This window comes from Symphodus melops (assembly GCF_947650265.1).
Source record: "Symphodus melops genome assembly, chromosome: 11".
Classification (NCBI taxonomy): Eukaryota; Metazoa; Chordata; class Actinopteri; order Labriformes; family Labridae; genus Symphodus; species Symphodus melops.
Genome location: NC_136701.1, coordinates 14,384,014 through 14,672,371, shown reverse-complemented (window position 1 = coordinate 14,672,371; position 288,358 = coordinate 14,384,014). Strand labels below are relative to the sequence as shown.

Here is a 288,358-nt window from a genome sequence, read left to right as displayed (position 1 = left end):
TGGCTGTCAGCTTCGCTGCAACACTTCTCTCCTGGTCTGAGAATTTTTCTCTTTGCACGACTTCAGATACAACCAAATAGCTGCTATTTTCAGTTATACAACACTAACATAATAGACTGTCTATAGAAATGGACTGGTCTCCGGTCTGAAAAGGGACGCAATGCAGAAGTGCCTCAAACATTTTTGTAATGGCAAGAAGGAAGACAATTCCACTGGTTGCACAGTTGCAAAAGTTCTGAAGTCTGTAAGAAAACTACTCAACTCTTCGCTTGATTATGCTGTAAACATATTGTGTGTGAGACTTTAAGAGACCGAATGTGTCACAGTATAATCAAACCAAAGAGTATTGAACATAACGTTTAATTTATAGAGTATGTCAAAGTCTTATCTCAATCAAGCGAAATTTACCTGGAAAGAGTTATTACAATACTCAGGACCCTACTCTGCAATTAAAGGATGTATTAGAGGTCATACATATTAGAGGATGTATGACAAAAAATCACATTGTCTGCACCTGAGGTTTTATACTGATACAAACTCAACACGCCCAGGTTTAATTATGGAGACAGAAATGGGTAAAAGTAGTTGTTGGAAAGTAACCTGTCAAAGTGCACTGTCAAAGTGTACTGTCAAACTGAACCCCTAATAACTTTGATCAGATCTCTGTGACCAATATTATCCCCCATATGTTTCTAAGTTAGACATCCCCCCCCCCCCCCCCCCCCCTCCCGACACACTCACTCTGAACTCAGATGTGTCATTGTCTCTGCTCCAGAGCCTCCTACAATGAGCTGAATTTAAAACTCATTCTCCACACACCATTATACCTACAGCAGCTCTGGCCTAATCTTTAAACCACAGCTCAGGGAGGGGGACGCTGTGTCAGCAGCCACTGTCATGTACCCAACACATCCAGTTCTGGGGCTGTGTGTGTGTGTTTGGGGGGAAAGGTAGAGCGAGAGTGAGGAAAGAGAGAAGGTAGCCTGTGTTCAAGTGTGATTGTATAAATGCAAATGTAGGAAATATTAGCATCTTGTTAATACCTTATGATATTCATGAGTGAGATTATTTTGCTCTTTACTGGACTGGTTTTGTAATCTGTGTGTGCATGTTTGGTTGTTTGTGTTTGTTTATTCATAAACAAGTTGAGTGGCATAAAGCTTCCTTCTCCCAATATCCCCAATTTGCATTGACATTTACAACTGAATAATTACACGGGTTAGAAATAGCCATTATGCTCATAATTAGAATTTAAATGCAGTCAATGACAACATATTGTGCAGGAGGATGCTCATAGTTTTTTTTTAAAAAAGAGAGAGAGAGAAAAAAAAAGAAGAGGTTCTGTTGAATCTGCAGTGGCCTCAAATTTCAGGAACTTTATAACGAGTTTCGGCTCATTGGTTAAGAAGTTTTGTTTTTTTTAAACAATATTTTTTAATTTATGAGAAAGATTTAGGGTGCAGTCACCCTTTATGGCTGTATCTGACTAAAATGACTCAAAATAAGTCGCTATCCTCCCTTTTTACATTTTATTCTCGAGTCCATCTGTTTCTAAATTGAGCATGCTTCATAATAACAATGCAATGACAGCAATGATAAGTATCAATGACAAGCTTGACACTGATTAAGTCAGAATAGCATAAATGGAGGAGTAGGGGAGGAACTGTGCTTGCAAATGCGGCATGCAGAGGGAGCAGAGAAGCATGGGCAGGCGAGAGCAGTTTAAATAAGGCGGCATAACAACTATTTGGCCAGTAGGACGCTTTCAGCAGATCAGCTGGTTATCAGCTGATGAGGCTTGGGTGTGATTAGCTGAACTCTGGCGCCATAGTCGAGCGTGACTCGCTGGTCTGTCTGAACTAGCGCAGGGCTCCATTTGAGTACTTCAGATTGTGCTTTTTAAGTACAAAAAGGATGTCAAGAAAATCAAGAGACACACAAATTCAAACTATGGCACAGACACGCCAATATCTGCTTCGTGATTCACACCTTTCATAGTCCTCCATTGGTCTCTGTTTTCTATTTACCTCATAAACCTGAGATGTGTTCCCTTCAACCCCTCTTCCTTTCACACCTCATGTCTCGCCACTTTCTATTAGCATTCACTAGTCTGGGGGCCGTATGAAAGTGAGGCACACACTTGCCGCTGTCGCCTTGCAGCAGCTCAGTTCAGCTGGGCCCCCGCAGGTTGGATAGATGTTTACAAGGCGAGCACTCATTTTTGGATTTATCGGTTATGGACTGGCCAGCTAAATTGTCTATCTTGGTGATGTGCATTCATTGCTTGACTATTAAAATCTCTTCAGTATTAAATCCCTCAGCCTCTCCTTCTTTCACTCTTTCTACTCTCTCTCTCTCCTTTACTCTCTCCTGCCCTCCTCGGCCACAACTTAACAGCAGCAGGAGTGTCAGAAAGTGCCACAACTGTGTTCCTCTCTGTTTTTAGGCGAGTTCCTAGAATAGAACAGCATCAACAACATGTAGAGTGGAAGCTAGACCCCAGAGGCTGGTTCACTGACATCCTCTCTTCATGAGCAGTAGTGCTTAAGCCAGCTACCACACACAGACAGACACAAATGCAAACACACACAAACAACCACACACACACACACACACACACACACACACACACACACACACACACACACAAGCCAGCTGGTGAACAAAACAAAAAGAAATGGTGCATGCTCACATCCAACACATAGATGCATCTATAAAGCCATCATTTTCAGTCGAACATTGTACGGATAGAGCTAGAGATCCTGTCAGATATAATTTCACTCTATGAAATGTAACTATGACTACTTTAGATTTTTTTATATTGATATATCGATATTGGAAAACTTGAAGTGACCATGGTTTTTTAATCAGTCCAGCATGTGGTGTAATTTGTATATGGTGTAATTTGCCTCATATCAACATTGACCATCCATCCATAATGCTTACTCCTCTTTAGGACAGAGGTTTTACTAAGTATACACCATGTTCAGGACATCAGGATGTCTTTGTATATATAACAGTTCCATGAAAAACTCAGCCACAGCCTTCTTTATAAGTACAACGTTTGTAATGTTTTGAAACAAGTATTGTCTGGCATCACACCAATGCCCATTCTCCATCACTCCTGTTGGCCACCATCAAGTATTATTTTCCAGCTGCATCAAAATGTAAATATATCTGCTGTTTAGCTAAGATGCAGTGAAGCCGTTTGTATATTTATATGTATATATATATACACACACACATACATACATACACACATACATACATACATACATACATACATACATACATACATACATACATACATACATACATACATACATACATACATACATACATACATACATACATACATACATACATATACATATATGATGTACTGTATATTGTATGAATGTATATTTATGTGTTGGCTGTATGCAAGCAGAACCCTGCTGGCCCACTTGAATTTAATCTCATAAACGGCATAACAAAGAAAACATTGGGGAAATCACTTTTACAGATGACGAATAGATAAACTGTAAAACTGTGAGGGTAGCCTATATCTTCAGAAACCCCTTGGGTGCTCTTCAAATGTTAACAGCTCTTGTCATGTTACATTGCCTTTCCAAAGGTCACACACAGCAAATTGCCCTTGCAATGGTACGAAAATGGCCAAACAGGCTTTGCTAGACTGTCAAAGCAGGCAGCCACCACCCTCGGGTCATCTTGCTTTTTAATGTGACGCAGCAGTGTAGAGTTATGCTGACTCTTTGGGATGCACAATGTGTAGGATGCTGACTGACTGCCAGCCCCCTGATGCTGTATGTGCTGCTCATGTGGTAGGTCTTCCCTCCTTCCTCTGAGTCATACATCTACCCACGCAAGGGCATCTGACCCAATGATACGAAACGTGGCTAATGAAATCCCCCGGGTTATTGAACACACACACACACAATGTAAAACCGCACACATACTAAAAAGATTTTTTCTGTTTGTGCATCTCGCCTCTTCCTGCTTCTTGACTCGAGGAATGGTACACATTCTTAACAACCTTAGTTAAAGGTTCAGATGTTAATACTTTTTTCATATGAATGTAACTCACAATCTACTGTATAAGTGATTTTAAAAATAATCAGGGTATCAGCCAACTTCTCAGGCCGCCATAGCTCTAGCTAGCTTTTCCTCTGCATAACTCATAACTCATTAAAAAGAATTTACAGTTTTAGAAAATGCTCCATTTTTTTCACTTCAATCATCAATTCTTGAAATAATGTCATAATGAAAGACTCAAAGGGGGCAACGCGCTTATCATCTAATTCCTTTTTCATATTCAAATTCTTTATTTTTCCCAGAAGGGCAATTCAGTTTCACAGCCTCGCGAGCCATTGAAAGAAGCAAAACTGACATAAAGGAAACAAATACAGTCACTACAGCATGCAGTTACATTCACATGTCAGCGACAACAGTTCAACAAACGAACAGGTCGCCAAATGAGAAGCCAATGCTACAAATCTAGAATGTCATCATCCAATGACAGTAATGTATCTAGTAAATAGATACACAAAATGAATGGGCCTCGCAGGTGACCTCACTATACAGTAACAGTTCATACACTAAGTCAATTAAAATCATTCAGCATTCAACAGCCTGATAACTGAAGAGACAAACGAGTTAGAGTATCTGTTGGTTTTTGTAGTAGGATTGTTTAAAAAAAACAAAAAAAGAAACGTGGAATTTTAACATTTTCTTGATGAGCATCTTGAAGCTCAGATGTGATCAGAAGCCCGATAGAAACATTCATTTGGAAAATTCCCACTTTAACCTTAGACTGCACAATCTTAAAGAAAAGAAGCGGATGTCACAGATTGGATGTGTTGTCACGTGCCTGGCCTGAAAATAATCAACATGGGCAAGATTACATTGGTTAGAGGTTTTGAATGTCAGTTGCGGTTGATTCTCTATTCATTTCTAATGGTTACTCAGATAGTTGAATCCGTTTCCTTTCCATTACAATAAAGTGCTATGCTGGTCCTCTTTAACTCCATGTGCTCATCAATTCTACCTTCATACTGCATTAGTATCTTTTTACTTTCAGACACCCAGCCCCTAATTCACAGAGGCTGAAAAGACCCAGGGGCAGAAAAGGTTATCAGGAAAAGGTTACCATCATATGTCTTCTCTGGAGATAATAGAATATCCAGGAGAGACTGGAAGTGTGAATTTGTATGCTCATATCGAGATATATCATGAAGAAAATCAATTCATCAGCACCGATCTGCTTCAGCTATTTCTCGCCTTGGACATATGTTTCATATTCTATTCCCCAAACAGATTTGTACCCACGCTTGGTATGAGAATGAGTCAATCAATAGTTTGTACTTGTAGCAAGCTGTTGACAAAATGAGCAGTTAAAATGTTTTGTTCATATATGAGGGAGAGTTATTGACTTTTATGGTACATAAAGTCACTTCATTTCTGACTTGTTTTCTCTGCTAATATTATTTTGTGCTTGCCTGGTCTTCAGAACACATAACAGGGGCTAAATTGTGTCCCACAAGCAATTTACATTTCCTAAATCTGTCATTTTACATATTTACTCATAATTTTCACACTGCCAGGGTGGATGATGATAAAAGCCCCTATTGCATTGCAGGCTGGCACACGCATTCAAACAGAAATTGGCAGGCGGTAACATAGGGACACAGGCATGTGTGTGTCTGTCACACACACACACACACACACCTACACACACACACACACACACACACACACTCTTGAGGCTCCTTGTGATCATTTGGCACAAAAGGGGTATCCAGAACAGAAGGTCAGAATTCCCAGCTGCGGGTCTGTCTGACTTCTCATGACATGAAACAATAAAGAACTTTTTGATGCTGGACAAAGTGCTTATACCTACAACTCAAGCTGGAAAAGGAATGTTGAAATTTTATTTCAAACAATAAACCACTTACTTTCTTCTTGCATTGTCACATTCAGGGCACCATAGACTAAAAATAACAATTCTCAGGTTAAAGGATTTTTACATTGACTGTGAGTCTCTGTTCTCTATCTATCTATCTATCTATCTATCTATCTATCTATCTATCTATCTATCTATCTATCTATCTATCTATCTATCTATCTATCTATTATAAAAAAGTGAAGCCAAAATGACCTACAGTACGAGTGCTGATATGCAGAGGTTAAAACATTTAGAGCAGTTTTCTGCACAGGAGGAATTGGCTCATGGAGCTGATCTATTGAAATCCCATCCCATCCCTCCTGCTAACCAAAACTGAAGAATATAAGATCTCTCAAGTCGGTACAGACCAAAAAAAACGTTTCTTGCACACGTGCTGGAAGTCAGTCGTAGTTTTGGCTAGTTAGAATTCATTCCATTTGCTGTTGTTAATCTTTCTGCTTCGCAAATCATATTTTATAAACCAATTTTAGTTCAGGACTTTTATTACTTAGAGATCAGAAAACTTACTATTATTATATCAAAAGACAACGTTGTCGTTGCCAAAACTTTACATCAACGTTGCTGTGACCAGTTTATGGTTTTTAATTAGGATGCATTCTGTCTGCACAGGTGAAGTGCAGATCACTACTCATGTGCACAATGTTTGAGACCACATTCATCTGTTTACAGAGCCTGCAGTCTACAGTGTTGTTTGCAGTGATCAACAGGTGATCACAACACGTTCTGGTTTCTTTTCCCTCCATTTCTGTGCTTAAAGCAATAAAATGCAGGGCCAAAAGGTAGAAGAGCAGCTGCATACAAACAAATACAACAAATCTCACATAGCACTAGTATTTTTTTCCTCGCTAATTTTGACCAATGTTCAATCTGTTTACATGGAGAAGGCACACTTTATGCTCTACATTGAAGTCAGTTAGTAGGTGGAGCTACAAATGTCGATACCTTTTATACAGTTTGGTTTTGCATCTGCACACAGTATGAATCGCTGTTCAGTGTTATTGTTCCTACTTTGAAGCAATTGCTATTGTAATGTGAGACTGTAAGAAAAGGGAGACAAACATGTGGGCCGCTCTCTCTCCCTACATTAACTACCTATTTGCTATGCTTCAAATATGCAAATAGTTCATTTGTCCAGTAAGGAAGTTTTTTTTTTTATCAAAAGCATGAGGTGAGTTTGATCATCCTGACAGAAGTATTTCTCACCATTCAGCCTGAAAATGCACTCAAGGAGCTACTACAACCGTTTTAAGAGGTGGTGTTGGTGGAGGTAGATTTTGAGTGGAGAGAAATCAAATTCAAGGCAAGGCAAGTTTATTTATATAGCACTGTTCAGACACAAGGCAATTCACAGTGCTTTACAGACATAAAAACATAAAAACATTAAAACAGAGTTTAAGGAAAGAATGCAAAATACATCATTAAAAGATGGGGATGCAAATTCAGTGAATCTTAAAATCAAATAAAGGTCATGTCCACAGAGTTCAACAACAAATTACAATGACTTAATTTGAAGCGTCAAACAACTTGCACCAAGAAGCCGTATTGACTCCTTTTTGTCCATCACATTTTGCAGACATATTTGATGTCTTGCTTCCTCATGTCCCCAGCAGAACTACATGTATTAAGCACATCTTCAGGCCTACTAAAAGGTAAAATCTGCTCTCTACTCTCATCCACTTTAGCTGTTATGTTTCCATTGCACATACAAACACACAAGCACAGCTCTTTCCACTAATTCACACACCCTACTGACCTCTGATTAGACTTGAGTGCTTGATGCGTCCTAATGAGAAAGCGAAAAGGAGAAACTCAGGAAGCAATCACATGAAATCAACACATGTGAGTCTATAAATAGTGTTTAGCCCGGAAGATATGTTCTCACACACTTCTACAGCCAGTGAAAATACATGGCATTGAAACCTTTTATAAAACCAACCTTATTCAATGTAAGGGATAGAAAGGGGTTTACTATTGTTTTCAAGGAAAAGCAGAACATTCTCACTGAGGATCCCTTTAACCCACATACAAAACCTGAGCTAAACATCTCTAAGAGTCGAGGAAATGTAGGAAGAAATACGTGACACTACACCCCAGAGGCAAATTGTTGTCATCATTTATGTTTGGGCAGTAAAGCCAGAAAGCAAAAACTCCATATCAGGATTAAATTGATGAAATTTAGTACAGATACTGTGTCAGTTTGAGCGCTTGAGTGCTTCTTCTCTGTTTCTCTGCTCTGTTCTGTGCATTTGTGATATTACCTGAAAATAAATCAGACCCCTTCCCAGTTTTTGTCATTTTGCTATGGAAAATGTAAACACAGGCTCTTTTAACCACCTGCATATATTACTTAATCCGACACTTAATCCTGGTCGCAGCCCTGCTAAATATCTTGAATTTCCTTCGGGATCAATAAAGTATCTATCTATCTATCTATCTATCTATCTATCTATCTATCTATCTATCTATCTATCTATCTATCTATCTATCTATCTATCTATCTATCTATCTATCTATCTATTTATATATAAATATAGAAATAATTTGTCTTATCCATGGTTACCTTTGCTGAAAACAAAGTTAAAGAAAATAGGTTCCAGATATGAATAAACCCAAGAATCCCTGTTTCAGCCGTATTTGAACAAATAACCGGTTTCTGTCCTACTAAATTATAACTTGTCATGTGTGTTAATTTTTTTATTTTGCTCTTATAAAAGTGTCTGCCAAAAGCGAATCAGTTTGAATTAGTGCTTCGACTTTTAACAAGAGTGAAGCAGAGGAGGACAAGATGAGTTGGCAGCACAGTGACGACATTAGGGTGTGTGTGTGTGTGTGTGCGCGTGTGTCTATGTGTGTGGCTAGCTCATTCTTTGCACTGTTATGTCAGTATTCATCTTTTTGACATTAATTTGTGATGTGGAAAAGGTGCTACGCTGCTGCTGTTCAAAGTGTGTGTGTGTGTGTGTGTGTGAGTGGTGTAAAAATGTGGAAGCACACATGGCAAAGTGAATCTGCGACTACTCAACTCTTCTGTCTTCTCTGTTGAGGAGGTGAAGATTATTAAAAGGTTGCACGGTGTCAGAGTCACAAAGGTAGAAGTATTCAAACTCAGTAACTTTCGTCCTTCCTTTCTCACACACACACTCACACACACCTACACACACACTAAGATTTACCTCATGTTGCAAAAAGCATTCCTTCTTGTTCGTAGGCAGTCAGCTGTGTAAACAGGTGCCAGAACATCATGTGAGACTATAAATATGCTTTTGTGCTTAGTGCTTTATATGGAGTGTTATCTGCATGGGTAGTATTCTCAATTAACTCTCATGAAGCAAGGCCAAGTTTGTTTGTTTTAGTCCACTTACATGTGGAAACTTAATGTAGTGTCAGTCTGCTCTATTTTAAGAACAACTAACAAATTAAAACAGTGTGTTTTTGGATGGCCTCTGCACACTGAGACTGTTGCAGCTAAACTTTATTGCGTTAGTGACACCTACTGGACAAGAGAGGGTACTGCAGCCTCCCTGGTCGTGAGGTTCTCTCCGTGTTTGCCATTGCACTGTATACTTATCTCTTCATTTGGTGGTAACATACTTAACAGGTCTTTTCAGTCTAATTGTGTATTGTAGTGTTTTCTAAAACAGAGTGTCGGTGTTTTGTGTTCTCCTTTTTGTGTTTGTTTTACTTTGACTTTTGTATCTCTCCTGGCCCCGTTGTTAATGAGTTATCTCTAGGATTAAATTAAGATTTTAATTGAATAAATTGGATTGCATAGCTGCTTTGGTAAACAGCTGAATTGGTTCAGACATTTTAGTGACCTTGGCTCGGTCTCTGACACTGAAAGTAATTTGGACAAATTGAGTTAGTTAGTGGATTGATAAAATCTACATCTCAGACGTCCTTGAACTTTTCCAACTTCCTTCAGCACCCTTGCCGTTTAGCTGTTTGGTTTTTTTGGTGTTTTTTTTGCAAAAACTTAAGACTTCGATGGAGTAAGTATTGGTTAGAAATGTCGCTTTTGAGTCCAATCCCACTCGTTTTTATCTCTTAATGTATCTGCAGCCCTCCATTGCAAATGATTGCCATATAGTTTTACCACCTTCTGTTCATTTATGTTTCTTTCGATTGACTTCATTAATAAACCATTAGCTCACAATATTTCCTATTATGCCAGTGACTCACTTCAATACCTTAAGTTTGTCATGCGGAAAATCCACTAAAATTAATAAATGGAAAAAACAAACATTTTCAGTTATTCATGCCACTATGTAATTAATAGGGACTATCCCAACATATCTCAGACTGTGAACTTCTTTCTTTATGTAATTTATTAGTCGTGTACATTTCTCCCCACTATTACTTCGACCAACAGTTGAATTATGTATCCTTTAGATCTTATCGCTTCAATTCAAGTTTTATGGAAGGAGATGTCAAGAGTTAATCAAACCTAGAAATCCACATAAGTCTCTCAGCCTTGTAGTGCCAAGTGCATCAAAGATTATCTGAGTGGTCATCACATCTGCATGAACAGCTTGTTCATGATGTCAAGAAGTTACAGTATAAATGATATTTGTTCATATAACAGTGTTTTCTGAAGCTTCAGTGAGGTTTGATTTAACAATACAGCAGAGAGATGAAGCGTGACTGTGAATGCATCATGTTCAATACATGCAGTTGAAGTGTACGTTCTTCCTTTAGAAGCCTCATTAGAGTGCCGTCAGTGTTCTCTGCACAAACACTGTTTAACACACATTTGTTTTTTGTGTTGAGCTGTGTGCGCACTGATTCTCTTTTACACAACTGAAGCCCCTAATGGATAAATAAAGTTATTTGACTTGACTTCTTCACTTTGACTTGTGATACTAATTATCAAACCATGGTTTCACCTATAATTACACTTGAAATTAAGTGCCTTTTATTTATGTCTATCTCATTTAATGTGAAGTTGAATGCTAAGGAAGGTAAATGTCAGGATTTGGAGCTGTTATTTGGATGTACAGTTTGAATTAAACATGCAGTATATTTGTGAGTCTTGGTTCAGCAGCAGAGTAGGTTGTCCACTGATGAAAAGACAAGCAGTTTGATTCCTAGCTCGTCTAGTTCACATGTACAGTAAAATGAACCTAGAGTTGCTCCTAAAGGCATAACCATGGGTGGGAGTGTTAGCTAGGTATGCACAGCAACCTCTGCCCAAACTGTGACTGGGTGTGTAAAAGAGAGAATGTACATATGGTCTAAAGCTCTTGAAGAAGTAGAAAGACAATAAAGTTAATATGGAAATGCACTACTATTTAGCATTATGTAGACATCTGTCAAATTAAGCAGTTCACCCCCCCCCCCCCCCCCCCCCCCCACACACACACACACACACACACACACACACAAATACAAAGAACACACCCTAATATTTTGCAGCCTGTCCTCGTCTATGTTGAAACACACCAACACACCGTGGGGATCCTTCAGTCCCTGAGCAGTTCTGCCCCTGGCTTCATTAGCATCTGTAAACAAGTTTAAAGGAGAACAAATCAGCAGCAGAGAATGCTAATATTGATTCTACTGTGTGAAACACGGAAGAAAAATAACACCTGACTACTGAGAATACTGAATAATACACATTTGCATCTCTAAGGCATGCGATGCTCAGCCAACGATGAGCTGCTGGCTCAAATGTTTAGCTAATGCTGACAAAATCCATCAGCAGAATTGTGGCCAAGTATTTGACTTCTCCTTTATTTATTGACAGCAGTGAGCTGAACTAAGTGGTTTTGTTGCTGAAATGGCTCTATAGTAATCGTATGCATTTTTATAGAAAGAGAGCCAATTTGTGCTCCTAAAGAATGCCTTACTGAGACCTGATCCATCAGCAATTAATTTTTTGAGAAACATCTTTTTGATTTAGAGCCATCCCATCCATACTCTATTTTTTGTGTTTTACACAAAAGAACCTTATAAGAACCTGTTTCTGTATCTCTTCAATGCTAGTCTTCATCTGCAATATTGCTCAGTACTTGATTGCTGTATTGTACAGCCACATATTACTTATATTATTAAAAAAAATAATCAGACAGCAAAGTCCTGTCATGAGAAAGCACCTTGTAAGCCTTGATTTTAAAGGTGCTATATGAATGAAGTTACTATCAGTATGTCCTGTTATTTATGACTTGAAATGTACAGTATTTAGTTGTTTTAGCATGTTATTTTATAATGTTGTTTAGCTACTAACGCAAACTGTAGCCAGTGGTTAACTTTAGGTTTTACATTTGTGCAGCTTAAAAATAGAGAGACGATTGAGATAGTTTAAGGACATTTAAGTTTAAGTTGTTCTCATGACATTAATTCATTTCGACATGAGCAACCAAGCAACCAAAGACCAGATGTAATAAATAATGACTAAATAGGTTTACATTACATTACCTGGGATCAGAATCAGAATCGCCTTTATGTCTTTTATATCTCTTCTGCCTCTACAAGAAAAACAACTGAGCGTAAATGGAGGATGATAGAAACACTTTTTTGTCAAAAAGCGCTGAAGTTTAAAGAAGCATCTCATTGACTTATCTGCTGGTCTTGTATTCTCTAGAGTTTATTATCTCTGTAGTCTCTAAAAAAGTCAAACTAATTTTGCTGCTTCTCAGAACAACAAAACGATTATTGGAGATGGGGAAGATGATTCCTATGATGCGTTACTCTAAACAGCCACTAGAGGAGGTAGAAGACAAGCACATGACTAAGAAACAGACAGGCTCAGTCACATGTTTTCTTTAAATATCATACAAACCACAAACATCCCGAATTCCTGTCAGATGAACAGCAGCTAACAATGACAAAAACCGAGCTGTGGTGCGAGTGACAACCCTCAAAATTAAAGACAGAGAGTTATGAACCCTCCACCACTGAAATACAAACCCCCAGTAAGTAGCACAAACTCGATGTTTCACAAGTTACACAAAGCCACGACTGCCAATCTGCACTTCATTAGGCTGATTGCTTGTCTCTGTGAGCGACTTTCTTTGCCTGCCAGCTCTCCGGGCCTGTCCCCTCTTGTTCTGATTAAAGGGGAACCTCGTAAATAAGCTGCTGCCCACAAACCATTTCCTCATCACATCAAAGTCACACGGAAGTTGTAAGCTGGTTCCATAATTGCGACATAGCACAGACACCTCTTTAGTAACTCAACTCAGCTGCCAGTTCTGTTAAAAGTGGTGCTCAATTGGAGAAGGCCGATTCAAAGTTAATCAACAATGGGTAGGCAGGAAGACAGTGGAGTGGACTTGTCTTTTTTAAATATCTAAGCAAGTTAGTAGAAGGGAATAGTTTACTCCTAAATCAGTAGTAGGCCTTTATGTCGCTAATTGATTCTTATATACAAATTTGACAGGTAACACACAAGTTTCAGTTGTTTTATCTCTAACCACCGACCCACCCTACAGAGATAAAGGATGCTTTTGGTTCTCACACTACTGTAGTGAAACTTCAGTACTTCGGTAGTGGTCATAGATAAAAAGTAATGATTGACAAAATGGGAACACGCTGTATATCTGAGCAAACCAAACACTGTAAAAACGTGTTCCTGCTTTTAGAGAGAAAAAAAAAAGTTTGAGCTGTGTGGTATATGATGGCTGAGTTATACCGGGAACTATCTGTGAAGTTGGATAATTTATGGGTATCATTTATGGTTTGTCAAACATTGCCTTGAAGTGACCGCTGTCTAATGAGAAACACAGACATGGAATAGAACCACACAAACACACACATGCACGCACACAAAGGGGAAAAATGCCTCACAGCTGGTTCCATCAAAATAGTTCAAACCTGACTTTACAGAAGAGAGCGCAAGTCAACATGGCACGGCACGTTTGCATATTGCTACTTTTATTCCTGCAACATAAAAACAAAAGTCATTTATTCAAATCAAAACATTGACTCAGTGTAATGGTATAACGAGTGGAAAATATATATATGTAAACTGCATAGCACAGTGTCGGCCCTCTCAAAGGGACCGTCAGGTAGGAACAATATAAATACAATTTTGGTCAGAACTTTATGCAAGTACCAAATTCTTATAAATACACATTTGACATTCATACATTTCCAGCATAATTACAGTCCAGAGAAGAGAATAAATATGTGTTAATAAATGTGTGGTAAGGTGATAAAATGTTCTCTTATTGCTGTGAGAGATAGAGGATGCAGATCCTTATAAACGGTGTAGTTATAAAACCTCAGTCAGAGGTAACAAGACTGAAACTGAATCTAACAGGCACTTGTAAGATTTAAAGACGGCTACAGAGTTACGTTTTATTTGGCCTGAGTGTCTGAAACACTCATCATCCATACAATCAGTACAAACATACTTTGAGGCCTAACTTAAGGCACTGAGTGAAGAATTTAAAAAAGGCTTAAGTGAAAAGTTCTATCATTGTGTGCAGTGCAAGTCATCGCCTCCAGCTTAATTATTGCAGAAGTGGACAAGCTGGCTGGTGATATTTCTTCTCTTACAGACAAATCATGTAAACAAGTAGTCCAAGGGGCACGTTTTTTTTTTTATCCTCACTGATAGAAAAAATACATTTTAAATTTGACTTGTAGTACTTTATGACGATTCAAACACTCCTTGTGCAGTAGACAAATCGCGGACTTTTAGATTGTCATTCAGACACAGTCCTTGGTGTCCATTCTTTTTGGAATCATCTGAAACACTTTAAAAACACAGTCTGTGATATATCCATGTCTATGATAAGTGGTACATGCTGTAGCCCAGAGGAGCAGCGTACAGTCCCAGAGGTGAGAGAGGCAGTATGGGTCTGTGATGGTGGTGGTAAGCAGAATAAGACTGTCCGTAGAGTGTCATGGCCCCCAGTGACAGCGGTAACGTAAACCCAGGAGGTAAACCTCCAGCAGCAGCAGCCGCCACTGCTGCCGTCTTGGCGTCGGCGGCCATCTTAAGTTTCTCCAGCTCTGCCTCTTGCAGCCTTTTGGCTTTTGCTCGTCGGTTCTGGAACCAGATCTTGACCTGGGTCTCCGTCAGGGTCAGAGACGAAGAGAACTCAGCCCGCTCGGCGATGGACAGGTACTGCTTCTGCCTGAACTTTCTCTCCAGGGCCAGCAGCTGGGACGTGCTGAAGGGTGTGCGAGGCTTTCGGTTTGTCTTGTGTTTTCTCAGAGGACAGGCTGGACTTACATGACCTGAGAGGGAAAGTAATAAAGAGTTAAGAACTTGGATTAGATTTATTGAATGGATAAACTTTCTTAAATCCCTGAATAAAACTATTATTGGCCGTGACTTTTGGAGAATAGTTTATTGAAGACTGTCTTTATTTTAGGCCATGGACCGATTGGTTTACTTTAAGAACACAAACTGAATTTGTATGGCTTTAAGTTTTGAAACCCAAGACACACTTTTTTTCCTCAGACTCTATCTCGTAGATTTTATTGATTGTAGTAGAAGTACTTTTTCACACACTTATCCCCAAATATGCTATAATCTTGGCAGTAATGTGTCCACGTTGCACAGATCCTGGCTTTCACTTACTTCTATCTTTATTTTAATAGAGGAAATAGGCAAAGAGGAAATATGTTTGCAGCACAATTTATAGAGATTACATGAGCTAACAGTGAGGAGAAAGTCTCGATCAAATCAATGAAAACAGTTTTCAAATCTTCATGCAAACTACGAAAAGTTGGAGCCCATTGTTTAAGTAAATCACTCAAAAAAAAGTGGGAGTTCAAGTGCAGGCGTTAAAGTCCATCGACAGTCCGAAAGATCCTACATATCCCAGGATGCAAGATAAACTTACGAGGCTGTTGTGCAAACGCGCTGCTGGTGACCCAGGGCGCGCACTCCTCCGACTCTGATGCCTCGGATTTAACCGGGGATGAAGGTGTAGCATGGAAGCTTTTTCTACTCTCCCCTGGAAGACTACACTTCTCCCGGCACACATACATAGAGTTCAAACCCAGAGGAGACACCGATACCTCCGCTTTACACCAGGTAGACCCCCCGCCGCTCCCCTCCGTCTTCCTCCCGGACATGATCGCCTCCACGCTGAACGGATGATGCCGACGCACCACCGGAGATGTCGTTGTCTTTTCCTCCACAAAGTCCGTGCGATTACTGTCCTCCTCGGAAGAACTACAGCCTAAGTCGTTGGAAGTCTCCTGAGAAGTCATCTCTCCTCCTTGAAATGTTTGGACACGCGGAGCAGTCAGAGAGCAGCCAGGTGAGACCGGCTGCAGCGCGCGCGATGTTGTGGAGCTGTCAATTAGTAAGTGGGAGTAAGTACACGCAACACTAAAACGCGGCTCAACTTTGACCAATCACTGCCTACCAAAATGTTTGCGAGTGAAAACAAGCTGCATTCAAGGTCGGTCGTAAACGGGAACTACTTGAATTTTTATAAACGAGAGCGCTACAATCCACACAATTTAGAATACTACTTTTTACGTATTGTTTTATTAATTATTTTGTAAATATGATTGAACTTCAGAAGTCAATAACAGCCACATGTATATATATATATATATATATATATATATATATATATATATATATATATATATGTATTTGTTTGTTGTTTTGCAAATCAATTCATCAGGTAATTTGTTGTAGTTGTTTGTTGTGTTTTATTGTTTCCACTCAGCTTTGAGTTGTAGCCCGATGGTCTTCTTCAAATATTTGGACCTGATCTCAAGTCAGCAACAAGTTTATTTATCCCAAAGAAAATTCTTGTACCAGGTTGCCCCAACATTTCAGTGAGACACAAAAGAACATCAAAAATAAAATAATACAATAAACAAGCATATTTTAAGTAGGTAAAATAAAGGTTAGCTAGAATAACAATAGGCCTTGAAAAGGGTAAAAGAGGTACAATAAGTGACAGAGTAAGAGAAGAAGGTCAGTAATTACCTTATTGACAACATATTGAAATTTCCAACCCCAGTACTGTTTATGCAAGCTTCAGGTAGTGACCACTCTGTCATTACATAATATATATGATACGATATACGATAATACATAATTGACCGCTCAGAAAATGACTTTTCTTTCAGAAAATCTGTGAATTTCACTGAGAAGATGTAGTTCTTTAAGTCCTCTGCTCCATGTTCAAAGACACTTAAACTGTTTGACTACACCTTCATTCAAATCATTTCAAATTAGAGTAACTTGAAAGAAAATGTCTTAAATGGACTATTTCGACCAGGATTTTCATTTCACTAAAAAGCTGCCATTGAGTGACATAAACATTTCCAAAAGGGGTTTTTAAAGAAAATGAAGCATTTCAGAACTTCCTTTTGTCGGTGAAAATCAAGATTTCTTTGAGGCATGAGGACACTCCTTGTTGTCTTGCTGCCTCTTCCCTTTAATACGTGGATTAGAGGAAAAAGCTTCAAAAGACAATCGCTGTGCTGCAGCATTATCACATGTTAAGCTTCAGTAATGGATTAGCCCTAACCTCACGAGTCTGTGTGTGTAAACACGGGCTCCATGAGGGATAAAATAATGTTGATCATGTAATCCCTTTTTTCTTTTTTTTTTATCTCTCACTTTATACTGTTCTTTTTATCGGGACTTTCTGTCATAACTCACAATGCAGCTCTGTGCAGAGCAGCATTTTACGAAGGCCACAATACAGATAAATGTACTTCACGAAATTACAAGTTCAGTTCTTGAAACCCTCAGCTCGAAGTCTGGGGCACAAATGGACCCAAAGTACAGATGAGACATCTACATGTAGACTCATTCATCTTCCTGTCCTATGATTCAAGCTCATTCTCTGCACACATGAAGCTACTCATTGTGACTCTCGTGAAGCAGCTCTTTGTCAGTTTTCCCCGAACAATTTCATGTTATGTCAGATGAAAGTGCCTGACTCCTGATGATGATTTCACACTTGTTCCAGCAGCTTATCTGAAGAACTGATCCTTTGATGACAGTTGAAACATTTGGAGCTGAAAGGCTGTTTCACATATTTGAAGATTGTTTTTCCCATGGTTATGCTTGTTTAAAGAGCTTTCTTATCTGTCGCCTAATTTCTCATTTTTAACAGCCAGGACATTGTCAATGTTCTAAATGACAAGCAATTGCTCTTTTACTGTACAAGTCCAGAGCCAGAGAAATACGTGTGAGTGTGTGTGTGTGTGTGTGTGTGTGTGTGTGTGTGTGTGTGTGTGTGTGTGTGTGTGTGTGTGTGTGTGTGTGTGTGTGTGTGTGTGTGTGTGTGTGTGTGTGTGTGTGTGTGTGTGTGTGTGTGTGTGTGTGTGTGTGTGTGTGTGTGTGTGTATCCGTCATAAGCATCATACAGCGGTCGATCTATTAAAGCCTTACACTTTCAAAAAGATGAAGATCATTTGGGGATTACATCGTTTCAAACCCACAATGAAAATAGTTGAGAGAATTTATTTATTTTTTTGCCTGCCATTTAAGCCAACATTTATACAAAAAAGAAACAAATAAAAGACACACTGTACTCTTCAACCAACATCCCAGAGCTTGGATTTATATACAGTAAGTACATAGTCCATTTTATTCTGCATATAGCCAGCAGGCCTGCGGATCATGCCTATATGTGAGACTGCAGCAGTTCCCATGAGGCTGCTGCTGCTGCTGCTGCTGCCTTATTAAAGTGGGGTTATTTCACAGACAATCAGAGGTTTGTGAAGGCGCCAGTGAGCGGCCAGATGAAAGGAGCGACTCCTCAGGGGAGAAACTGTTGCCTTTTTTTTTTCTTTAGAGCTCTGTTCAGGATCCCCACCTCCATCCTCCTCCACACCCTCCACACCTCTCTCTCTCTCTCTCTCTCTCTCTCTCTCTCTCTCTCTCTCTGGCTGTGCCCGCATGCCCCGAAGGAAACCTGTCAGTCATTATTCTCAGAACCTTTTCTCGGCTGAATGTCAGTTGCATATTTCTTCTCTCCTGTCTTTATTTTCTACAGCCCTCATGCTTGTTCTGTTGAGTTTGTATCTTTATCTTTGACATCTTTATCTTTAATTTTCTTTAACTCTCCTTTTTGACTTCGTCGCTTCCCTATTTAAGTAATTATTCCTGTGTCCATCCACCTTTCCATTCATCCCTTTTTATCCTTCAGACTTTACTTTTTCTTTCAATCATGAGATTATTTTAAAATCCATCCACAGTTCCAACTTTCCAATGAGAAATCTCTTGAAAAGGGGACTTAATAGAGGCCCTGTGCTCAGAGTTAAGTCTAATAGCAACGACTTATTTTTGATTTGACTAATAATTCCCCTCTGTTGCAAAAGGAATCCGTCCAATGCTGGCGCTCATGTAATTGTCGAAGTTTGAAACAAATCCCATCTGGCATCAGCACGAGCATGTGATGACAAATCTAAAAACATTGTCAGTTCTGGGTTAGCTAATCCTGAGTTGTTGTTTTTTTTATCAAAGCGTACTCATGCAAACAAACTGACACTCATAATCCTGTCACATTCATGCCAATCTATAAACTGTGAATAAACTGTAAATTAGACTCAAACCATGAATCCAAACAGACTTGCAGGAGAAGAAGAAGGAGGAATAAAGGACAGAAGGCAGGAAGGAAGGAGGAGGGGTAGAAATGAGAGGGGCTGTTCTCCTGGGTGTAGCAAAATTACCCACACATCCCACTTCCTTTTTTCCATAATATCATTTAAGCCTGATAATAACGAAAGCAATTTGTCTGAGCATGTTTGTGCCTGTACTCTATGTGTGTGTGTGTGCGTGCGGGTTTGTGAGTGATAGGAGAAGCAGAAGCCTCATGGTTGTGTGTGTTGGGCACACCTCAGAGCATTGTAATTACAGCAGAAGCTTTGAAGTGGTGGAATGTTTGGTCGGGATAATCAGCAGGCTGTGCTGCACTCACTCTATTTACATTCCCATTAAAGCATTCATTCACACCATCAGAGCTGTAAATTCTACCATCTACTTTACTGGGTCCAAAGTTGAAGGAACATGCGAAAACATAAAATATGAAAGGACACATCAGTGACATTGGTGATTTTGCCTTTCAGTTATAGCAAGTAAATCTGTGTAATGTCATACAGTTATGACAGTACTCCTGATGTATGCAGCTTTTATGTTCTGTTTCAATTATGCACAACAACAATGTAGCAGTAAATTATGGGGCAAGAAGAAAGGACGTGAAACAGTTAACTTTGGTCACTGTTCTGAAAACTATGAAACTAAAATTGTTCTGTGTACATTGCACATTTCCCAAAGTCTTTCAGATAAATTTTAAGCGAAATGTACTTGACAAAGTTAGTAGCATACTCCTCTCTAGGCCAACCATTATTGGTCGGTCATGTATGCAAAGGAAATCACTTCATATGTCAATGCCTGCTGTACAGTACATTTGTTGTTCTGGCTCTTTTAAAATTTCATGTTGTAAACTTAACACAACTCCAGAGCCTTTTAGATGGTTGATTATTATTATGGTGTAAATAATAACATTTTGGCTAATGTCCATACAGTACATTCTGTATGCCACGTCAAAGGGTGACTTATTAAACATTAAACAATCCATTTAATATTCACTGCTCAGTGCATAGAATTTAGTATCTTCAAACATGTAATGTTTTACCTTTAAAACACAATTTAAAGTTTGTTTGAAAATGTAAGCATAGACATTAGAAAGATATTATGACCAACCAGACGCACACATCCATCTTCAAAAAATATAAAGTAAAGTAAATAAAGTTATGCAGCAGTACTGCTGAGGTCAATATATCTCTCACCCTCTTAAGTCTTTTAGTGCTACAGCTACATTCACTGAAGTCACATACTTTCAATGAGACAAGTGACTTGTCAAACCAGTGGGACATGTTGTAAATTACTAACTGACACATACACAGTCAATGTAATCGCACTGTTTTCACACAGATTAAAAAGATTGTATTGCTGTCACACACACACACACACACACACACACACACACACACACACCTCTCTCTCCCTTGACTTCAGCCTCCCAGGCCCTCGGAGTCTCCGCCTGTAATGCACCTAAATGACTACCTTGAATGCTACAATGGCGCCAGCGCCAATTAGCTGTTAACACTGGAGACAGATCCATTCAGAAGCCAGGCAATGAGGCCTCCTGTAATGTGAAAGATTGATGCCCACTTTGCTAATGACAAGAGAAGGAGTTGCTTGACTCAGCCCTGGGCTATGTTACAGGATAGTCAGCTGATTACTGTGAGGCTGTAGATGAGAAACGAGTGGGGATGGGGACTTTACTGAGCAAACTAAAGATGGAGTATAAGCCACTACAGGGGTTGAATGGACAACACAAACACACGTACAAATACACAAGATAAATGTGTACAATAAGTATTTGTAAGTAGGGCTTTGTGTTTGTTGAGAATGCCAGATGACAGATCTTTGACAAACGCCTTCTGTAAGTTAAGCTTTTCATAATATTAGATTGATCAAGAATTTCAGTGCATGCAATGCCAAAAAAAAACAATCATAATAAGTTAGGCCACTATTCTGGTTATACAACTTATTTCTGTCAATTCAGTTTTTTGTGGCTGCCAATGTTCAACAATGAGTCTGGTTCTTCTCAAGGTTTCTATCTGTAAAAAGGAATGCTTTTTGTTGCTGATGTTGCCACATACTTGCACTTTACTAGGTAAGTGTTGGGTGTCTTTAAAGCCCCGTTTCCACACAGGATTCCGGTTTGGATCAGTACCATTTGGTACGGTTTGGTTCGGTAAGGCCTGATCCTGTTTGCGTTTCCACAGCCAACTGCTGGATGCCGATAGCCGCATAAACTACGTAATAGCGTCACATGACAGCAGTTAATCGCTAACAGCTAACGCGCTAATAAATTCAACAAAGGAGAAAATGCGACACAAACAAAACCAACAATGGAAGGCATCATCTACTTTGCCATTGGCATGTGACTATTATAAAAGGCAATCAAGCTTTGTTTCAGAGAAGGCTGTGTGCCGCAAAGAGAAATACAGACAAAAACCAATCGACTGGTTATTTAAACATGGCAGGGTTGTGTTTACTGCTGTCACATGGGAAGTGACGATCTTTTGACCAATCAACTGCAGTATTTAGCTCTTTTTAGGGTCGAATCAATATTCTTTGCACCTCAAAAGAAGGGTCCCAAAAGGGAGGTTGGTACGGATCGGTTATTTGGGGATCTTTCCTGGCTTTAATCAATGGAAACGCCAAAAAATGCACGGAACGGGGCCTTAATGAAATAAAAAAGAAGAGACTAGACCTTTAACCATAAAGCGTCTCTTATTGGGACATGGGCCTATAAAGACGGACTGATTAGAACATGTTACATTCATTGTATTGCAGGCTTGGTGCCACTTCCTATTTTAGATGTCAAGCCCATTTTGACAAACTTTTTGTGTGATGAAGGTCTGGTACCGAAACATTGCCAATAAATGTTTTTTTGCAGGTTGGACAGTGTGCAGGAGTTTATCTTTAAGATTTTGATGGACACATTGCTCTCCTAAGCATGCAGTCTTGTGAATACATTCACTGTATTCAGATAGATAGATAGATAGATAGATAGATAGATAGATAGATAGATAGATAGATAGATAGAAATTCAAAGCAAACATTTCAACATTTTAATTCAAAGAAATGAAAGTAAAACCACAAAGCTAAGCCATTTGAGTTGTTTAGTTTATTGCACTAATATAATAATGAAGTTTGTTTGTAGGACTCAACAGTAACTCTGTATTGCAAAGTGTTTTCCAAAACATAAAAGCCAAACAATACAAATACCAGCAGTGTAAAATAACAATGAAAAATGAAAAACAAAAAATCACGTCCTCAAAGAAATTATATCAGGCAGTATAAAAAAAATTAGCATTACAATGACAAAATCGTATTACCACAAAGATTAATGACATGAGTGTCACATATACATGTAGTGAATCACCTGAGTAAAAAGATTAAACACAACACCGTGTCATAAATAAAGAACAGCGGGAACAAATTCTGTTAGGCAACATTCATGTGAGCCTGCCCTTCCTTCTGTTGAGCTCTGTTAAAGAGATTGAAACCCAACACACACACACACACAGTCACATATCAAGACATTCACTCAGTGCCTAAATGAATGCACCGGTACCTACCTCTGTATGATTATCAGAAACAAACTGTTCCTTTGATGGTGATAATTACTTGGGATATCGCCAGGAGCAATTATGTTTTAAAAACTGTTCTCTGCTCTTTGATGGATTTTTAAACACTACGTTGCCTCTGTACTTATCCACTAATACAGGTTCACCGCTTCACAGCCTCACCTCAGTATAACCCATAGTTATCAGCTCTTCTTTTTCATTTCACGACTCAAATATTACACCTTCAAGGCTTTTTGAATGTTGTGTTCATTCAAACTTGGTGACCTCTTCACCTTCCTGCACCTCATAAAGTAGTGCCAATAGGAGGGCCTTTTTCCCTGACACATTTTTACTGTTATAGCAACAGTGCTTCAAAGAGGAAAGAAGATATTAAAACCTGTTTAAGCAATATCGCACAAGAGGGCTGTGATTCAATTATAGGCACAGAGTCACATGCCAAGTGTTGACGATAGTCCCAGCCATGCTGCAACAACACAGCCTTAATTGATTGCTATTAAACAACAGATCAGAAGGCACTGCCTATGATGAAACAGTTGTAAGAAATAACTTGTTTTCTTGTTTTGGTTTTTTACAAGTTTCTTATAACTAGTTCTGTGTCTTTACGAGAAGAACACTTTTTACCTCACATCACATACGTAACTTCCTCTTGGTACTTTGTGTATGTCCAAACTAAAAACCACAACTTTGTATTCCATAATAGTGCTCATTTAATGACTCTTTTCCAATCAAAGTTCTTGCTTGAAAGTTCAGAAATAAATAAAACTGAACTTTGAGTATTCAGACAACTTGCTGTTGAATGTCAAACCAGTAAGTAAGTGAAACCCTGTTCTTAAGTATCCTAATTTTTCAGCTGAAATGACATTCGTGCCTTTGGAAATTAGCCATGGATCAGAGACTCGGAGCATCATCAGACTTGCATGAGTCAGATCGCCTCACAGGCCTTATGACTTCAGTTTCCGTGTCAAACTCCTAGTCTCCGGAAAGAGCGAGAGACACACTACCCAGGGGGCATTTTTTTTGTTCCTTCATAAATCTTGAGGAGTCCCTTCGACACACAATATCTCAATCGCTTCTGACAGGTAGAATTTATGACAAAAGCCATCGTGTAAATCAACAGCAGGCTTGTTATTATGAGGAGTCACTTAAATGGTATAATTGTTTTTAAGTGGCGCTAGAAGGGCAAGTGCGCACACATAAGTGTTGCATGTGATCGTGTGAACATGCACAGTATTCTGGGAAGTTTTCCAGAGATTGGGGGAATCCACCTTCCACACAACAAACAACTTTAACCACAGGAACAAATCTCCTTGAAAGAATTGTTTGTCTCATTACAGCAAATAACATTTCATGGTTGCTCAGCCACAAGTTTTTCAGTCATTATTGCTGTGTTACACGCATTCAGCGAGTTATATGACAGTGACATATGCTTAGAGCACTGAGAAAAATAAAGAGTTCTGACAAGAGAGTGTATGGCAACTGTAAATGGACTAAATTCCCAAAAGTACCACCAATTTTTGTCTTAGAATACATCCAATAGAACTTTTGGTAAGATGTACTGCTTTAAGAATAAAGTTTATTTTGGATTTCAGCCTTTAAATCTTAACATAGCTATAATTTACCATGTTCTGGGGCAGATGGAATCTCAATTCCTATTGGCCGCATGTTAAACCGTTCCATCCCCTATGTTGTCCATCCTTTCCTGATAATGTAGCTACTCCCTGTTTTGTACATTATCTTAAGTATATCTCCCTCATTATGACATTTTTTAACCTCACATCAGGGTAGTCATTTTTGTCCTTCATTCTCTTTCATAAAATAGGCATCAACATTTTAAAGTCAACTCATCTATACTGCAATTTAACCTCTAGGGTTTAACTACCAACTTCTTTATTGGAGTCATAAAGAACAAAGCACTTAACTGAATAAACAAATCAGTCACTGAGCCAAGACAAGGAAAAGGGAACATCAAAGCCTGCAGTCGTAATCATTTTAAAGGTCAGCAGTTAGGAAGGGACAGGCTGGTTTACCGACTGACTTATTTGTTGGTTAGCTGGCTGAACACGGCGTACAAGCTGAAAAAGAGGATTTAATACACAGTAGGGCAGAGAGACATGAAGTAAGGTGCAGAGGTGTGTATGACTTGACACCACGGTGGATGAAGTTTGTTTTCATTAATGCAGTCCTTGTCTTATTGTTTGTTTGTTGGTGTGTGTCGCTGTCTGTGTCTGTGCGTGTGTGTCTGTGCGTATGTGCGTGCGTGTGTGTGTGTGTGTGTGTTGCAGAAGACTCGAGCCTCAGACTCACTGCTGTTTAATGAGGGAAAGACGCCAGTCATAGTGAGACCCTGAAGGACAGCGCTTGGATATGATGGAGAGTCTAGAGAACGGAGAAACACATCCACTCTGATCTTTGCTCTGACCCTGCAGAGTGACAACAACCCTCTCTCCGCCTTTGGGTCAAAGGTTACAAACCTTGGCGTGCGCCCTTTGAAATAGAGCAACAGGGGCCTGTTGCTGAACTGATTGGCAGGATGTAAATGACTTCAATGATGAAGGTAGCTGTGGAGAGTGGGCATCCTACCCTTGCACCTTAAATCATAAAAAATGAATGGATATATTTGGGGATGCAACTAACCACAACTTATTTTCATTATTAACTATAGTCTTCAAAATGCAAAAAAGTAACAGCTTGTTTTGAAAGACCTCAGTGTAATTCAAAGCTACATCCTCAAAAGGCTTCTTTTGTTCAAGAAACATTTTGAAACTCAAATCGTCATGAAAACGAAGCTTGTCCGGACAAATGCTTACATTAATTACTTCTAATTTACTGCTCAAAATAAATCTTTTCTGCAGATTAAAAAGGCTGCATTACTCTCGTAATGACCTTACAACAATCATTTTATGAGAACGATAAACCATTTACCCTGTAGCTCTTTCTCATACTCTCTTCACCACTATCTCTGAATGATACAGCAGCCAGGAAATGCAGTGATCAAGTCCAGATGACAAGATAAGAGCGAGGACAGAGACGCACACTCACAAAGGGAAAGAGAGACGTGGGAGACTACATGGACTGTACCCTCAATGTGACAATCAGTCTATTTAAATCAGCTCCTCGACGTTCACCCACATTTGATTAGAGAAAGATGCTCAACATGTGTTGTTAATTGCACTTTATTACAAAGGTGTTTGTGTTGCACTTGAGTTTATTCCTTCTCTAATGGGACAATTACCCATGATTTAGTTGTATTTGAGTCGCACTTAAACCCTATTTGTTGTAGTTCCCCCTGAGGCTGTGTTCTAGTACCAGCACGGTTTGGTCGAGTGAGTGACATTGTTTGCCTTTAGAGTAATAGCTGTCATTATGGTGAATTACTACTTTGCCCCAAACATCCAAACATTCAGTAAAAAACCAGCCCACAGTGCTCTGTCTCTATCTGCCTCTCTGCTGCTGGTGCCTTGTTACAATCAATTAAGCTGATTACAAGCACTATCTCCACCACTTCAAAGGAGGCCCATTACAGCGGGTCAGACTAACTGTCTCTTCACTGTACTGCCCTGTTTTTGTCTGCAAGTAAAGGGCCTTATGTGTGCTTGAACATCTGAGGTGCTGATATCTGTCGATAAAGGGGGGAAAAGGGCCTATCTTTGTTTCAGAAACATTTCTTTTGAAAGGATGAATGAGGTGTAATGATTGGAAAATGCTGATGTCGTCTGTCCCCTTTCAAGGTAAAAGTTGACTCCCTGTCAGGTCAGACGACAGGTCAAATAATAAACAGGGGGGGACACACAGAGCGGGAGCCAGACACTAAGTCTAGACGGCATATTTAGGGACCCTCCCTGACTGCTTTGTTCTCCACCATGTCGACAGGTAATTACCCCGACAAACCACCGGGAGCCCTGTCAAATCTGAGGGAAGTGAGACGGGAAATAAAGTAGAAGATGCATGAAATATGCATAATGAGTTTCAGGGGTTTTAAGCGTATACGAGAGAAATGTGTTAGCATGGAATTGAAGGACTATTTTCTGACCAGAGAACATTTGTGAGCATGTTATGGTGGTTTAAAAATAAACACATCATGAACATAAATAGTCACTGTTGCCTTTTAAGCATGGGCAGCCAATGGAAAAGCTTTCTCTCTAAAATCAGTTAAAGATGTAAGAGTTTGGGATAAATGCGTACTAAGCCCCAGCACGCTCAGGACATGGATTCCAATTTTGGATTGGTCCAGGCATTTGTGGCTGGGCATGTTAAAATGTGTGCTGTTTCTTCAAATAGCTTTTAACAGATGTAAATCTCACATACTGACATGTCACATGGTCTATATTAAATGTGTGCAAATTGAAAATACGATATGCTAGTTTTACTTGGCTCGATATGCTGACCATGTACTGCTAACATAGGGATGTGCAGAGACATCATTATCCGCTTGTGTTCAATCAAATGATCCTTATCTGTATCTGTTTTGAGAGAAAACCGGAAGTGGGTGTTTTCTTTTAACACAAGTATGTTTTATTGCCTCCCTGCAACAATTATCAACAACAATTATAATGCAAGACGTAATCACATTACAAATAAACTTTAAATCAGGAAGTCCTCTTTTTTATGACAAAGCAGCAACAACTTCCTGCATTCCGAGCATTTTTATGCACCAATTTGTTTATTTTTTTATTTTTTTAAACCAACTGAAACAGCATGTATGACAGGACGAACAGCATTTGGAGTTTTGTTTATCAGGCGTTAAACGTGGACTGCCTCTTACTGTTTTCATTCAAATGACGACTGGAGCTTTAAAGACTCAGGCAGCTCATTGCTGCATCGATGAAGCCCATAAAATAAAATTGACGGATTATAACGAGCATATTCATATAAAAAAAACACCTGTCCATCTTATCTGTACTCTAATCACTCTAATAATAAGACTGTAAATAAAACAGCCACCCTAGTTATACTTGTAAGAATAACACATTTTCTATGTTGTATTTGGCAGATCACAATAGAAAGCTTGTTGTTTTAAAAATCTGTGACAGTGATGAGTGATGTATGAAATATTAGATCATTATTGAAATCCATGTATATGATTAAGCTTTGTCTGTGTGCATAATTCATTATTAGAAACAAGGGCTGTTTGTGTTTATATATTTGTTTTAACTCTTCACAACTTTTTTGTGATACGTTTATTGAAATACAAAATGAAATCTAACACAATGCCGATTCCAGGGCTGGTTCAGAGCCAGTGCCTAATCTTGTACCAGTTCTTTGTGGTTTGACAGGCAAAGCACTGGCTCTGGGCCAGAAAAAAACCTTTTTCCAGAGTAGCACCAACTCATTGCTTGCCAACATGGAAGAGCAGCTTACAGGGGCTGGGGCGGGGTTATAATGACCAAAATAGAAGCAAGCTAAACTTTTGTCACCACCTGACAGGTTCCCCTCAAGACGGTTGTTCAAAGTTATTACATTATGGAACATCTTACCAGTCTCAGTGAGGAAATGCTCCAGCTTTGCCCTCTTCAAGAGCCATCTGAAGCTTTGGTTCAGAAATAACCCCCAGATCTGTGACCATGTAATGCCACATATTTTTAAACATGCTTACATTCTTACGATTATGCTTCTAACCCCAGTGAAGAAGTATGTGCATACACATCTGTTCAGTTTCACTCTAATAAGGCTATGTACATTGCAATTTGCACTTTACATTGGTACCTCAGAATTACAGTTTATGTTCTTGTTTGGTTTGTTGTGTTGGTTTGTGTGTCATTTTGTATACATGTGTACCACCAACCTGCCAAAAGACTATATAGAAATTAGCTTATGGTTACAAATTATTATGCATATTTACACATTTATCTTCATTAATGTGCATTGATGTTGAGATAAAAACTCAACTTAAGTCAGTGATCAGAGTGCATCATGGAGGTTGGAGGGACAAGAAACAGGAAAGAAACTTTGGAACTAAAATCAAATATTAGATTAAATGAACATTCCAATATGACAAACTATGGTCGGTGACACCTGGAAGAAGCAGATTTGAGTTTTATTATTAAGGTCTAGGGCCTCACTGATTATATCCTGGCTGCATTTTTCACACCTGAGCTTGTGTGTTTGGTAAAGTAATAAGTGCTCTGGATGGCATGACAGGGAAAATATAAGTAGAGTCATTGGTTAAAGACAGTAATGCTTATCTATTATCAGTTTTTTGCTGTTCCGATTATAGAGGACTTGTAGCCAACCTTACATTTCTGCTGGAGGCTCCAAGGTCGTTTCTCAACCATTAAATGTATATTATTGGAGCAAACCAGTCCCTACACCTTCAAAAAAATGATAATAACCAGATAAGATTTTCTGTTTGATTTCAAAAGTTTAAAACCTCTGCTGAGATTATTGCCTTTTCAGTATCATAAAACCAGGGCATTAGTTCTAGGCGTTTGTGGAAGTAGGGAAAGTTTTGATGATGTAGGAAACAATCTGTTCTCAAAGGCTTGTTCCCTTCCAAATGCTTTTGATTTAAATGCTCACAGATACTTAGAGATAAATCTATTCTTTAAAAAAAAAAACCCTGATGAAAAGCAGATAACTTAGTGTGGAAGGCGCCAAATGTCTCGTTTGGGATCTCCATTGCTAAATTTGCTGACATTCTTTCAGTTGCCTGCAGTAAGAATTGATCACTGCTTATCGCTCAGCAGATATCAAGGCCAATAAATCAACGGAATTAATTATGGCGAGTGGTGTGACCATCACAGAGTGTTCCGATTGTAAATTTACCGGATCAGAGGATAAACGTGTTAGATTCTGTATCATGGCATGTATGAATGGTCAATTTGGATAAATGTAAATGCTCACTTTAGGAGAAGCTAACCATATAAGAAGCTGACCTTGCATTACTCGGCTTATACGTGATCTTTTAGCAAAAGGGAAATTAAAAGAACTTTTATTTCACCTACTTTAGTAGAATTAAAACTGTCTTTAAGAAGCGCATATTTTTTCTGTGTTTGTCTGAACTTCAGCCTGTAGCACTGTCTACAGATGTAAATATTTCCTGGATTCCATCAAAGACTGCTTGTTTTCACTGAAGAAAAAACAGCATTTTAAATCTTGGTCAAACTGTCTGATGTGACTCCCTCATTTTAAAGCTTCTCCCTCTGATTTTCCTCTGCCACCCTAAACCTCTCTCTCATAACTCTAGTTCCCACCCCTGCCCTTTTTAGTCACACACACACACACACACACACACACACACACACACACACACACACACACACACACACACACGGAAACGCACGCACACAGCAATATTGCTTTGTCAGCCAATGTTTAGAAGATTAACCTCGAACTTGCCAAAGGGCATCCATGCTCCCCCCCCCCTTCATCCTCAATGGCCTCCCCCGCTTCTCTCAGTGCTTCCCTCCCTGCAGCTTGCTCTCTGCGAAAGCCTTGCGCAACAAGTGGCGCCGCTGCAGAGCCCCCTGGGTATTAGAGGGTTGAGTGGCGTCCCAGAGAGCAGTAATTACACCAGCACTCAGGTGATTTAAAGGTCCGGGAACATGCTGACCCACGCACGGCACCATAAGTCCCACATTACGACAACATCTACCCACGCTCTGTTTCTCAGGAATCTGTTACAATTTTAAAAAGAAAACAGATTTTATTCTGTGGAATACGAACAAATTATTTCCAATGTTTTGACCAAAAAAAGTCAGTCACTGACTTGCATGCACTTTTTGGGCACTATCTTACAAGTTACGCATGCTAGCTACATTTAGAAAATCATTGACACTGGCCAGTTTGGCTTCAGAAACGCAGCTCTGTGATCTATTTTACAGCTTTATTTAATCACCTCTTCGGTGAAGTGGACATTATTAGAAATAGTAATCATGCATAAATGCTCATCACTTTGACGTGACAGGCTATCATTGAAGAGAAAGGCTTGAAAATTGGGATTGGTTGTCTCGCCACCCCCTGCAGACATTGTGGTGACAACAGGGAATGCTTCGCTTTTAACAAGGTCGGGGCTAATACTGGTTAATGGGAAGGGGATGTTCTTCTGCCCCCTCAGCTCTCACCTCACTCCACTTCTCTCTCTCATCTTCTCCCTTTTTTGGTTTAACAAGCTGCCGTGACCACGGGGTCATGATGATGTTTTAGAAATTCATTGGCTTGTGCCTGCACAGGACTGAAAATTTCCCCGTGTGGAATCGTTTAAGTTTGCTCCTGTGCAAGTTGCCTCGTTTTGAGCAGAATGCAAATACAGATTTGATGTATAGCTCTACACAAGTTGCTGCATCTTTGACAAAAAAATCCATTAAGTAAGCTTTCTGCTGTCTTCAATCGGTGTCACGGGAATACATGCATGTTGTTGAAAGTAATGAATCCATTCATCTGGGTTTAATTCTTTGCCTCAAATCTTCAAGGCTGTTTCAATTCCAGGGACCAATATAATTCAAAACAAATGTATGTGTTGTGTTTTTAGGACTGTTGAAGCATTTAGAAGGAGTATGGAATCGTGTAAGAGGGAAGGCGAGAGAAAACTCTTGAAAGACAAGCATCAAAACAAAGACAGATTATAAGTGGTTTCCTTTCACTCAGAATTTTCTCAGCATTAGCAAATGGGGTATTAAGGTTTCCTTTCTTCCTGTTGAGATTTTGTTCCTGACAGTAGTGGTTTAAAGAAATTGTGCCTTTTCAGGTGTAATCCCTGCAATTAAGGCTGTAGGTGCAGCTCCATTACCTCAGCAGGATTAGTAATGACCCAGGAGAGAATATAATTGCTTCTTAATTTGAAGTTGTGAAGTGCATGAAATACCTGAGGCTCAGCCTGCCGTCTCAGCAGCTGTTAGTTCAGGGATTATCTGCTTTTCTTCCTCCTCTCACTCTTTTGTTTTCCAACCAGGAACTTTCGAGTTGCAGGGTTTTATGAAGTTGTTAGCACTTGATAGTTGGTCTCTACCCTGTGGTCATTTTGACAAATGTGTTCCACTTTCTACTTTTACATGTAAGAAGAGATTGAATCATGGATAAAATCTTACATCACTTTATTTTATTCAGACCTAAAAATATAGTGCAGACAGCTTAGGCATCAATGGAGAGGCCTGATTGGAACCAATGATCTAATATTCAATTTAATTCAATTCAAAAAACGTTATTTGTTCCCGGGGGGCAATTCAAGGGAACACAGAGCAGCAAATGAACGACACTGCAACTATGCTAAAACATTTAACCAATCAACAAAGAACAAAGTGTCAAAGAATGTTCCTTGGTGTGGTTATAATTTGTGTCGACTTGACTCTTTATCATTAGGACCGCAGCATAAACAGATAATGTTTTAAATGATCAGCCATCCTGGAACACCCTCTGGATTATGGCCGTGATTCAGCCTCAACTGGTTAATCCTCAGATCCCTCCACCAACTCGTCCATAAACATCTCAAACCCCAAATTTATGATATTTTTCGCCTAAGATTAAGTTCATGAAAAATAGTGTAGTTTGAACCTCAAATGTTTCAAAACATGTGACAGACACAAGAGAGCAGGCACTCATTTGCGGCCCTCTGAAAACAGCTCTACGTCCACTCTTTGGTTCCGTCCCACCAGTTGAGAACCACTGGTTTAAGGGACTAATTGATTATTGATGACTTAGAAAGTCAATTAACGATTTATATGTGTTATCAGAAAAGTTTTAAACAGGGCCTTTCTTTTCTTTCCTCCATTTTGTTGAATGAATTGTCAAACATTAGGCAGGAGCCGCAAGCTGTGCGTCCTCTGTGGCATGGGCGCTCAGGCACGCCACTCGGGCCATTGTTGCACACCAGACAGCTGGCCAGCGCTGTATCTGATCAGATATAAATGCTCTGACAAGAAGTATCGAATAAGGGGGTACCAGCAGTGGTGAGGTCCCCCAATACAAGCGTCCTACTGCATAGCAGCAAGCTGCTTTAAAGGGAGGAGACGAGCACGATAGGGAGAAGAGCGTACGGGAGAGGACGAGCTGGGTTTGATCTGGAAAATTGTACCAGATTTTAAAAATCAAGGTGATATCATTGTTTGATTTCTTATGTGGAAACAATAAAGTGATAAGAATGGATGCCATTCAACAAGATAACACATCAGGACTGAGCTGCTATGATGAGCAGTAAGGGTGAGATTGATTTCATAACACTGGCTAGCAGTTGACTGTAACACCCTTCATTATTCAGGCCTGACATCTGTCCAAGCTGACTAACACCATATAATTACACAGCCTTTGACCACCTTTAATGCTCTTTTTACGTCCTGCCCTTTGTCCTCAGTGAGGTATTTTCAAAGTGTCAATTAGCGACAATACAACACTCACAACTGCCACCACGCTGCTCAGAACAGACAATTATTTTTCAACAGGAAGTTATTCTCACACTTTGCATTTAGCCAATGAAATAAAAGACAAGAGGGAAACAGAAAGAAAAGTAAGTAATAAAAGAATACATTTTAACACAGAGCCTGTTTTAGATAAACTTGTAGCTGTCACTGGGAATGTTGCTGTAACAGAGTTGTACTACGATGCTTCAAACAGCTCTCATCAGAGGCAATTGTTCGAGTAAAGTTGCACAATCAGTCGCAATTCTCTCGCTATCAAGATATGAGCATTCGCCATTAACATTTCGCAAAAGTCTTAATTGCAATAAATACAAAGAAATGATTTCATAATAAAAAGCAATGCGTTCTTACTCAACATGTTAACTCCTGTATAGAGATTTGAGTGCAATGAACCTTTTTTCCCACTTAGTAGAGACCTGAGTTGGAAACCGGAGTGTTGCAAGTTCAAGTGCATGTCTACTGTATTTCATCCTGTGTATGTAGCATGACTCAATAACAGAGTGTAAAATTGATATTCCCCTTGCAGGATTAAAGGATTAAAGTATATCTTCTATTTCTTTTTTTTTTTCTAGATGCTACAGTAGCTACCCTCAAATCAATGAGTGCAAATTTAGTAATGAATAAAATACTGTGTTTTATTAAGTGAATCTGGCTTCAGGAGAAACATGTTGCAAACTTGTGTAAAACATTAAAAACTGAAGAAGGGCTAAGTTAGTGTTAGTTATAGCTTATACAGTATGCACCTGTATACTGAAGAAAGTGATGACATTGCATATTTTCCCTCTGGCGCAGGTCGTAATCACAGTAGGTGTATTTGTCAAAGAGGTAATGACTGAACACTTTTGTCTATCTATCTATCTATCTATCTATCTATCTATCTATCTATCTATCTATCTATCTATCTATCTATCTATCTATCTATCTATCTATCTATCTATCTATCTATCTATCTATCTATCTATCTATCTATCTATCTATCTATCTATCTATCTATCTATCTATCTATCTATCTATCTATCTATCTATCTATCTATCTATCTCTAAAGTAAATGGGCAGTTTTCAGCCTTTTTCTACTCCAGAGGATCAGTTTTCAATGTTTCAGGAAACAATCTGTGAATTCTTGCTGAAGCATGCGTTCGTTTGGCTGCAGTGTAACCCACAGATGCCCTTCTGTTTGATCACTGACAGAACATTGTTTCCTGTTGTACACTCTGAGAAGTGGATCTACTTTACCATGTGCTTCACCATGTGACCTGTATTGTTAATGCGAGAATGAGGCAGCACACATTTAATTGTAGGAGCGGGACTAACAGCAAAACGAATGCAAAAAGGCTGAAAAGCTAAAGCATGTCAATTACACGGCAGAAGAAATCCACACTTCATGTCGGATTAAAGCTGTCAGCTGTCAATAGATGAGGAATGCCAGACAGTCGTACTGGAGTCTCTTTGTGTTTGGATGTATACACGGCAAGCAAGACTACACAGCTGTAATTGGAAACATTCATTCATCCGTACTACACTACCAAATGCTGACCTACACAGACAACTCCTTTGACAGCGAGTTAATAGAAAAATAAGCTGTATGTATGTTCAAATTGGCATCTTTCAGAAAACGATGTGACTATCACACAAGATATTTTCATCTCTGCAGTACTAAACCCTCAGAGTGAGGGGAACTCTGTGGACTACTGCTTTGAGGCCTTGAATTTTGTTGCAGCACCTATGTTTATGAGTAAAATAATAATTGGAGGCGGGGCCTTTGTGTACTCCTCTATCTGAGGTTTTGACACATGTTTCCACTGTCTGGACATTGGCGATCAAGCAGAGCAGCTTTATTGGTCTTTAAATGGAGAACATTAATTATTGATGGTGACCCTCTGATTGCCTGGTGCTCTAATTAAAGCACTTTGGTCAACTGAAGCTGTTTTTGAATGTGCTATTAAATAAACTTGACTTGACTTGACTTTGCCAATTAACTTTCCTCTGGCGGCTTTTAGTAAAACTTTGGCAAATCAAACCAAAACAAAAAAAAAGGTGGAGGATTATCAAACAATATGTCAATCAGTGACGGTGTGCTGAATACACTGCTGTGGTTCAGTCTTAGGCTCAAGGGTGCAGGCTGAGAGCCAAAAATAATCGAAGGATTCTTAGGTAACTGACTGAATTCAGTACACCTGAGGCAGAGGAATACTTTTAGTGAAAATAGATGTACTAAAAATAAGCACTGCTGTATGGCCTCTAGTCCAATAAGATTACTGGGTCAGAACTGATTGTATATTTTCCACCTCCTGTTGTCGTTATTAGTTTTAAGCTCCATATAATAAAAAGTTTCTTAATAAGTCAAAATTTAACTTTCTTCAATCAATTTGTTCAGATGAGAACTTGTTTATACCCATGTGTTTTAAGTTTAGTGAGCTTCACGAGACACAGAAACACACAAACGTACACGCACACACACGCACACACACACACACATAAACATCAACTTTTAGAGGGGAAATAACTCAAGCATGATGGGGAGCTGCTTTGACCCTGCGGGTGCGTGTATGTGCCTGCCCTTTTGTGTGTTTCCACTAAATTAAGAACTTATTAGGACTTAAATAGCCGATCCTATTTCACACAGGGAACCTCTTGGGGAAACGAGGATTACACTTCAAAGCCTGCGGTTTGGCTCTTTTTATGTTTTAGCACTTAATATTTTATGTCAATGTGATGGTTGTAGCATCCAGAGAGGTCATGTGTCAGAGAGAGGCGCAAACAATCCAAGCACTGGTCCTTACCAGGAGCTAATTATGTGTGTTATAGATTTCAGAGCACTGACAGAGAATAAATAAATCAGCCAAGCTGGAGAATATTTAGATGTCTTCATTTCACCCCAAAACAAATTTGGTATGGGCATGTAGAAACAGCATTTCAAATTCAAAGCAAACAAGTTGTTTGCTTTGAAATCAAGCCTTAATTTGCGTGACTTGACATACAACGAAGGAGAAGTAAACATCTTATCAACTTAATTAGAACTCAAGATTAAAAGTGTCAAGAATGTACACATATTATTAGGCCTGAAAGCAGCATTGGTGTGTCTGCATTTTTCAAAGTAACTTTATACTCTACTACTGTTAATATTATGATGTAAACACATTTAATCAAATCTGGCTTTTATATGATAAGTATAAAATCAGAGCATGTAACATACAGCACCTTGCTGAGTGAAGCCAACATTTGTCCTTTTATAATGTTTTGTTTGAAATTTGAAGCATGCTAATGGATGAGACCATTTCAAAACAGTAAACATCCTAAAAATGTTACAAGAACTCAATATTACTTGTTTTGTAATATTTGATTCAGTTAGTTAGTGTCTAGGGTGCGCAATGTTCAGAGGCCATGTAAAGATATCTTGGCAAAGAACTACACTTCCCACGATTTCTGATTAGTTGAGCTCATTGTTACCATGGCAATATTTCCTGCACCTTCGCACATTGCGAATTATATCGTTTTTTCTTAAAGTAACTTTTGCTGTTTTTAATAGTATGTATACTGTTAATGCAAGTGTTGTACTATCTTGTATTTTGTGTTGTGGAAAGTAGAAACTACATTCGCAGTAGTTATTAGTACGTTTTATGTTAGATAGCCAACTACCTAGCCTGCTAGCAAGAATTATCTGTTTGCATAAATATGGCGCAGAGGGGCGGTAAACATTGCCATGGTAACAGCAAGCTCAACCAATCAGAAACACTCTTTGATAGTGGGAAGCGTAGGTCTTTGCACCGATATTGTGAATAAATCTTCATATTGTGTGACGTCACTAGCAGGTACAGGCAGGACCCGGAGATGACCTGGAGTACATCTGGTACCTACACCAGCGCATCACAACATAGCGATTAATATGTTTATGAATGACTGTAATGTCAAAAACAACAACACAGCCCTCAGGAGCCCACAAGAAAGAAGAAGAGGAGGAAAATCTGGTAGGTAGGTAACAAATTGCATGGAACAATGATTTGTCTGTTGTAGTTAAGATAGCTTGTTCTGGATAATAACGTGGATAATAATAACGATAATAACGTTTGTGTTTCCTGATTCGTAATCAAGAGCTCAAGTTAACATCTGTTATTTCTAATGCTCTTTTAGAAGGTAAAGATTTTTCAGGTTAAGAAAACAAGTTAGAGAAATACATGTCTTCTTATGTTGTTTGGGACACAAAACCTGCTTATATATTTATAGACATCTTTCTGTTATCAGTTACCTTACCAATAGTTAATTTTATTTTCCACCTCCTGTTGTCATGATTAGTTTTAAGCTCTTGTCTTTAGAGTATTCAAGTCTAAGAACATGAATGCATTTTGTGCAAGAAGTCCTCGCTGATAGGTGCATGGCGTAGGTCTGGTTGTAAGGAAAGGGTTTACATGAAAAACTCTTCTGAGGTTTCTGTACTGATCTGAAGAGAAAATAATACTTTGTTCACACTATATTATCAAATGCCCGTTGTTTAACTAATGCTCATTTTCTCTCTCCAGATGAAATTTTAGAACATTTAAAACCAGCCCCTGCTGTCTTTGGGCCGTCTGTGAACGCTCCCTGCACCGGCTTGAGTTACTTGTATTTTTATTCATTTTATTTGATATTTATTTATAATAAATTTATTACATTTTATACATGTGTGTTTAGATGTATTTTTTTTATTTTAAAATAAATAAATTATTTTAAATATAACACCAGTTTTATTTCAGTGTGTGAATATTGTCTTTGGTGGTCAAACTGGCTGTAATATAAGGGGCGACCACTGAAATCTTGCCGATATTGAATTGGTGAGGGCCGACTCTGCAACAAGTGTGACGTCTTTCTTACTAAAGCCAACAAAAGTCCGCTGTTTAAGCTTGCGTGTAAACATGTTTAGTTCTGGATGCAACTAGAAGTACTAAATCTCTTTTTAATCATGACTGTGGTCTCTCTTGTACTAAAGATGAAGTCATGAGAGGCCTTTTTTAAATTGTGGCGAATCTGTGGCTTCACACCAGCGTGCTACATTTCCTCTCTATGGCTGTTCATGTGAAGATGTATTTACTATAGGGTTAATGGGGGATAGAGGGACGCCCCTAGCATATGCCACGGGACGTCCCTGATAAAGGCTGCAGTCAAAACAGATTTACGTCTCTGTAATTTTCGTTAAATGTCTTGAGAAATCAATTGAATGTTAAAGTCATGCATTTAAAGTTAAAATATAATGAAAGAAAAATAAATGAAGCCCATTTATGTAAGAACCGATTGGTAACAGGTAATCAAACAGAAACCAGTATGTTGTGTTTTCTGGTCTAGAGTTTATGTGATACCGATATGGGAGATGATAGTATAAATACAAATACAACAGTTATTGGCCTGAATACTGATTAACATTTTGTAAAGAAAGTCCTCCAGTATAGCAGTGCAGCTATTTGAAAATAAAACCAATCACACCAAATCATACAAAATGTAATTTCTTTGTGTGGCAGTAACACACAGTAAGAGTGTGGTTCCAGAGATTGCACATTAGTCAAAGTCAGCAAAATTCCATCAATAAGGGCTTATTAACCTTTATTATTCATACTGATTAACACACTGGTATCTGATGATTACTTCGAATCATACAATAATCTACGCAGGATATCTATGAGAGGAAGAACAGTTTGGAACATTTCCCCTCTTGTCATTATCATGTTTTATTCAATGGATTCTTTATGATAATCAAACCTGTGTTGAAATGCATCTTTGCCTATCCATCATCATATTGCACTATCTTTCTGAGCTAAATGCACTAAGTGGAGGGGATCAGATTTCTCCCCGCGATTACACAGAGATGGGGTTGTTGAATCAGAAAGACGAGGACAGTCCTCATGTTCCTCCTCTTCACAGCTGCTGCCAGCAGCAGGACAGTTTGGGCCCATTGTGTTATTTAGAGCCTCTGACACAACAAGGAAACTTTACCTGTCTCCATTATGATGGATTCACTCATAAATGTTGTGGCTCAGTTTCAAATGGGAGAACCTGTTTTGTCTTTTTTAACAAAGCCTGTCACTTAAACCTTCTCTCCGTCCCCATTAAAACTGTCTCGAGAGATGTATGCAGGGATGGGTTCATGTGTGTACAAGTGTGTGTTTCTGTGTGGCATGTGGTAAAGTTACAGGAATGGAAATTGACTGTTTTCCACATATTTCCAGTTGTTTGTTCCTGCTGTTTGTTCTCTTTTCAGATGCAAACAATTTAGTGTCTTACCTCAAATTGTTCAAAATGAACATTTTATTATTGTGGGTAGACATTTTGAAAGTTTTCTCATTTCTTGTTGTCTTTGGAGAAGAACAAAGTATTAAAATAAGAAAGTATTATTCACTACTGCAGAGCAGTGAAGGATGAACAGGCTTCTGTTACGGCAGGTTTGTGTTGCTGTTGAACATCAATTGATGTTTTCCAACAGACCAACATCCAACACCAGCCATTCCCCATGAAAGTCATTATTCATGAATTACGCCTTTATCATTAAGCTATCATCTTGTGGGAAATATTCCTCGTTAAATGATAAATCAGGATTTAAAAAATAAATAAATAAAAAAGTATAAACTTTGCAGATTTACCTCAAGCTATGTTTGACCATCTTTGAATCATATCTTTTTGTATTCTCTGTAACTGCAGGACAGAGTCCACGAAGAATTTCCCTTTGGGGACAATAAAGTATATCGTAATCGTAATCCTTCATTGGCTTTTAATAGGAATGTCAGCTGCATCTCGACATCCTGAATAGATGGAGTTAGCTAAGATGTCGGCACATGACCTATGAAACTTTAGTCGCATGATAAAAAGGTAGTAAAACCCAGGGTTGTAACAATGTTTGACTTGTCCTTCCCCAATGCTCTCTCACAGACAGCTGATGCACTGTGAGTTTGTTTAGGTTCTTGCCCATGCAGGGTCCGTGCTGTTTCACAGGAGAAGTACAAACTGTCTAAGGCTTAGATCACCTTGAGTTGGGGCTCTTATCACTATCATCATTGTCTGTTTTCCTATTGTTCACTCACACTGTGACACATTAGTCTTATCACTCATCCTTATCATATCAGTGCACAGAACAAGGGTGATGCATCTTTCGTCAACAATCAATGTTTTGCATCGTACTGTCGCTCAGATACGTTGTGTCGTATTATTAATAGTTGATTGTATTTAAAGCTTTTATTACAGTTTTTAGACAAAAGTAGCTCCTCTTACCTCTTTCCTGATCTTATCCTGTATGAATTGTTGGCAGTGCAAAATGTGTACACGGATTGTTTCTGCAGAGTGCTGTCAATCAAGTTGTCCAACACCTACTCTGCAGCAACAGTTTCAGACACTAAGAATAACTGTATAGAAATAGGCCGTCTGTATGCTCCTCTGTTGCTTTTGCAGCTTAAAAAGTGGCATTAGTATTCATTTCAGCTGATTCATTATTAGCTAGAAACTCCTCACAGGACCATAACAATATTTTGTTTCTGTCTTGTAGACTGCAGACTGCCAATAAAATGTAGACTGAGGAGTTATTGGCAATTTTATTTTAAATTGTAACGATGAATACAAATTTCAACCCAACTATTTGAAGTGCTAAATCCTAGTTACTCCTTCCTCAATCTCTCCATGTGCAGTCCAGTACACACAGCCCTGTTGAAGCAACACTTATTTGTTGAATCTGTTTCTTTATGTCACAAACTGTTTACGCAGGTATAGGACAGACAATTGTCTTGTGCCATAGCTCCCCCTTGTGACAAGATCAGATTTCCTCTCACCAACCCTCTGTTAACTCTGACAGGAGGTTCTGGTTTACAGTTTCTTACAGGAATACAAAAAGATGAGATCAAACTTTATTATTGCCCATTAGAATTACCAATAACATGAATGAAATGTAGGAAGAAAATTACAATAGAAATAAGATAATATTAAGAAGGGAAAAAAAATTCAAATGCCAGTAATGACAATTATAATCACACAAAGTCATTGTCAGTAATAATCTTGGCCTTGGACACAGATATAGATAAAGATAAATACATAAATCTAGATGAATGAAGAAGGGCACTTATTGTGCCTTTATTGTAGAGATAGGACAATGGAAAGGGTGGGACATCAGTGCGAGAGAGAGAGAGTGGAGAAGAACATGGTAATCAAGCAATAGGCGCCTCTGTACATGATGGTGCCCCTATGTGAAGGTACTTTGCAAAACTTCTAAATTATCTTATTAAAGGCAGGGTTGGTCATTTTCGACCACTAGCATGATTTTGAAAGTAGCATCCTCTCCGTTCTCCATATTCACCCACCCCTCCCCTCTGTGCTCCCTCAAAAGCCCCGCTCCTCACTTACATTCTGAGGGCTCATGCATGCATGGGGTAGAGAGGCTTAATTGGTTTATAAAACGCAGTCGAGTGCCGACACTGGTCAAAGTTTTTACGTGTTTAAAACTGCTATGGATGATAGACTTTTTCGTTTCTTTTTCAGAGCACATGAATTAATGACTATTGTCAGGACCTAAAGAGGATTTCAACCAAAATCTTAAAAAGTGAATCTGGAGAAAATTACCTACCCTGCCTTTAAGTAACATTCATAGATGTATAAATGTCATAATGTGCAGGGCAGGTAACTTCTAAATTGTATTTTCTACATTCAGATCAATTTCTTTGGGAAAAAAAAACTTTCTTCCTTACTTTTCCATATAATTCCCATCTCAACAGTCCTCTTTGGTAACAGTGGGTCAAGTAATTTAGTAATATCTGATCTAGTTAAATTGGACATAACCGTGTCTTATGAAAGCAATCCATTCCTTGTGGGGCAGACAAATAAACTGTGCCAAGAATCCTTTTTCAGTGTCTAAAGTTTTGTTTTAATCTTTGAACAATTGTGTTCTTGTTTTTCTTTCTCATAACATCTTTAACCATGACTGTTATAACTTTATCTTCCCAGGACAAAATTTACTACAACTGATTTCTGTGAAACACACACACAATATGTAATGCTTTAAAGGAATCCTCAGAGGCAAAACTGTGACATGTCGCCTCCTTTCCAGGAATTCAGTAAAAATCAAAAAGAGACTCCTTTGTCAAGATGTTCCCATTATTTTTGCTCCATTACACATTTTATTGTAACAAATGAAGTGCAGACAAGCATGCCATTATAACATCTGAAACTGTGAACAGTGGACGTTCTAATATAGTCAGGGTGGTGATGACGTGAAAGCACAAACAGGAGCTGCAGCGTTTTGTTCTCATGCATCTATAAAGCTGTTGTCTAATGTGTCTAATCCGTTTGGATGCATATTTGAATAAAAAGACCACAATAAAAATACAACTGTGCTGCAGATGATCATTTTAGACAATCATGGTAACAGGATTATCAACTGTGAGCTTCCTTCACACAAACTCTGATTTAGTGAGGGGAACATGACAAGGACAGAGATGTGAAGTTAACTACGGACATCCATGCACACACACAGTCAAACACATTTTGATTAAGGTTTGTGTTGAATATTGTAGAGAAATGTTTTCTATCAGCTGATGGATAATTTTCAGCTACACTCACTTAATGCACTTCAACATTACAGTCCTGCAAGGAATACAGGATTCATAAAGCCAGGTCATGACGTTTTTAATAATTTGACCACCTATTTCTGTCCTTGAGCTCAGGCCATAGCACAAAAACACTCTGTTTTCAGTTCAGTGACAGCAGAGTGCACAAGTTCCAAAAAGGCCATAACGTTTAAGACTGTATTCACTTTAGCTTGTGTTGATGGTGAGAAAAAAAAAAGAAGCTCAATCACACTTTCCTTTTCAGTCAACAATATAACAAATAAGGCCTTTAATGTAAATAACTTCATACAAAATATTACTATACAGCCAAATTCACTGCTTTATGGAGGTTTAGTTTGGCATAACTGAACTAATGCTAACTCTCCATTACATATATTGCTAAAATGCTAATGATAAGCAGGTATACCAAACATGCCAACTTTTGTTATTCAGCACATTAAGTTAGGCAGAGCACTGTCAAATCAATAATAACAGTTTAGAAAACATACAGACAAATAATGTCAAAGCAAGACTTTAAAAGGCAGACATATGTTTGTTTTTCAGCGGATAAGATAATAGCAGTGATCTCATAAACAAAACAAGTTGTTCTGTAACCTCAACGTATCCAAAATCCAGCTGAGTTCTGGCCTAAACTAAAATAAATATTAAAAAAATACTTTCGTTCTATTTCTACACTGGCTCCCTGTTAGTCCAAGAATTGAATTCAAAATGTATTTTGCTGTGCGTAAGGCAGTCTGTGGCTTAGCTTCCAATCCAACATCTCTGACATGCTCAAAGAACCCTCTGAACATTGGTGGCTTGCCAACGGTCGTCTCTAGAGTTCAACCAAAATACGATGAGGCAGCATCATAATGGAAAGAATTGAATAAATGTGATAAATATGAAACAAAGCAATTTTACAAATATTTGACTCCTTCATTCTTTGATTGTAATGTCTTTTTTGAAGCAAGGCTTCACCTTGCCTTTGTCTACAGTCCAATCAGGAGGAGGGGAAATGTGACTTAAAGATAAATTAAATTTAAAGGGAAGCTGGAGGAACACATCTTCCTGAGTATGATATATCCATCAGCCTTCCACAGATCCATAAAACAGAATCTGATTATAATCTGGTAGAAAGTGTCTTATCAGTGTTAAGAATGGCTCACTGTGATAGATCTCCTTATTACTCAAACAGCATCATGTCTTTGATTTTGTTTAAATGAAGTCCAACTAACCACCTAGATGTAAATAAATCTATTATACTATCAAACAAACAAACACGGTAAACAATCTCATGTTAGTGCAAACAGAGATATCTCTTGTATTAACCATGAACGTCCAGGAGATGTCACTGTGTTTCCTCTGAAAATAAAAAGTCAAACGAGCGCTCAGATGTATAAACAGGACCTTTAATTAGGAATGGATGCAACTTCTCAAGCAATCCTTTTTTAATAGTATTTTGTTTTCACTGTCTCCATGCTGAATTACATAAAGATACCCCAAACAAAGAGATCTCTTTTTATTAAAGGGAGCAGTGCAGTTACAGGAGAAACCTACTGTTATTTTTTTGTGTATGCGATCTAACTATTTTCTGAGATAGTAGAAGGTACAAAGAAAAGTTGTTTTTTTATTTATTTTTTTGACCCAGAAGTCTTTTGAGGTCTGTATTGATCAATAGTAATGGGTTATCTGCCATACTTCACACAGACCTGCACAGCTTTGAATATGAAATTTATATAAAGGCTTTGTGTCAATAGCACATTTCTGTCAAGCATGTATGACTATTGTCTGTTTTCCTTTGAAGTCTTTACCTTAATTGGGGGTTTGAAAAAAATGCTAGAAAGTCTTCTTCATTAACACGAGGAAAGAGGAAAATATGTGTTCATCAAAATTGGAAAACATCTTCTGTGGCTTTTATTTGAAGGGCCAAAAAAAATAATGTCTGAATAAATCTGTTACCCAACAGTAAGTGTGTGCGCTTCTGTTGCAGAAGTTGTCATCCATTGCTGTAGAGTGTGGGCCTGTACAGTCCAGAGTTATTTACACTCTGACCACGTACTCTAGAGTTAACTCCATCTCCTCTGGCTGTAGGTCTTGTGTGTGCGTGTTGACTGATAACCCCTGCAGATAAAGATCAGACACATACTCACACACAGACACGTGCCTAACTGGACATGTCAACTCAGTGTGACCTAACCAACCTATATGATTAATTACTGAGCACTCCTCACTCTCCCCGCTTGGATTCCCTAGAATAATATCTGTAGCACACGCACATGTGCGCACATATACATACACATCCACACACACACACACACCTTCCTTTCTTTAAAAAACCTTGTTGAGTAGAGCAAGGGAAAGAAAGAACACAAGCATGGAACAAAAAAAAATTAAGCAATAGTGGATTAAAGTGTTATTTCAGAGTGGACGTTTCAGAACAGAACAATTATTGATTTTCATTTTCTCTTTATTGCTGCGCTGATTGCCTCTTCTAGTATCAAGTGTAATCCAGAGGAGATATTGAACACATTATTGAGTGGATAGACCTTTGGTTAATAAATTCTTATGCCCAATTTAACACTGAGATTATTATCAGTCAACACTTCTATCATGATTGAATTGAGACCTAAAAGACAAAAAAGGTGGAGCTAATTTTCTTCATAGTCAACTGATTTTCATTCACAAAACATTTTCTGTTATTTAAGGCTTTATTGATCTCCTCTGCCTGCGTCATGACTTTGTCATCATATATATTTACGTATTAGCATTTAAATAGCGTCATTTTGCTCAGAATATAAACACAACTGCAGGGAAACAGTGCTACAGTAGGTTCTGTTTTATCATTAAAGTCCTTTCCTTTTTAATAGTACATTTCACTGCTTAAACTACAATGAAAACATAGATTGTCCTTGTTGTGCACATCTCTTACGTGCTGATTAGACCAACTCAGTCTGAAGGGAAATTGATACGTGTAATGAAGCGTGAGTGTCAAACACCACTTATTTTCAAGCCATAGCGTTGGGCCAAATTGCCTGAGCTTGTTTTTCACTACCAAATTTGAGATGCACATAAGTGTATGTCAAAACTGTCAACTGCTGTTTGGAGATGTGCCTTCATTACACTGCGGATGTTTCTCAGTTAATTTGATTATATCAACCTAATTGGGAGCTTGTTAAATGTCCAGAAGTCATGTGGTATATTTTTTAAAATGATTGTTTTCCCCCTTTAATACTCAAAGAAGCGTGATTGAATGTACTTTATATAGACAAATAAAGACATTAATATGCGACACAAACTTATGTACCCCTTTCAAACCATAGTATACACACAAGATCACAGCAAACAAACAAACTTTGACAGTCAGTGAGCAAGCGTACACAAAAAAAAGGTGAATCCTGAAACTGAAGGAGCAAAGCAAAACTAATCCAATTTAAAGGGGCTATATGTAACTTTCAAAAATGAACACTGCATGGTCGTCAGGCAAAAAAAAAGTTTTTGTTTTTTTTATCGCCCACTAATAAGCAAACGTTAATTGATGTGAAAAAGTACATGTTCCCTGTCAATCTTTGTTGCCTGCAGGCCTACACAATTTTGCCCGGGTCTGATTTTCTGTTAAAGCTCCAGGAAGTGTCATTTCATTTGCATTCTCTACATCCTTCTCACTCTGCTCCGCTTACAGAAATCAACAGTACAAACGACAACCTCACACACTCCCTGTCTTCACCTGCGCAGCCAGAGGCCGCCTTCCAGACACTTCTATCCGTCCTAGGAGCTCTGACAGGCGGACAAACTCATCACACACTCCTCCTCTCAGGCAGTGCCTGCCAAGACACTCATTTGTAGGATGGAGACTGAGACACAGGCTCTCATGTGTATGACCTCTTAACTCCTCTGGAAACATTATGCCAGTGTTTTAGAGGTGATAATAATGCCCGTTTGTGTACGTATACAAGCACGTATGACGATCCCGTAAGGGAGAGCAAGCAACAGTTTACTGGTGCAGTTGGCCTAACGGCCATGCTGTATCGCTACAAAAGCAGTATTTTTGAAAGTTACATATAGCACCTTCAAGTTTGTATTCATTTTTGTTTTCCATTTAGTTTGTTCTTGAATGATTTGCATGATTTATCCTCATCTGTCACATATTTGTAACCTATTTACGACAGAGTGGCTTCATAAAATATTCAACATTTTGAGCTTTTAACAGATTAAATTACTGCAATGAGGGGACAGCTGTCAGTGATAATGAGGATTACTATGTGTCTGTAATCCTTAATATTCTCTCACTGTTAAAGAACATATGGTCTTATTACAATGGAAGTATTTGAACGATTTTAATTGAAAGATGGAGATTTCTCACATTTTTTAAAAAGAGTTCTGTCAGGTCACCGTTTAAATGTTATCATTGAGGTCAGATTCAAGTTTGTGCTCAGCAGCTGAAAAGCAATTCATTCCACTTTATAAATTAGACAATGATGGCTCTTAATGATTTTTCATAGAACCAGTGAACAGCTCTGTGTGTTCCCAGACAGTAATAGTCCTCCATTTATTTGTAGAGATTGCAGCACAGCAGGAGGCAGGCCTTAGCACAATATGAACACTACTCGATGTACAAATACATTGTGAAGTGCAGGTGAGCTCTCACTCCTGGACAACATGAAAACAACACAGACATGTATCAAACCTTTAGATATCACACTTAAGTCTTTGTCAGTGTTTTCAAATTAAATGGTTTTATCCATCGTGGTTGGTCGTGAGGATATCAGAATACCAAAAACTCCCTGCCTGTTTTATTTGCTATGATTTAAGAATCGCCTGGCAACACAAGCAAAGCAGCATCAGTAAAGATACTGATTAAAAAGAATCCCGCAAAGGTTCACCACGGCAACAGTGACAAGAACCATTGCAGTGAGATGTTTCACAGTAGTTATCTAATACAGATGCAGTTTGCAGGTAAAGAATCTTGATGTGATGCCTTCAAGTTGCTGTCATGCTGAGATGGATGAGGTTTCAGAGAATTTCCGACAACACTCTTCCTCGTTGAAATTATGAATTTCCACCTGTGTGCCCTTTCTTTCGTTTGATTTTTTTGTGCTCAGTTTTTGTCAATTTTAAAGATTAGACAAGTGTGGCAAGTGACACATTTGATTATGTGGAAATAAAAGTGGGCTTTATATAGTGTGGAGTTCATTTTGAAGTTCATCCCCAATGCAATAGCTACAGTGATGCTGTTTTAAGTGGGCATTAAAACTTATTTACATTTTTTAAATAAGGTAACAAGAAGGATGAAGGTTTTGACTTAACTAAACCAATTTGATCCATCATGTATAACTTACTTATACAATATGTGCAACAACCATTGTTGGAGTGCACTAGAACAATGCAGACAACCCTGAAAGCCTGAGCCTGTCTTTGAGATTATCACCTTATGAGAACTCTTCTCAGGACTGAATGGTTGTTCAGAGACTGGGCTTGATTGACAGCTCACTCCGTCTTCTCTTGGTTTTGAAACACCTAAAAGGTGAGACAGCTTCGATTATTTGTCGATTACCATCAAAGGGTTACAGCAGCTAATGGTGACATGAATCATTGCTTACTAAATCTGAGTTTGACTCTCTCTTAAATCCAACTCAATGTGCTCATCATTTTCAGTCTTCCCATATGGCTGAATGTTTTTGAATTAGAGTTTTTAACAATAAGGCCTGCAAACATGGACCTGCTTGGCTGCAGAGTTAGAGATATATTTCACTCTTTGCACTTTCTGTGAACATTTCCTGGATCCTATCTTTTTTTGTGCAGGATTAGCTCCTGAAAATTCCTTTTATAGTTTCACCTCACAGTATTTCAGTACCTTGATTTCCAGCATAGCTCCACCCAATTTTCACCTGATTGCGGGTGTGATTAATCAGAGGAATTGAAAACACTTTTATATTTATGTAGAGATATGGAAGGGAGAGTTCCTCTTTAAAAGAATGAAATGTTTTACAGACCCAGCATAAGGGGAACGAAAATGGAAGTCTTTTTAATGTCCCTGTCGCAGAGAGATTATCTTAGTTTAGCTTAATTACTCAAATGTCTATGGGATTAGAAGCCGCTCTGATCAAAGGAACTTCCCTTTCTTCCCCTCTGCTTAAATTTTAAGAGCTCTCTGAATCCATTAATCTGTACATCCCTTTCCGTTTCCAGCCTCCATTTGCAAACTCAATCCCTCCAGATTTACCGCCACGGATCCAAAGATGTTCTGCCCGACATCCTCAGCTTGCTGTCACGACTCGTCGTTTGAGTTGCTCTACCAGAAAGAACTAGAAAGCCGAATAGTATTAACTGAATCAACAGAATGAACTGGAACAAAATATGCTAATAATAAACCCAATATTGCCTACTTTAAAACATTATATCAGCCAATGGTAAAAATGTAAACATGCTTTAGTGTCTGACAATATAAATCTTTTTTTCTCACTGCTTCTAATTTGTATCCAAATTACAGTCATTCAAAGTATCTGGATTCACTGTCAACAAACACATTTAAAATTGTTCAAATGTGATTTAACTGTTTAACAGCAACAGATTTATTGGATTTAGATGATGGTTACTCAGCTACTTTCCAAAGGTTTTTTTTGCTGCACAAAAAAGTATGTAACCACTGTCAGTTAGAGCACTTTTATATTTTTTGTCTCATATTAATATGATTTCTCAGTTTTGAAACAGACCCGACAAAAACAATCTAAGGTTAACCAAAACAATACTACCAACGTTCAATACACCGTTAAAATAAAGCCAAAATGACCATTCACATGCAACTTATTGTCCATATTTTATTTCAACATAGTTTATTCAAAAGGTTCATTGAAAGAAGCTATTTGGGTTTTTAATGAATGGCCTTACCTGAATCAGGTGGTGTAGAAATCTGTTTGAACCGCACCAGTCAAATTTCAACTCAAAGGAAATCACCTGCAGTTACATTTACGCCTCAGTGGGTGTTTTTACTGTTAAATCCCCCTCCATATAAATCAGCTTTCTCAACAGCCAACTATTCACTTCCCTGGGAGTTTCTTCTCACAGTATCATTATCAAGTTGTCTTTGATTAGTTTGTGACTCATACTTGAGGCTTCGGCCATTTTCTTCCTCTTTGTAACCATGGTGATAACATGTGTTGGCTGTCTGTGATTTTGCGTCATGTGTTCTGTTTTTTTTTATTTTTTTTACCTCACGATTCCTTTCCCTCTCTCCTCCTTTCTTATCGGTTCCTCTCTCCGTCTATCTTTTTTGGGATTAAAAAGGCCATGTATCAGCCCCTCTCCTCTTTACCAAAGCCAGTCGTTTGCAGACCCAAGCAGTGAGAGGGATTATCCCTCTATTTCTATTAGTCACACATTCATAAGCCATGTATCACTCTGAAGCTTTGTGTCAGCAACTCCACACCCAGAGAGGACAGACTTCTCATTATTGGCGGATTGAGAGGTTTTAGCTTCTACAGGGAGTGCAATATTCTGAAAATCAAGTGTTTGAAGCAAGGCAAACGCATTTCACAGATTAACACATGGTGTAATATGACTTAGCTTTCATTGCTGCCTTGACCCCTTAATTGGTATATTAGTTAAACTTCCAAACGTATGGTTACATGTTTTATGTTGATACGCACATACCCCCCCCCCCACACACACACACACACACACAACTATGTGGCAGACAAAAACCCACTTCCCTCAGTCTCACAGTTTTGCGTATAAATAACACATCGTAATAATGCATACGCCAAATTGCAATTTTGCATGCATACGATACGCCAATCCCCAACGTTCGTCAGGAGGAGTCAAGGGGTTACCCATAGACAACGACTCTAACCTCTCCCAATCCCTTTTCCTGACCTTAACCAGTCGGTATGCGCTGCAAAGCGTATCATATGCACGTAAAATTGCAATTTGGTGTATGCATTGCACAACATTACAATGTTGTGTTATTTGTACACAAACTGTGCGACTGGGTAGCCCTCACTCACCATCCAACAAGATGCAACTTGTAACTTTATATGGATTTTTTATTTAGAATAAGCATTCTCAGTTGGATCCTCCAAATGGTGTTTTTCACTTTCTTTAAAGCTGATGAATTTTAAACTGGTTTTGGTGCACGGAGCCAAAAATGTTGCCAAATGTCTCAGTGAATTGACTGGACATGTGTTTTACTCCCAAAGGGAGAAAGGCTCCCATTTACAATTAGTTGCCAGCTGCAGTTTGCGCTTGGAAATCTGTTAAAGCATCATCCCATCCTGCCTCAATTATTTGTAAAAAAAATATAGAATAATAATAATAATTAAAAAACAGATTAATATTTTCATTTTAGGATACAGGAAACATAGTTTATATTCTGCTGTTCATGATAGGGCAGTGTGTTCACACAACAAACGTAAAAAAATACCTACTGTACCTTACTTAAGCAATGACACAGATGATCTCTTAATACTTTTGACAGATCAGTGTGTGTATGAGTATGAGTGAGCGTGTTCAGGAATATAACTTCTCAAGCCCCTTGTAAAAGCGGATGTGATCAAACTTTAATACACATTCATCTTCAGGCACAGGAAACTGTTGAGACTTTGTGCATTCAGGTTTTAACAATGCTCCAAAGGGTGATACAAATGATAGCTTGATATGATGTTGCATACAGAGGCCAATGTACCATGAAAAATCCTTTGAAAACTGCTGCAGGGAGGAATAAACATTTTATGGATCATTCTAAGGCTTATTCCAAAGGCTTATCAAACTAAGGTCAATCGTTGTCTGAGTATTTGAGTTGCTAGTTCATCTCTTTGAGTCTGTATGTGTCCCTTTCTCGTCTTCTTGAGCAAGTCATGGGTCCCGTTTCACACATCAGCTCTGTTACATGTGAGATAGTCTCTTAGTTACAGCTATTTAAAACTACTATATTTATATGTGAAGCCCACCTGACATGAAGAGATACAGAAGGACCCATTTAATCATACTCTGTGAACAAACATACTGTGAACTTCCCTCTCTTCAAAACACCATGACCCAGAATGCACAAAATCAGGACCGCCAGACTAAATAGAATACAGCTATCATGATGAGTAAAGTTCTTATAACCAAATTCAATGAATGAGTAAGACGTGCAAACTGCACTCATGGCATCTGTGAATAAAAGCGCTGGCTTCCTAGCCCCCTTTCAGTGAGTCAGGTAAAGGCGATGTCTGTGAGACACCAATATCTCAGCCCTTGAAAAGAGATGACGATGCACATGCCCTTATTTACGATTCTCGTCACATCTTTCTTTGATTAAGCAGATCAATATTTCCTGTGTTCCTGTGAGCGAACACACTGTTTTAATTTTAGGCTCTTCTACTTTCTGCCACCTGATGTCATTCCTTCCTCATTAATCAAAGTCTTAACAGTTCATTTCTATCAGTCATATATTATCAATCCATGTCCATCTCCATATCTTTACTTCTGTCTTTCTATCTTTGCCTATCTCTATTTTTTTATCCCTTTCTTTGTCTTTCAAGCTCTCTCTATATTTATGTTATATTATCTGTTAATCTATTTGTCTCTATTGCCTCAGTCGCTCTCTTTCTCTATTTGTCTATATCTCCACATTTCATATTCATCACGTCATATTATGTCTCTATCTATTCCTGTGTATCTCTTTCTTTCTCTTTAAATCTCTCTCTCTCTCTCTGTGTTTATCTCTGACCCCTCACTTCTCTCTCTCTATTTTCTATATCTCTGTCTCTATCACACTTGGCACAAATACTGGAGACTGGTAAAGGACAGAACCACAATAAACTGTCTGCTGTCACATTTACTGCATATTTGGACATTTCTGAGCTTCACGCTTGATTGCAGGCAATGTATTCAGGTCTATTTATTATCAATTACGCCGTTAGTTCACAGTTCTCATTACTGATGATTCACAGCTCGGTTAACTTGTGTTTTCTTATAATTGTGTAATGACTTGCAGCAATAGAAGTGTGTATGAGCACGCTGAATCAGAAAGATTCACTTTTTTGTGTGCATACACTGAAACATGTAGCTTTGAACACAGGTGACTTACTAACTAATCTCAAAGGAGAATAAAAGTAAATAAAATACTTAATAACGTCACCATAATTAACTAAATATGAACATTCTGAGTTTAGACATTGTGAGAGTCATCTCTGAACATTCAGGAAAATATTCTTCTTGAAATCTGTAATTCCAAGTACACTGTTAATCAATTAATTAGAGGAAATGCATCACAGATCAATATTATGCAAACATAGAAAATATACTTATGTTACTCTCATGATAACGTGCAATATGATTATACAGAATCTAAATGTGTGTTGAAAAGGGGTGGGAGGAAGATGTTTAAATCCAGAAACTAACTTTAAAACTATTCTTACATAACTTGAGTAATATGGATCGTATGAAAACAAATCATAACAAACTGTCCTTTTTAACCTCACAAACATAGATATGAAAACTAGAAAATAAATGGACATTAGTAGTACTAAAGTATTTTAGTTTGATAAGACTAAAAGTCCCTTGTCAGTTTTATGGCTTCTTGAAGATTTCCAGATCCTGGCATGAGGTTCTTTCCTGCAGAGACTTAACAATATTTGTCAGTTGTTTGATCAATTTTCAGATTGGGGGCCTGGTCCCTGACCTGGTCCCAGTCAGCTGATACGTTCATGTCAAAGGTTGTTCACGTCTGGCCACGTCTGTTTGTTGCTTATTTGGAGCAGAAGTTTCCAAGAACTCAATTCTAACTCTCTTTTTTTTCACAGGAGACGTCCACGGATTGGACGAGCCTCCCAACAGGACATTGTAAAACTTTTAGCTGTAATCAATCTGAAGGCATGGATCAGTGGATTACAGAGAGGGGTTTTGAGTCAGGTACCAAAATTACAAGAGGAGGATGTGAAGGGAAGGGGGGAGAAGGAGAAAGAAGAGAGAAGGAGGTGAAAGAGATGAAAGGAGAGGAGAGGAGGGGAGGTGGTGAAAGGATCCTGGATTGAAGTGGGGAGAGGGGTAATAACATCATCAAAGTCATCAGGTGGGCACTGTTCTTTAGACTCCCTCAAGGATCACGCCCAAATCTGTAAGCCCACTCATTCTTAATGCTGATGGAAGTCATAGTCAATACTATTTCAGTTTTTAAAAAAAGTCTAACTAAGTCAGTCAAACTTGAAGTTTTAACCCAAGAAGAATTAAAAAAAAAATAGCCACTAAATAAACAGTAGCAACAGAGTGTAACACTCGTTATTCAGTCATTTATGTGCACATTTGCACCTTCATAAGCACTTTTAAGTGAACATTTTAAAAAGGTTGAATTCACATGCCCAGTAGCTGGAAATTATTTGTCAAACTGAGGTGCATCCGTGGATGATATATCAGTTAGTAGCGTGTGTGTAAGGCAGCAGAATCAGCTGCTTCAAAATCTGACATTATGCCGCACACCTCAAAAAAATGCTTCACATTCCCCGCCGCCCCCACAGACAGTGCAGACCATGAAGAATTCTGACCACTGACCCTGTCCTCTTAAAGGCTGGCAGAGTCACAGCGCTGAGCGTCCACACCCTGGAGGCGTCAGCAGGGGGGCGGATGATTCATTTAACTTGGATGAAGCCTCCCACCCTGTGTTGTTGCAAAGCTGATGCAGCTATACATAAAAAGGAGTGTTTCAAGTGATCATTTGTACGAGCTGCCATCTGACAGTACAAAGCTTTCTACCACAGACAGTAGCTCTATTATCCCACATCTCTCAGTCCATGTACCTTTGTGTCTACTCTTCCTTTTATTCTTGCCAATGTATAAGCCTTTGACAAATTATTTAGATGTGAACCCCCTTAATGTGTTGAGTAAGTCAAAAAACAGGGCTGCATAGGGATAGAAGGGGTCTCCCCCCCTCTTGTAAAATTCTTCCATGTTTGTTTGTAGTTCTGCTGGCCATCCCTGCATGCTGGAGTTCAACATATAAGCCCTGCTGTTTAAAACATTTGGTTTCAGTAAAGTGGCAATTACTAAGTGAGGATAGACAGAGAAAGAGAGATACTTGTGAAGAGGGAAAGAAAAGCAGAGAGAAGAACAGGAAGGGAAGAAAGGAAAGTGGGCGCCCTGTAAGTTGTAACAGTAAGAAATAGCAGGAGTTTGACAGGCAATTCGAGGCTGTTGTCCGTGTTCAATAGCAGCCTTTGTTCCGCAGCTCTGATTATCACACCCACGCTTGTACAGAGAAAATAGCACCTATGGGTGTCTCTGAGGGGTCTCAAGCGAAACAGTGCATAAACATCTATTTGTTTTTATGAAAATACAAAAGTAGAAAAAAGTACTGAAATCCACTGCAATCATAATAGGATACTCATGCTGTAACTTGGAGGATAGTTATGCATTTAAAGTGTCATTTTTCAAAACTGAGTGTTTGAGCTTCACTGACAAACACACAAAAAACCAAAAACATTTTTACTTTTCACTTCAAAAACAATGTGGCATTCTTCTGATAGACTTAGTCTTTTGTCCCAATTTGTATTGTGAGAGAATGCACAAATACCTTTCATGAATAGATTTAACACATAATGTAAGTATCGTTCAGGTTAATTTTTCTGTCTCATTTCCCTGACAATATGGGATGACCTTAAACACAGACTTTAACAAATGTTCCTTTGGAAAATCATTGTTTATGGATTCCAGATATACTGTGTTTAGACATATCTGCTTTTGCATAATTCAAACTTCAAATCTCAGCCTGACACAGAGAGGTTGTATGTTTATTGGAGCATCAGTGGTGAAAAGGGAGAGGGGCAGAGTCAACACAGGAACTCATAAGAAAAGCCATTAAGATAATGCAATATTTAAAGTATTTCATAAAAATACTTAGTATACTTTGAGTGTACAATGTATACTCTGATGTCAGATTATTAGTTGAACCAACACTAATGCAGTATAACTGCACCATCATAAAGTAAAATGTTTTAAGTTTTTAAGACCTGCTTATGCATTAATGTTCATCAATTATTTGGTGTCTAGTTCTAGCTGTGCTATTGCTTAATTGTGTTGTTTTTCTTTTATTACAAGGTCAAACACAGTATGATGTTGAGTACTTGTAATTAAAACAAAGTTTTACAGACCTAATTTCAAAGTAAGGGAGTCTGAATTATAGACCATAATCTTCTTAATCATATATTAAAAAGCCTTTAAAAGAACCATTAAACACATTTTACTGCTGCAACATTTGATTTTTTTCCTCAGGGGATCAACAAAGGATGATCTTATCTTGTCTTAAGTCATAGTGTTTGCAGTTTTAACCCAAACTTAACTTTGAGATATTAGGAGTTTGTTTCCATATTATTGCAGACATGTTGCATCACATTTTATTGGTTTAAGCTAAGTGTATCATACACATCGATTGTACAGCATGCACTGCCTATGAAATTCATCGGCCGGCAGTATCACCATAAAGCTCTGACGCTCATAAAGAGAGAAAGTGCTTGTTCTGTAGCTCACAGCTACAGAGAAGACGCTGAATATTTTTGGGTGAGTTGCTGCTGAGTCAGGGGTACTGCATGGTTCAGAGATTATAATTGGCTTCAAATAGCCTTATGCACAAATTGCTCCTACAGTGGGCAGCCATGAAAAACACTCGCTAGACACACAAGCACAGAGTCACACACTCACAAGCAAAATGTGTATAAGCTGTTGACCTGTTGTAGCTGAGGAACAAAATCAAATAAGCAGAATATACATTCAAAATCGTGCCGCGCGCGCACACACCAAACTTTTCCCACAGCCAATGCGCCCTAATCACGCAATAAACCACACCATCCTCCTCCTTTCGTTTTCCGTTTCATAGCGCGACCAACGCTGCACACTTGAGAGCCCTATTTTGTTTTGCATACATTTACATTCATAATGCTCTTAACGTTTAATATGATCTCCACTGTGTCCCGTTTGTGTGCTAAACAGAGCGGCTCATTTCCGCAATGTAGTGGAGGACATGGTGTGCCATAGTGGTCACATGAATTAATTGATTACTGAAATGTTTGTTTTCAAATTATCTCCATAAATTTCTGTGGTAAGAATAAATTATTGATTTAAAAGGGTAAGTTAGTAATGAGTTAGTCACAAGGATGTAAACGGTTAAAAAAGCATTCATTCATGGAGGAAATGTATTTTGTTTAAAATGTTATGCAAATCATAACGCCTGGTGGGAGGGGCTTTTTGTTTAAAAAGAAGGCTGCTTGCAACCTTCAAGTCAGCCTACTCCTAGTTACAGAGCTGGTTTGAGATTTCTTTGTTGTAAATAATATTTTTCCTAATAGTTTTATAATAATAGTTTTTTTTGTTTGTTTGTTTTGTTTTCATTTTTGTAAATATTGTGCACTGCACTTTGGGAGGCCGGTCAAAAATAAATACACCAATCACAGTCTGTGACTACGCATGTGGTTTTACAAACTTGTTGGGTTTTTGAAAAGAGAACACCGTCACAATATGAAAATAAATGTGCCTGATCCTGTTGTCCATTCTTTTTTATTTGGCCTTTTAGTGGACAATTTATGAAAAGATGTGTGTCACAGAAAGGGTTTGCATTTATTAAGTTTGCTGGCTACTTTGGACAGGGGGCATTTCTTCAAAATATTGGCAAGTCTTTAACAGTTAAGGGTGCTTCCAGGACTGTAGAATAACTCGCACTGCAGGGATGAATCCAGAGAGCACACTCTGAAAAGTCAGTCTCATGTAATTAAGTATATGTGGACATTTCTTTCATCACAATCATGCTGAATGTTCGATCTTCCTCACAGCACTTTCTTCCCTTAGCTCTCTCCCTCTCTCTGAGATGCATTTAGACTGCCTTAATAACCATCTCATTTTTATTAGGAACAGAAAACAATAAAATCACAATAAAATGCTTAGAGGCTAATCATTCATTAAAGCTACTGTGAGAAACTTTCAGTTTGTGTTGATATCTGTGGTCAATGCAGGAGGTCTTTTAGTATAGTTTAATAATCATATCACTCATTGTGAATCCTGAAAATGCCAACATTCAATTTCTCACTTTGTGTGACATCAACCCAGCAGTAGTGAGAACAAGCATTGAACAAACTTTACAGAAATAGCACAGTTTGTCACTGATGGTAGTTTTTCATTTCATAGGTCACAAGAGGCTTCCATATTTATTTCAGTCAGTTTAACAATCAGCTGAAAACGCCTTACAGGAGTTTTAATAACGCCTAACTGTCACATGTTAAGCCTCCTTTGATTTCCGTAACCTCTGTTGGCTGCTGATGGGCTCTTGCTGCTTTGGACCTGCAATTAGTCTGTTAAACTTTAATGTCATATTGCCTTATCAAATGCAACGTCAAGGTTTCACAGAGAACAGAGACCTCAGATAAAAACTTAAATTCCAAAGAGCCGGAGATGGTATAATGGCTCAAACTAATAATTATGACTTCCTGTTATCAGCCTTTTCATTGCTCGTATTTGTATGTTTGTGTTAAAAAATAGATCTTATTATCAGACCCAGACTCGAGGCCAGAAGGTTTTCATCAGTTCACCCTAATTATGCAATTTACATCTGCAGCTTTAGATAATTATGCTGATTTCATCTAATGAAACAGACCTGCCCATTCCTTTCTTTAATAACCTTGGATGCCTTCACAAGATTAGTTACATGACTGAGTTGTTCAGCTAATCAGTTACAAGTCAGCAGTTATGTCACACGAAGAAATGGCATCAGATATAACATCAAAGATGAAGGAAAATGTTTTTATTTAGAAACATGCAGGCTATCCCTGAGCTATAAAAGTCTATAAAAAAAAAAATCCTGTTCTTCTGGTTCTTGCCGTGTCTTCCAAAATGCTAACAAAATACTAGCCTGCTAACAATGTGCTAGCTATCCAATCAAAGCTTTTTCGTTTTGTTCAGCTTTAAAGCACGTTTATTTTTGCAAATTAGCACCAAGCATTGAGAAAAGGAAGCTAGTTTAAACATTTGTAGTTTTAAGCGATCTTAAGAATCTACAGGACACATTAGTTAACTTCAGGGATGGTTTTAAAAAAGTTATCAGTTTCTCTGCCAACTGTTTTTCAGATTGTATCTATCCATTCAATAGCCAGATATTTTCCTCAAAACACCAATATGACCAACTGTGGCCAACAGAGTGCGGTGACAGCTTAACTGCCATCTGTCTCACATTCATGGGCAAGGCTTCAAAAGATACTGTGATCAATGCCTCACTGATGAAATGCTGTCAGATTCAGTTCTGTAAAGTTTTCTACGTGCCTGTAATACTCTAAACTGTACTACAGGCTTGAAGGTCTCTCTATAGACTCCACGTTTGTCAGAACAGTTTGGAAGGTTTTTGCTGACAGACTTTAGGACAGCAGGTCTTTTTGTAGTTCTTACTCATACGCATTTAAAGATGGTTCAGGTCAAACACATCAAATGCCTGTCAGCTTTCTTAGCAAACTACATTATTGGTACATACTCAGAGTTCATACTTTACGATGTGTTTGGTATAAATAAGGTTTGGCATATGGCTAAATTACTTCATTCTTATAATTTGTTCCACATGTCATTTCAACAAACGAGTTTTTAACATAAGATGTTGAATGAATAGTCAGAAAACTATAGTCTAAAGCATCAACATCTTTAGAAGTTAATACTCAGGCATACACACAAACAAAAACAATGAAATGAGAAAGAAAAATTAATCAATTAAAATAAAAGAAAACACTAAAGAGAAAACAAACATAACAATTAATTTACCTATTTTGACATAAGGGGTGGTCAGATAAAAAGAGAGAGAGGACAGGCCTAATTTTTGATGATTACGTTATATTTTTTCTTCAGTTACAGTCCATCTCTCTTAACAGGTCTTCCATGATTTCCTATTCTGTGAGTTCCTAATTCCATAACTTTCACGTCTTGAATCATAATTTAGTTTTTTTTCCCAGCCTTTTGTTATTTTCTTCAGTGCTGTAATTCTGAGTATTCTAATTAAGTTGTGTTCGTCTTTTCCAAGAACAAGAGGTTTTCCAGGTAAACAAAGAGGGGAGGTCCTATACTATGTAGTTTCAGGTAAATGTATTCCCTTTCACTTCATAAAATCAGAGTTTTTGAATGATCATTAATAATTCATTGGAGCTCTGAAGAAACTTGTGGTGCAAAAGAAGTGAACAAAAAGTGTATTCCAATATTTAATAACAGAAACACCTCCCTTTTGAAATCCTGTGAAAGTAATGCTCAGTTACATTTCAGCTGTAAGCAGTAAGTCACTGATGCTATACTGCAGCTTAAGCAGATAAACACTGTCTGATCTAGTCCTACTTTTTTGATGTTGCGTGTCGAGAAAGCAACTCCCAAGATGTTTCATTTCTGGTATTACTCTCACTTCCACATGCAGATACTCCAAAGCCTGTCAGGCTTGTTTCCCTAAGGTTTTTCAGCTAAGAGTAGATGAAAGGCTGTGTTAAAGTAAGATGCTAACCAAAACAAATGTGATGCACTAAACCAATGTATTTTACTTAGTCTGAGTTATGTGAAAATGCCCATTTCCAAACATTCTCTGAAACTCAATCAGTGATCGAGTGGCCTTTGAGAGCTTCAGTTGGTCCATTCCTGACATGTAGTCAATAATATTAGTTTAATTTGCTCTGAGAAGAACATATTTCTGTGCATATTTTTTTTCTCTCTCTCGCTCTCTCTCTCTCTCTCTCTCTCTCTCTCTCTCTCTCTCTCTCTCTCGCTCACACACACATATTTAACTGATCAACAAGTTCTATTTCTATTGGATTAACTTTTCATGTGTCTTCTTCTAGCCTGAGGGTTTACTCAGATGTTTTTACTAAAACAGCTTGAAGCAACATCTTCTGCTATGTCATGCCGCTCATATTTGATCACTGCAGAAACATAAGTCTCTCACATCTTCACACTAGACTCAGTCAATAAAAAAGTTTCTCTGCTCTATAGTTTTTAAAGATTTGAAATGTACAATACCCCAGTTTTTCTATGTTTTAGGCACATGTAAAAATACTCAAACAGATACTCATGAGAAGTGTGATACAGCTCTCTATGAAATGTTCGGCTGTATGAGGATTTCTACTGTGTTCATCAAAGTTCACAACACACAGTTTCTGTGCAGATGTGTAGGTCTTCCTATCACCTTCTGTTTTCCCAATGTGGAGTCAGCAAACCTGCTAGCAATTGGTACAGTAATTGAGCTCTCAGCTTACAATGATAGTTATGAAGTAGCACTAAGAGCCATGCTGCCCTCCTCTTCTGATCCCATCTTTTTAACAATTTTGATTTACTTCACAGTTTACCATTGGTATACAGGACAGAGCCTACTTTTAAGATTAAAAATAGGTACATAAAGTGTGTCGTATATGCACCTATACATCATGTAAGGTGTCTTGAAAGTTTTTCTTTTTGATGTGATTATTATTCATTGCAGTTGTTTGCAGCTTTTCCTGTTCAGCTCAGGCCGTCAAAGAAATCTCTAGCCGAGATCCTTCACAGATGAGTAACACATTTCTCAGCTGTGACTTTTCAGTGATAGAGTCTAGTTTTGATCTTGTCACACCCTGCCTTGATCTTGGCTCAGTCATGATCCTTACATGTTGGACTTGTCTTGGTCTTAGAGCACTCTGGTCTCTGGTATGTCTTTGCCTTGGTTAGTGTGGTCTTAACTAAAACACTTATAGTATGATAGTAGTGATCCCCAATATATCTTTTTTTTTTTTTTTGTCTTTGCTGGTAGTTAGTGATGCAGTGCAACGATCTATTCGCTCAGAGTCACAACTAAATGCTTCGGTATTGCTTATGGGCTACACCTCCCAGTGGTTTCTGACACTTCTGTACATGAGCCATGCACTTTTTAAACACAATAGGGAGGAGATGCTGCAGCATTGTGCTGCACTGTGCTATACGCGCATAAAGAGAATGAAAAAAAAAAAGTTTTTGAATTATCTTTTTTATAATATCACAAAGAGAGAGAGATGCTCCTTTACCTCACGGTGTACATTTGAATGAGTTAATGCTGTGGGCTGCTAATAAAATAAACAGCATGTTCAGTGTAGTTGTGAAAAAGATGTAATAAAAACTCCCTTCTCACTTTTTAAGGTCAAATAATTTAAAACAAAAGAGGAAATAAATATTCATGCTATCAGTTTATACATATTCCTTCCACTTGTGAAGTATTAATCATGCTGATATCCATATATCTTAAGAAGTAATAAAACATGATTGAGGATGTTGTTTGAAGATATTATCCACTTGAAAACAGGTGTGGCTATCCATGGAGGCATAATCAGAGGTACCACACATACTGTTAAATGTGTCTCATAGCCCAAATAACAAAGTGTTGTTGTTATTTGCTAACTGTGTACCACAATCCATAGCTCTAAGTCAAAGTCCTTTGATATTTCATCCTCACATTCGGTTCGGTTGTTCAAGGGAGATTAGGTTTATCAGCAGAGTAATTACCATTTCTAAAAAAAGAGCCTGTGGTCGCCTCCAAACATAAGGATGATGTGAGAGAGAATTCTTCCGATAACATATTTTCTTCCCTGAATTCGACTCCAACAGAGCGGTAAACAGATTAGGGGGATTTTTCAAAAAGCTCTCATTTGCTCTGCGGTGCACAGACTAACATGCTAATCATACTCTAATGTATTGTCTGGAAATGTGCCGAGAGTGTTAGTCATTTTCTTGGCGATTAACTGAGATTTCCTCAAAGTGCTGCAGCTCTAAAGTGCTGCATGGTATGCAACAGCTTAGATCAGTGAGTTTTGGTTTGAAGGCAGGTTGCAGGTTATGAAATAAAGGAAATCAGTTCTTCCAAAAAAGTATTCATTGTCAAAATTCTTCACATATAAAATCACAGAAATAGGGGCCTTCACTATCTTTTTGTTTTTGAAGCCACATTGGTTGAGAGGATACTGGGTGTAACAAGGATTGTTGTCACTCTGGTTTTTTCGCTAAACCAGAATCCTAATTACATTCTCCCCAATTTTGAATAGCTCAAAATGCGCCATAGACACTTTTTGTTTGGATGACCTGAACAAAGGCCACAAGCCAAACTGTGTCTCTTTATGCACCTTCTAAGTTGGTGAAGTTGTGCCAGAAACTCCCACTCTGCTTCCCCAAGTTTGAATCAAATTCTTCTCGTCACACACTTGGATGTGTTGACCACCATATACAGTCATCAATAGACACAATGCAGATGTCACAATAAGCAAGCGCTTAAAAGAACAAAACATCTGAAAACACCATTTCCAGTAAACGTACAAACCAGTTGAGCTCCAGAACTCTATACTCAGGATCAGAGTATCCCTAAAGGAAGAATCACTGACAGAAACTCTTGAATTAGACGTGGTATTGTGGTTAAACACAAAGAGAGGGAACAAGCTCTAAGCTATTGTACTCTTTCAGAACTTCTGATAACTGTTCATCATAAAAAAACACCAATACTTGTCACTTTGATGGGCACTGGTTCTGATGTAAGTGTATTTTGAACTGAGGCACAGTTTGTAAGCTCCACCGTGTTGAATGTGTTCAGTATTTCAGGGCAAATGTACCTTTCTATATCTAACTAAAATGATCATGCAACACAACATACGTTAAAGTAGATTCTCCACCTGTTCATCTCATAGAGCAAGGTCAAGAAGTCGGCGTGTGCAGCTGAAGGCTGATCTGAACTTGTACTGTAGATGCTTTCTTCTTGCCTCGTCAATGTATTCACTTCAACAGCACTTTGTTCTTCATCTGATTTGTATTCCTTCATCATTGCTACCTGTGGTTTAAAATTTAACATTTCAATGACCCCGTCTAGACTTTCTTCTGAGAATGCTCTTAGGGGAGGGTTAAAGTGTTGAAATAATTTCGATGTAAAAACCTTCTAAGAGTTTTGAAAAGAACTCAAACAGTGACAGCTGCAAAGACTGTTTTTACTGAAATGTTTTATCTTTCTTCAACTCAAGCTGACAGCCCTGGAGGAAGGTTATTTCCTTTATGTTTAAGCTGCTGAATAAGTTATTGTAAGCTCTTAAATGGAGTCTTGTACAGTATGAATAAGAAGAATATGATGTAGAAGAATTGCCTACCGTCAGGGATAGGTAATGAAGAGAACTGAACATTTCTAATAGAAAATGTAAATTATAATCGGTTATTAAAGGGGCTTTATGTAACTTTGTCACATAATTATATTGTGTTTTATCGCCAATTAGTGAGAGATGTTACGGGTAACAGATGTTAAAAATGAGACATTCACTGTCCATCTGTGTTGCCTGTATAATTATTATTTTGTATAAAATGTTATTTGTATTGTATTTTGAGAGTTTATGTTAGACTTATGGTTATTCTTTGCCAACACAAACAAATAGTACATGCCAGCACATAAACAAATTCCTTTTTTTAAAATTAGGATAATTTTGGCATTCACAAACATTACATGCTGTACCATATCATGTCACAGATAAACAAGTTGTAAGAGGGACTGGTGCAAAAAACAGCAGATAGATGAGTCATTTCATCCTTAGCCATAGTTGCCTTTGTGTATAGCAGATGGAAGCAATAACAAGGAGCATTGTTTTTTCAGGCTCATTTCCTGTTTCTAAGAAATAATTGCTGTTGTTTTCGTTTTTAACTGTTTCTCCAATTTACCGCTACATCCAGTGGGTTTAGCTTCATTTGTGTTATTAGGCTCATTTCTTGCTCACATTTCTTCTGGAAGGAGGATCTGCACTTAGGAGGACGAAGGCGCCCGAAGGCACCTGCAACGCTCCAGCTGCGGTAGAAGAGGAAAAAAGCAATGTGTTGAAAATGTGTGTAAAAAAAAAGGTATTGTGAGAAATTAATGTATGGGCTGGGACTCTGGTATCCCTCCCTTTGTGTTGGACATATCAGAGGATGACTGTTTGTTGAGCAGTTTCTCCTCTGATACACCCGTCCAGTTCAGAATCTGCCAACGATGTCAGCCTCAGGATGTCAGGCGGACACCAGAGTCCTTTGTGTGCGTGCATCTTTGAATGTGTTGCATCATGATATACACAGAAGACCAGAGATTTTAAAATGCATGTTAAGGACACAAGGAGAGAAATACAATATATATTTACATAAATAAGTGTGGAAATACTTTATACAGGCTTATGCCACCCTCGTTTAAAAGCTCTAGAAGTGTTAACCATTCAACCAAACACATGCATCATTGTTTGTGTGACTGAAGACCTCAGAGAGAGAAAGATTCTCCACTTTCTTGACATTTTCAAAGAAATGTAAGGAGATTTATTATTGTGTCAGTAGAAGCTGTATGAAGAATTAGCTTCCTCAAATGTCTTCTAAAATGTCATGACCTCTGTGAGATTTTGTGACATTTTAAGTAACAGGACTTGAGAAGTAGTTTATGTGATGAACAAAGTACAATCGGCATCCAATGTTTTAGCTGAGAAGGGCTTTCGACTAAAAGCACAGTGAGATGTATATACTGTACATGATTATGTTAATTGCTTTAATCAATACTGATGCCATTATGTGACTAAAGAAACCAAACAAAAGCATCAGATTAGATTTTTTTAATACTGCCATAGGGCCAGGGTCAGACAAGCATATTTACAGCACATGTACTCTGTGATTCCCCAAGGAAAATGTTCAGAGTGAGTGGTATATTTTCCCCTCTAAGTGAGATAATTACTTACTACACATGTAAAGATTGTTTATGTCTAAAGTGGGCGCCAAATCAACACAAAGTAAAAGCCCCTCAAGTAGCTGTAAGTGTTGCATGCGACAAGCTGGTCATGTCAGCCTAAGGGTCTGCGAGATCATGTGTGTGCGTGCGTGCGTGTGTGTTTAATAGGGGTAGACATGGAGGCAGGCAGACAGAGAGGTTCATGTTTTGTGTGTAAATCAGAACATGTCTGTATCCTCTGCATGTCTCTGAGGCTGTCAAAGTAAGAAGTTGATACGATGGAGCAAACCTGTCACAACGAGATGAAATCTAACGGATTGGCAAAAAAGAGAAAAATTGCAGAAATAGAGAAGCCCTTCTCTGGATGTCTGTAACTGGCTGATCCACAAGTCTTAAACATGTATAGAAACATACATAACGTAGATCTGTTTGATCACATATGGTTTATGATGCAACATCAGTTGCTATCACACATTCACAGCATGGAGTAAATCATTTCTTCTAAGGTCACCGTGTGACACACGACACACACTTTATTCAGACAATTTACACCGGTGAATCCCAGCTCTCTGTGCTGAGGTGACTCTTAATTGAGTGCGTTTTTCCACTCAGAAGATTACAAGTTCACAGATTAAGCAAATAGAGCAAAAAAAGTTCCTTAAGGCAGATGTGCTTAAATGCCACAAAATAGTTAATGTATTCAAGAGCAGTAGCACAAAGCAGTGCCAGCTCTGTGCAGAGTGTAATTTATCCAATGCTTTAATTACAGCTTTTATTCGAATACAGTGTATGTTTTTTAAACAGTGAACAAAAACCTGCTTGTTTTCCATGTGGTTTATAGTTTAGTAGTTTATCTTCTCTGCTTATAGGCCGAGAATGTGATATGTGTCATTAATTGTAAATACATTATGGTTGGCTAAATACAAATGTCTTTCTTTTATGTGTGAACAAACTGCATCAGAAATGTTCATTTTCTTTTTTTTGATTTGAGTCATGGTCAGTTCCTGTACACTTTAGTAAGTAGGTAATGTTTGATCATTTCTGCATCTATTTATGAAATCTATGTCTGATTTTGTAAGTGTGTGTCTGTGTGTGTGTGTGTTTTGCATATGGCTTCTCATCTGACGACCTGTCGGCTAATCTGTTGTTACTGGCATGTGAATTGTCTTGACTATCATGACAGTCATTGTTTCCTTCATAATTTCTTGATTTCTTTTAATTAGACTCAGTAGGCTGTGAAACTCAATCGCCCTTGTGGGATAAATAAAGTCGTCTGAATCTGATTCTGTATTTCATGGCATCAAAGCCTGCAGCGCTGTAATGAAGTACCTACATTCTCTGTCACCACAAGTCTTACCTTTATATTGATGGGATTGAATTAATCATCATTTTTCTAAAACTTTTTGCCAAGTTTCAATCACAGGAAACTCTTGTTTCTTTTCTACTGTGATGTTAGTTATGGAGACGACCAAAGAACATTTATTTTCATAAACTCTAGCCAAGAAAAATACATGTCCGAATTATTTACAGAAACCTGAAATCGTGTTCACGTTTAACACTGAATAGTACTTTCACACAAACAAAACAACAACATGAAGAAAGGAGAAACAAAAAAACAAAAGAATCCTAAACCATTAATAAGGAATTACAGGCAACATGTAAAAGGTGAGCAATAAACCAAATAATACAAATTGTACTTGTGATCAGAGTAGTTGCACTATATGATTAAATGTTGTCTCTCAGTTATTTCTTGTTTCCATCAATCTATGAATTTTCTTTCACTTTTCCAGTAACAGGTCAGAATAGTTCCAGAGTTAGAGCGATAGTCCAAAGATCAAACTCTCTTGCAGGAACATTTTCACCTCCTCCTGGGGAATCCTGAGGTGAGCACATGTCAGTCGAGATATGTAATCCCTCCCATGTGTTCAGGGTTGACCCCAGGGTCTCCTACAGGTTGGACATGAAATATTCCAGAAAAAAATATTTAAAGTGTTTAAACATGTAGGATTTAAACCTAGTCTTAAAGATGAAAAAATATTTATTAAAAAAAAAGAGATCAGTCTACCAAACCCCTTCAGGCTGCCATAAAGTACCTCACTTTTTCTGCTAAAGGCTACTATGGGGCAAGAGATAGCCAACAAGCATATCTCAACAGTCTGTGGGTAGAGGTGCATCATGGACAATGTATAGGGACCAGATTTTGACTGACAAGACGTAACCAAATGCCGATATAAACAGTAAGGATTGCCTAACACTGTGTTGCAAGATTTATATTCACACCTGCTGGTGTAGTCAAAGTTCCAAACACACATTGAAGTCAGAAAACAAACATCTAAACCAACAGCAAACCATTCCATATTTTTTGAGGAAAACTTTCTTTTATCGTGGAGACTGTGCATTGTTCATCATTTCCAGATTAAGAAAGTCCCAGTGTTATGAGAGTTATATCCAAAATTGATGGTTGAGTATTGTCTTGACAGTGTATTGAGTAAATTTGATCCGATACACTTCTCGTCATATTCATTTACATGACAGTTTCAGCAAATAAGGAAAAGGTAATGTTGGTGCACTGCGCTCTGTATCTGCCAGCTCCTCTTCCCCTTCCATGTTTTTTGCCATAGAAGGATGGTGGCTGCCTCAGCAGAGCAATTAATATTGCCATCAACATTTTATCCCTGATTCCAACAAAAGCAGTTCAGTTTGGTTCAGTACAGTTTGCTTCTGTTCGGTACGGTGAACCCTGAACTTAATTGGTTTCCAAAGCCAACCTAACCTTATTTGGTAAACGGAGCGTAAGCCAGATGGAGATAGCCAGCCAGATTTAATAGTGTGACAAAGTTGCAGCCCAACACAGTGGAGCCAGCTGTTAATTAAATTCAACTTTTAAGAAGAACAGGGCAAGTAAACACAGGATCCTTTTGGGTCGGTCTGATTGGTACCCTTGGCACTCCAACAGAAGGGTACCAAAAAAAAAAGATGGTACGGATCCCTTATTTTTGTACCATTCCCAGCTTTTGACAGTGCGAATGCCAATTTTGGGTAACAAACCGAACTACTTGGTGGAAACGGGGCTAAAAGGAACCACAGTCATCTCACTCCAGGTTTTGCTGCTTAAAGTTCAGTGCTAGAATCCTATTGAAGGTGCACTAGGGTAAAGGTTTATTTGTTTGGTTTTAGGGAGTCAAATTTCATCAATAATTTTATACCCCCACCCCAAAGCCTAAATGCAAATTCAATAAACTTATTTTTTATCATACACATATCGACACAACAAGGGATTCCATCCTCCATTGAGATAATTTTCCACTTCCACATCATTTCCTCTGCGGTGTTTGTTTTTGTCTCAGTTGGAATAAAAATACACTGAAGCTTTACATGCTGGAGGAAACTTTCTTCAACATTAAGAGTTCTTGCCCTCTCATTTGGTTGGCTTTAAGTGTTGCTTGTCCTCTCACTCTGTAATTTCCTTCCTTCCTTTGAGGTAACTCTTTTTTATTTCTGACTCACTCTCACTCCCCCTAATTCATTCTGGCATCTTCTCTCCACTGATGCCATCCTTGACGTTTCCTGCAACGTTAATAGAAATCTAAAGGTAGAAATCTTATTTTTCATTAAATGCATAATCTCCAGTCCCTGAAGAGAGGGTTTCTTTGACAACAGTATGTGTGAGGATATCATTGAAGGTGAGCTGCATGCAGATCAGTGTGTAAAAGGTACATTAATAAACTCTGCTTTTTAACCTTCAATTAGGTTTCAATGCTAGGTGATGATGATGAGATAGGTGTTCTTCTGAATGACAGAATAATCAGTGAGGGAAGTGAAGTGAAAAGAGGAGAGGACGGCAGATAGATAGATGAGGAAAGTTGTGAATATTAACTTAAAAATGAACAGGGCTCTATCTGACGTTTAAGGAGTCGTGATATAACTTAAGACTTGTCATTATTAATATCTCAAGAGAACTGTGATGTTGAGGCTATATGTCACACATGCCTCATCTGATCATGAATAAAAAGGATGGATGAGGATTTTTCATGACTGTTGAATGAACCAGTATATAATATTAATATGAGTTGAACCCAGCACACACTTTGGAATATATAATACAGTACATAAGTTATAGTTAATAGAGGCATCATTTCCTTTTAATGTGTCAATAAGTTACCAAGTCAATTAGCCAATTGAATGCAACTTGAACAGCTGTATTATTATGAAGACATTTATCAAGAAACATTGCATGTGTCATCCCATGTCAAGTATTTAACAATATTTAACACTATCCTCCTCAGTGTTGGCAGGCCAAGCCTCGTTGGAAGACACGAAACCCAAACAGTTAACACAATTGTGGCCAGCAAGTGCACATGGAATACATCCAAGCTGGTACGTACAACATCATCACATGCTAATCTGTGCTCTCACAGAACACAGTTTTGCTGTCTGCAGCATACAGTGTCTTGGCACCCGCTCCTAAATATGTCTGACATCTGACCAGGGATTATCCCATTGCCCCAGTTTCCCAGGGAGCGGTGATGTGCAGGGAGCACCGCATCACACATTAACGACACAGACGACACAAAGATGCGTGTGTGTTTGTGTGTCTTTTTTTATGTGGGATCATGCAAAAATGTTCACTCATATTCTCTATATGCATACAGTATGCTAATCTGCTTCCAAGCACACCACTGCTTTCAGTTATTGAGTGCATGTCTGTGTGCGTCTAGAGATTAAAGGTAGTTAGAATAACAAAGTAGGCATGACAAATTAATTGCGCACCCCTGACCTAATGAGTTTTCTTTCCTGAAATATAAATAACTACCCAGGGCAAACACACCGTTGAGAAATATTTCTGTCTTGTGAAATAAGAAATCCTGCAGAAAGGCATATTAATACGCTCTGCAGCCACTCCCAAAGAGGGAGACATGACTTACATCCCTTGACCCAGACAGTTTGTCTAAATAATTGAAGTGTGCTCACTATTTTGAATTTTAAATGCACCAAACTCAGCAGGAGTGCCCCAGCAGCAATAGAGGTCTGTGGTACAAACTGACATTGTCCTTAAAAGCATGAGCGGGAGAAACTAGGCCGGAAAACACACACACACACACACACACACACACACACACACACACACATCCTCACAGGGATACACACACTTTTATGCATTAACATTTCAACATTTTTATGCTGATTTTATTTTTTAACAAACTATGCTTTAGAAAAAAAAAAAACCTTCGCACAGCTACCTCACTAAACAGGTGCACAGGAGAACAAAGTGTCCATCAGAAACTATAAAAGATAAAGTCCTGCACACTGTCGAACTTGCAAAAAAAAAAAAAAAAAAAAATCTAATGGGCAACAAGGTTGTTGCCAGACAAAGAGTACCAAAAAGTTGCCAACAAACTACACTTGTGTTTTAGCAGAGCGCGTTGAAACACAGGTTACCATATATTCTGTAACCATCATTGGCTCACTGTTTAATCTTGTTTCTGTTGTTTTGACTCAAAATGTGAGAGAGTGAGGCCATTGGGAAATCTTATTGATCTTCTTGGTAGCAGTTTAAGACAAACACTAACATTAATCCAGTAGGCAGGCTATCAGAGAGTGCAATATGATGATGACTCTTTTCTTAATTCATTTCTTACTCAAGTGGTCTTGCTCTCTCATGGGGGCTGGATATATGCCGAATGTTTTTGAGTACAGTAAAGTTCTTACACCAGTATGTCACAGCAGAAGTGGTCAGTCAAAATAACTGACTGTTTAATAAGATAGATAACATGACAGCTTGCCAAAAGTGGGCTAAAACTCTTGCTCCCCCTATAGGATATCCCACAAGCTCCGCCTCCTCAATATTAACAGATGAGACATGGGTCAAACTATAAAATTGATACACATCAGAAACATTTTTCTGAATTGGTTGTAATTGGGGTTCCAAAATAGGATAAATACCATAATTGTTGACAAGTGAGGCTCTTGAAGAGCTGCTTGTACAGGATTATTATTATCGCAGAGAGAGAATTGCATAACAATGTTCACACATTTTAAGATAAGATTCATTAAAACTTTCTATAACAGAGAGTTTCTACAGCAAACTGTCTGACTGTCTGAGAATCTGATCTGCAGTGAGTGTACAGGCCTGAGGGACCTTTGCCGTGTTGGTCTGAGCTGCAGTCACCTTAAATTAAAGCCTTTGGATGTTTCTTCTATCTTAAACTTTTATGCTGCTGTCTTGGCCTGGACTCTCTTGAAAAACAGATCTTGGAGCTAAATAATTTCCAGCTAAATTACAGGTAAAATATATCAATACAACAATTCTCTAAATGAGTGTTTTAGTACCTAAATTGAGCAGGACGTCAAAACTGCAGCAACTCTTGTGTGCACAACTCTGGCAACCAATTACATTCAAAATCTGCATTTCGAAAAGACAAGACAATAGTGACAATACACCTGCCTTTGTGCACATCTGCCTCTCACTGTTTTTACCAAAACTCTCATCTCTGCCTCACAAACATTTACACAGTTTTCCTCCCCTTCGTGTAATTCCACTTTGCGTTTGTTTCTCTTCGACACCTCCGAGGGACGACTGCTGAGACGCAGCCTTTCTCTCACAGCATGAGGAATGGCTGAGGGTAGAGATGGATGTGAAGAGCACAAAATTACACAGATGGCCATGTGAATCCATGTTTGAGCGCATGTGAATCTCTCATATGTGTTTGTGTGTCTGCATGTGGGTGTAATAGAAAGACAGACTGAGAAACAGGGAGTACAGAGTAAAAACACAAGGCAACACTGTCCATTTGGCATTGGCAAATAAATGATTATGTTATCTCTTCACTTCAGTTTGAATATTGTTTCGTATATATTCCCGTAGCAAATTAAAATCTCAGATAATATGTATTTATGTTTCATCTATGTCTCCTAGAAGAGGCCCCAAAGCTGCTTCCCGATCGTTTAGAGGGAAATAGAGCTGCATGTCCTCTGCGCAGATATTTTGAGATCTGCCATATTTTAAACAAATCCACATTTTTCAAACATTCCTCTTGAGACAAACACCAATGACCTGTCTGCAACAATCAGCCCTCGCTCACGTCAGTATCTAATATCCTGCTCTGTCAGAAATTAAGCGTGAATTATAGAACTGGAAGCTATTTGCTGTCATAATTAGAGTGCCAGAGAGAGGATTAAGCCACAGTTCATCCCATATCTGATTGCCAATTGTCCCTCGGAAGTAATCAGGGCCATAAGGTCTTTTATAATGAATGGTGTAATAAGCTTGGTGAAGATTGTGTGCTTCTGCAGTGCAAAATGGATCTTAAATTAGGTTTGAAACAGCGAGCTGGAAAGCTCATACAACTGTCAGTCAGTGTTGAGGTGACACATCTGAGGTCGGGTTTTCTGTCACCTTTTATATCTTTAATTATTCATTAAACGTGTTTGCCTTTAGTTAAGTCTCAGCTCATTTAAAAGGCAAACGTTGTCTTTTTGCTGCTGACCTTTGTTGGTGTTTTGAGAGAATAGACAACTACTTACTTCTCTTGTCTGTGTGACGCCACCAGCTGCTTCTCTGAACCTAACCCCTCATTTCACAACATGTCAGCTCTGTGTTAGCAATGTGTAAGCACTGCATAAGCAACCATCTGTCCCATTCTGTTTATGAGTTCATTTTGTTTTATATTCATGTGGGATTAAATGAAACAGCAAACATCAGGAAAATGCCTTTTATGATCAGCTGTCAGCATTAAAGTATCCATCATAAGTGTTTACTGTTGATTTTCTGTAACAGCTCAACACTTCTGCGAGCCACACTGGAGGTTTGAATGTCTGAATAAAGCGGCTTCTGTCAATGACCATGACGAGATTTCATCTGAAAATAAGTGAGATCTAGAAAATATTTAATGTGACAACTTTATTACACTGGAAGTTGTGCTTAGGTCTCAACATTAAAACACATTAACATAGCCGTTTTCTCATATTCATTGTGACTAGTTGTAGCTGGCTACAACTCTCATTTTTCAAGCCACAAAGCTCTCCACTGGAACGCGTACACTCAGGTATCCATCATCTAAATCAGGAGCTGGACCTTTACATTCAAAGTCCTCTTTGAATGTAAAGGAATCATAAAGACTTTTCACTTCATGGTGACACTCAAAGTGTCTTATTTTTACGGCACTGACATCTTTGCGTTGACAGGATTTCACCAACCGCCTCCAAATGATTGGATCCAACTGTTGCAACAAGCATCTCTTCCTTCACCCTTTCGATTGATGAACATATTAATAACATGGAAAAAAAAAAACAAAGCTGTGTTTTGTGACACATTCATGTTGTAATGGTATTTTAGCCAGTCAAAAATGAAAGGTTGAGACCTTTAAATTGTATTTTTTGTGCCACTTTAATGTACTTAAAGAAAGATATAAAACCTAGATTTTTTTTGCATTACATTTGCTTGTATTTTCAGTGTACCACAAATGATAATTTTTCTCTTTCTCCTTGTTGTTTTCTACTGACTTTCTTTGTTCAATCTTATATTCAGCAGGTGTTTCTCAGCCTCAGTCCTGGAAACACGTGGAGAGCTGACAGATTCATTAAAATACAAGCCTCTAATTAGGAAAGCCTGCTATTCTTGTCACTCACTAAGTCACAGTGCTGCTCGTAAAACACAGAAGCCTTTTCTGTCAATCACAGCGGACTCAGCAGATAAATATTGTACCCAGTAGTCATTACAGAAACAGGTATTTTCTGCTGTCAATCACAGGTGCTCATCATTACAGCGGACAAATCTGCTCCCTGCAGCTCTGTAAAGTTCTGTACATTCACACAGGAATACATATCGAATGGAGTATGTTATTTGAGTACTGGGGAGCATTAACGCCTGAAAAATAGAACGTGCTGTATGAGAAGCCGTCACTATCGTTGGCTCAAAGACACGCAGCAGTAAGAACACAAGAAGACACACTCAGCACAGGTCACAGCTTGTTTTATTTTCGAATTCAAATCAAGAAAAGAGGAACAGGGATGCACAAGTTACATCAAGTATCGCTACATATCAACTAACAACATCACAATACCCCATAAAAGCGCTCTTGACAACAGATCAGACATTGCAAATTGAAAAATAACAGCGAAGGGAAATAAAGATTGGCTGCAGTTAAAGCCCATCGATAAACATATTAAAACACAGCTGAAAACAGACTGTTTGGCAAGACATGGTCGTATGCACTGGTATTAGCTTTGCCATCTGCAATGTTGTTTTTAATGGAGCAACAGGACTGGCAGCTGAAGCCGTAAGTAAGTAAACTGTTGGTTTTGTGAGAAAAAAAGCAAGAATAACCTTCTAAGAAAAGCTACTACAATGCAAAAACACAAAACTAGCTTGAACACACTATTGTCTGTACAGCTCAGTTCACTATGGGATTTAAAAATTTAGAGCACAGCACATGTCATTTCATGAGAGCTACCAAACAGCCATGATGGAAAAACTCATTCAATCACCTCCAGATAGGGACGTAAAAGGCATAAAAGCTTCCGTGGACAGTAAAGGTGAGATGCTGTGTTAAAAATGTGTTATCAGGTTTTTGTTTCATTTCCAGTAGGCTCTGTTTGTGTGTGGCGGAGGTGACTGAACTAAGCAGGGAAAGCAAAGGGGGGGCAGTCGATAAATATACAGTAACTACAGTATATGCACTTGAAAGACAGAGTGGATATTCCAGAGGTTCTCACAATGAAAATGCTTGAACTTCAGCACTAACTTGTGTCTTTTTACAGATGAGTCAGATTATCAAATAAAAATCATCAATACAATACAGTTAAAAAAAATATATAACATGACAGTCAATAAATAATAAACTAGAGGTGGGGGGATATGAATGGTGCTGAGAGAGCAAAATGTGTGTGTGTGTGTGTGTGTGTGTGTGTGTGTGTGTGTTTTGTGTATCAACAGACAATGATAATTACAAGAGAGCAAAGGTTCGATGGTTCCCCTTGATAATAGATTGAGCACAATAATGAGAAGTCGATCGAAGTCAATCGGACAATAACCTAACATGGTCTTTGTGTGGTTTTGTCTGCATGCATGTTTTCTCTCTATATCTGCATTATTTACTGGTTTTGTGTTCTCTTTTATCTATTTTTCAAAAATTACTACCTACGTGTGTGTGTGTGTGTGTGTGTGTGTGTGTTAGCATTGATCATTTCCTGTCTCTATGTTTTTTAAGTCTGCGTGTGTTCGTAATTGTGTACAACACCCTTTAACCGTTCAGCTGACTCAGTGACCGTCGCCATTCGGGGGTTTAGTGTCACGCTGCTGCCCACCTGCTCCTCCAGGCAGCCAGGGGGAGACAGAATGCGAGGTGGTCTGCTTGGCCATGCTGTAATGGCTGATCACTGTGTAGAAGCGGCCCCTGGAGTTGGCATCCTGGGCGGCGTAGTAGGCCTCAAGAGAGGCTGGGATACACCGTTTGTGCTGTGAGGAAGGAATGTAACGGAGGGGTTAGAAGTATTTTTCAGTTAGTTCACAGGTAATGGTGCTTCATGGAGCTGCAAAATCAGAAAGAAAAGAATCAAGTCCAATTATCCATTAAAATGAGGCTTGATGATTTAGAAAAAATGTCTTTATAAAAATTCTAACCCCAGCGTATTGGAATAGCTACTTTCCATAAATGCAATTTCAAACCTGTCGGTTCATGCCTTTCAACAAGATGTGTCTGTGCAAAACATAATCCCATATTTATCTTGTATAATAATACGGTTCTTGCTGTCAAGGTTCTCTAGGGATATGTACAGTACCAGTCAGCTGGATAAAAGTCAAAATGACAAAAAAATGCTAACTCTTCTCTTGGAAATAAACCACTTTAGCATGTTTAATATATAACAGCACGGCTACAGTATACATAAGCTAATTCAAGCTGTTTGAAGGACATCAAAAATGGGACACGAACTGGCACAATGTGGTGGCGGTATACTTCATAGTACCTTCAGATATTAACATTAATGATCTATGGATGCATGTGAGAGAGAGTGACTGTAAAACAATTTCTAGCTTTTAAAAATCTACGAAATAAACATGAAGAGGAACATTGTGGAAAAGCATTTCATCTTCAACTAAACGACAATAAATGTGTGATTTACAGTGAACTACCATGTTGCATTGTAGAGAGAATGGAGAGATCAAATATTATGCTAATAAAACAGATCTATGGAGAACATATAGAGCTGAACACATGCTGTTCTATATGTTCTACGTCGATGTGAAAGAGCTCTCAGCCCAGTTTCAATTTGTGTTTTATTAGAGTATGCTCGAGTGTGTACTTTAATGTGTGTGAGCCCTTATGTGTGACTGAGCACTCGCCAGCCTGTGCATATTTTTCAATTGACACTTTATACAGCAGGTGAACGTACATGTGACACTTCTAATAATACCCCTGCAGACTGCAGTCAGAGCCCCTGCAGAGGCTTTGAGCCTCAAAGTAGATTTATTCCACCTCAAAGACAAATTTGTCCTAAGACACAGACTTCCAAGGTGACCTCTCCAACTCCTGTGAAACTAAAAAAAGTGCAATGCAGTGGAAAACTACGAGTACCAGAGAGGAGAGGAGAGGCTGTCCCCATACACAAACTGCTAACCCTTACAACTCAGCTGATACTGTACCAGGACAGCACATTGTTGGATGAGGGTGGTTGAATGAGCCATTCAATTCTCAACCATATGGGTCAGAAATTACTGACCATAATTTGCAGTAATTATTGTAAAAATGGAAATGTGGGTAATTTTCATCTAATAGCAGGCATGGCTGATCACATAGTGAGCTGCCTCACTTGGATGTCTTTCTTTGGCTTTGTGTCAAGGAATAAAAGCATACAATTATACTAGATTAGTATGGCTGTCACAAATGAATGCTGTCATTGATTAATAATGCCCGCCTAACCAGTCTGTAATGTTCATCCCATGACATGAGCACACACATTAGTCCAAGTAGGGCAGAGTAATTCAAAGTGTTCTTGCAACTTCAGATATGTGGGACATAACTTATAGAGACAATGAAGGACAGGGAGGAAGATTCAGTGAAATGCATGTGAAAACTTGTGTAAGGAAAATATATTACATCAGAGGGAATGGTGGCGTTAGGTAATAGTCGAGGTTCCCAGTATCATATAATGGAAAAACATGGAAACAAGAAATGCAGCATGGAAGCACCTAAGCCCATGTAACATTTCACCGTGTTCTATGCCAAGAAGTCCCCAGCTAAGTGCAATGTGTGTGTGTTGGATATTTGTATTACTGTACTTGTGTAGGTTACATGTCTTTATTTATTAGTTCTTTATGAGTAGATGTGCTTGTACATATACAAACAGACTGTATTTATTTTATTTTATCTTGTTTTTATATATTTCAGGCATGGCACAGCAAATGTCATTGTAATGTTTTGCAGTTTCAATAGTCTATTCTATTCTATTCTGAAACCCCACAGCATATTCAATGGACAAAGGAGCTGCACTACCATACCCACTGCACATTCCGCTGTACTGTTCACTTCCTGACTTCTCCTAGGCTGAGGGGAGCTGTGTTGAAATTCTCTCCATGGACATGCAGGTCAGTCATAAGTCTTACCTTATAAATGAATCCATCTGGGCAGGCGTGGTCATAGGTGAAGGCTTTATAAACCACCAGGAACACAATGCAGGCGAGGAAGGCCAGGGCCAGGATGATCAGAATCGTCACCTGGAAGGAGAGTGAATAGGTCAGTGTGTGTGTGCCAGCGCTACAGAGGATGTGGTTTATATACAGCATAGAGACAAGGTTAGGGTAAGAAGGCTAGAGAGAGATTGAGGATGTGCACTTGTGTGTGTGTGTTTGTGTGAGTCCTGATAATAAATGGTGCAGTCAGATTCTGCATGCTCGGGTCAACAGCTCCCCAATGTGAGGTGTTCCTGTTCAGCTACAAGATAAATGACTCGGTTTGGGACACTTTGTACAGATAATTACGAGACATTTAGTCACAGGTAGGAAACAAACACTAATGAAAACATTTTAAGCACTGGCCTGGTTTCAGTTTTTTAACAGGAACAGTTTTGAAATTATTTGGACATGAGAAATTATAAACTGGGGCTCTATAAGGATTTAATCTTTTGGCCTCTAGTGGGCATTTGAAGAACTGCAGTTTTTGGAATTTCAGGAGCCATTGAATTGTTTTGCATCCAGATTGTGATTAGGGTTGCACAACTCATTGCAAATTCATTGTTAATGAAGTACAAAAATTCACAGCAAACATATAGAAGCAATCTGAATTCATCACCATAGTTAAGAAAATAAAAAGATGAGGAAAACTTAAGATCAAAACACCATTGGTATAAATGATCCAGGTCTGTTTTTCACACCCTGTAGAAGGCACAAGCCCCAATGTATTTTTAATGTTTCTAGCCCTATGAATAAAAGATATTTTCTATTTCTCGATCCTATGTCCTTTGTGAAGGTTTACAGCTGAGAAAAAAAATAATCTACAAAAAAAATTATATAGATGTATTGTTTGTTTGGTAGGTGTCTAAGTGGGCAAATCATATCTCTCGTTGGTGTTCTTAATAAATTTAGAATCAAACTGTTCTGATCAGTTTTCACAAGTGACTTTGTAAAGTGATCTGAAAACACTTTAACAAGTCTAAATTGCATCCGCGGTGAGATGAATGCTTGACAACAGTCCAAAGCCGAGCTAATCTAAAATGATGAAACTAACACATTTTTATGAACACTGGTGCGAGCAAGAATGCTCATGTGAAGTTTGAGGTGTGAAATATTCATATTCCTGACAGACATTGACAGTGTTATAGTAAAAGCAGATTAACATATAAAAGGATTTGCTTCCTCCTACCTTTTACTATTCAGACTGATCGTGCGCCTCTGAGTGAGTGTTTAATTGGAATTATGGAAATCAAGTGCAAAGGATAGTTGTGCTAAAAATGCTGTTGTCTGCCTATAGTCATAAATGCTGCAGTAAGAATATGTGCGTGCATGTCTGAGCATGGCCTGCTCAGCAGCTCATCTTGTTTCCAACCACGAATTCCCACGAAAAATAAAAAATGCCATCGAAGTCTGACTTTTTTTTTCTTTTATCTCCTCTACTTGTAGACCAGCTTGAAAGCTATTTCCAAGTCACTGCTCCCTGTTTGGTCTGCCACAGCAATTAGACATGGTTGTGATCATTTGTCTCCATCAGCTTTGCGGGAATGGACAGGGACACGCAAGCTAAGTGACTGTTTACTTGGTGTCAACTGAGGGACACGGCTCTCAACCTTGGTCACCATCGACACCCTTCGTAAATTACATTTCCCACATAACCCATGCGAACCATTGAATGGAGGCATTTAAAGTCAGAGCGACCCGCCTCTTGGAGCAGAAACAGACGCAGAATGACAGATTTCCTCCCTCGCTGATCCTTTTTTTGAATAGTGATGAACATGAAACAGCTTATTAAGAAGAGGGATTACTGTAAAGCTGCTCTCATATCAAGCAGAGAGCAAGGGCTGTTTAATACATGTGGACACCCAACTTTGCTGTGACACTATGAATCATGAAATGCAGAATAATTCGCTGTTGAATGAAGAAAATTGCTTCAACACATTTCAATATTTGTTCAGATGTTTACAGAATGTTGTGATATTCCTAATAACGATCACTGAAAACACTGCATGAGATAAACTGACCATAAATGAACTCAAGCTGTGGCGAGAGTTTAAAGAGAGCATGGTGATGGCATGAAAAATAACTATACAGTAATGCAAGATGATGCAAAGAACACATTTGGCACCAAAATGTGCCTTATGCAACAAGATGGGATAGGAAGCAACTATGCTACACTTAAATAAAAAACTTCAATCTGTCCGACCTGAAACTACTGGGTTATATTATCATCAGAGTTCTGATACCAATAATCCTTCTTAGTCTCTCGATTTGACTTGAATTTGATTTGTTAACCAGCAAATAATGTTTGAAAGTGGAAAACAGAACATGCAGCTAGGGAAATACAGTGAAACTTGTGAAAACTCAAAATGGAGAAGTTGCATTAGAATCCTGGGGTGTCTTCACCTCTCCAGTGGACGCAGGCCATAAGCGCAAGCCACAGGCTCAGCTAGCGCTAACATTAGCATAGCTTGTTACCAGGTGCAGGATTCCTTCAGAAGATTGGACTAGGCAAAAAAAATAAATAAATCAAACTAACCGCATCTATACAGGGTTAGTAGAAGTTAACTTCTTCTGAAATTATTTCTAATATGCAAAGTTATTAACACTATCATAAACGTGTTTTAGTCAATACTAAAGTTTAGGTATCAGAATCTCTACCAGGGGAAAAAAGCTTTACAGTAAGATATATAAAATGTATATAATATAGAAATGTATTTTCATTGTTATATTTATCGACATAAAATTTTTACATACAAAACATGACTGAGCTAATACATGTTAGTTTTATAAATATGTATTTGTAACTGTAATTCCAGTCAAAGAAGCCATGATGAGCTGTTTACTGAATCTAAAACAGTCCTTCCAAAGATGAGTTATTGATATCAGAAAGAGATTATATGACGGCTATTTAATGACGCTTAAAATGAGGCCATTGCACAGATGAGTGGTATTAACCCCAGCATGGAGTGTAAAGCTTATGTCAACATTCAATAACACTTTCATTGTAGTTACAACACAGCAAAGTCAGCCGAAGCATTAACATCACCCGCCCTTTGTAAAAGAAACAATCACTCCAAAATCCCTGCAGATGCAGGCGCGACCATGTGGTTTATAAAGCCATTAAAAACCTATCCTGACCTTTCTCCATTATTCATAATCTGGCTGATCTCTACCGTAAACCTAAGAAGGTTAGAACAAATTCCATAGCTTCATCTATGAAGTGGATGTGATGCATACTTACATCTAGCAATGCTAGCCAGATGCAATCTTTTTCAATGACAAGCTAATGCTCTTATACTCATGATGTCAGTTGAATTTGTGCCAAGGGTGCAAACAAGCATGCACAAATAAGGAGAATATAACTAAATACCATAGAATAACAAACATTTTGATGTCATTTAATACCACTCTCACCAGTATCATATTCATGTGTCTGACCTACTACAGACTAGATAGATAGATAGATAGATAGATAGATAGATAGATAGATAGATAGATAGATAGATAGATAGATAGATAGATAGATAGATAGATAGATAGATAGATAGATAGATAGATAGATAGATAGATAGATAGATAGATAGATAGATAGATACTTTATTGATCCCAAGGGAAATTCAAACTGGAGTCTTGGATGCAGACAGAAGCATTGCACATTCTCCATCAGTTAAGATTTTCTAAACTGTGAGGAATTGTATCTGGAACTGACAGAAAAGTCTTTTTTTTTTTTTTTTTTTCATATTATGAAACATTGTTTGCCTTTATGGAAGTAGACTTGATGGAAGCATCTATCCGTGCAGCATCGCTGTTTAAGGTACCAATGTACAGAAAGTTAGGGAGATAATATACAGTAAGCCTATATGTAATTTAAGTCAGGTCGAATGTAATTGATGAGACCTTGAAAAATGTACAAATACAAATATGAGTTTATATGGAATCTAAAAATCTTCAGCCTTTTGTCACTTGACACATGGATTTAAAAGGAATTAAGTTTTGAAATCTAACATTTTTTTTTTTTTTAAACAAAACAATACAATAGGAAAGCTCTATGGAAACGTATGGAAAACAGAAATGTATGGAAAATACTTTATATATATCTACTGAAATTCATTTTCAGTTTTTTTTTTTTTTCCCAGAGCGCTTTCAATGAAACAGCAGCTGTAGACAGTTGTTTATCATGGGGGCAGACAATCAAAGCAGATTATAAAAAAATCCAGTAGGATTGTTGTTGTTCTCTGTTCACCAGCTCTTCATCTCAGACTGCAGATAACGCACTGTGCATATCATTAGGATTTACCTCCATCTTTGATACCACAATTCAGCTGTTTGTACTGTGATGTGAAGCTCTGACCCTGTGCTTGTTAAACGATATTTGATTTCAACAACTACTATTTTCCACAGGATACACATGCCTTTAATTATTAATTGTTTTCCACTGCATCAAAGTTTAAAAGCTGCTTCTAGTGTGAATGTGCGTCTTCACAGCCTATTTCACCCGAATTTGACATTCAATTTCTCATCTTTCTTTTCCTCAACACTGCACCTTGTTAGGATACAACACATCACCCACGCTTTCACTGCTGGAGCTTGACAAGCCATACGGAGGAGCAGACACCCCCTCCCATTCACTCGAGGTAGAAGAGGAGAATATGTAAGTGTGTAGAAAGGGGACAAGGGTGCGTGTGTGTGTGTACAGTATATGACAGGAGGGGAGAAAAATAGCGTTGATAAAAACAGATAACTGCGAGTTATCGAGAGGGCAAGTGAAAAGACAATAAAGGCATAAAGAGAGTGAGCATTTGAAGTCACAGGGCAGATGGGGGATCATCTTCCTTCTCCTCGTGGTTCAGGCAGACAGATAGACTGAGAGGCATGCAAGCAGGCGGGCTGCAAACACAATGTGATATTGACTGTTGCATCAATCAATAAAACACTGAAGAAAGAAAAGAAAACAGCTATTTTCAGTCCTGTTACTATTAGCCCTCTGACACTTTCACAATAAAAGCACAAAGAAAGTTTGGTACCCAAGTGTTTCATTGATTATTTTCTAATCTGATATGTTCAGTAAAGCCTGCAACTACCATGTTGAACTGCATGTGTTAAAAAGAGCTATTAATATCACATGAGAAAAGGTCAAATACAACATACGCTTTATCTTAGCTGTAATAATCTCTTGTGCCTTTAGGGGGGTTTGTTGATTAATGAAATTCACAAACTTGGTGACAGGAGGAGCTAGTGCGGAGAGAAAGCATGCCCTGAAACAAACACATTTCAAAAAAGAAAACATTTGAAGGTCATTGGTTAGATTGCAGGGAAGGGCTAAAACATTACACGTCCACTACACTGACTGTTAGTGAAGGACAGGGCAAGTGAGGACGGCACACTAAAGGGATAATTCCTGTGTATATTCTTAATCTATATACTTTAAATCGTATGTATACTATTCATACTGAGCTGGTAACAGAACCAACATTAAGGTTTTTTTTGTAATCAAGTATTTAATGTAGTATTTATGTCTTCAAAATGTAATTGTTCTGCTTCCTTTTTGGGAATACACGTAAAGAAAATGGGATTTAAATTCAGGTTATATGTGACATGACATGTCATCCTTAAAAATGGTGCCAACCAATTATACTTCTGATCAGTAATGACATTTATAACAACAGGTTAGATGAGATTAAAAAAAACCAAAACCTAAAATTACAGGAAATACACAATTTCCTGTTCAGGAGGGTGCAACAAACAATCATGTATTATTTGTACGTGCAAATATCTAATTAGTCATATAAATTAAAAATCCACTTTTCAGTGTTTTTGAAAATATATATCGGGGTAACCTGAGTGTCTCTATAAACCCACAAAATGTGAAATAATTCCACCCAGTCCTTTGTTTGTCTAACAAGTGTCACAACGCAGAGAAAAATGCCCCGTTTCAAATTTTCTCTTTTCATGAAGTCACAGTGGGATTCTGTACAAAAAAAGAAGAAAAGTAAACCTCCCCTCCCTTTGTATCTCCACCCATCGACTCCATCCCAGAAAGTGAGACAGTGAGCCAGCATGCACAATAACAGCAGCGATAAATGACAGCAGCTGAAGATTAAGCTAAATTCCGCTTCTCCCTTGAATGAAATGTGTTCAGTGTATAAAATACATTTCAATAAAAAAAAAAAACAGCAAACAATCTTTGGTTCCCCTCTCACAGCTTCAAGTTTGCGGCAGGAAATTGTGTATTTGTAGGGTTCAGACTGTACAACAAAACAAGTAATTCATACAGATCATCATACCACTGGGGCCCTGATTGTAGTCATTATGTCCTATTTTCCTACAATTTAAAGAGTGAAAGGAGCAGATAATGAACATAAATGTTGAAGTGACACTCCTTACTGTGACGCAGGATGAAAAACCTGTATAATAAAAACACCTCCTCTTTTCTCTCTGCAGCAGCCTATTATTACTAATACCTTAAACCAAGCAATCTAGCCCGGAGTGGAGATGGAAATGAGTCATGTTCAGGTTTCTCATGGAGTTACCAGGCCCTCGCCTGTTCATCACATCTCAGGGATCAGCCTGCTACATAAAAATGTAAATGAAATCATCCCTTATCCTCTTAAGGCACTTTTGTAATGATGAAATTAATGAGGTGGGTGACACCAAACCTGTGAGGGTAACAATAAACGAAAACTGAAGGTCACAGGTTTGATCCTTGTGTGTCCTTAAGCCAGACACAGGCCTCACTTGATCAGTGTATTTCAGTCTCATACGTCCAGCCCAAATAAACACAACGTAAAAAACGCTCTCACCTCCCAACACCTTCAGACTCTCAGCATCGACAACAAGCACAAGCTAACTAGCTAGCTCAACCACAACTTATGTTCCCTGTTCAGGTATAATCCAAAGTTATTTCCTGCCAACCTTTCTGTTGTTCATATCTTTCGTGATCAGGCGCAAAGACAAATTAAACAGGTATGTCTGTCACTGTGCTTTTGGACGCTGTCTGACAGTTTGAGCAGGTGTTATAAGAAAAGAGAGCCCTGAGGTTGAGGATACAGCATGTGGATCTGCTCTTACTGTGTGAGTGTTTGCAGTTGTATGACGAAAATATCAAACATGAAATTGATCCAAACCTCCTGGGCCTGTTGTGATAGATTGTTCAAACTGACCTTTTCTTTGTAAACATTGTAATTATTTGAGACGAAAAAAGAGCCATCATGAAAAGCTTAGACAGTGAAGAAAATTGCCTGCAAATGACAGAGATCTTAAATGCATCCTTGGGCTTTTAGTGTAGTGGTGCACTGACTGTTTATAGCCAAAATGGTCAAGAACAACTTAACTGTTTGAATGTGTTGTACTTAATGAGATTGTTATATTGCCAAAGTAAAATAATTATAGTAAAGAACATTGTATAATATGTAACTACAAAATGCAAGAGTATGTTAACATTTTATGTTAATAACAATGACTTACATTGGAAAGATTATTCAGTAAAAAAAAAAATCTTTACTTCCCATAACTAGTTAAGGGTAAAGGGCACTAACGTGACGCAACAGATCACTTGATGGCCATATAAAAAAATGTGAATAACCATTTCTAACTTTTTCTACAGATTTTATTCATACTCAACCTTTCCCCCCCCCACCGATTATTGTTTATCCCGTGTAGCCTCCTTTATTTTTCACTCAATGCATCTCAGTGCAAAGCTCTCCTTTGTTTTCAGGGTAGCAAAGAGAAGTCTCAGAGCATTAGTCTGCAGGGAACACTACCTCTGAGCAGTGTTTCTCAGACAAGGCAGAGGGATGTCAAGGAGACTGCGCACTGGGATTTAAGCTCTCAGGTACTGGCTATCTGGTTCAGACAAGCACAGCTTCAGCAGTGGGTAAAGAAAATACAAACACGCTGCTGTCGAGAAGCCTCGCATCACAAAATGGAAACGCAAACTGTTAAAATGCCAACCTGACAAAACAAGAGATTTTCGTCTGATCTTAGGGGAGCTGAGAACCGCGGATCTGCCTGCAAGCTCTACAGGAGCCTTTGAAGGACCTACATTAGTCAGTATTTTCCAATGACTGTGACATATATGACCTTACTGAATACTTAAACATGCTGTTCTCCTTTGTATGTTATTTTGGAGGGTGTTTTTTTAAATAGAGCAATTGTTTCATGGAAAAGGTCACTTTGCTGCAGTGAAGAAAATATTTAAATCCAGTAATAAAAAAAACATGTATAAATAAGTGTATTTATAATTATATATCCGGAAATGTTTGTAATGACTAACTATTACTTTAACTTAAGACCCAAGAAACATTTGGGGGTGGGGGGGATGGTATGGTGCATTTAGAGGCTGGTTCAGTGGAATGGTGGAGGAGGGCAGAGAGGGAATGATACTATTGTAAGTCATCTTATATGCTTTAAAAATATATACAATTGTATGGTGGGGAAATTTGTCATTAAAGAACATTCAAAGTCTTTCTCTCTCATCCACACGGGCTCCACTATTTCAGTAGCGAATGAATCAGTGCATGTGCAGCGGAAGATAAATGCTAATTATGCTAATGTACCCCAATTAAGCAAGGTCTCTATGGTGACAAAACTTCAAAGCTTTTATTAGAGCACGCTGTCATAATGGTTAAGAGATGTTTCTAAGAGGAGAACATGCTCATGCAGAGACAATGAGCTCGGAGGATTTTAATGGAAGAAACGGGAAGGGTCATCAAATGCAAAATAATTAAACTCTGCAAACCCTCTTATTCAGGGAGATAATAAAGAAGAATTATATAAAATACAACACCTCTAAAACATGTGCTCGTGGGAAAAACACCAATGGATAAATGGTATTAAAATTGAAAACATCGTCAATAACGTCAACACCCGAGTACACACACAAACACACACTCATTATGAATCAGTAATTTGTCTCTGAGGAGAAACTAAACATCTGGTTTCGTTTGCTAATCAGCTCCTGCACTGTGAGATGGAGACATTGCTTGAGAGGAGATATAATTAATGATGGCCCACCCCAAACACACAATAACACACACATAAATACACGGGCAGAAAAATAAGCACATCTCTAAAGAGTTGTTTACACCACAAGACAAGGTTCATTACGCTAATGTTTCCAGTCTCCTGAGCACTTTTTATGTTCCTGCTCGTATAGTCAATATGCAGACAACTCGGTGTGTTAGAAGATTTTTTGTTTCTACTTTCTTGTTTCGCCAGAGCTACATTTAGTTTTATACTTCACTGAGATTGTTTCGCCTCATACTAAAAACAGCCTTTCTTCATCCAAATGTTGTTTGAATACAAAGCTAGTTTTAATTTAAGTAACTTCTTATTAACTTTCCCAATACAATATTTATATGTGCTTGGAATATTATAAATATATAAGAGAAAGATAAAAGGGAAAATAAAAAGGTTTTAGCTGAAAGAGAATCAAGTTTTGATAGTTATATTTCCTTGAGTGTTAAATTAGATGAGTCAGCTTCATTTGAACCCTTTACCCTCCTTGTAAAAAAATAGTTTGTATTTTACCTTTTACATAGGGAACAGAGGGGTGTACTACGACAGAGTTCAACATGTCTAAAAAGCCTTACATATTATTTATCACAAATTTGGTTATGAACTTTTTCTGTTAACTCAGGCTGTGGGCTTCAGCTTCTGAGTGTTGAGCGTATCATTTAACACTTTTTAAGCATAGAAATAAATAATTGCCAGCTTTCTGCTTCAGTTTAACTAATATAATAAGGAGTTATGTTTAATATTTAAGTAAAGGTAAATTATTTTGTTTAACTAAAATGAATATTGATGCTGTTTGACCTCTGCCCTGTGGGCCCACTGCAGGGACAGACGTGGGTTTGGTTCATTGTAGACCGTAGTTAGGCAAACGTAAGGGCTTTGGTGGGCTGATCCTCGGCAACGCAGACTGGCTTGGTACGTGGAACGGCTCCTCCCTGGTGGGGAAGGAGATGGCTGAGCAATGCAAATAGGCCTAATGGAATAAACTAATCTTTCCTATGAAAGTAACAAATGTGATTTTGGTTGGACGAGACGTCAATGACCAACTAATGAACCACCTGACTAAAGGGTGTCAGCCCTGTTAGAATCTGTTTAACTCAAACTGGCCTGAGGTTTTAAATCAACTTCATGCACATGTAATGCAGACAATATAAATCTCCTATAAGAGGAGTTGGTTTGAAAACTCTTCTGAATAAGCAAACACTGTTCTGGGATGAGAAAAGCTGAGGAGACAGACAGAATCTTTATTTTTCTTTTTTCTAGAGAGAGTTTAGGGGTAGATCTGGAGGGGGGATGATTAAGTGGGAAGACGGGTATAAGGATTTGTCTTGAAGAGAAGAGCTTTAGGTTTGAAATGGATTTTGTGGTAGATTCTGTCTGCTGCTTGAATCATTGTTGGGGGTCATCACTTTGTTTCAACAATTACACATGTTACAAATTAGAAGGGTCAAGTATTGAAATTAACCTTTAAAGTTCAGAAAATGTGGTTAGCCATAAATGTGGACAGAAATGAGTCCGAGTGAGAATGAACATGAAGGACCATTGTAATAGAACAATAAGACAACACATGATACTGTGATACTGATGATATCTGCTCTGAGCACAGCAGTAGTAGCTTCTATGGTGGTGGATAGGTGGATGGATGACAAGGACAGATGTGAAAGGCAGAGGAAACAGGGGAAAAAGGGAGGAAGGGAGGGTCAGACTAGCCATCCGCAGTCTGTCTGACTCTAATTGCTCCCCTGGCTCAGCGCGTCAGAACAACAGCAGCACAGTGAAGGACTCTGGCTGAGGACAGCGAGCAAAGTGACCACTCACTTCTGCTTTTCATTTGTTCTTTCTCAACTTGAAAACATCAAAGTCGGGATTTTTCTCAGGGTTATGTCTCCATTTGTGATGTGGCAGACGGAGCACATATTGAGTGGAGCATGCTCCGTTTGACAGTGAGAATTTGCTTTTTGGAGTCTGATATGGAGGCTTTATTCATGAAAACTTTCACCAAACCATCCATGTAAAGGACATCTTGTCCTTGTCCTTTCATTTCTTTAAAAAACGTTTAGAATTTTGTAAAATGGCGACAAATCCAGCAACAACATTGAATAGTTTTCAGACCTGACGAGGATCTGGTTCAGGTTTGGTTAACCTTAAACTGTAATACAGGAGAATCGGGTTTGCATATATATTACAGATGCTGACCTGATTAAGCAGATCACAAATCAGCCAAGAAAAGTTTCACAAAATCTCTTTATTATTAACATTTAAGAAGTTCATTGTGTTCTCAATGAAAAAACTATTTTAGGTTGCAATGGGCAGTCTGAATAAAGTCATTACAGACCATAAAGGAGTTTATGGTCTGTATTGACTTTCACACCAAAACAGAGACAAAAAGAAAGTGCTGTATTGGATAGTACTCAGACACCCTGCACTGAAAGGAAAATGTTGGATTGTAGTAATGTAGTGTAGTAATGTAGTGTGTCTAAGAGTACTTCTCGTTCTATTAAGAAAGGTATACCACACTACTTTGTTACTGGTTCTTACTGACAAGAGGGACTTTTTACTCGAATAGATGCACTTGTTGTTTAGTGGTACAAGTAGTCAAAGTTTTACTGATAACAGTCTCAAAGACAACAACAATACAATCGAACAAACAGACATTGAGTTAACTTTTGCATATTTTCATTGTTTCTGTGTAGCTCAACAACACGTTTATTCTCCCCAAAGACAACAAAAATGGAAAGCATTCAGGGAGCACACAACTTAGCAAAGCGACAGTCTTGCAATGTTGAGAAATCATATGAAATTGCTTTATCAGCACCAGACACTAATTAGTATTTCCTTGGGCAATGGCCTCATTTTCCTTAAAAATTCTGTTAAAATATGCTCTCAGATTTTAAAATAGCCCGCTGGCAGTAGAAATACAAGACTCGAGTGAGAGTTAGGTTCACAGACAGTTTCCAACCAACCAGCTTTGAGTGTGTGTGTGTGTGTGTGTGTGTGTGTGTGTGTGTGTGTGTGTGTGTGCGTGTGCGCACAACTTGACTAGAATTAACCCCAGCTATAACTAACTGGTAAAATGGATGGTGTTGTGACCTAAACAAAGCCAGATCTTTTGTCTTTCTTTCCCGATGATAAATGAACATTAAAGTCAGCCTGTATATGAACACATGTCCCAAGAGATTAAAAGCTGTCACACTGCATTGTTCAAGCTCAGAAATCCTTTTAGTGTTGAAAAGCCCTGACTGTTGAGTAATAAAGAGCAGCAATAGTGTTTTTGATACAGCTGTCTCTTCATGGCTGTATAAAAATGACAGAACAGTCGTTTTTTGGATTTGGATTTATTTATTTTTATTGAACCAAAATCAGGGCTTTTCTCTTCCGTCGAGACAAAAAAAGGACTTGCACTGAATCTTTGTTGTGTATCTCACATAATGTGTACATACATATATAAACAGAACATGCTGATATTCATATGCAGACAATGATTGAAGTGCGTTTGCTTTGAGTCGCGGCTTGATATAAGATCTGAAACAAGAAGTAGAGCAGAACGGAGCCATCTGTTCTTATAAATCTTCCCAAATATCAAATATCACTCACTCAGTGGCCATGTCTGTCGTTTTTGTTCTCTGTGTTTGTTCTCTTGGGAGTTGTCGTTGTTTCCCGCCTGTCATCGTGTGAGACTGTGTGTGTCCCAGCTGACACAGGAAGACCTCTGTGCAGAGACAAATGATTCAGACTCGAGTTGGCTTTGAGACTGACCTAACAGAGGCTGTGTTTAAGGTTCACTGGAAGGAAGGAAGTTTTGATTTGCAAAGTCTCACAGGCTGTTAGCAGCGTCCTCGTTGTCTGTTTTTGACGCTGTATCATCTTGTTAAAATATACTTTTTATAGGCCTTGTCTGAACACCACAGCCGGAACTGATTCATAATCTCACAGTAAAAGCAAAGTGTTTGCACTTCAAGTTTGCTGACTGCCGAGGCTTTACGATCTATTTAAACAGGAAAACCTTATTGAGATTAAAAATCTCATTTACAAGAGTGTCCTGGCCAAGACAATGGGTCACATCTGGCCCATTTATTTCATCAGAGGCCAAATGTGTACAAGAAATCTGGGAATATCTGCCAAAAGGAGCTGGCACACTTAAAGCAGGATCTGTTAATTGTTGTCTTAGAAGTGATGTAAAATTGTTCTCAGAACGGAGTTTGATATGTATGTGCCACCAATTCTTGGCTATGTTTGACACAATGTGTGTGTGTGTGTGTGTGTGTGTGTGTGTGTGTGTGTGTGTGTGTGTATGTGTGATGATGAAAATAGGCAAAAGTAGTAAATATTACGTAGAGCACAATGTCTGAACTGGCAAGATTATCTGACAATGAGAAGGTAAGGAAGGACTGATGTGATGAAGAAGTGGGTAGTCGATAAGGAGCCAGTAAAGGTGCCAGGTTGAATCCCTGAAAAGTTGAATAAAGTCTCACCTCTGCAACCAATTACTTTCAAGCTGCCTTTAGGCAAAACCACAACTGCTGAGGTACAGATAATGATACTGCAAGAAGATGATACATTTAATCAGCCCAGGACTTGTTTAAATCGAGTTCCACTGTTCAAATAAAAGAAAGTGAGAGGGTACCAGACAGCCCTCAGGCATGTATGCCTCAGGTCATGTAGAGTCACTTAATGCAGCTCCAACAGTGTGTCACTGCAGGATCTGCAAAAAGCATATACTGGTGTGCGTACTTGAGTTTCCTTCCTGGTTGACCTCATAGAGGAAGGCGACAATTTTATCTACTTTGTCTTTATTTTGACTCACCCTCAGGTATGTGTAGTTAACACATCTGTATTATGACTGTATGGATTTATGCAATTTAACGATTGTGGTGACACTCAACTAACTGACTGCACAAAGTGATTCGTTCTGTATATTTCTCGTTACACAATAACAGAATCATAACTTAAATGTCTGGGTATGAGAACTTTACTTTCAGTGGATATTTTTATCTGTCTCCTTGCAGCAGTACATTCACCGTGGTACAGTAAGTCTGTTAAAACCAATACCTTGCGACTAAAATAAAATTGTTTATAGAGATTCTTAACAAAAAGGCCAAAGCACGAGTTCATACAAAAACACACTTTGTTTTCATAACAGCTGCTGTTCTCCAAGTGCAGCAGTAGAGCACTTTAGTTGCTCCCACCTAAGTAAAAAAAAAAAAGCTTCCGCCCTCTCCCTGCCCTCCCTCAGATGTTCTACCGCCTTCAACAGCACCCAGAGTTAACAGTACAATACTAGTGGTGAAGGTAAATCAATTGTTCCCCCATTGCTCACTGGGATGCCTCTGTGTGTTCGTGTGTGATTTTGCATCTGTGTGGGTGTTTAACTGAGCCCAGACGACGGCTATGGACGCTCCCTACAATCAGCGTACTATTAGTCATCCGCACAAAGCAAGCAAAAACAATGCGTGAAAGAGGAGGCTGTGCACGGTTTCCTACCACAGCAGTAATTATCTCCAACCTGACAAACAGTGAAGGCCTTCTGTGGAGGCGGCAGATTGCAGCAGAGCTTTTATGTGAAGGCGAAGTGGAGGTAATAATGGTATAATTGTTGTGGACCACGGCAGCCTCTCCTGCAGCTACCTGCACAGGCCTTCTGACTTCGACTTGGCAGTCACGGTGCTGTCATGTGGTCACTGTCAGTCCTGTAGGAGTGTGTGTGTGTGTGTGAGTGCACAGGGGTTCGAAGCGTGTGCAGGCCGGGCGAGAGGAGGCCAAGTACCGTAAATTCCGTACTATTGAGCGCACCTGGATATAAGCCGTACCGGCTAAAAATAAGTAAATAAATGTATTTGTACATATATAAGCCGCACTTGATTATAAGCCGCAGGTGTCCACGCTATAACAAGAGCTATTTACACAGACGTAGGCTACCGGTAACATCCGCAAATACTGTAGCGTCCGTACGGACGTTAAAGGACGACGAGAGCGTTCAAATAATAACTTAATAACCCGATCACTGTCGGCCGTGACCACGCCGTTTACAGCAGAGAGCAACACATAACTTGCCGTAACAATCCAACTCTCTCCCCCAGCGTTCTCTCATACAGCCGCTCAACACCATAGACTGTAAAAATACGTTCTCGCTGGTGCATTCACTGACTCTCCACATAATCGGAATTATGAACACATTATCAACTACTGACTTTACAACATGAACCGTTACAATACGAAGCCTAGCCGACGGTGTCTGTAACACGGCTGATGAAAAAGATGACCGTAATATATTTCACAAGAAAAAGTCCATCCATTCACTGCCTCAGAATGACTTCATTACTCACTTCCTCAGTCTCTGTTGTCGCTGTCAGTGTCATCTTAACGTGCAGCAGCTCTGTTAGCTTCTTTGACAGCCAGGTCGATCGCCTTTAACTTGAAAGCTGCATCATATGTATTTCTCCGTGTGTTTTCCATCATGAGGGTGCGTGCATGAAGCGCAAAATGACTGATATTAAGATCCGACGTGACGAAGTCAAATGTTTTTGCGGCAGAAGCTCATTGTCCCCCATAAAAAATCCATGCATTAGCCGCACCGGAGTAGAAGCCGCAGTGCTCTAAGTGTGAGAAAAAAGTAGCGGCTTATAGTCCGGAATTTACGGTACTCCTTTTTCTGGATAGTGATCAAGCCAGAAACCCAGTAGGACATTACAAATGAATAGTCTCTTTCATCAACCTGTACAGCTGCAGCTTCGATCCCTGCCCTGAGGCCTCTGACCTATCACATCTTCCCTTCTTCAAGTTTTCATTTTTAGAGATGCTCTTCGTGGGTTTTCTTTCAGACTGTCTGCAGCTGAGCGTTGCAGCAAAATTTGAAGAGAAAAAAGGAGATCTTTTGCAGCAAAGGTTGTGAGCTGCATTTAAATCAGAAACACTGCAAATACCTCAATGCACCAGCTGTCCTCTTTCCATGAAGTAAATTCTGCATTTGTCTCTGATATTGAACTCATGACTCCTTTCATTTGAAAAATCGACCATTGCGATGATCTGAACTATTTATGTTTAGCATTTAACTTATTCTTCGTGAACTTGTATGTTGTTATATAATCTAGCATGAATTCACCAGCCCTAATGCAAACTGGAGAAGAAATTCATCCAAGATTATTTACGTCAACAGACTAAACTCCATCCGGGGATGTCTCCAGGTTCGGATTACACAACATGTTCAACTCAGGAGCTTTTAGTTAGTTAGTTAATGAGGGAGGGAAACATGTGCTCTGTTCTGTCATGGAACAAAAGAGCGTAGGGAAAACACTGGATGTCAGACCTGCTGGGAGTAATCAGAAAGATAGAGAATGCAAGCAAGCGAGAGAGGGAAGAAGGGAGGAGGGTAAAAGGCAGGCGCAGAGGGACAGAAGAAGAGGAGAAGTGAGTGGGGAGCAACTTTATTATCATGAATGAAAACTTACAAAATAAAACGTAAAAAGAACATTTTTATTAACTGAAAAAAATAAAATAAAATATGAATAAGGCGTCAAATAAAATTATAAACAAAAGGCCCTTGGTTTAATCGTTGACACCAGCATTGACTGACACATGGCCTAACCTGGCAATGTGTCTCAGGTACATCTGGTTCAATGTGTGCGGCTTTAATCAGTATTTTTAAATATCCTGTTTTCGTATTCTAATTTTAGAAACCAGAATAAGCCCTTATCCTTACTCTGAGAAACACAATGTTGCCACCTGGAGAACTCACAAAGTAGACAGGATGCTGTGGCATGTACAAACCATGTATGAGTGACGTATCAGCAATCAGAGCCTTTTCATTCTGGAGTGACACAGGAACTGACTTTTGTTTTACAGCGATGAACACATTACATATGTTCAGTGGAATAAGTTAGATGCTTGACCAAATAAGATGCAGTAATCAGAAAGTGGGATAGTGGTATTTATCATGTACACAGGGTTATGAACAACAACGTTTCTCTGTGTGCACGTGTGCCAAATCTCGAATGTGATCAAAACTGGGAAAAGGCAAATAACTGAGATTCTGAATTCAATGTAAACACACTCAAGGGAAGCAATGACACATGAACCTGCTCTAATTGGACGAATCTTGACAAGAGACGAACAGCCTTTTGTGTGTGATTCTTTTCTTTAGGGTTTTTTTTTCTTTTTGCCCTTTTGTGGTTTGTATGTCAGTGTGCTTTTCTTGCATACAAAATGTTCTCTGTCCTATTCACTACACGCATATCTTTAATAAAATAAGCTGTATTGCCTTTTAAAAAAAGAGTGTATATATATATATATATATAAACACACACATATATATATAAACACACACACACACACGTACATACATACAGTATATACATGCAGTATGTTAAAACATGCAAGGAAGGAAAAGGAGCATCGGAAGAGAAGGAAAGAATTTCGAGGGAAGCATGAAGCAGGAGCAAGGCGATGAGGGAGGGCAGATTAGAGAGCATTTTACACTGTGAGCTCTTCATCCATCAACACAATCTGCGAAGCTCAGTAGAGAAAAGAAATGTGCAAGCTTTCGTCCCAAAATGTTTGCACTGTACTGCACAGCACACTTGGTGTGTGAGTGTGTGGACATGCCTGTGCGCCTGCAGAATCAGCTCTGCCAGTCAAGCAAAGAAGCAAGCAGTTCAGTTGAGATCCAAAAACCAACCGACACTGCACAAAATCACACAGACTGAAACGCATTTCTGCCTAACAAAAGCTGACGCAATGTGCAAGCTTAAGATGACGGCAAAATCTACAGCAACATTTGTGATGGGTAAATATCTCCAACAAGTTCGTTTTGCACTGCTGAGTTTCAATATGTACATTCTGTCAATTTTCCCTGATATTTTTTTTCAGTAATACAAGTGACATACCCATAGAAATCACCTCACCTAAAGACTATAAAGTGTCCTCATAGAGAACTCTAATGATTTTGCTTGGAAAATTAAAATGCCGCTTGACAGCTGTATGTTCATTCACAAGAGTTTGTAAATTAGCACAGTCTAGCTAGCATTCACAAAGCAGTCTATTGAAAAAAGAAACATTATCTCTCAGGAATAAACACTTATCTCCTGTAAGTTTGGTTTCAAACACTGACTCAATGTATTGTTAGGTCATTCAAATTATTAGAGTAGTAAAATATAAAAACATTTGAAAGTTGAATGACATTTTGCAAACTTTACTGTCGCATCAGTTTTGCTTTCGCTAATTGCTAACTAGCATAACTAGCACTAAACATATTTTCTCAATTAAAATCACAAATGACAAACTCCAACAGCTATTATGATGTGGTTTTAAAGAAAGTAAATTACATACACTTTGGAGGAATTCTCTATGTGAATGTTATGTTTAACCCGTGTAATTTCAAATACATCACAGAAGGCTGGAGGCTTTTTGACTGAATTTTAAATCAATAAGAGACCGCAGGATTGTTAAATACATTCTCTTAATAAAGGTTTCATAACATGATTGTTCAAGAATGCTGCAATTTCCTCGACACCAAGCCCATTGCAATGCTTTTTAATGTTTTTCATTTAACCCTGGTTCTGACACTGCTCCAGTTATTATTGTTTGAATGTGTGTGTGAGTGGGTTTTTGCTTTTCAATATAATGTCTCATCCAGACAGATTTCAGAGCCTCTTCAGGGATCTTATTCTGCTCCTCCTCACTTTGGAGGACATTTCAGAGTAGTGTTACACATCTTATTTACGCTCACACCTCTGCTCTGCTACTTTCTCTCCTCTATCTCGCTCTTTTTCAGGGTTGACATGAGCGGTGGTTTTCTTTGCTGCCATGACAACACAAGCTCTCTTTGGTCGCCCATACTGACAGAAGAATTGGACAGACTGGGTGATGCTGATGTTTTTGAACAGGTAACTCAGTGATTCACACACACAGCTGACGTCACCTGTCTTTGTGTTTGACAGGGAAGAGCAATTCGGAAGAAAACACTCTCTTTACACAGCTCTTTACTTCAATTACATCACAAATACAATTCTGTTGAAATTATTAAAGTTCCTGTGAGACACTTTTGGGCTGTGTGGATTTCAAGGCCCTCTTCAAATAAAGCAGGACGATATTTACTCTTTGCTGAGCTTGTCCTCTAAATGTTGGGAGTGGTGTTTATTTTAAAGGTTGATGCATGTATTGATCTGGAGTACATCTGAAGCCATTTGCCGGTGTATGTTTAAGAAATGTGGAGATCAAAAGGCAGATCATGATGCTCCTGAATGCATCACATGATCATAAAAGGTTCTATTAGTTTCTCAGCAGCTCTGCTTACATGCATCTCTGCCTCCACAGCATATAGAGAAAACTGTTTGAGTTTATTCTTAACTAAAGAGGCAGTCTATGCTGGTCACACTGATATAATTTTGTTCAGCTAATGGCAAAATGTGATATGGATAAATATCCTGTTACTAATTAGAGTCATGATGACATACATCAGTTACAGTATGATTGATCCAACGTTGACTTTCCAAAATGAAATCCAGGAAATGAGCCAATAGCGACCAATCCAAAAACCCTGATTAATGTATTTAAATGATGAAAACAGGGCTTTCTATGGTGACGTTGACAAAGAAACTAGATTAACTTCAAATCTAATCCCCGTTCTCCTTAGAATCAGGTCCAGTCTGGATCCTAATTATCAGATCAGAAGGCCAATATGCCCTAGTTTCAATACAAGTTTTCCAATTCTTACCTTCAGTCTCTCAGACACACCGTCAGTGAAGCTGATGGTGAACTCCTCCACTTTAGGCACCTTCAGCCTCTTCTTCTCTGTCTGGTACTCCGTGCGAGTTTTCACCACCACCTGGGGAGGAGGCAAACAGGTTACAGTGAAGTCGTTCAATCCTTGAAAAAAATGTGTTATGAAATAAATTATAGAAAGGGTTGCTCCGATCAAAAGATGGACCCTCAGGGGTCTGGACACAGTTTACAATAACAAACAATGATGACAATGCAGAAAGTGAGATGCAGAATCATGTACATCATAAACAGCAGCAGTAGCTCAGTCCGTAGCGACTTCGGTTGGGAACCAGAATGTCGCTGGAACAAGTCCCAATGTGGACCAAAATATGAAAGTTGTTCTGGTAGCTGCAGAGGTGCCAAACCACTTCTTGAGCCGTACCGAGAAGCCCTTGAGCAAGGCCCCGAACCCCCACCAGCTCAGTGGGTGCTTCCAGTGGGGCCTGCTGCCGCACTCTAACATCTCTCCATTAATGCATGTCCACAGGTCCTGCTTGTGCATGTGTGTGATTCAGGCCTGTGTGTGTGAGAAACATGTGTCTAAAATAACCGAGTGCAAACCGAGTGCGGTGATTAATAAAGTATATAACATTAAAAAATAATTAACAATAACCACTGCAAGTGTAAAACAATTCCAAGGTGTGAAAAAATGGAATATGGAAACATAGAAACCTATTGATGTGTTTTTGTGTCCATAATTCAATATCTGCAAGGGGTCAGAGTGTTTACCGCCTCCCTTGTTGTATCAAAAAAGTACAAAGTCTTCAAAAGAACATGACGTCCAGTTCAATGCGTCATGCTCAGGTAAGCTCACAGGCCATAATCCAAACCACATACACTGATGTTTTCTTGTATCTCCGAGCCTGACAGGGACAAAAGAACAGACGCTGAAAACATCAGGAGGTCAGACATTTCTCCACAGAAAGGACTACGATAAAGCAGAGATGCCATGACAAAGAAGTTCTCAAAAGACACAAAGGTGTCAGTAAGGACAGAGAGATGGAAAGCATAGGTTTCAACTCAATCATTAAAGAATAAAGTGATAGCAGATATAATAGACCTACAAAAGAAAACACTGGTGCCACGCATATGTTAGAGCTTCACTGTTTGTTAGTGATGTCTAGCGCACAGAACCCTAGACCCCTAAATCTGAAGGGAAAACACTGTTCTTTGTGCCGGCAGCTACGTGTAAAAGAAGAGCAAGGGCAGTACAGCTCTGCCCCAGTACTGTCAGTCTAACACTCCTCAAGCTAACAGGTTTAGAGGGCTCAGAGGGACACAAGCGAGAGAGAGAGAGTGAGAGAGAGAGAGAGTGAAAGGGAGAGAGAGACTGAGTGAAACACCAAAACTCTGAAGGTTTATCTACTTTTCAACTTTTCTGTGTTATGAAGAAGCTGCCAGATTGGGAAAGTGGTTTGGGTGTTCTGTTCATTAAAAGACTCCAATTGAGGCTATCTTTTATACTATATACTTTTATACCAATATCAACAATAAAATAATTGGGTTTTTTTATATTCCAATCCTGTCTTAGTTCTTCTACACACCGTCAGTCAACAACTGAAAAAGATTTGTTTTCCGAACACGCCAAGCAGCCACTTGGATTTAATGAGGATGTTTTTCTCAATCAATCTTACCTAACTGGATTTTAACAATAAACAGTTCAGGTTCAAATTAAAATTGTGTTTCTTTCTCACCAGCTAACTTCATCAGGGAATGCACAATAACGTAGCTTGCAAAGATCCAATTGGCAAATATTAACCAACTCATTTTGGCACTATTGCCGATGATAGTATTATGTGTGAAAGTTTTCTCCCAAGCCAATTCAGAGACTTCTTTGAGAGGAGAAACATGATATCATTCTTTATTGTGATGGCCCACAGCCAGAAGCAGACATTATGATCCAAAGAAAACTCTTTTTCAACAGAATGTGCTGTGAATGGTGTTACAGTAGTAGATAGTCTATCATGTTTTTTTTTTTTTTGGACTACACACAAAGTGTATTCTTCTTGGCTTGCTAGATCATAAAACAATGTTCATTGGGGGCTGATGCCTAATAGTACTTTTTTTGTTTTATCATCCAAAGAAAAGTGTCAACCCAATGTGTCCTTGGGCAAGACACTTCACCCCAAGTTGCTCCCACTGCTTCATCAGCGGCGTGTGAGTGATGTGTATGAATGGATTAGTTAATAATGATGAACACTTTACACAGCAGCCATCAGTGTGTGAGTGGGTAAGTGGCACATTCGGTGTAAACGCACTCCTGTGAGTACACAGAAGACTGGAAAATGAAAATAAAGCTGAAGGTGTGTTCCTGCCAATGAAACAAAATCTGCTGGAATTCTGGTGCAATCGATTTGTTTCATTGAATGTGTATTACAACAAAACCACCTTTTCAATGTGCACTCTAGTGATTTCAGTAACAGAGTAAAACGCCTAAACTCAGCTGATTATTCTCCTTTTTTCGCATGTAATTAATCATGACTTTTGACATTATCTACCTACCTTGAGTTACTTATCTGGATGATCTTCCCAACCTTTACACAATCCGCATTTAAAAGTCCTAACTCTAAATCCTAAAAACCTGTATTACCTTGTCTCCCCAATTTAAGCATAATCTCTTCTTTCAGTGCAGACTTAACTGTACAAAAGAGCTGCTTTTACAGAGCTGCTTTCACCCTTATCGCTGCATGGAGTGAACAGAGAAAGAGTCCCTGCTGCTATGTGTGTTCTCTGTATATTAAATTTCTCCAGAGGACGGGGGCGGCTTCAGAGAGAGTCGTACAAATGGCGAGGCAGAGGAGAGGTGGAAGGAGAGAACGAGAACAATGTCTCTGTGTCCTTGTGGCTAATTGTGCAGCTTCTGAACGGCTCTTTGTCACTTTGAGACAAAGCCAGAAACTGCTGTGCACACAGAGCAGAACACTGAACTGCACCGGGCTCCACAGAGCTCCTATCTAACATTTTAAGGCGGCAGTAGGTGTTCTGACTACAGTGGATTTGATTAGACCCCTGAGGAGGATGAGAGCAACACCAGGCATGAGGCTTGTCATAGTCATAAATGTCTCAATTTTGCATCAACTCGCCCATTCTCATTTCACAATAAGAGCCTTTAGGTTTAAACATAGTGGCGTGTTATGCTGCTTCAATACTCTTTCCCTGCCTGTACTTTGCACTCCTTTATTTCATATTAATTCATAAAGTGGCCATCAATCAACATTGCCTCATTTACACAGACACCAAGCTGCAAGCAGCTCATATAAATCTATTCATTTAGATGAAACCATCTGATTGGACGGGACCAAATAGTCTCTCGGAAACCATTCATATATAATTTAATCCTGTTGAAAAAAAGGTGACCTTACCATAACTTATTCTACAAAGCGAGCCTTATAATGCCTTTTGTGAGTTCCCCCCATAAATCTATGTATAATCACATGAAACGTTTGTTTCTAGTCACACTTGCTGTGTCGCTTTACGAATTGGAATTACTGTGGGCCCACTTGACTACTTTGGTGCAGACTGATCAAACAAATGATGGAAATGAAGACCTTCATGATTCTCAGAGAAAGAGCCAGAAAATTGAACCATACCATATTGGCAATCCTCTGAATTTCCTCTTGCATCACCAGCAAGATAAGATTTTTTGTTTCAGAGTAACTCCTGGCAAACTTTGGACTAACTGCTTTGGGTGTTATGTATGAATTTAGATGATGCATCCCTTAGAGCAGCTTTTGTTGCATGTAATTATGAACAGTGCTAATAAACACAATTTTAATCCAATTTTACATTAGCTTCTTAATTTGTATTCACAAACAGTTGTTTCTCCATCTTAACGTGAAATCAAGGACTGGACCAAGTTGTGCTTTTATGTCAGTGTTAATGAAAATTGATCACAATATTCTGTGGAAGCAACCATTGACTCTATAGAGATCCTGACAAAGGCCTGGTGTTACATCCTGTAACCTCAACAGTGAGAAAGAGGCTAAGAACCTGTCGGGTTAAAAGCATGTGCCGATTCTTCAACACGTATACTTGGAAATGACTGTGTCTGTTGTGAGGAAAAATTAGGCAATAAGTTGCATTTTCATCGTCATCCCTATATGAGCATGAACGACAAACTCATTGTGTGAGAAATTTACCGCAATGTATAGGAAAAGTCATTATTCTGCAAAATGCGTTCTCTCTCAGCATGACTTGGCTTCACCTGTCGGATGGAGGTCTGGTTGTGACTGCGACGCTTTCACACCTTTTGATGCCAAGAAAAAACTTGAAATCAATAATACAGCTTTTATACTTCAATGGATGTGTTTCTGTTAAAGAGTAGAATAACAGCCTCACATCCCGGCTGTAGATTTAGTTTCATTTACACTCCTCCACTTACTGTGACCTTTGGATGCGACTCTGAGACTGACAGGGACTTGTACATCAGTGGGAGGTAAATTATTCTGGCACCCACAGAAGCACAGCCGCTGGTGCAATTTCCTGTGAGAATCTATTTACAGATATTCAATTAGACATATTTATTTGATGCAAACTTCTTGAGTCACTTTGACCTTTAAATACTTTCATGACTGTCAGAGAGTCCATTTTGGATGTGTCATAGAGCTGCACAGTTTATTTCTGTGTGGAGAGATGACTGCAGCGTGCCACACAACATGACACCGCAGCTTTTTGAAAATTAAGCTTAGACTTGGTATTCCCTGTGGAAATACTGTCCAAACCGTTCTTTTCTCTCTGCTATCAGAGTGATTGTCGTTTCATACTTCACCCTATGACTGAGCTGCAGTAGGTGAGTCCATTTTATGTGCAAGTCTCAGTGTGGAAGGCAGACGCCGACAGATTTTACGCGTGTGATTCCACAGTCGAATAAGGTCGCTTTCACATATAAAGTTTGGTGGACTCGGTTCGATTCATTTTTTTTCCGATTTTTCATTTGGTTTGGTTTGCGTTCAGACTGCACTTTGTCAAGCGCACTGAAGCCTGTCGAATGGTGTGCGCCATAGACGCGAGTCGCTCGTTGGGCTGTATCTGCATTCAGGCGGTGTCGGACATATCCAAAAAAACGAGTTTCCAAATAGTAAAATGTACTGAAATGTCAACTCAGAACACTGAGCTAAAGTGTTTAAAGGAACAGTAGAGCTACAGAGGAGCTGGACATATTTCAAATATCCCATGACCCATTGATTTGACTCATTCTTTAGCATGGATATTGACTATAGAGGTTTAATAAAGAGAAGGGTTTTACCATTAACTAAACATCACTCCCACTGTTCTGTACTGGGAACGAAATCTGGGTCTGTTTGGACAAACACTGCTGCTTCTGTCTTGATTCAGGTAAGTACAGATCTGGTATTAACATTCCTTCCACATCAGAGGTGTAAATCAATATCTTTCTACACAGACAGAATATAAACCAGCTGGATTTTAAAGTCCTGAGGAGCAGGACTGAAACACGGTCCAACCAACAGGCAGAAAAAAAACAGAAAAAAAAAAACAGAACAGAAACAATGTTTTTATAATCAGTTAGTTTTGGGCCAATATTCAATGATACATGCCAATAATGTTCTGTCTCTTCGAGATAGCTGACTGAAATATTCGGAGTTTTGGAGCTCTGGTTCTATCAAAGACAGAAAATGGAAGTGTCCCCTTTACACTGACAGCGTTCTAACAAAATGATTATTCATCACAACTTTATGACCATTTATTTAACGGACCAATCAACTGACAGCCTGATGATTATCCTTGTATTTATTTATCATTTTATATCGATAGATGCTCTGACTCTTAAACAAGTATGAATTAGAGCCACGAGGATTTGTTGATTAATCCATTAGTGTGTGATGGCTGATTCACTATCTCACTCTTCTAAAATCGGTCTGTTCCAGCTTTTCACTGTGAAGATGTGTCGCGTTTCTTTGTCAGTTCTAAAAGTGTGAGAAGGATCTTCAGGTTTTGTTGAATCGGACATATTCAGCACGATCGGGCTCCGTCAACGAGCGAGCTTTCCTTTTCCTTCAGCAACAGCAAACGATACATGACGACAGTCCGCGTTGTTGACTTCGGGGTGTCACAGCTACTCTTTAAAACCTGCATGCACGTCGGGTGTAATCGATGATCGCTTGTCAAATCAAACATGGTGATGATGTTTGATCTTGTACCGAGGCCTCACATTGTCGCAACACACACACACACACAATGTTTCCTCATCCTTCTCAAAGGGAGGCCTTTTCTAATTCATGAGGATAAGAACACCACCGCAGTTATTAAGATTAGATGAGATTTAAAAGCTGCTCCAAAGGAAACACTTTGAGAGAAATAAGAAAAAGAGAGGCGTGTTTCAGGAGACGTGTCAAACGGGGGGGAATGTCACAGTCTTTAAAAGCGGCTCTTTGATGTCAGAGAGATGACAAACTGAAAGAAATTATGTCTCAATCTAAAAATCTTTATGTTTCTCCACTCGCCTCGGCTTCTTGTTTTTTTTGTTGTTGTTTTTTTTTTTTTTTTTTTCAAACTAGCAGCAATCCAATCAAGATATTGTTGACCTGGTGGAGGCTGTGACTTGTCGCTGGCCAGATGGAATCAAATCTAATACTCTCTCTAATGCCTCAGCAGCCCACTGCAGCATTATTATGTGAGTGTGTGTGTGTGTGTGTGTGTGTGTGTGGCTCTATGTGTGTGAACTTTATCCCGCCCCTGCAGTTATTCCTTGGTAACCCTGTAGTCGGCGAGGTCACTCAGTCATTGAGTGGGATCAGGGAAAAACAGCCAGGGTTGTGTGTCGGTAAAAGCTGCTGATCTGGGGTACACGTCATGTCACGTCAAACCAACAAACCTCACTTCAGCTTTAAAAGGACAGAAATGTTCTCAGATCGGATTCTCAAAGCCAGTTAAAAGCTGATGATCAATGGACTACTTCTGGAGCTGGTGGCAAAAAAAAAAAAAAAAAAGAGAAAAGAAAAGAAACGTATGTTTAGAGAGATTGTAAGACTGAAAATATGGTGATGTCGAAGCATCGAAGCAGATGTGGCGGAGCTGATCTGGTCGACAGCAACTCGAGCACAACGCCATTTAGAAACCTGTTTAGAGCTGCTTAATGTTCACGCATGTTAATGGTTTGTAAATAAAACGACTATCTGACGATATTCTTATTCTACAATATTTAAGCCACTCAATGACGGTTGTGGTTTTGGAAGTCCTGTTTCGTCGAAACAGGAAACTGTTGTGTGAACAAGCTGGCCACAGAAACATGAAGCTCGAAGGGAGGAAGCTACAGTTTATGTTGATTCGCTTCCCCCTGTGGACAAAGCAGTGGCCTCTCCCTTTTTTGCTGATCTCGTCGCGTACAGGTGTAAATGAGTGTTTCTGCTGCACTCACTGAATGTTTTTTCTGTGGATACTGTCGACAAAGATCATTTCTGTATAGCGTGGTGAAGCTCACTTTATTTAACGCCTGCCTGGAAGCTGCGGTTAAATGACTTCCACACAATCTTATCTTAATCCAACCTGTTTGCTTTTGTAGCTCAGAAAGAGGCATCCGTCTTCTTTTTAGTCAGTCTAAACAGCGATTACACGTACGCATTTGTTGTTCGGTTTCACAACCTGCTTCCAACTAGCCAATAAAATGAGCTTTCTCAGGCATGCGTAAGAACTGCAAAGCAACAGTCAAACTAAAAAGGGAATCAAAAACACATCTTTGTGGGATATCAACGAGTGTGATCATATAGCTGAAGTCTCTCAAATTTCCATAAAATCAACTGAAGTGTGATAGCGTTCATTAACACCTCCCTGACTCTGACTTCTAATTACAGATTTCATTCTTGTGTCACTTTCCAGAGAAACAAATCCTCACACTCACAGCAGGAGACATGTTTCAAGATTTGGCAGTAAATTGACCTTTACAACCCCCCCACTCTGTCCTATGTAAAAAAAACAACAACAAATGGATCCATCTGCATGTGCATAATGATTTCTAAAAGAGACATTTCCCCCCCTAATGCCTTTAAGAATGGACATCTTAAACCGGATTATGCACAGGCGGAACTGACAAATTTGTCAGTCCTGGGAGAAAGCAAGCATGCATACAAATACCGCATTGGCTGTCAGAGTGTGATTCCGAAAAGCAACAAGAAACAGCAATCTTTGTGCCTGCGTCTCCTGAGGCGTGTAAAAATTCACTGATAGTCAACAAAACAGCCTGCTGAGATGACTGACCTCTTTTTCTTCAAATGTCACCGACGAGAAAAAAAAAAAAAAAAATCCAAGTGTATCGCAGGAAATCACACGTCACCCAGGTTCTTCTCCGTCTCGATACCTAGTTAGCCAATCAAGCTGTAGCACCATTGGGCAGCAATCACACAGTACACTGCCATGGTGACGTGTGTGTGTGTGTGTGTGTGTGTGTGTGTGTGTGTGGAAATCTTGACACAGTGACAGCTTTGAGCACAGTAAATGTAGACATGTTGTCCAGTCTAGAGGGAGTGATTTAATCAGTGTAAAATAACTGACAGCTCTATAAAAGTCGTGCTATGACCTGATGGCTGCTGACAGAGCTGACTCGTCAATCAAACACACTACAGGCCTTCTTGTGTGTGTGTGTGTGTGTGTGTGTGTGTGTTTAAAGTGAATGACACCTGTTAACAGGTATTTGAAATGAAAAGAGATTGTGCCTTCATCTGCAGAATACATAGTGAGGGTAATGCTGAGCTGTTTGGTGTGTGTTGTGTGTGTGTGTGTGTGTGTGTGTGTGTGTGAAGGTGCATGTTTGTTTGTTCGTGTGTTATCTGGTCTCCAGAATCTGCACACATACATAGACCCCTTTTCTTTACAGTGTGCGCAACATGTAACAACATCAATACTTTTGCTTAATTTATGAACATATGTGTGATATGAGGCTCAACCAACCATCATCTTCACATTATTCACGCGTGACTTTAACGTTTATCATTCCACGATTTTTTTTTATAGGAGGGAAAAGGCTGCTTTGTTTGGTGTTTTTGAAAAGGATTCCAGTTTTATTTAAAACATTTGCTTATTTTCAAAAATACATTTTTTTTGGTGCCAGCAGCTGTCTAAAACCTAACTATGACTTGTCTTCCTAACCACTGCTACCACTTGTGTGACCACTACTACTACTGCCACTTGTGATTTTTATGTAAAAGAAAATTCTGCTTGAGCCAGAGGGAAAACACTTAAAGTAACACGAAGACCAAAAATTGGAGCTTATACACACGTATTGAAGACAATGATATCTATGCTTCAGCACGTTTAAAGCTAATTCAATGTTTAATCTAAAATAAACCAAAATCTCAAAGTGATTAGTTTTAGTTTTATTCATGTGTAATTGCTGGGCCGGTTTTTGGCTGAAGCCAGTGACTTCCAGATGTCCCTCTAAAAACACATTCTGTTAGATAGTGAGCTGTAAAGACATTTGTAGGTGGATTTTGTTACTGATAGAGAAAATCTCACTGATTCATTCTTTGCTCTAAGTTACCCATGCAGCTTGCTGTAACCGTCAATTACTGAACAGACAACAGAGCAGTGTCTGCCTTCTCCTTTGTTTCTGAAGAAGACGTTGAATCAGCTTATTATCCAATATGACAAGCCCTACCTTTATGTTTACCCAACAGAGAAATCCAATGATATTGGACGTTCATTCTTGAAAAATGTCATTAATTGCTCATTGAGTGTCAGACTCTTGTCAATTCAGTAACTGATTCGAAGATTAATTAAAACCATTGTTACATTGGCTTTGTTCATGAGGTCTGTCTGTTTTACGATTAAAGTCAAAATGTTCTCCTGACGGCCACATTTTTCAAATCTCCATTTCAACTTTATTCCATATTCTCGTCCCAAATTGTTCTGGCAGACATTTGCTCACCAATGTTTCTGGTTCTTCTCAAGGCCACCGCCACTGTTGCCAAGTGCTTGCTAATTGTTGATTAGCCCTGTTTCTCTGTAAAGAATGTAACACACAGTGCAATCTAGACCTGCTCTTGAAGTGGAGTTTCATTAAAGACATTTTGATGTGATTTGGTGCTTTTTATATAAAGATTTAAGGATTTGCCTTTTTTTTCCCCTGATACCTGAACCTGAAGAAGTTAAATAAACTCAATTTCTGCAGATAGAGTTACAGTATATGTAAGTGAGTGGGATTACCCAGAGGAAATCTGTCTCATATTTGTTTGTTTTTAAAAAAATACATAAATATGAAGTAGATATTAAACTGCGTTCCTATTTGAATCTGATTTCATTACCCAAATATACTCTAGTTTAAAGCTCTATATCTAACAGAGTGTACTGGTTTGAGTCATATGGTGCTATAATTTTTATGTTACCAAATACAATGCAAGCTAGCCCACTGATACAGTGATTTGATGATGAATTGAATCAATTCATCTTTAATAAGTAACTGCTGAGCAGCGATATGAAACATTATAAATCATTACACAGTACCCTTGAAATGAACAAAACACTGTCACATAATACATCCATATTAAGATGCTTTCAGAAGGAGCATCAATGATAATGCCATTGATTTTCATAATGTGCAATCAGTGCAGCTCTCAGTCCAAACCTACATGGAAACAGCAATGGATGCACTGCCGCCATGGTAACTGGATTAACAAGCTGTGGTGCAGTTACTCTGGGATGTCCAAATGATAAATGACAGTCTGTCTGGAACCAAATCTGTCTCCTAATCTCAGATGGAAAACAAAGACATGGCCGGGTGACAGCTGAGATGAATGAATTGTGAATGAATTAAAATGTGTGGGTGTGTTGGGCCGGGAAAGGGGGGGGGGGGCTGTTCAGCATAAGAGGGGTTTAGGGACGAGGTAGGTCAACAACTCGAGTAAATACAAACAGAAGGAGATTAAGAAAAACAGACAGATGCACAAACAAGCAGGAAAAAAAAAATCTCACACAAACACTCACACATTGCTGGGGCTGTGGGGGATGCTTACCTTTTCAGGTGCTTGGCCCTGCAGGCTGCCAACATCCAGAGGAGTGATGAGGGGCACATTCTGAAAACCGTCCTCCACGCTCACAGGTTTGGCCCCTTTGTCCTGAAGATTACTCCCCAGTTTCACCATCTTTCACCGACCTTCAATATATTCCCTTATTTCCCTGAAGACTGCTTCTGAAAGGAGGAGGAGGTTTTGAGGGGGGGAAAAAGATGACTTTTACCTCACAGCCTTTCAGGTCAATGAAAACTGGCAGCAAATGGCTTTTTGATGGGGATGATTCTAAATGAAGTCGAAATGTAATATGAATGTTGATTTAACTTCAATGTAGCTTTAATAAAGTAGCCTATACGCCAAAAATAGCCTATGTATGAAACCTATAAGCAAATTACAGGGATTTTTTTTGGGAATCGTGATAATTAAATCGGGAGCATGCGATTGAAGAGAATCAAACATTCAAAAAGGCACATTTTCTTTGCAACATAAACGCATCTCTGACTGTATTTTCTGGAAACCACAGAGAAATTCTAAAATCCGCCAACAGCAAAACCTTTACCTCTTCCTCTGTGTCAAAAATGACTAACATATAACACATACAGCAGTAACTTACAGCCGGTCGTCCTTGTCCGTCCGTCTCCCTGTGTGCTGCAATGTTTGTGTGTGGACAGAGGCGGAGGAAAAGGCGCAGATGAGGAGCAGGTGAGGTTGGAGGCTGCGCTGCGGAGTCGATGCTGCTGAGGCTGCGGGAAAGCAACGCTGCACCGCCGGGGACAAACTGGATGTCTGGCGGCGGTTTCTTACCAGCAAGCAGCCCAACCCCCTAATCCACACACACAGAGCCTCTTCTTCTTGTTCTGCTGCTGGTGCTGCTGCTGCTTCAACCAGCCGCTGGAGCTGCCGCTAGGGGGTTATTTTTTTTTGGTGTGTTCCTTTTGGGAGTCTCGTTTGTTTTGTCTAAGTGGAAACCGAATTAATGATGCCTTTAAGGGCTTCACGTAAACTCTTGCAAGAAGGTTGGGTTGGACGTAGCCTGTATGTTGTTTGTTATGTTAAAATAGGCTACCCTACTGTTTGTTTGTTTGTGTGTTAATTTTTTACAGTAGAGGCTATTTGTAAAAGCCTTCTTTATTCCTGGTTTATCTCGACATATGACGGATAGCCCAGCCAAGGTTGTGAGCTTGAATATAAACAGAATATCTGTGTCCTTCCCCCAAAAAATAAAGTTAATGACACAAAATTACTTATCGTTTTTAAAATGCAAAAGGTGTGGTAATAAAACCCAACAAAAAAAGGAAAATTGAGACTTTTACAGCTGAAAAGAAATATAAACGAATGACTATGACGGGTTCTGCGATAACAGATTAGACAAACAATATTCCCGGCTGCATTGAAAGCAGCATGAAGCCAGGCAAATCAAAATCTGTTTTATCCTACATCGCCATCTGGTGGGTTGATGACTGACACACAGTCAGAGGTGAAAACAAAAACAAAAACAAAACAAAAAACAGCTGATATTTAAAGGGGTGTGCATGTCTGTGAAAAAAAACCAATGCCTTAATTCAAACCACAAGACAGATAGTTGAGATATGTGTATGTGTGGGGGTAACAGTTATGTTTATTTGGCATACGTTGTTTCTGAGAAGTTACAATTGCATCAAATTTGAGTGGTAGGCTACTTAAATATGTATGTATGTAAATAGCATCCATGACAGCAAATGTGTGTGGGTGCATTTACATGATCTGCTATTGTAGGAATTAAAAATCTTAAAGCTTAATTCTACAGGAAGGATCTTCATTCCACCAGTCAAGTGTCAGCAGAGGAGAAAAGTCATACAGATGTTAACAACTTCACATATTGTACTGTGGATCAGATGTAGACTTACTCTTCTTTCCTCCTTCAGTTGAGGTGTTTATTTATGAAGTGTTTTATATTTAGGCCTACAGGGACTGTTGCTAGAACTAAAGAATATTAAATCATGTTGCAGACAACTTCTCACTGTTCATATTTATTTCTTATTTCTCGACTTTTGATGTTTTTATAAAATAGGCTACAGCAAAAAATAAACTGCTCGCTGCACTGATGTCTGTGCATTCATTTAGTACAACCTTTTGTATGAAATTACATTAAGTTAACTGAACATTACATTATTAATTACAATAAAATACAAGTTTATGCATACAAAGAAAGCCGTTCCCGCAAGATGCCACTGAGAAACCATGGTAACACACAGTTTCTGTTTCAGCCTGAAAGAGTGAAGTTTTTCCCAAAGCCTGAAGCTGTATTTCTACCCGATACACCTGGAGGAAGGGGACTTCATTCAGCTGTGAGTGTAACTTCTAAAGGAGTGGAGGGAAGGTGTAGGGGTTGGTTTGAAAAAGGCCCACAGTGTGAGTGTGGGTTGGTCCAAGCTGGATATTGATCTGTGGTTGCATACAGGAGCTGGCTGGGATGACGAGGAGCTCAGGCTCAGATAGGTTGAGCTGAAGGTGGCGTTCTTGCATGTGCTGTAACTTGATCTATCTTGTGTTAATTTGTGTAAACAGCAGGCTTGTCAAAGTTTCTTTTATAAGTGTTGAGAGGTCAGTCTTTTGTTAGTCCAGCACTGATGTTCGTTTGTCCATGTGCTAAATGTGACGTATGACCTGAGCATATCTCAAGTGGGTAAGAACATACAGGAATGATAATCTCAGTTGATTAATACAGAATACTTCTTTACCAGCAAAATTTACTGATATTTTTAATGTGCAATGATTAGACTACAAAACTCTGGGTTGGTTAATAAAGTTGATAACTAGCTTGGTGTGACTGTTAAGTGAAGCCAGACGAGCGAAAGACACCCTGGGTAATGCAAGCCCGAGGCTGACAGAGTTGAATAACTTGTGTCACCATGATGGAAGCTTCACAGGTAAAATGAAATTAAGAAACTCTTCCGTTAGTAACCTATTAAACCTGTTAAAAAGCCACACATTGATGTTTAACCTGTTGACTTTGAGGGAAAACAACAACTCACACGTGCTGAGACTACAAGTCAGGCAGAAGTGACTGGTCTCTGTGATTTCAAGAGCTTTAACGATGTAACATAAACAACAGAGCACAAAAGTTCATCACAGTTAAGATTTATTTCATTCAACATTTCACATTACAAATATTTAAAAATTATGCATACTGTTATAAATAGTTGGCTGCAAACAATTAAATAACATTAGATTTTTCTTTTTCGTTCACTAGCACTTCTACAGACCAACTCCTAGAAATATGGACATATCCGTATTACATAACTTAATTAGAAAGGAAAATACAAAAATAGGAACTTATAAAGTGAAATGACAATAAAAATTAAGGTGATATCTTAAGTAAAAAATGCTATTAATAAATACAACAACCTTCCCATACACAGTTAAAAACTATTGAAATCTTGCCATTAAGTAACATCATTAACAGACAGATATTTAAATATTTATTTTCCTTCAGAAAATGTGAACCATATATTGTGGAGCACAATATAGCAATTAGTAAAAACTAGACACTTTAACATATTAAAAGCTTCACCTCAAAAATATAACAAAAATCTGATCAAAATTATAAAAATCAATTATACATTCCAATTAAAAATAGACCAATAAACAGCTAAATACATTGTTGACCTAATAATTACAATGCAATCAATCACAGTAGCTTAAAATAAACAAAATAAGCAAATGAGCACAAAACCTTTAATGTTTTAAAAATAACTTCAATTATTTATATTAGTACAAATAGTTTGATTTCTTTTCTTTTTTACAAACACCAGCATGAAAAGGATTACAATAACAGTAGAAAATGACTGTGAAAAACATATTAACATCTTCTTTAATTAAATGTCTGCAATTAAAAATGGCAATAAAGAATTACATTGCAAAGAGTCTTTATCTGGAAAAAGGTTCAAAAGAAGTATTGCACATAACAACTTGAAGTTAACTTGCAACATTTACCACATTCAAGTCTTTAAGCTCCCCTTCCTCCAGATAGGTCTATATAAGATCACCTTCGACAGACAGCGGGGATGAGTTCTCAAGTCTTTTTAAAAACAGTGTTTAGAAGGATGCTCAAAGTCCTGCACTGCCCAATCGATTTTAACTTACTTTCTGTCTTGTTTCTCGTCTTAGCTCTCTGTCATGTGCATCCTGCAGAGGTCTGCAAATGGGGAAGCGAGGACATCAACACGTGTGGGTGGGTGGGTCGGGTTAAAGTGAGTGGGTGGGGTGGGGTGGGGTTGGGGGGGTTGTCCTTAACAAGTTAATAGTTTAGAAACATTTGGTGCACACCACAACAATTAATTTTTAATAGCTAATTCATGTACTTCTCATGTTCTCTTTTTATGTCATGCATGCTAAGGATTACAATAGGTGCTAGTTGGCAAGTTCAAGAATATATATATACTTTTTTTTTTTCAAATATTAAAATATCTAAACACCAAACATCCATTCTTGTGATAAGAGATTCAGCGGTACGCGTGAACCAAATTTTTGCATTCTCCTTATAATAAGTTATACTCCATCTATGGAGAGGAAACCAAGACAGAAGTTACCATTTCCCAACTAGTATAGCCATGTTTAGAGACATTAACATCAATTTTAAATTACACCTTTTTTTTTTCTTTTATTATTCTCGCCATGCTGTTATTGACCAGATTTGACTGGAAACATCTAGTGTACGAGAAGCCAAGACCAAGAGAGCGATACACTTTGGCCTCTCCTCTGCAGATCTGAAGTCGCATCAACACAAGTGCACACTTAGTTGTAAAGTTTCCTCAGCACTGAAATGTATAAAAAGCATAATTGAAAATAATATATATTGAAATCACTCAACTTTTTTTTTTCTTAAAATGAACATTTCCATATATGCAGATCTCTCAGTAACAAAAGTACAAAAGCTACCTTTCACAATGTGAAAAATTGAGGTATTGCAAAAAGGAGTTTCCCCATTTGTGAAAAATGTGCCTAAAATGACTGTTGGAAAAAGAAAAAATATTTAGAAAAGTAGTGCATAATAAATGTTTATATGTGCATGACAAAATAATTTAGCTAGAAAACACTGTACCAAAAATCAGCAGGCCATGTATAAAATAATCTTTTTTTTTATCATCTCATTTAACAGCAAATTCTTCACAAAGTGTTTTAACTTCTAAAATGCTCACCCAAACGCACCCATAAAACTAATGACCAGGGTGCAAAAACTGGTGCGACGACACCCGCCGATATGAGGATACGTTTCTCACTAGTGTGTATTATCAAGTTTCTGTACTAACTCCCTGACATATTTAAATGCTCAGCTAGTAGATTACCACTGAGTGACTGAAAATGTCAAACAAATGTGAGGATTAGATTTAATTTTTGCTGTGAATGTGCACTTCATGTTTAATTCTTCCCAAACACGCAGACCTATCTGAGATAAACAGAACTCGTGGCTACCAGGGCGCTTGATTTTGGAGCTATGGAGAGTGTGAGGCCTTGTGTGTGTGTGTGTGTGTGTGTGTGTGTGTGTGTGTGTGTGTGTGTGTGTGTGTGTGTGTGTGTGTGTGTGTGTGTGTAGGTGTGTGTGTGTAGGTGTGTGTGTGTAGGTGTGTGTGTGTTTGCAGGATGTGATGTTCTTCCACTGGTTTTCTAAACGGATTTTGACTGCACTGTCAAATCTCTATATGTATATATAAATATAGTGTGTTCAAGGCCAATCTTTGGTTTGCTGGGCTTGACAGTTAAGCAAAACTGGGTAGAAGTGACAGATTTTAAAAAATATATATATAAAAAATGTAATTGAAGAAGTGAGAAAAGGAAAACAAGTAAGTAAAAACCAAAAAAAAGAAAAAAGAAAAAAAGAAATAAAAAAAGAAATGAGCTACAGTATGACCCACTACTGCACAGCCATCTTTGGTTCCCAAACACCACGGGGTACAACCGACTGCTATAAAGAGCAAACTGCATGTGGGTAACAAGTGCGTAGTAGTAGAGCACACTGCAGAGACTATCTTCATTTATGCTTCAAAAACACTGGATGCTGAGTTGGATAAGCTTGGCAGGAGAAAAAGATAGAAGGGGTTCGCCAAAAAGGGCAGATCCCTGCATGACTCAAACGTGTGCCGACAATTCGAAAAGCAGACAAACTGCTCCGTTCGTTAAATGTAGCTGACTCTCGGATGCGAAGTAGATTTTTTTTTTTTTTTTTTTTCCCATTCAAGACTTCTGGGAGAATTGCACAAATGCATTGGAAAAATAACACAAACAAACTATCAAAGACAGGTATCTCCTGTTTGGTGATATCTCCCGTTTAAAAAAAAAAAAAAAAAGGCGGCGTTGACCAGCCTTCTCTTGAGGAGTTAACCTTCACCTCCGTCCTGAAAGATCTGGATCCAAGAGCCCGCTGTGAGCAGGTTTTGATCCATGAATGAGGCCCTGCCCTCTGTTAGCTGCTAGCTTAGCATCAGAAGGTTGCAGGCAGACATTGGGGGGGGGGGTGGGGGGGATTTTATCTCTGTAGCAGTTAGCTTGTCTCTCTCTCATGTCGCCTCCCAAACGCCATACATTCCCCTTTACACTTCTCTCTGTCCCCCCGGAACAACCCTGGGTTTGACTACAAAAATAAGGAGGTGATGAAGCAAGTGAGTACAAAACTGTGCCAGTCACATCACACTCGGCTCGTTGCATCACTTCCCTTTGATTAGAGTTCTAAGGAAAGGAGAACACCAGCAGGTGACAATGTTTCTCTCTCTCTCTCTCTCTTTTTAAACTGTATTCGGCACATTAGCAGCTGAGTTTGAGGTATTAGTTTTTGCATGTCAAAATGGAGATCAAAAACCCAAATATGTGTTGCTAAAGGAATTTGTGGTGTTTTTTCTTTTCTTTCAAGTAATATCAAAACATTTGTATGATCAGGGAAATCATAAAGAGAGAAGTTCAAACATTTTGATCGGGGAGGGGAAAGGATTGGTTTCTCTCTGCAGCGGGCCCTCTCTGTTCCTCAGAGTAAATCGAGATTCAGCTTTGGTAAACTACTAAGGGTCTCGCACACTGGATCTGCACTCTTTCAACTGGAAATAAGTGCACTCTTCTTTAGCAACACCTTTTTTCAATTCACATTTGCTCTTGAGCCTCTTGTTACTAATATTAAAACTGTAATCACACCTTTTCAATACAATGAGACACTGTTTCAGCAGCATCGGCTCTGGAGACTCGATAGAAGTAAAAAAAAAAAAAAAAAATTTAAAAAAGCAATTGCTGTGCTACAAAAGAAGTCAATCAAATATCAAATGAAGTGTGTCTTCTGGGGCATCTTGTATCCAAATTAAAATTAAATACATACTTTAGAACATGCCAATTGAATAGCAGAGTACCACATCACACCTCAAACTTTCCTATATATGTATCTTTTGAGAACTAATAAAAATATTTCAAAAATCAAAAACACATTAAATTATGTTACACATCTTTTTTCCTTGCTGGACATATTTGGATATAATTCCAGTTTTCTTTTCTTTCTTCAAAATATAGATATATATTAACTTAAAAAAAAAAAAGAGAGAAAAAAAGGTTCAGTGAAATTAGAGCAAAAAGGAACCAGCAACAGAAAAGTGCAATTATTTGTACAATGATTTGCGACTCCTGCACTACCTGCCCCTCCTGCTCCCCTGTTGCCTCTCCACCTGCCCCCCCTTTTTTTCTAGTTCCAGCGGAAAGAGATGTGACGGGGTCTGTCGCCGCCCTCCTTCACCAGGGGTTTGTGGAACTCTCGTCCAGCGCGGGAGTGGATGGCAGCCCAGCAGTACTCGCAGTAGTACTGCAGACAGGTGACATTGGCGCAGAAGAACGGGGCAAACTTCCCCCCGCAGCGAGTTCCCTGGCACTCATCGCACAGCTGGTCATCCAGCACGTATGGCTTCACTTCCACCTGTAATCAGAGATGGGAATGATTTGAATCCAGAATACTTTATTACTTCTCATTCTGTTCACTGATGTCCCCTACTCGTTTTGAGTTTCTGCCGAGTATAATTCAGTCAAGTTGCAGGACTCCCATCATTATTTGATACAATCTGGTCTGCAGTTATTGAGCTGTACTTTCAGTTCATCTTGTTTTATGTTACTGTATTTTCTATCGAGGACATCAGCCTCTCTGTATTGGCTAAATCCGAGCCTTACTAAAAATTGCACTAACATTTCCTTTCTCTTCTGACTGCTCAGCATTGAGGTATTGTGCTATCAGCAAGTGAATGCCCACAAATCTGCACCCTAATGTTAAAAATGAAAAAGCAGCGTTCCATTAATAAAGCAATTTATAATATGATGCTTTCTCTTCACTTGATTGAGCTTTTCACTTATTTTTAATGTACAAATATGAATAAAGGCCACCGCTAGCCGCTGACAACAGTCAAAGGACAGCTTTAGCTCCAAAATGTAAACAGACAACAAAACTATACAGCGTCAGAGTGATTGTAGGAATATGAACATGGTAACAAGTGAGGGTTCAAGTCCATTCTGGACAACCAATGTGTAACATAAAACGAGAGGTGGATCCTATTACTGATGGGGGAAAAAAAAGATCTCTGTGACTTTAACCATGTTGTTCATAACTGACCCTGTCAGCTTTTATTGCTTTCATTGACTCTGCTCTGTAGTATTAAAGGTCAAATAAGAATTCAATAAACGAAAGATGACACATCTAAGTGCTTGTTGTTTTTTTTTAATTCATTTTTTTCATGTAAGTGTCACTGTCGGTTTGACACGAGTGTTTTTTTCTTAGTCAACATCGTGGTTGCATTAAATTTCAATAAGTGATATAAATTGTCTTCTTGAAGCTCGTCTCAGAACAAATGCTGTTATAATGACTGATATTCTATGTGGATGAACAATGAGTTGAATTGAGCTTCCCTCCCACACATCCTCTTACCAGTAAAAACAAACTATTTGAATACAGTGCTACATTTTGCACTCTTTAATTTAATCTAATGAGGCCTCCTTATTTCAGCACAACTCAGAAATGGGGAGGGGAGGGGGGTGAGGGGAAGTGAACAGGAAGTGAGGCAAGTGGAGACAAATGAAGAAAGAAGGGGACCCAGAGGGGAGGTCGGAGGGAAGAAAAAAAAAAAACACACTGTTCTCTTTCTCTCCCCCACTCACCCGTTTATCGATTTCTCCATGCTGCAGCTGTACAAAGCGAGCACTGATAGCAGCAATGTAGCTCTGCTGATTAGAGAAGGCGACCCGCCCCGCTCCCTTGGGGTACTTCAGCTCAGGGTCTGTGTCGATGCCAGCGTAGCAAACCCCACCGTACAAGCGGTCCATGATCATGGCCAGCTCCACTGCAAAGGGGGGAAAAAAATAAAACAAAGATGTTTTAAGAACCTGAACGGAGGGAGGGGGGGGAGCTTAAAACGTGAATTTGACACCAAGATGATCTGGGAGCTTAAAGTTGTAAACACTGATGAATTAAAGTTCAGAGTTTGATCAGGTCAGAGTCTATCAGCAGACGTAATCCCAATAATGTTATTTACACTATTTATAGTGGCTGTCCTAACAGGCATTAACAAAGATGTAAATAAAGGTGAGATAAGCCTGCACATTTACAACACAGCTTTGAAAAGCAAGACATAAATAAATATCAAAATAACATATATAAGTTCAAGAGCTGTTGTTTTACATCCAAATGTAGGGATACAAACTCAGCAAATGTAACACTGAGATCAAGATAAAAAGAAAAAAAAATTAATATGGATTAGCTATACTTTTAATATGCGAGACAACAAGACAAGAGGTCAAAACCAATTTCACCAGCACAGTGTAGCTTTTAGCTCGTCACGCTTTTGTCTAATGATGTCACTATAGTGTCAGATAGTGAAGAAATGAGACCTAAAAGATTTAATGTCTTTTGTTATTTACACTCCTGCCATATGTAAAAATAAATATGAATGAAAACATTTTAAGGCCTTGGTTGATTGACAGAAAATATGACGGGGCGGGATTATAATGTATACAGAGAATCGACCTATATGCACAGTATGTACTTCAAATGGTAGCGCCGTCGTTTAAAACACCCTGTTGTTAATTTTTCCACTTAACATTGAAGTCAGATATACCTGCGCGGAGAGGACGAGGGACTCCTCCCACAAAGATGGTTTTCCTCGGGTCCAGAGGCTGAGATCCGTCCATCACAAAATCGCTGTCGTTCAGGTTCCACGGGCGGATCTGAACCTGTCAGCCACACAAAAACAAACCGCTTTCAGAGATAAACAGCACCATGTACAATTTTAAAACAAAGCTTCTTGTGAGAGCTTGTTTGTGTGTGTGCATGTGTGTGTAGTGTTCCTGCTGACCGGCTTGTCTTTGATGGTGGGGCTGGACACGCAGAGGTACAGCTTGCCGTCCTCCTCGATACAGGCATCGATCAAAGCCTGCACTGAGCTCTCATCCTGGAACAGCAGGAAGGCGTAGCCTACAGAAAACACAAGGAGAGTTATTCACGCTGCTGGGGACACGTGCTATTGACAAAAAGAGTGGTGTTGAAATTCAGTTGCGATGATTACTGCGACTGTATGTTTGATCACCACATTCTGCATTTCACAGCAGGGGGGGGGGGGCGCATACGCTTCTCCAAATAGATGGAAAAAACACACAAACAGGCCAGGCAGGGTTTTTTAAAAATGCTTCACAAAATGCCTGTAAAGCAGACGGCACAGTCACTCATCAATGAATGGTACACTAATACAAGGCAGAACACACACAAAAAAAAACACACATCGGACATTTCTCTCAGAAAGACACAAGAGTGGAACGTTTCTTTTGATGTGAGAAAGTGGTTCAGGAATTGGTAAGAACAAAACATTTCAGCCTCCCATAACGGAGCAGAAATACAATTGTGAGAAAAGACGACACAGATTTAAGAAGGTGTGTGTTGATGAGTTGATATACCTTTGGGTGGAAAGTAGGACTTGCTCTCTGCTTTGTGAGGCCAGTCCACAAACAGGTGTCCAAACCTCCGGAAACTGGCCGTAATCTCGTCTGAAATCAAGCAGATCAGAACACAAGCTCAGCGGCGATTCCTCATTACGTCACCCCATCTTTCAAAAAGTCTCGATCGATTTAAAAGGCTGTTGAGCGATTTGGACGCGAGTGAACCCTTTTTACCTTCATCTATGTCCGGGGGCAGGCCTCCCACGAAGACCTTGCGTGAGTAGCGTTCGACACGCTCGCCGTTCTGGTGTGGGAAGCAGTGTGGAGAGCCCAGGCCTGCGAGACCCTGATCGCCACGCTCATCGTCAGGGAAACCGTCCTCCATGGGGAAGAGAGAGGAGTGACCTGTGACAAAGAGAAGAGGCAGAAAAAAAAAGGTTGATTTTCAAGAAGAGAACAAGCAGTGAAAGGTTGAGCTGGGGTCACCGTTGTCATGGTTACAGCAGCAGTGCAGTAAAAAAAAAAAAACTGTACATTAGCACTTTTCACAGCATTTAATTATTCACCTGATGTCAGACAGAAGGCAAAGCATTTCTTCATAGCGTTTTTTTTTTTTTTTCCCATCTAAAAACATTTCCACATCCCTCAGGTGAGCGAGTGTGATCTCATGCACATTACTTGGACCAAATTAAAAATGTCAGCGTATACAGCCATGTTAGTAGGTACCTTTTACTGTCTGTTTTCAATTAGATGAACAGATAACATAAAAAGCATAGACACCAAGTGGTTATGAGTTAGTTTCGTTGTGTAGCACAGAGACGGTGCAGGGTGACGGCAGACATCACAGCGATGTGTAAAAGATTTGGACAACACACAACAGACTCAACAATGTGTATGGAAGACTGAAGACGCATGCAGGTTCGGTAAAAATTAAACACAGTGGACTGTGCATCTTTGTGTAAGTGTGTTGTAGAGGTTAAGCCTTCCCAGGCCTATTCCTGCTCCCTTACAAACCTGCCCTGAGCTGCTTTATAAAGATTTATGCAAGGGAGTTAGCCTGAGCTTACAGCCTGTGTGTGTGTGTGTGTGTGTGTGTGTGTGTGTGTGTGTGTGTGTGTGTGTGTGTGTGTGTGTGTGTGTGTGTGTGTGTGTGTGTGTGTGTGTGTGTGTGTGTGTGTGTGTGTGTGTGTGTGTGTGTGTGTGTGTGTGTGTGTGTCTCATTCCGGCCATGTGCCTCGACATGTGTCCTCTCTTCTGTTGCAGTGAGAGTAACACACATTTTTTGCCTTTGTTAACTTTCAGCTAAAAGCAACACTAACAACTATTGTCTGACTTGACAATGTCACAATCTGTGTGTGAAAATGACAGAGAGAAAAAAAAACAACAGGCAAGGGTCAAGCAAAATAAGAAAATTATAAAAAAAAATTATTTAAAAAAAAAAAAGATACGTTGCGTCACTTTTAGCCAGGCTAAAAACGAGAGTAAGAAAGAAAAAGAAAAAAAGCTCATGCAGACAAATTTCACTGTACAGACTGAGGAGTCATTCAAAAACATGTGTGCATCCAATTGAACAACCAACACCTCAGAACTCCAAATCACAACAGCATGACTTATTAACACAACACATGAACAGCCCTACAGAGTTGACTTTATGCTGGCAAAGTGACATCATATAACCAGGATATTTTATTTCTTTTATTGTTTTTTTTACCTCGTCTCCTGCTATAATTCCTGGCTGCATGTGGAATAAGCACAAACCAAAGAAGAGGGTGATTATAAAAGAAGCAGAGTTCACTATCGTTGCCAGGTTGGTTTATGATGATCCATTTTGTTCTACCCAACCCATCCACCTTATCTGTACGCTGGGAATTATAAATCAGTGTGGCGAAGGGGTTATTTACTTTTATAGTGGTAGTCTAGATTTCAAAGCTCTGTGCAAAGGCTAAACGGTTGAGCACCTTCTCCACTAAATTTGCCTGATTATGGCCCAGATTCATATTAAAGCGTCCAAGGACTGAGCCTTGAGGCACACCATGGATAATCAGAGATTGTGATAAGATAATAAGATCAGTCAATTTAACCCTGAAATTTGCATCACAACAAACAAACTGGATTATATCATATTGGGGAGAAAAAAAATCAAAAGTCCCCGTAAATGTCCCTATCGTCGCAGCACTCCCTCGTGGCAGTGGTTGTGTTACATTAGTTGTTGAGGAGGCAACAGTGTGACAAGAAGGGGGGAAAAAAACCCTCCTTACATCATAAACCAAATGAAAGTGCCAGAAGCAATTACAGAGCAGCAAGTGTCTCTGGGAATAGCCAGCCATTTCACAACGTGCGTTTTTGCTATCCTCAGTCCTGCTTTAGACTTCAAAAACAAGTTCATGTCAGAGAGCTGGAAGCGTCGTGACCTCCTTTGTTTCCAGGGTAAACGCAGAATCCGTCCTGTGGACGACCAACGCGCTTTATTTTCTAACTTCATCTCGGTTTCTCGTGTCTTCTCTCACTGTGGCCATGGCAACCAGAGAAAGTTCATCCAGGGAACTAATGGAGGTAACGATTCACTTTAATAAAGCACTACGGAATGTTCTTAAAAAAAGACTAGCATAGAATTTAAGAGCACACGTGTCTCAATGCTGCTTAAAAAATTATTCTTCACATTTGAAATCATTCATTTTCTAAAAAGTTTGTCGTGAACAGATTGGCTAGTAGTAGGTTGGGAATGACTGGAATCTCATGTCTGCTTTAAGCTACGTCTATCTAACAGGTCCAACAACCCTCAAAGCACTTCACTGTCAGATGGGAACACAAGAAAAAAAAAAAGAAGAAGCTGTTTTCACTGATTTTGTTTCATGTGCTCTATGGGAAATAACGTTTCTTAGCTCAGAGCCGAGGTCATGTGAGAATGGCACATTGGAGAGACTGAAGCATCAACGCATCTACACATTGTATGAACACGGAGGGGGGGATGAAGAAGTGGCCAGAACACACAAGCAATAATCCTCAGCAGCTCCCTCAGTGGACTTTCCAACCCAGATGGACATTAACTCTGATGGGGGGGGGGGGGGGGGGGGGGGGTCAGAGAGACAGAAGAGAGAATGAAACAGAAAAGCAGATTGGAAGAGAGCAGGAGTGCTATAAAAAGATGTGTGTGTGTGTGTGTGTGTGTGTGTGTGTGTGTGTGTGTGTGTGTGTGTGTGTGTGTGTGAGAGAGAGAGAGAGAGAAAATAGATGGAAGATGGAGAAACAAGCTGATAAAAAGCTGTGTGGGGGTGAGAGAAAATGAGAGTGAGCGAAAGAGATCAGGAGAATGAGGAATGCAATCTGTGTACGCTTATGAGACAGAGTGAGCGAGAGAGAGAGAAAAAGAGAGAGAGAGAGAGAGAGGTGGTGTGCAACCTCTGAATCCTGCCTATCCGCTGGCACCATCTGTCTCAGGCCTTGATGACAGCTCCTGACCATGTGATCTAACCATGTGACCTAGAGATGAATAAACCGCTTCGCCTCTCCTGTTCTACATCCTGGTCCAAGACCACAACAAGAAGGAGAGTGTGTGAGGCCAAAGGAGAGGTCGAACATTAAACTGCTGCATGTGGAAGGGACGTGCCGGGTTCACTCATGCTTTGCAGTTTACACAGCAGTCGTCATATCTCTAATGTTATTATCCATACAGACAGTACTTCACTATTTATTCATGGTGTTTTTCACAAAAGGACGATTGAAGGAGGATATTTCAGGATACTTCTTTAAGGCATCAGCCTCAATGCCTGCATCAAAAAGTTTTCTATAAGGGTGTCATGGTCGTCTGTAAGGCTAACAGATTGTCCTAACGCGTGTCAGCGCTCATGTTTCTTATTGGAGTGTTCTAACCGCCGGCCGGCCTACGACGCAGCGCCTTCAATCATCCTCCCGTTTTCCTGGTGTCAAAAACCACCACATCCTCTCTATATCCCCTCACCCCCTGACCAGCCGTCTCCACATTCCTCTTTAGCTAAGGCGCTAAATCGACAGTCGTAAAATTCACGTCTTGTTGCCTGCAAACTGCACTCATTCGTTCACTTTTTTCCGTCGAAGTCGATGGTGCACGAGGATTTAACGTCCACAAGGATTTTTATCGGCTCGTCAAACACGGAGCCACACTCGATGTTTCACACAGCGGACCTCCACCTTGTTGGGAAAACTGACTCCCTGCAGTAAGCGTGTTTTTACTACAAATACAGAATGACCTTTTGGGTGCAGGTGGATGTAAATACAACATATGGTGTGAGCAGCTGAAGTTCAACCTCCATCTTCAAAACGGCACTTTTCAGACCGATTCAAAGAAATAGTCTGAAAAGATATCACATCTCTTTTCTTTTTTTTTTTTTTTTGATAACACTTTATCCGTTTATGAGAGACCCCAATTTGTAATGTTAGCGGGATCTTGATTAACCTGGGCAGGTTGCTATACGTACCATTGAGGGGCAGAGGGTTGTCACTACCTTGATGTGGGAACCCCAGGCGACCTGCGCAGGGACACACAGAACAGAAACCATGAATATTATCAATGCAATGAAAATGTCGCTCACATTAAAAGAAATCCATCAATTTGACATTTAGAGCAAGTAACGTCCATCTCCTTACAAATATAGTCATGATGACAAACATCATACACTTAAGATTATTTTTTCTAAATAAAATCCCAAGCTTTGGTAGGAATGGAATCACCCGTGGAAAAAAAAAAGAAGAAAAATCCCTCCCCCTTGGTGTTCCAGATGAACTTGCTGTTTAATCTTCATTTTGGCCCATTTTGAGACTTAACAGAAGATGTTCAGACATGCAGAGAAATGTACATTCAGATGTCGGGATAAATCCGCACTGCGAGGAAAGGTGCAAACACTGTCAGTCTGTAACGCAGTGGCCGTGATTTCCTTAATGATGACTTAACATGTAGAGATTTACTTTCCGTGTGCCACAATGCCGGACACATTCCAGGGTGTGTTTCAGAACCAATCCACTTTAACAGACATGAGCTGACTGAGTACTGCTGCCACATCAATCTAATTAGAGAGTACATCTGTGGGACTTCCACCATCTCTCCCCCTCTCATCGACCTCCATTTCCCTGTGTGCCTCCCTCTGTCTCTCTGAGCCTCATATCCTACATTTTACATTGAGCCGTTCGCCAAGCCCGCCTCGCTCGCTCGCTCGCTCGCTCGCACGCACGCACGACACACCCGCACCCAGACACAAATACATGTCGCGATGCCAAACAAGCTTCAAAGTTATGCAAGGCCGCTTGCTGCAGAAGGATAATGAGATGAAAGAGTTGAAATAGTGCAGCCATTGTTGTATGGGTAAGAACCGCCCTGTGATTGGTGCATGCCGATGCCTCGATCACATGGAATCGTGCTAGCCCCTCCCCAACACCTCGCCTATTGAGCCCAACAGTTCTAAGCAGAGGTGGTGCATGAAACAGAATTAGGACTCGGTGAACACAAAACTAGGAAGGACAGCTCCTGCGACACTATGCTGAAACGTATTATCATTTAGTTTCTGATACAGTCAAGAAATGCATAAAAAGCCCTCAATTTACAAACTCAAAATCAGACCTTCTAACTAAAACCAGGTCACTTAGACGAGCTTGATTCTCTTGGACTGCTCTGCAGAATTCAGCTTATCTCTCTCTGTGATTTGGCTCGGTCTCGTACAGTGTGCGCTCATAGGTGCACCACCCAAAATCAAAGTACATCCGAACACAACCCCATCACGTTGGGTTTTTTTAGTTTTTTTTTTTTTTTTTAAGTCTTTAAATGGCCTCTGTGGCGCAAGTGATCATGCACGTCAGCACGCCACATCCCTGTGTGTGTCTGCAGGCTTGTGCTTGTGTGTGTGTGTGTGTGTGTGTGTGTGTGTGTGTGCCCGCTCTGTGAACCTTATTTGCATGCTGCTGCTGCTGGCTGCCTGCATGCACAGCACACACAGTAATGGTGAAGGCACACGCTTGCATGAGGACACACACAAGGCGGTGGTGTGTGTGTGTGTGTGTGTGTGTGTGTGTGTGTGTGTGTGTGTGTGTGTGTGTGTGTGTGTGTGTGTGTGTGTGTGTGTGTGTGTTAGCTGAACAGAGAGATCCTTTCTGTCAGTCAGGACAATGCTGGAAGCGATTCAAAGCCACTTTCTACAGTAGACATTTTTGCCTCGCCTGTTCCCCGGCTTCGTCGCTCTCATTTCTGTGTCCGATATGTTTCGGCTGGAGTGGGAAATTCGCGCTCGTGCTGAAGTGCATCTAAACGCGCTTGTGTACGCGTTGCTTTTAGCGGTGGTCATATTTTTCTTGTGTACATGCATCAACATGTGTGACAGGGAGCAGGAGAGAGCACGAGAAGAGTTAGTAGTTGAAGAGAATGTGCGGTAATTATGTCTCTCTTTTTACTTTGCTTTAAGGAAGAAAGGAGACGAGTCACTGCTGCACTCGGCGCTACTCCGTACAAGCCTCGATTATTATTGTGACAACAAGGAATAAATGGAGTATTATTTCAAAGTAGGCCGAGAGCGATAGGTTAAAAAGGAAGGAGTTATGCGATAGGATATGATGTGATAGAGGGGAGTGAGTTCAATATGCTTTAGCATGTCGAATCACCTCCACATGTCTATCTCTCGTTGACAAAGATAACTGTGCTGTTACTGAAATGGGCCGAGCTTTTACATTATTTAGGAAGTTGGGGTTAACATCACTTCTGCTGAAAATATCGTGTCATTAAAAATTCAACAGCGTCATGGTTTGAATTGTAAGAAAGCCGGAGACTTTCAATTCACTAGAAGGCGTTCGTTCGCCCGGTGCACAGCTCTCGGATCCAGCAGTCACAGGAGTCTGTGCCAGCATGGCTGGAGCTAAGACACCAAAATGTGCTTAATGAGGTAACCTTGCAGTCCTCCTCTCTTATTACTGAGGGAAGATTTAGTAAAGCTTGACAGCAGAACATTAGATCACAGCTGGATGTGGCTGAGCCCAGTGGGTGTGAGGCTGAAATAAATACGAGGTGATAGCAGAGTGTCTGGAGCTCAGACTTTTCACCCTTCTTGTTATTCTAATACTCTGTGTGTGTGTGTGTGTGTGTGTGTGTGTGTGTGTGTGTGTGTGTGTGTGTGTGTGTGTGTGTGTGTGTGTGTGTGTGTGTGTGTGTGTGTGTGTGTGTGTGTGTGTGTGTGTGTGTGTGTGTGTGTAGGTGTAGGTGTGTGTCCACAGGGTTGTGTGTGTTCAACATGCTGCACCTAATTGAAATCCAAATGCATGTACTGTTTTGGGCCCACTAACATTTGGAAAGTACTTCTTTTTCACATGCAGAGCAGGAAAGCTTGATAAATCTTTTGTCGTAACGTACACTCGGTTCATCTAATTCTTGTACTGGGTCTACAGAGACAGGGTGCAATTAAGTCCCGCCCACACAGAAGGGTAAAACAATCCATGGCAAAGAGTTGACTTGGTACTGCATGAAGGTTTTGGTCTGCTGGGATGGTCAGACTAAGTGTAGAGGACGATCATATGGAAGGGTTGCTTCTGATACTTTGAAGATTATAGTGATTAATGTCAAACTATTTCATTTCTGTCAATTCAGTCAGATGTATTTGGAAGTAAGGTGCAAAATTAATCTCTTAAAAAATGAATACATAGTTAACAAGTTACATGCACGTTTGCAGATTATAGGCAGGTTTCTAAGTGTGTTCAGCTCTAGGAGACAATGATTTCGTCCTACTCAATACATCAGGCATTTAATCTAAGTGACTATATAGTCTACTCATTCAGCTGAGGATCAATAAGAACGACATTCACCTCAATGACCATTAATGTGACACTGAGTGCGTTTTCACAAAGCAATTAAAAAAAAAAATCTATAAAAAAAAAATTCTAAATACAGAATTTTTCATAAACAATTCAACCTATTTTAACAACAACAATCATATTTGTGCTTTCAGACTCTGCTTTTGATGTCTGTCGTCACCATGAGGAAAAAGTAACGTTACTCTAAATAAATCCTTCAGTCTGTATTAAACAGAGATCAGTAAAAATGTCCCAAACATAAAAAGAAGAGTGTTTCTGTTCCCTGTGTTCAGGCCGGTCGCTCATCTTGTCGCCGAGTGCGGTCAGACTCCAATTTCCACCCGCAGAAAGCTTTGAACCACAATGCATGATGGGACACTGCTTGGATGTTGACCATCGGTTAATACCATTACTTTTCACACAATGCATTGTGGGATACAGTAAATGCACTATACAGGGTGTGATAATGCTCAGGCAGAATTCAGACATCACGGCAAAATGGTGAATTCACTATACATTGAGCAGCCGAGGAGACACTGTGACCCACAGTTCTGACATTTTCCAACCAATCAGATGCATTTAATGAAAATGTGTGCAGTTTGGACCTCAGACCGTACGAAACATGTGAGGAACAAAACAAAGACACTCTTCATAGACGTAGATTTACAGCTCACTGAAAACAGCTCTGTGACCTTCTTTTGGTTCCCAACCCACCAGTTGAGAAACACTGGTCTAATTATACAATGGAGCTGGCGACTTCAACTAGACTGTAAACCAATCAAACGGCAACATTTTCTTTCAACGAAGATCATTAGAAGGGGTCCTTTCTACGGCAGCATATAATAGCCACAGACCTTTTGTTAGCTTAGCGCCCATGTCTGTAATCACACCTGTTTAACAATGCTGGATACCTGCTCAATTCAATTACCCATTTCTGACTAATCATCATCCAGCCAATAAGAGAGATTGGCTCGTCTCTATAAATAACAAGAATCAGTTAAAATCCAATTTCCGTTTGATGGCTCTTAAGTATCAGCTCCTACGATGTTAAGTTAAGATTCAGAATCTTTTTTAACTAAAACCCTTCACACAAACATATCGTTATCATTCAGCTCACTCTGTTTCAATCAGACACAGGAAGCTAGAAAATATCTTTCAACAGCAACTCAGTCAATATGCTCCAAAGTGGTTAAAAATTAAAGCTTCTCCAAAAAAGTTTGACAAAAAAAATAAAATAATGAACATTGAACTGTGTTGTCACTGTTTTTAGAGAACTGGTACTTATCTTTTAAAATGGGACACTGCAGCTGTAATCATTATAAACTAATGACCGCCATCAGTGGGAGTCCTTCCCTCACTCGCACAAATCTCTTCTTAAATACAAAGCCTAAGCTTCCATCAGCCCCATATTCTTCTCTCCGCATCTCTTGCTCAGAACGCCCGAGAAAAAGAGGTCAGACTCGCTTGCAGCAGACAACTCAGAAGTGAAGAGAAGGAAGAGGAAGAGGAACAGAGTTGGGAGCGCTGCCTGTGCCACGCTGGGTAACCTTCCTCAACATTTTAACGACTAAACAACTAAAGCAAATGTCTGGTTGTCTGACCCATGGCGGAAATGAAACTCTGCTTAAAAAACTCCGGCGTTTGATTGAGTAAGAGCGTGAGAGAAGTGATGCTACAGTATGACAACGTATCACTGACTTGTGTTTGTTGTTAATTCATGGAAACGTTCAATAACAGTTCATTTGTTGTTCAAACTGGATGCAATCACTACGAATGCTTCGGAAGTTTAGTAAAAGGAATGTCCAGCTGGTTTTAAGTTTGTCACGGTGTCGATGGACAGCTGGCGTTTTTTCACCTTTAAGGGTGTCCTGCTCGGCCCTCATGATGTCGATCAGGGAGCTCTCCAGCGTGTTCATGTTGAAGCTGTCGAATGATCTGGTGCGTTCCTACAGGGAGATGGGAGAAAAGACAAGAAGCAACATTTACTTTATTTTCTTTTTCGTCCAAAGTCCTGACAGTTGACCTGAGTGAAGGACCAAGGAGTCGGCTCGAGCAGATGGATTCTGAAAACATGAGCGAAAGCCATCTCCACCGTACTGCTGTGTGAATCATTTGAGTTCAGGAGGGTTAATCACACTTTGTCTTCTTGGTAACCACTGTTTGGCCCTTTTTTTTTAATCGTTTTAAATGTTGAAATTCTGAGTTGTGTGCCGGGTTTCTGGGCTCACCTAATAAACGATTATCTCCCTCAGTCGATGAGGCAGAGGGATTGAAGTCAACAATTAAATGAGCAGGAGAACCAAACAGAAAACTGAGCCAATTCTTAAGAGACAGCTTTGTCACCTACAAACAAGGGCATCCTTGGCATACCAACCATGCTGGAAATGTCTGTATGCACAAACACACACACACACACACCCATGTAGTGCACACAAAATATGTGCAGGCATCAAAACCATTTGCACATACACAAACATGCACGTATTCCAAGTGCCTTGCTGATAAGGCTTATACTGTGACTCCACCTCAGCCAATCCACATCTGACAACAACTTGGTCACAAACTGAAACACTCCTTCACCTTCAAAAAAAAAAAAAACAACCCAACAACCTTGAAGAGGATAAAAGCTGCTGAAATAAAACCAGATTATTAATAATATCAGTTGCTGATGAACGGTATGTGGTTAAAACCGTCTAATTTCTTCCTTGGGTTCCCCCTCCCCTCCCAACCTCTTCAGCTGCATGGCCTCCTTGAAAGCAAAAAAAAAAAAAAAAAGTTTGCTTTTCCTCTTTCATGTTTCAGAGATCTCCCAGCAGCACGGTGCCAATGACTCTGCACGAGATGACTAAAATGTTCAGGCACGACTTTTTTTTTTTTTTAAACTGTCTGGTCACGACTGAAATAAACTTTTCTTCCTTTCTGCATCACATCTTTGATGCCAACAGCTTGTTATTTTTTAAGTACAGCAGAGAGGGAAAAAAACAATGTAAGACTGAAGTATCGATGGTAGAAACTATAAATCAAAGTATCTGTTAAATGACACGAGCCCCCTCAACTACATGACAACTGGTGTGTACTTATTGCTTAAACTTATATCTACTAGTGTAGTGGACAAGGAATCATTAACACAGGAGACTGTAAAGAGGGAATGGTGGCCCTGATTGTTGCCTGCTTTAAAACAAAAAAACAAGTTTAGGTCTAAAAACAGATAAATTCATATGTGGAAGTCAGAGCATTCGGGAAGCTGTCGACGTACAATGAAAGAAAGAGAAATCGACAATCCTGCTTAAATAACAGTATTGAATGAATGAGCGGTTTCATGTCCAATTCAACTCTACTGAAAAGTTTTTCTGACTACACACACACAGCTCTGCCCTCCACATGACTGATAATGGAAAGGCCTTGCACAAGAAGAATTACCCAACATGACTGTCAACTTGGAAGCAAACGGTAGTCACTCTTTGTCTGTCAAACAAATGCAAATATGCCTAACCTCATTTATCCACAAACCTGCTTTACACCCTCACAGAAAATACTCATGGCCAATGAAGGGACGTCTGGAGGCAGATCCTCCTCGGGGAGAAGAAAAGCTAATTGTGTGCTATATCATACGATGAACTCCAAAAAGAGGTCAAACGCTCGAGGGTTCAGAAAAACATCCCTCGTCAGTGAACCAGAAGACCAAAGGTCGAGGAAGGCGGGCAACTCATGTTCCCGTCCGCAGTCTGGTGTCTACGGATGCTTCCAAAATTCAATACCTTCTTTTATTATCTGATCAGCCAAAGCAGCGTGGTTGGAAGTCTGCCACGCTGGCTGATGAAACAGCCAAACTTCCCAAGTTGTAGCCAACATTTTTGCCGACATTCTGGCTGGTTGGAGACTTCCCACACTGACTGAAGGACGGCGCATATAAACACCGTAGATTACATGGTAAGAAAGAACACACCCAGTGCACACGCTCGGCTTCAAAACAAACATCAACACGGGGATGTAGGCCAGACTATGTGGACTATTTTCTCATATCCGCCTCAGTATCTTCTGTGGACTTTGGCTTTAGCTTCAGGATGAACACACCAAACATTGGTAGACAGGTGAGCAAGTGTAAGACTGGTTACTGCAGAACATGAAAGTACCCAGAGTTAGATGAGACTATTATTCTGATATCTGATACATTTACTAACTTTAGAGTATATATATGTATAGTATAGATAGTATTTATTAAGTACACTATGATTCTTTCTCTCGTTGTGCTTTGAATTTAAACTTTCATCGGGTCTTCATTCTTTATCACACCATTTCCTTGCTACAATTATATTTTAGCCACATTAGCAGTGCTAACTTATCATATTTTTTTTCCTGGAGAATAGGGATTCATTTTGTGGCTGTGAACGAGTGTGTTATGGCGGACACGAGGAGTGGACAGGGCTCTGCTGTTGCTAAGCGTTAGCCTGGAGAGTTGCAGACGGTTATTAATCATCAGATTCGTGCTTCCTCCTCTCTCACTCTCTCTCTCTCTCTCTCTCACTCTCAACAACTGGCCAGCTGACCAGAGAAGTACTCATCCCTGACAGATTGCAGGACGTGTGCAGATAAACACACACAGAGTTATGGTCACTTGTCACCTACACGGACAGACACGCGCGCACAGAGATTTGCTGCAAGCGAGACACACTCAATTTACTGTGTGGTCCATGCCTGTGTATCTGTTAGCATGCCCACGCTTACCCAAGGCCATAGGTATAAACATAGCAGACGTGGTTTGACACAAGGTGACACGCAGCAGCCGAGCGCACCAGGATGAATAGCAAAAATTCGACGCCCATAAGTCTATGTGGTCAGAGCTAAAAGGTGAGACACTCCGCCTTTCACTGTGATCGTCGATAAACGAAGAAGGCCAGCATTATTGATTGATTTGCATGGGCTCTACCCGGCCTTGTTGCTACGTCTGAACAAGAGTCGACAGGTTTGTTTTTGTTTTGTTTTTCTTTTAACAGACTTCCGTGAACAAAGCCATTGCTAGAAATGAACTCATAAATAAACGTGGAAAAACTCAATCAATCATTTTGTATCTGTAAAGTACAAATTCCTAACTGTTCTCTCAACACAGAAAAAGCAGGTCAAAGACTTTACTCTTTGTTATGTTATCTACAAAGACCCAAAATTATCTTCCAGTCTTTTTTTTCTCTTTTTTTTTTTAATGTCCCTAGTACAATTTCACCAGCAGCCAATCAGAGCCCAGCAAACCCGCTGATGCTATTTTCTCCTGCTCACCTCCCTCGGCACACCGATGCCCATACAGCGTTGTCAACAGTGAAGGCTTTAGACTTATGAGCACGCCTGTTTTTCCACTGTCGCAGGTTGCTGATAATTACTTCAATAGCTGCACTGAGCCCACAAATCAAATATTAAACTGAGGCATCAATAAATGAGATCTGTGTTTTACGTGTTCCTCTGTATTCACATCATGACGATCAGCTGAGAGTCAAACAGAGACATGAAGGAACAGTAACTGCCTTACCTGTGGTCAGAATAAAGAAGATAGTATGTGGCGTGGGTGTTACTTCTTGTAACTTTTTTTTTTTTTTTTACAGTAAAGTCTGACATTGCCTGCACCCTAACCTGACATCACTTTCAATACCCAGCAGAACGTTCAGAGAAACTGGCTCGGTTTCAGAAGGTCTGACATCGGGGTGTTGTTGATGCAGTGGTTGGCGAGCGCTTCCCAAACATGGAGGCTTCAGTCCTCAATGGGGGGGCGGGCGCAGGTTCGAATCCAACCTGTGGCTCCTTTCCTGCTTGTCAATCCCCAGTCTCTCTGTCCTATCGCTCCAATAAAAGGCACAAAAACCCAAAAAATAAATCTAAAAAAAAAAAGAAAAAAAAAAACTACACTCAGCCAAAGCATGAGATTGATTATAGTGTTATTGGGTATTTAAATAACCTAAAAAAAATTGTTTTAAAAAATCACAAAATGTATCTGATGGTAGCTAAATTAAAAAATATATATATCTAAAATAGTAAAACTGTCAAATATTTCTTGCAAAATGCTCATTCAAAGCCTAAATAAGCTATAAGCATATGCACCACATAGCAGAGAGGGCAGCCTCCATCACATCCTGATGATGTGTGGTGAAGTAAAGCGTGATTAAATACAGCGTGCTGCGAGTGATTAATTCAAACATTAATCTTCCATGTCAACGGCCTGTTCATAAATTTTTTTTTTTTTTTTTTTAAATGGTTGTTGGGGAAGGCGATAGATTTGGGAATCCGACAAACGTAAGAAGCGTCGACATATGCAGGAGGAATATTCCGCTGTTTAAAGGCTTTTTCGGATCCGACTCGCTTTAAACGGTCGGGGGAAAAATGTGCAGTTTTATCGCCCCGTATTTGATTTGGGCTCCTAAATCACACGCTTGAGACAACAGGGAGAGAGAGGAAGCCCAACGCAGCAGAGAGGGGAAGAGGGAAAAGGCAGATGAAAGAAAAAGGGGGACGATGGAGAGAGGGGAGAGCGAGTAGCGAGGGAAGGCAGAGTCAAAAGGAGAAGAAAGGAGGGCAGGAAAGGGAAGCAGGTTGAGCTTTTGATGCCTGCGATTATGTTTCTTCCTGGTCAATGTATTTCAAAGGCTTGCTATGACATTAAATACCCCCAACTGTCAAAAACAACCTATTACCAAGAATTGGCTGAATGGTATGTGGTGTGTGTATTTGGGGTGTAACGGGACGGGCAGAGCTCGAGGGTTCCGGCAGTATTTGCCTTGCTTTGGGATTAGGCCTTTATGATAAGCAATGAGCTGGATTAAATACAATATGACACCTCGGCATAGACTCTGCTTTGTCTTCTTTCTTTGTTGAGACACATGTGCAGGAGACATAGGCCGGGGACTAATTAGGGCTCATGCACACATGGGTATGTGCACTCGCACACACATGCACACAAGTGCTCTTTCTTCCTGTTTCAGAGCTTTCTGTCAAGGGTGCGAGAAGGGCACAATGAGGCCGTATGAGCAGCAGAGTTATACGCTTGCCAGCACTGCTCAGTCCGCTCATTAGTCGCAAAAAACAATTCTCTCATTTAACACCAAAGTCACAAGGACCATGGGTAATTGCTGAAACTTCAGGCTTATTGGCCAGGAGCTCACTGACATGACAAAAGGCGCTCACAGCGTGCTTTTCTTCGACGTTTTCCAACTTACGGCTGAGCAGAGGCAGAAGACTAACTTTAATAACACGCCTTCATGTACCAGCACTTCAAAAGGCTGCAGTGTTTGTAAGCTACACAAACAGTGAGGGGTTAGTCGTAACCAACAGTTACCCAAGTAGCTTACTGAGACAATATCCTGTCCTGGCTCGCTCACCGTCAGGCCCTGCAGGCTGCTGGCCAAATTTACCAATCCCAATCAGCCCCAGTACACCTGACACAGCAGCAGGCGAGGAACGTCGGAATGAGGGAAGAAAGAAGAAAAAGAAAAAAAAAAAAAAGTGCAAGGGGAATTTATCAAGCTCCGCCCTGTTTCCTCTTCCAGTTTCCAAAGACATGGCGGTAACGTTGACGGGTAGATTCACACATTGCATTTAGGTGGAAACGAGAGCATGATTGGTTCTTTTTCCCAAGCTGGGATTGACTTGATTCTGCCAAAACTCCTCAGAGAAAAGCTGGTACGGCTCACAGATGGGTTGATGTGAAAAAAAAAAATGCAGCTTTCTGAATTTAGAAAGTACAGATTTGTGGTTTTAGGTTTGACTCTTAGTATTAGCAGCTATCAGCGGTCCTGCCATGGCGTGAGGCCCATCACAAATACTCAATATTTGTGATAGCCCTAGAATATTTGTAAATAGCTCAATGCAGAGGCAGAAACAGAATTGCAACATTGTACACCTCTATGCGTCATGGCGCTGTACAACACAGACATTAACACAGGAACTTGCTGTCAAATTGTATCTGTGATGAAAGTTACATCCTCAGGCAATCGCAATATATTATCACACTCCATCTACCTCGTGCAGACGTATCCTGGTTCTGGAAAGTAGCCGTTGCGTCTACCTGACCAGTGGCGTATCGTAATGCATGTCCCTACTGGGCACCGAAAATGTGCAGATGTTACAAAAGTGCTACTTTATGTGAGTTTATTCAATTCACATTCGTCACTGATCAAACCAGCTTGTGTGCGCCTTCAGGGCAAGCTCCACTTCTTGTACTTCCTTCGCTTTAAAAATCAGCTATAAATGTAAGGAATCCTGAAGGGGGTTTTTTGGCCATGACTCAGCATCTTTCGTAAACTGACGCGATCTGTATGGAGTCCAAATTTCTTTAATCCGTTGGGAGCAGGACTCCATGGTTCGGGACGCACGTGTTCCGCAGAAATGCTACTTTTCTTTTTTTTTAGTTTCATCTCACCGTGTCTGTGCCGTTAAGGTAGCAGCTCGTGGTCACAGGTAACTACAGTACTGTGTTCAGTTACTGGATGTAACTGGAGTTCTATGAGTATGTGTGTAGGTCTCTACCTGGCTTCACTCTTGATTTGGTAACAAACACTGTTATTGAAAAGATGTGGATTTTCAGTGTCCAGTCAGTTGTACTTATATTTTTAAAACACGTTCTCAATAGAAAATGAGTTCAGGTTGCTTGTAATATAAATAGTATTGCTTTTTATCCATTTCGTGCTGATGTTACTGGTGTAAATACAGTGGATTGTATGCTTAGTTTCTTTTTTAATATACTTTTTTTTTTTTTGTTTAATTTACCCTCCAGCCTCTCAATATGATGAAATGATCATTACCATTTATGGTATTTCGGGCTGGGACTTTAGGCGTCTCATGATTCGATTTGATTTCAATGCTCGGGGTCACCATTCAATTCAGAATTGATTTTCGATTCAAAGATGATCCATCCATTCAAAGCCTATTTAAGAACTCGTACATACAGTACTTCAGGATCTACTCCAATCATCTGTGAGACTGCCTGAATTTCTTATTGCTCGATTTGGCATTCTACTAAGTGAGTTAGCTTTAGCACTTAGCAGGGAGTGAATGATTTCATGTCACTGTTCAGCTCTTTTTTTTTGTTGGTGGTCATTAGCATCCATTGTTAACCTACAAATGAAAAAAATTCTTGTATTTAACGGTCTATTGTTACATTATCAGTCACACTCACATATGAACAAATATCACACCCAGACCAAGGCGCTTTCGGTACCAACCCTCCAGTTGCCTTTCCAGTATCAAGAGGGAAGCAGGACATTCAACCTCAGCTGATTCAACCACAAAGAAGACAAACATACGGCAGCTACATCAACGACATCTAAAGCTTCATTTTGAAGTCATTTAGTGTCGCTCAGGAAGTGATCCATTTTTACTAACGGAAAGTAAGCTACTTGGAAAAGTTGATTTTCCATGTTCCAATTCCACAATATAAAGGCTAAGGATTAGGCCAGAGTGATTTAGAACTGTCCTGATTTGAACCTGACCCCATGACCACAAACAATAATAATGTTGTTCGCCCATGTTACACAGCCATAAGCTTGCACTGCTTACACAGCAAAAAAAAATACCCAAAGACATGTCCAGGCTTGTCAGAACAACATACGGTTTGGCCTCTTTCACACTGTGAGTCAGTAATTACATGTGAAGATATAAAAAAAAAAAAAAAAAAAACCTCCAGTTATTTTAAGCATCAGCTTTTCAACTTAAATGTGATTGAATCTTGAATGAACTGAAGGACGTTAATACAGGAACAATGTCCCCACCCTCCCACATAACACAGACCAAGTCTGAGAGCATTACAGTAATGTGAAGGTTACATTTGTTTTCATAGGTTACATCAACACTCACTGGATTTTTAATACTGCACCTTGTACATTTTTTGTTTTTACATGTATTATACTTTATTATATAAATATTTGTTTTATTACTGGCTATTTTTGCTTCATTTCCATTGTTAACTGTTTTTGCACCAAGACAAATCCCTGTAAATTCCATTGGCAATAAAACCAATTCTGATGAGGACACAAAATATCTTCGGCTTGCCCCATGGATCTGCACGGTGGTCTCTAAGCCCAATTACTAATGCTGTTCACCTTCTGACAGAGAACTAAAACAACTAACAGAGCATTAAGATGATCTAAAATACTTCCCGTTCAAGATCATATCGTAGCTGGTGGCTACCAAGTACAGCATTTAGGATTGACCAAAAACCTTTGAGCCGTGTTTGAATTAAGAAGACAGAGGATATATGTAGAGTACAGGTTCGAAAGAAACCTTTCATCCGGTCATCTGGCCAAATTGGGCCAATAGCAACCGTTCTCTTTTGAACCCCCACCTCCTTGTAACGGTCGAAACGATCAATCATGACACAGATCAATGCAATGAATGCATCTCTGTGCTCCCTTTACCTTTATCAGTCAATCCTCTCAGCTCTTTTCTACATACAATTATTTGAGTTGTCTTTATTTTGAGTGGTCTTGACTATGAAAATGACACTTTGAATGGGCTGGCATTTTGAAAAACAGTTGCTAGGTTATGGCAGCCACGACCTGGGTGATTAATAAAGCAGTAATCCTAAAGAAATCATTAGGCATTAGACCTGGGCCATACATTCACTCGATTAACTCCATTTTTTACCTCTTTGCTTCTGGCCAGTATGAAAGCCTGTGACGACTCGCTTTCAATGGTGAATCTAGATTTTTATTCCCATCTTAGCCTCTATCAATCTGCATCCATCCCCACGGCCTTACTCATCGCACCCTCTCTCCTATTCATTCGTATCTAACCAGCCTCTCCCATTTTTCTCTCCATCCATGATGCCTTCCCCACTCCCCACTCCCCAACCCCCCACCACCACCACCACCACCACCACCACCACCACCCAGCCAGTGACAGAGCCACATTAGTCATCATGAGGGACACACAGCTGTGGAAGTACTGAGCCGGACTGACTTCGAAAGCTATCGTAGTAACAAATGCAACATGTAAAGCCGTGCCCTTCCCCCACTGCTAAAAATAGAAACAACACCACATACTGTAATAAAATTACCAGCTCATATAAATGACACCCTGATGTTCAATTACTCAGGCAGCAAGCGGGCCAATGCAGAACAATCTTTAAAAAGCAAGAATACACTCAGTGCACACAGAAAAAAAAACATAGTATTTTAGTTTATGTGAGGGATGGGGGAGCGAGAATGAATTGAAAATTGTACAATAAATTATTACAAAGACCTACCTGAAAGGGGAAGATGTTATCACTGCGGCCGACTCCATCATCCATCCAGGATTTGGGGTTAAAGCCTGCAGGACTATTTCGAGGGTACTTCTGGGATGCCACGTGGTTGTTGGGGAAGGTCTTCTTCAACGGAGAGATGGAGTTGATGGGGGTCATCCCACCGTTCAGCCCACGGCGATAATCTCTGCCCTGAGATCCTCCCCAGCCACCACCACCACTACCATAGCCTCCTCCGGGACTCCAGGAGGTGGAGGAGCCAGGGGAGGGAGAGGGGCTCTGATAGCTGGCTGGACCCCAGGGGGACGGGGGCTTGTTCAGGCTGTTGGACAAATGGGGCAACTGGCTGAAAGCAGGATTCCTGTGCGGGAAGGGCGGCGGAGGATGTGGGGAGGCAGGGGAACGCCGATGCTGCTGGTGTTGGTTGTGGGGGTGTTGGAAGTGGGGGTGTGGGGGCGGAGCCGGGTGGTGTTGAGACAACGCCGCTGCCGGTCCAATCTGGGGGGAGAAGTTCCCACCAAACCCTGGACTGACATGGTGCGAGAAGTTCTGGAACAGCAGGGGCCCATTGTTGGCAGAGGCAGGGTTGAAGAAGCTGACGTCCTCATTGATGATAGTTGACGGTGCCGGTGGGATGGCAGCTGACCAGTTGTTGAAGCCAGTAAGTGATGACGAGGTTGTACTGGACTGGACTTGACCAGATCCCCCAAGACCAGAGGTCTCCTGGTAATCAAAGCCTGTCAAGACAGGGGACTCAAGACGTAGCTGCTTCTCCTTTCCATTACTTCCTTCAGAAACACCACTGTCTGTCTTGACTTCCTCTGACCGGACTTTTTCCAGTTCTGAGATGATCCCACCACCGCTTCCACCCTCCTGATGACTCCCGGGGGACAACTGCTGCTTTTCTTGCGTTTCTTGCATTTCCTGTTGCTGTGCTTTAGGCTTCTCTGGGCCCCCCAGGATTTCGTCTTGCACGCTGTTGTGGGTGGCTGAGGCAGGGAAGAGCCAGGGAGAGCCTCCCGTCGTGCCATTCCCTGCGGCTGTGGTGCTGTTTATGAAAGCAGCAGGGCTCTGCGACACATTTTGGTGGTGGTGTGGGGGCTGCAGATGCGGGTGGATTCGGACCGGGAATGCAGACTTGTTGCCAGTGTTGTTTTGAACTAGGACTCCAAACCCGTAATCCCCCATTTGTTTTCTCCCCCCACACACAAATGCTATCCCGTGATCGTTTGGGGTCCTATTGAGAGAAGAGCACAGGATGGCATGCACTGAGTTAGCAGTAAGCCCTCTTTTTTAGACTGTAGATCAAAGGATTTAGAAACAACTAGGTGATGGGTATTGATTTTGCTTGTGACATAATGAGGTTTTCTCTATTAGCTCTTTCTTAACTGCCTCAGAGAATTCTTGGACATATGATTGTTATACAATATTGTCATGAATAAACTTATTCTTACACTTATCTATCCTCGTTACTCTGGGCAGTTAACGTTACATCTTTATCTAATTATAACCCCGTGACGTTGCCAGCTTGTAAAGCTCCAGCTGAGCTGCTGGCAGCCACAAATGTAGCTGCATATATATGTACTGCTGTATCGAGCCGACACATTATGCCTTTGGTGACGGTTTCCTCGAGCAAACCAGCTGACAGACAATTTAATACCAAGAGTAAAACCGTGAAGAAAACGTAGTCGCGTCAAACGTTGATGAATGTTTTAAAAATTAATGGTTAACCGACATAACGCTCAAAGGAAAACACCTCGACCTTGTTTGACAGCTGTCAGGAGTCAAATGAGAGTACAACCTTAAAAAAATCAACATGTAAAATATAACACTGGTTTATTAAAGTCTAAATACACCAAATGAATAATTTCACACACTATTGTTCGTGTTTCGTGTTTGTACAGTGAAGGACATAGTCGACAATATAGCGGTTTTAAATCAACTCGACGTGCTAGCTGACCGGCTAACATCTCCAAACCGTTGCTAACATTAGCTCGTGAGCTGCTAACAGTTAGCACAGATGCTAGCTAGCTGGACAAGGCTGAAAACCCGGCGAGTAAAAAAAATTCTGAATCACCTTCTGATCACCACCTTCGACCTCGGCGAAGTCTTTGACGAGATCCTTCCCTCGGGTTGAGAAAGGGGTAGTGTCTTTGAGAGAGTCAAGCAAAGCTTTTCAGAAGGCTGTTTGATAGCTGACTCGAACAGTGCAGTCGGTCAGCTCTCTTTTTTTTCTCTCTCTTCTCCTGACGTGTCCTGCCTGCTCAATGACACAGCTCTCTATCTGCTGCCTCTAATCTGGACTATATGATCAAAGAGCTTTGTTAACGTGGCAGTCTGCTAGATATATTCGGCCGCGGTTCTTTCCCAAACCCTATTCGATTGGTTTCATTGTTAGTTTGATTTCACTATATTTTCTTGCTAACTAGTTTTTTTCCCTACAGAGCCAGCCTAGTCCTGTATGTGCTTCTTGGCTGCCCCTCTCTCCTGGAACCGACCGTGGCCGAATGACAGCGAGAGATCAGCCGAGACACACTTCCGCTTTTAGCACCGCCCTCCTAACAGTGGCCACGCCTCTTCAGAGCCACACCTCGGTACACGATTGGCCGAGCGACCGGCAGCTTCTCCCCTTTTCTACAACATTTATCGTTCATGCACCAATAATAAAAACATGTCATCCTTGAGTACTGCCCACTGAGGTCAATAATGGAAAAAAAAAATCCTCCCAGCACGGTCCTGTCCTTTCACGAAGCAGCCGGTATCAGGTCGTGAGAAAACTGAAATAACCCCCCTCCCCCTTTGAAAGAATTACACTGCCTCAGAAATAAAAAGGGCATCCAAGGTTTAAACTACTGGATCGACTGCTTTTGTATTTTTGATATAGAAATGACCGAGAATTATATTGTATCATTTAAAATAATGTTTGTTCTTCTATATAATTGAACCACACATTTTTTGCCTATATGTTAATTTGTTCCTCCTTTGATGTGTGCTGCAAGAATTAGGCTGATATGCCATGTGACACTGGAACAATCACTTTAGTTTAATTACTATGTAACTATATAGTTTTAAAAGTAGATTCTATGTTGTGCTTTTCCAACAATCTGAACAACAAATCTTTTAGAGATTGATATCATGATTTGACTGGATTGAATAATGCACATTGGTAAATAGGTCCACAAAAATATGCATATACCGAATCGGGATACATTGTTGTGCAAAATATTATCGCTTTTGTATTTGTCACATAAATATTTAACATTCAAAAGATAAACATTTTATTATTCTAGCAAGGGAAACTGCAAGTCTGCGAGAAAAACAAGAATCATGCCTTTCCTTTAAATTTTAGTGCGATTTTTAAACATAATGAGTGGTTTTGTGTAGTGCCTCTGTGAAGACTTTTGGTTATTATTTAGTCGGCCCTTAACTGAATTGCTATTTTCATCCCCTGATCATTTGTGACGCTTATAGAGCCTTTCGTCTTTTTCTTTTTCATTTCTTTTTTTTTGTTTTGTTACATGAATATTGTTTTCCTTTCTTCTTCTAGGCTTCATTCTATGCTAACTGTCTGGTCTATAGCTTCATTTTTAAGTTCAATTGTCTTGTTTTTAGAAACAGAACTGCAACCCTTCCCTGCATGCACAGTATTAAACCCATATCGTTTTTTAATCTTAGTCACTTCCAGTTTCTGATTCATGTTATACTATTTTCTGCCCATCTACGACTATACCTCTCTCTACTCTGCCACAGGTTTGACCAGCAAGCCCTTGTTTCCTTCACTCGTCCACCCCATTCCCCATGTTGCTTTATCTGTGTCCTCCTCTTTGTCCTTCTCTCCTGTACGGTCATTATCACCTTGAGGTCATCAAACAGCTTTGACTCTGTCTCTCTAACCGACCCTGCACTGGCAGCATTACATGAAACCACAAATGGCTATCTAATAAATCTGTCACTTCAGCTCCAGCTGGGAGAGTGTGATAGATTAAGGAATACGTGGTGTTGTGCATTATTAAGAGTGTGCAGAAAGGATAAGCAAGCGATGTGAGGTGGATGGCAGGTATTGGCAAGGTTAGAAGGTGACCATCTTAAAATAATCAGATTTTTAAAATAGAGATTACAGATGTCTGATAGCAACACACTTGCAAATTGATGTGAGTTCTCCAAATACCCTCACAATATAATTTTGTAGAGAAATAGCCTGAAAAAGGAATTTCAGTCAGCTGTTTTCACCTTTTGATAATGTGATGTGAAAATGAATTACTAAAGTGCAATCTGTACAAAGCCCTCATGAGTGAAAATTTCGCTTTGCTTAACGTCTTGTCCTATGTTCCAAAAAGAAATACATTGTAACTTTTTAAGTTCTTCTATAGTCAAACTCAAACCTAAGTATATAAATTCTAAATAAAGGACAAGTTTAAAATGTAACCTCCTTATATACAATCTTATTTTACTTTGTAGCAGTGCTATGTTTTTTTGTTAATGGGTTAAACAATATGATGTAGCATTAGCAGTCCAACAAGGTATATACACTTATATTTGTATATTTTATTCGGCCCTTTGTGTAAATGGTCTTCATCATAGAGTTTTGCAGAATTTTGGGAGAAATTGGGTGCTGGTTTGGCTCAGTTGGAGAAGTCGGTGGTTGCAGGTTCCATTCTCATCATCCCGAACTCTTTCTTCCCCAAATGTCCTGTCTATCTTCAGCTGTCCTGTCCTTCCTAAAAAAAAGGTAAAAGCCCAAGAATAATTATTGAAAGGGTTATGAATGAAAATATATTATTTATATTTCTAATAATGATGATGTTATATTGAAGCGCCTGTCTTCTTTTTTCTGCATTGTTTCAGCTGATTCATTTACATTTTTTTATAGTAATTTCTGACCTCCGATTCCGCTCGACATTTTCTAACACCCTTATTGTTCCACAAATAAACATGCTCAAGTGTTATCTAAACCATACACAGCAGGGCAACAATCAGCAGAATGGCGAAGATGTATTTGATCATCCTAAACATGCTCCAGATTTACAGTATCTCTGAATATTTCTCTCACAGCTGGGTGGATGATCATTCGGCTGAGTGCTCCATAATCATAATGGATTTCTAGAACAGAATAACTGGTCTTACTGGCCTTAGTAGGCAACACCCTCTTTTTCGTCTTCTTCTTTCAGCCTGCCTCTTTATATTTCTTTTCACTTATACAGGGAGGGAAAATGACATGCTGTACTTCTTAAATTATGTATGGAATCTATATGTCCACAGTTCAGCCCAAATGTTCCCATATCACAAGCTACAGAAATATGTGAATTGGCTATGTGAAATAGCCAGTACTGTGTGTGCTCTGCCATTCCAAGACTTGATAGGTGCTATGAATAAAACATTGAATCCATTAAAAAATTAATCGCCTTTTTACCTTAGGCATAATTATGGTTGGATTCTTTCAAGAGCGCCTATATGTGCATTTATATCTGTGGATCGAGAGGCCTACTCGCACATACATACACACTAACTCCATATCTAAAGTGGTTTGCATTGTTAAAATATTTCTGAGCACTTCTGTTTTGCTCAATTGTTTGAACGCTTTAACAAAATAAAAGCATATTAATCCATCTAAAAACATGGCGGCTTTCCAAGTTGACATTTGGGGAGGACTAGGCTTTGACCTGAGGGTGAAAGTGTTTTTAAGAATTATATACTTTCCTTTATGTCCAGTCCATCAAAAACGATGGACAGTCCTGTTACAAAGCCTCATACTAAGCCTCTGTAACATTGTGTGTGAATTACAAAATATTAAGGGAGTGTACATGTTGCCCAGAGATGTTGTGACGTAATACGGACTTATGGGTACAAGGTGAGTAGGAGGCTTGCGGTGGTCTGATTTAAGGCATTCAAAATGCAAATATGAGAGAGGAGAATAAAGATCAGCATGCAAAAAACGATGAACATAAGCATGTGTTGGGGCTCCTAAAAGATCTCAATCAGTCGCAGCAGATGGCTCTCAATGAGTCGGGTTGTGGTGGGAGTTTCTGATTGTCAAAAAGGAAGATATCCTTTCCACTCTTTTAAAATGCTTGTCTGTGTTACATTAATGTTGGGTCTCTTCAAATAACATCAGAAAGCATTCAGTCTTTTCCCGCTCTATATGTAAAGTGTAATAAGATGACATCAGGTGCAATTTGGAGTTCAATAAATAGCATTTGACTGATTGAATGAATTGATCCATGAAACAGATAAAATTCAAATAAGGATCAGGGATGGATGCAAAACAAATAATTGCATTCAAGTAGAGAGAACAGCGACTCTCCTTTTTTTTCTGACAGACTGACTCATTTCACATCCTTCATCCTTCCAGTGTGTTTGGCTCTGTTGGACTCTCCCTGAAGACTCTATACTAATTAAGCTAAAGAGGTCTCTGCTGGTCAGTGGGCAGCAATGAGTGTTTGAAATAGACACATGGACTGAGCGTGTGTGTGTGTGCGCGTGTGTGTGTTTTGTGTGTGTAATTGTGTTTGTGTCACAAAGGCCAGGCTGACTCCATGACTCCACTGGGTACAGCAGGGATAATAAATTACAAAGGAGCAGCTGGGGGTCTGTGATGTGAGTGTCAATATGTTTGGTGGAGGAGTGTGAGGGGGTGGGGAATACAATAGATTGACCAAATATGTAGTTCAGAAAGATGACAATGAAAAAGAAAAATAGGATAGCTTACAAATAGGCAAAATGTCTCAATTCAATTTTAGAACCAACAAAATTTAGGTAAAAATAAGTAGAAGAATTATTATAATAATAGTTGTACTAATCAATGAATTAAAAGTGCATATTTACACCAGCAAGTGTCACACAGAACTATGTTAAGCTAGTTTGAACTTCTATGTAAACAGGGACTAAAAAACAGTTTCCTGATTTAGCCGAAATGTTTCTGAGCTCATCGTTATGGGGAAACTGGGTCACAGACGTACCCTAAAACTGTATTTTTCCATCTTTGTGTCTTTCACCAAACTCCTGTTTCTTGAGTGATTCTTGTACTATATATGGCAGTCTGCAAAGCGTGAAATTTGTTGTTGCCATGGCAATGTCATATTAGGACCACTCGTTCATTCATTCACTGTTGGTGGCATTAAAAAAGGGAATTCAGATTCTGCTCATTGTAACCTATTTACAAATGTATTCTTCTTATGAATCAACGTGAAGAAGATACTTACATACATGTATCGATTTATCGAAGGGTTGAGTGTTTGTGTGTGTGTTTTTCAGTGTTTAAAATCTATTTAAGGAACTATGACTCTAATGCAGGAGTGCTTTCATTTAAGTTGTGGGAGAAATCTCCGTGGCTGATAAATCTGGCCTGGTGACAAGCTGAAAGAAGCAAGGTCAAAAACAGCTGGATGTGACGACCAGCTTTACTGTTAGTGATGGGAAAAAACATTTTGATCAATTTTGGCTTTTTCATATCAAAGTAAAAAAAAAAACAGTTAGGTCTTAATTGTAGTTAATGTAAATTGAGTTTTTCACAATAGTGTGAGTGAGTGAGTGAATGGGATGGATGGCTGGCTAGATGGATAGATGGACTTTTCCCTGGTGCCCTTCCTCTTTTGTTAGAAGATTCCAGCCTTCAAGCTCCTTTGGCTTACATCGAAACCTGGTGTTTGCTCATACTAACATTTCATGTCCATTTAAGCCCCTGGAAATTGCCCCTGATGTTGAGTCTGTTTTCTGTTGACCTGCTGGTTGTAAACAGACTTTGACTGCAGTCTCTTGGACGGTTTGTCTGTAAGGGGGTCATTCTCTGTTTGTCTTACTCTAGTTTGCTCTACCCTGTGTGTCTGTACAGATACACACACACACAACACACAAACAGTGCTGACAGAAGCAAAAAAAAGAGCAATTGACAGAGGAATGCTGAGTCAAGCAGACCTGAGCGAACCCCAGCCTCAATAAGGTACAGAACATGTGGCCTCATCAATAATGGAAAAGTCCTCCTTAAAAGGCCCAAAGTCAACAATATTTGACTAGATTATGTGTGACAAAAGGAAATACATCTGTTTATTCAGACATAAGACTGAGTTTTCTGACTGTCTATTAGCATGTTTGTTCGTCTGCTTGCATAGTTCTAAGTGTGTAGACAGAGTTACAAAAAAATGTGTCACTCTGTCTACACACTCTTCTTTGAACACAGCTGCACTTTCAAGGATTCTGGGATGTACTTTGAATTATGTCAGGCCGCAGATGTAGCAACAGCTAAGATGTGCACTATCGTGCCAACACATTTTTTTTAAATCAAGTTGGACTTGTATAGTCTTGGCCACTTTTAAGTTAATTTTCCTTCATGAAGTTATTGAGACAGTTTGTGATATCTTTGCATATATCTAAGCATACAAATGATAGTTAGAAACTTTTGCGCTAAGTCAATATGTTCCCATTGCATCTTGAAGATCTGGAGGTTTTATTGTGATTAAAAAAATGTTCCGTTAAAAATATAACAACTTTAGGAAGTAGTGGGGGAAGAACATTTTCCAGTGTGTCAGAGCTGTGCCATTTTTTCCTTTTATATTTGGAAAAAATAATGGAATATTAACAAGAAGATGGGCCTGCTTCCCAGACATTCAATGAAAACAACATGAAGATACTTTGTTTGTTCCTATTTCATGTGAAGAAAGGAGACGTATCAGTATATTATTAGAAGATGATGGGTTCTATAAGGTTCATTTGGTACAGTCTTCTCTATTTGGAATCAGTTGGAGGCAAGAGCCTTGGAAAGAAATAAGTGATTCCTCTCTGTCAAAGATTTACAATCTGAGAGCCAGATTGTTCCCTCCTAATTAGCTCTGCAGATGTTTTTGTCCTCATCCCTTTAGACCTTACAGCTCTGCCAGCCAAAGGCAAACTGGGGTTAACATGGTTTGGAAAATCCGACGTTTTTAAGAACAATTCGAGCTGTACTTTAAAGTTTGTACAAGTTCGAGCCCCTCAGTACTCTGACCTAGTTTTAATTAGAGGAGAAGAACATCACAGATGTACTATTTTTTGCAAAAGCTTACATCAAAAGAGCACGACTTGCTCATCTTATGCTGGTTTCTGCATGAAAGGGACAAGTTACATAACATCATACACAACATGATTAATCCCAATCTAAATGCTGATCACACACAATATCTCAGGATTTCCAGGATTCCTTGATGAGGCACTGTAAAGGGTAGGTATAAGCAAGGGGGGATGGGGGGGTCATGTGACTTTAAAGGATTTTATTCATCTGATTCGATGTCTGTGATGATTGCAGTATGAGATGTGTTGGCATTATTATCACACTGAAAGACTTTGTGACCTTTCCAGTGACAGTGCGAAACAGAGGGTTTTAGTAAAGGGACACCCCCCCTAACTTTTTTTTTTTATCCCTGCACCAACCCCTCAAGGTCCACCAGAATCTGTTGTTCATTGACCCCCGTTTGCAAAGTTCAAAATCTGGCCCATTGGTAGTTAGAATCATTGATCTGGGTATAACATAGACGATCAATCTGTTAAAATCACACAGGATGGAAGCACAGCCAGTCATCAGCCTCTCGGGTCATGGGAGGAACTAACAGTGGGACGATGTGGAGGGCGTGCAGTCGTGCATGCAAAAAGAGGAGCATTTTTTTGTGCATTAATGCATATATCTGTCTGTTAGGTATTCATCTACTGTAGCACACAAACATGCATATGCATTGTGTAAAAATTAACACAGACATTAATCATGGGCGGGACATTAACACTCTCCACACAATTTTCCTGTCACCCCAAAATCAATACCTCACAAATCAATAAATAACCTATTTGCATTTCCTTTGATCATAAGTAAAACTGCACTTAGAGGAATGCTTTAAAGCTAATGGATGGGTAGATAGATATCCCAGCAATTGTTTTTTTTCTTTCACTAATTATTTTTAGCCACACAAGCAGCATGGCTCTACGGTTGGCCGTGTCAAATTGGGTTTTCCAAAACTTCTGTCTGGACAAAAATGTCTTCACAGTGACATGACGTCTTGCGATTTGGAACAAGCATGAAATCAGAATTTTCTGCATGAGGCAATTACCGGTATGTCTTGTTCTGTTCCATCATCTCTGCTAAACATTTGTCATTTCGGAAAAGCATAGTTAGTTAGTGTGTATGTGATTCGATTTTTTAGCATACTTAAGATAAAGCCTTAACACTGGTGAAAAAAAAAAGCTCCAACAAAAACTGCTGCAGAACCATTATCGTTGAGTATACTCATCAGTAAAGCACATCTGTCTATCTATTGATTGATCATGTGGATCAATGTGTTAAATATCATGACCAGCAGTTTCCTCTTAAAGAAGACAATGCAAAGTTTGATTTAATTACGTAAATCATATGCTAATGTTGATTATAACTCTTTCCATGAAACACTCAAACAAACGACAACAATCATTTGATACACAATGCCAGATAATATATTTGCCATATGGCCTTCTAAAATTCCATATAAATGCCTTCAACTTTGAATATTCATTCGATCACACATGCAAAGAAGGGGCTCTGAACACTAACGTGCCAATGTATCTTTTCTATCACTTTTTCCACGTCTCTGTTACTATCTTCCTCCAACCAGCAGTAGTGGACAGATGGTGGGATCAAACCCCATCAAACATTTACAACCTCACAGACACAGCCTCATCATGCTCACTCCCTGACATCAGAGAGGTCCACCCATATCACAACACACACACACACACACACACACACACACACACACACACACACACACACACACACACACCTGCCTCAGCAGCTTGCTCAGAATCTTTTCAAATTAAGAGTTTGATGGAGCTTTAATAGAAGCCTGAAGGCTACAGTAGCTCTTCATCTCCGGACTCATGAGCGCTGACTGTCTCAATTTTTAAAGGATAAAAATCCCAAGTGCTCAGCCACACTTAAGAGTAGCAGTGTGTTCAGTGTTATATTGATGACTGAAATTTGGTCAAGGACTTTCATCAGGTCATATTGAATCCATCAGACGTGTTTTATTGCAGCCTTCAGACCCCAAGGTCCTGTTTCTCAAACAAAAGGAGAAGGACGATGGAGAGGAGGGAGGAGGGAGGACAAGGATGATGAGTCAAGGGAGAGAGAGCAAAATAGAGTGAGAGGAGGAGGAGGATGGGAAGAGAAATACAGATGATCAACAGGCGGGGGAGGGATAGTCGGAGGAGGAGGAGAAGAGGTGGAGGAGGAGGAGGAGGAGGCATAGAAACTAAAATGGATAGCTGCATCGCTGTCATGCTACAATGTTCTTCAGGGTTTCACTGTAAGACAAGCACCCACTGACTGATGATACTCAGAAAACTTTTTGAATAGGCAATAGAAAATATCACAGTCTTCTAAACTATTAATGTGTGTGTTAAAGAAAGGAACTGACTAATCTAGCAAAAATACATTTTATCCACCATGACCTCCAAAAGATATGACCATAATCCTGGTAATGACACAAACATGCAAACACTTAAGATTTGGCTCTTTGGTTGCCAAGTAATAAAAAGCACTCAGGAGTCAGGTGTTCTTCACCTCTTTTCAGTGTTCAAATTCATTTTTCACTTCTTGGTTTACATGAGAGCTTCTAAACCAACTGGAGTTTTTACACAAGGTATGAAAAAGTTTCTATTGAACATTAGTGCTTCTATGAGCTGCAATAGGAAACAGAACATCAGCAAGAGAATTCACTATTCAATTCAATTCAGTTCAGTTTGTTTAGGAAGGGGACAGTGACAGTGACAGTGACAGGTCTGTAAATGTGTACATTTACTAATGACAATAAGAGTTGCATAGTCCACATAGGTGATGGTGAACCAAAAAGTAAAACAGCATATTCATCTAATCGAGGCATTACATTAGAAGTGCATGTAAATAGCTGCAGCTTCATCAACAAAATTATTATCACTGAGCAAACAAAACCTTGAGGTTAAATTGAGTCTATTATTGTACTACAACAAAGTTTACCATCTCCATATTAGACAAATTGATAACTTTATAATCAGTGTTGTTTAAAAGTCCACAATAACAAGTTATAAGCATGAGTCAGCCTTGCTGCCCACAGTAATTGTGGACAAAGTTTCTCAAGGTTATCTTTATCAAAAGTCTATTGGGTAAGCTGGCAGGTTCATTGTAAGAGACACATGCGTGCTCCATTCAGGCATGCGTAGGAATGAGGGCTGTGTTGTGTGTGTGTGTGTGTGTGTGTGTGTGTGTGCCCTCTTAAAGGTCCACATCAACACATTTTACGCCACATGCATGTGTATAATGTATATAATTCACAGCCAAGATAATCTGCTTTGGAACGTATTGTCTGAAAATGGGACACATATTGGCCTGGTTGGCAAAAGGATTGCATGTATTTGAGGCCTAGTAACCTTTACAAATGAGAGCTATTGACACTTTTTGATTCACAAAGGGTTAAACATACCCCCAACTGTGCTGCAGGGGAAACAACATATCTGTTGTCTGGTGTTGTTTGTGAGTATAAATGACAGTTTTGCAGTTATCTGGGGGAAAATTGCTCCCTTTAAATGCAAATGAGACTCTTTGCTAAAATGATCTAATTTAGAAATATTGGTGCTAAACTTCATGTGCAGTGTATTACTGTCCTGCGAGAGACGGGGTAACTATGTCACAGTTTTTGTAAGGGATGTCATGTTCAACCATTCATTACAGGGCTGTCAGTGGCCAAAGCTGGTACATAAATTCAGCTTCATCCACATGTGAGAACACACTCCAGAATCATAATGCAGGACAGAGAAGCAAGTGGGGCAAGACAATTAACCTCCAGTTTCTCCCACTACTCCATCTGCAATGTGTGAAGGTGTATCAATGGGATAAGTTAATACTGATGGACACTTTAAATAGCAGCCTCTGCAACCAGTGTGTGAATGTGGTGTGAAGTGTGACCTGTGGCATAAAAAGCACTTTAAGTAGTCAGAAGACTTGAAAAATTCAAAAAGTAAATTTACCATTTAATCTATGTGGGTTTGTTTATGTTGCCATTGTAGGCTCTATTCAAGGGAGAGTCTTTGTTTTCAGTAATCACATTCATAATACTTTGTTGTTCTGGCCTCACAAATGAATTGGGAAAGTGTTCCCTATTTGTTCACAGTGTTCTGCAGGGTGTTGCATCTCTGTGGTGGAGCTGGTATCTTATCTCCACATTAACTCAAAAAACAGCAAATTGCCCAGAGAATAACAACTTAATGGGCAAGTTTGCACAGTGTTGGTCATTTTCTCCAGGTACACTTCTTAAGATTTTGGTTGAAATTGTCTTAAGGTCCCAACAGATATCAATAATTCATGTGCTCCGAAAAAGTAACAGAGAAAATCTGTATTCTGTAGCGGTTGTAAGCATGTAAAAACTTTGTGTCTGCCAAGACATAGCAATTTGATGAACAAATAATGTAGTTCCGTTTCCCTGCTCATTTCCTACCCCTTGCACGATGCCACACTCAAAGCAAGAGCTGAGGTCCACTTCCGGAAAATGGCGCCTGTGCATGTACGTAAGTGAGGGCAGCGGGTTTTGAGTTAGCACAGAGGGGAGGGGGTGGGTGCAGACGGAGCACTGAGGAAATGCTACTTTGAAAATCATGCCAGTTTTTGGAAATGATCAACCCCGCCTTTAAATGTCATCAGCGCAATGTGATTTGCGAATCAGAACTTAGGAAGGCGCAGATGGCGGGGGCATGTGTAATGAGTAGTTTCGTTTGCTATTTGCCAACAAAATGCATTCTGTGTGAATTCCCCCCTATATGGGTATACCTATACTGTTTTACAATTTCTCTATACTCATTATGTCAATGCTTTTAACACTATTGATATTTGCTATACTTTGTACTTGGCCGTTTATACTGTCATGCGGAGCCATGGATGGATTTAACAACGATGTATCTATTGCAGCTGTGAGAGCTATGCACATCTCTGATTGCCAAGTTCATAAAAATATCAGAGCCTGAATGTCCTGAAAGTATACACAAAATGTCAACAGTTTATATGTGAAGAGGGCTATAGTCGAATGCCTACTTAAGCATTCAGATACCCAGAGCCATTGATGAGTCTGAATGCTTCTTCAGTGCTGACAGTGCTTGACTCTTTCTGCAGTGTTCATGCCATCATTGAGATGCATAGCAATGTCTTAACAGAGTTCTGCCAAGTTGTTGGCAGCCATTTAACTGCTACAAATACAAACACACACACACACGCACACACACACACACACACACACACACACACACACACACACACACACACACACACACACACCAAACACAGGCAAATGCAAAAAGACGTAGAGACCAGGATGATTCAAAATGGCAATTAACTAGAAGCTTCTGCAAAGACAATTCAGAAAATATAGTTGTAGTAAGTACACAGCGATGCAGATCTGGTTTTATTTGCTGTGGGAGCAGGAGTACTTTGAGCTCAGCGCTGTGGTTTGAATGTGAACAAACAGCAGGGACAAAGTTCACCATGTACAATGTTTCAATATTAGCATCTGTAAAAAGGCTTGGAACACAAAGTAAGCACCAAAATTGGTAGACTACATCTTCTGGTGTCCATGTATGTCTGATCAAAATCAGATTTTCATCTATCTTAACAGTTGATCAAAACCAATTGATTTTGTCATAACAATGAAAACTATAGAGAGACAAATAGTGCCAACCCTTATGTGCTGGCTTGTGTTTGTTTCTTCTGTCGCCTCTCGTCCACAGTCTGTAAATAAAAATACATATTTACTTCATAAAGCAAAACTGTATGAAACAGTTCTACCATACTGAAGATGAATGGCTTAGCTCCTGCAATAACAATTTCCCTCTACTTGCCTGCTGAGGATGATGAAACATTGCAGAAACAGCACAACAGGTTCTTGAAAAGTAAAGTTTTATAGAAGCAAAGTGGATAGAAGAGTTGTAAAGTTTTAGTAACATGAGCCTGTTATCCAGCACGATATTTTAAACAGCATTACCATTTGTTATTTGGAATGAGCATGATGTGATTTGTCAAGCTCTTTAGTTCCAAGTGTGTCATCACTAATCCCAAAAGGTCAAGCTTTTGGTGTAGCAAAAGGGATGGCAATGTCTGACAAATTACGCAGTTAGATTGCTGATTTGGTCCACACTAATATAACTCAACAACTCTTAGATAGATTTCCAAGAAATTCTAATATAAACAATTCTTCTGGTTCTTTGAGAATTGTTTTGGGATGCCAGCCTTTTCTTTAGCTAGCTATAGCATACAGCGTTAGCTCATAGGACAACTTCCAAGATAAATGCTAACTATGAAAGTAGGCTAAATGTATTTTTAGTTATTTACGTTTTTTACTCAATAGATAAATACTTGATTATGATCAAAAAATATCTTTGAATTTTTTTATTTACATATTATTCCCCCTTTTTACCTTTGCAAACATTCCCCTGTGCTCTAAATGAAACATTATTGAGGATTAAATTAAACTGTATTGAGGATTATCAACAGAAAATTAAACAGGAAACAGAGAAACACGAGGGTACAAATGAAACTATAATAAAAAACAACAAGAAATAAACACAAGAGTAAATCATAACAAGATTAATAATGTTGATTGCCCACACCATCCCAAAACATTTGGTACAAAACATTTATGAAAACCTTTTAAACTAAAATAATAACCGGCTGTGAGCAGACCTTTCGTTAGGATGAAAATATGTTTTTTTGTTCTACTCCAGAATTATACTTAACACTTTCCACTACAATATATTGCACCACAAATGTGATTTTTTTTTTTTTGGTTGCCACTGAAAAATCAGTTACGTCTATATATATATATATATATATATATATATATATATATATATATATATATATATATATATATATACTGGCTGTGTATAGTTTGAAATTGCCTCGCAGGCAAGTGTGAGAAAGAATTGGCCTTTATTTGCCTGCATCCATTAGGCCAGTAAATAGTCCTCAGTGCCTGCAACACTTTCCAGCAGAATAAATGTCCAACTTAGTTTTGTTTTTCCTATTGAAGAAAAATGATAATCGTCTGGTCCTGCTATTATAATTGGGGTCAAGGAGAACTCATTATTTATGAAGAAATATCCCCCTCTCCACCCTTCTTCTCTGACTCTCTCTCCATTTTATCATCTTCTGCTGAAAGTGTCGCGGCACCCAAAAACCTGTGACCTTGCTGTTCCACTCCAATTCATACCCATTTATGAGCGTGTGTGTCTGTGTGTTCTTGATGTGTGGGTGTGTGCATGAATATGTTGGTGTGTACATGTGGTTCGGTTTGTGTGTGTGTGTGTGTGTGTGTGTGTGTGTGTGTGTGTGTGTGTGTGTGTGTGTGTGTGTGTGTGTGTGTGTGTGTGTGTGTGTGTGTGTGTGTGTGTGTGTGTGTGGTCATCTCGAGCCACAGTGGAGGTTTTTGTCCCACATAGGCACCTGACAGAAATGTCTCAAAGGCCCTCTAACTAGACCACAGACTTAACACAAACAGACACACATGCACACACAAACACACACACACACACACACACACACACACACACACACACACACACACACACACACACACACACACATACACTCTTGAAGAGGACAGTACCAGAGAGACAACTGTTTACATTTTATCTTACATGAAAGCATTATTTCATCAGGGTTCTCTCAGTGATATCAGGGGTCTCTCTTACTTTGAGACCTGGTCCAAGACAAAATAAAAAAAAGAATATATAAACCATTTGAACAGAGAAACAGGGATCTGCAAATTTAATCGCAGCCAAAATTCATTTATAATAATTCTGTTTTGAAGATTAAGATCAGTTTGTAGATTTTACACAAAACAGAATAGTTAACCAGGGAAAGCACTGAAGCACTGCCAAAATGCATTTTTTAGTGGTTGTTTTATTTGAATAAAAAATAGTGAGAGGGATGAAAAGAATGAGGATTTGGCTATTTATTTTCAAACATGATATCTGTTTTTTCAGAATAAAAAATTAATTGGCGATGAAGCTAAGGTTGAACTAGGTCTGCTATTTGCTCAGAACATGTTAAACCACTGACTGTATACATTTGTGCTGCAGCCTCTGGGACGTTATTGATGAGTTTTTCCAATCACCTCTCAAAGACTTGAGTTAAGTCTTTTGTCCAGGGCTATATGTTGTTTATTAGGAACAGTTAATGGCTCTGGGCTAATTCATTCCCAAAAGTTTCACATTTCCCCCAAAAGTTATTGAAAACACTTTATTTCTGATGGTAGTTATAATTCTTCCAACTAAGGAATCTAAGAGAGCAGCTAAACTTGGCACACTTGACTCTTTCTTGCCAAAATCTGTGTTCAGAGGGCAACAAGTGACCAACACTGAACAGATAACTTAAAATAGCCATTACTATCATTACTGTGACGTGCCATCTTCTCAACAAGCTTCACCTTAATACAATGACTACCACATTTAAATGAATGTATGTTTAATATATATTCATTTTTAGCTCTAAATAGATCCCTGGATGTCAGAAAAACTGAATCCAGGGGCTTACCTGTCTTATGTGAGGGGTTGTAAAGTTTCTTATCCATATAATAACAAAGAGCATCCAACTATAGGTGTTCTCTAAGGACAATAGAAGATGTTCTTCCAAGTCTCAATTTAATAAAGTACAAATGAAAGAAACATGCTGGATTGAAACAGCAAATGCAACAAGGCGACTGTTGAAAAAGCATGAACAGCTGAGTTACAGTACCTAGACAGGCACAAGTTAGTCCATCGTCCATTACTCTCTTTTTCCTGATTCCACAGACACATTTGACACTTGAAGATACAATAATCCTGTGGTAAAGCACTTTACGTGACTGTGAATGCACACCCTTTACATCTCTTACTGAAACATGCATTTCTCTGCCACACCCCTCTTATCTGGCCCCCATTCGCTTTCTTTTTTTTTTTTCCGTTTTGAAATCGTGTTGCATCAGATTGCTATGTGTGGCAAAAAAGGCGATGAGATTACCATGACAACGTGAGGGAGTGACGTGGAGGTTATTTCTGAGGCCACATAGTCCGCAGAGACAAACTCCATGACACTGATGAGTCATCAAGAAAAAGACAGGACCAGTGTATGCATGTTCCCTCATTTCTTTCTTCTCTTCTTGTTTAACATGCTTATACAGTGAAGATGATGAAGACTTTTTAAAGCTGTGAAATACCTTTTTTTAACATAAATGTTTGGTTTGTGGAGAGGAGCATGTAGAGATGGACTTCTCTTTGTGTGAACCACATTCATGTTAGCTGACTCTGAATCACAACAAGAGGGGTAAAACGCTTTGCTCAAGGGCACTCAGGTCAGTAGTAATCAGATAATCTCGTTCATTTTCTACACAAAGCTTTTCAGTTGTGGAATAGACTGAATTAGCATTTCTTAGCTCACACCCTTGTTTCCACACAGATTCCCAATTTTTTGCACCTTTTTCTTTCAACCGTTTTTCCTCCTCCTGCTTTGTCCCTCACCACCTGCAGTCTCAGATTTGTCCCATTTTGCCTCAGTGGTCCTCCTTTCTCATCATCATCATCACCATCACCACCATCACCATTATCGTAGCCTTCTCCTGTCAATGGTCCTCCATTTTTCGCACCCACAGCCTTCGCCATAGCAACAGAAGTGACTGTGTGACAGCCTACATATCAAGGAAGGAAAAAAGAGAAACGGAGGAATACAGAGAGGAAAGAAAAGACACAAAAACAGGGGGATGAGAAAGCTTGAAGAAGAGCAGTCAGAGAGCTGGCAGATGAAGGGAGGGGTGGCAGAAACAGTCTGCTTCAGGGAAAGATAGTGAGAGGGAAACGCCAAGCTTTGGTATCCAAAAAGATAAGTAGGTCAGTACTAATCTGGGGTTGATTTTAGCATATAAATAAATAATGAAGTCAGCTTCACTGTAAAATCAGCATCTAGGTGAATAGCCGAGTAAATATGAAAGCCCACTGTACGCTACGTGTCCTCCTAAACAGACATGTAGTGAAAGAAGCAGACGCAGAGCATCACGGTAACAAACTCACAGCTCAAGAGTTAAGAAGCAGCAAATAGTCAGGAGGTAATCAGTTCAAATTGTTGTAACCATCAAGTGTGTGCAAAGTGTGTGTGTGTGTGTGTGTGTGTGTGTGTGTGTGTGTGTGTGTGTGTGTGTGTGTGTGTGTGTGTGAGAAGGAGTTTATAGACTTTGATGTGGGGATGGCCCTGTTAGAGACATGAGGTGCATCAGACTGATGGGGCATGTGATAGGTTACATCTGGTACTGAGAGGAGAAGATGAGGAAAAGGGGGTCTGATTTGTCTGTACTTTACAACAATAAAATCAAACAAAAATTAAACATGTGTTTATTTGTTGGCGGTCATGTTTAGCTTAGCTTAGCATTAAGAATGGTGGAACGGGGTAACATTTTGCAGGACCAATTCTCCAAAACTCCATCTAAAACAGCTATTTTTTTTATCTTATACTTCTAACAATACGCTTCCTTTGCAAACAAACTGTCATGTAAAGAGAATGGGGGCATTCGCCCTCATTCACTGCCCTTAAGCAGTCCATCGTTTATCTAACACAGTGCCAGTGATGCTTTGTGCGGCATCTTATGTGTCAGTTAATAATCAAAACATTATTCTTCTGGTTTCGACACCCCACACTCTCACAGATCAAAAGGACACACATTGCTTAGTAACCAGTGATTATAAAACAGGGACTCACGGTGGATTTCACACTCATGAACTTTCAAGATAATCATTTTTTCCAGCCTCTTGGCCTCACCCTGGTGTCAACACACAGCTTTCTTTAATAACCTGGTTCCCTAACACACATCTTGTTCTTACTTAACCTCGTGCTGATATGTAGGACACCACTGTTTCACCTGACACACTTCTTTGTCACCATCAGCCTTTACTGATTGGATCCATTTTCCTTTGCCCTAATAGGGTATCATAAAGAGACCTTTCTTGAAGAAGACAAACTGAACAAAGACTGTAGTGGATCCAGCCGACACCTTCCCCCCTGGCATTAGCCTCTAGTCTCCTAACCTCACCTTGCAGCAACTCAGTCATGTTGTTGACCCCATTCACACCAGCACTTAATTCTCAAGGGATATACACATCCCCATGTAGCCTATATGTAGGTAATGTAACTGAATACATGTTGTCTGAGGGAACAGAAAAGTGCCCATGCCTATTATAATGCTGTGCATCATAGAGCGTCATAATGTCAGGAAGTCATTGCTTTAAAATGCAGTTTGTCGAAGTTCAGTAACAAGTAAGTGCCTGTCTTTTTCATTTATGTCTACTCCTAATCAGAAATTTGCGATAAATTTTCATGTTTTACTCATTTGTTTATCATTTTGATAAGCAGGCAGAGCCCCTTCAATATTTAGAAAAATATTAAACCAAAGGTAGCAGTGAGCTGTTGAAATGCATTCAGCTATTTTTTGTTGAAGGGGTCTCTGACTTAGACCAACAACATAAGATGCTGTTTGCTGAAGTGGAGAATCATAGCTTTAGCAAATCTAACCTTTACATTTAAATAAATTGTGTAATTCTCTGGGTTTGGTTATCTTTAGACTCGGTCAGATAGCTTAAGAACTCAAGCAAGTAGTTTATAAAAGACAAATATCAAACTTGGCAACTCCAACAAGTCAACAGTTTTAAATGATAACAAAGAGGCTACAGCAAAGACTTTTGTTCTCTCCTTGAGCTTCAACGTTAACTTCAAGGCAAAAGAAGTGACAAGAGAAAATTCTTACTAACATTTTACCATGCTGATGTTTTGATGAATCCTTTTTCTTATTAATCCCATCCACATAATGGATTTATGACCACGTCCACATCAGAGATGGCACATGGAGTAAAGTTATGGCTGATGTAAAAGCGATTAGATGAAACATTTTCAGATCAATAATTTGGCTCAACCTAAATTCTCCACTTCACTGTGGGCTGGCTGCAATGGGTGATTTGATTCCCCAAGACAATGGGTGACCTCACTGTGTGATTGAACACCAACACTGGTATCTCTGGTTACCGTTGTCGTAGCAACGAATTCTAATGCTGCACATCCTGATCTGTGTTGATGATGACAGCCTGGTTTGGACAGTTAATCCCATCCTATCAGTAGAATCTCCCCCCCCCCCCCCCTTTGTATCTAACTCTCTAACCATGTTTGTATCTCTGTTTGAGAGAATAAAGACTACTCAGACATATTGTATTTGGGCTTATTAAAAATCTGCTTTACGCTATCAAATAGCTTAAAGACTAAAGAAAACAAATGCTGAACACATTTTGCTGTCTGTCCCAGTATTTCTTTTAATGCCAGTGCTTGTAGATGAAGCTACTCTTTCTCATCTCCTCTGATTCTTCCCTTGAGCTGTTTAAATAAACATGTGCCTGATTCAAAAGAAGATTAGGCGAACAATATATAAAGCAAACTTTTAAATTACACATGCCACTAAGAACATGCACCAGAAGAAGAAATCCCATCAAAGAGATAAACTTTAAACCAATCAATAGCTTAATCTTTATTTCTGAGATCTTTGTCGGGCTGGGGACACCTCCCAATGTCAACTAGAAAAGATTCAATAAGCTGCACCATCACACATTAACAGGAACATTGTATCTAATTTCAGCTCGTGCAAATAATCCACAACTTCAAATGTTCAAATGTTTAGGTTTGAGTTGGAAAAAACTAATTTATGAAAATAAATTGCACAGCACTGAGAACTGTCTGCAACTGAAATGACAAAACGCTGCATGAAACAACTTTATCATGTGAAAATATACAAATCTGTTGTGTAATAACAAAAAATTTCAAAAACATAAGTCTGTTTTAACACATGCAACTCCGTGTATGCAAAATCACCAAAGTTCCACCAAATGCTCTTCCAAATGCATCATTTTTTTTAAAGAGTTTATTTAAAGATGGGAAAGTGGTGAAGAAAGAATTAAGAGGCGATCTATCAATCCGCTGTCTGTCTATCCATATCCATTCAATGTTATAATTCATAGGGAAGTGGGAGCACCAGCTGTCAGAACAGGAAAGGTCCAGGGATTACAACAGATCGCCAGGTTTCATCGTCTTGAGACCATAATTTAATTATCTTAACCAAATTTCATAAAGAGCCACTAAATACTTGTATTGGTAACGCAGTCTTGATCGACCTGCTGAGAGAGATGTTGCCATTCGTGTGAAACTCTGCTGCTAGTGTGGCTAAAGGTTGAGGTTGAAACACCTGTAAAAAAAGACGTATAAAACACACTCGTAGCTTTCATCCTTTTTATGTGTTTCTGAGCTGCACTCTGTCACCTCAGAGTGGTGTTCATAAGATGAGCTCGCTGGTAGACTGCCCTGTGTGGTCTGACCGGGCACAGCTGCTGTTTATGATCTCCTGTTGTTATTCCTGCCCCATTAGGACAGCACAGAGCAGCTGAGGGAAACAAAAAAGACGAATACACAAGTTCAAATATGCACACACACATAGGTAGAGATTTGGTTCATTTCAAACCTCGCAACTACACAGCACCTGTTAAAAAATTGTCTTTAGGTGCAAAGTTTCAAGATGTCTTGAAAAAAAAAAGCACTGTAACTAGTTTGTTAGGTAAATAACTAAAACTAAGACTTTTGATATAAAGTATCTGTACACACTTAAATAATAACACTTTATGGCCCTCTTCTGTGTGAAGGTTGTTCAGACTGTCTTTAGGTTTTATAGTATGATGCTTATTTTCACTGAGACTTTGCACATGTAGTAATTGTTAGTAGATTTATTTTACACCACAATCATAGATTTTTCATCGATCGACATATGTGCATGCATTCCATAATCGGTCCATGTGATCATATATGGTCATATGATCGACCATGGGTCGGTCCATACGGATTATGGATCAACTGTAAGCAGTAAGCAACACCACGATGGATCTGTCATTCTTTCTTTTAGCAAATAAAGAATCTCCTCTTTCATTGAGCTAAAACATGTTTTCTGTCAGCTGCTTAACATACTAATATAGCTGCTATATAAATACTGCTATATAAATACTAATACTACTACTACTAATACTAACTTAGTTGAAGAATAAATATTCAAGTGAAACATTTTAAGTTACTTTGGGAGAAAAATGGGAGTATTTGACATTGCAGTGGTCTCATGATTATAAAAGCATACATTGGTATGTCCATGTGTCTGTCGGTTTAAATGGGATAATCATATTAATGCATATTATTGTTAATTTTGTTTCATCTGCTTAGATTTCCAACATGGCAACCATGAGACTCCAAAGCCCCCTGCAGTAACAGATGGCTGACGTCACTCGGGTCTCGTCCACAGTCTTTATGGCATTGAGTAAATGTTTAGGAATTAAAACTAGTAAAGGAACTACTATTTTATTTTTATTTAATGACAACAGAACAGATAGTTGCCATGTAAAAAGTGCATATACATTAAAAGTGCTTCTGTCCACCTTTTATAAGTGCAAGCCTTGTGTGTTATCCTATCGATCGACCTCTTTCTGTCCCCCTCTCTCTCAGCCTCAGAGATGTTTCACAGACGCATCCTTCCGCGACCTTCCCTTCTCTCCTTTCAAAGGCCTCTTCCTCTGGTTCTCCTCTTTACTTCTTGACCCTTTGACCCTGTGACATCCTGATAGCTCAGCAGTCATTTTACGCCTGTCCTTGATGGACATTGTAGATGAAGAAATAAAGATACAGATGGATATAGAATAAAGGGCTGAACTGACAATACATCAGATTGGAACATAGAGGTGTGAGGAGTTCAAGATATCCTTTTTGTTCAGAGAAAATCGATATCTGTAAGTGGTTCAAACTCCTTGAAACGTCATGTAGTGGTAAGCAGAAACATACTTACAAGTGAGAACAAAAGGGACATTGCAAACGCGTATCATATACTTTTGCACAAACTAAACGTTATATTCTCTTCTTTGCTACATGTTTATAGGCTGTCTTTGGGCTTTTTTACTCTTTACACCATCAGACCCAATATGTATGCAGTAGGAGATCATAGGGTCATGTCTAGACTGCATCCTTGGATTTTTAAAACTCTTACAAGAGCTGTGGACCTTTTCCTATATGTGTTACTGCAACATCACTCTGTTTTCATTCAGGATGTTTCTTTTGCTTGCTGTTAATTTTGTTTAAATCTCTGTATTGATCAGGAAGTTAATTGTAATCACTTTATTGATCCTCTATTGATCCTGAAATTATTAAATATACACAGACAGTTGTGAAAGAACCTATAGATGGGCATTAATGAAGAGACTGCTCCTTAATTTGGGAATTGCTGAAGTACTCATGAAGGAAAGTGGCACCTCTCCATTACTTAGTCCCAATCTCCATACTTTGTCTGAACTGGATCTTGAACATGGATCCCAACCCCAGACTGAGCTATTGGCCCAAATAGTTGATGGGTACCATGCTTTAAACAAGGTCAGGATCGGGAGTCAAACTTGCAATCAGTGCAATTACTTTGCTGTTTGTTGTCGTTAGAAACAATAAAATCATAGCTCTCGAAAAGGTTGAATTGTTGTGCCCAAACTTATTCAACCATATCTGGACTGGTATCTGTTCTGACCCTAGCATACAGCTTTAAATCGAGTCTGTGAGTTCTGTTTTTGTTTTTTAAATATTATTATTGAATGTATATTTTAAAGAGTGCATCAACAATTTCTTCATATGATATGCAATGTGAAGTTTAGTTTCAGACAAATTCCCCAAATAATAAGCCTTCTGCAGCCGGTTCTAAAAGACAGACAATCGGCAAAGAGCGCAATCACACAAACAACAGACAGTGAGGCCCACTTACAGTTCAGTCTTATCACACAAACACACACACACACACACACGCACACACACATACACCCCCCCCCCCCCCCCCCCCCCACACACACACACACACACACACACACACACACACACACACATACACACATACACAGTGAGAGGATTGTTTTGTGAAGCCAGTACAGCAGGCCTCAAGCAGAAGCACATGGTGAGCCCATGTGACCTCCTCCATGTGACCCTGTTTCTCTCGCTCTCTATCTCTCTGTCTGCCTCTCTTCCTCTGGGGCACATCTGCATAGAGTGTCTGGAGGAAACAGAACATCTGATACACACATATGACTGTGCTTTAAATGTAACCCATATACAGTTTTGAAGACAGATAGATGTGGGGCTCACCAACATAGAAAATCAAACATAAGGTAACTCAGGTTTAACTTCGACATGAGCTATACACACAAACATCTACTCTTCAGAAATTCGTGTGACACCGATCACATGACTCATTTTCACTACACTGGGAGGCTTTCAAGCTAAAGTCATCTTCATGCATAATAAACTCAGTTAACTCAGCAATGACGGCAGATAATTAATAAATAAGTGCAGCGTTGTCTTGGAAACAGGCCAAATGACCATCTGCAAGCTCTATAACAAGCTAATTGTTCTCTTAAACAAGCCACATTTTACAATAGTTTATCTTCTTTCTTTTAGGCAGGTGTAGGTAGGGATTTCACAGCCCTGTTAAAGAAACACGTGAGGACAGAAGCGCTGCAGCATATTTCTGAAATCATGAAAATTCAACCCAAACAAATTGCAAATCCTTTTGTTAGCATAGATACAGTAATCACTTACAGGTTGACGAAATAAAGTTCAACCACCTTTTGATATGCTAACTAATTTGTTAACCTATATTATAATATAATGTGAAAGGAAAACGGGAAGGTGTAATAGTTGGATTTTAAATGATTATTACAAATTAAGAGGGGAGTCCCTGCAGGACAAAAAGGAAAAAGGCAGGACATAAACTATTTGAGTTCATTTCAGACAGGCTTTGGTTGATGAGTAGCTGCTTTATTCTATTTTTTTCATCTGTTTTACTTGTTGTATGTTTTGCTTTGCTGTTTCTGTTCTTAACTGTTACTCCTTTAACCGTTAGTTCCTTTTCCTGTTACGCCTTTTATTGTTGTAAAGCACTTTGTGATCTTTATCTGTGAAAGGTGCTCTATAAATAATCGTTACTTACTTACTTAATTTGGACCAACAGTATGTTCTTTGTGGACACAGGAAGGAGAGGGTTGTTTTTTTTTACACAAATAGAGCCACAATTAACAAATCATAGTCACAATCTACCAGGGAAGAGATCAATCTTGTAAGATATAAATGGACATAAGTAGTTAATGGTTTTTTTCCATCATATTATTTTTGGCTTGAAATAAGGTCCAACAGGTTTTCCATTTATGATATTGCCAGTTGCTGACCTAAAAGTGTTTTTTTGTTGTTGTTTTTTTAAAAAGAAAAGCTAAAGACAATACACTACAACACAACTTGGAAAAACATTATTCTTTTTAACATATCATCCTGTAGTGAAAGCAACGCAAAATGGCCAAAATGTGAAATTTGTAAATTCTTCCCAATAATCACATTTGTTGATCAAATAAAAATAAACGGGTATTGTGATTGGAAAGTGAGCTATATGTGTTGTACCTCATATTCACACAGTATTGTGTGCTTGACAAGAAGACCTGTTTTTTCACTAATCAACAACCAAATCTCTGTAAATTCTACAAGTTATTTGTCCATTTTACAATGTAAAACATTGTATTTTCACCTTTAAGACAGACAACTGCAGAGTTAGTATAAAGGAGCTCACTGAACACATGAAAGGGTGTCGCTGCAGTATTTTGTGTGTGTGTGTGTGTGTGTGCGCTTGGTTGATAGTGTATATGACACTGCCCATGTGAGGATCCTTTGAGTGCTTATAGAGAGGATGTGCAGAATGAAAGAAAGGGATCACTGCTTATCTCGGGACCTCAGGGTCTCCTCGCCTCTCTCTCTACTCTTTCTCTCTCTCTGCTCCTTCCTTGTTCCACTCTCCTCCCATCATGTGGTATAGCTTGTTTGGTTGAGTAAAAGAACATTTATCCAGTGTTTGTCCTTACAGTGTGAGAGTTAAAAGAGAAGGCCTGTGTGTTGCTCTGTATGGTAGTTTACTGCATCTAGTGTGGATTAGCAGTTTACCAGAGGGTGAAAGGCTGTTTGATGTAGGAAGGCAGATGCAGTAGGAGGACGGAGAGAAGAAGAGACTTAATGAAGGATGACATCATGGCAGGATACTAGAGTAGATGTGAGGGGAACTGCAGCTCCCCAGCTCCAGCCATGTGTCCCGGCCTGCAAGACCTAATTGATTGAGACAGCTAACTTCCAGTAATTCAGCTGATGAAGCTTTTCACTCTCAGGACTGCTGGCTGGACACAAACAAACTCTCCATCATGGCGGCAGAGGAGCAGAGACGAAGATGGAAGAGCAGGGAGAAGGGGATGCAGTGTGTTTTGTTAGTACATTGAACCAGAATCCACCCCCCCTACACACACAGAGACACATAGCACCACAACGACAACTCAGTGGAGACAAAGTGCTGATAGTGCTGTTCCCATTTAGGGGTTGGTGAAGGCACATGCATGGGTGGCTGGAGCTGTGAAGATAATGTGGCATGCTAGGCAGTAGACAGCCCTACTGGTGCTGCAGAGGAATGTTGTCTGACCCTGTCTAGCCTACAATTTTAAGACTAGCTACAGCTTGAGCTCTTCAACCTGATTCAAATGATCTAATCCTATGTTTCCAGTAAAAATCCAACCTAACATGTCCAACCATCAACCCAAAGCAGCTCAGTCCAACACAACCTGACCAAATTCAATCGACAACAGCAGCGTCCAGGCCGATTATAACCAGTGCTTTGCATGCACTTCTCAACCCCCTCACCCCTCCTTCCCCTCAAGCCTCTCCCAATCCCCGCCTCGCTCGCAGCTATCCTGCTGCATGTGCATGTGTGCCATAAATAGCATCAGCGAGGCTGCAGTGGGAGATCTGCAGATGAGAGATGCATGACCCTAAGATTACTATAGCTGCTGCAGTTCCCCACGCTGCCACAATCTGTTCAAATGTTCTGGATTATGCCAAACAAGTGGAAGAAAATAAAAGGAAGGGCAAGAGAAGTAAAAGAGAGAGCAGAGGAAAACGAGGTTGAAGAAGCAGAGAGTATAGGAGAGGACAAAGTAAGATTAAAAATGCTCTATCCTATCTGAGATTGGCTTTCTATAGCGATTTCTCAAGCTTCTCAGTAGATATTACACTGATATTTCATCATGGCACTATAGCAGATTAGATTTCTGTCCTTAAATCTCTTTTCATACTTGAGCATGAAATGTCATTGGTGTTGGTGGAAAGCAATAATCTGGCTCAGTGTGAAAGCAGGAGCAGACACATTTTATGAAACATGTGAAACAAAGTGAGAGAGCGAGAGGAGAAAACAGGGGGTGTGATACAGAGATGGTTAGAGGAAGTTGTGCCATCTTAAGTCTTGTTTTTTCACTCCCTGATTGATTTCATAAGTGAGTGTTTTTGGTCAGTTCTATTTGAGTCGGAACATTGACTTAAATGCCTCGTGTTTAAAATAGTGCGACCAAGATCAGCATCTTCTACAATTCTTCAATTCTACAATTCATTTTGCAGACGCTTTTATCCAAAGTGATGCACATCAGGAAGTAAGTACAACACAAGTAAGGATGTAGATCATACTCCACTTGTCTAAATTCCAATATGGCTTACTCTAGATATGCTCTTATTCTGATTGCGGGTGTTTAAATGGCATTGACCAGTCCTTTAAACCATTCTTTTATTCAAGTTAATATTGGAGTACTGTTGTTCATGCAGACGGGACTATTGTGTGTTCAAATGTATATTGCACTCCAGGGTACAAAAATTACATTGCTGAAAAAAACTGTTGCTTTGGAGAGACCATGTTAGTGTTTGTGACACTTTGTCTGCTGTGCAGAGGATTGGTGATAAATTGCCAAAAAGGCATGCTGTCATATGTAACTGGATTTGGTTGAAAATCCTGGCACATCCCATTTATATGAACATATGGGTAAAGGATTACAGCCATAGATCTAAAATTCCCAGTCTATTCCATTGACTCTACAGCTGTGCTAGCTTTCAACTCGGTTTCATTGACTTTGGGTGAGTGAGGATCTGATCAGGCTCACAATGAATAAAGTGTAGTCAGTGCTTATCATCTTTATTTTCACCATTTTAACTTTGCAAACTAGTATTGCTGCAATCAAGCACCAAAATATAAAACAAACAAAGAATATCAGAAGATTCTTCATTTTGTGCTTTTTCAGTATTGGACAAAAAATATTTTGATTTGGTTTCAAAAGGCTAGCAGATCACTCAAGTTAAATTGATATTGCACTGATTGAACTTTTAAATCTAACAGTGAGCTTTGTACAGGCAGTAGAGGCAAAGCATTCAACAAACACTCCCTCCTTGCTAATTGAAAATAAGGTTTGGTGTGGCTCCAGCACGTATAATTGCTTTCATTTTAAGGTCTTTCCAAAGTCATGCATTGGTTATCAATACTTCTTATCTTGTTCACTGTCCCAGCTGCCGTTAGCTAAGAGGCGGGGTACATTCTGGACAGATCACTAATCAACCACAGAGCTAACATATAAAGATAAACAACCAGACAAGCATGTCTTTGGGCAATGGGAGGAAGCTTTAGTACCAGTAGAGAACCCATACATGTGAGAACATGCCAGACGACTGGCTCATTTAAACCAGGAACCTTCTTGCCCTAAGGTTGCCCTGCAACCTTTTTACGATTTTTCTTTTAACTGTAATGTTCACAGCTTCTGATGTATTGTTGCCTCTCAAATGATGCAACAATGAAAGAAAACTATGCAGTCTTAAAGATACTGTCCTAGTTTAACATGTATGTAAAATACATGAGTAATAATGTCAAGAAATAAACTATACTGTCCAAGCATAATACATAACCTGATGCAGTAAAAAATGTTAATACACATTATTTATATGTCCATATATCTGTATGAAGGAATCTTTGGGTTTTAAAATGTATAATCAATACATTCGGTTTACATACTGTATCTACTCACAATAATTTTGAATACTGTTCTTTTCTAACTGTATGTGCTCTGTGAGGTGTCCAGGACCCATTTTAAACGTTCACCAAAAGAATAAAGCTTCAATTGATTGTTTGTTTAAAGCTCAAACTCATCCAACTTGTCAAATTTTCTATGAAGAAAATATAAAAAAATGTTCTGGTGGGCTGTGGTCTTTCATAAATGTTATGTTATAAAAGAGGTCAATGGTAAATATTCACCTTATACTGGATGCAGATTATATTGCTTGTAATTGGGATATAGACACTGTTAACTCTTTTAAATAAATTGTTATGGCCGTATTGATGGAAATTCCTACAAAAAAGTGGGTCCACGAAAACTGCTAATCCAATCAGTAAGAAAAACATCACCACTCAAGGGTGAAAACTTGCTTGACTCATTGACTAGAGACATCTTTAATGGAGCGAAACAGTGTGACAGTCCAACAATAAAAGTACAGGATGCCTAATTAGTTGAAAGTCAAAGCATTTACAGAGCTGACACATTAAGAGGTTGGATTTAATACCAAAGACTTCATTCCAGATTAAAACATGTTATTAATTAATATAATAATTCAAAAGAACAGGCTAAGACGTGGTTGGGCCAAATGTGTCACTCAGGCTCCATGGATCTCAAGTAATGAAACACACTGAACAGGAACACCACAAGGCCATTGTGTCACAGTAATTACAATGAAAAATAGCTCAATTAAATGTTGGGTGAATGGGAGCAGTTTGGAAATGGAGTGAACAATAAAATTCCATCCAGGAGTGTTAGCTTTGTAATAATAATAAAAAAAAAGCTCAAAAGATGTACTGTAGATTTCAAACCTTCTATAATCTACTGAATCTTTTTTTTTTCAATCTCTAAAATAAATTAACAGATTATTTAATCATTGACAAAAAAAAATCAAAGGAATGTTTTTAAGCTTCTATTTCAGAGATAGTGCTTACTAAAGAAAAGGCAAATTCATTGAATATTATGGAGGTTGTTGGGTTACACTTTCAAAATAAGGAATCGCATGTTGGTCAAGGCAACAAAAAAAAAGAAAAGAAAATATGCCATCTAAAGTGCCTGGCAAATTAACTCAGCATTGACCATACAAATCCTTAGCATAATCACAACAAGAACATGATTTTTAACTCAACAAATCTCATTTATATTGGCAGCAGTAGCAACACTGGGGAACAGCTTATAACCGAGTATCTGAAGCCAAAGTGAACACACATACATAGAAAAAACACGCTTAGCCTTGGGCACAGAGCAAACAATCTGGTCCACTGAGCTTGGAAAATGGTGACATGGTCAGATGTGGTTATTTAACCTTTCCAATAGATTATTCACACTAGAAGACACCAAACATTGCCCTCAACAATATTCATTGCAACAATATGGTGGATCTATAACAGTATTGCAGCCATCTCATGAGAGAGCCATCAGCACAACTGATTGCTCTGCAGGGCTCTAGAAGAGTGAGCTCATATTACATGAGCAACTATTATGATGCAAATAGAGTATCCACAAAATATTTGCATATTCAATGTGTCCCAAGTGCATAACTTTGATGCAGACGCTGATCCAGATAACCTCAATTCTAGGATCAGGTTGATTTAAATATTGGAGCACTGACTGATAACCTCCAAATTTCTCCAAATTGTTTTGGAAATTTTCCCTTTAAAAGACGGAAGGTAAAATGACATTTACTTAGGTTTATGGCAATTTGGTGTTGTTCAAATGCTGCTGTCTGAAGGAAGGACAAATAGTAGGATTTGGGACTGTGCCACTTTCATAGATCTTTTGATGCCAATGTTGTTTGATTTATGTTAACAACTCCTGGATGATAAGACATGATTTGTAGATGTTCATAATTCCAAGAAAAAGCTTGCTTGTGCAATTTTTGAGTCTCTTAAAGCTACATCATCAGATAAAAAATCTATTTGGCCAATACTTTGGTTTCTAAAGAAAAACTGCAAAAACAAAAACATTCCAATTTGCTTTGGCTGTTTTTTGTATTAAGCACTTTGCAAGTTTGTTTTCAGCAGTCAATTTTGACAAAGGAGTTCCATTGTCAAAACTTTGACATGTTTCCATTGATAAACATGTTAGAAACACCAGCACTTTACTGAAATAGAAATCTTTTGAACATAAATTTTGAGGTTGAGTTTAATCATTGATAGCTCCAAAATGGCAAAATATATACAGCATTTTCACATTTCTAACAGCATTTCAAATTCTATCTCCATTGATTCATAACATGAACAGGCGGTGTCTGTTATGATTAGGTTCTGTGGTGCCCTTGCATTTGTGTGTGTTGTCTGTTCCCGCCTGTCTGTCATGATCCCCCTGTTTCTCACTCCCCTTCTTGTCATGTGTGTTAATCAGTGGGGGCGTGGCAGCCAACTGCAACTCATCTCCTCGTCAACTGCCAGTACTGTACCAGGATCCTGCGTTCACTTGTCGCCGGATTATTGTTTCTGCTGAGTATAGTAGCTCTCGAATCATTGGCTATCGTCTAGTGATAGTGTTTTGTTTTGAATCCTAGTTGTTAGCTTCCATGCTCATACTCTTGTGGTTTTTTTCTGTTAATCAAGGCCGTGGCCTGCACTACTACAATACCCACACACGTTTCACAAACTATTTCTGCACGGATCACTCACCATACTTGCTCACGGAGATCACAGACACAAACTCATGGATTTCCCAAAAGTCACTTCACCCCCTCATTGTTCATATTCTTTGTCATTAAAGAACCCTGTTAATTTTATTCCTGTCTCTGAGTCGTACATTTGCATCCGAACAATATACATCATGGTGTATCTTTCAGTGTCAGAAACATAGGACCCTGGTAACATGACCCTCCTCATATGAAATTAGGCTGTGTATTTGCAGTTACAGGATGTACATTTTTACAATAATGGAACTAGGTATTATCTTAAAAATTAAAGTACAGTAATTCATTTCACAAGTAGCAAATGAATGACTGAATAAAACACAACTAACACTGTATTACTCTCATTTAAATGAGAAGTCAAAAGACATCGATATTCATCATAGGCAGCACAGTAATTGACCCCAGAGGATAATTCTTCAAGCCAGATCATTATTCAAACTCTGTGCTGTTGCAAATACATGGCATGCCTAAAACTATTTTTCATATTGGTTTTGACATGCTGCGCTCAAGTTTTTGTTCGTGGGCTTCACAGACTAGCAACATATCAGACGGAAGCTCCATGACAGTAGCTGGAGACACATAAGTGGGCACAGTGGGAGTTTGTAAGATGCTCCAAGGCAGAGAGCGAAGGGAAAAAAGGATCCCAACACTCAAGGAGGCCGAAAGACAGGCAACATATTGGTTTGCACTCATTACATTGTCACCATGAGCGCCCAATCTGGCACTACTTGGCATAAACACAGCTTGATCCCACCCTAGTGTGTATGTGTTTGGTTTTATATGTAGGCTACTGTAAATGACTTTTTCCTAGTAAAACCAGGACATGGCATTTCCTTTGGGGAAAAAAAGGCAGAGCTTCATATTAAAGCAAGGATTACACTAATATAAAGCCACAGGATTAGATAGCAGAGTGCATGTTTGTGTCCATACAGAATTCCCATCTCTCTCTGTGTGTGGCCATGAATCTGCAATACATGCTCATGCATGATCGCTCATGTGAGCTTCTTTTCATGCTGGTACATATGTGAGGCATGCCGCATTCACAGTACTATATGTGCCTCTTTGCTTGTGGGTGGAGGGATCGAGCCACATCCAGCCATGCTTATGCATGCATGTGTGTGTCAGAGCGTCGTGCTGTTGCAGAGGGAGGCTGCCATTTGTTTGCCCTTGGCCCGCAGAGGACGATGTGCTGCCAAAGACCGGCTCAGTGGAGAGAGGGGGAAGAAGAACAGAGGAGTTGAGGAGGGGATCAAAACATGGATAATAGGAATAGGAGGACATGTCTTTTAGATGTAATGCAGTTAAAGGTTCAGTTCAACTGAAAAAAAAATATGGTCAAGGGTACAGTATCACTCAACACTGTGGTTTGGTTTTAGCAGAGGAAAAAGATGTGGGAAAGTGTATATTTCTCATTGTAGTTAGCGCCACAAGTAAAGTCATTATTTATATATAACTACATCTCAACAAATAGTTTTAAACGGGATTTCAATACTTAGATACAATACATCAAAACAATGCATTTGGTTAGCATCAGCGGTGAATGAAATACTTCATAAGTGAACAGAATGGGGGAAAATAAAAAAATTACTTATGATGTGGAAGAAAAAGAGGAAATGACAAAAATTAAGAATGAAGAGAAAAAGAAACCAACGGAAAAGTGAAGAAAAGTAAGAGCTGCAGGTATAACATAATTAAAGTTCCTGAAATCAAGAGGGGGAGGGAAAGAGGTTGGACAAAGGTAACCCAGCAGTATGCAAGTAAAAAACACAAAGACACATATACATAAAAACACAACCACATGAAGTAGAGACCTTGATAACTTATTTATTGAGGCCTGAGCAGAGAGCCGAAAAGATCAGGTTGCCCTCATCACACACACACACACACACACACACACACACACACACACACACACACACACACACACACACATACACACACACACACTCAACCAGAGACAGTTACAGTAGTCCCATAGGCAAGGGCTCGCCAGATAAATTGAATTACTGTTATCGTACACCCAGGACTCAGACTGGGACCGTGTCTGCCCACCAACCACACCCTCTCGTTTGCCCTGTACTGAAAGACCCCCCTCACAACCAAGCACACACTCTCATGTACTGACACTCAATCACTCAGACACACAGGACAGAATACCAGCATTATATCCCATCAACACACACTCGCACAGACTCCATCGACATCACTACTGCAACGCCACATTACAGTCATCATTTACAGGCGGTATTGATTACTCTCTAGCTGTGGTTCACTGTTCCAGGCAAACATACACACACAATTGAAGAAGTTCACGTCTGTATAGATATTGAAGTGTTTATATATACTTGCTTAAAAAAGACATAAACACACATGTAGATATAAACACACACACACACACACCCACAGAACACACACTCCCAAAATGTTAGAACTCAGTGTATTGATTTCTACTGGGAATGGAGATCACTCCTCTACATTATGCTCCCCTATCTCCCCTCTCCCTTCAGTTCTTTTTGCCTTCATTCTGACGTATGCTGTTTCATTGTCCAAAATAAATAGGGTATGGCAGATGAAAGGACAGGGAATAATTAAAAAAAATCACTGAGAATATCTGCAAAAACAAAGGTCCCACCACTATGGCAGAGCAAACCTCAAATTAATTGAAGGTCTGAACGTATAGCCAAGGATGCTACGAAAACTGTAGGAAGCTGGTGTGGCTTCAAATGACTTGATGTGAGGTGAGGAACCATATGATTATGAACTGAACAATCAACATGGGAAGATAAAAATTAAATGAAAAAAAAAAAAAAACAAGAACGTATTTAATAAGGGCCAGTGTTTAGTTCTGTCGTTTGTCACAAAGCAAAGCAAAGTGTAAGGAACAAAAGGTAAGCCAAAAATTAGGCCCATGAATTTACGAAGGATTTGTATGGTAGCATTGTAGAGAATGTAACATCTCCATAATTTCCATATACTGTATCTTCCTGCCAGAGATGAGAAGGCCTGGCCATAGCCCAACTGTGTCATGTAAATGAAGGCTGGTGGCCTGCTTACTATGTTCTGTGAGATAGAGGCACAAATGAGAACGAGAGAGAGAGAGAAAGAGAGAGAGAGAGAGAGAGAGAGAAGGTGGGGAGGAAGAAGGGTGAGAGATGGAAAAACGGGAGAAGAGGGAAACAGAGAGAAAGATTGGGGTTGAGAAAGGGAGAGTGAGACGGAGAGGGAAAGAGGAAGTGGGGGAGATTCAGAGAACTGATGCTGCTACCATGGTAACCAGCGTCACCTTGGTGAGGAACAGAACAGAACCGCTCTGGGGAAAGACCCACAAAACATGCACACACACACACACACACACACAGAAAACTCATCAAACAATCAAGTATCCATTGATGTTTAATCAATGTGGACCTATTTTTTTTCATTCTTAAGCCTTGGTTGAAATATTGCTGGTAGTACTCAGAGAGCAGGTCAAGTGCAGTGAATGCTGCCCCACTAGCCATTGATGTTTAATTGATATGTGTGAGCCAGGGCATTGCTTTATGGATGCTCCTCATTTCCACAGACCCTTTTAGCTCACCATTCACATTCAGAAAGCCCTATATACCCGCTTCTTTTTCACATGAATTATATGAAAATGCTCATGCAGATATCTTATAATCAGGTCATGTAGATTTAATAAATAACAAATATGCTATATAGATCTCAATGCAGTGACTGCCCTTGAAAAACCTCTATTTGCACACTGTATACAGTATGCTACACTGTACGCATTCCTAGCCATTTGAATATGCATAGTACATATCCACTGCTGTGGCTGAGAGGAGGAGTTCCCATCCCCCCACTTTTCAGTGTAATGTGAAACTGTACTGCATACACATTCTGTTATATTATCTTCTATTCCATTCATTTTACGGACATTTAATTAGATGTTCGATTAGCTGTGCCTTCCATTAACTAAGTCTCATATTTCTTTCTCTCCCTTCCTCTCTTTCTTTATGACTGCAACGTCTTTGTTTGAGTCACGATGAGTCTGAGTGATGTGAAAACCTCATATGTTAATTCAGAGAGCAGTTTTGTCCCACATGGTACTACTTACTGATAGGTTGTCATTTCCTTTTGAAACAAAATATCGTGAACATCTAAGTCAAATGATTATTTTGGAGTTTTTCAGTCATTTGTTACAGGGACATACTGTACATTTAGAGTTTCCAAAAGCCTATGCTTACAATCAAGATTTTTCATTTTGTCAAACCAATTGTCCAAACCTAATACTGTTACAGTCACAATTATACAAATGGAACAAAACAACTGTATATATAAAATATTCGAAGCTGGGCCAGTCACAATATCTTTTCTACCATTTAACAGCTTTTATCGTGGTACATAGGACCCTGGTAACATGACCACCCTGTTGCTGTGCGTCTTACTACTATGTAAGCTATGCTAACATATTAACTCATGAAAGCACTTCATCATATACCAGCTAAAGATTAGAACGTGAGCAATGTCATTGAGCATGTACTGCATACGCATTCTGTTATATTATCTTCTATTCCATGAATTTTACGGACATTTAATCAGATGTTAGATTAGCTGTGCCTTTCATTAACTATTGTGAACAGTTGTACCTCTAAGCCGTCAGTATGTTGTGTTGCAGTTGTTTCAAAGCAGCACAGCAGAGAAGCAAACTCATTGCACATGCCATTTTGCTATTTATAGCACAGCATGTGCCAGAGAAATGTGCCAACAGATGCAAGGGGTGTAACAAGGACATATAGCAAGTAGAGAAGGTGAAGACAGTGATGCCTCACGACAGGCCTTTTATATCCGGCTGCTCTATAGCTTTAAAGATGCAGATAAACAGAGTTTAGTGGGAAAATCACATATACAACAAGCTATATCTGCTCTATGAGGCCCAACAAAGGCAGCCATGCTTTTAGCTTAGCCTCTTAACATGCTCACAGTCAACATACAAACAGGGTTGACAAGCTTTACAGTCCCCTATTGTCTTACCAAATAAGGTACGTGTGTTAGCATGTTAAAAGTTATCAGTATGCTCTATATATAAAGCATAGGCATACATTTTTCTTCATGTGGTATCTTTAAATAGACTCGTGTTTACCATGTTTGTGAGAAGAGTCCATATTTTTACTTGTTTATTTTACAAGCTGTAACACATTTTTGATGTGTTTTGAATAATATTTAGGTTGAAAGATTATATATTTCAATTTTAGTCAAAGTTTATTTTGCTATTTGTATTTCTGTGTCTGTGTCCTTTTGTCAGTCATTGGTAATTGACTTTGTTAAAGTACAAATTTCCAAACCAGTTGCAGTTTCTTCGCTATTTTCTGATCTTTAATATGATACACTAAAGCCACAAACTATTTGATTTCATCTTGAGGGATTTCAATAAAAAATAATAATAATAATAATAAAAAAGCCTTGATAGGACACAAGGTCAAATCGAATATTACAAAAGAATTAACCAAATCATTCTCGAAGTTCCACTTTCTACACCAGCAGCTGTTATATTTCAGCTACAAAGATGCTAGCAAACCAACAGATGCACATTGCCTCTCTAGATCCATTATACAGCTAGCTTAGCAAGAAAAATTCAAATCTATATTTCACACAATAGATAGCCATTTCTTTTCAGGCCTGTCCGAATGCATCAAGCTACCTATCTACCTACTTATTTGTAGTGGAAGTTACATTTTTCCGGCATTATTGTTCAAGATGTGTTGCTTAAGGTGTCGGACTGCTTCTTTTTTTGGAGTCAGACCACCCCTGTGCTTCACCTGTATTAGGTTTATATGGAACCAAAGTAAGCTGGGGGTTTTTTTATTTTATTTTTTTATCTTAGACTACGGTTTAATAGAGTGGAGGTTACTTTACTTTGAAATAATCATTGTTGGATTCCTGGCAGAGCCCTTGGTCAGTAATGTGTTCGTCCTACCTACACAGATGCATCTATCATCTCATATGTGATAACACAAGGTCAGCATCTGTTGACCATATGCTTTAGATAAAGTGTTTTGATGCTGTGGAAGCTGTCTACCTACCTATGCTGTCATTTGTGCAGTGTTGATTCCATTCAGATATTAAAAAGCAGAGACAGAGTGTTAAACTGTCTGAGGCATCATCTTAGCCGTTTGTAGCCTCATAACTTTTTCATGTGGTTCATAATCAAAAAATAAGCCAATCTGTTCATTCAGAAACTAAGATTATAAATAAAATTATGCTCATTTGACTTGTTGGCAAATTACCAGCTAATATAGATCATATTATTACAGCACGGACCAAAGTACATTAATCCTATCTCTCGTGACTGTGTGAAGGTACACTCAGGAATGCATTCATCTGCTTTGGATTGCAACATGTTTGTCATGACCTTTTTAAATACGTCCACATTCTCAGCCTTTGTCTCATTCTTTGAGCCTCATGTTCGATCATAAATTCTTCATCAAATCTGTTATCGCACCGTCACCTTTTATTTCAGCTCACCCCTTTCAATTTTACACAGAATATGTTTGCAATTTGCAAAGATTGTGAAGTGGCTAATGAAGTGGAGATTTGCTCTTTTTAAAAAACAAAAAACAATGAGCTGAGAGAAGAGAGAATTAAAAAAAAAAAAAAAAACAGGAAGAAAATGACAACATTGGATTGGAAAAGAAGGCAAAGGTGTGTTTGAGAGGAGAAGAGAGCAGTATTGAATAGAAAGAATGAAAGGGAGGCAGGGGAGGTCAACAGAAGGAGAGGCAGATGCTAGTGCCTCAGATGCCTGTGTGCGAATAATTATCCTGATGAGATTCAGCAGAAGTGTCATGAAATGCATAGGAAGGGGAGGTTGGTTTTGGGAAATACCTCACGACACAGAAGGAAAGAAACACAAAAATGAATGCCTTTTTCGTCATGAACATATTGCAGCACAGTGTGTATGGCACGTGGGTTTGACATGGGTGGGTTTGGCGTTTGTACCTACTGCTTCTTCTGTCTAGTGTTTTCTCCCTCCTCGTCATACATGGCGTGAGAAAGTGGAGCCTCCCTCTCATCTTTTAAAGATGCATGAAGCTGCAGCTACAGAACTGCAGGGGAGACAGTATAGGAGATAAAGAAAGAAGAAACACTGAGCAGCATCATTTTTCCACTGAGTTAAAACACCATTTATAACCTCTAAATCTTCCTTTGTGCTGAGAAGGGGGAAAATAAGTAGAGGGTTGACAAAAATAAGTGCATAATCAATTTTCTTTCTCCATCCTCCTTGTTTAGATTTAGAGGCCAGCCTGCACTATCTGTCAGTGATCTCCTTCTGATTTTAGCTGATATAAGGACTTCAGTGTGTATCAGTGACCAACTCCTCTTTTAAGATTCTGTCCGGCACAGTCAGATGGCAGAACATCAAAAACAGAATCTAGTCTCTCTCTCTTTCTCTCTTTTTCCCTGTGTGCACTAGTGAAAGAGCTTGATGCGTTTCTCTCTGCAATCCATTGCTCTTCCAGAGATTAAAGGACAACACAGATGTTGTGTTGCATGTGCAAAGACCACCTGTCTGCTCCAACCTGTCACAAAGCACGGCCTTTTTGTAAATCACAAAAAAAAACGTAAGCTCTTTTATGTGTCAGACGTGTAATAAATGTTAGAGAAGGGACAGATCCCGTTTAATATCCGATATTGAAGTAATTCACAAATCAGATATTGGATCGACACTTCAGTTTAAGATAGTTAGTTTGAAAAACGTGTTGTTGTTTCCTGTTTTTATATGAAGCCAGCACAAAGTTCAAATGCATTTATTTGTAATCATTTTAATTTTTCTGCATTTTTTGTGATTTCTGCATTTTTCAGGATTCATGAATTGTCATCTACTTTAGATGTATTGTACAAAATTCATTTTAATTTGTTTCGTGGTACTTTGCCTTTCAAAATTGCCAATTGACTGTAGGCTTACATTGGCCATGCAGTAGCCTCAAACTGTCTGGAATCATTCTGATAGTATCATAAGATGAATTGGTGGATGGTGAGATATTTTTTATTTTTTTTGGTCGACAACGTTATGGCAAATCACAGCTGGATCCAAACTGCTGTGTTTCCTCTGTTCTGTCTGAGGCAGCTGATTTGTAGGTCATGTGTGAGCCTCAGAAATAAACTGAGGGGAGTGGGTGAGCAAAGGACTTTTACCCTCTAGTGGTCAGCCTGGGGATAGGCCTGTCAAATTTGTTAAAGAAAATAAATATAAATGCCAATTATCCCAGTTCAGTTGTGCATGGAGGCAGTGACCCAGTTGGAAATAATTTCCAGATTTCAGAATTTCATTCCTTATTCAGCAGCCACACTCTGATGCAGTTTGGTGTGAATGTAAGGCTTTAGCTGTACAAGTAGGTACAGCTTTTCCTTTCCTTTTTTTTTTTGAGCACACACTCAAACAGTCTGATGTCACTCCTCCACTCTGCAACTCACATCAGAGTAAAACCAGCGGACTGAATCAGATGCCGCCACTTATGCTGCCTCACTGAGATGTTAGTGGGCTAGAACTTTTAACTTCTTATGAAGACCAGTACATTTAAAATCCCCGAAAGGTTTATTTAGCATGCTTTTAAAAACGTTCACCATCCATTTAAGCTCCATTATCAGAAATTCCTGAGCTCTCTCCACAGTTTTGTGTGCCATAAATTATCAAACAAATGAAATTTAAATGTATCTTTAAAAAAAAGTCCTGCAAAGTGCCCCACTTTTCTCTGATATAATGACAGTTTTTAAGTTAAAGTATGAAGTCGCAGAAACTAAACACAACACATGACAAACAATAGTATCATGTGTGTGTTATACAAGTCCTTCAGAAAAAAACACTCAAGCAAAATTTAATCCACACAAAAAAACTAAACAATTCAAATAAGGGCAAAAAAATGTGTGTGTGTGTGTATATATATGCCTCATTGTATCTTTGTTTCTTTATCCTGAAGCACTATCATAATTGACTGTGATCAGTGGTAGCAAACGTCAAGTTAATAATGTGAATAATTTAGAGTTTCATCAGTATTTTGTCAGGTTAATAGAGTCTCATAGGTATAAAACATCTACACCTCCACACACACAAAATAATTAACACTGCAGTAGCTACACATGGGGGATATCAGTGGAAAAGTCATTGCTAAGCGCAGGCAGAAAATGTAGTTTGGTTGAATTTCAGGCTTTGATTTCTAGTGTTAATGAATATAAATGAAAAAATCACAGTTTCCGACAGCCAGGCATCAATAAACAGCCTTATAAACCATTCCTAGTGGTGTTTTTTTTTCACACTTGCAAGCACATGATTACAATCACACTCTCACACACATACAGTACAACATATGTTTCAAAAATTGTCAATGGGCTCAAGATTTCACAGTTTTCCTGTCTATATTCCAACACAAACCTGTGACAATGTATTTGAGGAACCATGTCCCTGAGTAGAAGAAAAAAAAGACACAATAGTGAATTGAGTTCCAAGTATGTTCTGTAGGCCACTCTGTTTCATTTTTTTTCCCCCATTAAAAAATAAACAGGGAAATCTCTTCTCTCATGAGGGAGTGTGTGGGTGTGAAAGCTAAATAAGAGGAGAGACGTAGACAGATAGGAAGGGGAATAGAAAGAGACAAAGAGAGAGGATTCATGAAGGGAATAGGTGGTATTTAAAATAAAGATGACACATGGGATAGTTTCCATTGCGCTTCAGAGGGCTCTCTAGAGATGGGGGTGACTTAACATTTCACAGTCCCATGTGAATCACAGACCCACTCAGACATATGCACACACAGGCTCGTAAGAAAGCCTCATTTGGCTCAGGAGAGACTGAAATGAAGGAGGAAATGAAAATACAGTTTACAGTGATCAGGGGAGCGTTTCAATTTTTTGTAAATAAAGCCACACACTTATGGGAGGATTAAAAATGTGTGTTTTTGTGTAGCAGTGTGTGAGAGATGTTTTTATTTATTTTTTAAACTGCAAATTAATTTATTGGTGAACGCTTTTCAGAATGCGCTTTCAGCGTTGTGTTTCTGTGTGTGTGTGTGTATGTGTGTGTGTGTGTGTGTGTGTGTGTGTCTGCAGTGCTACCGATTTAAAATTCATAGAAACCATCACACCATTCTGTACCTATTTGATTATTTGCTGCCAATACATAAAACATTACTGACCTGCTCTTTCCTTTCCTCCACTTTCCAGCATTCAATCTAAATTCCTGGTTCCGCAATATTGACATCCACACAGATATCACAATGTAAATACAGATACGGAAGTATGACATTTAGGCTACTCAAATGTTTTACAGACACAAGAGGGTATTTCCTTGGGTCTGTCTGATTTCAGAGTGTATTTTGGGTAAATGTCTCTGTTACTTTGGAATGTATATCCATTTTATAGGAACACCTGTTCAGCCTGTTGTATTATCATGTTTGTGCAGGGAGGCTACACCAGTATGCAACATAGTGCGCTGTGTTGGCAGCCAAGGAGAGTCAAATGTTTTATTTTGTTTTGATTTGTTCATTTATTCCGAACATGTAACATAAGGCAAAGGTAAACGTACATAATAATAATAATAATAATAATAATAATAATAATAATAATAATAATAATAACAACGGAACAAAAAAAGGAAAATAAATATTGATTACAAACAGTGGTAAGAATATAGTTATAAGTTACATGTCTGCAAAGAAGAAGAAGTAAAACTTATTGAATCGCATGATATTTATGTTTTCAATGTCAAGTTAAAAATAAATAAACATTTAACTGTTTAACTATCATGGGCGTCCAGGTTGGGTGTCCACAAACTCTTGAAATAAAATTGTTAAACGTTGGCTTTCTTATTATTTTCGTAATAATCATTCATCATTTTAAACTGACTTTTTTCATCACCTGATCTATCGAACTGAACCTTAACATTCAAGGTTGCCAGTTTCAAATCACTAATCCTCCTTTTCCGACTCTGGATGAGGCAGGTAAGTACGATCGCAGTTCGTCTTGTTCGGGTTTGTGGATGTACTTAAAAGTGCCGGTTCATTTATGGTAATATATTGAACGTATTAATTATGGTAATTGAAGGTTGAAACACTTTTAAACACCTCGTGAAACGTTTTAGGACGGAAACGCAGCTCGTGTCAGTCGAAAGTAAAACGTCAAAGCTAAGCTAATGTTAACAAAACAAGCCTTGTTAAGCAAACCTGACCTACAACAGATATCTCAGAGGTAAGAAAAATTTAATTTGTCACATGTCACTGTGTTAGCTTCTTCCGGTCACCTGGCTGCTGTTAGCAACGTTTAATGTTTGGGTTTAGCCTGAAAAGACCATAGACTGAACAGACTAATAAGACTTACACAGTCTATGTTTTTTACTCACACAGAACCTAATAAAGTGTAATTCACGAGTGATTAAATGGTAAATTGTCACTATTTTTCTAAAAAATTTAGTCTACAACGACTGTGAATTAAAAATGGCGACCATGATTTTTTAAGCTTTAAATGTCATCTTTTGTCCGAATTATAGTCTTGACCTCAAACTATTATGGTGGCATAACATGTTTGGTTTGTAAACAAATAGATTGTAAGAACTAATTCTAACTGATTCCAAAATATTTTTCCATTTATTTGTAATCAATTTATGATAATCCACAGAAGGACTGAGCTCTTCTCAAATGTTTGCTTCTGTACCAGCCAGTTTCAGAGGTTTAAAGACAGAAACACCAAATGAAAATTTATTAGGCCTACAGGTTATTAAAAACCAGGATGTAGTGCTTATGTCAATGATAGTTTCCTCTATGCAAACACATTTTCCTGTGAGGAAAAAAAACAGAAACATTTAGAATTAGAAAAAACTGGAGAGTTCCCAGTGTGGTGCAACTCTAAAATGAGGTAATTTATCATAGATGAGTACAGACTAGTACTACACATTTACACTGTTGTTGGCGCTGCAACCCGCATAAAAAAAAAGTCTTCTTTTTTTCATTTTCTTGTAGGTTGGTTGAAAGCATGGAGGACAGTGAAGCATTTAAATGCAGTCCAAGAAGACGTGCCGCTTATTTTCGGTCTCAGCCAGAACTTGATCGTCATCAGGATTACGTTAAAGATGAAGTACCCCTTCATTCCGGTGTTACTGGGCTGAGGTAACTACATAAGGGTGGAATTGTTGTATTACAGTAACACATACACAATGCAAGTTTTATTCTTTAAGTACACAACAATGAAAAATGTTAATTATGATAGTGAATGGTTTTATGAAAGATCCACTTGTTATTCATAATCATGCGCTGGACTGGACTCTACCAGTTCTATCTTTCACTTATTAGTTTCATTCCATAGTCTTTAGATTGTCTTATTTTCTTGAGATAAGATTGGTCAACAAAACTTGACTCTTAATTCAAGACCGAATATATCCCCCTGAAGTTTTTAGAAGATTTCAACATGGTACCTGAGATGTAACCAAACTGCCTCGTCTCATGTAATGAGTGTACAGGATGTCTTCACACTTTTGAACTGAGAAGAAAACTATTGAAATATTGCTCCAAATACGAGCATACATTTAACTGTCTAGCTACCGTTGTGTCATTTTGAGATACTGTAAGTAAATGTGATTTAACAGCTAAGACATTTAGCATCCGCTCATTTTAAGATTTTAAAACGTGGTCACTGTTTGTGTTCCTGTCCTAGAGAAAATCTGTCTGCTTCTGGAGACTTTCACCAAGCAGAGAGGGATTTATTATCTGAAGGAAGTGACAGAAACAGAATGGATAATGTCTCCATCCAACAACTCGAAGATAAACTTTGTACTGGTGACATCCTTTTGGGAGAGGAGGTAAATACATGGAAAGAGATAATGTCAGGGTTTCCTTCAACATATTCTAGGTGTTTCATAGCAGCGGGCAGATTTTAGATGTTAGATTTTCACCTTGTTATGAGATCCTAATAATTGTAACGCTATGTCAGCGTCACTGCAGCCTAAGGAGCCGCCTTAAAGCTAAACTTATGACAAATATTCTGCTTTTATATTTAATATTGTTTAAAGACAACATGAAACGATTGGAATCAATTAAAATATGTTTGTTTGTTTTTTTCTCAGGATGAAAACTCAGATGATGACAGTACCGTTCTCTCTCTCCCTGGTATGTCACCCCAAAGAAGTATACTCTCGGATGAAGAGCAGCTCCTGGATCAGATCAAGGATTTGAAGAATCCAGACCAGGGCACAAAGACTGAAGGTGCAATAGTAGTGACTGTACATACACTATACTAGTCTTAATATGCCCAACAAAGAAGACGTTGTCTTGTCCAGCTGCCTGTGTTGTGGATTACCTCTCCAAAGTTTCTCACACCACCTCACTTGTCTGTCACTACATCTGCTCCCTGACGCAGCTTGCATCCTCGCTCACTTTTCCTGTGATGCTCGAGCCTACGTCATTGAACAACAGCTCCCTCTTTCCAAAATCCCATCTTTGACTTGTTTCGTCCTCCTGTCTGTTGCTTTTCCTGTCACTGTGAGTCCTCATTCGTCACTTGCTTTTTTTTTTTTTGTCCTGGTCACACAGTCATGTGATGAACTCCAGACTGAAGTCAGGACATTTGACTCATCCTCCAACACAGGCTAAAAAAAACCATTTTATGTCCTTAACCAGCCCGCTAGCACTTGTTCCTTTTATTTCCTTTTAATATGAATAACTGAATACAGCATTTTATTATGACAGCCCCTTGCACATGACATTTTGGACTAAAGTGTGTTGAAGGCTGTACTGATGGAAGGTGTCAGACTCTAAACTCAAATAATAATAAACTGCCAGTAGACCAGACCTGATCAAATAAAAACCCTCAATAAACAAGATCAATTTCAGACATAAAATGTGATGGTTACGTGGAATCTGGTGATACGGACCTTACAGTAACAGATTCTTGAAATATATCTTACTTAACTGTGCTTCAATTATAAAGCTTAGAGGGCCTGAGGGACCATAAAGTTGAGGCAGAAGGTAAGGAAACAGATGGTGTGTGTTAATGTGGGAATATATGTTTTTTCTTCTTTTTTTTGTTTACGTGCATACTGCACACTACACATGTGAAGTCCATCCTGTGTTACAGTTTTTACAAACATTCTCGGCCTTTTTACAATGCGAACACAGGGTTCATTGTGAACTCTGTTTCTTGACAGGGTTCACATGGTGATGTTCAAATGATGTTCTCTGTCTGATTCTAAACTCAGGTGTTGTGTTTTCATCTTTCTCTCGTAGTTTGGCAAACAGACCGGCACAAGAATCACATGGGAGCGATCAGCAGCGAGACGTTTGACAGCCTCCTGAAGATGAGTCCTGACTTTCAGGGCTGCAAGAGCCACATGGCAGCATTTGTGATGATAAGAGGTAAACAATAAAGCAACGTTGAATCGGGATGTTCTCAGCCGACTTATTTCCAGTGGGTTGAAAGGAAATTGAAATTCAAGCAAAATGACTTTTAGTAATGTGAGATTAAAAACTGATCACAATGAACATTTTTTTTTTTAACGTTAAACCTCGTCAAATCAGTTTTTTTTTTAAAGTGTTGCTAACGTTATCAGAGCTAGCACTGCTAACCTCCGGTCCTCCTTACACTGAACTTGAATGCACTTGTGCTAAATGTGCTCACACATGGCTCCGCCTTGTACGCCAGTTTAATTTGACACAGTCTACATGAAACTCCACTTTCTTGATCAAAACACCACCGGATGTGCAGCTCCTATGGGATTCTATCCTCCATTCACTCTGAACGTTTACATCCAGGCAGTTGTAGACAGAGAAGGCCAATTAATTGTGAATACTGCCAGTGGATGGCTACAGCCCTGACTCGTGGTGGGTGTTTCTTATATAGGTGCTCAGTTAGAGAGCATGATAAAGCAGACACTTGAGTAAGAAAGATATCGTGGGCTGTTGTTTATACTTCAGCAGACTGCTGTCAAGGTTCTTTCTTGCTTTGTAACAATGCTAACATTGCAGCTTTATGAGAGACTTGCATGGTATATCACAGTACAGTGTCTATTTGTATTTTATCCACATTCATCATTAAATTCAGGATCATTAACAGTACCATAGATGACTAGAATACATCTCTTCTTTATTATGTTGCTTCTTGCTCAAAACCTTAGTTTTCCCTCCTTTTCAGTCTCGACAAACATCGAGACATTTAAATGCTAAAGAGTAGTTAAATCTTTTAGTTGTCCTATTGATGATAACCTGTGAGTGATTATGACCTTTGAGCTCTTTCAGTCAAAGGCAGTGGTTTGTATGGGGGCTGATGAATCACCTCGTTTTTCAATGACCTTCAGTTATTATTCTGGAAATGAGTCATCTCAGTGACTCATCCTGGCTGCTCCCATCCAAAGCTAAAAAGCTTACATTGAGTTGATAGAGAAATGGTTTGATTTCCTCCGTAGATGTGTTGGATGCAGCTCGTCGTCCTCGTGAGCAGTATAAGGTGGTGGCTCTGGGAGCTGGTCGTTCAAACTGCAGCAAGTGGCTTTGCTTTAACGGGACCATGGTGCACGACTGCCACGCCCTCATCCTCGCCAGACGAGCCCTTTTGAGGTACAAACTATTGTATATGACCTCTTATGCACATTTCACACAAATGTTTAGAATTACTCACTATGATCCCTAAATACTTGATTAGTGTCGAGCCTTCCTACAGGCATCAGAGCAAGCAGCTCGCTCACTGTCTCGTGCCACAGCGAGCTTCTTGTACTTTGCAACTTAAAGTGAGACTGCTTCTTCTTCTGGCTTGTGTTCAGGTTTGTGTACAAGCAGCTTCTGCTGTTCTACGATGCTGATCCCTTGGCCAAGGAGAACTGCATTTTCGAGACCAGTACAGACTGCCACCAACTTCAGCTCAAACCTGGGATCAGTCTGCATCTGTACACCAATCAATGTCCCGAAGGAGCGGCGAAGAACTTCTACTTCAAGTACAGCTTGCTTCCTTTTTTGGGTTCCGTGTGCTTCGTTTAAAGCAGTAATTTGCAGGTATTTTGTGTATGAAGGATTTACCTGGGCGCTGGAGTTCACCTGAGGGATCATCTGTTGTGATGACAGTCTCAAGTGAAACGTTTTAAAATGGGGTTTGTTGCCTCGCATGAAGCCTTATAAAATCCAACCCCCTTACAGATCTGTACTTTTGGTTTCCAAATCCGTCGTCAAGTTTCCACCAATTCGCATTGGGAATCCGTTCACACAGATTACATACCTTGCATTGACGTTGTTGTACCTCGTACTGAGGTTCTGATGTTGTCAATTTCCGTGCATCCCATTAGCACACTCTCGCTCTCTCTTGTCAGCGTCTATAAATATACCAGGTGTCATCTATGTGTGGGAAACACTGCATAGATCTTCATGATAATAGATGAGGGCAGGTGTTACCAAAAAAGAAAAAGAGCTCATCTTCCTCTAAGAACCAGGATAATAATTTAAATCAACTACAGTTACCGACTTTTTAGGAGTGATTGTCTTGATAATGCTGTAACTGGAAACTTCCCGAGCAGGTTACATTCCTTTTGTTTCAGATGCTTTTAAAAAAAATTCAACATTCAGAACAATTAATCGATGTAATCTTGCCCGTGTCAATGATTTTGATAATTTTCAGGTCAGAGTCACGAGACGACGTGTCCAATCCGCAACATGAAAGCAGCGTCCGTCGTTTTGTCACATTCTGTCTTTAGGGAAGACGACACCCGACAAAAAAAGAAGTCAAATGTAAACACTGTGGAAAAACTGTGTTAACTGTTAAGTTATTTGTTTTCTTCAGTTTTAAGTTAAGTTCATTTCTACTTTAAAACCACGAAATAGTTAATGAGATGTGCACTCTTTCATCAGAAACAATATCTCTGCTTTAATATAACTAAATGATTGATCATTTATCGTAATCGAGGTAAAATGTTCAATTAATCTGGATATTGATCTGAGGTCAAATCGACCTGCTGTAGAATAAACCATTTTTTCTCATCGCTGGTTTGTTGCATTAGACACTTTCTAACAGACATCCCAAACACAACATATAAAATGAATATGTATATATGATGTTGTCTCTGGTGGTGTCTGAATGAGCAGCACACGATGTCTGTCTTTTCTCAGGGATCCTGCAAACAGCACTTGGGCTGCTATGAAGCTGCAGTATCATGCTCAAGGTGCGCTGGTCCCTGTAGCCTACCTCGAACCGAGTGTGTGGGGTGCAAAGGTCTGCTGCATGTCCGGTAGTGACAAGTTGTGTCGTTGGACCGTCACTGGGATTCAGGGTGCATTACTGACCCACTTCATCCAGCCGCTCTACATCACCAGCATGGTGCTAGGTAAAGAGCCGCAAACGTGAACGGGCTTTATGCTAAGATAGACAGAAAGGGTTACACATCAGTTTCTTGTAGTATCTCCCAACAGGAGGCACACAAGTCAAACTGTGTCCTTAGGGTGGAGTGGAGTGTATCAAACACATTATTAACAGTAAATGTATGTGTTCTACATCCGAGTGATCTTGTTTGAAAAGTACGCTTGAGCTGATCTCCAAATGGTGAAAACTACCTGTGAAACGGAAAGTGTAACCTTTCTCAGTATCTGACAGAACTGTGACGGCATCATCAACAAACATTAAAGAGCAAATAAGGGCTCGTTCTGTTTATTTAGGGGGCCCGAGGTCCATCAATGAAGAAGTGTCTGACATCACCAACAAGCGTCTGGCCGACGACATGGAGGACTTTCTGCCGACCTCCTACAAAAAGCAAAACATCTTCTTTCTCTGTGGCGAATATGTGGGGCCGACTGCGACCTCCCCATGGCACGACGATCTCAGTATCAACTGGTGCCTCGGAGACGAGGATATCGAAGTAGTGGACAGCAGCAAGGGCTTCATCATTGATGGGTACGTTTGTTTTTTTGCATAACGTCTACGTAACACTAAAAACTTTGTCTCCTCTGAAATGCATTACAAATGTAGAGCCGTGACGTGTCTAAAGCTTACCTCATCATGCGCTCTCCTGAAGCCAGTTCAAGGACAGAAGGGGTTCTGTTGGGAGAGCTGACTGCTTGTTTGACAGGCTCAGCGAGGCCCGGGGCTCCTGCCATCTCCTGGCTTCAGAGCTGCCGACAACTACTGATGTCCAGCAGCTCGAGCGTGGTGCAGACGTGGCTCTCGTCGGAGGCTGAGTTGTCCTTGAGCAGAGATTACATCCAAAAATAGATTCCCTGCTTTGTGCTCGCAGCGTTGCTGTGTATTTCAGCTCTCGTCTTGCGGACTGAACAATTAGTTTTAGGCATCATGGTGTTTTGTCAGGATGAGTTCCAAGCAAAATGTTGTTCATACGCAAAGAAGTAATGGTCTTGAGAAATAGAGGGCGATCCATTTAAGGACAAGGGTACAGGATCTAATATGTGCAGAGGGAAGAAGATGAAGAATGAAATGGTTGTTCAGAACGTTCATGGGGGGAAAAAAAAAAAAAGGCTCATTTTACAGAAGGCCAGTTATCCCCTTTTTCACCAAGGTCCAGTTCAATATGTTTCTGTACACATTTATTGGCATTTCCACTTCCAAAAGTTTAAGCGTACCGAAATAACTGATCCATACCGTTCTACATTTTTGGTAGCTTTATGTTGGGGTGCCAGGTGCACCGTTCCGACACTAAAGGTTGGAGTAAGACACACTGCAGTCTTTTGATCGGTCGAAGGAATCTTCACTTCGCATTAACAGCAGTAATAAAGGACAAATCCATATCCTGAGGGTCATTACAAGGCTGTTTTTTTGGGGGGGGTTGTAACAAAAGTCAGCACATAGCACCCTTACATGGGACAACCATGGAGATGCAGACCTTCCTGGGAGTCACTGATCTTTGTCTACTGTGTCACGCGCTAATTCTTTGTCGAATTTCTTGGCGGTCTACGCCATGTGGTGCTGCTGTGATTTACTGATCTGTAAGGCTGGCTGTGGAAAAGCACGCAAAATAAGGCTTCACTGAACCAGACCTGACAGCTTGGTGGAAACAAGGTTTTAGTCTTTGCTTCCTGTTGTCACGTTTATCGTCCCTGAAGCAATCGGTTGTTTCATGAAAACCCTGGTTTCTCCCCAAATCTCATCACTACTGCACAGAAGATTTCAATATATGTGGAATGCATTTGTAATAAAGTCAAAGGATGTGTTTGGTGGCTTGAGGGACATCAGGAGCTGAAGACATTAAAGTAGTCTAGAAAGAGATCTTAAAAGGATCTAATAGCGCTCTTCTAATGCTCTCATGACTCCACCAAAACTTTATTGCCTACTCCCTTTATTGACAATGCTAAGCTTGCTTCCTGTGAGAAAGCCATGTCTTTGCTCACTCGGTCAAACATTAAAAGTCGAAGCTGAAGCAGTGCAGAATTGTCTTACCAAACACATTTTCTATGTTCAGCACAGCCGCCCCCTGAAGCTGAGAACGAATCCTCAAACAATAACCGTACAGAGCATTTATGGTGCACTACTTTATTATTTCCCAGCTCTCCATCAGTGAGCGGGCCTGGCTTCTCCAGCAGACTTTGCAAGAGAGCCCTGTACAGTTATTTCCTCCGAGTTGCGCAGCTAGCTGGCCATAGCTACCTGCTGGATTTCCCCACCTACCACAGTGTCAAGGTTTGTATCCGTTGAAACGATCAGATGCGGTTCATTTTATTGTGCAGTCCATTCTGAGACTGCTTCAATGAACTGTTGTTACTTAAAAGTTGTTTACGTTTTGTTCATAGGAGGAAGCTGTGGTCTACCAGACGGTCAAAGACCTGGTCAAGCAACAGTTTCTGAGCAACCATGCAGGTCCGTGGAACTCCAAAAAGTTGGTGGACTGCTTCAGCATTTGAACGAGCTCCAGGAAAGCGTCCACGTTGACGTTCATCCAAGTTCTTCACATTTCGTTCTTTGTTCAGAGCGTTCTTCAGTTCAATAACAGTACGTTGAGTTTGTTTTCGCATGTGTTCGTGTTTTCAGTTTGTGTAGGTGTCTGAGAAAAATAAAAAGCACCAGAGAAGTGGTTTGTTTAAATGTGCTGCAGGTGGAGAAACTATCAGTGACAGATGGAAGTCTTTTCTAACCTGAGCGGTAGAAGCGAGCAGAATGATGACCCTTTTGTTCTGCAACCAAAAGTTTGCAGTGGTTAAGAGCGAGAACATTTTTTGTTTATTACCAACCAAATGATTCAGTCGCGAGCATGGAGAGGCGGCCATGGGCAGGTCGTTACTGTGTTGTACTGAGAGGTGTCATTCACTGTCACACACTGTTCATCATTGTTCAATCTCACTCATATTTCTGTCTTGTGATGATAGTTACAGTATCTCTCAGTCCAGCAGGGTCGGAGAAGGGAGGTCAAATGGGAAACGAACAAAAACAAAACGACTTTTCAGTACAAAGATCAAAGTGTCAGTAACATCTTAATATCACCCGATCAGATTTGAGGGGTTGTAGTTTAACAACTTTAACACACCTTGATACAAGATGAGGACCCTTCACATGTTCATGTTAGATTAAAAATAGTGAACAGAAACATTAACTATTGTTATCGTCTCGAATGGCTCTAATTTTTGTTTCTGTTTCATATTACATCAGACAAAATTCTGAAATAAGGATTCATATATTTTATCCATTATAACTGATCCTGTACAATAAAACAAATCTGACAATTCACCCAACTAACTAAAAGAAGTTCTGCTAGTCTAAATTTAAAAATGAAAAAGAAATCGGAATTTCCAGGGTGATTGTTGATGTTACACTGTTTAGATGTGTCAGATAGACATTTGAAAAGCATTAATATATTATCAAGCACTATTTTTGAAGTGGTGAACTCAAAAGCCCATCACTCACACAGGTGTCTTATTTACTAGAACAACTTGGCAGGCTTGAAGATGGCGTGCCCATAATTCCACAGAGTGATGAAGCCTCGTAGAAGAAGAAAAAATCATTCCAAGCTTTAGTGACCCTTTTCTTCTCACAATCAACATGAACGAGCGGCAGAGGAAGACTTAAATTTAAAATTTTATTAGATTTTTTTTTTTTTTTTCATGCAAACTGTGCGGGACCATGGTTCATTGTCACCATGGCTCCACTCACCAGTTGCTTGGCAACCAACTCCTCCTTGGAATTGATGCAACTACTCATGTCTTTATAATTGCAGGCTCTTTTTCAATATTTAGCGAAAACAAAAAACAATAGAATTGTATGATAAAATAATCTAATAAAGCTGGCATACACGGTGAGTATATGCCCTACACTGTAATCATTACATAAGCCTGTGGCTTGTTAAAAAGTACAACATGTGCTGAAGCTTTAAAAGCCTTTCCTGACATTTTCGGTGATCTGTGTATGCAAATGAAGACTGCATGCGCTATGTGCTTCTTCTTTGTTCTTCGTCGAGGAGGTGATTTCTCCAGCCAGGTGTCAGGTTTGTCCCCCGCTGCTGAGGCAGAGCTCGTGTTCCTGAGGGGCTTATCTGCGCTCGAGGGAGAGCCAGGGAATTCACGAAAAGGCCTGCAAGATAATTTAACATCTGTGAACAGTTCAGAGGTGTGAAGAGCGCACACTTTCTCATACACATGCCTTGGAGATTTGGGTTGGACTTAAATTAAACTGTCAGAAGGTGAGAGAAACCTTTAAAGAAGTGTACCTTTTAGTTGTGTCTGTTTAATCCGGCTCAATTACAAAGGCTTTTATGTAATTATTTAATGTCAGAGCAGTCCTCGTAATGTATGCGGTGACCTATTCAGTGATGTGTGACTGCACCTGTGATCATCCCCATCTCATTTAAAGAAGCTGAACATCAAAATGACGAGTGATTTAATTGCAACCTTTAAGTTGTAACAAAACAGGAAGACTAAGGTATGAAGTCAAAAGTAGATGAAGAACTTTAATGTGTCATGTAACTTGTAATCTAACTGAAAACAAACCTTGACTTGAATGCCTCGTACATGTTTTTACACAACCCCTTTGATTTAATATTACATTCTTCTCATATGAAAGCTTTTAATTCCTCTTATATTTATTTCCATCTATGCGGCTCCCTGAAGGATAGCCGTTTTGAAAGAGTGTTAGATATGATGACGTGCATTCAGTAACAATTTAAGCAGCTACCGAGTGACTCTGCTTCACTTCCTTACCCAGGTTGGGTCTCTTGCTGGACATCTCTCTCTGGCTGGAGCTGGAGGAAGCTGACGTGCTGTCTGTGGAACTGGACTTGACTGAGTGCACCGACGGCACAGAGGCTCTTGGAGGATTTGATCTGGGTTTGGCCATGACTCCTAATGATGCTGAGTTGCTCCACTCTGGATGACAAAAGCAACACGGGTAATAAAAACAAACCCCTGTGTTGTTGATAATTTACCTTCCAGTTGAGCTTTTCTTTCTCTACGTTTCATAACTGAGCAACAACACACTGGTGTACAGACAAAAACTGCCCTGGAAGCAGCTGTTCATAAATGCTGACCTTGAGTCTATGCATTGAAAAAGCTGACAGGTTTTAAGATTTCCTTAGCTTCATTTTGGAAATGTATACTCAACTATTGTTTCTTTTATTTGCATTTGCAAAAGCTGAGAAAGGTACCTGTTATATAGTATTTATCTCATATCATCTTGACTGCGTAGCCGACACTAAACGTGCAGCTAAAACACTGCAGACGGCTGATATATCAGAGAAAAACATCACAAGTGTGACACGGGCTCCCTTCATAACCATGGACAACAGTTGGTAGTTTGTTTGCAACAGCAATAGCAACTTTACAAAGAATTAAAAAAAAATCAGAAACACGTTTCAAGTATGCATAATTAAAAACTTAAAAGACTGAAGGTTTGTTTTTAACTGGTCATGTATCACCTTCAAAAGCAAGATCAACATTGAGAAAATTGCCTGCTTCTATATTTTAACGTTTGATGCCTGTAACCGCTGCAACGTTTTACGTGTGGGTGTCGGTTAACACAATTTACAACACATTGAAGGTGGAGATTTTGCATTTAAAGTCAAGATCACCAAAGAGATGAGGTGCAACGCTTAACCTCCAGGGGGCGCCAAAATGTAACTGAGTGACTTCTAGTTTATGATTTTATGTAAAGGTCCGTCTTAGTTTGTGTAGGGACAAAAAAAAACAGGAGAACATTTCAAAAGAATTCCCTCCACCTGTGAATTATCCTGATTTACAGCGAAGAGGTGCTAACAGTGGACAAGAAGTGCTTAACGTACTCAGTCCCTGTTCAAAACCAGTAGAGCTTTCTGTGTATGTTGCGTCTGCAGGTTATAGACATGATTAGCACCCATCATACCTGAGTGCTCTTCAAGTCGGAAACGCCCAAAGCAGAGATGAATCCTCCACTGCCTCCTGACGTTTTCCTTCATCAGACAGTGGAAGAGGAAGACGAAGAGTCCTGAAAAGGAAACAAAAAGCTGAGATAAGGTCGTGAACTTTTTTTTCGGATATCCCATGTTTATTCTCAGCAGAACCATTTGCTTTTTAATGAACACTTGAGCAAGGCGTGCCTCTTCCAGTCACAGTCAGTTGAGGGGTTTTGTTGCATCACTTTCAGATTAAAAAAAAAAAAATCGAGCAATAGAACAAAGGCCAGCTGAGGTAAAGGCAGGTGTGAAATAGTTGCATCATTCCGGATTGTGGAGCGGGATGTTTGGGGAAACTGCATACAACGTTAACCGACATTGATTCACTCAATAAACGCACAGCAGCTCAATCAATGAGCCTCATGATAAGAAGAACAAGTCCGAGAAAGTTGCGTCAAGGATACAAAATCAGTAAGACCTGCTCGGGTTCAAATTCAGAGTCATGGCTCTTTGTGTTTGGATTTCTTTCGCGTTTTTCAATTTAATTTTATCATTTCAAACACGTTTTTTTTTTTTTTTTTTTTTTGACCTTGCATACGTATGGTGTCTTTATGAATAAACACTAACCTTGCAAGGAATTGAGGACAGAGAAAAGGTACAGCAGAACTATTCTGGCTGGTCCCCAGGTAAAGAAGCCGACTGTCCATGTAAGACCGAGTAACAAAGTGAGACTAGAAACTCCCTTCAGGTCATGCAGCAGTCCTCTGCGGGTCCCGGCCGGGCTGTTGGCTCGCATGCGGCGGATCTGCATCAGAACAACTACAAAAACCTAAATGGAGATTTAAAAGAAAGTTAAGAGTTTAGTAGCTGGAACAAAATCCTGAAATTCAACACAAGGAGACGCTGAGGGAGATTTCTACAGATTTATGCTATACAGAAAATCCTGGTCTGTTTTTTTGTCAGGCGATCAGATTTGACAAAGTACAATATTTAATGTACTTTTGAACGTTTTAATTTTTGTCTAAAACAACTGCTTGTAAGTTCTAATACAGCTGTAAATATTCAAAAGGTGTTCAGCAGAACAGAAAGATACTTTAACAAATAAAGTGTGGACAAAAGAAGGACAATATTTTACAGTTAAACTGTGAATGAAACGTTGAAAAAAATATTTACCGCAATATTGAAGAGAAAGATCAGCACAGCATATGCAATCACCGACACGTAGAACGTCACATCGTCCTGGAGCCAGCAGCTGAGTGAACAGGGATTGTACTGCATGTAGTTGTTAGATTCATGTAAACGAGTTCAGTTACCCAACAGGCATTAACTTGTCCTTAAACCTCGTTTTAAGTGCCCTTACAATTTGCAAAATAATTGGGTTCCTGCACTTCACCTCAACTGTATGTTTGATATTTGTCCATGATTGGCTGCTTTTTACTGTTGTATATGATTTAATTTGGCTGAAGCTCAGCACAGAGAAATGTTTCCACAGAGCAGTTTTAAGTGAGATCTTCTTCTAGTATCAAACTCTGAATACTGAACGTAAATGTGTGTAATATCACTGTGTGACATCAGCCAGTTTTCATAGAAGCAAGCTTACTTGTAAAATTCATCCAGCCTTATTTAATGATAGAAACCAGGGGCACAAAAAAAAAAAAAAAATCCAAAGCCCAAACTCACAAACTGTCAGAGTTGTCCAATGGCTGCAGGCTAGACTGAGCGTCAGTGTAGAGGTGACTGCTGTACGCTTCTCTGTTCACAACGAGCACCAGGACACAGATCGCCAGAGGAATCCCTGAAGCGACAGATTTTATACTTTCATAGCCTTGAAAGAATTGAATAAATGATAGGCCTCCCAAACAAAAAAAACGAGTTGTTTTCAAAGGCCTCATCTCGATTATTTCAGTAACAATGATGTGTTTGGATGTAAAAACAACTTAAGCGTCAGTCAGTGAGTCGAAAAAAGAGACTCACCCCATCCAAGAACGCAGAACTTGAGGATGTAAGACGGTACGTAGACGTTGAAGACTTTGACCAGAGCAAAGTACATGTTAACCGCTTCTAGTCCCATCCAGGTAAAAGACGCCAGCAGGAAGTAGTGCAGCATGGAAGCTGCAGCCACACAGAGGCCGTATAGACCCCAGGAGGAGAGCCAGGAGTTCACCAGAAACATCAGATTCAAACCCAGCAGTGCCAGAGAGAGGTTGATGAGGATCTGAGACGGGTAGTCTCGACGGAGCTTCCTGAGACAGACAATAAACACGAGGGAGAAAAGTGAAGGTAAGACAACACAGAGAGCGTACATAATTGTAAAGAAGAGAGTGAACACAAGATACTCAAAACTGGTTATAATACGTGGCGCAACACATTGCTCATCTCACAGTTTGGACTTTGCAGATTTTGTTACAGATTGGATCATTTGGGATCGGCCACACAAAACAATGACAACAAATATTTTTAGTTCTCTTTTCCACAACTAGCCAGGACTCATACTTTCAAAATGCAGCCCCATTAATCTTGTTGAGTGGATGCGTGAAAACGGTTTATAAATGTATTTAATACAATATATTTAATAGTTAATAGTTTAGGTCTTACTCAAAAGCTGTGTAGGTGAGAACGGTGATTCCCAAGAACAACGATGACACTCCACAACCAACGTAAGTGATAATGGTCAAGATCTGCTCATTAGCTGGGTCCAGCGGGATCCTGGAGGTGTCCTTAACACAACAATGAACAGTTATTAGCTGAGGCGAATCTTTGTCTATTCCCCAAAGTGCTACGAACGACTCTCACAGGCACCGTTTGCATGTTACAGTATGTAGAAGAATAGATATCCAGTAACTGCTAGTATCACTTGACCTATTCTCTGAAAGGTTGAACCGTTCTCTTCACCAATGTGTCCTCACACAAGCGTTAGATATAAACAGATGGTAAACGCCCTCACCCCAGTTTGGACACTCCAATAGTAAACAATAGAATGAAGCTGATGTTGCTGCTGATGCTTGCTCGTGGCGTGGTGTGCTTTTAAGTCAGGCTGTGGGACACGATGTCATGGTCTATGACTGTGGCGCCCGTCAAACTGCCAGAAAGACATGTCATAAAGCAGTACACATTTCCCTTTCAATGACGTTACCCTGTCAGCCCAAGTTATGGACTGAAAGAAGATGCGTTGGGTGAAGGAATACAGAAGCTGTTAAAATCTAGATAAAATATTCACAGGATATAAAACTGAAAGTCTTTCACAGCTGTAGTGACTTTAACATTCAAACGAACAGTCTGTGGTCAGCTGAAAGTTTCACACTCAAGGCTTTAGATGGTCAAACTTTGCGTGTTTATACATTGTACCTGTGTGCCCTCTTCTGGTGAAATATGAGTCAGTCATCTTCCCTTTGTCTGGAGCCTCTTGGTGTTCACTATTACCATCAACACTGCCACTACCACTTCCCTTCACATGACAAAAACCTTTTGAATGAGCTGCAGTCCCTCCGACACCAAACCACGTTCCCCAAGGGGAAGGAGAAAAAACGGAGATACACACCAGAAGGACCCCAAAGTGTGTGAGGTGATCACACAGGCACGTTGTGTAGTCTGAGCTGCTGTTGTTTTTCCTGCAGCCATAGTCATCCCAGCCTCCATGTCCATCTACAGATGACGACAAGGACGATCAGCATCACACAGTTTGTTCAGCTGTAATGAAAACTGGAAGAGTATTGATAATTGATAACTGCACCAACCGTTTTTATTGAAGTTCCAGTACACACACTGGAGGTGCCTGTGAAGCTTGATCACACATGGACAAGGATTTTGTTAACAACAGGTGGAACTTACTCATTCAATCCTTTTTAGTGTGTAAGCAGTCTGCACAGTGGGACATGTGTCTCTGTACTCTTGAAGGAGAGTGGCTCTTACTGTGTTGGGGATTAGATGTCGGAGTGTGACTGTCACATCTTCAGTTAAGTCTTTGATTGGAGAGCTGGCATTGGTCACACTGGCCGACACCACAAATGTGTTGAGGGTCGCACCCTTTTGGCCGGTCTGGAAATAATCAAAATACTCAAACATAAAACTGACATTTTAGAAATAATCAAACATTGTTCCTTTATTTTCATTTGGAAAATAAAAGTTACCTTGAAGAGCATTGGGATGCCAAAGAACTGAAACGTAACCCTCGGCGGGCTCTGGTTGAAGCTGTTCTGTGGGAAGCTGTGCTGAAGGACAGACGGCAGCGAGATAAAAGCCTGCGTGCCATTTAAAGGATACCTGTTGATGAAAATCTGCAACAAAGAGAGCAACAACATTGATCCTATGTTCAGATTTTTTTTTTTTTTTAAAGGAACACGGTCACTCTATGCAAAAAAAAGAACATGATTGCTTGACTTTTTATGTTTCTCACAGTTTAGGGGACATTTGTCAGATGTTTTTGTTACTTCACAAACCTCCGGCGTTGCGCCTGCGCGGTAAGATGACACCCCAAATGTCAAACTGCCAAACAGTCCGGGAACCACATCCACCACTGAGACCGCTATGGCTGGAGCAACCAGGGTGGAGGAGCCTTCGTAATCCACAATCCTGTCTCCTACTGCTTCTGTGATATTTAAAATACTAAGGAGAAAGCGTGAAGCAGAAGCTGGTAAACACAAGTCACACTGGGAAGTCACACTTTGAATCAGATTGACTTTCCAGTTTTCTTCCTCACGTGTTAGTAAAAGGCAACAGGTAGCTGTCCGACTCCAGGATGTCTGAGATGATGTTGATGAGAGCTTGACCCAGGTTTGGGGTAACCACGCTGAGGTTGACAATGTCCTCCAGCTTGTCTAGGACTGTGGCCAGCTCTTTGTAGCTGAGTGTGGAGTGGTTCTTTAGTAAGCTCACGATCATCTCAATGACATCCAGAGCGTTCTCTGTAGAGCAATCATACCACTTTAAAAACATGCTTCTGTTGTGACCTTTTCACTGGTTTGTGTTCGTGTGGATTCAAATTTGCAAAAGAGTAAATCGAGCAGGCAACATCATGAACGCATCTGAAGAGCAGCCGTCGTCAGAGAATTTAAAATTGTACGTAGGTTAATAATTCATCTTCATCATGAAATTAAAATTCACAATAAAAACATTGCAAAAGTCTAAATTTACCAAAACAAAGAGAGAGATTAGTTATGTTCAGGGATACAGCGATGATTTCTCATCTATCAGGTGTTCATTTAACCCATTAGATGGACGCCTGGGTAAAATTACTTTGCTTTATTGCACTCTGTCGTTATTCTAATATTGGAAAATGTTATCCCACATCACATATTTTTCTCATATTGTGCAGTCCTAATTATAACCCAACCTGAAAGCTTAAACCATCTTAGCTCATTTAAATCTTCCTCACATTAAAGACTTTATCTCTTGCCATCAACTCAATCATGAAAAACAGCTATCTTAAAAATCAGTTCAAGACCTTTTTAAATAATATATTATTTTAATATATAGCCATACAATTTAAACCATTCAGTTCAGATTGAATTATGTATTCATTTTGCAATTTAACAACTCCGACATAAGTCAGACAAAGGGGGTTCGAGTAACAGACCAGCAGTGACTTTGACATGGTCCAGGTCAGGGATGGTTTCCACCACTAAAGAACAATCTTCCAGGTTGGGGTCCATCCAATGTGTGCTGAGACCCAGTTTACTGGTGAGAGGGCAGAGAGAGAGAAACTTGCATTTGTTTTACAAGCCATGCATCTTTTATCAGTCATCAGGCTACTTCGAAATCCACTATCTGATTAATGATTTTATAACTCTGACTCCTACAGCTCATTGACAACCATCAATTCATTGTCACGCTGAGTCAACAACCAATGAAACAACACACTCCGTTATCTGTCAACACAAAACGATTTTCTTTGTGTCATATAAGCTGAAAAATCACAAGGCAGTGCCTCGATTTCATTAGGAAATCACATGGACTGCGAACAAAAAAAATAATGAATGCAACATCATCGTTTTTAAATGTAAAAAAAAAAAAAAAAGGTACCTGTAAATTATTTTACATTTTAACAGCACATTTGATTTTTTTTTTCTAGCACAGCTGACTGCTACGTTTGTATTTGAACGAAGGGTAAATAACATAAAGTGATGGCTGTAGTTAGCATTACACTACGATGTTCACCAGTGTCGTGAGGCGTAGTGTTGAGGGTTTTTCGGGCACGGCTGAGCTGCATCTTTGCCTCCTGAAGTGGCAGGCCATTGAAACAGGCCTTTCCTGGTCAGGTGGGATTGTGCATCACAGTTAAATACCACTAAAACAGAAAAAAGAGCAGATGAACCACTGTCTTAATGATCTGTTTTTCCAAGCATCCGTCTTTTCATACAGTTTGACATAAACCATAAAGTCAGATCATCTTCGTATTACAATGTTTTTGGGACCTTTAATTGAAGCAGACCCTTACTCACATATGCGTCTTATTTGTATGTCCTCGGTAGCTATGGAGATGGTTCCGTTGTAATAAGGCGCCAGCAGCCGGGATCTTATCAGCTCTTTCATTGCCTGCGTGTCTGACAGCGATGTCAATACTTGTACCTGGAAAACACAGCTCTCTCTGCAAACAATGACAGGAGTTAATTACAGCAGTAAACGTTTCCCTAAATCAATACATCTAAAGAATGAATTTAGAAGTTTGATTGGACCATAATGCTCTACTCAAATAAACATTTACTCAATGTGTCTGATAAGCAGCACACTATGTCGGCTCTGTTTGATTGTTTGGGTTTTTGTGTTTCTATTTCGTTAATTATGGATTAGTTTTTTCACAAACTAAATGATCCCTACCTTGACATTCTGTGTGCAAATACCTGGAAAAGAGTAAAAGATTAGATATAAGTTTAAAACTCAGTAAAAAGTGGATTAAATCAATCTCAGGTTTGGCATTTCTGATCAAATTAACGCCATCAAAATCTCAAACCTGTTTATCCAGTAGAATCCCAGTATTTTCACTGTGAAGTCTTTTTTTTTAATGCTGCTTATTTTGAGTGAGATTATATTTAACATTTTGATGTTCTATTGTACAACTGAACTCCTAAAAAACAATTATTTAATGTGAGTTTTCAAACTTTGGCCATAAAATAAAAGTTCTGATTCAAAAACAAACTGTATCTTGTAAAGTATAATGAAAATATTATCTAAAATGTTTTTTGCAGACAGTTGGATCGTCGATTGATATCTTGTATTTGTGTGTAAGTCATTGAGCTATAGGGGGACCTTAATTAGCATTAGCTTAGCATAAACTCTAGAGGCAGGATAAACAGCTTGCCTGCTCATTTTGAAGGTAAAAAATGGAAAATCAGTGAAACTCACATTTGGTCCCCTAAATCTGTTCTGGCTCATTACACAATAAATAAAATGCCTTCCCTTAATCTTTCACTTCTCCTATAAAGAGGTTGCATACCGCAGTCAGGCTGCAGAGCCAAAAGCCATCAATCATATCTAAGACGCTCATAAAAGTAAAAAGAAAAATGAATTTTCTGGGCGTGTTTGAGAAAAAAACTTACGCCATCAGAGTTGGAGATGTTTAAATCCCGTTTGAGACGATGTCTGGGAATTAGAGAGTTTCGTTAGGTAGTTTATGTTGAAGAAATTGTGTTTTATTTCCTGAAGACAGATGTTGAGCAGATGGTGTGGCAGAGCTCAATTCACTTTGTACCTGTGGTCTTTGGGGAGCATCTGAAGGCCAAGCACCATCATCGTGTCGTCAGGTAGACTGGTGTTGAGCTGTAGCGAGGTAGAGGTCAGGATTAAAACAGATGAAGCCCAACCTGTGCTTTGTTATTACGATTCAAAGAGCTTCTCATCAGACGTACCCACGTGGACAGAGCCTCTTCTGGATCTAAGTCTCCTGTTATGGAAACATTTATCCTCACCTCAAAGTACAGCTCTACACATCCAGAGAAGATAATTAAATAACTTTAACCAAAGCTTTTTTACGCTGATGATGACGTCAGGGTTAAGACTTCAAATGACCAGACTGACCTGAGACACTTGATGGGCCTGCTGTGAAGCCGCTGGTTGTGGCTGCACTGGTAATGGGACTTTTAGTGGAGCTTGTGGTGGTTTTGTGTACTGCTGGTGTGACTGTAGAGGGCGATGTCACAACACCAGGAGGACTGATAGTAGTGGCAGTTAAACTTTCTAGTATTGGAGAAAAAAATGCTCTTGAACCAGATTTTATTTTTTTTTATCTGACAAACACTTTTGAAGCTTTAGAAGTATTTCCTACCGACAGGTGTGGTGTGTATGCTGTCTGGATCAGCCTGCAGTTGTAGGGCAATACTGGCGTCGCTGTAAGGGATCCTCAGGTTTGCGTACATCTCACTTTGCACAGCTGCCACATCCAACGGAGGGATGACGTTTATATGAACCAGACAGTGGAACCTACAGAGGTAACAGAGCATGTTCACTGTGTCCTCTTACTGTGGTTTCAACGTACAATGTTTTTAACATACTGGAAAAGGACATGACTGATCAGCACCCAAACCTTAACCCTACTACCTTAACCCTAGCATCAACCAACCCCCCACCCCCCCATTATGTACTGTGATATTAAACATCAATCATTAAATGAGTCCTGAACCACAATACCTGTCAATAGGTGGAGCCCATCGCACCTGAAGAATAAAACACAGGTTTAAAAAAAGCTATGAACATTGAGAAAATATGAGCAAGTGTTACATCAATTAATTCAAACACTTTGTGATCAATCAAAAAATCAATACAAAATGCGGTTGATCCATTATGCTCACCTGGTCTTTACATGTCCTTTGAACACAGCTGTCTTCTGTACTGGATCTGCGTGAGACAGTACAGGGCTAAGAGCTCATGGTACCTCTCTGTGTTTTGAACTATAATACTATAGTTACTATACTATATTTTGAACTTTACAACTACGTTAAACTAATGTCACACAAAAAGACAGTCATTGGGGTTTTATTGTTGACGACTCAATCAGTCACTCATACCTGGTTACTTTAAATACGGACACTCTGGGTAAATAGATGCTGGTAGGGAGAACATTTCTGAGCTACAAGAAGACGAACAGCAGAGAGATTTACTGTTAGTGTGAAATATAACACGTCATCCTGATAGCTCTGAATTTGGCGCAGACATTTAATACATCAAATGATGTTCAAAAAGTTGGTTTAACAAAGTCCAAACTAATCTTTTGATATAAAAAACAACTTTGGATAGTTACCCATTTGTGTGCGATGTCTCTGGCTTCGTAGAGCTCCGTTTTGTTACCATCAGAGCGGATAATAGAAAACATCAGTCTGACTTTGTAAAAGGACCATTCTGCCCCAAGAGAAATTAAAACAGCATGAAGGTAATGTAAATCAAGTAAAACATTTGCCCATAAAATAATACATTCTTGCATGTTGTTTATTTATATTACAGTCAATCCTCAATGCTTTGTGATTTCATGTGAAGCAATCTTCAAAAACAAAGAAATGAGAGTGATGGCAAATCAAATATAAATGTTCCAAAAGTTAGTGTGAATAACAAAAACAGAGAAAGCAGAACTTGATGGCGCAATTAGGGCCAGGAGTGTCATGTTGATACTGAAACAACAACTTCTTCTTTCGACTTCAACTGCAGATGTTTCGATTTTACTGTCAAGGATATTTCATCATACTCCTGAAAAATAACAGAAATACACTACTCACAATAAGTTAGGGATATTGTTATTTACACGAGTGCTTTTCCCATTTGATCGGAATTCTAATAAAATAAGTGATAGTTCCCTTTGATATTATTAATATTAAATAGGAAGAAGCACCATTTTTACTAGTGCAATATTTATGACCCCAACAATTTAGACAATAGAGCAAAGATAGCCCCAAATACCCAAGTTGACGAAGTCAGTAGCGGAGGTTTCGGCCATTTGCCGCAATGACAGCTTGACAGCGACGTCTGATGCTAACTAGCCTCATCAGGTTGTTCTGAGGCAATGAGTTCCACTCCTCCACAAGTGCTAGTCCTGGTCCCAGACGTGCTCTATGGGGTTCAGGTCAGTGGACATTGCTGGACACACCATATGACGCCCTCAGACTTCCTGAAGTCGAGCTGTGACAATTCTGGCACGACGTGGTGGAGCATTATCATCCATGAACAGAAAGTTGGGGGTGTGCTAACAGAATAGGGGGATGATGATGGGTTCTATGAGGTCTCTGAGGTAAGAACGTACAGTGACCATCTACAACCACCGTGATGCCTGCCCAGACTGTTGCACCTCTTCCACCAAAGCGAACCCTTGGGACCATGTTGACCTCGGCAATCGCTCACCTTGCCTTCTCCAGCAACGCTGATGACCATCATTTCTGTGCAAGGCAAAGCGGTGAAGTTGGTTGTGAATGGTTTGTCTGGAAACCCTAAGTACCTCTCACTTCTCGTAAACAGGCCTGCAGCTGTGTGGCAGTAGCATAACGGTGTCTGAGTCCAAAGATCCTTAGGTACTGGTCATCATTGCGGTCCATCACTCGTGGGGATCACAAACACTGCCAGTAGTTCTGTGTCTTGCTGCGAGACACACCAAGTTCACGAGCAACATCTGACTGCCTGATAACGACCTGCAGGCACTCTATGGTCAGGTGACACTACTCGTCTGTTAAGTGACGTTGTGTGTTCATGGCTGCTTGAATGATGAACTGGGAAGGACTGACTGACAATTCCACCTTTTGATACCCCCAGAATGTTGAAATTGATCCCACATTGAAAAGGCTTTTCTTTTTGTATTTTTTGGGATTGGCCCCAATATGTAAGGCGCACTGTACACAGTGAGACCATTACGTGGAGATCACAAAATGAGATGTGTCTATCACCCTGATACAATTGCCTCTCTCATAAGCAAACACCTTATGTATGAAACTCACTGAGGACCTCACAATATCTCTAACTTATTGTGAGTAGTATATTCACAACGTTTTATTGAAATACTTCACGGTAAAATGTTCTGCCTTTTTTTCGATCAGTTGGATGTGGATATGGGTTAATGTGATGTTGTTTGAGAGATATGAATAGGTGAGAATCAAACATGAACATAAAGGTGTGTGTAACTCAGATCATTTGCTCTCACTCAGTAAAGAAGTTGGATTGAAAACTCTTTGGTCTATTTTAAAGTTTGACGGTTAATGTGAGTAGAGAAAGGACTGCAGGATCCTGTTTTATGGATTGTAAATAACCAGCTTTGACGACTGTGTGGTTAATGTATCTGACCTTGATGTTATTGATCTCAGAATGGCTCTTGTATTTACTTTACAGACAAAAAGACGGGGGTCAATATTTAATTTGAAGGCTGAGGACACAAAGTACACAGCAAACCGAGGCAGGACAAAAGCTGTAAAACGCTAGATGAAACTGACAGACCACGTTAAAGTGAATTACTGACTGCTGTTTGAGCGCTGTGGGTGGTAGAAAATATTTCTCTTGCAAAGCGTGTGGGTGCGTAGGTAGAGTAAATGTAGACTTTATCAAAATTGGAACATTTGTATTGTGACAAATCTCAGATGTAAGTCCAGTTAATGTCAGGGCTCACCACACTGCAGGCTGCCATCAAGGAGTGGAGCACAGACCTGGGTGTCCCAGTTGTCCTTTTCCCACTTCACAAAGTCCCCCTCTGTACACTTCAGTAATGTCACTTCCTGTTCTCGACCCCAAAGGCGAAACTGAGATAAGCTCCCCAGCAATCGAGTAAATGGAAGAATATTGATACTCCCATCTACAAGGTTGTGTGATGCACCCAAAGTAAGCGTTCCGTTGGGGGCCAGTTTTCTGCATGAGGCGTGAACAGAGGGAGCAGTGTCCAAACTGTGAGCTGTGGGGGAAAAAAAAGAAAAGAAAAGAGGGCAGCAGAACTCAACTGAGGGGGTCACAAAGTTTGGAATGAAGGTAAAACGGTCTTAGCTATGAAGTCTGCTAAACTGTAAATCTATTCTTAATTTTGTCCTCATGCAACATTAAATAAGAAAGACGTGAGACAACCAATTTACATGAAATACACACTTCTTTCATGTCATTATGAAAGTCTGTCACCATTTGTCGACCAGTAAGCTGACTGAGATTTCAAAGCAATGGTTACTCTTGGTCTCAGTTGACAGAAAAATAGTTGAAGACACAGAAAGAGATTCTGAATTTGGACACTTGTAACAATTCAAATTCAATTCAAAAAACTTTATTTGTCCCCGGGGGGGCAATTCAGGAAACGCTCAGAGGAACGCTCTGTAATGGAGGATGTTCTTAGTTGGGGTACAATTAATATTATCAGGAGAATTTCAGTGGTACTGATCAAACAAACCATGTGACCTACCTTCTGACATTTCTATTGGTTTCCCCTCGATGAACAGTGCAGGTCTGTCTTTAGTGTGTGCCCAGGTCAGACACAGCGAGTGCCACTGTGACACCTGAAGAGCTATCTCTGTTGTGATCCATTCGGCTCCACACAGCCAGACCATTAGCCTGCCCTGTTTACCCCCAAAGCCTAGCTCAGCGTACTGGTCCTCAGGGTGCCGGTACATGAAGGCCATCCATGTTGAGCTACTCATCGCCTGGACAAGAAATATTCATAATTACAAAAGAATTGAACGATTCAGTTCATATAAAGTAGCCTTCAGAAATGTGTTAACTTAAAGCTAATCTTTTTTGCAAGTACCTCCAACTTGAGGCTAAAGCAGACGGTGAACTCCTGCAGGGCCGGGATAGACACCTGAGAGTTTAAAGTCCAGTGGCTGCACCTAGAGGTGAAGTTAGCAACGCTCCCCCAGAGACTGAGCGAAGCTCCTGACAGCAGCAAAAAAAACAAAAAAACACAATACCCAACTTTATTCATGAGCACCTTGTTTTACAGTTAATCCTTATCATACAGCAAAAAGTGCAGTAAGAGCATTTTAAAAAACAATGAAGACTAGTTAATATATATTGTCATTATCCTGTATTTTCATAAAGAATTCACATTCAAACATCTTTCCTAAATTTAAATTAATAAAGGCACAGTCCAAAATTGAAGCCGAATTCCACCCATTGTTTTAAGATGTTGCTGAGAACTGTGTACGTCAAATATTTAGAAGAATTTGTGAATTTAAACATTGAATTGGTTCCTTTGTCTTGAAAGAGAAACCTGGTCCACAGAAATAGAAAATTCAAAGACAAATGGTTGCCATTTTAAGACTGAATATTTAAGTCCTCTCATAGTGGTTTAAATGCTTCAATCTTTTGTCTAAAACTCAGAGTTTGTATATGTACATGCGTAGCCGCATGGTGTTATTGTATCATTTCTGTTTGATTGAGCTCTTCATGACTTCTTTACAATCTGCTCAGTGTCCATCTCATATTCCTTATCTAAAAGATAACGCACTGTTTGTTGCAAGAAAAAAGCTTCCAGCTCTTAAAGTAAAGCTCAAGTATTTTCAATTTTCTTTAACAATTTTAAAACAACTCCAATTAACACAATGTAAGTCACTATACTATAAACAATCATACATATCCATTTTGAAAAGAACCCACCTTGCTCTGTAAGGGAGGCAGCATTGCACAGCAGAGACAGAGTGATGAAGACGTTCAGGGATTTCTGAAAAAACATCCTCACTGATCTGAGGAAAAAAGTGAGTTACAGTTTGACCCAGTCAGGTTAAGCCAAATCAAAACTTCTACAGTGTTTAATGTAAATAAAATCTGCAGTTATTTAAAAACATATTGCCATTCCATTCGGATGTGTTTTTAAAAAAAACTGCCGGTGTTTAAGTTTTATCACCTCGACAAATCCTGATTTGAAAGATAAACATTTTTTAAAACAAGGTTAAAGCCATTCAATAGCTGCAGTCTTACTTACCTTCATAGATATAACAAAGGAGAAGTCAGATGAAAATGTTCCAGAGACAGGATGACAGCGATGCAGAGAACTTCAAAGTGCCTCGAGTCTTTCTACCATCGAGCTCTGAGACAGATCATGAGATAAACCACTGAGCTGCCCCACAGACACGAGTCCAATGTTTTCACGCTGTGATTGGTCCTCTCGTGTTGTTATGTGTCTACACAGGTGAGACAGAGAGGGATGTCGAATATCACCTTACCAGTAAATCTATCACACGTTCATGAGTTATAGACAAAGTGACATCATCTTAAAGTTCATTTGATTTGACGAAGATTGACCACTTGAGCTCACTGACCTTTAACCCCTGCTTACCATATATAGGATTCTATGTAACAGATGAGTACCGGTAAGTTGCAAAATAGAACTTTTTTCATCTTAACAAGATTTATAGTGCGGCCATATTGTTTTCAATGTGATGAACTTCCTTTTTTTAAGGTAAATATATTGTTACCAGACTAGATTCATGTTTTCTCTTACTTGAAAGAATCACATAAAAAAACTGTACTTCTATAATTTCTCAAATATTTGTTCAAGTTATATGAAAATAAAAAGATGTTCACATCATCAAAGTACATAGAGTTCTGTTTTGTAGAAGGTTTTATTTTAAAAGACATCAGGCAGTGCAGTTTGAATACATTACCATTCAATACTGAAACTTCCTCAAATCTGTCGGATTGAAACGATTTAGAAAAGTGCTTTAAAGTCAGTTTATTCAAAATAACACACTAAAAAAAGATACAGCTAATGCTCCAAATGTGAAAAAGACATAGTTATATTTTGTTAGTAAATAGCAATTATAAACATAGTTTGAAATGTGATGATTTTAAAAAATTAACTTTTTGATCATAGGGAAACATCCATTTAAAAAAACATTAAAACCACATTAGAAAAAACAAATTAAAGAAAGAAAGAAAAGTACAATTAAAACAATCACATCTCATATTTTTTCAGATTGAATCATTTCTCTTGTATCAAATACTACTTTAATGCTTTCTACTTATTGTATTTGGATGTAGTGGATGTGTTCATTAATGCATGTACAGTATGAGCTGCGCTTTAGCAATTTAAAGTTGTTCCTTGTCATGTTAGCCATGGCAATCAGTCTGTATATTATACCGTTTGTACGCATGTAGCAGCAGCACATCAATAAATGGTCCCAACAGTTTAATCCTTCTGAGGATACTTTCACAAAAAAATCAACACATAAAAAAAAAAAATCTTGAAACGAAGACTCTTGATGTAGAAAAAAGAAAACAATGACCGAAGGCTCTTGGCCACTTTCTTGATGTCTACTTGTTTCCACAGTCGGAGCACAGGATGTCTCTTCCATTGGCGACAAAACGCTTGTTGGCCAGACTGAGGGAGCATCTCTTGCAATTGAAGCAGTATTCATGCCATGAGTTTCCCTCGTAGTTCACGACGTTCACTCCTTTACCAAAACCTGACAGGAGAAGAAAAGAAGGTGGGTTTGACTTTTTCTGTCTGCCCTTTTTTTATGCTTCAATTTGGCTTTTCATTATTATTAGAACATGTATTTATATTAAAATCTTTAAAATAGTTTCTCTGGCTCTGTATGTCCAGGTGTTTCTTCCCTTTTTCTGTACTGTACATTTCAATAATGGAATTATCATGTGACTATATCCTTTTAATCAGATTTCAGCTCTCAAGTGGTAACCAGCAAATATGTTTGTGTTGGCAGCAGTTTTCATCTTTGTCAGGCTCCAATATCCTGATTCTGTTTGTGTACCATTTAAAACAGTTTTGTTTTTTTTAGTGCTTCTGGTAATCTAATCTGAGGCGTCATGATCTGCAAGTACATAAAAAGTAAAACCAAAACAATCGTCGAAGCCTCAGGTCTGAATCAGATTTAGTTGCTGCATAGTATTCCGGGAAACTCTTATCATGTCCTAAACATGTGAAGTTCTCTGGATTCTTCCATTTGTCCAAAAAAATGTGACATTAAACTACATTGAGTCTCGGGGAGCCAGATTCAGAGGTTAAAGATGTGATTTATTTATTAGTCATACCATGTTCTTTTAAGATGATGATTCCTTTATCTATCCCTTGAATTTTTGTTCCTCTTTTTTTCATACCAGCAGTCTGCTATAAAGGCCAGACTGACCACCAAAGTCAATTCATTTGTAATTGTAATAATACCTGATTACAGATGTGCCAATTGAAAGACTGACCACATTAAACATAACTGAGGACTCCAGTCTAACACCAACATTTCAGCTGGCTGGCCTGCGTCGAACAAATTCCTTCACTCACAAACAATCTTTGGATACCGTGATTAAAAAAAAACCCAACTTGTGCTCTTATTTGTTTATCCACTGTTTGTGTAAGTTGTCTTGTATGGCATCACTGGCATTACTTTGATTTCATCTCTACCTGTGATGGGCTTTTGGCAGCCGCTGCATTTCTTAGCCACAGAGCTTTTGTAGCAGGCGACACAGAAGACCTGGTCCTGGTGGTTGGTGAAACTCGTCCCAGCGAGAGGCTTTGAGCAGGAGCTGCACACAAAACAGTGTCCGTGCCAAGGCTGGTCCTGATAATTCACCCCTCCAGAGATGATCGCCTGGAAACAGATGCAAGAGAGCTAAGTGTATGAACACAAGGGTTAACAGATTCTTTAGTTTTACTTCTAATTAAAGCTTTTACATTTGTTTCTGTAAGTTCTGTGGATCTTAAGAATTAGAGGATCACAGAGGACAAGTTGATCTGTTTCCATCCTCTTTCAGTTTTTAGTCTCTTATTAACCACAGTCATGTTTAATGCATGGGCTGTCTGCGTTGGGTCTCCTCAATGTTTCAAACGACAAACCAACCTTTTTGCAGCTGACGCAGTGTTTGGCAAACTTTTTGTCGTAGCAGGGGCTGCAGTAAGTGTCTGCTCCTTTAGAGAGGAAACTCTGCGATCCGATTGGTCGTTTACAGCTGCAACAGGTGAAACACTCGTCATGCCATGAGTTCCCTTTGTACTCCACGCTCTCTTTGCCTGCGGGAGAGCAACGATACGGGGTCATCGAGAAGAAACGGTAAATGTTTATGTTAACATCAGCACTCTGCTCAACTGAAGCGCTTTCTGAAGCCATTTTATCAAATGTCGGTGAGTGTATGTGTGTGTATATATATATGTATATGTATATGTGTGGTGAGGGGGCTTTGTGTAGTTTTACAGAATCAAAATGTAAGCAAAACAGCGAAGGAAGAACATTCAGGAGAACAGTAAATGTAATGCAGCGGTTTAATTCTGTCTCGTGAAGACAGTTTAAAGTCGAGCCCGAGAATAAACTCTACCAGCTCCTCCTCCTCGCTCGAGGTGAATTCTCCAGATCCTATCCCACTGCCCTCTCACTCCTCACACCCAGAAAACTTCAGAATTAACGATTGGTATTTGAATCCAGGTTTTTACAGTCTTGGCGGCATCATGATTAGCACATATTTCTCATGTCATTGTTAGGTGAACGATCATTGATGATGAATTGAACAAAATGCAATTGAATACACACAATATATAGTGAACACTGAATTCTTATGAAATGATTAGAACATTTAAAGGATTTCTTTCTATTTCACCAAAGTTACCTGCAAGTATGGGTTTGTAGCAGCCGTGGCAGCGAGGAGCATCCTCTCTGGAGCAGCACTTTCCACACATGATGCGGTCGTCCTTTGTGCTGAAGGGCTCCTTGGCCAGAGGCTTGTAACACTTGGTACAACGGAAGCACTCCTCGTGCCAGTATCGACCCTTATGGCTGAGCTCCTGAGGAAAGAACAGACCATGGATGTAAGAAAAACAAAGTTGCAACACTGTGCCCCTTATGATACTCCATCTAAAAGAACATACATACCTTTGACTCAACAGGTATTGGTCGATGGCACTGGGTGCAGGAGTTGGCGCAGAACTTAGTGTGGCAGCGGATGCATACTGGTCGGCCTTCATTGCGGATGAACCTCTTCCCCCCGAGGTCCTCCCGACAGTAGTAACAGTGTGAGCTGTCGGACATTGTAACTCCAGAGACTCAGAGGAACAACTAAGAAAGTAAAAGGGAAAATAACGGTTATTTTTAAAGTCAAGAGATTGATTGATTTTAAGCAGCTTATTTATTCAAACTTCACAAGTTCAATAAAAAGGAACGCGAGAGTGCCTCACATTTTCTGTGGAGGAAACAAATGAGGTTAAAACTGAATTATTGATTCATTTAGCATCCTTTTTTACAACATAGACGATGAATAGAGCGTGCTGTCATGTTTTCTGTATTAGCCTTTAACACGGAACACAAAGTTGTTTGATGTAAAAACACATATCCTGTGTTTTGATATCATTTTGATTGCTAATTAAAATCATTGAAAGTTTGTCGCTGGGAGCTTTAGTGGCTGCTGCAGAGAAAAACGATAAAGGGAAAAAACAGAAGTTGAACACAAGGTGGTGTTCGTTCAGTCTTTTAAAAGCTCTGAATATCACAACATCACTACTGAATCTGCTGCTCTCATTGTATTATATTTATAGTTTGCATGTGGAACTAAGTGTCCCACAATGACCTGAAACCACCACAGAGTGGCGCTGTTAAACACCTTACGACAAAGAAAGTGTTAGTCCTTAAGTGACATTTATGAGACCCTTTCCATTCATGCTCTGACACAAGAAATGTGCTTTTGAAATATTATAGATAGATAGATAGATAGATAGATAGATAGATAGATAGATAGATAGATAGATAGATAGATAGATAGATAGATAGATAGATAGATATGAATACAGCAGCAGAATCCAGGTGCAGATTCAAGTGTTTTTTGTGTTTACACAGAAGTGGGAGTACTAATGTCTCCTCGCTCATACTTTTATATGTGCCTGTTAAAGTCACCTGGAACAAGTTTTAACTAATAAATGTAAACTATAAAGTTTGAGAGCTGTAAGAGGAAGACAAATGACTAACAACATCAGCTTGATTGTTGTATTTCTTGTAAGAACGTCTGCCAATGCGAAGCTGACTTTGGCATTTGAAACCGATCAGTTTGTACAAATTCTTGTTTTTCAAGAAAAAAATGAAAACTAAAACACAAATTAACCTCATTTTGTTGTCTCGTACTTTTCCCCAGCTTTTGGCTCACATTCAAAAAATCCCTGAAAGACCTGCAGCAAATTGTGAAATATCACAAATCTGGAGAATGTAAAGTCCAGGTGTAGTGTAATGAACTTTTTTTTTCGATGAAACAATTTGGTGGTGACTGCAGGATTTGCTCACACCACGGCTGACCGTGACAGTTTACAAAGACCCTGTTACACTATAGTACAATATCCATCACTGCTTCTGTTTGTCGTTAAACTCAGGAGGTTAGTTATGTTACAGAAACAGGATCTATGCAAACATGCTGAACAGCAGGATATATGAAAACGCTTAAGTAAACTGAAACCTTCACTGTATGTTTATCACCTTTGTTTACATGTGGATTTTGCTCATATTTCACAGGTCTCACATTTGATTTTCCTGAAGTTTTCTGTGAAGAAAAACGAAGTTCGAAGTCCAACGTAAGCTTCTTTGGGTAACTCATTCCTCGCCTCTTATAATTACTCCCCCTAAAACACTACACATAAAGTTCCCAAACATAGAACCCAAATCACCACGTTGATCAACATAACTCACTCACACAGATGTGATTACAGGGTCGCGAAATGATACACAACATGATCACAGCGACACGAACACACAGAAATGTTGAGGAAAAGATTTTTTTTTTTTTTTAAATCTGTTAGCGCCGTTATTTCCCACATCAAGTTCACACTGGCTGAACGCGAGGAATTCACCTCAAGTGTGTGTGTGTGTGTGTGTGTGAGTGACTGCACAGTGAGGTGAACATATGAAGGAATGCCTGGTATGACTGATGTGGTTAGATCTGGAACCCTGACAACTTTTTGACAGAACCTACACAAACACACACACACACACACACTCTCTCCACCTCTTACATGGACCACTCCCCAGGATACCACCAAAACCACAAACTATAGTGCTGGTCTCCTGGCTGGAGCTGCACGCTGGCTGAAATTCATGAGGAAGTTCTGGCTTTGGCTCTGGACCAATGTTACCACAAGTTCAGGCTGCGTTCACCAACATTCAAATCATCCCTTTTTCTTGTGAATTGCTTTAAACTCCCAGAAAAACAAGATATACCAAAGGGGCTTTATAAAGGCTGAAAAAAGGTGGGTTTGTTTGTTAGCCATGCTAATAATTTTGCAAGGGAGACAAAAATCCCGATGATACGACATCTGAAACTTTCCGAGGCGAGCACAAACGGTGGAAACGGTGTCCGATCTTTTTGATGGAGAAAAAGTTGTAATACAAAGTTATGTATAATTCACATTTTATATTTATCTGCTGTTTTTCATGATTTACAAAACACCTGTGCTTTAAACGCTGAGATTCATTCACATCCAGTTCTAGTGAACTAAACTGACTTTGTTTTGATGCTTTGAGGATTGAACTGTCCACTCCAGGCTTTAGAGAGCATTACAGCGTCTTACAGCTCCCTTGACACAGGAATGTGTCTGGTGTTAAAAGTGCTACAGCTGACATGGTTGATTAAATAACTTCTTTTGTGTTCTTGTGTCCTTAGCAGACAAAGGGGGTACAAACTTCCACTGACGACATGTGAGGTGGGCATACATCTTCCTTTCAGTGAGCTGAGAATTCGTTACTTATCGCTGGAAAAACCAGCAGCTGGTTTGTTTGTTGACTGGGTGAGGGAGCCCAACCATCTTCACATGAAGACAGCAAGTCCAAGACAGCCAAAAGAGTAAGGTCTGATGTTTGCAAGTTATCTTTACTTTCTGCCTCTCCTCGTCTCCTTCTGCGCTCTCTGTCTCTTTTCTTTATGACTGGAAAACTACCTGAGAACATGGTGGGGGTCTGAGCCTGTTCGAGCAGATAATAAAAAAGGCTTGGCGACAAACATCGTGGAAATGTTATCTGATGGGAGGCAAACAATGGCTGACAGGAAGCCAGCTATTATCCACACAGGTTGCTGAAGAATAAATCACGTTACACTGACGTCACAGGGCTTTTTTTTTTTCTTGTTTTTACTTTGTTTTTCCGCAATAAATCTTCCTGCTGTCTAAAAGGTACGACAGCACCTATCTATCATTTTCTTGTAGCCAGGCTGCCAACGCAAAAATAATGTTTTATCACCATAGAAACCGTTGAAAAGGGGAAATTAAGCTTTGTCACACAAATGAGGTAATGAGTTAAATGAGGCAGAGTTTTAAGACGTTATAAAGCAGCCAGGGAAAACTCTGGTTGAGTGTGTGTGTGTGTGTGCGTGTGTGCGTGTGTGTGTACTCGTTTTAATGACATTGCGGGAACATAAATACAGAAATTGACATCAGTTGGACCGACGACTGGGTCGCAAAGGGTTTTATTTGTTGAATAAGTCTCAGTTTTTCAATTCGTTAAGAAGGGAGTATTAGGAAATATTAATTCTTAATTTGTTTATTTTCGCTACACAATACTTGAGCTTCACTGCTGGCTTCTTTTTCCATGCTTTTGTTGTTAGAAAACGTCTGGTTTAAAAACCACCGATGATTAGTCTAATTCCTCTGGTTCCCTTATTTCTTGTCTTTTTTTCTTTCTATGTAAATTCAGTCTCACTTAAAAGGTTCACCTGGCTGTAACAGTCAGAGCTCCCATCAGTGCAGCCTCCCATCCAAAACCCTGTGGCGCACAACCAAAACTCCAAGGTGACATCATGCAATATGGACGAGACGAAAGTCACGCACACGCCAAGAAAACACATGTGGGATAGAAAAAAGGATGAGGGTTGATGGGGGAAGCAGACCAAAAATAACTGAGAGAGAGAGAGAGAGAGAGCACAGGGCCATGACACACTTGATAGAAAAAAAAGTGTTTTTTTAAGTGTCTTCTTATACCCACCGTGTGTGTTTGAGTGTGTGTTGGCATGAGCTTATCGCCAAAGAATGTAGAGGGAAAACTGAGAAACAGGAAGTCTCCATCAGAAGCTGGCACAGTCCAGTCACACATACATGCCAACACACGTACACACACACACACACACACACACACACACACACACACAATCCTTTTATTCTCTAATCTTTCTTCGATAATTGACTTTATGTGGCAGTCAGAGGAAAATGTTACAAGACTTCTTGGTGTTCTTAAAAGGAGATTAGGTTTTAAATCATAAACTGTTTCAAACGTAGTCATAGTGACGTCACCTGTTGTTTTCGCGATGCGTTACAAAGTTAAATAACGGCCACCGTACTGTAAATGATTCACATTTCAAACTAACAAAGAGGTGGACTTAAGGCCATCTTAGTTGCCAAACCCCGTTTTCTATCAATAAAGAAATAATTATAGAGACTAAAACATTTCTAAACCATAAACATGTTTATTGTCAAAATTTCATTTTAATATGGGACCTGATGGGGATTCCTTTGTTTTGGAGCCAACATCATACACAAAAAAAACTGCAGTTGTTGCACACCTGCTGTGGATGCCTCTTGGTATAATCTGAACTCAGTGTTGAACTATGTGGAGCTAAAAAAAAATCATTTTCTTTTTTTATGATTCACAGCTGTGTTGGTGTAGAATGTCTCCCAAACTTGTGTGCTCCGGTTTAAAGGTCATATATTATGCCAAATAGACTTAACCTTGTTTTTTAAACACTATGATTATGGTTCTTTTCATTTCATTTTGAATTTGGTTTCTGCACTAAACATCAAGAAAGTTATAAACTAACTTGACAATAAAGCCTTTAACTTTTACTATGTCCATTGTTAATACTCACATGAATTCAAAGAGCATTCCTCGCCCTGATTCCTGTCACACTATCTCAAAATAAATATACATGGCCATCAGTACAGAAAACAGAGCAGAGAGTCAGGCTGTGTGAGCTCCACATCAGCCTTCAAAGAGATATAATTGTTTTATTTGGCTGAGCTGAGCCACATTCCTAAAGGTGGGATAAAGCAGACAGAGCAGATCTGAGTCGTGTAGAGTGAGGATGAAGAAACACAGATTATCCCGCTACAACAAGACTGACATGATGGTTTTAACAGAAGCCTGAACTTCTTCTACAACCTTTACATAACTTAGTCTGTTCAGTTTCTGCCTCCTGTTCTCCTTTTCCTCCCTCTGTCCTCAATTCAGAGACTGAGATGTCTTTCAGGACAGAGCAGCTGCAAAAACTGAAACCCATCAGCAGCAGCTTCATATGACCACTTTACATTTCCATGAATATCTGTGTGTGTGTGCGCGCGTGCTATACAGTTACATGCTCACTTGTGAAGCCAAGGCTGCTTCTGAAATCTGTTTCCAGTTAGGAAGTCTGCTTTTTCACTCTCTGATGGAACCACTGAGCTTAAAATGCATCACAGAAGAAAATTAAAATTCCTGTAGTGCCGTTTCATTGTCCTTTTTATAGCCTATGCATGTGTGTGTGTGTGTGTGTGTGTGTGTGTGTGTGTGTGTGTGGGTTCAAATGCATGTTATTCATGTACTGTTGCACTTGTGAAGTAAGATCTACAGTATGTGTATGATTGAGCTCTTTCTTGTTTTACACATGGATCAGATCACGTGGCAGATTGTGTGACTGAAACCAGAAATACAATGGATGAAGAGAAATTATTCAATTTACACGCAATCTTAATCTGAACAACTTTAGCTTATTCTTAGATATTTATCTAACTGCACAAACGGCTGCAAATGCACAGACACCCAGACAACTAAGGACCCATATGTGGGACTGACCGTGTGTAGTCAAACACACACCAGAGCACCATTGGGAGTTTCAGTGCGATGAGCTGCCTGCATGTTAAAGAAATTACCATGAGCTCATTGCCATAAAATACATCACAGGGTCGTAAAACTTTATGCATTTTGTCTGGCTTCATGTCATGGTAAGTCCCTGTTGTGTTTTGCCTGTTGTGTTATTACAGGATCGAATGTAAATGGGGTGCAGATGCTATGTTTCTTCTTTTCATTAATCCCTAATGGAAAGACCCATATTAATAGTGGAGATTTAAATGGGGATTTGAATGGGGTTCTGTGGATTAGTGCCCTGACTACATGAACATACATGCAACCAGGTTCAAGTGCTTAACCTGGCAGAGACTTTTCTTTGATCTACAGCAGAAAACAATTGCCATTGACACCTATGACTATGATATTACACACATACACACACACACACACTCACACACACACACACACACACACACACACTCACTCTCTCTCTCTACAGACAGAAACAGATAGACATAGCCAACGCCCAGACAACTTTAAGACCTGTTTCCTGTCCACTCATCAACAACGCCTACTGCTTTGCAAGTAAGGTGTCTGTGAAATCAGGTCTACTGTACAATGGCTCATGGGACACTCTGTAGATGTAAACATGCAATAGCTCACCTTTTTTTTTTTTTTTTTTAAATGAACAATTTCAAACATTAGGCTATACTTAAATTTGAATAGAAAAGGTCCAGATCAGAAGTCCAGAAAGAATTTAGTTTGAACAGTTTAATCAGACCTCAAATAACATGCAAAAGCAGAAACGCAAACTTTGAAAACAAACTTCGGTTTGGTCTTAAAACAAAAAGCAGAAGTAGGTTTGTTTCGATTTCAACAGTCCTGAAGGGCAGCTTTATCTTACCGGGGTAGTGTGATGACTCGGGGACGAGATGTGCCCCGTTAACAGCGGAGCTCCGCTTAAACGAGACCCTCACACGACGGAAGTGGGCCGCTGGCTTCCATCTGCGCTGCGTTCAGCCCATAGACTGGATTTATACAGACTTTGGTCAAGTTAGACACAAGGAGCAGGGCTCTGACCAGATATCACATATTTCACCTTCAAAATAAAGAAGGAAGTTTGAAGTTCGAAAACTGACTTAAACATAAAACGCTTTAAACGTCTGCAATTTTTAAAGCACAATATTCCAAAAGTTTTAAGAATAGCCTATGACAGCCTACAGGGCTACTATTTTACAACACTAACCCGACCAAGCAATTTGAATCAAAAGGTATCGATTAATAAAGGTAGCTATTAAAAAAAAAAAAAAAGTCGACTAACAACGTCACTGTCAGCCAGGAGTTCTTCAGCCTACATTACAGTGATGTCTTGAAAGATTAAAGCTGGTAGCTCTGAATCACACAACACGTAGGCTACACTGTTTTACTGGTTAAATGATTAAAACGTACAAACTAAGCAGTTAATGTAACCTTGGACACAATGAGTGCAGGATAATGCTTGGGTTGCTTGCCAACCGTCTAGTTTTAATTAAATCATGGAAATAACTTGGTTGTTGACAGTGGGGTACAGTGTGTATCCACCCTCTTTATTAGTCTGTAGCAGTGTAGCCTATAGGCATACCCTCTGATTCACACCGTGGATTGATGGACAGTAGCCCAGCGGCCATATACAGTAGTATAGTGCTGCAGTAGACTATTCTGTAACATGCTGAAAGGATGGTGTATGGATGATGCTACTCCGTCTCTGATTGGCTAATACACAAGCTAGACAAGTGTATTCTTACATGTCACTGTCTTCCATATCTGACGCCTCTTCATATGAAATGCCCCTTTTATAACAGTTAAATAATGTAAAATCAATCACACCTGCTGCAGGTCTTTCATCGACTGATACTTACTCTGACCTTTTTCCACAGCAGTTGGCCTGCAGCCACCGAATCACGTGCCCATATTCAGTATATAACTCCCTCATGTCATGCTGCATGTTTGAAAAAGCAAAACGATGTTATTAATTTCTTAAAGGTGCTAAGCATGGAAGCTGGCCCCATCACTTGACCTTTTTTGAAAAAAAAGAAAAAGACCAAAATCGGAAAGTAAAAAAAAAATCAGATGTATTAATGATTGAATATATGGAACATTAAGTAAAATAATGTCCCTTGGTTTTAAAAACTCATGTCAAAATAGTATAATAGCAAAAGGACAGCAAAGACATGTCATTGTCAGGAATTTGTTTTTATTTTCTTCAAGTACACTGCAAGAACTTTGAAAGAGGAGACAGCATTAATAACATTGTAACTTTACAAGGATAAATCTATTGAATCTGAGATACTTTCCTTCTCACATAAAAACCCCCACTAATATATCGACCCATAAACAGCTTCTCCAAACTTTAGAAACAAACATGTCCAACTCTGACTTGCTATTGTCGTTTCTTAAGGATTCTTATATAGACTGTTTTTTTATTGTTTAGGTTAATTCACACGATAAAAGAAATGCAACTTTATGAAAAAAAAATGAAAGCAGGTTTGTTTATGTCCATCCTTCACTTAGTACATCAAATCAAAATTACAATTTATGCAGTGCAGCATTATGAAAACAAACATTTTCTATGTTCAAATGTGATTGAAATTGAATTAATTTCTACCTCAGACAAACAAATTACATCTGCTTGGCAAAATAATTATAATAGACAGGAGAAAGAAGGCAAGGAAAGGAATCAGTCTATGTCAAAAAAAAAAAACAACAATCTCTCACTGAGGTGGTCTTGTTTGAACAAGAAGGAAAATAAGAGTCAATGTTGCATCAGTAAAAAGTGTCCTCATGTTGCAGTAACTTTCCCTTGTTCTCACTGACAAAGTCTTAAAGAAGGTAGCCATGTCTTGTTGAATCCACATTCAGCCCCTATGGTTTCCTTTTTTAAATACCACATGTACTTTTGATAAAATATACATTTTCCTAGTACAATGTTCACAGAGTGATTATATCTGACAAATAGAAGCAGTACTTTTTACTTCCTATAAATGAAAGTACAATGTTTTAATTTGCACTTTTTGGGGATTTTTAATAAACTAACCAAAAAGTATCGTGTCAGGCCAATGATATGGCCAATGACACTAAATTACAGTATATAACAGCAGTCAAAGGGTTAAGTGTCATATAAAAATTTAAGAGAGACCATCATACTGCACATTAGCAAATCAAAATATGTACAAATCTACACTTCATAATTCAACATCAGAATAGGCACTTTAATTACAACAGTTCAGCCAGCCCTCAGTCATCTTTGATGATGTAACATCACAAATACACGGCAGTCAGGTTTTTGATTTCATAAGAAGGATTAGACCAGAGGAGAAACCCAGAATTAAACCTTAGCCCTAATAACAATGTTGCATTCCAACATCAGACACATGCGCACATTTTAAAATATACACAGGGAAGCTCTGGTTTTAAAACACAAAATAAAGGGGTTGCTACAACATAGAAAGGGATTATTTAACATGCCCTTTGTTTTGAAAAAAAGACTTCAATATAACTGTACCGACCTCCGGACTTCCCCACCGTACCTTGTTGAGGGGGGACACACAAAGTTCAACATGAGCTGTTTAACACAGAGCGGTGGTGGTGGTGTCAAGGATTTCATTAATGCTATTCAACAAATAATAAATAAATAATAAATATAAATATACACAAAAAACCAAAACACAAATAAATCCTTTTTTTTTTTTTTCTTTTTTTTTACAAAAATAAAGTGAAAAGACTGATCAAGAACAAACGAGGCAATGTTTGGACAAAGTGAAGACGCTCCTGGATGCTGTTGTGGAAGCTTTCTTTTTTGTGTGTGTGTGTGTGTGTACTTTAAAGTATTGAGCTCTTTTTTTTCTTTTCTTTTTTTTTTTTTAAAGACGTCTTTCACAGCTGCCTTCACAATGTCAGTATTCATGTCTGAATGCTTTCGGCTTGGTCAGTTACAACAAACCCTCTCAGATAATGTGTGACTGAGTTTGATTAGTTCAGTATCTGTAGTGTAAAACGCTCCTGAACAACTATGAGTGATTTTAATAATATTACCAGAGCAAAGTGAACTTTGAACGTTAGTTACTGAAGACCATTGGAAGATGAATAATGGCCCTCACCTTAGGAGCTCCTTCACTACAGAGAGAAGAGTAAACTGCATATTAAGATAAGGGATCAACCCGACAGCCCTACACAGAGACTTACACTGAAGACTTAGACTGAAAGAGTATAGATAACAGCACTGGCATATTTCCACAGTAGTTCAAAGTTGTAAGCAAATAATACAACCACATTAGAGTTTGTGAAACCTTTAAAAAAAATGGAGTGATCAATTGAAAGTACCTAGTATTCATGAAGTGCATTCACATTCAACAAAAGTTAACCAACCAGATTATGGGTTTAATCAAGAGCGTCTTAAGCTCGGAGGTTGTCCCATCAACAAGGATGCGCTTAGGTTCTGGGACAGGTGCTTTTTTTTTCTCCTGACAATGCAAGCCTTCCTAGAGTCTGTGCCTGCGAGGGTCAGAGCGTGGTGGGGAAGGAGGCGGCGGCAGGGTGACGGTGGTCGGGGGCTCCACTGGATCATCCATAGGCAGGACGAGACGGGTTCCTCTTATCGCCACTTCGTTTTCCGCCTGAGAGAGCTCCTGATCCAGACCCTCGTCGAACGGGTTGCCCCCGGTGGTGCTGGTGGTGTAGGGGTGCTTGTGGTTAGTGGTGCGCGAACCTGAGGCGTCCGTGGTGACGGTGACGTCGGCGTACATGGAGCTCACGTTCGCATCGTTCAGGATGAAGTCAGAGTCGTCGTCGTAAAGCTGACCTTCGTTCTGGTGAGTTTAAAGGGGGAGAGGGATAACGATTAGACACAAAAAGAGAAGAGGCACGGTTAATTCTACTTCAAATAAATTCAAGTGGGAGGGATTTCCATCTCCTTAATTCAACACACAAATGTAGGATCTGATCAGACTCCCAATACTATAGATATACTGACACTAGAACAAAAACTTCCATTCTTATCCATCTTTGAAGTAGTTTAACAGTTTCACACGAGAAGGTAGGTTGGTTCTATCAATCCCAGTTAGGCTGCCAAAACAGCCAATGATATCTCAAATAATCCAACAGTACACACAGACATTCAAAACAATTGATAGAAATGACTGTACAAACGTATCAAACTAAAAAAAAAAAAATAATAATAATTAAAAAGTATAAAGACTGAGTCTTTAGGTGGTGCGATTCAAACTGTTGTGCAGTGTTCAAACCTCATAAGCCTGTGGGCTGGTGAGGCATCGGGCCAGCGGTCCACAACAAGCCGGTAGAGTGGCAGTGAGAGGGGGGCCACTGTGGGTCAGGAGAGGCTTTAGGTAGCTGGAGAACAAGCTTTGGTCAAAGACTTTTAACAGTTAGTGCAGTCGCATAGGTTTTTTTTTTTTTTTTTTTTAGTAAAGAACCAAATGCATTTATGCAGACTCTGATACAGCCAGATTTTAGACTAAAACAACCGTAACATCTTTAGAAAGGTGTCAATCTCTAGCACAGAAGCGTTCCTGCGGTATATTTCTTACAGTTTGGAAAGAGCACCCTCTAGTGTCAGACGCTGAATCCAGCAGCCACTCTTCCTCAGATCGTCTCAAAGTACTCGCTTAATCAAAGGATACTTGTGGTCAAAGTTGTACCAGATCCTGAACGGCCAAGCGCTCTCATGTTTAGTGTTCCTCCGCTGTGAGCCATCCAACACAGTGGAACTCTTTAGAGCACAACATTTTATTCATTAGTTTGTTTCATTTCACCCATATTCATAGAAGCCAAAGAAATGTCCCAAAACTAAAGATTTTCAACCTGTCCTTCAAAACTTACCGAGTTGTCTTGATCAGAGTCTACGCCCACCCTGAGAGAGATAAAGATAAAAAACAGTGAGTCCGACAGAAAAACATTTCACTGAGGATGAACAACTAATCCATTCAAACTGATGGCCCGCCTTACGGTATACTCATGAAGGACAGCATGGGCGTGGTGCCACCTCCGCAGATCCACACGGTGAAGAAGACAATCAGCAGGGTGGTGGAAAACATCATTTGGCGGGCATAAGTGGCCGTGTCCCGGATAGAAAGAGCAAAGGTCATGGCCCCACGTAGACCTAGAGGACACGGACAAGAGAAACAGGAGATGGAGATACTTTTTGCATTTGTTTAAACGTCCAGTACTCAAGGAAAAGTGGCTGATTATCAAAGTTACGTGGAACAACACTCATCGGTATTTCAACTTTGAATTGTGTAATTTAAGATTTGTTTTTAGGGAAAAGTTGAAATGTTCTGCACTAGGAGAGAAAATACCTGGAGTTTAAAAAAAAAATGTCTCTGATCGGAGAGAGGGAACAACTGGCTTTTTTTTTTTTTTATGTAACTCCTGGCTTTAGGAGCTCTGTTTCACTGATTCAGTTGGCTGAGATGAAGCCTGAAACCTTCTTTACTAAGCAAGGTCAGCTAACTCAGGACCATAGTTCATGTAAAAATGGGAAGCGTTTACAGCATATGAGAAAAAAAAAAAACAGGAAAAAGAATTGCCACACAGCTGCAGCTGCCATGAAGGCCAGCTTGCACAATATAACCGACTGTGTGTTCGTGTGTAAATCAAGACTTCACTTTTCCCAGCTCAGAAGTGCTTACAAAGTGCTGACAGCGCTGAGAGAGGCATCGTCGTCTCACCTGCAAACATCATGACGTGCTGAAATTTGGACCCAATCTTGTTCTTGCGACCCAAGTTGAGCAAAAAGGACAAAGGGTAGATGTTTGCCGCCCTGCCAATAAACACAGCCAACTACGCGACGCAGAAAGTTAAGGACACAACACAGGGAACAACGACGACGGCACAAACTGCTGTGGAATTATCCTCTAAAAATCAAGAAACATGTCATCATGTAAAGGCTTTATAAAAAGCGTTGGCAGCAGTACATAGTGCATCATCATGTATCAGAATTTCCCCATGGCGATTAATAAAGTATAAAAAATATATATAATATACAGTTTATCACATATAAAGATAAGTATATGCATGCAAAGGAACCAAATAAAGACAATATACATGTTCAGTAAGTCAGTTAAGTGAAGCACGTAGAAAGACTTTGACTTGTATGTGTGATGCATAAACACTGAGCAGAGGAAAGGATACAAAGGCTCCGATGATGAACAAAGGGTTAAAGACATGTGACTGAAAGGAGAAAAGAGTCAGACCCATGTAGGAGAAGATGAAGTTCTCTGCCAGGAAGTTCAGCAGCTCGAACAACTGTCAGAAAGAGAGAAACGATATCACTTCGATGAATGGAAAGAAGCGGCATCAAAAATGGACAAATCTTTTTTGGGGGGTTTTCTTTTTGACTTCTGAAAGGCTGGTTTTGTTTTTCTTTTTTCTTTTTTAACTTCACAATAATGTCTGTACACCAAAAAGTCTGAATCATGAGACCAAAACACTTCTGAGTGAAAACTGTGGTGAGATTATTACAACTCAAGGTGCTGCCTCAACAGTTAAGATGCAGTCACTTCGAACCTCTGTGCTTCTGTCCACTGTTGCTATAACAAAGAGTAACCAGACAACACAGATCCAGATGTGTGTTTATATCAACCTGCTGCAGCTGCCAGCTCTCCACTTCTGTGTAATGTTCGCACCGTTTCTGAACATCCTCTCTTCTGAGTATTTTTACTCAAGCCCTTTCCGCTGTGATCTCTAATCTCTTCGTTTGTGTTCCTCTTTGATTCATTAGAAGCAGTATTAGTCTTTGCACTATGGATACATTTCTAAAGAGCTTAATAGTTGACACCATACAGTAATAATTAAACAAAAGGATGGTTTATTAACAGAGTATGTGCTTGAATATCACCTGTTTGGTCCTGTCCTGAGAGTCAGGGGAGAGATTGTTGAATGTGTAGTGAGCCTGAGTGATCCCACAGAACAACACGGCCACCACGCCTAAATAAAAAAAGATACAACGTCAAAACACACTGATTGACATTTTACTGATGGGAGTCAAAGTTTTCACTATAAAAAAAACAGACAGACAGACAGGAACAAATCTTCTGATCTCACATGACAAGTTGAACAGTCTTTATTGTAAGCCAAATACTCTACACACTGTCCAGCCCAGTGCACCACTGATATCTCTAAACACAGCCATGTACGACCTTTGTCTGAGAGACGTCTGCTTAACTACACTGACCAGAAGGTTGTGGAACTATTTTTTTTTTTGGGGGGGGGGGAGATAAAAAATCAATTAAAAAAATCAATAGGTGAGAGATGGACTATCACAATGTTAGATTTGTTTATTTCAGTGGATGTTTTTTGAAACTGACACTCGATTCCACTGAAGTACAAAATGAACAACGTGGCATTTTTGGGACCTGATAACAACATCGATATTAGGGATTAAAAAGAAAATCTGAGCACGATAAATTGGCTGACATCGCTCTTGGTTGCATCTTCGATGAGTAGCACATATCTGTGATAAAGTTAGCCGATACTGATAGTCACTTGCTTTGCAAATATTGACCGATAATATCAGCTGGCTAATTAATATTCATGACAAACTATTAACAAGTGTAGCACCAGGAACTGTCTGAGGGTGTGTTTCTATTACCTAATGTGAATGAGTCGTCCATGTCTTAATACTATATCATCCCCCAAAGTAAGATTTAATGTTAATAGTCTAACAACAAAACTCTCTACAACACTGGATGAACTCTACTGACAACAGCAACAAAAAAAAGCATTCATCGCTAACTTTAAACATTATTTATTTTGTCATCAACGCCTTGGACTAACAAAAAAAAGTCAATTGCATGCATGAGTGCAGTGTGCAGGTGTACCTGTGAACCCGCATGCCTCAGCCAATAGAAAGGTGCTCCAGGACATGAGGAAAAAGAGAGCTGTCTCCAGCAAAGGGAAGTCCCTCAGCTTTGTAAACTTGGTCACGTGATGAAAACTGTAGTCAAGGAGAAAACAAGATCTGGCGCCTGTCCAGCTGCAGCCCTCATACATCACAACAGAAACCTATACATATTAAGACTCAGTAGAGCCACAGAAAAAATAAAATATACCGTCTACATATCAGGAACAATGGCTTTCAGCTTCTAAGTTATGTACAACTTAGAGCAGCAAACACAAAGTGTGATCAGCTGTAATAAGTCAAAAGGTAAAAGTGTAAACGTTATCGTTTTATTCTCTTCTTGTCGAAAGCATGCGAATAACAATGAAAGGATATAAGAGCGGTCATGACTCCAGTGGCTACTCCAAGAGCGAAGGATCCACTAAAGACACCCAGGAAGATGCCGAAGGATTTCAACAAGGCCATGGCCTCAAAACTGTGGCTGTTGTCTCCGGTGGGCTGGTAAGCCACAATGGAGCTGGATTACAGAACGAGAACACAAAGAAATGAAAACACTTACACAGAAAACGGAAACAAGCATTGACAAAATATCAGGAAAGGGGAAACTGGTCAAATATGATGCACATGCTACATAAAGACACAAAGAGAGCGACATTTAAGCAGAATCCAAATGCAGTTAATGTCAGAGATTTACTACCCTGGAGTTGGTCTGGTTGTGTGTAATTTAAAAGAATTAAAGAAGCTGCAAAGATGTCACCAACATGCAATGTTGTTGGGTTTTTTTTACCATCATAAAAAGGGAGGAAGCTAAGGTTTTGCATGTTTTGTTTTAATCAAACTTGGCTCTCTCAGCACTCTTTTAGGAGTGGCATGGGAGAACTAATCAGTCAAAAAGTGAACTGTCAGTTCAGGTGCTCCCTTTATGAGAGTAAGACCCAGATTACCAAACAACACCAGCAAAGCACAACACATAGATTAAGAACAAATCTGGTAAGGGTCGAATTTTCGGGCCATTCACAGGGTCGACAGAGGATAGGGAAAACTAAAATTAAAAAAAATAAAAAAATTAAGGAGTAGGGCCGAAATGTCTGCAGATGCAACAAGATGTAGGGTTAGGGCATCCTAACGGTGGAGGGTTACAGCTACAGAGAAGAAAAGGGTATGCTTCATATTGACTTCATATATCTAACTCTAGAACTCTACCAGCCAGCACATCCACGCAAGTCACCCACCAACCCACCCACCGGGGAGCAAATGTTTGGTTTTCTTCCAGCCATTCCTGCGCCACGTCAGGCCCGACTGGGCCATCGTGTCCTCGGGAGAGCACAGTTCGAGCTCCCCGACTACCCTCCTTCTCTAAGCGGAGGAGAACGCTACATGCGTACGTACGTACAGGTAGGCGATGAATGACACAGATGGGTGGAGGAAGGCAAGCAGTGAAATGACAGGGACTGATGTTAGTACGACAAGTGACAACACAGAGAGCTCACAGTTACACTCATTACATACAGCACCCGACTGACAGAGCTCAGGACCGGACGGTTGGTTTACATTATGAATACTAACATGACAATATGAGCATTTCAGGAGTCACTTTCATTGATAAATCGGATCTTTACTGATAATGAGAACATTCCTGTCTGAGTCAAATCCACCGTCTCCGCTTTTTTTAAGTTGAACTAAAGCTAGTATGAGACTCTTGCATCAGGACAGATACAAAACAAGCAAATGTCCTTTTCTCTTCCTGCACCATGTTTCTTCTCTCTGTTGCTTTACCTCGACAAAAAGTGAGTTCAGTAACAGGCTGAACTTTGCAAAAGTCCTTCCTTGGAATTTTGTCACATTTCTATTTTGTATCATTAAATGTCACTGACAGTATTGAATTGAACTATTCATTGAAATATTTGTGTCTGATCTGTGTATGTAAGCGTTATTTAGTTGGAATTCTGACTGAAGCAACAAATCCGATTTAGCTTGCTTGGGACGAGCCAATCACAGTGATTCTGTGGAAAATTCCAGCTTTCATGTGATTTGTGTCAGTGGCTCTCTCTCTCTCTCTCCTTGCCACAGTGGCGATAGGAATAGAACAGTTGCTACTTTTGTAACTTTATCAGGATGTATTATTATTGGCTTTCAGTGTTTTCTGTCCTATGAGCTCGATGTAACTGTCTGCACAGAACAAACACTCTGCAGTGACGTTTAGTGTGCATGTTCGCTGGCCGGAGTGGTTTAGCAGAGTGACATGAGGTAGAGGTGGAACGTATTTTTCCACACGTTTATGTCACTAACAGCAATTTTAACTTTGGAAACATTTTTGCACATTAGGGGGCTGTGGATTTTTGTTCCTACGAAGGATAGGAAAAGATCTAATCACGGCTCGTACGGACCGCACAAACGCAAATCCTAACTCTAGAAATGCACATAGTGTTGCTACAAGTGCTGTGTTTGACAGTCTCCACCGCTCAAGCTGTATACTTACGACGAGAGGACGATGGCCACGGCATCATTCAAGACACTCTCTCCAAAGAGTAAAGCATACAGGTCCACGTCTACTTTTAGCTCATTAAAGATAGCCAGCACTGTCACTGAAAGATAAAGGAAACAACCAAAACAATTAGAGCAGGACGGCTCCCTCAGACGGACAGAGTATCCGATAACGGGATATTTTGTTGCTTTATTAAGGAAAAGTATTTACACCCTGAATCTGAGGCAACATGCTTTTGGACACCACCAACCTGGGTCTGTTGCAGATACGATGGCCCCAAAGAAGAGGCAGTCAGTGAAGAAGAAATCTCCACCAAGCTGGCCAACAACTTTCATGAAGGATACGAAGCCGTACATGATCAGCCTGGAGGAATAAAGGAATGTGTACATGTCAAGAGAGACCCTGATATTATCAGTCCATTTAACCGGTAGGATGAGATTCAACTAAGTCTTGTGCTGATATATGCAGTGGTGTAGTGCAGAGTATACACAGGTAGACAGAGTATACCCACTCATTGTTTTGTCTCTATAGAGTATACCCACTTCTACATCCGCCCTCGGGTTAACGCCATTGATTTATTGACAATATTCAGCATGTTGTAATTTTTGTACCTCGAATGGTGAAGGGATGACCCTCCCCACTCTGTCTCCTGCATGTCACGGTTTACAACAGAGGCTGTTTTTTTTACAATACACAGTATACCCCCTTCTTTAGGCACCGCTGTGTATATGCACATCTTATGAGTAATATCAAAAACGACCTCATGACTTACCCAATAACAAAGCAGGATATAACCGTTCCCACAAATGCATAAGCCAGGATGGAGCCGATGTTCCTGAAGAAATGTCTCTGTGACAGACAAGGACGCAGATTGATGACATAATATATCAGACAAAACTAGCAGCATATACAAATAACTCTAAACATGTGCCAACCTATACATGTACGTAGCCTGCACAGGTACAATAACCTGCATAGTGTAGAGAAAAGCAATGCCTTCAAGAATTCATTATTCAAGATCTAATCTGTTAAACATGTTAATTATTTAGTGACATGATTAGTGCACTAATGTTCCTTTGGCCCTCTTACCCTCTTCAGACTGTACCCGGCGTGGAAGATGATAGGAGGAAGCAAAATGTTGAAAAACACTTCTGGGTCAAAGGTCACCTGCAGACAGTAGTTCATTTAGATAAAGAAGACAGTAGTTACTTATAAATGTTGTTAAACACTCGTTTAGCGCACTTTGACATTTTTCCTTCAGTTACTCATCAACCCCTCCGCACTCCTTTTTGAAGTACTGAGTTACCAATTTGTGTCAGTCTGTGTACATGAATAACATGATCGACATGCTTACTTTTTCATAGACAGGGGTTGTGTTTAAGTATTTGGCACAGCTTACTATAAGTAGTCAATTAGACAAAAAGTCAACTGCATTAAAAGACAGACTTGGACGGTGTTATTCCAAAACAGTTACTGGCAAACCTGTTATAATTTATACATGCAAGATCATTTTTGAGCAGTTTGGAGTTTGGTGAGGCCCCAAAAAAACAACAATTTGCACTCTCCATCTGCTCATCGTCTTGCCTTTCTCAACATCTCATCATCCTGGACTTGGTGACCTTTGCCCCGGCTGACTTCGCCCTTCAGAGTGTACTCGTAGAACCGCCCGCTGACGTTGACCAGCAGTGTAGCGGGACTGGCGTTGACGGCACAACTGAGGACCACGTCACTTGTGCTCTGAGGCACATGAACCCCAAAGCGCAGGATCACGCCCACCAACAGGCCTTTAGGGACAACGAGGAGGGGAGAGAGGGAAAGCAGTTAGATCCATAGTAACTAAAAATATGTACAAAAAGGCTGACGAATGTCAAACCTTTATATAGTGCTTTACAGGGATAAGAAAAAAACATCATCATGGTTTGTGTCGTTCTGCCGCAGCATTGGTTGAGGTGCTATTTAAGGCATCGTTTTTTTTCTCATTATCTGTGCCATATACCTGAATTAGCACATTAAACAAGCAGCTCCTCTCTGGATACTGAACATGGCTGGGGTTTGTTAAAGACCACGACACATATTTTTTCTTAAGCGACCTTTTATGCTACTGTTCATTTAAAAGCTGGCCAGCTCTTAAAATGAACACAGTATAAATAGGAATAGCTTGATCTGGTTTGACTATCGATTTGTCTACTTTTGATTTATTTTATTTAGATTGTAAATTGGATTTTATTGTCTCTGTTTTTATTTCATTTACTGGTTATTATTTGTCGTAATGTCTATTATCTTGTGTACTTTGTTTTATTCATTTTTCCTAAATGTGTACTTTTATAACTTTTCAGGGTAAGGGCAGTCTTGGGCTACCTGAGATGTCATTTTGGTTCATTTTCCTTCCAGTTTTAATATTTGTGAGTACAGAGAGCACATGTATGTTCATTATCATCTTTTATTTTGATAACAATCAATAAAATCTATTAAAAAATAATAATAAATGACAATGGTAATTAATGTAAACTATGCATAGCTTGCTTGGGGGAAAAAATCCTCAAAAGTACATGTAAGTTGGAAGAAAATGTCAAAGTGGCAGTTTGAGGAGTTTGACGAGCTAACGGCCTCACAGCCTGACAGCTAGCATTGACGGCTAAGTTGAGGTCGTTGGTCTTACCATAGATCATAGCAAGTCCGGTTTCGTGGAGGAACCTAAACCGCCGGTGTTTGAACAGCCATATAGTCAAAATAGTGAGAGTTAAGAGCATTATGAATATGAGCAGATTAGCACTGTCCTGTCGGTGGCTCTCCTCAGCCAGCCTCTCAGTCGCGACGTTGTCCATCGCATTGCTCTCTCCTCGGCTCTCGACGATCAACAATGTCAACAAAAAAGGCAAAAACTGCAGTGCTCTCGATGGTTTAACAGCGAGAAAGCGTCTTAGTGTGAATCCCATAATGGCTTTCTGTTAAACCGTCACATTTGTCGCTTGAACTTAGACGGGTTTTTTGATGGGAAACGAGAAATCAGCGAAGAGAGACCTATGCATTGACGGCTCCTTCCGAGGCACCTTACCAAAACAACGAGACATCCGGTTTCAGAATAAAAGTCTAAGCTAGTCCAATAGCTGCCCTTCAAAATCAGAATCAGAATTATTTTATTGTCGTTGTTCCCCTTTCAGAGCCCAACGAAATTAAAAATAACAGCTCTAGGAAGAAAAAAAAAGGAAAAGTAGTGCAAGACAGCATAGAGAGGTAGTCAAATAATGTGCAAATGGGTGTATGAGATAAAAATGCGTGCAAATAACATACATTTTTATGTGCACATAACAGCAGATCAGAAAAACAGTAAAAAATAAATAAATAAAATAAAAAAAGGCGTAAAAATCATTAAAAGAAAACTTTTTAAAAAACTGAAACATTATTTTTTAAAACTATACAGTCCCCAGAGGTAGGTGGATAATGTAAGCAGCAGATTCAAGGTATAATAATATGTTCCACTTGAGTGATGTTGTTTTTATACAATCAGATTAAATCAGGTTTAAAATAAATGCATGACATTCAAAAAGAATAGGAATTTGTCAAATACAAAATAATAAGTAAATAATAAGGAATTGCACATTGATGAAGATTTGTTTTACAAGCCTGTCAAGGGGAAATGTGTTTTGCAGCAGGATCAGACAAAATGACACAATATGTAAGGATTTCATCAACAGTAAAAACATACCTAGATAGAGCAGAATAAAAAATCAAAGATGAGACAAAATGAAACAATGTAAAAGTGCAGTTCATTAACTGTATGAATTGCCCTTGGGATATATATCTGAAATCTTGTGAGGCAAGGCAAGTTTATAAATATAGCACATTTTAACAACAAGGCAATTCAAAGAATTCAAGAAAGATGAAACAGAACATTAAAATAGAACATTTTAAAATCGCAGGAACAAAAGATATTCCAACTAAATCTGAAAATATGTTTCAATAAAATAAAAATCATTAATATTTATATATTAACATTTATTGAAATGAGGAAAAGACAAAAAAAATAGAACTAGAAAAAGAGTTATATCATAAGTGATATAGTCTTCCTCAAATGAGGGCTTGAGGGCAAAAGCTGAAACTGACTCTGCTGCTAATCTATGACTGCATAAGCCCTCCTAAGAGGCAGCCAGGAATCTAGCGTGACAACTCCTTAAGAATGAAGCCAAATTGACCAGACTCAGTACATTAAAAGCTTCCTCTGACAAGAAACCTACATAGGCGAAGCTGAATTTTTAAACAACACACACAGAAAGTGTCTAATAAATGTGTGCTTGGACAAATTGTAAATGTTCTCAAGATCAAGAATTTAATTTCATTGAGACAAATGAAGGTGAAACAACTTCACCTTAGTATTCAACTGTTTCTTTTTTTGTTTGTTGGAATTATGTGTTTATCTGTATAAACTAACAGCAGTGAGGTGACAAGGAGCTAAGAGGGAAATGAAAACATGACTCGTCAATGCTCAGCTATAAAAGCAAATGGCTCAGTCTGTTTCTGTAGAAAGTGCCACAATGTCAACTCAACTGCTTCTGCTTCTCTGTCTGACAGCACATGTATTTACCAAACAACTGCCCGGTAAGAATACAGCCTGACTATTCTTTAAATCTTATGGTACGAGTAGGTATATTTATATTTTAAGGGCTTTTCTAATTTTTGTACATCAAAGTCTGAATATTTTATCTAAATCTTTCCACGTTTGAGGGGATTTTACTGTAATCTTCACAACTCTCTTCTTCTTCTTCTATTTCCTGATTTTTATTCTGCGCTTTGCTGTTTTTATGGGGGAACAGACCGCTATCAGTACTGCCAGTTGTGAAGTTCAAATGTTCAATCCTCATGATTCTTGTTGTGTTTTACAAGCTCGGGACTCCACAGAGCAATTACACATTCTATGGCTGGTTCGTATTTGTGACAGCATGCCAAACTAAACCGAACCCCGTAGACCTTGTGCTAAATAAGCTTTAAGACATCAGAGATCTACTGGTCATAACAGAAGTGTTTGTTGTTCCTCAAGTTGAAATTAAAAGCATTACCTTTTGTGTCACCTTCAAACCTTGACCGAATCAGTGAAAGTTACACTTCTTTTAGAAGGAAATATGTGAATTTAATCTTGTCCTATGGTGTAGCATTTTTTTAACATTTCTAACTTATCCTGACCTCATGATGGAGTGATTCTCTATCAAATCTCACCATGTTATGTATGCATATTTCACTTTATGTTGATTTCTTTTGCAGGTTTCACAATGAGAAACAAGCTATTTGCACAAGTTATTTGTCAGAAGAAGGCATAAATATTGGATGCAATCTACCGCACACTAGCCTAATGACAAGCAGGTTCTTAACATTTCATACCAGACTCAAGGATGGCAACAACAGGCGCTCTCAGGAGCATGAGCTTCGAAATAAAGGTATGTCTTCTTTTACTCAAGTGCAACACAAAAATGTCAGACAATATTTACAAAACTAAAGCTGTGAAGGCATATATATTCAATGACTTTGAAAATGAAATTTGGATTTAAAACACACAATAGAAACACTACACAAGAAAATGTTATTACAGGTTTTATTTTTCATGAGAAATTGTGTTTCAGTGCCAAAAATGTTTTGAAAATCTTGAAAACTTTGATCTCTCTTTGAAATAAAAAAATTGAATTACATTTTGACATTGACACGTTGAAAATTAAAAACACATTGGCACCTTGTCATCATGGTCTGTCTCTAATAAAAGTCATCTGTCATCTGCAGTCATTTTATATCCGCCCACCAACCTGACTGTCCAAATTGAGTCAGATTTGAATCTGTGGCTCTACTGGAACCAGACAAAGACAGGCTGCATGGAAAGCGAAGTTCGCTATAGGATCAATAACAAGGAGTGGGATGTATGTACAACTGACTCTTCAATGAGTTCTCCTTCTTTTCATGACATGTTTGATTGTCCGTTGGCCTTTGCTGACCCTTCTCCTTCATAAACTCTTCATTATTGTCCACAGACAACTACAGTCAACATTGGGAAGCAGAATTACTGCATCAACTTGCCCTGCAATAATTGCCGGTATGAGGTGCAAGTCCGAAGCAGAATTGGAGACAGCTGTGCACAGTCTGAGTCCTGGAGTAACTGGAGTGAGCCTGTGGTCTGGGGGTTTAACAACAGCACAGGTAAACATGCAACACATATGCTGTAAAAAGGTTTTATAATGTATAATAACTTAAAGAAGCCTGAACTGACATAATGAAGCTGTCACCGAATTCTACAAGCAAACAACAACATCACTAAGTCTCAGGCAGAGAGCAAAGATGTTGACATGTTTTTGCTCAAATTAAATGTTTTGATAAACATTTGGTTTTGACAAAATACTCTTTTTTAATCCTTAAAACAAACCAAATAGATGAATGAGTTTGCAAGCTTGTTTGTAATTGTAATAAGATGGCCAGTAGGTCTACAGGTCATTATGAGTTAATTAGGTATGGTTTGTCATTTTCACAGGCTTAGTTTACAATTCAACATCAGTTATTAATAAGCACAAAACAAAGATAATGTCTGAACAATGTTTTTGAACTGTAAATGTAAACTGGACTTGATTTTGATGCTTAAAAGTGAAAAGTGTCAAGTTATTTAATGGAAAGATTTTAAACTTGAAAGGATTCAATGTGAGTACAAAGAGTCATGGTCATCAATTCAACAGCTGTTTAAATATTTCAGCATCTGATCGACCAACACAGACAATGATACCTTAACACTGTAGACTAAACACAAAGCTTGTGGATATGATGTATATTTTATTCTATTGTATGGCCCTGTTAGAATAATATCTTCACTTCTCAGTGTAGGGTTCGGGTCACATTTGGTGTATATAATAAGCTTCAAAGTTATGTCACTCTTTGACGGCATGCATTGAATCCTTATTTTCTTCTTCCGAAGGATTGGTTTGAGTACACCCTCGTCTCCCAATCTGACAGTGAGAGCTCTGTCAGCTCCACCTCCTCTGTCACCACCGACAAATACGACTGCTCAGTCCTCATCTCTGCAGATGAGCCTGATCCTGCTCCCCTTCCAGCTCCAGAGTTCTAGTCTCATCCAAGGAGGCTGAGCAGATCTCTGATAAGGGGGCATCTTAGAATTTATTAAACTTTACAATCAAGATGTAATTATTCTGACACATTTGCTTCATGACTGCAAAGATTTCAAAAGACCGTGAAGGGTTAGGGCCATGAGACATATTTCAATTCAAAAAACATTATTTGTCTCCAGGGGGCAATTCAAAAATAAATTTGAGGTTGCACATAAAATTTACGGAAGCCCCTCCCAGAATCCATGAGGAGAAACAAGATATCTGTTTTAAGGAATATAAATAATGGGTTTTTTTTTATTATCGCACACAATGAAACTTTCACTATTTTCAGGAAAAGTTCAACCTATAACTTGAAAATGGCTTGCTCCAGGCCCAATGTGAATATAAAATTGTGTTCATGGTCAAAATGTGATTAATAAAATGTCTGTATAATAAGCCAATCATCTCTTTTTCCAGTCAAACTAGCTGCTGTGTAAACCTCCTTCCTGTATTTTTCCTTATTCTTTTAGAGGCTCCATAAATATAGACTACATGTATTTGTGTATAAACATATCTTGTATTCACTTTTTAACTGCACTGCTTAACCCTTTAGATTTTAGGACAGTTTCTACTGACTTAAAGATTTCATTTTGAATTGTCTATAATTATTGATTATTATTAAACAGTTTTGACTTAACCTAGCCTGTATTTAGACAACCAATTCTGTATTTTATAAACGGATATTTATGTGTCAGGATACTGAAAATGATTGGCTAGAATCTAAATGATGAAACGTTCAGAAGATAAATAAGTGAGAATATAAAACGGACTCCTCTTCGTCAGACTCTTTTTAATCCCAGCTCATCACAGAGCGACTCTTTACAAACTCACTGATGTTCATCCTCTGTTTAAATGTCCGACGCTCCGTTTAGCGTCTTTTTAATGTCCGTCTTTTTTCCGGTATTAAACTCTGCTCATGTTGACAAGTTTCACTGAAGTCTGATCCGCTGCAGCGTCCAATCAGTGAGTGATATACGAGAAGGGGGCGTGTCTGTCAGTGAAAAGACTTCCGTGAAGTCAGCTCTCGTGTCTCCTCGGTCATCGCTCCTCGGATCAGCCTCCTCGCTCCTCGATCCTCTCTCCTCTCTCCTCCGTTCGCTATTAGAGCTTTGGGACGATCCTCAACATGGCGGCTTTGGAACTACTTCCGGTTCGGCCGAGGACCGAGGACCGAGAAGACTGCAAATAACGAAAGTGAGACGTACCCAATGACTGCATAAGCCCTCCTAAGAGGCAGCCAGGGTCTTGCCTGACAATTCCTTGAGAATAAAGCCATTTTGACCAGACTCCGAATTCTGTTCTTTTTGGCCAAGTATAGGTTCCCAAATTATACAATACTAAAGCTTATAAGAAGGACTCAAATAAAACTTATATAAAAGAGAATCCATGAGGAAAACAGAAACAAAGTAAACGAGGGATTGATTTTTAAATGGGATTTTTTCTGAAATAAATTACAATAGACTCAACCTACAATCACATTTGACTCACATGTTAACATCAGCCTACATGATAGTTGTGTCAACAGATCTGAGTGTACAGCAAAAACTTTCTTCTCATCTAAATTTATGTAATGTTACTTCCTGACAAAATATATTACCATGTTCATTTCAGCACATTTTGCACTACTTACCACACTCTGTTGTCTTATGTTGTTCTGTATTAGTCTTAGTTCATTTGTGTGTTGTTTCATTTTTAGTTGTGTGAGCATACGTGGCCAATAAGGCTGATTCTGATATATGGGGCATTTCAATCTGTATAATGAAGCTCTAGCACAAAGACAGTCAGGAAGAGTGAAGTGATTCACGATCAGGTCTTTCTCATTCCCCATTTCTTTTTTGCATGAGCACTCACTCACTGTCCTTCTCAAGCTGTCAATTTTAGACTGTGATTGGGTTATTAGCTGTCTGGTCAGCGGTACTCATCTTGCCAATGGCTCTGTGTTCTTCCCTTTTTTCAGCCTATCATTGATCTGTTCCCCTTTTAAATTTGATTCTTTCTCTGCCCTGTAGTTCCTTCATGCTTATATTTCATGCGCCCCTCCACCTCCCCATCACCGCCATCTTCATCAGCAGAATCATCATCCATCAATTCTTCATCCCACTCGGTCTCATCAAATCATCAGCTTCACCACCAGGGTCTGGACTTCATGGGTGGATTTATTCTAATGATGTTCAGAACTTCATTCTTCAACACATTAACCACCCAATGGAGTCCAAAGACTTTCTGTCAAGTCACATTTTCATATTATTCATTGTCAATATTTTTTTAAATATCACAGGACTCTCCTGATTGAAGTGTATTGTTTTTCGAACATATCAACATTTTTTTATTTTTTTTTTAAGTGGTTTAATTTATCATGCTATGGTTTGATATTGTTACCTTCATTTAACCAACAAAATAAAGTTTTCGGTATAAAATCTCTTTATTAATGGTGATTGTCAAATGTATGTGTAGGTGAAAGATTTAGAGGACTGTGACGCACAGAGAGTCAGTTAGCCAAACACACACACAAAAAAAAAAAACCCCGGGTAAGGTTAACTGGAAATAAGATGTGCTGATTGATAAAGTGTTCGAGGTAAAGCAAAAAGTTAAACTTTAATTTCTGACAGTTGTCAAAGGGTCATTGGATTTTTTTATGGTACCTGATGGAAAAACATTTCCAATACACTAAATTTAGTGAAGAAGGTTTTCCGGTACATGAAAATACAGGTAGTCAGTAAGTCTTAATTTAGACTTGTTTACAATTTTTTTGGTTTTGTACTAATGTATCGAGATGTAGATCCCCTCAGAAATAGTTTCCTCTGACAGGAAACCCACAAAGACAAGGCGGATTCTGTTAAACAGCACACACAGAACCTGTCTAACAAATCTCCTTTCACTTTTGTGCTCTGAAAAATTTTAAATATTTACAACACATTCTCAAGATCAATACTTTAATTTCACTTTATTTTTTTGTTGGTATTATGTGTTTATCTGTAAGCTATCCTGACATCATCGAAAATGCGGAGAAATGAAATAAAATGATTTTTGACGGTTAAATAAAGTTTTAATGAATGAGTGAAAAAATATCTGCTATATCATGAAAAGCCCACATTTTAGAGCTTTAGTTTCTTGTAACAATAGTGCCACAATGTTATGAAGACATTCCGATGTTTCTGATAGATGTTAAACTGTCTACGTTTGGTATTCCATTTTAGCCATTCAACATCATTTTTAATGATTGTGATCTTTATGTGGCCTCATATGTTGCTTCCTGACAGGAAACCAACAGCAGTGAGGTGACAAGCGGAAGTCAGCTATAGAAGTAGACATTGCGCATCCTGTTTCTTTAGAATGTTCCACGATGTCAATTCAACTGCTTCTGCTTCTCTGTCTGACAGAACATGTGTTTACCAAACAACTGCCCGGTAAGAATACAGCCTGACTATTCTTTAAATCTTTCTGATTATGGTAGGAGTAGGTATATATATTTTTAAGGGCTTTTATAATTTTTTACATCAAAGTCTGAATATTTTATCTAAATCTTTCCACGTTTGAGGGGATATTACTGTAATCTTCACAACTCTCCTAAACTCAAAATAACACAATTATTGAGGTGGAAACAGCCAAACTGTCTTCAAAAGAAAGTCTTATACTATCAATTATCACATGAGTTTTAACATTTGACGAAACTGTTTCTCGTAAAGACCATACTTTCGATCTGAATCCTCTTTCATCAACTTCTGTTTCCTGATTTTTATTCTGCGCTTTGCTGTTTTTATGGGGAAGCAGACTGCTATCAGTACTGCCAGTTGTGAAGTTCAATATAAATGTTCAATCCTCATGATTCTTGTTGTGTTTTCCTCTGTCTTTCTCCTCTCTCTGGTGTCTCTGACAGATGTGGACTGTGTGGTGATGCATCTCAAATATGTTCAGTGTTTCTGGAACAAGCTCGGGACTCCACAGAGCAATTACACATTCTATGGCTGGTTCGTATTTGTGACAGCATGCCAAACTAAACCTAGACAAAAAAATCAAACTGGGGGGGAAATTTTCAACTCTTGTTAAAGATAAAATTCCTGATAATTCACTTTTACAATTACTTAAAAATTACAAAAAATTAAAAATAATCAACGTAGGTAAATAGCACAGCATAGTTTGACCTACAGTGTGTTAAGGAACCTTGTACAACCTTGTACAAGCTTTAATCAACGTTAGTCCAGCGGTTATGAAGCGCCCCCCCATGTACAGGGGCTAGTCCTCGTCACAAGTGACCGTGGGTTTGAATTCCAATGTCATCGCTCAATCATTAATCATCCAATATGTAAATGTGGTGCTCCGTTATAATAACTAAACAAAAGAAGATTTTAATTTACTTGTATTAGATGGCTGTCAATGCTATTTAAAGAGTTTTGAGTTAGTTGTAAAAAGGACTGACATTTCTACTGATGCCTCTTGATAACTTACAAATTCAATAGAGGCCATCAGGAGAAGACTGATACGTTTTTAAGGCCTGGGAGGAAGGGTTGAACAACAGCCACATGCATTCATTTTAAAAAGAGAGATATGTTTGGTTGCCAACAGACGGCTGGATTAAATGGTTTGTTTTTAAAACAAGATACAACCCACATTTGTAGGGAACAAATTCAGTAAAGAAATCAGTCATCTTGCTTTTCTATAGGCGACAGCCGCCAGGATAAACACTAAAACTTAAAGATACTTACATAAGCTTTATTTTAATCAAATTTTTATCTTCTGGCATTGTGGCTCAAACTAAATCAACATTTTTAAAGTTTCTGTCTCAGGATTCTGATTTAAGACATCAGAGATCATAACAGAAGTGTTTGTTGTTCCTCAAGCTGAAATTAAAAGCATTACCTTTTGTGTCACCTTCAAACCTTGACCGAATCAGTGAAAGTTACACTTCTTATAGAAGGAAATATGTGAAATATGTATTTAATCTTGTCCTATGGTGTAGCATTTTATGTGAACTTTTTTTAACATTTCTAACTTATCCTGACCTCATGATGGAGTGATTCTCTATCAAATCTCACCATGTTATGTATGCATATTTCACTTTATGTTGATTTCTTTTGCAGGTTTCACAATGAGAAACAAGCTATTTGCACAAGTTATTTGTCAGAAGAAGGCATAAATATTGGATGCAATCTACCGCACACTAGCCTAATGACAAGCAGGTTCTTAACATTTCATACCAGACTCAAGGATGGCAACAACAGGCGCTCTCAGGAGCATGAGCTTCGAAACAAAGGTATGTCTTCTTTTACTCAAGTGCAACACAAAAATGTCAGACAATATTTACAAAACTAAAGCTATGAAGGCATATGTATTCAATGACTTTGAAAATGAAATTTGGATTTAAAACACACAATAGAAACACTACACAAGAAAATGTTATTACAGGTTTTATTTTTCATGAGAAATTGTGTTTCAGTGCCCAAAAAGTTTTGAAAATCTTGAAAACTTTGATCTCACTTTGAAATAAAAAAATTGAATTACATTTTGACATTGACACGTTGAAAATTAAAAACACATTGACACCTTGTCATCACGGTCTCTTTCTCTAATAAATGTCATCTGTCATCTGCAGTCATTGTATATCCACCCACCAACCTGACTGTCCAAATTGAGTCAGATTTGAATCTGTGGCTCTACTGGAACCAGACAAATACAGGTTGCATGGAAAGCGAAGTTCGCTATAGGATCAATAACAAGGAGTGGGATGTATGTACAACTGACTCTTCAATAAGTTCTCCTTCTTTTCATGACATGTTTGATTGTCCGTTGGCCTTTGCTGACCCTTCTCCTTCATAAACTCTTCATTATTGTCCACAGACAACTACAGTCAACATTGGGAAGCAGAATTACTGCATCAACTTGCCCTGCAATAATTGCCGGTATGAGGTGCAAGTCCGAAGCAGAATTGGAGACAACTGTGCACAGTCTGAGTCCTGGAGTAACTGGAGTGAGCCTGTGGTCTGGGGGTTTAACAACAGCACAGGTAAACATGCAACAGATATGCTGTAAAAAGGCTTTATAATGTATAATAACTTAAAGAAGATTGAACTGACATAATGAAGATGGGTTTTGACAAACATTTGACAAAATGCCCTTTTTTTAATCTTTAAAACAAACCAAATAGATGAATGAGTTTTCAAGCTTGATTGTAATTTAAGGGTCAATAGTTCTTACCCTCTAAAAAAATATTGAAGTTCCCTGAGGACTTTATGTTTGTTTGACAAAAGAAACCTTTATCTTTGAAACCGTTTGTTTTGACCTGTAGACCGACTGGCCATCTTATCTTACTTAAACTAAAACACAATGGATTTAACATAACATGTGAAAGCGCACAGACCTGCTCCTCTGCATGCACATATAGTAAAGGTGTAGATTTGACAAAATAATCATAACCCCCTCCCCCCCTCACAGACAAGGACCAGATCAATTCAGTGAAAGTGTGGACTCCAGTGCTTATTGTGGTGGGCTCCATCACCATCATCTTATTGGTCATGATGTTGCTGCATCATGAAAGGTGGGTTCACTAAGACGTAGGTCATGTGTATATGTGTAGATGGTGAAAGTTATGGCGTTATTGTTCTCTGACCTTCTCAGTTTTTCATGCATTCAGTTGGTATGGCCGTTAGTCCTTTCTATCTTATTAAATTAAAAGGATAAAACACAAAATGGAGAAAGATATGAAAATGACTCTATCCTCTTTCCAGGCTCAGAATCATCCTCATCCCCCTCGTTCCCAAGCCATCCCTGATTCCTCGCGACATTGAGGTTGGTGTTATCAAAAGCTTTGTGCAGTTCTTCCTGAGCTGATGTGTGATCAAACCTCATCTTAAAGAATTCAAAACGAAAGAGTAGATTACCTAGAAAGCACTATACACCGGTGCAGGCAGATACTATATTTGAGACTGTGCTTCAGTGTGCTAAATAATGACATTAGCATGTTAACAAGCTGAAAATATAAACACTTATATAAGAAGCTGATCAGGTATGTGGTTTGTCATTTCCACTGGCTTAGTTTACAATTCAACATCAGTTATTAATAAGCACAAAACATAACATAAAGATAACGTTTGAACAATGTTTTTGAACTGTAAATGTAAACTGGACTTGATTTTGATACTTAAAAGTGAAAAGTGTCAAGTTATTTTATGGAAAGGTTTTAAACTTGGAAGGATTCAATGTGAGTACAAAGAGTCATGGTCATCAATTCAACAGCTGTTTAAATATTTCAGCATCTGATCGACCAACACAGACAATGATACCTTAACACTGTAGACTAAACACAAAGCTTGTGAATATGATGTGTAACTTATTCTATTGTATGGCCCTGTTAGAATAATATCTTCACTTCTAAGACTTCTCAGAGTATGGGTCGGGTCACATTTGGTGTATATAATTAGCTTCAAAGTTTTGTCAAGATGTGACAGCATACATTGAATCCTTATTTTCTTTTTCAAGGATTGGTTTGAACACTCTAAAGGCCTGAAAGACAGTTTTAAGCCAAACTACAATGAGCGTGCCTGTACCGTCCGGGAGTACACCCACGTCTCCCAGTCTGACAGCGAGAGCTCTGTCAGCTCCACCTCCTCTGTCACCACCGACCAATACGACTGCTCAGTCCTCATCTCTGCAGATGAGCTTGATCCTGCTCCCCTTCCAGCTCCAGAGTTCTAGTCTCATCCAAGGAGGCTGAGCAGATCTCTGATGAAGAGGCATCAAAGCATTTACTTCAGGATTGAGTCTCAAACTTTACAATCCAGATATAATTATTCTGACACATCTGCTTTAGGACTGCAAATATTTCAAAAGACTTTTTGGTAGGGTTAGGGCCAAGAGACATATATTTTGGCTTGTACATAAACTTTCTCTAAGCCCCAACCAAAATCAGAATCCATGATTTAAGGAATATAAATAATGTTTTCAATCTGAAAATAAGCCGTATTTAGATTCCTGTATTTCAGGCCCATTTTTTAAAGATCATACAGAATGAGATCTTCACTAGTTTCTGGAAAATGTTTGACTTTTTTAAAAGTTACTTTCAACCTATAACTAGAAAGTTGCTAGCTCCAGACCCAAAGTGAATAAACAATTGTGTTTCAGGTCAAAATGTGGTTAATAAAATGTCAATGTAACCATTGCATGCACAATGATGTATTAGTGCCTGTGACAAGATATGAGGCAAATACACAGTCATTTTTGCACAGTAGGATGAAAAAATGTTTTATATTGTCAAAGATATACTTATTAAGTCAATATTAAGCAGATTACTTTAGTAAGAGTCTTTAAAAACTGTTCATAGTTTCTAATGAAGATTTAGATATAATTAAAGGTTATTCACATGCTGGTTAAAAATCACAATTTCAAATCAGGTGTCAATGGTATTTATGAACTTTGGGGTTGCAAATTCAGAAAATATAAGGCATAGAGTGTGAAAGGCCTCAATAGCTTATCATAATGTATTACCTTGTACTTCATGGCTTATAAGAAACCTATTAAATCTCAATAAATTATCATTACTGAAACATAACCGAACAAGAATAAATGCCTGCCAACGTCAATTTTTAAAGACCTGGCAACTATTATAAGGTTTTTAAGATCAAATGGTCATTTGTGAAAACCATCATGTAATAATAAGGAAATTTTCTATAATAAACCCCAAAAGTGTCCTTTTTAAAATGACACCAAAAAGTCACAACTCCAGATGAAATACTGATCCATTATCTACCAGTCCTCTTTTATAACATGTTTCATACCTTTGATGTTACCAAGCTTATACCTTACAAATATATGACAGGCCTCATTGTGTCTTTGTTATGTATATACAAAAATAGATGTAATAGCCAACATTTAATTGTGGCTTGGCTAGCCTTTATCGTCTGTATCGTATGTTTTGCCATTCGGCCTAGCTGTTGTGTAAACCTCATTCTTTCACTTTTCATATTTTTTATAGGCTCAATGACTATAGATTGTTTGTATTCACTTTTAAACTGCACAGCTTAACCCTCCTATTATTGTTGGGTTATTTTTTTTGCTTCAAATTTGATTACTTTTCCTAATTTAATGGGAACAACGAGGTAAACATAAAGTTATCATTATGATATGTTTTCAATGTCCTGTACACATATTGTATACATCAGTGTATTTGGGGTCCATTTGACCCCAGGCTGTTTTAGCCCCCTTATGTGGTGTTCAAATTGTCCCGTTTCATATTTACATAAAAGAAAAAGTGATACAAGAATAAATGCTTTCAACAACTTAAATTTTATGGCTTTAGCTTATTAAAATCCTTTTACATTTTTGAAATTGTGGTTTGTTTTTTTCTTGGGGTCACATTGACATCATCATACACGTGACTTTTCTTGATAATATAGTTTTTTTTTTATTCCAAATGTTATAGATAACAAAAAAAAAATGTAAGCCATGAAAATATTAAAAGATATGCTTTTCAATTTTACGTGGAACAGTGAGATTTGATCATGATCTGCATATTTCTCGTGTTCTGAATGTATAATGGTGGAGGGGGTTGTTTTATCTAAAAGGTTATTTATAAATAGGTAGTCAACAAACAACGAAAAAGTACCTGACATATAAATTTGGGTTACACTGTTTATTAGAATTAGAATCAGGTTTATTGGCCTGGTATGTTTAACACACAAGGAATCTAACTTCAGTAGACTGTGCTCTCTCTGTACAATGTAAACATTAAATAATATAAATATAAGTATAAAATATAAGTAATTAAAGACTATTATGTACAAGACCAAATAAGATAATATTGCAGCGGTGAATAGTGCAAAAGGATGATGAAGTAAACATAAGACCTTTTACAATATTTACACAATACAGTGTGTATAGATGATCATTTAAATTATATATTATGTTTATTCACAGTGACAGTTTAGTTCCAGGTTTATTTAATCGACAGGTCTGAAAACATCTGCAGGTTTAACTTGATGGGATCAAGTTGACCCCAAAGATAAACGATGTTGTTAAATGTGTAGATAATAACAGTGGCAATAAGTTGAATGTTGTGGTTGTCCATTAGAGGGAGTGCGGAGTGTCCCACACGGAACTGAGTCAACGCGTTCTTTAGATTCAGGAAAGATCGGGCGCAGGGCTGCTGGCCCCCGCAAGAGACAGAGATACAAGTCAGCTACTTCCCTAGCTGAACCGGATCAGTTGATGTCTTCAGATGAGATCTAAGACTAAACTGAGCATTAAGCTGCTTTAACGTTAATTCGCCGTTGCTCGTCCTTTAACAAAAACCCGACAAAATGTCAGAGCCGTCGGTGGCCGACACTCGCCGGTTGCTTTCCAAACCCCAGGACCTGAACGACGCGTACGGCCCCCCGAGCAATTTCCTGGAAATAGACGTTTATGACCCACAAATCGTTGGAGTTGGACGGAACCGGTACACAACTTACGAAGTTCGCATGCGGGTAGGTGTTGGCATCTCAAATAGCAAGAAAAAAACACTCGTTAAGCTAAGTGGTAATTATGATGTTGATGCTAGCAGTTAGCATGTTTAGCATCCGCCCGGAGTCGAACACAGAGACGGGGCTGTGACGTTGACGCGACCGGCCTGGAGTAGCTCAAGATGGCGCCGTAATAAAAATCAAGCACCGAGGATTTTCAGCGGCCTTGTTTTAGAGCTAACCTGGTCAAGGTTTGCGAACAACCAAAGAAAGTTTCGACGTCTTCCGGCCATGTCACTGGTGCAGAATAATCGTAGTGGTAGTTAAATACTCTTGAAGCTGCAGTGATGTAAAGTACTTGGAGTAAAAAATCCTGTAAAACAGGATTAAATATTGCGACAGAAATCATAAGGGAGTCCTAGCTGGCACCTTTAAGCTTACAGGCAGGACTGTAAACAAATTGAGCTACTTGAACATCATCTGTCTATTTAGAGGTGTAAGACCAAGTCAAATGTAAGACAAACAAACCTGAAACAGTTTAATCTGCGTTCACATTAAACTGCACATTAAGATAATGCTAGCGTGGCTAGCAGTGTATAGTCATTAGCATAGAGCATGAAGTTAATATTAGTCTAATTCAGTTACATGTGTTGTGATTTACAAAATATACATACACAGAAATAGCTTTGGAAATGTGAAGAGATTATAATTTATTCGTGTGGGTGAAAGTCAACATGGTGAGCCTGAGAAAGTACAAATCACTGTCATACTTATAATTTCAGGAAGTTCATGCTGTGTAATTGCCACCAAACTTACTAGGCTTGTCATGACACGGATCCTCCCTAATTCTGTGCTTCCTGCCGTTTCCTTGGAGAGTAAATATTTACTGTTTTCACTTGTTGAATAGTTTGTCATAGTCACAACCTTCAGAGATTCATGCAGGTGTATAACCCAGTTAGACAGAGATGGGATGAATGGATTTGAGGTAATTAAGACAATATCATACATCAATATATTCATATAGTAATCTCACACTTCGCTCATCTGTTTATATCTGCACCTTATTTTGTAAATACTACATTTCTTATGCAAATACTTGATGCTGCTTTTTGTCCTGCACTACAACGAGCCAATGCAACAATGTCGTTTTTATCTGCGCTGCAAAGTTCACATTTAAATGACAATAAAGAACGTCTAATTATTGCTAACCAGCGTGGTTCATCCTTAACATGCAGCTTCAACAGTTTATCGCACCATTCTTAAAGATTTCCACTGATTCTAGTTTAATCAATTATTCCTTGGCAGATAATGGATTGGAAACATTGTATCAGTAAGTTGATGGACAGGAAATGTCCCACAATAACTGTTATAACTGATGAGCATGTCTCACTTTGGGGTAAGAACAGATTGCGCTGCTTCTTTGAAACTCTGTAGATTGAAAACCACACTATCACCTCCAACATGCAGGCAAGCTTTATTATTTATTTTCTTAATAAAATTACTGTTTATGTTTTCTTCCACTCTGCGTAGACAAACCTTCCCATTTTCAAACTGAAGGATTCCTGTGTGAGAAGAAGATACAGTGACTTTGAGTGGTTAAAGAATGAGCTGGAAAGAGACAGTAAGGTAAGAAAAGAGACAGTGTAAGTGTAATTATCAATTACCCTCGGGATCTGTCTGTCTACTAAAAAAAAGTGTTTATAAAGTTCTCTAACATTCAGCTCAGCAAGTGTTGATTTTAGATTTCATCATTTGAATACTTTGTTTACCACTCACACTTAGATTGTAGTACCAACTCTACCGAGCAAAGCCCTGAAGAGACAGTTGCCCTTCCGTGGGGATTCGGGCCTTTTTGAGGAGGCTTTCATTGAGGAGCGACGATCGGGCCTGGAGCAGTTCATCAACAGGTCAGTCGCTTCAACAAACCCAAATGACAATTCATGCTTTGTGGTTTTAGAAGTGCATAAAGTATCATTTTATAAAGTATTCAAATGTACTCTAAGTTTGGAATTTGAAAGGCTTGCTGACAGATTAGCTGAAAACTACAAAAAGAAATTGTATGTGATGATTAAAACTTGTAAAGCTATGATTGTGTTTCCTGTAAGCTTTCTTTTATCCCTGCATAATGCAGTGTCTAAACAGAGGTGTGTGCAGTAAAGAAAGTCATTGTAGTAGATGTGTAGGATGATTCTGGTAGTCTTTACCTGTGTCCTGTTGAACATGTTGAACATTGAGGTCTTAATCACCTACAGGGACAAAATGTTTTGGAATAGCTCCCCTGAGCTCCCAGCTGTGAATGGATGGATGCCACAAAATATGTCCACTATAAATAACTTGTTTTTCACTTTTCAGTTTGTAAGGTATAGTCCTTTTTTTAAAGAGTGCGACGCCCATTTGCTTAAACCCAACATAAAATATTTACATTTATATTCTCTGAAATGTGGCAGCGAGAGATGACGTGCTGCAGGTAGAAGATTGTAGGAAGGAGAGCTATATTTGGAGAAAGAAGGTAGGAATCTTGTCCATGATGATGTTAGACACTTAAAATGAAAACAAGGTCCTGTGAGTTTCAAAACGTAGTACTTTGTAGTATATTGCGACATCTTGCGGCGATGTCGCAAGTAGTAGGAGAACCGCCGCTGATTCAGACAGGGACCAGACTCTGCTTTTAATTTTGTATTCTCGGGGTTACCGTAGAAAACATAGTGTTGTACGCAGATGATTTTGTGAGGTTTAAAATCAATTTCTCAGATTAAATCAGACCCACCAAACCTGGACTTACTTTGCAATCAAAAATCAAAGCCCGCTGACATCATTGTGCTGTTCCTGTGCCACTTTCAAAATCGTTTAGATACATTCAACAATTCAACATTCAATCTTACAATGAATAGTTTTGAACGCGACTACTAAAGGAAATCTACAGTGTTTATTTTAATAAAGAATAAATCAGACGGAAACCAGATGAGGGATTATATAATCTCATATTTGATCAATTAGTGTTAGTAAACAATATTCTATTTTAGTGCCAAGCACACTGTTCTGTATTATAAATAAATGTATTCATTCATAGTGATAACAGTACACACACGCCGACTTAATTAGAAAGGTAACTTGGTAACCCTGCGGCAGCTCTTATAATGTCGCTACAAACACAGGTAGAGATAAGAAAGGGTGACATTCATCACTGCAAGAACAGTCTGTAAAGGTTTTAGTTTAAATGAATCTTCAATTTATAAAAACATCAAATCACAAAAAAACATTTAAATAAAAAAAAAAAAAAAAGGGACAAATTCAGAAAACTACGATCAGTCGTGTTAGTTTACCAGACCAACGTGTAGGTCTTTACATCTAGACATTCGAGTGTGACAAGAAGGCCTGGTTTGAAGAAAAAGAAAAAAAACACTGTGACCACCGTTGGAACTGTGTCCATGCATGAACTCTATTTCCCATCTGTGTGTATGTTTCTGTAGAATTGCCGGTCACCCATTGGCCCAGAATGAGCGCTGTCTTCACATGTTCCTGCAAGAGGAAAGCATTGACCGTAACTACATTCCTGGAAAAGTACGACATTAGGGTTACTGAGGGGAGGGTGTTGGGATTAAACTCTGGGGTGTAGCTTGGACCCTCTCTTGCCTTTCCCTCTCCTCCCACGTCCTCTTCACCTCTATTCCTCTGCTTGACCTGCCTCTCTCTCTTTCTCTCACTCTCCCTCTTTGTAAACCATTGTTAAATCTTACTGTTTTTTTAAATCTTGGACTTAAAGTATGTTCTTCTGTTCCATTTGGACATGATGCTAATGTATCTCCTGTGCAGTTGTTTTATAACCATACCAAAGGAAAGCAGTCCTCAGTAGTTGTGGCTGTGTCGTGTAGAATCGACTCAATCTCAAATTTTCAGGAATGAAAATAATGTCAGACACATTCAGTCTTTCCCCGACGAGTGTCATATACATCGTGATTGTATTATAATGTGAATGAAGTAGAATAATGTGTCGGCACTAATGTTTACCTTAAGGATGCTTGCAGGCTGTAAATGAGATTTCTGATCTTGTTTTGTTCTCTTTGTTTTTGTTTGTTTTAGGTATGAATGAAGTAAGTTTTCATGCTTTATTACCGTGTATATCCCGACTCCAAGCGCTTTCTAGATGATGAAGGAGGTTGCATGGGCACTACAAGACCAAAGGCGATAGTTCACAGATACTTCAGCAAAACAATGCTCTTATCATGTTTATGTTACCACAGAGATCTGCCTGCAGTGTGTTAACGTGCCACATATAGTCCCTGGATGTCACACACAAAAAAAACAACCCACTTATTCACACACACACACACACACACACACACACACAGAAAAATGATTGGGTATTTATCGTGTTCTGCAAAGGGAGGAAAAGTCTGCAAGCCAGTTCAAGCCGGAACAAAAAGAAACGCAATCCCATTTGCAGTTTAAAGTTTTCACTCGGTCATAAGTCAATCAGCTGTTTCTCAGTAACTGGCTTGCAGAAGTTTCTTAAACCAGCCATATAACACACACCCTGCCCCCAATGGTGTTTTATGAGTTATGTGAACTATTGTTCCATGGGGAAAAAGTACTGTACACTACCAATGATGAGAGCACTCTGTTTTTTATCAACATGTCTATTCAGACTAATTCTGATACATGATCATTGTCGACTGCACTAATCATTGGCTGCATGGCAAGCTTTGCACGCTTTCTTTGCAACATGTGCATGTCAATCTCACTGACAACTTCTTTGAAACACTTTCACAATCACCACCATGTTGTTCCACCTGTCAGATCAGAGCTTTATTCCTTTATAGTCGGTCATTGTGTTTGTATTGTCAGCAAGTACATAATGCCATGTCCTACATTTTGATGTTTAATCATCTGTTCTCTTCTATGTCTATCATCAGTTTAGTTCAGTGGACACTTTGTTTATTGAACTAAAGCTGTTGAATTACATATCTTAGGATACTCAAACATCCTCCCTGCATTATGCTCATTGGTCAAGTCTGTTACTTCTAAGCTTGGCAAATGTCTGTTAAATTCTGACACCATGTCACTGAACTGCATGCAGTAGAGTGAAATGCATCATGTTGAGGTCATTATTAAAGCTTCGATCATTTTCTTTACCTGCCTGGCTAATGTGAACTTTAGTCACATTTAAGGCCAGAAACTGTTGTCCCTATGATTACACCACTTCAGTAGAGGTGGGGAGCTGAAGATTGATCTGGCTTGAACATGACCTGCACCTAAACGTTTGACTTTGAAAAAAAAAAAAAAAAAAGGAGAAAAAAAAGGAATTGACCCCTACACTCATCATGAGTCAGATTTTCCAGATTCTGACCCGACATTAATGACTGAGTTTACAGCGAAAGTCACCCTGCCCTGACTTGTTGTCCTTTTAAGAAAACCCAAGAGTAAGCTTAATTTAAGACGGCACGGAGTCAAACTCTGGTCATTGTCTCTAACTATTGAAACATTGAAAACACGAGCCCCCACGCACATGGAAAGTTTGCAATTATGTGTTAATTGACCATTCAAAAAATCATGTTCAAGCAGAGATGGAGGTGGGGTTGTTGTACACAGTCATTTCTTCATGTCGTGATTGTTTTTTAAAATGATGTTGTGATATGTGCCATTACAGTTAGTCAGCACACTCTGTTTTAAGAGACTCACATCAGTGACCAAATGCACTTACGTGTCATTTAATGTTTGTCTATTATTCCTAATGTTTACTGTCTCTTTCTCTCTCTTATCGCAAAGACAATACAGACTGCTGCACCTGCCCCTTGTACATTTATTTCTACTTCACGTCATTTAAAAAGCCAGTGGAAATGCCTGAACTGACGAGTTTCAACAGTGTAACACAAATATTGCTCCCAGGACAAAACTAAGACATCCAACCTATAAATAGTTTGATGTTGTGTCTTTATTCAGTCATTTCAAAAACTATATGTACATGCTTTTGATTTAATAATCAGTGACATGAAAAGAAAAACATTTTCAATATCGACTTTTTTCATTTTATTAAAGCTAGATTTTTTTTTTCTCTCCAATGATCCTGTTTTATGAATGTCTTCTGAATTGATTGAAGCTGAAAATGAGGGTACATTCCTGCTTTGATTGTTCATTTTCTTTCCTTGGCCGAGATGTTTCTTGATAATAACCTCCCAAAGTCGAGCAACATGTAGCACCATAATGAGTACAGTTACCTGTCATTCCACTAAGTTCATTCGACCCCGAGTTCGACAGTTTGTCCTGAGGAAAAAGCTCTCTATTGTTTGAACTCTGCTTAGTTGCATCATCGTCATGTCTTCACTTTGGCTGTGTAGTCAAATCAGCTATTGGGAATGTTAAGTTACATAACCATATCCAAGCACTGTGACAAGAGATTCATTATATGAACAAGATTCCATTGTTTATAGGCGTAATTAGCATCTGGTTAATTGATCTGAAATGAGGCTTATTCTGCGCTAACTTTCAGCTGTCGTCATTTTCTCTCAACATTTTTTGTGATGTGTATTATTACCCTATTGTTTAAGTTCCGTATTGGATGACGAGGAACTTCCTTGTTAAATCTGTCCCAACAATTAAAATTTCCTGCTGCCTGCTGTCTCGTGTGCTCGGGTCCTTTTTTTAAAATGAATGTTTCAAGGGGAGAAATCAAAGGAAACGAATCACAACACAGCATTCAGTTTGTGAAAAGGGGAAGCTGTTGGATTGGAGAGAGGCTCATGGTAGCTGGATGAATGACCAGCAGATTGACGGATAACCCGATTGAACAATGAAATAAAATAAAAATGGAATATGAAGGTGTCGAAAATAAAGAATGGAAATATTGACCATTTCTATAGTATTATTTTGAAGTTGCACATGGACTTTTTAGTGCTTGGAACTTGTCAACCATTGTCAATGTTATTTTTTCACAAGAGAACAGATTAGTAGGAGACAGATTTGTTATACAGAACATTTCCCTTCATGATAGTTTATTATTCCTGTAACCTTCTCCTTGCCTGAGAAAAAAACTCCTCTCCACAAAGCGTCACAGTAATATACAATTGTCAAATTGCAGCAGCGTTAACCCCGACTGAGCCCTTTAAGACATAACTGATGTACTAATGAATAAACCTTAAAACAATTATGAAACAAGTGTGGTAAAAAGTACTAGTATCTCAACTGAAGGTTGATGTGTTTATATTATTACTCATAAGACTAACAGTTTCTAAAAATAATTGCTATCTATAAGGAATAAAATAATTTAATTATTTTGGGGCCAATAAGCATGCCCCACTCCAAGCTTAAGATGTAAGGAATTGATGTGTTGCTGTGTTGTAGAGGTTATAATTCTGACTTCACCATCAATTGGCTGACTGCAGTGAGTCAGGCCGTGGGAAATATTGTGTACAATTTGACAAAACAAAAAAAAACTACATTGCAAAGGAAGGCTGAAAAGAAGTATGACTTCTTGGTTAGAAATACTAAGTACTGCTTTCAGCTTGTTTTGAACCCTTCTTCCCCCCCATTTGTTCAGTCCATAAAAATTAGAAACATATTAGCTCTTAAACAGCTTATTCTACCAGATAATTACAGTAAACATTCAAAACAAGCAGCAGCATGTCAAATATCGTAGGCAGTTTCAGTTTTTACAAGCGTAAACATCAATAAACCAGGATTATTATAACTATTACAACATTGAATTCAGGTCACAAATGTAACCTGAGCATGTTATCATGTGTGTTTAATAAAAAAAAAAAGTCAGCTTATCTGGAACAAAGTAAGCACCAATCATGGCACAATGGATTGATTTGTTTCAGAAAACATGAATCTTAAAAGTCCTGTAAATCTTTTCCCTGTTGTATTGGGCCTTCAGGAAATACAAGGATTAACTGAGGAATTCTGGCCACAGGTGGATTAAATTTGTCCCACAATAGTGATCTTGTGATGCAGACCATGACCTGCAAGTGATCCAAAGTAGACTCAACTTTAATTGGACACAGTTGTAGCTTCCGAATGTCTTTTTTTAATGACTTGTGAATGGTATATTAATACAGGTTGCATGTTACAACATGGTGTTTTTCTCTCACTCCATGCATTTTTTGAATAATGTGATCTACTTATTAGGAAAATAGAACAAGAGAAACATCCAGAAGAGCTTTTTAAACGACTACAACATCATTGAATGTGTGCTCAGATATTACTTTGTTATTTTTAAATGTGAAAAAACAAAAATGTGAAAGAACGCATTTTAACAATTCAAAGGTACACAGGGATTCTGGGATACATACCAACAGTGACCCTCTCCATCAGAGAGAACTGTGACCTACAAAACCAGTGAGCTTTGATGTGCTGGCCTAGTCCTGAGTAATGAAAGTGGACAGCCAGGATGGGCAGACTGGGCCAAATCAGAGATTAGGAAGTGTTGTGTTAGCCGTTCTAACACTGGAGCCCGGTTTGCAGCCAGGACACTTGTTGTGTTTGCAGAGACATACTTGGGTTTGCTTGATAAAGTGGAAGTAAATTAAAAGAGCAACCCAAAGCAGTTTGACTGGGCAGGGACAAAAGGTGAGACAGGTGGTTATAGTATCAGACAGAAAGCAAGGGAGAAAATGCAATTCAAAAATGAGCCTCAATTGTGATTATAGAGCAATGTAAATACCTACTTTCTATGGAAATCGCATTATTATTAGTAGATTGTTAGGTATATTTATGTGTCTATATGTTACATGTTTTCTTTTGTCACACTACTTGGGGCTGGGAGAACAGCATTTGGGGTTTTTTATGTATGCAGATACATCAGAAAATGACAAATAAGTGGAATCTTTATTTAGTTATATTTTACCAGCCCCACAAAATCACAAACACATTTAAAAGCAACACAACATGTGGAAATTCCAACAATACAAAAGCGTGATTAAAACTTTGATAGAATTTTTTTTTTAAAAAGATTTTTGTTGTTGTTGTCTCTTCTCAGCATAAAATCATTTAGATGAATACAGAATATTGTAACTATAACCAGCACTTTGAACAAATGGAGCTGCCAGCTCTTTTGTTGAAAAATGAAGCCGATGCAGAAGTGCAATAAACCTAAGTCATCCAGTGTCCGCTTGAGGCTGAATGTGAAAGCCCTGGAAGTCCCACACACGTCCATTCAAAAAGGTTTGTCTTTGCAAGACAAACGTTTACAAGACACATTTGTCATGGTTCAAAAAACAAAATTGGTTTACCTCTTTATCTGCAAACACTGTATGAGAGGGAATTTTGTATACCTTTTAATTTTATGACGGATAAGAGTCGATAAGGCTTGTGGCTGACATGTCTGAATGACAGGCGCGGTACTGCTGATTGTCAGAAGACGTAAGACTTGCCTAAGCTCTTTGTCTGTTGTTAAGTTGACCAAAAGAAGGTCGAGACAGCTTTTCCAGCATGGCTGCCACCATCAACAGGCCTCAAAAAGACCCCCTCAATAACTTCTGTGTGGTGTCCCTCCGGCTTCGTCCACGTTTCTTTACATTCTATGGAACAACTATGCTCATACAGTCTCCCCAAAAGCCCATTTCGTGACTTTCTTGCAGTTTTTTGTGATTTCATGCTTATGTTTTTAAGTATGTAAAACAACCCAATATCTTATTTGTAACCTTTAGAATTGTTGTGGGTTTTTTTTTATTTGTCTATCTGCATTGGGGCTGATCCGTGTCTAAACATGCGTGTATCTGCAGAAACCAAAGTGTTTACCCAAATCAAAATTCATGACCTTCAGCATTTCTATTTTTTATTACAAGACTCTTACAGTAAATTAAGGAAAAAGCACAGCGATTTCATAAATCCAAGATTATTTCAGTTTGAATCAAGTGACTCACTTCTTTATTCTCTTGCGTGTTGCAAGACAGTTCAAGAGAATAAAGAAGTGAGTCCAAGTCATTTGGATGAATGTTCTACTTAAAAATAACACATCTGCTGGTAGAGCATTGGATGATTCTGAGAAACCAAAATGTACGGTCGCACCCAGTTCAGCATCCATTTCAGACCACAACAAGGATGTTGGCAAATCAAAGTTTCCATCCGAGTCATTAAATGACCTTGGTTCATGATCCTGATCTCTGTGGTGTTTCAGATTTTTGATCCATAGTGCAGGTATATTTGAGGTAAGAATGAAAGTTCATTCTCAGACACTGAAATAGTAGTTGACGGAGAGCTCACCAATTTATCTTATTTCGTAAGTTCTTTAAAAACGTTCAGAGGTACCTTGATTGTTGTTGTACAGATGAAGACTTCTGTTGACAAAATATTTCAAAATAAAAAAAAATAATTAAATCTCAAACCAACATGTATAGTAAGCACACTTACAGATCAGAAAAAAGTCTCATACCATCAAATCTAGTGTCAATAAATGTTTTAGTCAAAAATGTTATACTAATAGTATACAAATTAATTTAATACTTTAAAAAAATGTGTGTTTTATGTAATTTATCATTTCTAATGTATGTAAAAATAATATTTAATTATTTATGTTTCAAACCAAAACGATAACTTTGACACTTTACAACAAACATACCACACTATGAAAATAGGAGCCTCCTCCATTTCAAGTAAATGTCATTCATTGAAAATATTAAGTAAAGCATGTTGAGAGCTTGCTCCTTCATGTAAAAATAGTACTTATTGCAAAACAATGGCCCCGTGACTAAATAATACTGTTGCTCATGCTTTAATATTAATATTAAAGCATGAGCAATAGCATTATTTAGTCACAGGGGCCATTGGCGAATTTTACAGTTGCAATTAAAATGAGAAGAATTATTGAGAGCCAACAGTATAGCCAGTGTTTCTTGCTTCAACCAAAGGTATACTAGATTTCAAAATGTTTTATATATTTTTCATAAAATTAAGGAAAACACAGTTATTTTTATTTGTAAACTTTGCTGAAATGTTTTTGATTTATTAAACTTTTAAGAAAACATTTTAAACACTTAGTTCTGTTTCCTTTTCTCTTAGTTTAGTTTAGTTAGTTGCCTTTATTGTCTCCCTTCGAAGAAATTTGCTTTGGACACAAGAGAAAGTCACAGAAGCACAACACAAAGAACACAGCACAACACAAACACTTGTACACATGCAACACAAATCCCCCAACAGCACAGAACACACACATTGCTCTACCCGCACCCCCTGCACACGCTCCTTCAATCACACACATAACCATATAACATCATTAATTGTATTGCACTGATTTGTATTGCATTCCTATTATTATATTGCACTTATTGTACTTCTAGCCTCTGCTCAAGCAGATATATTTATAAGCAAACAAAACACATTTCTTAACAGTTACGGCTTAAAAAATAGCCCTGCAAAGAAAAACTCAAATTTGTACTTTTTAACAAAATTACTGATGCCACGTGGACTCTGTGTTGCATTTGATCGCTCTGAATTGAGTTTCATTTTGATCCCCCCTATTTGAAATTTGTTCCAGGATTGCATCATACCCAGACCACATTTTGGTTGAGATTTTACATAATGAAACCTAAGTCAGTGATTGCCAGTGACAAAAAGGAATAAAATGCTGCAAATATTGTTGTTTAACACCACCAGTGAAGGTGCAAAAAAAAAAAAAAAAAAAAGACCTGGCAACACTAAAGCTCCCAAATATAAACATGTTCATTTTGCCAAAAGTGCATTACCAGGTGCACCACGTTTCGAGCTGTCCAGCAACACCACTACTGACTATAATAACCAGGTCACTGAGGGCCAATGCACCTACAAGAGGTGTTTTGCTTTGCTTTGGTATGGTTGGATTTTTGTTGGGTAAGTAGACAGTACAAAAAATCCTGCTCTAACAGATATCTGAGAAGCTGTTTACATTGCCCAACTTTGCCTATAAGGCAGATTTATTGGTCTGCACAACTTAACTGGCATAAATTGTGGTTGATTGATGGTGAATTCTGTTTTAATAACAAAGTAAAAGAAGTCTCTTTTAAGATATTACATAAAATATACCGTACCAAGAAAACACTTGAAAGATTTAAACTTGACATCCATTAAAAACAATGAGCCAAAACTAAACCAAACATTAAAAGTTTTAGAAAAAAAATACTCTGTAATGCTGCCACAACCAAATACATTAAAAATAACAAAGCTGCCAAAACATACACTATCTTGGAGACATTTTGTGGAAATGATCTGTTAAGTCTTTTTCTTTCTTTTGTTTCCTTGTTGTTTGCTGTACATTGTATCCCTTGAATGTCTGTGTATTGTTTTATTTTATTTTATTTTATATTGTTTTGTTCTATGTCTGTATGTAAGAATGTCTATATGTATGTTTTGTTTCTTGTCTGTATGTGAGTTCGCCCAATAATAAAAGAAACGTGCCTTGGTTTTCCCTCCTTTTCTTTCTTTATCTTTGAAACGTTTCAAAAATTGGCGAGCAATCAACCTGCAGGGGCCTATTATAGCTGTCAGGAGGAGGCGGACTCCATATCCTTATATGGTCATTCCTATTAAGGGAAAGTACTCCCTCACATTTTTTATGTTGTCTCTTCTTTTTACAGGTCTGTGTTTTCTCCGTGGTTCAACCCTTAAAATCTATCATAAATTATACAGATGTTTTGGGTTTGAGTTTATCATACATGTTAATCAGTTCTGTGAAAACACTATCAGAAAAAGTGAAGGGTAACTCTGCTCTCCATCCGCAACTGTTCGAGGTGGAGTTTCCGAATTTCGTCAGTCTCTTTAAGCCCCGCCCCCTCCAGCTGACGATAAACTAGCGTACTCAACAGAGCGGGATATTTCATCAGCGACCACAACTACTAACAACATCCTCAGTCCCTCCTGACATTGTGTCCTTCGACCCCCAGCAACGCCAACAGGCTGTATTAAAGGTAATGCCAATTATTTACGATTATTAAACAGAATTATTAATATAGATAATAATTTTAACTGTTTTCTCAGTGACAAAGTGGTGTTAAAATGGACTGATGCAATCCTTCCTCGTGCGGTATCAGTTTTATTGGCGTACGAGTGATTGGAAGTGATATAGCACACCCATAATTTTGACGTTTTATATTTATGTATTTATTACGCCTGTGTGTTGACATAGTACACGAGTATAGCCTCTGTTAATTAATGTGTTGTAACGTTATTTCTTATTTGAGCGGGGAATCAGCTCTCGTTAATACGGTAGTTAAATGCGTTTAATGAAAATCACAAAAAAAGAAAAGAAACGGGACATTACATGTAGGAAAGGTGAAAAAGTGTTTCAACGTGGTTTCCGTGTTTTCTGTCGGCGCTTCCATTCATTGTTTTGGCTCAGCTAGCACAACCTGCTAGTAGGGCGTGCTGCTTTGCCGCATTCACTGACCTCCGGATTTTTCAGAACCCGATTCACTGCTGTTAAAGAAAAAAAATACCGTCTTTTATTAAAATGCAGATTGAAGTCGTATGTATACACGTCACCAAGTCCGTCATTTATGGTCTTTGAAATGAGAATATCAGAACCACATGTGTATGTGTAAACTGATTAATAACGACGTTACCGTATTTTATGAAGGCAACATTGGCAGCATGCGAAAGCCCAAAGGAGCCACGTAGCTCACTGGTGATTCCGTCGGTCAGTGACAGATGGTCTTGATGGACAACTGAACAGCGCCTGGTTTGGTTGTCCCGAAACGTAAGTAGTGCTATTTTAAGGTGTACGTTATTGTACCCTTTATGGTAGTCTCTAAAATTCCGATCCAAGTCCTAGACCGCAAATGCCATGCAAATGTGTCATCCTTCCGGGTGATTATTCTCGAGCATGCGGCGAGCTTACAATGGGTGTTGCCATGCTCGTGTTGCATCAGCCGATTTTAAAGCCACGATCCACACACAAAAAATATATATAGTTCAATGATATGATGATGAGCACAGAAGAGTATAAAGACGCGGGATATGTTCAGTGTTTTAAAGGTGACATGCGGCGGTCAGGTGGATAAACGGAGAGTGGGAGTGAGCTAATTGGACTAACCAGATAGTAAAGCCGGAGTTACTGTAAACAGATCTTGGGTTTATCTTCAGCTGTAGTGATTTCTGCCCAAGACAGCAAAACCAAAGCCGTCCTACAGATCTATCTATCTATCTATCTATCTATCTATCTATCTATCTATCTATCTATCTATCTCAGTTGAGTGCTGTTAAACAGGTAGAAAGACCCTTTATTAGCAAAAAAAAATTACCCTTAAGGCGAGGGTAAACTGGGTTGTTTTTAATTTGGGTTACATATTTAATTGTCCATATTAGATGTTAAAAGTGTTTGCCACTGATGATAACCAAAGAGCTATATCATTTTCTTATCTTTTCTTTTTTTTTTCCCATGGCGACATGGAACAATTTCCTGTTAAAGAAGTGTATACACAATAGTCTCTGCTGGTGGGGTCTGTTACAGTAAGCTTACGCTGTTGAGCAATCCCGCTTCCTGAGATTACTGAATGGGAATGCTGACCCTCTTGGTGAGTCATTCTGTCTAGTGGGTTGTTTCCAGAGAAATTGTCCAAAGTTGATTTAGAAATGTGTAAGGTGGTGAAGGGTGTGGAACAAACACATTGGGGTCCGTGTCTATCCTGACTGTACCACATTATGAATCACAGGTTATGATTTTGGATAGACATAACAGCAGATTTGGGCATGTGCATGTCCGAGAAGCCAGGAAGTGTGGAAGCCTGGTTTCCGATTTGTCGTAACATAATCAGATATTCAGGAGGAAACGCAGAGTGCGATGATTGTGTTTTAACTACCGGTAACTGTTCTGTGATGGTCATATTATTTACTGGCACATTGTGACAGGTTGGGGTAAGATCACCAGCTCAAAGCTTACCCTTTTCTTCTGTAAATGTTAACGGGGTTGGTGTGAGATATGGGAAAGTGACCAGATGTTTTGATGGTCACATTTCATTTCACTGTAAGAACAGCTCTTGGCAGCATAGCTGGTTTTATGCCAGGTGACTAAAAAGGGTTGTTAGGTTCAGTCTCAGTGGTCGGTCTATACACACATGCTGCAAGAGAGGCATGGACATTAGTTGTTTTTTTTTTATGAAGCTACACCATACTACATACTGTATAAACGGGCACACTTGTATTCCCTTTTTTTAAATGACATTCTGTTAAAAAAAAACTTCACGTGTTTTGCGTGAAGGATGAAGAATGGTTCAAAGCCCTGCAGGGTGCTGCACAACTTGTTCCCTTAGTTTAGCTGTTGGAGGATCAGCATTGTTAAGTCTTAGATTGTGGAAAAAGACAATAGTGTGATTTATTGATTTATTTTTTTCTTAAATACATCTTAACCTTAACAACATGTACTCCTGTAAAGAAACGAGCAACAACTGTTTTGAGAAGTTTACATATAAAAAAAACATGTATTAATAAATACCCAATACAGTTTAATAATGTTGAACACGTTTTTTAATTTCATTAGTAAAAAAGACTTTTGTTTTTAGTTTAAAGCTCCCTTAAAGAAAAATATTGACAAATCTGAGTTGTATTTGTTTATTTATGTATTTGACATGGACGCACAGTAACATGCACAGCTCTTAGTGTGTCCTGCTTCTGCAGAACTCTGTCGGAAACGTTTATCAAATAAAAAAGAGATTTAATAACGCATCGGAGCGCCACATAACTAGTAACCGGCCTTGTTGTCGTTTGTAAATGCTGCCCGTCAAAACAAAGCCATGTGTTGTTTCCGTGAATGGAACCAGGAGCAGCGAAAAGGCATTAATGATGTTCGCAGGTTTGTTACCTCAACAGATAATCCTCTTAGTGTTGGTGGCACCAGGTTCTGCACTAAGTCAAGTTGCTAACAGGACTGTTATCCCTGAATCCTGCTTTAACCGGAGCTAGTGTTCATGTTGTTGGTCAAAGTCCCCCACAATAAACAACAACCTTTAGGTAAGCAGACTAAACTTAGGTCGGGTTATTTAAAAAGGAAAAACAGGGTCAATCTTTCTTCCTTTTTTTTTTATTCCTCTCTCTGAAACAGCCATGTGTATTCATTTACAGTAAGAGGAAAATGGCTGCACTCTTCATGCGGTATACACATGTTGAGCTTGCAGAGGGGCAGCTTCCTGTGCCACACCTCCGTGCAAACACTGGCACAAATCTGCCCCAGACGTGGGCACCCTCGTGAAAACCACAAGGTAAAGATTAGCAACCCGTCGAGATGACTGAGGCATCGAGTAGAGTAACCGTAATGAGGCTAACGTGAAATAAGGTCAGAGCTCGGCGTTTCTTTTGAACTCGCGCTGGGAACTGTGCCACAGCTCTCGTCCTTGGATGTGAGAGAGAGACTTACTTTGAAAGGTGAATCCACTGACACTCCCCTATAAATGGACACTGCTTGAATGTTTATCTTAGAACGTTCCTTTCCAGTTTGCATAGTTTGAGCTCTTTTGTCCTGCCCAGTGTAGGTATGTGTGTCTTGTTGGGCGTTACCTGCAGGACATCACACGCTGCTGGGCACATTATTAAAACAAATGTTTATTCACACAACATCTACACCCTCAGATCTCGCTTCCTGCTGTGCAAATGGAAAATGCTACCGCAGTGTCACACCAAGTGGGAAGTGGGGTCAAATCCAGCATGTCCCAGTTTCCCATGGGTCTTCACAGGGCTGATTGTTTATTATTGGATTGCTCTCTGTGTTGTTATTTCATTGTTTGACTGTGTTTTGGCTTCTTTTTTTCCCCCCCCCCCGTCACTTTAACTGTACGAGGCAGGATATTCTCCTTTTTTTAAAATTTGAAGCGCTTTCATATGCAGGCGACGTTGTTGTTTTAATTGTATTAATAGGACGCTGTCATTGTGCTGAACTATGAGGAGAGGTTTGTATCCTGTGTGCTGTGAAGCAAAAAGAGGCCAAAATTAGATTCTAACATAATATACAGCGGGTTTGTATACTGTGTGAGCGGAAACTTTGTGTGGAGTGAACCCGCGGACCTCGTGAGGCCGTGACGCGACTTCTGTTCTCGTTTGTCTCAAACTTCTCAAAAAAAAGTTCAACTGTGGAAGTTGTGTTTCTAATCATTCATTTCATTTCTTCTCGTCCAGTTTGGCTGTAGCATCCTGGTTTTCACCTTGTTTTACCTTTTATTATTATTATTTTATTTTTGTGCCTGAAAGTACCTAGAAGTCTTATTCCGGACTTCTCCTGTGCAGAGATGACATTTTCTGGAGTCAGAAGAAAGGCACAAAGTACGCAAAACAACCGATGGCAGCATCCTCGTGTTATTTTCGTGAGTGTTCATGAAATGAATTTAGACGCAGGACACGTGGGGCCGTGAGTTAATAGAAGAGTGTGTGAAGAGAAGTGTGTGTGTTTTTTTTGTTGTTTTTTTTTAGACTTGCTGGCTGCTGGTTTAGTGTTTCACCTCTTCTCTTCGGCCTGAGCGGTGAGGCTGACTGAGGGCTCTGAGACATTTGCCTGCCTTCTCAGCACTCGCTGCCAGCGATCAGGTTGTTGCATTAACGACTTTAGTCTGGCCGCACTTGGACACCGGAAATTCTCCACACTGATAAAAACCCAACAAATGTGAACCTGACGGCCTGCAGCAAAGGCGAGGGAGTTACTGTCTGGAGCTAACTAATGCAGGATCGGGACATTTGAGAACAACGTGCATTAAAAGTGAATGAGATGAGTAAGTCTGATGCAAGAAGTATTAAAAGCATAAAAGCAGTGTAGTATTGGCAGATAAGAGTTGTCCTTGGCTTTCGGAGCACGACTGCACCTGGGCTTGCACGTGATCGTGCATATTTGTCTGATGCAACAAAGAGTGAAGAAGAGGAGGAGGAGGACATTCTGATAACTTTTTAGTTCATGTTTCAGCTCAAGCTCTGACTGATCCGAGAAATGGTGAGGAAAAAGACTCTTTTTGTCAAAGCATGATGATAAAACAATTACAACCGTGTAGATAACCAACGGCACTGAGCCAACAGTTACCAACAGTCACACGTGTACACTCCTCATGCTCTTTTCTCAGCAGGCCCAGTATATTTCCTAATCATCTTTTCTTTTTCTTTTTTTTCTAAAGACGCCTGGTTAACCCACCGGCCTAACTTGTTCAGGCAGATTATCTCTCGCTCAGATGTATCTTTTGAGTAGTTTAAAAAGTTCATCTGACTCAACAAACCAGTTCCACACTTATTCTAAAAATCCAAAATTTGCATTTAGGTGATTTTTTTCGAAGGTCAAAAATCTCTTACTGCCCCATGGTTCACGGTCAACGTGTGTGTGTGTGTGTACGTGTGTTTGCTTTGTATGGGGTTTGTTTGTCACACACACACACACGCACAGCCACAGAATGTCACTGCCCCTCGATTTTCTTTGGTTACAGTCCGTCGGGATTTACGTCAAAAGTCACACACCGTGTGTGTCTGGGAAAGTGACCGCCCTCCGAAGTCGTGCGGGAAACGCACGGTGGCGTTGCCAAGTGTCCCAGGTCTGTTATGGGTTTTGCTTGTGAACACATTGCATAAGTGTTACAAAAAAGCGGTTTAAAGATTATTATTAACCACTCCTGAAATGGAACATAACCGGATAGTTTTTTTTCAAAATGTCATTCTGGGACAATCGTCACTACACCTGAAGTAATCTGATCATTACATGTGTGTTAATGGACTGAACACATGTTACAGACTATTTGTCAGAATATTCAAACATTTTGTCATAAAGGAGTTGAGGCACTACGTCGTATACGGGCCAAAGTTTAGTTTTCCTCGACGCTGATCCACCACCTGCTTGGTCTTATCCACCCGCCGGCTCACGCTATCCTCCTCTCCTTTTTGTTGATATTAGTTTGCCGAACCGGAGCGTATCGCTCCTCCGCAGCCTCCAGCTTTCCCAGGCTTCTCCCCGCTCGGCCTCTTTATCTGTTGTGAAAACACAAGTAGCAGAGTGGCCCTTCCTCGCGGTGAGGGAGCGCCGAGGGGATCAGGTCTTACTGCTTTCATACGCCAGGTTTATTTGTTAAGGTCAAAAGAAGACAAAATGTGAGCCTGGTAGGGGTTCTTCTTCTGACTTCACGAGGTCTCATGATGTTTTACTTTGTGGGGGGAAAAAAGGTGCGGGGATGAAATTCCTGGAAGTTGCTCAACTCATGTTATACATCCAGGTCTTTAATTCACTGTATGCATCTTCTCTTTAGACCTTCTGCAAACGATTTTTTTTTTATTCTGTGCTTGAACTAATTTCCCTTCAAATCAATCCAAACCTGACTGAGACTCTGTGTGTGATAGCGTAGCCTTAACCTCGGTGACATTTCATTGACTTGTATAACAAGAGCTGGTACGACTTGTGTTTCAGTGCAGTTTAAAGGCCATTCCTGGAAACGATTCAGTTTAAGAAAAGAAAAAAAAGAAAAAGCAGCATGCTGTAATCACACTGCCTGGTGCCAAACACAGCTGTGAAAAAAATAAGCTTTGGCTCTGACTGAATAGTTCCCTGTGTTTCAGTTTTTGTTTTTTTGTCTTTCGCAGGTTGTAACGACTGCCACCGCAGACCTGCAACTTCTTGTTCACCGGAGCTCAAGTGACTGTTGCATAAGTCGACACACCTACAGTGGAGCACCTATAATAAACAAGTTTAGCTCCCCTTTTTGTGAAGGTGCGTCTACACTCAGTGTTGTGTCAGTCACACACACGCACACACACACACGAGAAGAATTTAAAAGCAAAGCGCCACAGTCACAGCAAACATGGCCAGAATGATCTCCAACTTCGGCAAATCCCTGCTGCGTCGCCGGGCGTTGAACGACTCCGGCGAGGAGTCCCAGTTCGCCCGTTGTCTGTCCACACTCGACCTCATCGCCTTGGGGGTGGGCGCCACGCTCGGCGCCGGTGTCTACGTCCTCGCCGGCGAAGTCGCCCGGGAGAAGGCGGGCCCTGCCATTGTCCTCTGCTTCCTCATTGCCGCTCTGTCCTCCATGTTAGCCGGCCTGTGTTACGCGGAGTTTGGCGCCCGCGTCCCCAAAACGGGCTCCGCGTATCTGTACAGCTACGTGACCGTGGGAGAAATCTGGGCCTTCATCACAGGGTGGAACCTCATCCTCTCCTATGTGATAGGTGAGCTCCTTCAAGATCGTCTCAGATGTTTCTTTGACGTTTGTGTTTGCAGTAGCGTCAACACACCCATGTAAGAACACATTTACAGCTTTTAAATTTGTCCCCTCTTTCATCTTTTTTTTTCTTTTTTTTTTCTTGCGTTTTTAGGAACGGCCAGTGTGGCCCGGGCTTGGAGCTCGACTTTCGACAACCTGGTAGAGCAAAAGATCTCCGGCTTCTTTAAGGCCTTCATGACCATGAAGGTTCCAGGAGGCGTGCTGGCAGAGTACCCAGACCTGTTCGCCCTCATCCTCATCCTGCTGCTCACTGGTGAGTTAGTCGATTCCGCCGCTCTTCTCTGAGGGGGCGGGGCTTACGAGATATATATTTAAGAGATTGCAAGATGATGAATACAATATATTGATTTCAAAATATTTGAATACAAACGCTCACTTTAATTGGACATCACTGGTGCTTTAATAAATAGTTCAGCCTCTCTAGTCGGGAATCAAGCTTTTAAATGTGAATCATTGGAAACACTTTCAAAGTCACCTATCAAAACGTGCTTAATTTACAAACTCAACATGGTCTTTGCAAGCAATGTGATGACCAATTCACAGCTTGAACATTTGTCACACTAACATGGCATGCGAGAGAGTGTTAGAAAATGGAAAAAAGAACTGGCAGTTGTTGACTGACGGCATGTTGGAAGAAGTGAAATCCAAACAGATCCACCCCCCGCTGCAGGACGTGATGTCGTGACTGAGTTCCTTGTTACATCTCTCTCTCTGTTCCCCTCAGGACTTCTGGCCTTTGGCGTCAGCGAGTCGGCCCTGGTGAACAAGATCTTCACGGGCATCAACCTGGTGGTTCTGGGCTTCGTCATCATCTCCGGCTTCGTGAAGGGCGACACGACGAACTGGAACCTGACGGAGGAGAACTACGTCCACTTTATAAACGAGAGCAACGGCAGCAGGACTTTAAAGTCAGTATTTAACAGCAATTTAACTTCTAGTTTAAAAAAAAAAACAACAAAAAAACCCTGTTTGATTATTAAAAATCTGTCTCTTCTTCTGCCATGCAGGGTGCAGGAGGAATTTGGCGAGGGAGGTTTTGCTCCATTCGGCTTGAGTGGGATCTTGTCTGGTGCTGCGACCTGCTTCTACGCCTTTGTGGGCTTCGACTGCATCGCCACAACAAGTACGAGCTTTTACAAAAACATCTTCATGAATAGATTAGTCATTAGAATACACACACAGACACATCACTAAACAAGTCACACCAACAAATGTTATCAGCAGCTATAGATAGATAGATACTTTATTGATCCCGAGGGAAATCAAATTCCGTAGTTTACAGCCGCTTGTTAGAAGTTAATTCTTTTACTGTAGGTCACTTGGTGTCATGTTTGACAAGTGCTTCTGACTCAGTGTTTGTTGACTCGTTGACTCAGATCCCATGTGGTGACAGATGCAAATGTTGACAGCTTACACGTCTGAGACAAATGTCTGTACACTCCCCGTGTACAGACATTAGAAGATCATCCAGCTAATGGGAACCTTAACTCAACAAGTAAACTCTGTGACTCAATCCAAACAAACGGCTCCATCTGAAAACAAACAGACAGAAAGAGACTATAGCATGTTTTGTTTTATAAAACACAACTTCATCCTCCTCATTGAGTTTCCTTTTTCTTTTTTTTTTTGATGAAAGACGGTTGAAACATTTCGAAAGAGTTCAGAGTCCTTCATATTGCTCGGCCTTTGTAGCTTCTGTTTCCGCTATTGAAAGACGGTGTTGTGTAACTTTTGGCGAACTGTGAGGAACTTTAACACAACTATGTTGCCTCCTTTGTGCTGCCTCTTATCTTCTTGTTTGATTTTCCTCCGTTCTCAGGTGAAGAAGCGAAGAACCCAATGCGTTCCATACCCATCGGCATTGTGGCCTCCCTGCTCATTTGTTTCTTTGCCTACTTTGGTGTGTCGGCTGCTTTGACCCTGATGATGCCGTACTACCAGCTGGACACCCAGAGTCCCCTACCTGAGGCCTTCACCCATGTAGGCTGGGCTCCAGCCCGATACATTGTGGCGGTGGGCTCTCTCTGTGCTCTGTCCACCAGGTAAAGGCAGATATGTGTTTTTTTTCTTTGCCCATTGTGAAGCTTTAAACGCATCTTTTCTAACACTAAATCCCGTCGTTATCCCAGCCTCCTCGGCTCTATGTTCCCCATGCCCCGTGTCATCTACGCCATGGCCGAGGACGGGCTGCTGTTCCGTGTCCTCTCCAAGATCAACCAACGCACTAAGACTCCCCTCCTCGCTACCATTGCTTCTGGCATCGTCGCAGGTAAATTTTCCCTCTCTGTTTTCCCTTTCTTTTTTTTTTTCGTCCTCCTGTTTGTTTCTGTCTTATGTTTATTATTCGTACCTTCCCTGTCTTGTTTGTTCATTGCTTCAGACAGCTAGCTCTCTTTTTGCTCTCTCTATCTACAGTATACGTCTCCTATCTCAGCTTTATCTATTAGCCTGTCCTGACCTGCTGTCCATTCAGGATCAATAGCAATTTTCTCCTCAGAAAAGTCTGCTTAAAAAAAGCTGCTTGGCATAGTTGTTTTTTTTTCCTCCATGTCTATGCTGCGAGCAGTCTGAGTCTTAAAAACATCTAAATGTTCCCTTTTCTTTTTTTCTTTTTTTCTTTTGAGTTGCAGATGCATGCTACTGTGTAAATATTCTAACAAAACTCTCTTCTCCAGCTCTGATGGCCTTGCTCTTCGACTTGGCAGCTCTGGTTGACCTCATGTCTATCGGGACTCTGTTGGCGTACTCTTTAGTGGCCATATGTGTCCTTATCCTCAGGTAAGCAAGCACTTTGGACTCTCAGCTAGCACAGGCGTTTAATACCCGCTGCTGTGCGTATCTTCATTTCTAAACAGAAACAAATGCCCGGCTTTTATTTAAGAGCTGTGTCTTCCACTGATCCTAGTCATGCAATGCTGACGCATTCACATCCAAAACAGGCTCATATGTTTATTGCTGTTCAATGATGATTAAAGATAAATGTGAATAATTGGTATTTGTTTGTATCGACGGTGCTTAGAATCCGTTCATTGACTCTAAACTTCTGTCCCTCCGCAGGTACCAGCCCGGCACTCTGAATTCACCCAGCCAGACCGAGAAGCTGGTGGAGTTGGTGGAAGGGGAGAAAGTGCCGGTGAACGGCGTGGACAGCGGTGACGAGTATGATGACATGCCGCTCAAGGAGCCTTTCACCTTCAAGCTGCTCTTTTGTCCGAGCGGAAAGAACCCGACACAGACGTCTGGAACCATCGTCTACGCTACCACTGCTATCATCTGTAAGAAAATGACACTTGAAAGCAGATTTTATTTTTTATTTTTTTTTACTGAGAATATTAAAGGTCTAAGAACTATTTTAAGTAACAAGTATAAATTACTCTCTGTACCTCTCGTCTTCCTGCAGCTATTCTTATCACCGTACTCTGTGTAATCCTGGCCAACTGTCTGCCAGAGCTGATGGCCGGGCAGCCAGGTAGCCTGGTGCCCTGTGTCATCTTGACTCTGCTCTGTGCCGTCTGTGTCATCATCATCTGGAGGCAACCAGAGAGCAAAGAGGCCCTCACCTTCAAGGTGAGGCTCAAACCATCAGAACACACCCTTAGTTTGACTGAAAAGTGATGGTCTCTTTTTTTCCTCTGTCTTTAGCACATTGCTTTAGTTGAAGCAGAGAGGCTCAGCTTTGCTTTGGTTCACTGTTTCCTGATTACTCTTCATCTGAAAAAAATGCTGACTTTTTTTTTTTTCGTCCTCTCAAGGTCCCTCTGCTTCCCTGGTTGCCACTATTCAGTGTTTTTGTCAACATCTACCTCATGATGCAGCTCGACATTGGTACATGGGTGCGATTCACCGTCTGGATGTTAATCGGTAAAATTAAAGATTTTGATCAATTATCAAGTTTTGGGGTTTTTTTCTTGGTTTTTTTTCTTCTTCTTCTTTTGTAGCATCACACATTAATGTACCTTATTTGTAACTCCTCGTTTCCTCTCTCTTGTCCTCCAGGCTTCGCCATCTACTTCTTCTATGGTATTAGGAACAGCACTGAAGCTGCGAACAGGTCGTCCCCTCGCAAATATGAGCCTGCAGGGCTGACCAAGAGCCCGATTTACACTGGGGCTCCCGGTGACAGTGACGTGGAGGCAGGCAGCAGTCCCTGATAAAGACTCCCGTGGACTTTGGGAGTGTTGCAGAGCACTCTACACCCGCAGTGTGGTTGAACTTGAAGCCAAAAGCTGCTGTGTAGGCGGCCTGAAACACAGCCCTGGGTTTAAGAAAAGAAGAGGCAAGAAAATCCCCCCCACACACACACACACATCTTACCTCTGACTCTGAGGCTAATAACTTGAAGGCTGGACACTGTGACAGAGCCACTTTTTGGTCCATGTTTGTGTGGCTGTCAGTCTGTTCGTTCTTAGCCTTAACCCCCTGAAGATCTGCTAGTTACACACTTAACTAAAAGAGTACTGCTGTACTCCTGCTAATGATCTCCCACTGTTAGTCAGAGGCCATTCACTGGAAGAATGTTGCATGTTGAGCGTGAAGCCCCGGGAGCTGAAGAAGAACTACAATGTTAAACATCCCTAAAAAATAAAAAAAAGTCTTGAACCAGCGAGTTTACTATTGTTAGGGTACTTTGAATCAGTGAGCTAAACCTCAAACTGTATTAGAAAACATGAGTAGCTTTCAGTGGAGTTTGTGTTGGTTCTTGTTTGGGTGTAAACAGGGTTTAAACTGGTGTTTACAGCGTCAGTCAGGTTCAGTACACGCTTCATAGATTGGACGAGTTTATGACCCTTTGCCCGCTTGCTCCCAGAGAACAGATACATCGTAGGACATTTTTTTTCAATGTCTTTTTTTTGGTTTTGTTTTTGTAAATAGACACTGTGGGATAAAGTATTTGAAGGCTTTTGTGGCCTTAACCACTACAATTTGAAACAACAAAGGGCCATCAAGCCCGCAAATTAAAGCAAAACCAAACGGATAAGAAAGCAGTAGATTTAAAATCTGCTTTACTTCTCCTTGTTACTACACTGCATCATCAAAGACAAACACTTATTCTCCTTCTATGATTGGATCCAAGAGTTCTTTTCATCAACATGGAAAGATCTGTATGAATTGACTCGTTACGTACTTGCACAATTTGGCGCCGTGCTTTGCATGGCCGTATTCAGATCTATTTGCAGATCTGAGGAGGTTGACAGATTTGCACTTAGCTTGATGGGATCGACTTATTCTTTTCTGACAGGTCCAAAGAGTTTCCTTTCATCATTCTTCTTAGTGACATCTGTCCACCTCCATCAGATCCACTTTGGGTGTGTGGGAGCTAGAAATCTATTTCGAAACCAAGGCTTTTTTTTTTTTTTTTTTAATTCATTACCAAAATATCGTCTGTACTTTTTTTTTCACATTCTTGTGAAAATTCGTAAATATTTTTTTTTTTCGCAATTTGTTTCTTAGTTTCAATTGAAACATGTTCTTGGCAGCTTCGTCTGTTGAGCTCCTTTACTTGTATTTCGTTTGTTCTACTTTTCTTCACAATTTCTGCTAGAAATGTACATTTAATTGTCCATAGTGTTTGTTTGAGACACCTTTCTTTCTTAGGCCTTTTCATATCAATTGCAATCAATTAACATGCTTTTTTAGATGTATTTTAATCATTACATGTACAGTTTTTAGTGTGCCTATATTTCCTGCTTCTATGCCCCCCTTTTTTATATACTGTATGTCTTGTATCTGTTTTTATTGTATCACCAATGAGTTTAATGTGATATGTTTCGATCCCTCCTGACCAAATGAGCGTTTGTGGAAACTTGAGCTTTCCAACACAAAGAAGGACTACTGGAGTTGGTCTCTAAATTCAGTAATTTAAACGAGAAAGTTTTACCCCGACCCTTTGGGGTCATGTAACTTATTGTTAATAGAGTTTTTATTGTCCTACTAAAGTGCTTTACTGTAGACTGTACAGTACTTTTTGAAACTATCTTTATTTGTATAAAGCTGTAAATTATACAAATGTCTGATCTCCTAAAGTATGATTTGGTTAGTTTTGTAAAACACGCAAAAGCATTTCATTCATCGCTTGATGCTGCTGACCTTTAAACAACAAAACGTTGTCCTTTTTTTATGTGTAACAATGTAGAAGCACACATGCAGGTGCTTCAGAGATGGACCTAAAACGTCTCCACTGTTTGTAGAAAAAGCTCGTCAACATATCTCCTTCAGCATTTGTGACAATGTAAGGGGAACGTAAAGGTCGATGTAGACTCGGCAGATGTTTCTGGTTGATGTGAATCAATGACTCGGTGCCTACAGAAGCATCCTTTCACCTGACAGAGGGCACAGGGGCTGGAGGAGTCCAGCTATATATCATTTATCAGAACCTCAGGAGCTGTTATGTCTGTCGTGGATCAGATGTTATCTGAGGTTCAGGATGTGTCTCAATGTAACTCTTTTCAATCCCAGCCCTCGTGCCTTTCAATAATCATCTGCCCCTGTTAGTGCTGCTATTAACGGCCACTCTTCTTTTCTGTTTTATATACTGTACATAATGTGCTCCCGTGTAAATGAACTGTATTTTCAATGTTGTTTTTTAATAAAACTAATTCATGCTTATGGAAAGCCTATATCACTTTGTCATATTTTACTTTTTTAAAACAGAGACATTTTCTCAGTGTGAGCTCCAACCCAGAGGCTGTTTGAGCTTCCTTTGCCTGGTTTACTTTGGACAGCAGAGACTTATTTCACTAAGCTAACTCTCTTCTCTTAGTGAAAAACATGACTTTACCCTTTGGACATAAATCCTGCAGCCATCGTTAAGTTCTCACATGTAAATCAATAGTTACCCAACACTCTATAAATTAAAGGAGATGTTGTTTATAACCCCTAAAAAGGAAGTCAAGAAAATCTATTATACTGCTCGGAAACAGTCACTCATATAGCAACGAAGATTTGTTACTCTGCCAACAGCAATGGGTTTTATAAAACTGAAGAGTTGATTATGGGTAATCACATGGACTAGAATAAAACAATCAAAGAGAGAAGTTTTATAGTCAAACTACTTTGTTCCTTTAATCTGTATTTGTAGTAATCCATGTTAAAATCATAAATCTGTTATCTGTATACAATCTTTTCTCATGCCATGTTAATCTTAATAATTTGGTTTAAAGCTATAAAAAAACAAACACTCTGTGGTAAAGTTATGAAGGATAAGCTTGTTGTTAATGTAGTCCTTCATTCCTCCAAGGGGCTACAAACAGACTTTAGTTCACCTGGAGGGAGAGGAGATGTGTACACACAGTGGTGGGGATTTATGCAGTAAAGACACTATGACAAGTGTGTAGCCAGTACATGAAGCTATGATGGCAGGCCTGATCACTGTCCCTGCAGCCATCAGGAGTCAGTGATCTGTCTCGCCCAAAGGGACCCACTTGTTTACTGTTTTGTATGAGTCATAAGTCTGTGTGTTCTGTCTTGGTGTATTTTTAGTTTTTTAAATGTTTCTAAATTGACTTTTTAATGAGTGCTGTAAAGCACTTTGATTAAAAGCGCTATATACATAGATTCTTTTAACAAGAACAATTATTTAAACAATCTTCTTTCATTAAGGCTATATTCACAGGGCAGCACGATCATGTCCTCTCAGCCTTATGTCTCTTTGTGCCAGTTGTATTCATGCGCGTAACACACCAACCATCAAGCATAGGTGTCCTTTTGATGTGAATGTGCGGAGTCAGGACCTAACCCTAACCCTAATCCTAACCCTTTCTTAGTTTGGGGAATGTTTAAGAGCAGAGACTCTGACAGGTGCAGTCAGCTCAGCTTCAGCCCTTCTTTGGTTCACATGAACTGTATGATAAAGGATCTTTTTAATAAAGCCACAAAACCAACTCACTGGATTGGCGACTTTTATTGAATTTTACATCCATATCATCAAATTTGCAATATTTTACACCAGATGTAGAAAGATTATGTGCAGGGATTCGTATTTTTAATTTCACAGGTATTGGATGAGTACTCGGAATTAAAATGTCCGTATCAGGATGATAGGTATAAAGAAGACAAAATGTAGTTAGAACAACTGTGACATATCTTAGCTTTCAACAGCTGACAGCTGGTTTTCTGAATAATAGTTTCTTGTCATTATCATGCAACTTTTCTTATCCCTAGACAAATGAAGTAGGCAGTGCCCTGAACTACAGCCACTTGTTGCAATACATGGTTTGATCTATGGTGAACGTTTTCTTGGCTTTATTTTTTTATTTCCAAACTCTTTCTCAATTGCAAATAGACTCTCACAGTTCTCAAACCAAGCAGAGAAACCATCTCAATATTTCAGTTCACCTTTGCCCCAGAAAAAACAGATTGAGGTGTGCTCTTAATGCTCATTTTTCATTGACATATCCATACAATAACCAAAAATAAACTGTCCATCACAGCCAACTGAATAAACATGAGAAGCCATTTGCCCGACTCTCTGCTAGGCCTATACACACAAAAGCTCACTTCCAGCCTCTGCGGCGTGTTTACTTTCTATATGATTTATTTGAGATGACAAATTCATAATGTGTGATGGACAAGGTTACTCAATTTATATAACAACTAAACCTTAAGGTTGCCCAATCCAAAGCAAAACCTCATATTCTATGAGAACATGGTGTCTTTTGCTGTCCAATGAGACAGATCTGTAAACGGTTTTGTGCTCAAGAACTCTGCCCTGTTTTCTGTTTTATGAAGATGAATTATGCAGCACATCCATTTGTGTTTAATATGTTTGTGTGAGAGTGGCTGGGGTAAAGGGGGTTAAGCATAAGAAAAGAACATTTTTGAACCCATAAAAGTTTACTTTGACCTTCAGCTTTTGGGGGGGAAAAATTTCAAACAGTTGCATAGACACATCTTGGATATGTAAAGTGAAAAAAGGACCTCAGATAAGTCACTAATACGAAACTTACATACAAGTATTTTATCTCAACACTTCTAAAACACAAAACTGGATGATCCTTTTTTTTCTTTCTCCACACTAACGCTGCCATCTAGAGGTCACACTGAACATGACAGCCTCCTCTAGTTGAGGCCAATAGCTACTACTCGTTCCATCATGTCTGGTAAACTTTTATTGGGTATCCAGGCCTTTATTATTATGAATGACATTTGTGCTTTGCCCCAAGAAAGGACATGGAACAGACGTCTTTGTCAAAGATGGGCTTCAATAAACCATAAACATTTTGTGTGGAGGGATGCCCATGTTTTAACAGTTGAGACCTCACTATTCACAATATTAACCTGCAAGTTATCCCGAGACAGGAAGTTTAATTTGTGTGTTGTGGCTTTGGCTAAACAAAACAGACAAATCCACTAAACATTTGAAAACCATTCCTGTTTGTAGTGAGTTTAAATAATTTCTTGGACTGTTGTAATTATACTTAATTGATTACTTTCAGTGTGTTTCAGGACATTTTTGGGATAAAGTGCAAGAATATGTTTTCTCAATTTAGCTCTTTCTGGTGAGATTCAGAAAAGAGTATTTGACTTCTATTTAAAAATGACAAATGTTTTTCTTTAGATTTTTTTTAATGTAAGAATACATGTAGGCAAGAGTAAAAGGCTTAACTTTAAGCAGAAGTGTGAGACAGGATGATGTGTTGTGTGAATCTAACCCCAGATTCAAACAAAGCCTATATGATGACCAAGGTGTTCAGTCAAGCAATAGATTCAGAATTTCTCCAAGTAAATTTTATTTGATGATCTTTTAAAACAATGCCTGATTTCATTTTCTTGTGTTTTCGATGACAGACGTTATGTAGGAAGCTTCACAGACGAGAGGCATGTGATTGGCTGAAAAGTTTAAGGGATGACGATCTTCACTGCCATGATTGAAAGAGTAGACCTGAAGATGTCTGCAGAGGGGCGCTTTGAAATAAAAACGTCTTTAAGTGTTCAACAGTTTAATCAAATTCACATAGGCAGAAAAAGGCTTCACTGATTGTTTTTTAGGCAGTACTCTCAAGACTCTGACTAAAGTTTTGCTAATTTGTGGAAATAAGATTTTCTCTCAGCATGAATAGATTTAGGCTGAAAATGTCAAATCAAGAAGTACCTATAACTGATAGACGTATTACATCAGTCTTCAGTTATTGTTTAGAACTGAATCCTCCTCACCTGTCGTGATCGTGAGGTCAGGTTCAGTCAGGTTACTTTATTTGAGTGGGCGAGAAAGTGACCTTGAAGCTAGTTTATGGTGTGATGAAGTGAAGGAGACATTGATTTTTTTCAATCCTCCGTAATTATCGTGTGGAATAGATTTTGTGTGATAAATGATCGCGAATGTCCAGAAAAAGGCATATAATGCAGAAAAAAGAGAACGTGCACACGCTTCAGCTACTAATGGACAGTTTGTTATAAACAGGGAAACGTCTGCCCCGGTCTAAAACATTTCCTTGTTTAATCTAAATGTGCATTAATGAAACAAATGTCATGGAAAAATCTATACTCAACAAAAATATAAACGCAACACTTTTGTTTTTGCTCCCATTTGTCATGAGATGGACTCAAAGATCTAAAATTCATTCCAGATACACAATATTACCATTTCTCTCAAACATTGTTCATAAATCTGTCTAAATGTGTGATAGTGAGCACTTTTGCTTTGCTGAGACAATCCATCCCACCTCACAGGTGTGCCACATCAAGATGCTCATCAGACACCATGATTAGTGCACAGGTGTACCTTATACTGCCCACAATAAAAGGCCACTCTGAAATGTGCAGTTTTGTCTCACAGCAAAATGCCACAGATGGCGCAAGCATTGAGGGAGCGTGCAATTGGCATGCTGACAGCAGGAATGTCAACCAGATCTGTTGCTCGGGCATTGAATGTTCATTTCTCCACCATAAGCCGTCTCCAAAGGCGTTTCAGAGAATATGGCAGTACATCCAACCGGCCTCACAACCGCAGACCACGTGTAACCACACCAGCCCAGGACCTCCACATCCAGCAGGTTCACCTCCAAGATCGTCTGAGACCAGCTACTCAGACAGCTGCTGAAACAATTGGTTTGCATAACCAAAGAATTTCTGCACAAACTGTCAGAAACCGTCTCAGGGAAGCTCAACTGCATGCTCGTCGTCCTCATCGGGGTCTTAACCTGACTCCAGATCGTCGCCGTAACAGACTTGAGTGGGCAAATGCTCACATTCGATGGCGTCTGGCACGTTGGAGAGGTGTTCTCTTCACGGATGAATCTCGGTTTACATTGTTCAGGGCAGATGGCAGACAGCGTGTGTGGCGTCGTGTGGGTGAGCGCTTTGCTGATGTCAATGTTGTGGATCGAGTGGCCCATGGTGGTGGTGGGGTTATGGTATGGGCAGGCATCTGTTATGGACGAAGAACACAGGTGCATTTTATTGATGGCATTTTGAATGCACAGAGATACCGTGATGAGATCCTGAGGCCCATTGTTGTGCCATACATCCATGAACATCACCTCATGTTTCAGCAAGATAATGCACGGCCCCATGTTGCAAGGATCTGTACACAATTCTTGGAAGCTGAAAATGTCCCAGTTCTTGCATGGCCAGCATACTCACCGGACATGTCACCCATTGAGCATGTTTGGGATGTGCTTGACCGGCGTATACGACAGCGCGTACCAGTTCCCACTAATATCCAGCAACTTCGCACAGCCATTGAAGAGGAGTGGACCAACATTCCACAGGCCACAATTGACAATCTGATAAACTCTATGCGAAGAAGATGTGTTGCACTGCATGAGGCAAATGGTGGTCACACCAGATACTGACTGGTTCTGAGTCCCCAGACCCTCAATAAAGCAAAAACTGCACATTTCAGGGTGGCCTTTTATTGTGGACAGTCTAAGGTACACCTATGCACTAATCATGGTGTCTGATGAGCATCTTGATGTGGCACACCTGTGAGGTGGGATGGATTGTCTCAGCAAAGCAAAAGTGCTCACTATCACACATTTAGACAGATTTATGAACAATGTTTGAGAGAAATGGTAATATTGTGTATCTGGAATGAATTTTAGATCTTTGAGTCCATCTCATGACAAATGGGAGCAAAAACAAAAGTGTTGCGTTTATATTTTTGTTGAGTGTATTAACTGATGGTTTTGAGATAACCATAAATATGTATTGAACACTTTGGGCTTCCATACAAAAGGCATTTATGGTGTAAGCAAAGAGGAACTAAACACAAACTTGGTAGTTACCTTATCAATAAACAGCCGAGCTATAATGAATTTAAAATGGCTTTAAGGAAGCAGCTACAGCAGATTTTTCCTTTCAGAAAGCAAATCAACATTTTCACAGTGCAAACTCCTTCTCCAGCAGTATTTAGCAGGTCACAGTCAGACAAACAAACAAACATGTCAACACCTCACACTTTCCTGTTTGTGTTCACTTCCATCACCCTTCAACTCTTGTTGTGCATAAAGCCACTTGGATTCAATGTGCAGCACAATCGGTGAAACTCTCTTCCTGTCTCAGCACTGCAAGGTATTCAATGTGTGACGCATGTTGAAGAAACATGGCTCAGACTTGGCGTGACTGATTCGGAGTTAAACGAACATCAGAGTATACGACGAAACACTGAATTCATCGGTCTGAAAAATGTGCAGCCACAACATAACTGGCCTCTGGAGTATAACTGTACACATCAGGAAAAGGCCAAGAAGTGTGTTAAAGCTGAAGTGTTGGTAACAGCTGCGGGGTTATTACAGTCACAAACACATGCACACGCAACAGTGAGGGGGTCAGGGGGGTTTCTTGTGCTTCTACGCCTTTTAGGAACATCAACAAAGTGTCGTAAGGTTAGGACAAAGCCAGAAACAGGCACCAGAAGATAAAACAATGTATTATATATCGAAGTAAAGTATGTTACTGAACAGGGAAACTTTATGAGTCCCAAAAAAAACAAAAAACTGGCCTGATAGCAGCCGAGGTGAGAGGGATCTCCTATTGATGGAGTCCGAGTATTACCGCCTGTCACCCTTCATGCTGCAGACAGGTAAATCAGCAGAAGCACTGCCGGCTGCCCTTTGTGACCTCCTCTGAGGAGTGGACGGTGTTGGGAACAAATCCACTCTTCACGCCCTCCCATCCATCCTGAATCTTGATGTCCCCGTTGTGAACCAGCTCGAAGATGTCCCTCGTCAGATCCACAAATGCCTTAAAAAGAGGAAACAAAAGACAGGAAGTAAAAGCTCAGAAAGTCAGCTGAAATGACTCACAGAAATAGATAAGGTAGATAAGCAGCAGAGCTACAGGCACAGCACATATACGGTATGAGTACAGGAGCACTGGAGTGACATGTGTTGATGAATCTTTCAGGGTTTCATAATAAAGGAAACAGACACATCATACTGTCATACATTCTAGGGTTTGGAGACTTTTTTTTCATTGAGCTAGTAGTGATGATGACGACTTGTCGATTGACATCTTAAGTTTGATATCATTGTACACACATCAAAAACAATGTGTATTATTTTATTAACTGCCAAGGCGGGCCAAAATTGTGCTTGAAACTTTGGTTGTATGAGTTTAACAATAGTTACTAATGTTAACAAGCTTTTTTCCAAACTAATGAGTCCATGATCTAAAAAAAATTGAAATTAAAAAAAAAAAAAAGTAGTTTGTGAAAGTGCATTCTGCTGAAGGTATTTGATTTTCAAACTAAACCTGACGGTGATTATTTTACGCTCATCCCCACCTTCTCCACGTTAATGGCTTCTCGTGCTGATGTCTCCACGTAGCGCATACCGAAGGCCCCCGCCAGTTTCTCCGCCTCCTGCTGGGTCACTTGACGCTGGGCCTCCAGGTCACACTTGTGACCCACCAGCAGGAAGACGATGCTGTGCGGCTGGACGTGGCTCTGCGCCTCCTCCAGCCAGTTATGGACGTTTTGGAAGGAGCGACGGTTTGTGATGTCAAAGAGTAAGAGCCCGCCCACGGAGTTACGGTAGTAGGCTCTGGTGATGGACCTGGATTGACAGATACATCAATAAACAACACAGACTTCTATTATTTTCCAAAAACACACAAATAAATCACACTTTCTAAGTTACTCTGACCTTAAAGGTCATAACAGATTTTTAAGGATGGATGGCAAGAGGGTTTAAATAAATAAAGTGTTCTTTCTTTACCTGAACCTCTCCTGTCCTGCAGTGTCCCAGATCTGTAGCTTGATCCTTTTGCCCGGTTCGATCTCCACCAGGCGGGAGAAGAAGTCGACGCCCACAGTCGGGTCCGACACCTGGGCGAAGCGGCCCTCAGTGAACCTCCGGATCAGGCACGACTTACCGACTGTGGAGTCTCCGATGACGATCAAACGGAACTGATAAAGCCATATCGTCTCCATGTTTCACTGCAATAATATCTGTAAAAAAAAGTCATGATGTTTATATCAGGCTTCATATCTTGTTACATCCAACCTACACTGCAAACCTAAAGAACTGACTTTTGAAGATTTTATTATTTTCAATTATTCCATTGATACTGTTTCAGTTAATTCATATCACTGCATGGGTTTTTTTTTTAATGATTTTTATTAGGCAACATATTTTGTATTTATTAGCGTTCATTTCTTATGACACTGCTAAAAAACAATAATAAATGTAAAACTACTTTGGAGTTTAATGACAAACCTAAAAGTCTCACACACCCCCTGTAGAAACCAGCTGAAAGAAAAACAAAAAAACAACGTTCTTGACCTTTAACAACATCCCACATTTGAAACTAAACACAATGAGGGAAAATGTGATTATGTCGGTTCTTAAATGAAACATAAGGAAAGCAAATGGTTCAAATAATCGATATTCTTACTTGTTTAAAATTGTGTTTATGTTTAAAATAAAACAATATGTTGAATAAATTAACATAACTTAAAAGTTGGATACAACAGCTCAGTGCATCCCTCCTCTTTAGAAACAGAGGATTGGTTTAATTCAGAATAAAAACTAACAAGCACTTCCTCCACAGACTGCTTTGACCACATGGATGAGCTGACTTTTAAGGGATCAAATCATCTCAGCAAAAAAGGGCTCCATGTGATTTACAATCGGGTGATCAAATTTTGGGGGGAGGGAAGGAGGGAGGGAGGGAGGGAGGATGAGACCACTCCTCACCAGCTCAATAAACATTGGTGTAGTCAGCCCCCATGTGGATGGCACATTGCTTGTTATTCACCACTGACACGATAAGGCCTTGAAGCAAGCCAAAACAACCATCTCATAGCAGCGATAACTGCAGCACATGACTGCTTATTAATATAGACAGAAACCACTGCTCATAACGAGACATCTGAAATAATATAAAATAATGATTACATGTTGAAACATTATAGGCCCAGTACACCTAGCATAAGCTATACTGGCAATGTGAGTATGATTGACTTCAATATTTATCAACAGCAACAAGCTTATAAAAGCACTCAATAAAGACTTACCATCAAGTAAAGAGCTCAGTACCTGTGGAAAGCAAAGCCCATGTCGATGGTTATCCTCCAAAGATGATTCTCCAATAAGCAAGGTTTCTCTTGCTGCTAACAGAAATACCCTGCAGTTTAGGTCCTTTTTTTCAGGGTTTTTTTACATTAGTTTTTACAGATAAGGCTAGCATGTGTTGTGTTCAAATAACTAGAACAAACTGATTTAAGCAGCTAAGTGGATATTTCGGTGGAGATCCACGGGTGAAATGGCAGCAGAGCACAATAGCATCAAATCCACACATCTCTCCTCCTCGCCCTCATCAGCACCATTACCGTAACTGTGCGACAGAAAGCGCACCAGCAATCCTACCTGGATACATAGATAGAGCTCAGATTTCCCTTTTATGCAAGTTTCTAGTCTAACTGAATCGCATTACATTTTACAGAGTAACAATGAGTCCCCGTTTGACCCCTCTAAAAGGATCCAATAGCTGAAATAAACAGATGAGTTGGTAAATACCTCATCTTCGTAATTCGATTGTCTATAAAGTTCTTTAAATTATTAAATGATTGCTAAATGATTATAATACATATTGAATATAACATCATTTAACACCGTAAATATAATCATTTTCTAAACTGAATTGGCCTACTTTTGCTGCAATATGTGAGTTACTTTAAATACCTTTCGTTAGTACTAACATTACATTTGGAATAGAGGTGGGGGGGTTTGTAATAGTTTTTTATTGTGGCATTGATTCTTCAGCAAAGGTCCAAAAAAAAGGGTTTACATATTTTGAAGTTCATATTGACGAGGAGCGCTTGAACGCACCAGTTAACATATGTTGTCTTGAAGTTGCTCAGAAGAGCAGCAGGGGGGCGTCCAGTCCAATAAACAGATGCAGACTGTCATATTTCATTCAAAGGGTGGACTGCAGTGATCACAGGCGGTCTGAGCAGCTTCCTTCGCCAACTCAGATGCTTTTGGATCACGTTTGTTTCAGCGCACTGGACGGCATAACATGTCCCACTTGTAACATTTTCACGGACAATGCCTTTCTATAGCACATTTTTTTGCCATCCCACCTGTAGAAGCTTATCAGTTTTTCGTAAGTGTTGCTGTCATTAGTGAGGAAGTTTTTATTTCTGTGGCGGCCTACTGCAGCAGACATGCAGCAGGAGCTTTTGTTCAAAGTCTTGGTCATCGGAGACTTGGGAGTTGGAAAAACGTCCATCATCAAGCGCTACGTGCATCAGATCTTCTCCCAGCACTACAGAGCCACCATCGGGGTGGACTTTGCCCTGAAGGTGCTTCAATGGGACAATGACACTGTGGTCCGTCTTCAGCTGTGGGACATAGCAGGTCTGTAAAAAATTAACGAGCAAACAGTTCTTCCTGTTTTACAGGCTTATCATGCATCAGGTGGGTAAAAAAAGAAGAGACCAGGACAGGGGTTTGTTTGAGTAAAGAAAAAAAAATAACACTTAATGTGAAACAAGCTTTAAAAAAAGCGAAATAATCCTAAAAACTTAATAAACTCTTGAAATTAATCTGAATTCAGTGAATTGAGGGAAGGCAATTTAAACACTGTTCAAGTTATAGCACATGGGAACAAAGGAAAAGGAAACTCATGGTTAATTTACAAAGAAATTCTGGAGTCCTATTTCATTATCTTTTCCAGATTATTATAATACTGGTACTTTAACTGGTTTTTAACTAAACATACTCAAACAAAACATATATCATGAATGAATGTTTTATAAAGACAGGATAAAACAGGCGGCTGCACAACATTACAAATCAACCTGACTCTAACTTTTTTTTCACCTCTATGAATCTGTGATAAAGCCTCCAAACAAAAGATGATAGAAACAGAGATATTTCTCAGAGAGGGATGTGAGCGTGTATGGCGTTCATTGGATGCTCCGATCCCTCCCTGTCATTTGAAGCCTGCTTGAGGAATGTGGATCTTGTGCCTGGCTGTGACTCAAGTGATCCCATGCTTATAATATAAGTCACATGCATGGCAAGCTACGGCAAAACACACACGGACACAGAAACGCTCCCTTTACAGATATGTCACTAATTAACCGTGCTGTGAGTTGATTGAATTTCACAGTCTTAGACTATGTCGATTTATACATACTGTGTGTGTGTGTGTGTGTGTGTGTGTGTGTGTGTGTGTGTGTGTGTGTGTGTGTGGTGCTTCTGTGTCCGATGTTTACCCATGTATCCCAGGACAGGAGAGGTATGGGAACATGACTCGTGTTTATTATCGCGAGGCTGTGGGGGCACTGATGGTGTTTGACGTGACAAGAGCCTCAACATTTGACGCTGTGCTGAAGTGGAAAGATGACTTGGACTCAAAGGTGAGAGGTCTAAAGTTAAACCTCATGAAGAGAAATCGTTACAAAATGTTAAATAAAAGTGACATTGTGAAAGTGCCTCTTCTGAATCTGAGCACCGTATGTCATTTGGCATGCTAGAAATGTCACAGTTCTGGTTCACTTAGACTCTTTTTACTGTGTGGATGACCACGTGTAATTTGCTGTTAGTCATGCACGTCTTCATTCCCAACAGAGTCTTATACAGCGACACTTTTCATACCATACCAAAACTTGACCCTGATATTTTCTCCTCCACAGGTGACCCTGAACCATGGGAGGCCAGTTCCAGCTGTACTCTTGGCCAATAAGTCAGACCAGTTGGCTTACCAGACACCCAAGCTTGACTCTTTCTGCAGGGAGAACGGCTTTGTAAGCTGGTTTGAGACCTCTGCAAAGGTACGAGAGCAGACGCATCAGACACTTTACAGGAAATACCGCAGCAAGTCAAACGAGCGGAAAGACACGTAAATCAGCCGTGTAATGCTCACTTCAGGTTTTATATTTCTTCTGTTTTACTATTTAAAAGAAAACTCTGTATTTTTATCTCCTTGGTTTCTTTGAAACAGTTCCACCTCTGTCTGACACTGACACCGTGAAGAACCTATTTCATTTGGAGGAATGTCTACAATCTGGTGTGAAATAGCCTTCTCTTTTTTTCGTCTTAGTCAGACCCCATCTAATGAGTTACACACCAGGGTGCTGTTCAGAATGAACATGAAGGCTCAGTTGACTGCTAAGGATGGAAATAACATTGTGTGGCAGCCATGATTCTCTTTAATGTAGTGTGCGATGTCAGACTGAAAAGTTAGCTGAAATCAGAGTTCTTCAGTGTACAGTGATTTTTAGAGCTTTCGTCAGATAGGACAGTGTAGAGTGAAAGGAAATGTTGGGAAAAGATAAAGTTGAGGGTCAGACTTGAACCAAGGATAGCAGTGAAAAAGCCTCTGCACATGGGGTGAACACTCTAAACCCTAGTCCAAATCTGCACCCCAGTATTTTCAATTCTGACTGACTCGACTTGTGCTGCATACCGCATAACGACTAATACTGTAGCTTCAAGGGTCAACATGCAGCTGGATAATCATTCTTTTTAAGGTATACGGCAATGAACAAAAGTTAATGAATGGATTTTTGACCTGATGATGTCACTTGATGTAAGTTATGGGATTCCAAAGGTAGTTACATGTGTTCTCAAGAAACATAATGATACCAAGCAAAAGTTATTTCACTCCTATCCTGGTGTTCACCTCATGGTGGCACTGTATGAAAGTCAAGGGATCTTCAAAGTCAGTCGTTTGAATATTTAGGAGACCAAGAATTTCTGTCCAGAAAATGTATTGTATTTCACCTTTTGGTCTTTGAGGTCATATCCGTCTCTGCACACAAACATTTGACCAACTGACCCCCATTACCTTCCCCAGTGTTGCTAAGAAGCCCATGCCGTCTTCACATTTTTCTTCTTTTAATCTTTCCCTCAGGAAAACACAAACATAGAGGAGGCGGTGTGCTGCTTAGTCGAGAGCATCCTGAACAATGAAGAGTGCCCAACAATAGAGCGAGACCCCGGCTCTCTCGTGCTGTCTGGCTTTACTAACACGAGGAAGGAAAATTTCAACTGCTCATCATGTGTGAAATGGTGACTCCCGACCAATGAGAGAGGAAACGGAAGTGTACAGCTGCACTTCCAAGGCCAAAGAATTAAGTTTGACTCAGGGACTGTTTGTAAAATGCCATTGTGTTCCGTTAATGTCAACAGTGTTGAGTGAATAATTCTTAAGTATTTTATTAGTTAAGTTCAAATATTCTTAGATTGTTCAAATATTCTTAAATTAAAAATCTAAAGAAGATAGGAATTTACTGTTATGTCAACTTTATATTTTATATGCATATATTTTAGGTTCAAATTTAGATTTCATATATTGTAAGGTTCCTTTATAAGATTTTTTTTGGCCTCAAGTTTTTATGAAAAAAATGTGCATAATCTATAAAGTAATTATTATTTAATGAAAGAATAGACTTATACCCTATAATGTAATATAAATATACATTTTACTGTGCTTGCTTGCTTGCTTGATCATATCATGTCATATTTACAATTGTGCCTCAAACATTTGTTTGAACAGACAACTTTTGTCTTCTGTATTTATGAACACACAGAAACATAAAGCCTTGTTGCATTCCTCATCATGTGGTTTGCGTTTATTAAAATCCACAGAAGTATGGACAATTTAGTATTTTACAGATTTAAAAAATAGATACATGTAAATGTCTGCAAATTCTAAATTGCATGAATATTTTTGGTCTCAGGCTTTCTTGTGTTTTAAACATCTTGTAGAGATCCACACGCTGCTATACTTAGAAAGGTTCTGTTTATTTTATTATTATTTTACAGCAATATCTTAGCAGGCATGTGACTGTTACCCTCATTTAAGTGTTTTTAACCAGTTGTGTTTTTTTTGCAGTCTCAAAACATTTGTATAATATGTGAGTCTGGCTTTTTAATCATGGCACAGTGACTGCACCAGTCTGAATTGTGAACAACCTCAGGTCAAACATGAATCTAAAAATGCACTGTTCCCTGGTCCTACTTGACTTAAGTCCATTCTGGCACATCTATTACTGTTTAAAGTGGTTATGATCGTAACATACTGACAAATAATTGCATGTGATTATTAGTGGATGTTCATCATGTTGTTATTGAAGGATTTCTATGCAACATTGAAGCGGAGTGTCAGCCAAGACAGCCCAACAACGTCCAAATCTTGCAAATCTCATCCTCACTTGGCGCCTTGCCACTGAAGAACTTTATTACTCCTCAGTGACCTCCGCCAAGGTTAGTGGTAAGGCTTCCCCCTGTTTAGGAGTTCCTCAA

The 288,358-nt window shown here is 39.3% G+C and overlaps 14 protein-coding genes and 2 long non-coding RNA genes across 25 annotated transcripts in view; 7 read left to right on the top strand and 9 right to left on the bottom strand.

Moving 5' to 3' along the window:
- Nucleotides 1-13,820: 13,820 nt before the first annotated feature.
- msx2b (muscle segment homeobox 2b) lies at nt 13,821-16,310 on the bottom strand. Its single transcript, XM_079356502.1, has 2 exons — nt 15,763-16,310; nt 13,821-15,151 (listed from the first exon to the last, which is right to left on the bottom strand). Exons 1-2 carry the CDS (start codon nt 16,133-16,135, stop codon nt 14,697-14,699), a joined length of 828 nt encoding a protein of 275 aa, XP_079212628.1. The 5' UTR covers nt 16,136-16,310; the 3' UTR covers nt 13,821-14,696.
- Nucleotides 16,311-74,589: 58,279 nt separating this feature from the next.
- Nucleotides 74,590-109,995, bottom strand: nsg2 (neuronal vesicle trafficking associated 2). 2 transcript variants are annotated; one of them, XM_079355606.1, is made up of 5 exons: nt 109,641-109,995; nt 109,031-109,203; nt 98,023-98,133; nt 78,237-78,347; nt 74,590-76,091 (listed from the first exon to the last, which is right to left on the bottom strand). In XM_079355606.1, the coding sequence occupies exons 2-5, from the start codon at nt 109,157-109,159 to the stop codon at nt 75,894-75,896; spliced, it is 549 nt and encodes a 182-aa protein (XP_079211732.1). In that variant the 5' UTR covers nt 109,160-109,203; nt 109,641-109,995; the 3' UTR covers nt 74,590-75,893. The 2 variants fall into 2 exon arrangements, with proteins under 2 accessions (XP_079211732.1, XP_079211731.1); XM_079355605.1 differs by having other exon boundaries at nt 109,031-109,206; nt 109,641-109,994.
- A 2,136-nt stretch (nt 109,996-112,131) lies between these two features.
- On the bottom strand, nt 112,132-141,737 carry cpeb4b (cytoplasmic polyadenylation element binding protein 4b). Of its 2 annotated transcripts, XM_079355599.1 has the most exons (11): nt 141,043-141,737; nt 138,969-140,202; nt 129,603-129,693; nt 124,402-124,452; nt 121,659-121,682; nt 120,182-120,352; nt 119,966-120,055; nt 119,371-119,489; nt 119,134-119,248; nt 118,178-118,359; nt 112,132-116,951 (listed from the first exon to the last, which is right to left on the bottom strand). In XM_079355599.1, exons 2-11 carry the CDS (start codon nt 140,151-140,153, stop codon nt 116,724-116,726), a joined length of 2,256 nt encoding a protein of 751 aa, XP_079211725.1. In that variant the 5' UTR covers nt 140,154-140,202; nt 141,043-141,737; the 3' UTR covers nt 112,132-116,723. The 2 variants fall into 2 exon arrangements, with proteins under 2 accessions (XP_079211725.1, XP_079211726.1); XM_079355600.1 differs by lacking the exon at nt 121,659-121,682 and having other exon boundaries at nt 141,043-141,734.
- A 1,732-nt stretch (nt 141,738-143,469) lies between these two features.
- LOC306831716 lies at nt 143,470-153,859 on the bottom strand. The gene is made up of 3 exons (XR_013780113.1): nt 153,816-153,859; nt 153,656-153,705; nt 143,470-143,683 (listed from the first exon to the last, which is right to left on the bottom strand). It is a non-coding gene; the product is annotated as an uncharacterized lncRNA (long non-coding RNA).
- A 28,644-nt stretch (nt 153,860-182,503) lies between these two features.
- adad2 (adenosine deaminase domain containing 2) lies at nt 182,504-191,644 on the top strand. Of its 3 annotated transcripts, none has more exons than XM_079356654.1 (11): nt 182,504-182,606; nt 183,621-183,767; nt 184,312-184,456; nt 184,721-184,859; nt 185,880-186,008; nt 187,055-187,205; nt 187,409-187,579; nt 188,742-188,956; nt 189,285-189,519; nt 191,124-191,256; nt 191,367-191,644. In XM_079356654.1, exons 2-11 carry the CDS (start codon nt 183,634-183,636, stop codon nt 191,475-191,477), a joined length of 1,563 nt encoding a protein of 520 aa, XP_079212780.1. In that variant the 5' UTR covers nt 182,504-182,606; nt 183,621-183,633; the 3' UTR covers nt 191,478-191,644. The 3 variants fall into 3 exon arrangements, with proteins under 3 accessions (XP_079212780.1, XP_079212781.1, XP_079212782.1); XM_079356655.1 differs by lacking the exon at nt 182,504-182,606 and adding an exon at nt 182,978-183,043; XM_079356656.1 differs by lacking the exon at nt 182,504-182,606 and having other exon boundaries at nt 183,688-183,767; nt 184,274-184,456.
- Nucleotides 191,645-192,632: 988 nt separating this feature from the next.
- Nucleotides 192,633-201,457, bottom strand: LOC306831199 (adhesion G-protein coupled receptor G4-like; the record flags this gene model as incomplete). Its single annotated transcript, XM_079355147.1, has 17 exons — nt 192,633-193,137; nt 193,764-193,928; nt 194,920-195,021; nt 195,557-195,758; nt 196,103-196,181; nt 196,610-196,724; nt 196,904-197,172; nt 197,525-197,646; nt 198,468-198,571; nt 198,664-198,709; nt 198,839-198,964; nt 199,057-199,203; nt 199,366-199,531; nt 199,626-199,830; nt 200,502-200,602; nt 201,083-201,212; nt 201,367-201,457. The coding sequence occupies 17 exons, from the start codon at nt 201,455-201,457 to the stop codon at nt 192,995-192,997; spliced, it is 2,313 nt and encodes a 770-aa protein (XP_079211273.1). The 3' UTR covers nt 192,633-192,994.
- An 859-nt stretch (nt 201,458-202,316) lies between these two features.
- On the bottom strand, nt 202,317-208,825 carry LOC306831820 (uncharacterized protein). The gene is made up of 14 exons (XM_079356062.1): nt 208,785-208,825; nt 208,460-208,545; nt 207,609-207,736; nt 207,267-207,504; nt 206,496-206,774; nt 204,159-204,256; nt 203,926-203,987; nt 203,710-203,755; nt 203,549-203,574; nt 203,187-203,341; nt 202,940-203,098; nt 202,771-202,844; nt 202,614-202,681; nt 202,317-202,504 (listed from the first exon to the last, which is right to left on the bottom strand). Exons 2-14 carry the CDS (start codon nt 208,533-208,535, stop codon nt 202,387-202,389), a joined length of 1,527 nt encoding a protein of 508 aa, XP_079212188.1. The 5' UTR covers nt 208,536-208,545; nt 208,785-208,825; the 3' UTR covers nt 202,317-202,386.
- Nucleotides 208,826-209,405: 580 nt separating this feature from the next.
- LOC306831543 (four and a half LIM domains protein 1-like) lies at nt 209,406-220,434 on the bottom strand. Of its 3 annotated transcripts, none has more exons than XM_079355698.1 (7): nt 220,371-220,434; nt 219,491-219,685; nt 212,677-212,859; nt 212,414-212,588; nt 211,654-211,823; nt 211,218-211,404; nt 209,406-210,267 (listed from the first exon to the last, which is right to left on the bottom strand). In XM_079355698.1, the coding sequence occupies exons 3-7, from the start codon at nt 212,830-212,832 to the stop codon at nt 210,116-210,118; spliced, it is 840 nt and encodes a 279-aa protein (XP_079211824.1). In that variant the 5' UTR covers nt 212,833-212,859; nt 219,491-219,685; nt 220,371-220,434; the 3' UTR covers nt 209,406-210,115. The 3 variants fall into 3 exon arrangements, with proteins under 3 accessions (XP_079211824.1, XP_079211825.1, XP_079211823.1); XM_079355699.1 differs by lacking the exon at nt 220,371-220,434 and adding an exon at nt 219,908-220,134; XM_079355697.1 differs by lacking the exon at nt 220,371-220,434 and having other exon boundaries at nt 219,491-219,753.
- On the top strand, nt 214,108-216,639 carry LOC306831958. The gene is made up of 3 exons (XR_013780156.1): nt 214,108-214,355; nt 215,441-215,480; nt 215,720-216,639. It is a non-coding gene; the product is annotated as an uncharacterized lncRNA (long non-coding RNA).
- A 365-nt stretch (nt 220,435-220,799) lies between the features above and the next one.
- Nucleotides 220,800-233,054, bottom strand: LOC306831544 (sodium/hydrogen exchanger 6-like). Its single transcript, XM_079355700.1, has 16 exons — nt 232,624-233,054; nt 231,549-231,748; nt 231,054-231,131; nt 230,737-230,813; nt 230,215-230,327; nt 229,959-230,064; nt 227,853-227,996; nt 227,460-227,575; nt 226,478-226,566; nt 225,772-225,885; nt 225,309-225,420; nt 224,587-224,740; nt 224,461-224,491; nt 224,262-224,350; nt 223,866-223,971; nt 220,800-223,430 (listed from the first exon to the last, which is right to left on the bottom strand). Exons 1-16 carry the CDS (start codon nt 232,898-232,900, stop codon nt 223,104-223,106), a joined length of 2,133 nt encoding a protein of 710 aa, XP_079211826.1. The 5' UTR covers nt 232,901-233,054; the 3' UTR covers nt 220,800-223,103.
- A 1,442-nt stretch (nt 233,055-234,496) lies between these two features.
- Nucleotides 234,497-246,412, top strand: LOC306832191 (cytokine receptor common subunit gamma-like; the record flags this gene model as incomplete). Of its 2 annotated transcripts, none has more annotated exons than XM_079356652.1 (8): nt 234,497-234,560; nt 240,972-241,062; nt 242,173-242,345; nt 242,685-242,818; nt 242,930-243,095; nt 243,524-243,626; nt 243,817-243,877; nt 244,568-246,412. In XM_079356652.1, the coding sequence occupies 8 exons, from the start codon at nt 234,497-234,499 to the stop codon at nt 244,781-244,783; spliced, it is 1,008 nt and encodes a 335-aa protein (XP_079212778.1). In that variant the 3' UTR covers nt 244,784-246,412. The 2 variants fall into 2 exon arrangements, with proteins under 2 accessions (XP_079212778.1, XP_079212777.1); XM_079356651.1 differs by lacking the exon at nt 234,497-234,560 and adding an exon at nt 240,430-240,501.
- Nucleotides 234,847-237,043, top strand: LOC306832192 (cytokine receptor common subunit gamma-like). Its single transcript, XM_079356653.1, has 5 exons — nt 234,847-234,883; nt 235,221-235,393; nt 235,731-235,864; nt 235,976-236,141; nt 236,905-237,043. The coding sequence occupies exons 2-5, from the start codon at nt 235,309-235,311 to the stop codon at nt 236,913-236,915; spliced, it is 396 nt and encodes a 131-aa protein (XP_079212779.1). The 5' UTR covers nt 234,847-234,883; nt 235,221-235,308; the 3' UTR covers nt 236,916-237,043.
- Nucleotides 246,413-247,087: 675 nt separating the features above from the next.
- snx12 (sorting nexin 12) lies at nt 247,088-254,140 on the top strand. 2 transcript variants are annotated; one of them, XM_079356382.1, is made up of 5 exons: nt 247,088-247,548; nt 249,055-249,150; nt 249,307-249,431; nt 250,995-251,085; nt 251,605-254,140. In XM_079356382.1, the coding sequence occupies exons 1-5, from the start codon at nt 247,384-247,386 to the stop codon at nt 251,608-251,610; spliced, it is 483 nt and encodes a 160-aa protein (XP_079212508.1). In that variant the 5' UTR covers nt 247,088-247,383; the 3' UTR covers nt 251,611-254,140. The 2 variants fall into 2 exon arrangements, with proteins under 2 accessions (XP_079212508.1, XP_079212509.1); XM_079356383.1 differs by lacking the exon at nt 251,605-254,140 and having other exon boundaries at nt 247,370-247,548; nt 250,995-251,584.
- Nucleotides 254,141-267,177: 13,037 nt separating this feature from the next.
- slc7a3a (solute carrier family 7 member 3a) lies at nt 267,178-274,276 on the top strand. 2 transcript variants are annotated; one of them, XM_079355381.1, is made up of 11 exons: nt 267,178-267,603; nt 267,751-267,912; nt 268,384-268,567; nt 268,667-268,782; nt 269,479-269,701; nt 269,789-269,928; nt 270,335-270,437; nt 270,717-270,934; nt 271,060-271,226; nt 271,412-271,520; nt 271,656-274,276. In XM_079355381.1, exons 1-11 carry the CDS (start codon nt 267,237-267,239, stop codon nt 271,808-271,810), a joined length of 1,944 nt encoding a protein of 647 aa, XP_079211507.1. In that variant the 5' UTR covers nt 267,178-267,236; the 3' UTR covers nt 271,811-274,276. The 2 variants fall into 2 exon arrangements, with proteins under 2 accessions (XP_079211507.1, XP_079211506.1); XM_079355380.1 differs by having other exon boundaries at nt 268,384-268,782.
- A 5,633-nt stretch (nt 274,277-279,909) lies between these two features.
- Nucleotides 279,910-283,448, bottom strand: LOC306831213 (ras-related protein Rab-39B-like). Its single transcript, XM_079355171.1, has 4 exons — nt 283,117-283,448; nt 281,816-282,048; nt 281,383-281,653; nt 279,910-280,841 (listed from the first exon to the last, which is right to left on the bottom strand). Exons 2-4 carry the CDS (start codon nt 282,028-282,030, stop codon nt 280,686-280,688), a joined length of 642 nt encoding a protein of 213 aa, XP_079211297.1. The 5' UTR covers nt 282,031-282,048; nt 283,117-283,448; the 3' UTR covers nt 279,910-280,685.
- A 387-nt stretch (nt 283,449-283,835) lies between these two features.
- The window catches only part of LOC306831470 (ras-related protein Rab-38-like), a 5,474-nt gene continuing 951 nt past the window's right edge, over nt 283,836-288,358 (top strand). The window contains exons 1-4 of the mRNA XM_079355590.1: nt 283,836-284,461; nt 285,338-285,468; nt 285,745-285,882; nt 286,965-288,358. The exon at nt 286,965-288,358 is cut by the window's right edge and continues 951 nt beyond it. Coding sequence (XP_079211716.1) covers nt 284,269-284,461; nt 285,338-285,468; nt 285,745-285,882; nt 286,965-287,126 — 624 coding nt within the window. The 5' untranslated portion in view covers nt 283,836-284,268 and the 3' untranslated portion in view covers nt 287,127-288,358. The remainder of the gene's footprint in view (nt 284,462-285,337; nt 285,469-285,744; nt 285,883-286,964) is intronic.

Coding starts and splice junctions, on each gene's coding strand:
- nsg2 (XM_079355606.1), bottom strand. CDS start 109,159: ATGGTGAAACTGGGGAGTAATCTTCAGGACAAAGGGGCCAAACCTGTG. Junction 98,134..109,030: donor AGGGCCAAGCACCTGAAAAG/GTAAGCATCCCC, acceptor CCTCCTCCCCAG/GTGGTGGTGAAAACTCGCAC. Junction 76,092..78,236: donor CAGATGGATTCATTTATAAG/GTAAGACTTATG, acceptor CCTTCCTCACAG/CACAAACGGTGTATCCCAGC.
- slc7a3a (XM_079355380.1), top strand. CDS start 267,237: ATGGCCAGAATGATCTCCAACTTCGGCAAATCCCTGCTGCGTCGCCGG. Junction 267,604..267,750: donor CATCCTCTCCTATGTGATAG/GTGAGCTCCTTC, acceptor TTGCGTTTTTAG/GAACGGCCAGTGTGGCCCGG. Junction 267,913..268,383: donor CCTCATCCTGCTGCTCACTG/GTGAGTTAGTCG, acceptor TGTTCCCCTCAG/GACTTCTGGCCTTTGGCGTC.
- snx12 (XM_079356383.1), top strand. CDS start 247,384: ATGTCAGAGCCGTCGGTGGCCGACACTCGCCGGTTGCTTTCCAAACCC. Junction 249,151..249,306: donor AGCTGGAAAGAGACAGTAAG/GTAAGAAAAGAG, acceptor ACTCACACTTAG/ATTGTAGTACCAACTCTACC. Junction 249,432..250,994: donor CTGGAGCAGTTCATCAACAG/GTCAGTCGCTTC, acceptor ATGTTTCTGTAG/AATTGCCGGTCACCCATTGG.
- msx2b (XM_079356502.1), bottom strand. CDS start 16,135: ATGACTTCTCAGGAGACTTCCAACGACTTAGGCTGTAGTTCTTCCGAG. Junction 15,152..15,762: donor CGCGTTTGCACAACAGCCTC/GTAAGTTTATCT, acceptor TTTCCCTCTCAG/GTCATGTAAGTCCAGCCTGT.
- LOC306832192 (XM_079356653.1), top strand. CDS start 235,309: ATGACAAGCAGGTTCTTAACATTTCATACCAGACTCAAGGATGGCAAC. Junction 235,394..235,730: donor GCATGAGCTTCGAAATAAAG/GTATGTCTTCTT, acceptor TGTCATCTGCAG/TCATTTTATATCCGCCCACC. Junction 235,865..235,975: donor TCAATAACAAGGAGTGGGAT/GTATGTACAACT, acceptor TATTGTCCACAG/ACAACTACAGTCAACATTGG.
- LOC306831820 (XM_079356062.1), bottom strand. CDS start 208,535: ATGTTTTTTCAGAAATCCCTGAACGTCTTCATCACTCTGTCTCTGCTG. Junction 204,257..206,495: donor TGATGGCAGCCTGCAGTGTG/GTGAGCCCTGAC, acceptor CTCTTGGGGCAG/AATGGTCCTTTTACAAAGTC. Junction 203,756..203,925: donor TCCGTATTTAAAGTAACCAG/GTATGAGTGACT, acceptor TGTCTCACGCAG/ATCCAGTACAGAAGACAGCT.
- LOC306831543 (XM_079355698.1), bottom strand. CDS start 212,832: ATGTCCGACAGCTCACACTGTTACTACTGTCGGGAGGACCTCGGGGGG. Junction 212,589..212,676: donor CAATACCTGTTGAGTCAAAG/GTATGTATGTTC, acceptor TTCTTTCCTCAG/GAGCTCAGCCATAAGGGTCG. Junction 211,824..212,413: donor CTACAAACCCATACTTGCAG/GTAACTTTGGTG, acceptor GCTCTCCCGCAG/GCAAAGAGAGCGTGGAGTAC.
- cpeb4b (XM_079355599.1), bottom strand. CDS start 140,153: ATGGGGGATTACGGGTTTGGAGTCCTAGTTCAAAACAACACTGGCAAC. Junction 120,353..121,658: donor GAATTATAGCAGGAGACGAG/GTAAAAAAAACA, acceptor TCTTTGTCACAG/GTCACTCCTCTCTCTTCCCC. Junction 116,952..118,177: donor ATGGAGAAATCGATAAACGG/GTGAGTGGGGGA, acceptor CTCTGATTACAG/GTGGAAGTGAAGCCATACGT.
- adad2 (XM_079356654.1), top strand. CDS start 183,634: ATGGAGGACAGTGAAGCATTTAAATGCAGTCCAAGAAGACGTGCCGCT. Junction 187,206..187,408: donor GCCAGACGAGCCCTTTTGAG/GTACAAACTATT, acceptor GCTTGTGTTCAG/GTTTGTGTACAAGCAGCTTC. Junction 188,957..189,284: donor CATCACCAGCATGGTGCTAG/GTAAAGAGCCGC, acceptor CTGTTTATTTAG/GGGGCCCGAGGTCCATCAAT.
- LOC306831544 (XM_079355700.1), bottom strand. CDS start 232,900: ATGGGATTCACACTAAGACGCTTTCTCGCTGTTAAACCATCGAGAGCA. Junction 231,749..232,623: donor CGGACTTGCTATGATCTATG/GTAAGACCAACG, acceptor TTGTCCCTAAAG/GCCTGTTGGTGGGCGTGATC. Junction 230,814..231,053: donor CCGGGTACAGTCTGAAGAGG/GTAAGAGGGCCA, acceptor TGTCTGTCACAG/AGACATTTCTTCAGGAACAT.
- LOC306831213 (XM_079355171.1), bottom strand. CDS start 282,030: ATGGAGACGATATGGCTTTATCAGTTCCGTTTGATCGTCATCGGAGAC. Junction 281,654..281,815: donor GCAGGACAGGAGAGGTTCAG/GTAAAGAAAGAA, acceptor CTGTCAATCCAG/GTCCATCACCAGAGCCTACT. Junction 280,842..281,382: donor AAGCCATTAACGTGGAGAAG/GTGGGGATGAGC, acceptor CCTCTTTTTAAG/GCATTTGTGGATCTGACGAG.